Source organism: Ornithorhynchus anatinus, chromosome 17 (assembly GCF_004115215.2).
Source record: "Ornithorhynchus anatinus isolate Pmale09 chromosome 17, mOrnAna1.pri.v4, whole genome shotgun sequence".
Lineage (NCBI taxonomy): Eukaryota > Metazoa > Chordata > Mammalia > Monotremata > Ornithorhynchidae > Ornithorhynchus > Ornithorhynchus anatinus.
Window position 1 is genome coordinate 37353086 of NC_041744.1, and position 249871 is coordinate 37602956.

A 249871-nucleotide genomic window follows, 5' to 3' on the forward strand; every position below is an offset into this window, starting at 1 on the left:
CGACGGGGTCCGGTCCTGTCCGATGGGGTCCGGTGGGGTCCGGCGGGGTCCGGCGGCGTCCGATGGGGTCCGGCGGGGTCCGGTGGCGTCCGATGGGGTCCGGGAGGGCCCGGCGGCGTCCGGCCCCCGGCGGGGCGTGTCTGCGAGCGGCGGGGCGGTCCCCCGCGGCCGGCCCGGAAGAGGCGGCCTTGCTCCGTCCGTGTCCCCGTCCGTGGGTGTGCGGGGAGGCGGGCGGCCGGGGCCGGGACCGGCGGGGCCATGGCTTGGCGCTGGCTGCGGGGCGGGGGCCGGGGGTGGGGGGGCCGGGGGGGTCGGGGCCCGGGGTGGGGCGGGGGTCCGCGCCGCCAGATCGGGGGAGCCGGAGACTTCCTGCAGCGGAGCCCGGTGCCCACCCTGCACTACCAGCAGAGCCTGCCCCGGTGAGCCACCCCCACCTCCCCCCCGCGGGACCCTCCCCGCCACCGACAGACCCCGGACCCCCTGCGGGACGGCCCCCCGACCCCCAGCCTCGCTCCCCCACCGCATCGCCCGCCCCCAGACCGGGACCCCCTAAACACACACACACACGCCCGAGCCCACCGTCCCCCGGCCTGCCTCCCCCTTCCACCCGCATTCATTCATTCATCTCTTCACCCAGTCGTATTTATTGAGCGCTTACTATGTGCAGACCAGGACCCCCCTGAACACACCCACACAAGCCCAACCCCACCGCCCCCCGGCCTGCCTCCCCTTACCCCCCCAGGCCAGGACCCCTTAAATACACCCCCCCAAACACAATGACACACACACACACCCCGCCCCCCGGCCTGCCTCCCCTTCCGCCCGCAGACCAGGATCCTTTAAATTCCACACACACCCAGACCTCCCCACCGCCCCCCGGCCTGCCTCCCCCTGCCCCCCCAGACCAGGACCCCTTCCTCTTGCCCGCCTTCCTCGGCCCGGGACCCTTTTTTCTCCCCCCCCAGGCGGGACCCCCCCCCCCACCCTCACCCCTGCAAACGGCATGGCCCACTCCCGACTCCCCCGCCCCCCCCGGGACAGGACCCCCTCCGTCCCCCCCCCCGGCCCAGGCCCTCGCCCTCCCCTCCTCCACCCCCTTGGACCGCCCCCTGCCCTTCCCTCCCCTCCCCTTGGGCCTCCAACTAGGGGAGAGGTGAGGAGGCGGGCCTGGCCGCCCCGGTCCAGCCGCAGGGGTGACCCCTCCCCAGCCCGGCCTTCCACTTTGGAGGGTCCCTGGGCAGCCCCACCCCCGGCCTGGGCCGAGCAGGGGCCCCCCGGACACAGCATCACCCCCGGGGCGGGGCAGAACTCGGCCCCACCGTGGCGGGACCGATGCCCGAGCCCGGCCCTCGGGGTGACCCCCCCCCAGCTCCCGGGCCCGGTCACCGGTCCAGTCCCGTCCCATCTGCTGCTCCCTGCACGACGCCCGGGCTTGGCGTCCGGTATAAGAGCCGAACAAAGCCCCTCCTCGTCACTTGGACATTTTTCGTGACCCTGCGGCCGAGGGAGACCGTACCCTACAAAGCTTTTCCGCGGGCAGCGGAACCTTTTCTTTCCCAGATTAAGGACGTTCTTCAGGACTCCCGTCCTAGCAGTCAGGAAGGTCGTCGTGAGAGCGACGACCCCGACGACCTCCAGGATCCGCGGCGACGGTCCGGGATCGCCGAACCCCCCGGCCCGTTGGGGTTTATAAATAGTAGCGGCGACATTTATCGAGTGGCCGCCCGGGAAGCGCGGAGTAACAAAGTAACAACCGGTGCTAAAAATAAATCAGGCCCACCGTGGAGGCCCGGCGGGAGGATCCGAGAGGATCCCTTTACTTTTTGCTTTTTTAAATGGTATTTGTTAAACCCCTGGCACCGTGCTAAGCGCTGGGGTGGATGCCAGCTAATCAGGTTGGCCCCAGTCTCCTTCCCACGTGGGGCTCCTGCCCTAAAGTCAGAGGGAGGAGAATTTCGCTCCCATTTTGCAGGTCCGAGGTCACGCGGCAGACAGGTGGTGGAGCGGGGATCTGAACCCAGGGCTCCTGACTCCCAGGCCCGCCGCTCTTGCCGCTGGCTCGTCCCGCTCGAGGACTTAGATCGCCGTCCTCTTCGTTTCACACGTTTCCGCTTTCCCGGCGCTTAGTACGGTGCTCCGCACACGGGAAGCGCTCAATAAATGTGATCGGACGAATGAATTACAACATCCACTGGAAATAAGACTATTTACCCGTTTTTGAAGACGTGATGTAGTCGGCATTCAGGCTAATTTCTAACCTGGATTGCTGTAACGCGGTGGGTCGTGAATTGAGTCGTACATGCCGAGCGCTTAGCGCAGTGCCCTGCACAGAGTAAGCACTCGATCGATATGTTTGAATGAATGAATTCCTTCCATAAACACAATTTAGCACTTGGCGCTGCATCCCGCACTTTGGGTACTTGGTATTCACCCTCCCTCAGCCCCACGGCAGCGATGTACGTATCTGTAATTTATTTAACATCCGTCGCCCTCGCTACGCTCTAATCTCCTTGTGGCCAGGGAACCTGTCTACGAACTCTGTTCAGTTGTACTCTTCCAAGCGCTTAGTACAGGACTCTGCACATAGGTGCTCAGTAATGGTATATTCATTTATTAAAAACTATATCAGACAGCAGAAGGACCAGTCACCCACACGTGTCCGTCCCTAAAAACAAACATTCTGGTTGACAGACCACAGATAGTAAAGACAGGGAAGACCCAGTTTAGGGGGGGATGATTATGGTTTAAAGACAGGCTTCTGTTGAGGCCAGCTCTCATGTGGTTATGAATTTTAGTTTCCGAAGCAAAGTGGCCCATAATGAGCAATTTAAAAAAAAAATCACAAGCTTCTACTAGCACTGACACCAGTTAGGCGAGGTAAAATCCACCACACCCATTAGTTTTTGTGACTCAGAACTCACAGTGGAAAGAGCGTGGGCTTTGGAGTCAGAGGTCATGGGTTCGAGTCCCAGCTCTAGCCACTTGTCAGCTGCGTGACTGAGGGCAAGTCACTTGACTTCTCTGGGCCTCAGTTACCTCATCTATAAAATGGGGATTAACCGTGAGCCTCACACGGGACAACCTGATGACCCTGTATCTACCCCAGCGCTTAGAACAGTGCTCTGCACAGAGTATGCGCTTAACAAATACCAACATTATTATTATTAAATTAATCTTGTTTCAGGAGGATTTGGCACATAAACTCTCCTCTCTGTAAAACTGATTTTTGCCTTTTTTTTTTTCCAGCCTGCCTATTCCCAAGCTAGAAGACACCATGAGAAGATACCTGAATGCCCAAAAGCCTCTTTTAGATGACAGCCAATTCAGGTAGGGCTCAACAGCCCTTCGATAGCATCTTGAATTATGTTTTGGGTATATGAACTCTAAAAGTCTGGTGTCTCTGCCCATTTCAGGAACACAGAGCAACTTTGCAAACGTTTTGAAAACGGAATCGGGAAGGAATTACACGAACAGCTGGTTCTCCAAGATAAGCAGAACAAGCATACGAGTTATATTTCAGGTAGGCGGCTTGGGCTAAGTAAAGAGTGAAATAATAGAGGCTAGGGAATCATTCTTGTTCTGTACTGGAGGACTTGGGTACCTGTTCTCTTTCCATAAACGAATTTGGGGGTCCAGTTTCAAAGAGGAATGGCTCAGTAATGGAGTCGATGAGATTGAATATTTGATCCCCTGAGTGAGAGAATGCCAAATGAAGGAAGCTGACCAAGGAGCTCTGTTTACCTCAGGGGCTGTCAAGGGAAACCTAGCCACTTTGGCGGTTTGGCAGCGTGGACAAAGCCCGAAAATTCATCGCAAAAACATCCCTTTATTGGAGAGGGGAAGAACTGCAGACTCCATGTGTGTCGTATAAGGACTGATGAGGACAGTCTTTTTCCTCAGATGAGTGAAGGGAATTTTCTACTCTTACTTGAGCCACTAATCAGCTGGGGCTAAAGAGCCTCGGACTTGGAAGGTCATGGAAATAGGGATTAATTTGCTTGAGGCTGCATCCTTGGATATGAATTCTTCGCCGGGGTTGGGTTATTGGTGACGTGACTGGCTCTTTGGCCAAGAATTGGTCAGGATTTGCTCTTTGGATCACTTTCCCTCTTGTTTATTGCAGCGTGGACTCGTTTTGTTAAAGCAGTTAATGTGGAAACTCCGGTTGTCGGCCTCGGGGCAAAGGTTAAAACAAGTTTCGGTGCAGTTGCAAGCTCTGCCCGGTTTCCTCCATTAGCTGTCTTCCATCAATTAAGAACAGAGCTCACCCCCACCCCGCTTCCGGCCTCCCTGGACTCCAGGTTTCCGTGACCTCCTGGAGAAGGAGGGACGGGGTCAGGGAACAGGCTGCAGGAGGCAGCGATCCCTCGGTAGGCTTGGCCGGTCCCTGCCAGTGACCCGGGGCACCGGCAGTCAGACTTGACCACGGGCAGATTCAGATTAAAATCTGTGAGAAGCAGGGTGGCCCAATGAGTAGGGCACAGGCCCCCGAGTCGGAAGGACCTGGATTCTAATCCCAGCTCTGCCATTTGTCTGCTGGGTGACCTTGGGCAACTCACTTCACTTCTCTGAGCCTCAGTTACCTCATCTGTAAAACGGGGATTAAGACTGTGAGTCCAATCTGGGTCTGTGACCAACCTGATTAGCTTGAATAATAATAATAATAATTGGGGTATTTGTTAAGCTCTCACTGTGGGCTAGGACCCGTTCTAAGCACTGGGGTAGGAACAGGACACAGTCCATGTCCCACATAGGGCTCACAGCCTTACTCCCCATTTTACAGTTGAGGGAACTGAGGCACAGAGAAATTAAGCGATTTACCCACGGTCACACAGCCGACGGGCGGCATAGACGGGATTAGAACCCAGGTCCTTCTGGCTCCTAGGCCTGTGCTCTATCCAGTAGGCCGCACTGCTTCTCCATCTACCCCAGAGCTTAGTACAGTGCCTGGCACATAGTAAGCACTTAACAGATACCATAAAAAAAAATACTACCCAGAGAAGTGTATTCCACTGGAAAGAGCCCAGGCCTGGGAGGCAGAAGCCTGGGTTCTATTTCTGGCCCCGCCACTTGCTTACTGTGTGACCTCAGGCAAGTCCCTTAACTTCTCTGTGCCTCAGTTTCCTCATCTGTCAAATGGGGATTAAATATCTGCTTTCCCTCCCCCGTAGATCGGGAGCCCCATGGGGAACGGGGACCGTGTCCGATCTGCATGGGTTGTATCCACCCAGGGCTTAGCACAGTGACTGGAACACAGTAAGGACTTCACGGAATTCCATTATCATTAGTATCGTCATTATTAGCACCAGAAAATGTGTTTGGAAAAACCCACCTATGTTCTGCAGCATGGCTCAGTGGAAAGAGCACGGGCTTGGGAGTCAGAGGTCATGAGTTCGAATCCCAGCTCTGCCACTTTCCAGCCGTGTGACTGTGGGCAAGTCACTTCACTTCTCTGTGCCTCAGTTACCTCATCTGTAAAATGGGGATTAACTGTGAGCCTCACGTGGGACGACCCGATTACCCTGTATCTACCCCAGCGCTTAGTACAGTGCTCGGCACATAGTAAGCGCTTAACAAATACCAACATCATCATCATCATCATCATTCTGCAGGCTTTGCCCAGGGTTAGATTTAGTCAGTATCACGTTGGGCAAGATCACCATTTCCACCCCATCTCCTTCCCTGCCTTCAGTTCAGAGGCTTGTTTCTTCTTTTCCACTAAGGGAATATTCTTTTTTCCTCTCCTTAATGAGTATTTCTTTCGCTCCTCCGTCCAAGAGGTAAGTGCCTGGAAACTTGCCGGTCCGACTTCGAGATTTTCAACCAAATTCTCCAGAGGAGAGGAAGCAGCTGGAAAGGAGCGAGTTCTGGCAGCTGCTTAGTTCCACCGAGTAGCGTGGTTATTTCTTTTCCCTTTTTGTGTCTTTAAGAACAGGGAAAGGAGACAGAAAGAGGAAGAACAATAAATTTTCAAAAGGAGACAGAACAGAATAGACGAGACAAAGGAGGAAGAAAATGAGAACAGAGAGAGAGAAATGGAGAAAAGGAAAGGAAAAAAAGCGACACGTAGCTTTTAGGTTAGTGACTGGTCATTTGTCAATGCTACTTTAACCGAGACCACCTTGAGCCAGGCTGATGGCCCATCAATCGGTCCTATTTACTGAGTGCTAGCTGGGTGCAGAGCACTGTACCGAGCACTCGGGAGAGTACATGATAGAGCACGGGCCTGGGAGGACCTGGGTTCTACTACCGACTCTGCCACTTTCTGCTGTGTCCCCTCGGGTAAGTCGCTTCACTTCTCTGGGCCTCAGTTTCCTCATCTGAGACGCAGCGTGGCTCAGTGGAAAGAGCACGGGCTTGGGGGTCCGAGGTCATGAGTTCGAATCCCTGCCCCGCCCCTTGTCAGCTGTGTGACTGGGGGCGAGTCACTTCACTTCTCTGGGCCTCAGTTCCCTCATCTGTAAAATGGGGATGAAGACTGGGAGCCCCACGTGGGACCACCTGATGACCCTGTATCTACCCCAGCGCTTAGAACAGTGCTCTGCACATAGTAAGCGCTTAACAAATACCAACATTATTATCATCTGGGAAACGGGGATTAAGACTGAGAGCCCCACGTGGGACGGGGACTGTGTCCGACCCGATTAGCTTGCATCTACTCCAGCGCTTAGAACAGTGCCGGACACATAGTAAGCACTTAAATACCATCGTTATTGTTTATTGTTATTAATGAGCTTACGGTCTATCCCGGGATTCTGTCTCCAACGTTAACACCAACGCTGTGGGCCTGGGGGATTTGGCTAATGGTTGCCCTCCTACACATCTCTCCTCAGGGATAGGGATGGAGCAACATCTCACGCTTTGTGAAATGGTTTTCTCAGAGGTTCCCTGACGGTGAAGCTAGACCACGCAATGGGCTCTTCCTCACCCTCACTTCGAGAGAACGACTATAATCTGGGTTTTTTTGAAAGGGTGCAGAAAGTGGCTCTTGGATGTTAATAATGATAATAATTGGTAATAATTAGTGCCATTTGTTAAGAACTTAAATTGTGCCAGCCATTCTCTTAAGAGCTGAGGTGGATACAAGTAAATCGAGTTCGACACAGTCCCTGTCCCTCGCGGGGCTCACGGAGAAGCAACGTGGCCTAGTGGATAGAGCACGGGCCTGGGAGTCAGAAGGTTGTGGGTTCTAATCCCGGCCCCGCCACGTGTCTTCTGGGTGACCCTGGGCAAGTCACTTTACGTCTCTGTGCCTCAGTTACCTCATCTGTCAAATGGGGATTGAGACTGTGAGCCCCACGAGGGACAGGGACGGTGTCTGAGCCGATTTGCTTGCATCCACTCCGGCGCTTAGTACATTTCTTGGCACCCGGTAAGCACTTAAATGCCAGTTATTATTATTATCATTATGTATTTAATCCCCATTTTACAGATGAGGGAACTGAGGCCCCGAGAAGTAAAGTGACTTGCTCCAGGTCACACAGCAGACAAGTGGTGGAGCGGAGATTAGAACCCATGACCTACTGACTCCCAGGCCCGTGCTCTATCCACTAGGCCATGCTGCTTCTCTGTGAGGCCACGCTGCGGACGGCGGACGTCTGGCCGCAGGGCAAGGTGAGCCGGCGACGTCCCCTCCTCTACTAGAACCCGCCGGCGGGTCAGCTCTGATTTCTGAGATGTCTTTCGGCGAGAAAAATCAAGCCTGTGGCCAGTTCAGCCCCCGACCTTTGCTCATTCTACAGAGGGGAGGAGGGAATGGAATTCCAACTGCCTCAGGTGAAGCCTCTCTTGGAATAGCCCAGAACACAGCTGAAATTCCCGCTATTTCCCCGGCTCATGCCAAGCATTGGCCTTCCCTGCCTCTCTCCTTACAGAGAGGCTCTTCCGTTCTCCGCTCTTCCCTCCAAAGGAGTTTTTAGAGGCGCTTCTGGAAGAGCTGAGCTTTGGTGCTGAGCAGCGATCTGCCGGTTACTGTTCTTATAAATGAACTTTAAAAATTTCTCCCACTCCCTTCCGAATCACCCTGGTTTGCTCCCTTTATTCCCCACCCCGACTCAGCCCCATGGCACTCAGGTATATATTTGTAATCTATTTAATGTCCGTTCCCCCCCATAGAACGTAAGTTTGCAATGAGCACGTCCGATTGAAGTCCATCCCGAGATATTAGAATCAATGTCGTATTATATGAGTTATATTGTATTCTCCCAGGGTGCTCTGCACAGAGTGCTCAATAAATACGATTAATATATCGCAAAATAAACCTTTCCCCCTGATTTGATTCGTGCCCCGACTATGACCCGCAAGCCCCTTGACCTTCCTTCCCTTGCTATGTGGCTGGCTATTTTATTATTTGTTACCATGGCGGCGACGGGGGGCTGCAGTCTGGGTGGGTTCGCCTCCATCCCAGGAATTTAAGCCTCCGTCCCAGGAATCTATGCTCTCCACCACCTCTCCCCCTTCTCGGGAATTCCAACGAAAGGAATCAGAAGCAGCCCGCCTAGTGCATAGAGCACGGGCCTGGGAATCAGAAGGACCCGCGTTCCCCTCCCTGATCCTCCACTCGTCCGCCGGGCTACCTTGGACAAGTCATCTCACTCCTCCACGCCTCGGTTACCTCGGCTTTCGGCTGTCTCGTGTTTTTTCGGTTTGCGACTCTTGAGTTCGTGGGGTTCGGCCACCCCTGCTCTTGCAAGCGATTGTGAGGCGAACCCGGGGGCGAGGACCGGTGTGCCCGTGACGCGGGGCCCCTCCCCATCAGACCCAGCAGCACAGGCAGTGCAGCGCTTAGCGCGGGACCAGAGAATTTCCCTGCGGCTAAGGAGCACAGGCGGGCCAACTGGATATCGACGTTCCAACCGTCCTAAGGGCCAGCTGACACCTCGGAATCAGACGCTTAGATTTTTCTGGTTGGGCGCCTCTTCTAAAATCCGACCGCGGTGTAACCCGTTCCCACTCTTCGACGGCCGGGATCGGAGGCGGGGTGGAGTTGGGTGGGGAGAAATGCGGTCTCTGCCTTAGAGCTGGAAGCCTCTCCCTCCAGCCAGGTAGAGGCGGATGAGGGATGGCGTCGTCCTCTGGCTTTTATCAACTCCCGCCTGCCCCCTCCCCGGCTTCCCCCCATCTCCGCTGTTTCTCCTGGCTCCTCTGCAAGGATCTTGGCTTGTTTCCTATTTCCTCACAGCCCTCGAGTCTCACGCAGAGTCCTGAGCCGTGTGGAGGATTCGAAAGCCTGCCGCAGCCTCTGATAATAAGATGATGATGATAATGTCGGTATTTAAGCGCTTACTATGTGCAGAGCACCGTTCTAGGCGCCGGGGCAGATACAGGGTGATCAGGTCGTCCCACGTGAGGCTCACGGTTAATCCCCATTTTACAGATGAGGGAACTGAGGCCCAGAGAAGTGAAGTGACTTGCTTACGGTCACACAGCTGACAGGTGGCAGACCCGGAATTCGAACCCATGACCTCCGACTCCCAAGCCCAGGCTCTTTCCACTGATAGGGTACTTACTATGGACCAAGCACTGTTCTAAGCGCTGGTGTAGATACAAGCTAATCAGGTTGGATACAGCCTCTGTCCCACGTGGGCCTCACAGTCTTAATCCCCCTTTTACAGATGAGGTAACTGAGGCCCAGAGGAATTAAGTGACTTGCCTGAGGTCACACAGCAGACATTTGAAAGAGCCAGGGTTAGAACCCAGGTCTTTGAAGCAGCATGGCTCGGCGGAAAGAGCCTGGACTTCGGAGTCAGAGGTCACGGGTTCGACTCCCGGCTCTGCCACCTGTCAGCTGTGTGACTGGGGGCAGGTCGCTTCACTTCTCTGGGCCTCAGTTACCTCATCTGTAAAATGGGGATTAACCGTGAGCCTCACGTGGGACGACCTGGTTATCCCGTACCTACCCCGGCGCTTAGAACAGTGCTCTGCACATAGTAAGCGCTTAACAAATACCAACATTATTATTATTTCTAACTCCCATGCCCGGGTTGTATCACCTAGGGGTGGCCTGCTGGAGATAGTGGACCTAAGTCTCTTCCTTTCTGAGTGTCCTAAACTACAGTCCAGGTTCTGTCGTGAAGCAGCGTGGCTCAGTGGAGAGAGCCCGGGCTTGGGAGTCAGAGGGCGTGGGTTCTAATCCCGGTTCCGCCATTTGTCTGCTGTGTGACCTCGGGCAAGTCACTTAATTCTCTGTGCCTCAGTTACCTCCTCTGTAAAATGGGGAATGAGACTGTGAGCCCCACGTGGGACAGGCGCTGTCCAAGCCGATCTGCCTGTCTCCACCCCAGCGCTTAGAACAGTGCTTGGCACACAGTAAGCGCTTCACAAATGCCATAATTATCATTATTACCTGCTCTCTTCACCCACCATTCCCCAGCTCAAACTCTTTGCTCCTTCCAAGCTCACCTCGTTCACGACTCTCCTCTCTCCGACTCGTTGCTCACGCGCCTCCCCCTGCCTGGAACTTCCTTCGGATCTGCCAGGCCGCAGCTCTCCCTTTTTTTAATTTATTTGCTATTTCTTTAGCGTTTACTATGTTCCAGGCGCCGTACTAAGCGCCGGGGTAGATACGAGTCAATCGGGTTGGACACAGTCGCCGTCCCACACAGGGACGCTACGGGGTAGCGGCGGTCCAGGGAAGTGAAGTGACTTACCCAAGGTCACACAGCAGACAAATGGAGGAGCTGGGAGTAGAACCCAGGTCCCCTGACTCTCAGGCCCGTGCCGTATCCCCTGGGCCACGCTGCTTCTCTAAGCCGTTCCTCTTCGGTCGATCGTATTTATTGAGCGCTTACTGTGGGCAGAGGACGGTACTGAGCGCTTGGGAGAGTACAATATAACGATAAACAGACACATTCCCCGCCCACAGTGAGCTTTCAGTCTAGAATCTGGAGGCACTTCTTCGAGGCGTTCCCCAGTTCATCTCCTCGGCTCCTGGTCCTGTCACCCCAGCGAGGAGCACGGGGGGTGGGTACACGTGAGCGATCGGGAGAAATTTATATACACCCAGTTATTCTTATTAGTCGTAATAATAATGACGACGATAGCACTCGTTCAGTGCTTACTACGTGCCGAGAACTCTTCTAAACACTGGTTAATTAATCATATTGGACACAGTCCCCGCCCCGCGTGGGACTCAGAGTCTCAATCCCCACTTTTCAGATGAGATAACAGAGGCCCAGAGATGTTAAGTGACTTGGTCCAAGGTCCCACAGCAGATGTGCGGCAGAGCTGCGTTTCGAACCCGGGTTCTTCTGACTCCCGGGCCTAGGCTCTATCCACTAAGCCACGCTGCTTCACTCCGCTTCTTTTGGCTTTCTTCTTCCCGTATTCTCCCTCATGCCGACTGTAGCCACGCTTTTCCTTTCGACCTCATTTGATTTCTACCCGCCCGTCTTCCCCACTGGATTGTAAATTCCTTGAGGACGGGAACCTCGCCTCTTCAGTATTGTACCACCTCAGGCCCGGGTCAGGGTCTACCGTGCTGCTGTCGTCCGAGGGCTGCTTTACCGCTGGAAGGCAGGTGCACCGAACCGACGCTGTGCCGCGCGGCTTGACCCGTTCCATCGGAGAGGGCGACGTTCTCATCTTTCCGGAGAATGTGAGCGACTTGCCCAAGGTCCCGCAGTAGGTCGGGGCGGAGTTGGGAGGAGAACCCAGGTCTCCGGACCCCCCACGCTCCTCCCGCTCGGCCGAATCGCCGAAGGAGAGGACAGCAGGGTCGGTGGCGAGGAGAAGGATGGTGGCGTTGGCGGTGATGGCATCTCGGACTTCAATTTCGTCGATTCCGGGACAGGGAGCCGAGAGATCTGGGTTCCCCTTACCGGCTGGGCGACCTTGAGCAAGTCATTTCACCTCTCCTGTCCTCGGTTTTCCGCAACTGGAAAACGGAGATTCCCCACCCTGCAGCCGATCTGAATGTATCGTGTCGCTCGGCACGGTGCTTGGCACAGAGTAAGCACTGAACGGACACCAGGATAGTATTTCTGTTATCAGTAGAGAGGCTGGGACCTGGGCCCCTAGTTGCCTCGGGGAGAGGCAAGGGGGGATTTGTGGGCACCCGGCCCCAAGGAAGGGAGCGTAGGAACGATTTGAGAAAGGAATCCGCTGCACGCGCATTTCCGAACTCCGTAACGGTGGGACACATTTCCTCCCGGAATGGCTCTCCCGGATTATCTGTCTTTGCCTGTACAAATTTACTCTTCAAAGTTTTATCCAAGGTACAACAAGCCCCCCTTTCCTCATTCCCTTCTGCGTCACCCTGGCTTGCTCCCTCTATTCATCCCCCCGTCGCGGGCCCCCCGGCACTTACGTACATATCATTCCCCTGTATCTACCGCAGCCCTTAGGACAGTGCTGTGCACGTAGTAAACATTTAACAAATACCAACATCATTATTATCTCATTTATTTACCGATACTAATGTCTGTCTCCCCCTCTAGACTGTAAGCTCGTTGTGGGCAGCGAAGGCATCTGTTTCGCTCTCATTCACCCCACACATCCAATCCGTCACCAAAACCTGCCCATCTCACCTTGACAACCTCGCCGAGATCTGCCCTTTCCTCTCCATCTAAACCGCTATCACATTAGTACAGACACTCATCCTATCCTGATCGGACCGCCGCGTCGGCCTCCTTTCTACCTCCCAACCTCCTGTCTCTCCCCACTTCAATCTATACTTCACTCCGCTGCCCGGATTATCTTTCTATAGAAACGCTCCGGGCATGTCACCCCTCCCCTCCAAAATCTCCAGCGGTTGCCTCTCAACCTCCGCAAAACTCCTCACTGCTGGCTTCAAAGCTGACCGTCCCCTTGCCCCCTCCTACCTCACCTCCCTTCCCTCCTTCTCCGGCCCGGCCCGCACGCTCCGCTCCTCTGGGGCCGCTCACCTCCTCACCGTCCCCCGTTCTCGCCCGTCCCGCCGTCGACCCCCGGCCCACGTCCTACCACTGGCCTGGAACGCCCTCCCTCCTCAAATCCGCCAAACAATCACACTTCCCCGCTTCAAAGCCCTACTGAAGGCTCACCTCCTCCAGGAGGCCTTCCCAGACTAAGCCCCCCCCTTTCCCTCAACTCCCCCTCCCCATCGCCCCGACCCGCTCCCACAGCACTTGTGTATATAGGTACGTATCTGTAATTCTACTTATTGACATTAATGCCTGTGTACCTTTTTGGATGTGTATTCATCTATAATTCTATTTATAGTGATGCTATCGATGCCCGTTTGCTTTCGATGCGTGTCTCCCCCCTCCTAGACTGTGAGCCCGTTGCGGGCGGGGATCGTCTCTATCTCTGAATTGCACTTTCCAAGCGCTTAGTTCGGTGCCCTGCACGCGGTAAGCGCTCACCGAATACGCCCGAATGAACGAATGAATGTTTATCGCCATACGGCGCTCTCCCGAGCGGTCGGGACGGCGCGCGGCGCGCAGTCAGAGCTCGATAAATACGATCGGACGAATGAATGACTTCGCTCCCTTCCCAGGTCCCTGGTTCGATATGTACCTGGCAGCCCGCGACCCCGTCGTGCTGAATTTTAATCCGTTCATATCTTTCAACCCCGACCCGAAGCCCGAGTACAACGACCAGCTGGTCCGGGCGACGAACCTGACGGTGTCGGCCGTGCGCTTCCTGAAGACGCTGCGGGCGGGCCTCCTGGAGCCGGAGGTCTTCCACCTCGACCCGGCCAGGAGCGACACGGACGCCTTCAAGAGGATCATCCGGTGGGTGCCGCCCTCCCTCTCCTGGTACGGCGCCTACCTGCTCAACGCCTACCCGCTGGACATGTCGCAGTACTTCCGGCTCTTCAACTCGACCCGCGTCCCGAAGCCGGGGCGGGACGAGCTGTTCACCGACGAGACGGCCAGGCACCTCCTCGTGCTGAGGAGGGGGAACCTCTACGTCTTCGACGTCCTGGACCGGGACGGGAACGCGGTCCCGGCCGCCGAGGTCGGGGCCCGCCTGCGGTCCGTCCTGGCCGACGGCAGCCCCCGGCCCGAGTTCCCGCTGGCCTACCTGACCGGCGAAGACCGCGACGTCTGGGCGGGGCTGAGGCGGGAGCTGCTCAACAGCGGCAACGCGGAGGCCCTGCGGGCCGTGGACTCGGCCGTCTTCTGCCTGTGCCTGGACGACTCCCCCATCCGCGACCCGGTCCACCTGTCCCACAGCATGCTGCACGGGGACGGGACCAACCGCTGGTTCGACAAGTCCTTCAACCTCATCGTCGCCGCCGACGGGCAGGCGGCCGTCAACTTCGAACACGCCTGGGGCGACGGGGTGGCCGTGCTCAGGTTCTTCAACGAGGTGTTCGGGGACAGCACCCGGGCGCCCGCCGTCTCGCCCCACGAGCCCCTCCCCGCCCCGGCCGACGCGGCCGTGAGGAGGCTCGACTTCGTGCTCAACGACGCCCTGCGGGCCGGGATCGCCAAGGCCCGGGAGAGGTTCGACGCGGCCACGGGCTCCCTGACCGTGGACTTCGTCCAGTTCCACAAGGGGGGGAAGGGGTTTCTGAAGAAGCGCAAGGTGAGTCCGGACGCGGTGGCCCAGCTGGCCTTCCAGATGGCCTTCCTCCGCCAGTTCGGCCAGACGGTGGCCACTTACGAGTCCTGCAGCACGGCGGCCTTCAAGCACGGCCGCACGGAGACCGTGCGGCCCGCCTCCGTCCACACCAAGCGCTGCTCCGAGGCCTTCGTCGGAGCACCCGCCGGGCACGACGTGGCGGAGCTCCGGGCCCTGGTGGACCAGTGCTCCAAGTACCACACCCAGTTGACCAAGGAAGCGGCCATGGGTGAGTGGGGCGTGGGGCGGCCGGGGAATGTCTCTCTCCTGCCGTTACGTGTTGTCCTCTCCCGAGGGTTTAGTGCAGCGCTCTGCACGCGGTAAGTGCTCAGTAAATACGACCGACTGACTGAGGGAGTGCCCCCCCTCCCGCCCCTCCCCCAGCTGGGCGGTCTTTGCGAGCAGCCGATTAGCCCAGAAGCAGAGGGGCCCCCCTGGACGGGAGTCGCCGCTTGCCGGCCGCGTGACCTTGGGCGAGTCGTTTCCCCTCTCCGTTTCTCAGTTACCTCATCTGTACAGAAGGGATTTGATACCTGTTCCCCCTCCCTCTCCAGCTGGGAGACAGGGACTCCCACTGACCTGATTATCCTCTGTCTGCCCCAGTGCTCGGCCCTTAGCGAGTGCTTAACAAATGGCAGTTATCGTCGTCATTATCGTCATCATCATCATCAACAATTTATGCTCTAGCCCTAGGCCCAGCCCCTCGACAAATGGTAGTTCTCTATCCTGATGCATTAAACGAGGTTACTAAAAAACAGGCAAAGTTTGCAACCCTTTGGCCTGCGGAGGAGACCCGTGCCGGACCAGCTTCGGCGTGGTGGTTAACGAGGGCGCTCTCTGAGGGAGAATTCAGGTCTCTGAACTCATCTGAAACTTTGCCTATTTTTTAGAAGGCGAACAGGTATAGGATCCCTTTTTGCGAGGTAACTGAGGAGCAGGGGAAGAGAAATGACTTGCCCAGGGTCACACGCAGCCTGAGAACCCTGGTCTCCCGACTGTGGGCCCCGTCCTCGAGGACACGCTGCTTCTCTGCGCTACCCCAACTGTCGTCGAGTGAGTCTCTGGAGAAATTCATCCCGCGCTCAGGTCCTGCGCTGTGGCCCCAGCCTGGAGGCAGCTCAGGTCCAGCCGCAGCACCCCCCGCTACCTTCAAGCTTCTTCCCTGACACCTTCATAGCTTCCTCTCTCGCCGTCAGACTCGCTGCTTGGGAACGAATCTCCTCTCGGGGGGGAGTGAGAAAGGGGTCGGGGGAGGAAGAGACAAGCTAGTAGATGAGGTTGAGGGCAATAGAGATTGCAAACTGGGGAAGAGGGGGAGAAGAGCGTGCTGGAAAGTTAACGATCGGGGGTTTCCGCCCGACGTGCAGGGGGCCGTCCAGGCATCGGAGGGGCTTGAGGAGTGAGGGGGTGGGCGCAAAATGAGGTCTGGGAGACACGATCTGGCCAGGGGAGTGAAGCTTGGACCGGAGAAGGTCGAGGCTGGAGGCAGGGGAGGTCAGCGAGGAGGAAGCCGACGCCGACGTCAAGCCGGGGCGGGGCAAGTACCCGGCTCGATGCGGCGGCCATTTGGACGGAGAGGAAGGGGAGGGTTCTGGGACTGTTGCGGAGGAAGAACCGGCGGGATTCGGTGATGGGCCGAGGGCGCCGGTTTAAAGCGAGAGAGGAGTCAAGGGTGAGGCCGAGGTTCTGGGGTTTAGAGATGGGAAAGTGGGCGAGAGGGGAGAATTGGGGCCGGGGGAGACTAATCGAGCTTGACGTGCCGGGAGACTATCCCCATTTTACAGATGAGGTAACTGAGGCACAGAGAAGTGACTTGCCCACTGTTGGATCGGGCAGGAATTCACAGATTCCTACTTAATTTTACTTTTTTCTTTTAACGGCCTTTATTAAGTGCTTACCGTGTGCCAGGCACTGTAGTAAATTCTGGGGTAGATTCCTCTTGCTGTCAGCTCGCTGTGGGCAGGGAATGTGTCTATTATTGTGTTGTACTCGCCCCAGAGCTTACTGCAGTGCTGTGCACACAGTAAGTGCTCGATAAATACCATTGGATGATGAAGCTAATCAGGTTGGACACCGCCATGTTCCACATGGGGCTCACAGTCTTGATCCCCATTTTATGGATGAGGTAACTGAGGCCCAGAGAAGTGAAATGACTTGCCCAGGGTCACACAGCAAACAAGTGGCGGAGCCCGAGTTAAAACCCAGGTTCTAACTCCGACGCCGTTCCCTACCTACTAGGCCACGTTGCTTCTCTGCCGTACCCCGACTAGGGTCGACTGAGTCTGTAGAGAAATTCGCCCTGCGCTGACATCCTTGGCTCTTACTGTTATTATTAATAATAATGGTGTTTGTTAAGGGCTTACTACGTGCCAAGCACTGTTCTGAGCGCTGGGGTAGATACAGAGTAATCAAGTTGTCCCACGTGGGGCCTCACACTTTTAATCCCCATTTTACAGATGAGGTAACTGAGGCCCAGAGAAGTTAAGTGACTTGCCCAGATCACATAGGAGACAAGTGGCAGAGGCGGGTTTAGAATAAATGTTGGTATTTGTTAAGCGCTTACTATGTGCAGAGCACTGTTCTAAGCACTGGGGTAAATACAGGGTAATCAGGTTGCCCCATGTGAGACTCATGGTTAATCCCCATTTTACAGATGAGGTAACTGAGGCCCAGAGAAGTTAAGTGACTTGTCCACAGTCACACCGCTAAGTGGCGAAGGCGGAATTAGAACCCACGTCCTCTGACTCCCAAGCCCGGGCTCTCTCCGCTAAGCCACGCTGCTCTTCTGTTCCCTCAGGTCAAGGGTTTGACCGACACCTGTTCGCGCTGCGGTACTTGGCGGCGGCAAAAGGCGGCTCCTTGCCCGACTTCTACCGGGATCCGGCGTACGTTCAGATCAACCACAACATCCTGTCGACCAGCACGCTGACCAGCCCGGCCGTGAACCTCGGAGGGTTCGCGCCGGTGGTGCCGGACGGCTTCGGCATCGGCTACGGCGTGCACGACGACTGGATCGGCTGCAACGTCTCCTCTTACCCCGGCCGAGACGTCAAGGCTTTCCTTCAATGCGTGCACAAGTCCTTGGATGACATATTTAATGTCTTGGACGGGAAACCCATCCAAAATTAACCTTTTGGACACGCGCTGTCGGAACAGAACTTACCCCTAATCGCGCCCGATAGGCAAAAATCAGAGTTAACCGGGAGGCAGCCTTCTCTCGGGGATTTTGTGAAGTAACTCATCCCGGGGAGGTGACGGGGAACGGTCCGGTGACCTTGGACGTCTAATCCGTCAATCGTGCCGGTCTGGAGTAGGACCAGATCGTGTCTTAAAATAGCAGCCAAAGCTCGTTTCACCCGAGCGTTGGATTGGAAAACCGTAATTTATTGCCTCCGCAGAGATCGGGCACACTTTGCTACGCCTTGGGAACTACTACTGAAACTCCAGATTCTCTTCTCCACAGCGTTTAAAAAGAAAATGAAATGGAAGTACAGATGATTGGTCTTTATGTGCTCAGGCCAAGTCCAGAGGCGCCTTCCCTCCGTGAGAGTAGCCTCCCCACGGGTAGGGGAAGGTCGCTTCTGGCCCGGCTGGCTTGGACGACCTCTGGATTTGCTTTTTAATAATGGACGGTGTGATTGAGGTCCCAGTCGTCTGAAATGGACTGCCTTGATTTGATCAGATGTACAATAAATATTCTTTTAAGGAAATGTAAGATGATGACGCTCACGGGCAAAGAGAAACGTGCCGTTTTAATTTAAATATCCCCAAACCGGGAACTCGTCAACCCCCACCTCTTTCTCCTCCTGATTTCTCCTTCGGCGGGTTCATTCTGGTGGCAAAAGTAAGAGGGGGGGTCTGCTCACTGGTGCCACGTCTCCTCCCCGACCAAGAACTTCCAGCAGTTGCCCACCCACCTCCGCATCGAACGGAAACTCCTTACCGTCGGCTTTAAAGCGGTCGATCGCCTAGCCTCCTCCTTCCTCGCCCCTCTGCTCTCCTACCACAACCCAGCCCGCACCCTTCCACTCCCCTGATGCCGGTCTACTCCGTGTCCCTCTGTCTCATCTATCTCCCCACCGATCTGCCGCTGGCGTGAAACGCCCTCCCTCTTCATATCCGACGGCGGTTACTTTCCTCGCCTTCACGGCATTATTAATAACGTTGCTATTTCTTAAGTGCTTACTAGAGGCGCATGTTCAAGAGAGCCTTCCCTGACTAAGCCTCATTCCCTCTTCTCCCATTCCCTTCTGCGTCGCCCTGATTTACTTCCTTTAGTCCCCCCTCCCTCAGCACTCGTGTCCATATCTGTCATTTATTTTATTTGTATTCATGTCTGTCTCCCCCCCTAGACTGTAAGTTTGCTGTGGGCAGGGAAGGTGTCTGTTACATCGTTCTTTTGTACTCTTCCAAGCGCTGAGCACAGTCCTCTGTACGCACAGTGTGCTCGGTAAATAGGATTGATTGATTGATGCCATCTGGGCACGAGAGCCAGTTTAAGGCACAGCTCTGAAGCCGAGGGGCAGCAGGCGGGGGCCCTTTGGAGCCAGGAAAGTCCCAGGGGGCTCCCCCTTTCCCCCTGGCACGGGCCCCCACTCCCACTCCTGAGGACTATCTTGTGGAAAGCGCTGGCACCCTGCCCCGGGACAGCCAGCAGAGGAGGGGTGGACTCTGCGAGAAAAGCCGCCGATGGAGGCCGGCGGCTTCAAGCCCGCAGCCTTCCCGGCCGCTCGCCGTCGAGGCCGGGCCCGGCCCCGGGTCGGCGACGCTCCAGCCGGCTGCAGCGGCCGCTGGTTGGGGCGAGGGAATGACGGGGAGGCGGCGGGCGACGGACGGGGAGCGAGTGTGAGCGGATCGCTGTCGGGGTGCGTCCGCTTCTCCGACTTCCCTTTCGGCACCCCCGGTCCTCTGAGACGGAGAGACGGGAGAGATGGTAACCCTTCCTGCTTACCCCACGGGTGGCGGGCGACACATTGCGCTAAGCGGGGCAACGGGAGGCTTTTATTCGGGGGGCTGGGGAGGGCAGCCCCCTGCTGGGACGACCCGGGCCCCAGCTCATGTGGGTTGAGGAGAAAGGTCACGGGAAGCGAGGGGTCTGCGCTCACCCCCCTTCCGCCGGCTCCTCCGCTGCCCTCCCGGAGGGCGGCCGGGGGCGCGGGTGCTCAGCACTTGACAAACTGGTGGGTGACGTCGTAGATTCCCACCGACGCCTTCAGGGTTTCATCGTAGTCGTTCCAGTCCTGAAGGGAACGGACGAGCCGGGTCAGACCCCCGAGGCCGACGGGGAGGCCGGCGGGGGAGTTCGGGGAAGAGGCTCGGGTTCTCGGAGCTGGGGATCCAGCCAGTGCTCACCGGCTGCCCTGCCGTGTCCGTCGGCCGGTCTCAACGTGAAATAGCCCGGCCCGGCGGGAAGAACCCGGCCCTTGGGGTCAAGGGACGTGGGTTCTAATCCTCACTCCGCCCCTTGCCTGCTGTGTGACCGTGGATGAGTCACTTGGCTCCTCTGGGCCTCAGCTTCCTCACCTGTAAAATGGGGATCTAATACCTGTTCTCCCTCCACAGGCTGTGAGCCCAACCCGCTTATCTTGCCTCTACCCCAGTGCTTAGCACACAGAAAGCACTTATCAAATATTACAATTGCTTTGTGATGTAGGGCAGGTGAGCCAACCTCCACAGCTTCACTTCCGTTTGGGGGGTTATTTTTGATAGCATTCGTTAAACGCTTACTGTGCGTCAAACACTGTTCTGAGCTTTGGGGTCAAAACAAGCTAATTAGGTTGGACACGGTCCCTGTCCGGCATGGGGCTCACATTCTAAGGTGGAGGGAGAACAGGTGTTGAATTCTCATTTTATAACAAATGAGGAAACTGAGGGTCAGAGAAGTTAAGTGCCTTGCCCACGGTCACACAGCAGACAAGTGGTGGAGCGAAGATTAGAACCCAGGACCTCCGACTCCCTGGCCCGGACTCCTTCCGCTAAGCCGCGCCGCTTCGGCATCAAGGAGCCCCAGCGGCGGTCGGGGAATCCCTCTACGGAAGATGACGGGCTGAGCCTCCTCCTCCTCCCGCCCCCAACGCCGCGAAGGTTGGGATCCCCTCGCCAGTAGCGCCCCCAGGTCCTCGGCAGACCACTCGTTACACTGTCCTCTCCCAAGCCCTTAGCGCAGCGCTCTGCACAGAGTAAGCACTCAATAAATACGACTGAATGAACCGTTCAACACACGGGACTTCTCAGAGCGAAATCCGGGCCTGGCCGCCAAACGCCGCCCCCCGTGCCACGCACGGCCCGGCCCCGGAGAGGAAGGCATCTCCCCCGGCGGGTCCGGGCCGGGCACAGACCTACCTTTTCTTGCAAATTAATGTCGCTGAACGGCGTCCTGGACTCCGTCCCCTCGGCCGCGAACCCGGCCTGCGGGGCACAGAAAAACGACTTCTCAGTTCCCACAGGGAGGAAGACTGCCGGCAGCGGAGCGGACAGTCCGCGCTGCGGAAGCAGCGTGGTCTAGTGGAAAGAGCCGGGGCCTGGGAGTCAGAGGACCTGAGTTCCAATCCCGGCTGAGTTCCAACCTCCCTGCTGTGCAAATCTGGGCAAGTGACTGAACTTCTCTGGGCCCCGTTTCCCCATCTGTAAAATGAGGATTCCATCCCCGTCCTCCCTCCCACTCGAGACCGCGAGCCCCGTGTGGGTCGGGGACTGTGTCCAATCCGACTACCTCATATCTACCCCAGCGCTTAGAACAGTGCTTGGCACACAGTATGCGCCCCAGGGACCACCACTATTATTACTCTCAGGACAGCCTTCCTCCCACTCTTCCAAATCTCCGGATGGAAAGCGCATTTCACAAACTTCATCGGACCCCCACCTTCTCCGTTTAACGATCCCCTTCCAGTCAGACAGTGGCATAAACCGGAGCAGGTGTTGGATTATTTCCGGCATTCCTTCCTCCCTCCTTCCCTCCCGGAGACGCCTACGCTGATATTTCTTGCTTTCATCTCTACCATCCGTGCACGCGCAAAAACACACACCCAACCCTTCCCCTCCCTCACTGCAATCTTTTTATTTCTGTTGGCAAACCTCTGCTTCAGCCGAGGGGCGGTGAGGGCTGGGCGGTGGCCCAGACCCTCGGAATAAGGGACAGCAGCCGGGCAGACCTTCAGGAGCGTGCGGTCCGGTGCCCCGCCCAGAGTAAGTGCCCAATAAATACCACCGAGTGATTGATTCACTGACCGGGGCATGAAAAGAGGGGTAAGGGCATTCGTTCTGAGCCCTTCCGGCGTGCAGGGCACTATACTAAGCGCTCGGGAGAGTGCAATACAACAAAAGAGAAACATTCCCTGCTCACAGGGAGCTTACAGGCCCGAGAGCATCTCTTCGCTTCCCTTACACTTCACCCCAGGTGGGCAGCCCGCGGGGGTAACGGATCCCAGGTGCGGCACGGGAAGCCCCCTTGAGTCCCAAGTTCGGGTTCCTCTTTCGAAAATGGTTCCCTGAGATCCACAGCTCCAGTTCCCCCTTGGACCGAGGCCAGCCCGGGCTTCCACTGGGAAATGGGTTTTTAAAGTGTGCGCCGCTAATTACCGTGGCTGAGAAGGTTGACCTTTTGGCCGACTCCTTCCCTTAGACTGTCAGCTCGTTACAGCTGGCTAATTCTGTTGTACTGTACTCACCCAAGAGTTTATCACAGTGCTCTTTGCATAGTAAGCGCTCGATAAATGCCATCGATTGATCGACCGCTTACCAAGAGGGGTGCCTGCACTCGGCCGGAGTGCCAGCTCACCGATGCCGAGGAGGACCCCGCACTCGCTCCCGCGAACAAGCTGGGAGGCTGTGGGGGTTTTCCCCAGGGGGGCAGTTGGAGCCACAGCAGGGCAGAAGAGGCAAGCCCCCCAAACTTCCCCTTCCAACTCAGGGCAGTTCGGGGACGCAAATCCGTTGATTGACCGGGCCGGTGACCCTGACAACCTCTAGGCCCACCGCTTGTCTGCCGCGTGACCTCGGGCGAGTCGCTGCAGTGGGCTTCGGTTACCTCATCCGCGAGCCCCACGTGGGACAGGGACTGCGTCCAAGCCGATTAGCTTGTATCTGCCCCCAGCGCTTCCTACGCTGCCTGGCACCTAGTAGACGCTTAAAAAAAAAAAGAATCCCAGCAGCTGAAGCTATTAAGGAGCAGACCAGTCAGATGGGTCTCCTTGCCCCTGAGAGGCTTCTCCCCAGATTGACTGGGGAGACGGTAAGATTCATTCAATCGTATCTATCGGGCGCTTAATGTGCGCAGAGCACTGTTCTAAGCGCTTGGAAAGGACAATTCGGCAACAGATAGAGACGATCCCTACCCAGCAACGGACTCGCAGTCTAGAAGTGGGGAGACAGACGACAAAACAAGTAGACGGGCATCAATAGCATCAAAATAAATAAGTAGAATTATAGATGTATACGCATCATTACTAAAATACCACAAGTGCTGTGGGGCGGGGAGGAGGGTAGAGCAGAGGGAGGGAATGGGGGTGACGGGGAGGGGAGGAGGAGCAGAGGGAAAGGGGGGGCTCAGTCTGGGAAGGCCTCCTGAAGCAGGTGAGCTGTTAATACAATCACTCATCCCATCCCGACTGGATGACTGCATCAGCCTCCTTTCTGATGTCCCAACCTCCCGTCTCTCCCCGCTTCGGTCTATTCTTCATTCCGTTACCCGGATCATCTTCCCACAGAAACGGTCTGGGCATATCACCCCCATCCTCAAAAACCTCCAGTGGTTGCCTATCAACCATCGTATCAAGCAAAAACTCCTCACTCCCGGCTTCAAAGCTGTCCATCCCCTTGCCCCTTCCCACCTCACCTCCCTGCTCTCCTATATCCCGGCCCGCACACTCCGCTCCTCTGGGGCCGCTCACCTCCTCACCGGACCCCGTTCTCGCCCGTCCCGCCTTCGACCCCCGGCCCACGTCCCGCCAAACTACCTCATTTCCCCCCTCTGCCAACTCTACTGCATTGCACTCTCCCACGCATTTAGTAGAGTGCTCTGCACATAGTAAGCGCTCAAATCTCGTCGAATGAATACCTGCTTCCGGCTGCTGTCCAAGACAAACAGCCAAATCCTCTTTAACGTGTTAGCTTTCCCACAGGCTAAGTTCTTAAGAATCTGTTGTGCACCCTCCCTGGGTGCCCAGCACCGTACTCAAGAGTTCTGGGGAGGTCAACGGGGGAAGTAGGCACGAAATCCCGCCCTCAAGGACCTCAACAATCTTTTCGGTGAAAAGTGTTCTCTTCGGGTTTGGAAACTCAAGCGTCTCCTCGGCCTCTGCGGGAACCCAACGCAGTGCTCTGTTCAAGCTGGGTAAGCGATCGGCACATACGACCAAAGAGAACCTGCCAAGAGTTTGCCCTTTCTAATAATAATAATAGTATTTGTTAGGCACTTATTGCACCAGGCACTGATCATCGGGTCAGACAGAGTCCCTGTCCCACACAGAGCTCACGGTCTTTGTCCTCATTTGACAGATGAGGTAACTGAGGCCCAGAGAAGTGAAGTGATTTGTCCAAGGTCGCACAGCGGACGAGAGGTGGAGCCGGGATCAGAACCCAGGTCCTCCGGTTCCCAGCCCCGGAAGGCTTGCCGAACCGGTGAAGAAAAACAGGCAGCTCCAAGTCATGGCTCGGTCCCGCGACGGGATACCTACCTGGGGTTGAAAATCCACCGGCTCCAGCCCCCGACACTCAAACTCAACTATCGTCTTAAACGTCTCGCTGTCTTCCGCCTGGGTCGCGCACGTGAGAAAGAGAGTCAGCTTTCAGAGGGTTGCCCGCCTGGAATTTCAACTGGTCCGCATTCCGCCCCACCCCGGCGCATTCGACTCGGCGCATCCGGTAGCCGAATGCCCTGAGGTGAGGACGGCCTGCCTGCGTGCGCGTTATCTCGCTGCAGGTTGGGAGGGGACACAAGATGGCGACCCGCAGAGGTGCTGCTTGGTGCACAGTGTTGCCGCGGATGACCAGCGGAGGGGTGGCCTCGGGCAGTTCTGGGGCAAAGGATCGGGTGATCGTGGCAACTGCCAATCGTGGCTCACACACACTCTCTCATATTTCAGTGACGCGTCGGGGGCTGAAAAGGCCAACGTGGGACCCCGAGTCTCGACCACACTGGGCAAGCAAAAAGGCCACTCCTTGTCGGGCTGTGGCGTTTCACGTTCAAAGTACCATTTCCCCCCTTCGCCTCCTTGCCTCTCTTTCCCCGCACAGCTTTTTGCTCCCTTCCCGATGGCCGTGGGCCACGCAGGTGGGTCCCTGGCCCGGGGCTCCCGGCTGAGCTGCCCAATACAAACCCCGCTTCTCGGGAGCCTCTTCCCTCGTCCCGCCCACATTGGCCCTGGCCGGCCCCGCTGCCCAAACCACAGGGAACTGTGCCTGGCCGATCCAAAGGCTTCCCTGGACGTAGAAGTAGACGAGGTTCACAATCGGTGCCGACGCCAGCTTTCCCGGTGCACCGATTCCCAACTACAGTGTGTCTCCCCATCCGGGACGACACCCCGGCCCCTTTCCAAGTATTCCCAGGGCAGGCTGGATGGGCTTGCTTTCCAGACCTTACTAAATGCGGGAGAGGCTCGCGGGCTCGCTAGAGGCCGCCCCGTTTCTCGAACGGTGATTAGACGGCTTTAGCTCCCGGAAGCAGTAGCCGTGAGCATCACCCGGCTCGTCCTTGCTCTGCTCGCGCCCAGCGGGACCCCCCGCCCGGCTCTGGACCCCAGCTCTCGGGCCCTTCCTCAGCCAGGTTGAGGTCGGGCTTCCCGTCGAGAACTTCTGCTCAGAAGGAGGTCCTTTCTACACCGGGAAGGGGTTGGAACAGCGTTCCCTTTCTCGGGAAAACGCTCTTATCGGGGACGGCCATCCCGTTCCGTCAGATGGGACTTCTCCGAAATCGAGCTCCCGGCCCTCCCGCCCAACCTGCCTGCCTCCCTGAAGGTGATTCCGGGCAGAAGCCGGAAGGCGGGGCCCGGGGTAGGCTGGTTCCAAACTCTCCAGACTTACGTTGTAGGGCTTGATGGTGTTGCTCAAAATATCTGAAAGAAGCAGAAAAGAATGTCCAGTCTCCCAACTCCAGCTAAAAGCCCGCCCGTGATTCTCTGTATGTCCCGGAAAATCGAGCCCACAGAAAAATCCAGAAAAACTCAGTCTAGTCACGGCCTTTGGCCTCCTCTCCCCTCAAACTTTTTTTTTTTTTTTTTTTTTAACAGACTGCTAACGGTACAAGATGGATTGGCTTTCCCTATCCCTCCTCTGGACGACACTTCTCTTGCCGGGCCAACCGATAAGACGGAGCGCAGCCTGAGTGGAAAGAGCCCGGGCCTGGGAGTCACGGGACCTGGATTCTAAACCCGGCTTTACCACTTGCCTGCTGGGTCATCATGAGCATGATGCTTAACTTCTCTGTGCCTCAGTTTCCTCATCTGTAGAATGGAGAAACCTCGTGCTCAGATGTGAGCCCCGGGTGGGACGGGGTCTTTGTCCCACCTAACTGATCTGTATCTACCCCAGTGCTAGCAAGTGTGAGATTTGGCAGAGGGAATATCAGTGAAGCAGCCTGCTTCAGTCCTGGAATTTTTTTAATAGTATTTGCTAAGTGTTTACTATGTATGTGCCAGGCACCGTACTAAGCACTGGAGTAGATGCAAGGTAATCAGGTTGGACACAGTCCATGACCCACGGGGGGCTCAGAGTTCTGATCCTCATTTTACGGATGACATAACCGAGGTCAGACTTGCCCAAGGTCACGCGGCAGACAAGTGGTGGAGCCGGGATCAGAACCCAGGTCCTCTAACTCCCGGGCCCGGGCTCTTTCCGCTGGGCCAAGCTAGATCTCCCGCTTTGGAAGGGGGACTCTTCCCCAGGCTCCCTGTCCAAACAACCCACTCCGGTGGCGGGATTTCACGGAAGGAGGAGGCTTCTTTCCTCCGCCCCACATTAAAGCTGCCCGACCCCGGGCTGGGACTTGGGGAGGAAAGACTCTTTCCGGTTAAATAATCTCTGGGCCTCCTTTCACCTTTAATGAACTAATCTGCACGGCCGCATTACGTGAGAAAAATTTTCCAGAACCGTTCTGACTCTTCTGGCGGCTGCGTTCCTGCCGGGAAACGGTGGCCTCTACAAGCCTGGATAGAATAAAGGGGAAGCAGGGAACAGGGGAAGCAGCTTGGCTCAGTGGAAAGAGCCCGGGCTTGGGAGTCGGAGGTCATGGGTTCAAATCCCGGCTCAGCCACTTGTCAGCTGTGTGACTCTGGGCAAATCACTTCACTTCTCTGGGCCTCAGTTACCCCATCTGCCAAATGGGGATGAAGACTGTGAGCCCCACGTGGCACAACCCGATCACCTTGTATCTACCCCAGCGCTTAGAACCGTGCTTTGCACATAGGAAGAGCTTAACAAATGCCATCATTATTAAAGAGCTATGTGCCTTGAGGAACACCAAGACGACTTTAAGGCCTATTTCTCTCCGCTTGAATCCCACAGGAAAAGAAGGAACTTGGCTGTGTTTTCATTTATGAAAAGAAAAAACATTCAGGGCTTCTTCCCAAGGAGCCAGGTTGGCAAAGGGCAAGAGACTGGAAGGGCCAGCACTCCCCAGAAGGAGACATTCCGTTACCAGCCCGATTATCTTGTGTCTACCCTGGGGCTTAGTGCAGTGCCTAGCACCTCTGAGCATAAACGGATGTCATTATTGCTATTATTATATTATTATCCTTATTACCGCATCCTAGAAAACCACATCCTAGGTCCCTGATGACACTGAAGAGACGCCTAACCCACCTGTGGACTTCCCTGCCTCTACCTCCCCGTGGCGGAACTTTCACAGCAAGGCATTACGGGCTACGAGGTGGACAACGGGAGCCTCACTACTTGACCTATTCTAAAATCTCTCTTCTCCCTCCCCCTCAGAGATGGTGAGCCGCGTGTGGGCCAGAGACCGCGTCCAACCTGATTACCCTGTATGTACCCCGGCACGTGGTAAGCGCTTAACAAATACCCACATTATTATTATTAATATTATTAATAGGAATCTGGGTTCTAATTCCGGCTCTGCCGCTTGTCTGCTCTGCGACCTTGGGCAAGTCACTTAACGTCTCGGTGCCTCAGTTACCTCATCTGTAAAATGAGGATTAAGACTGTGAGCCTCTTGTGATTACCCTGTATCTACCCCAGCGCTCAGAACAGTGCTCGGCACATAGTAAGCGCTTTAAGAATACCAACGTTATAATTATTATTATTCTCTAGGCCTCAATTCTCTGGGACTCAGACCATGAGCCCCATGTGGAACACGGACCGTGCCCGGCCTGATTAGCTTCGATCTATCCCGGCTCTTAGAACACAGTAAGCGCTTAACAAATACCATAAAAAAAAAAAAAAAATGAAGGGGCAGGGATCTCACCCCCATTTTCCGGATGAAGAAATAATAATAATAATGTTGGTATCTGTTAAGCGCTTACTATGTGCAGAGCACTGTTCTAAGCGCTGGGGTAGACGCAGGGTCATCAGGTCGCCCCACGTGAGGCTCACAGTTAATCCCCATTTTACAGATGAGGTAACTGAGGCACAGAAAAGTTAAGTGACTTGCCCACAGTCACACAGCAGAGCCGGCATTCGAACCCATGACCTCTGACTCCCAAGCCTGGGCACTTTCCACTGAGCCACGCTGCTTCTCTGAAGCAGGAAACTGGGGCCCAGAGAGGCGAAGCAACCTGTCCAGAGCTACCCCGCAGGTGAACGACAGAGTCGGTCGGAGGAGGCGGGCCCGCCGGCGCCCTGCCCCTTCTCCCCGCCTCATCCCCGGGTGTCTCCAGCAGAGCCGGCGGAGCCCGGCGGGCCTGGGGGAGTCGGTCACCTACCGATGGAGTTCTCCCGGGAACACAGTCGGCACTTCTGCACCATCGAGGCTTTCCCGCGGCCCCCCTTCAGCGGGACGCTGTCCTAAAACGGGAACAGACGGACTTTCAGTCTCCCGCCCACTTGGCCACGTCACGGTTCAAAACGCCCAGTGGGAAAAGGCCCCAGTGGCCCCGCAGGACGACCCTGGTTCCCGCTGCTGGCTGGGGGGCCGCCTGGGAAAAAGAACCCGGGTTCGGGAGTCATAGGACCCGGGTTCTAATCCCAGCTCAGCCACTTGCTTGCTGTGTGACCTCGGACAAGTCTCTCGGTTTCTCTGGGCCGCAGTTTCCTCATCTCGTAAATGGGGATTCAATACCCCTTCTCCCTCCTACTCGATAATAATAATCATGGTATTTGTTAAACGCTTAAGATGGGCCAGACACTGTTCTGAGTGCTGGGGTTAGATAATTGGGTTGGAGACAGTCCCTGTCCCACATAAGGCTCACAGTCTTAATCCGCATTTTACAAACGAGGGAACTGAGGCACAGAGAAGTGAAGTGACTCGCCCGAGGTCACACGGAAGAGAATTGGCAGATCTGGGATTAGAACCCATGATCTTCTGACTCCCCGGCCCAGGCTCTTCCCACTAGGCCACACTGCTCCTATAGATTGTATAGACTGCATAGAGAGAAGCAGCATGGCTCGGTGGCAAGAACCCCAGCGTGGGAGTCAGAGGATGCGGGTTCTAATCCCGGCTCTGCCGCTCGTCGGCTCTGTGACCTTCGGGAAATCACTTAACCTCCCTGTGCCGGTTCTGTCATCTGTAAAATGGGAATTAAAAGTGTGAGCCCCACGTGGGACAATCTCATTACCTTGTATCTACCCCAGTGCTTAGAAAAGTGCTCGGCACCTAATGAGCGCTTAACAGATACAATTATTATTATTATTATTGTGAGCTCTGCATGGGACAGGGACTGTGCCTGGCCTGACTGACTGGAATCTACCCCAGTGCTTGACACACAGCGCTTAATGAATCCCATCATTTTTTTACAGTGTGCCGAGCACCGTCCTAAGCACCGGGGTAGATACAGAGTAAGCCGGTCAGACGCAGTCCATGCCCACCCGGGGCTCACAGTCTTAACCCCCATTTTCAGAGGGGGTCACTGAGGTACAGAGAAGTTAAACGACTTGCCCAGGGTCACCCGGCAGGCAAGCGGCAAGGGTCCCCTCTCTCACCGTACCCCAGCTCGCTCTTTGTGTTTCTTTCCCGCCAACCTACTCACTGCGCCTCATTCACGTCCCTCCCGCCTCTGACCTCCTGCACCCATCCTCCCCCCGCTATGGAACTCCCTCCCCATTCACCTTCCCCAGTCCACTGCTCGCCCCTTCCTCCTCCTCCAAGAATTCGTCCCCAATTTTCTCTTCACCGCCTACAGATCGGAGACAGTCCCTGCCCCACGTAAGGCTCACAGTCTTAATCCGCATTTTACAAATGAGGGAACTGAGGCACAGAGAAGTGAAGTGACCTGCCCGAGGTCACACAGAAGAGAATGGGCGGAGCCGGGATTAGAACCCGCCGCTTCCAAATACCCACTGGGTGCTTTTCCAGTGCCAACCACCCACCGACATTCTGTACATATCACCTTCCGATGGCGACTATTTAAGGCCAAACTCACACACACATCCACTTCTTCATCTCCCGTCTGCAAGCTATTTCCACATCCCTGGCTACCTATCGCACAGGAATTTGCGAGAAGCCGCTTGAGGTGGAAGGGGAGGCAGGACATGCCCCCAGAACCCACACTTTAGTACCATCGGCAACCGCCCAGGTCCTCGGAGGGCAGGAATAAGGCCATCTCCTCCCCCCCGGGTTCTTCCCCGGGAGAGAGGGGAGCAAGGTGGACCACGTTTTTCCGTCCCAGCCCTCGGGTTGCCCCCCGTCTCCCCCGCCGGACCGTTACCATCAGACGGATGTACTGCCATCTCTCCGAAATCTCCCCGCAGCTTCCGCACTTCATCTAGGAGAAGAGAAAAGCCGGGGTGAGGAGGTGACGCTCTCGCGAGCAGCTCTGATGCTCAGTGCTGAACCACAAGAGGCTACGTGGACTCTCCAAGCGCTTAGTACAGTGCTCTGCACGCAGTGAGCGCTCGAGAAATACGACCGAATGCTGACGATAATTAATAATAACTGTGGTATCTGTTGTTTAATTGCTGAGAGAAGCGGCGTGGCTTAGTGGAAGAGCCCGGGCTTGGGAGTCAGAGGTCGTGGGTTCTAATCCCGGCTCCGCCACTCATCAGCTATGTGACTTAGCGTCTCTGTGCCTCAGTGACCTCATCCGTAAAATGGGGATGAAGACCGTGAGCCCCACGTGGGACAACCTGATTACCTTGTATCTACCCCAGAGCTTGGAACAGTGCTTGGCACGTAGTAAGCGCTTAACAAATACCGTAATTATCATCATTACATCATGTCACTCTTCTCCGGGGTTGTACCTCGCTGTACCTCCATCTCAGGTAACTCGCCGCTGCCCTCTTGCCCCCTTCTCCCCGACCCACAACACATGTTTATATCCGCAATTTTATTTATACTGATGCCCGTTTAATAATGTTGGCATTGGTTAAGCGCTTACTATGCGTTCTAAGCACTGTTCTAAGCGCCAGAGTGGACACAGGGGAATCGGGTTGTCCCACGTGGGGCTCACAGTCTTAATCCCCATTTTACAGATGAGGTAACTGAGGCACCGAGAAGTGAAGTGACTTGCCCAAAGTCACACAGCTGACAAGTGGCAGATCCGGGGTTCGAACCCACGAACTCTGACTCCAAAGCCCGTGCCCTTTCCAGTGAGCCACGCTGTTTACTCGTATCGACGTCTGTCTCCCCCCTCTAGACCGTGAGCTCGTTGCGGGGCAGGGACGGTCTCTCTTTATCGCGCTTTCCCAAGCGCTCAGTACAGTGCAGAGCACCCAGTAAGCGCTCAGTAAAGACGACTGAACGAATGAATGAGCCCTTAGCAGACACCATAAGAGACAGAAGGCGGGTGAGAGGGGGTTGTGGTCGGAGTGTGGCTGAGGTTGGACATGATGAGACGGTGAGCTGGTTGCAGAAGCCGCGCGGCTCAGTGGCAAGAGCCCGGGCTTGGGAGTCAGAGGTCATGGGTTCGAATCCCGGCTCTGCCACTCGGCAGCTGGGTGACCGTGGGCAAGTCGCTTCACTTCTCTGGGCCTCAGTGACCTCCTCTGTCAAATGGGGATTAAGCCGGGAGCCTCACCTGGGACGACCTGACCACCCCGTATCTCCCCCGGCGCTTAGAACAGTGCTCGGCACACATTTTGGCTGAGGTTGGCCATGATGAGACGGTGAGCTGGTTGTAGAAGCAGCGTGGCTCAGTGGAAAGGGCACGGGCTTTGGAGTCAGAGGTCGTGGGTTCGAACCCCGGCTCGGCCACTTGTCAGCTGTGTGACCGTGGGCAAGTCACTTAACTTCTCGGTGCCTCAGTGACCTCATCTGTAAAACGGGGATTAAGACTGTGAGCCCCACGTGGGACAACCTGATTCCCCTCTGTCCACCCCAGCGCTTAGAACAGGGCTCGGCCCATAGTAAGCGCTTAACAGATACCAACATTATTATTATTATTAACAAATACCAACATTATTTTCGTGGGCAGGGACCGTCACTCTTTACTGTCGTATCGTGCTTTTCCCAAGCGCTTAGTGCAGGGCTCTGCACCCAGTTAAGCGCTCAATAGAGACGACTGAAAGCAGGCAGGCCTGGGATGGCACAAGTGTCCCAGAGGATGCCGGGAGGCGAGGTTGGAGAGCAAGGGGACCATCCCCTTGCTCCGCCCCAGGAGCCTTCGCCAGCAGCAGTGCTATTTATGGAGCGCCTCCCGTGCGGGCGGAGCGCCGTCCTGAGCCCCCGGGGCAGAGGACGGGGGAGCCCCACCTTGAGGTACCAGCGGAAGTCTTCGCCGACAGGCCGCAGGCCGGTGACGCCCTCCATGGTGGCCCGCAGCTGCAGTCCCACCTTCTGCCGGCGGGGGGAGACACAGAGCAAGAGGACGTCAGCCGCGCGCCTCGCGCGCCTCGCGCCCCTCCGCCCTCCCTCGCGCCCGGGCCGAGCACGAGCTCCAGCTCACTCACCCCCATGCTGCTCGGAGCGGCTTTCCGGCCGGACGTAAAAATCGGCCGGCCGGGGGGGAGGGGAGGGGAGGGGAGGGCGGGAGTCTCTGCGCACGCTCCGTAAGAGGCCGCTCAGGCAGCGCGCGCCCCACCCCACTGAGGGCCGGGATAAAGGCGAGTGCGCACGTGCAGAGGGGCGGGCGCTCAATCCCCGGCCCCGCCGCGATAAAGGCGCATGCGCAGAGCGGCAGGTGCTCAACCTCGACCCCGCCGCGACAAAGGCGAATGCGCATGCGCAGAAGGGCGGGCGCTTACCCCCCCGCGACAAAGGCGAATGCGCATGCGCAGAAGGGCGGGCGCTTACCCCCCCGCGACAAGGCGCACGCGCATGCGCAGGGGTGGGGGCGCTCAAATCCGCCCCCCAGGGGCCGGTCCTCGAGGAGGAGCGCCGTCAATCAATAGGGAGCACTTCCTATGTGCGGGGCACTGTACTAAACGCTTGGGAGGGTGCTATACAACAGGGTTTGCGGAAGCGTTCCCCGCTCACGAAGAGTTTACAGTTTACAGGAAACAGACATTAAAATAAATGGCTGACAGGGGCATAAATGCAGTGGGCCTGAGCGTGGGGAGGCGAGCAACTGCTTCAAGGGTTCAAGGACTCGGTTTGGGGGTTCCTACCTCTGGGCCTCAGTTTCCTCATCTGTGAAAGGGGAATTAATAATAATCTCTTATTTGATTATGTTGTCTTGTTTTGGTCCGTCTGTCTCCCCCGATTAGACTGCGAGCCCGTCATTGGGCAGGGATTGTCTCTGTTGCCCAAATTGAACATTCCAAGCGCTTAGTAGAGTGCTCTCCATATAGTAAGCGCTCAATAAATACTACTGAATGAATGAATTAAAATACCTGTTCTCCCTCCTACTTGGACTCTGACTCGCAGGCTCGTGCTCTATTCATTAGGCCACACTCTTTCTCCCCCAAGAGCTGTAACTAAACTAGTCTACCGATAAGAGACTACCGATCGTTTTTCATCGATGCTGTCCGATCCCCCGACGGCATTTATGAGCACTTACTGTGTGCAAGAGCACTGTACTAAGCGCTTGGGAGAGTACGATACTCTCCCACCGGAGTCGTGTTCGGAACTCTCGCTTTCCCAGTTCTTTTCTGTCGATTGATATTCGAAACGCAGAAATCCACATTTTTATTAAAGACAAGTACAGAGTGGTAAAAAAAAAATATAAATATAAAAGCCCCACGCACCCAGCTTCAAAGCCAACAACCTAAATTGGTTTAATCTTGAAGTGTAATCCGATTAGACTGAACACTAAACACTTCAGGTCCTGAACCAGGTAGTAGAAAACCCGTAAGCCTTCGGGATCCCTAGAGCAAGAGAGCACAATAATTCGTGTTTAGTTCCCGTAACAAAAAGTTAACCCAAACAATTCCGCGAGGAGAAGAAAAAACTGAAACAAGCTACCCTAAGCTTTCAAAGGGCAGATATAAAGGCTGAATTCTACAAGAACGAAAACACACAGACACTCACACCCCCGCCCCCCGACCTCCACCACTCCCCACGCCACCCCAACAAGAAAACTTTTCTTTTGCAGGAGCAAATGTCTAAAGATTCTTTTAAATCTGGATAAATCTTACCTCTAACTCACGTCACCTTAAAGTGTCCCAATTTTTCTCCATCAAAATTTCTGTATTTCGCCACGGTATGAATTACGCACAGCGTAACGGCTTACCTTTGAATTTTACTAAATTAACCTCAATTATTTCCCAGTGTGATTACGTGTTTAGAAGCAATAGTTTTTTAATCCCTACTTGATTTCTACGAGAAGGAGCTTCCAGAATAATCAAGACTATTCTCCAATTGGACCCTTCTTTTATATCTCGGGATTCAGAAACGTTCTAATCCTTCTACATCTCTGGCACCAAGAACAGGTCCTGGGGACGCCTCTATGAAACAAAGCCCAACAAAATGTCCTCTAGAAACGACAGGCCTCACAGGTAAAGCTGGCAGGTGAATACCTGTGCAAAAATGTGGATTTTTTAAGTTCCCCTCTAAGATTCCTGGCATGCATTTGCAGTTGGGCTATATTCCTTCCCCGAATGGTCCTGAAAGCCCGGGAAGGGAAACTTTCCCGGGGCTTGTTCCTGGCCTGGCACCCTGCCGGTTTGTCACTGTCACGGCCTCCTGACTTCTTTCCCAAAGCAACAGCAGGGTCCCCCTGAGGTAAGGGGATCAATCAGCCATATATGTCCCCGTATTTAAGCGTCTCCCTTGACCTCCCCTTTGTCCCACTAACCCCCTCCCCCTTATCCTCAGAATTGGCGGGGCTCAAGTCGATGTCACCCGGTGAGCCTGCCCCCTCATCTGGGGATCTATGGGGCCTGTCAGTGTCCCTCCCCTACGGTAGAGGACACGCCCTGTGGGCCCTGTGCACACTGTCCCCGAGCCTTCCTCTCCCCCGAACCCCCTCCGACAAACAATACCGATGCGAGCAAGGCTCACTATACTCACTTGGATTGATTCACATCAATAAGGGAGCCGATTTTGGACGTGGTGAAAGAAATGTGTTCATCGCCGATGACGATCTCCAGTTCCTAGAAATGTTTTTAAAAATGGTCGAGAGAAAGTCTGAATTAGTCTGACCGGTCAACTTGGTGACAACGGCCTCCCTGAGAGCATTGGAGCTACCTCAAACCACTGTCTTGGCCCCAGAGACTCTCTCTTGCTTCCTCCCTGTATTTTTTTTTCTTCCCAAGTGTGCCATTCATTCATTCATTCAATAGTATTTATTGAGCGCTTACTATGTGCAGAGCACTGTATTAAGCGCTTGGAATGGCCAAATGGGTAACAGATAGAGACAGTCCCTGCCCTTTGATGGGTTTACAGTCTAATCGGGGGGGGTTGCCATTCAACCCTCCCCCACCACTGGTGGCCTAAACGTGTAAATAGACCAAAAAGAAGAACTGAAACAAATACCTAATAGTCTACTCCAAACCGCTTTCAAAAATGCATTTTATCATTATGATGATCAGAAATAACCGGCTTACCTAATCAGCGTCTCGCCCAGAAGTGGGAACAGAAGCCTGAGATGCCAAGGAGCGGCTCACCCGTGTTCCCGGCAAGTTTTACAATTTCGGGAAAGTCCCTGGGTGTAGCTGGCATAAAATGAGCAACAGCATGGCCCCCTGGAAAAAGCATGGGCCTGGGAATCAGGGGATCTGGGTTCTAATCCCAGCTCTGCCAATCGCTTGCTGCATGACCTCTGTGCCTCAGTTCTCCTGTTCTCCCTCCTACTTAGACGGTGAGCCCCCTGTGGGACAGGGACTGTGTCCAACTTATTTAACTTCTGCCTACCCCAGCACTTAGCACAATGTTTGACACATAATAAGCACTAAATATCATTTTAAAAAAAGAGAAAAAAATGGAAATTCCAGGAAGCCCAGCAGGCAACAAGGCAACAGTTTGATAAGATTTTCACCTGCTAAGAACCCTTGGAGACCAGTACAGACATCCTGGGGAAGGGTGAGCTCACGCCTACCAACTTGGTTGCATTGTACTCTCCCAACCACTTGGCACAGTGCTCTGCACACAGTAAGATACTACTTAAGATACCAAGAACAATAAATACTGTTGATAGATTGGCTGGAAAGTCTGCAGGGACGGATTCTGTAGTTCTCTCCAGAGGCCCTGTTCCACTCTCAGGGTCTGAGGGGGAGGCTGGGGAGAAAAATCTAGGAAGAGGGAAGTGGGGTCCAAGACCTCCCTGCCCCCCTGACCATTCCTGGGAATCTGGGGGAGTCTGGCCCGAGCGTTACACAAGAGCTACTAACTCAATCACCCTGGCTCCACACATCCTGTCCCATAAAAACAAAACACGAGATCATCTCATCAACGTGTGTAAAAATGCCCATGTCAAGTTTATCACTGTATCTATAAATGCTGTACATCTGTAGGGGAACGAGGGCTCTTTATGTAACAGATGCCGGACACTTTTACTGGCAGGTATTGTGGCCACCAAATATTTTCCAGCCCTCTTCCTCAAACCTGTAAAAGCGACCCTGCGGTCTAAAGAATGGCCCGTCCCGGCCTCGGGTCAAATGCTGTGTGCCGGGCTCATTGCCGGAGTCCCAGTGGAGAAGGAAAAACAAGGAAGGGACAAGACTTTAGTTACTTCCATTTTAGATTAAAGCGAAGACACATTTCAGGGTCACCTGATTTTTAAGATTTCTCTGGCGTAGAAAAGTTACTCGATACGAACCTGCCGGCCGACTCTGTCCGGGGGAGGCCACAGAGCGTCGTCTTCCTTTGTGATTTCGCTATCGTCGATTATTCTCTTCAGTTCCTCCATCACGCTCTTGTGTACGTAGGCCTGCAAGCCAGTGAGAATACACATCTCGGGTAGACGTCTCGGACAAATACCGGGCAAATGCCCAACACAGATATCAGTCTGTCGATTTTCAGATTTCTCTGAAGAAACTAGCCGCGGGGGGGGGCGGGGGTGTCCTCGTTCCGAAGGAAAAGAGGGCTTGGAGAGGCGATGGGTTGTCAGATTAAATACAGCGTGAGGATTACGGACAAAAAAGGACGCTGGGCTCCCTTGACGGAGCCCACGTTCCACGGGGGTTATAATACCGGTTCTCTGTCAGCTGCCGGATGCATGTAGCCCGTTTCTTCTGTCACTCCACTGCGCTCTCTCCAGACCTGTGTCCCTTCTGCATTCCCCCCGCTGCCCGAGGCTCCGTTCCCTTGAAACACTCAATAGCTACCCCTCCCTTTATTCATTCATTCATTCAGTAGTATTTATTGAGCGCTATGTGCAGAGCACTGTACTAAACGCTTGGAATGAACAAGTCGGCAACAGACTCCCTCAGCCCCACAGCACTTGTGTCCCTACCCGTAATTTCTTTTCACGCCTGTCTCCCCTCCTATATTGGAAGTTCCTCGTGGACATCAGGAAAATGTAGTTTAAGATGGCGAGCCCCATGGGGGATCTGATTATCTTGTATCCTCGCCAGTGCTTGTACAATGCCTGGCACAGAGTAAGTGTTGAATGCCATTGAAAAAAAAATAAGCGCCTCAGTGACCTCGTCTATAAAATGGGGATTAAGACTGTGAGCCTCACGAGAGACTGCGTCCAACCCGATTTGCTTGTATCCGCCCCAGCGCTCAGTACGCTGCCTTGCATAGTAAGCGCTTAACAAATACCACAATTCTTCTTATGAGTCTACTCTTTGACCTTGTGTAAGTCGCTTCATTTCTCGGCGCCTCAGTTTCCGCAGCTGCACAATGGGGATTCAATACCTGTTTTGTTCTCTCTCCTACTGAGACTGTAAGCTCCTCGGGGGATAGGCGCTGTGAACTCAACTGCAAAGACTGAGAACACCCAAACCCAAGACCCCGCACTCTCCCCAGTTTACAGCCGCTAGCGACCACGCACTGAAAATGGGGAGGCTGACAGAGCCATCTGATACTGCCCCTCGGCAAGGAAAGCTCCGACACACTTATCGTCGCCCAAAATGAGCATCTGCTTTCTGAGAAACCATCCTCGTCCCGCCATCGACCATCACTTGTTTCTCTGAGTGACGCTAGCAACGGGAATCTGAGCACAATGGACTGATCCAGGAGGAGCACTGCGTTACAGCCTCACGTCCTCGTAAATAACTTCGACGGGTGACGATGCAGGACGGAAACGGGCTAAACAACAGAATGGGAAAAGCAGGATTCTCGAAAAGAGCATACCTCTTTCCTGATCATGACATCATTTTTGTAATTACTGTTGTTGGCGTATCTCAACTTCCCTGTTGGAAGGAAAAATAAAACATTTCACAATGGGTAAAATTATTATTCTGGTATTTTTCTCACAGCATATTATGTGCCGAGCTCAGTGCTGGGGGAGACAAAAGATCAATATAAAGCGCAAGCACTTAAATATCCGGCCCTCTCACATTTACATACATTTCCATCTGTAATTTATTTTCGGTTCAATCTTCCCCTCTAGGCTGTAGGCTCTTTGTGGGCAGAGGTTGTCTATTTACTCTTTTGTCTCGTACTCTCCCAAGAGTTGAGTTCAGTGCTCTGCATAGTAAGCGCTTAATAAATATCGTTGATTGAACGATCAGATGGACTTAGCCTAGGTGGAAGTCTGCAATCTCCAGAAGTCACCTAGCTAATCATATTTATTGTGCCTGGGAGGGTCCAAAAGAACCCCTAAAGGGGACGATATACCTTAGGCACCCGCAAAAAGAAACAATCCCAAATTGAGCTGCTCTGAGGTGGCCGAACAGAAAATGTTCGCGTTGCATCGGTGCTGACCGGCGATCGATGGATCGCTTGCTGACAATCAATCAGTGGTATTAATAGAATAATCATCCCTTCCGCGTCACCTCCGCACTCGGATCTGCGTTCTTCGGACTTCTGACATTCGCCCCATCCCCATTTTTAAAAACTACATATTATAAATTACTTCCTTATTCATATTCAGGTCCGTCTCCCCCTCTAGACTGTAAGTTCGTTATAGACAGGGAATGTGTCTGCTGAGTCTGTCGGACTGCCCTCTCCCAAGCGCTCAGTACAATACTCTGCCCACAGTAAGCACTCAATAAATACTTCCGATTGATAGCAGTACATACAGAGCACTGTATTAAGAGCCTGGGAGAATACAATACATCAGAGTTGGCAGACTCGATCCCTGCCCCCAATGAGCCGACGGGCTAGAGAGGGAGACAGACATTAATATCAATAACGTATTTACAGTGTACAATGTACAGCTACGTACTTAAGCGCTGTGGGGATGGGCAAGAGCCCCTACACTTGTTTGTTCGTTCACTCAATCGCATTTATTGAGTGTTTACTGGGTGCAGAGCTCTGTTGCCAAGACCCATTCAACAATAAACAGTGGTACTCCCCGCCCACGACGAGCTCACAGTCCAGAACGGGACGGGACGGACAAACATCAACCCACGAGAATAAAATTAGAGAGAGGTACATGAGTGCTTTGGGGCTTGGAAGGGGGGGAAGAGCAAAGGGATAAATAAAATGACAGATAGAGACATCAGTGCTGTGGGGCAGGGAGGGGGGAAGAGCAAAAGGAGCGAGTCAGGGAGACGGAGAAGGGAGTGGGAGATGAGGAAAAGGGGGGCTTAATCTGGGAAGGCCGCTTGGAGGAGATGGGCCCTCAATAAGGCACTCGGCCCGCGTCACGGTCACTCATTCAATCGCATTTATTGAGCGCTGACTGTGTGCGGAGCACCGAGCTAAACGCTCAGGAGTATGGCTTAACAATAAACAGACACATTCCAGCATGGCCTAGTGGCTACAGCCCAGGGCCTGGCAGTCTGCAGGACCCGGGTTCTAATCCCGACTCCGCCGCTCGTCTGCTGTGTGACGCGGGGCAAGTCACTTCACTTCTCTGGGCCTCAGTGACCTCGTCTGGGAAATGGGGATGAAGACTGTGAGCCCCATGTGGGACCACCTGATCACCTTGTAATAATAATAATCACAATGTTGGTATTTGTTAAGCGCTTACTATGTGCCAGGCACTGTTCTAAGCGCCGGGGTAGATAAAGGGTAATCACGTTGTCACTCGTGGGGCTCATAGTCTTCATCCCCATTTTCCAGATGAGGTCACTGAGGCCCAGAGAAGTGAAGTGACCTGCCCCAAGTCACACAGCTGACAGGTGGCAGAGCTGGGATCAGAACCCACGACCTCTGACTCTTAAGCCTGGGCTCTTGCCACCGAGCCACACTGCTTCTTTCATTCACTCATTCAATGGTATTTATTGAGCGCTTACTCTGTGCAGAGCACTGTACTAGGCGCTTGGAAAGTACAACTGGGCAACACAGCGAGACAATCCCTGCCCCACAACGGGCTCACGGTCTAGAATGATAATAATAATAATAATGTTATTTGCTAAGTGCTTATTATGTGCCGGGCACTGGGGTGGATAGAGGGGAATGAGGTGGTCCCATGTGGGGCTCACACTTGTAATCCCCATTTTACAGATGAGGTCACTGAGGCACCAAGAAGTGACCTGCCCCGAGTCACCTGGCTGACAGGTGGCGGAGCGGGGATTCGAACCCAGGACCTCTGACTCCTGAGCCCGGGCTCCTTCCCCTAGAAGGGGGAACTAGAAAGACAACAAAAGAAGGAGACATCGTGACAATAAATAGAATTATAGACTGACCCCTGCGTTAAGAAAACAAAGAGAACAAGAAGCCGGGGCCCTTGCGCGTGCGAGGCGAGCGGGGTGAACACTGCGCTGCGGGACCTGTCATTCAATAGTATTTACTGAGCGCTCACTATGTGCAGAGCACTGGACTGAGCGCTTGGAATGGACAAATCGGTAACATTCATTCATTCAATAGTACAAATCGGTAACATTCATTCATTCACTAGTATTTACTGAGCGGTTATTATGTGCAGAGCACTGTACTAAGCGTTTGGAATAGACAAATCGGTAACATTCATTCATCCATTAGTATTTATTGAGCGCTTACTATGTGCCGAGCACTGTACTGAGCGCTTGGAATGGACAAATCGGTAACATTCATTCATTCAACAGTATTTATTGCGCGCTTACTATGTGCCGAGAACTTTACTAAGCGCTTGGAATGGTCAAATCGGTAACATTCATTCATTCATTCATATTTATTGAGCGCTTATTATGTGCCGAGCACTGGACTGAGCGCTTGGAATGGACAAATCGGTAACATTCATTCAATAGTATTTATTGCGCGCTTCCTATGTGCCGAGCACTGGACTGAGCGCTTGGAATGGACAAATCGGTAACATTCATTCAATAGTATTTATTGCGCGCTTCCTATGTGCCGAGCACTGGACTGAGCGCTTGGAATGGACAAATCGGTAACATTCATTCATTCAACAGTATTTATTGCGCGCTTCCTATGTGCCGAGGCCTGGACCGAGCGCTTGGAATGGCCAAATGGGTAACAGACAGAGGCGGTCCCTGCCCTTTGCCAGCGCTTAGAGCAGGGCTTGGCGCACGAGGGGGCGCTTGGGGCCATCCCATCGTCACGACGAACGAGTGGGTGGTTCCCTCGTTCCCCCGGGGGGTCGGGAGTCACCGGGTGCTGCGCGCCGGGGCGGCCCCCGCTCACCGTCCGGCCGGAACTCGAACTCCAGGAACTCGTGGCCGAACTTGCCCTTGTGGCCCACGTAGTAGCGCAGATAGAAGTCGCTGGCCATGCCGGCCCCCGGGCGGCGCCTCGGCCCGATCGATCGATCGATCGACCGATCGACCGACCGATCGCTCGCTCGCTCGCTCCACCGGCTGACCGGACCGCCCGCCTCCGGCCCCTCCGCCGCGCGCTCCGGCACGTCACCGGCTCCGCGACGGCTCCGCCCCCCCCCCCGACGGCGCGCTCCGTGACGTCACCGGCCGCCGCCCTGCGCCTCTCCACGCGCCTGCGCCACGGCCGGCCGGGGCTCCTGGAGGGCGGGGGCGCGGGAGTGAGCCTGCGCCGGGCCGGGGCTCCTGGAGAGCGGGGGAGCGGGAGTGCGCCTGCGCCGGGCCGGGGCTTCTGCAAGGCGGGGGAGCGGGAGTGCGCCTGCGCCGGGGCTCCTGCTGGGCGGGGGGCGGTACTGCGCCTGCGTGGTGGTCTCGGCCTGCCTCCTCACGGCGAAGCAAGGCCCAAACCCACTTCATGGCCATGGGCTCCACCCCTTCGTCTCTAATTCTAGAAGCGGCGTGGGGCAGTGGCAAGAACCCGGGCTTGCGAGTCAGAGCTTTATGGGTGCGAATCCCACCCTGCCAGTTGGCAGCCGTTTGACTGTGGGCAAGGCACTTGACTTCTCTGAGCCTCACTTTTACCTCATCTGTAAAATGGGGGTGAAGACTGGGAGCCTCACGTGGGATGGCCTGATGACCCTGTATCTCCCCCAGCGTTTAGAACAGTGCTCTGCACAGAGTGAGCGCTTAATGCCAACATTATTATTATTTATCTATTTAGATGCTAGTGATGCCAGTCTACTTCTTTTGTTTTGTTGTTTGTCTCCCCCTTCTAGACGGTGAGCCCATTGTTGGGTAGGGATAATAATAATATTGGTATTTGTTAAGCGCTTATTAGACAATCAAAATATGGTTTAAAGTGATTATTGATGCTGCTGTTCTTATCGTGAAGGATTCTGTCAAGGACTATTTGACCTTATCTAGTGGTCATCCTTGACTTTGGGGACATTTTTGAGACCATTTACCTTCCCAATTTCAATACCAATTTGTGCCAGGTTAGAACAGAAAGCATATTATTCAGGGGAGGGAAAAGGGAAGAGGTCAAGATAGTGCAGTCATAATATATTTCTGAGGTTGATCCCCCTGCGGGCCTCATCGTTGGCCCGGCCCTGTCTTCCTTGTTGCTAGGGGGGCAGGCAGACCTGGAGGGGAAAAGTCTCGGGGGCAATCAGGTGGGCTTATTTTACGGTATTTATTACGTGCCGGGCACTGTACTAAACGTTGAGGGAGATACAGGTTAATGAGATTGGACACAGTACCTGTTCCACGTGAGGCTCAGAGTCTCCATGCCCATTTTACAGATGAGGTAACAGAAGTGCAGAGAAGTTAAGTGGCTCGCCCGAGCAGACAAGTGGCGGAGCCAGGATTAGAACCTTCTGCCTTCCATTGCCGGTGTTCTATCCACTGTCGATCAATCAGTGGTGTTTATTGAATGCTTCCTCCATACAGGGGGAACACATTCCAGGGAATTAGCAGGCACCTTCCCTGCCAGACTAGAGGACCAGGCCATGACTCGATGGCGGCCGAGTTCCCGGGTCAGATCGGACGGCCAGATTTGGGGCAAGTAAAACCAGAACATTCAACCTGCCTGGACCGGAGCAATCCCCGCCACAGTCCCTTCTCGGTGCCTCGTGCCAATTCGGTCTTTTGCAGATTTGAACCAAAAAATACGTTCTCCACATTTCCCAAGTGCTTAGTACAGTCCTCTGCATTCAGTAAGTGCTCAATAAATACTATGAATTTAAGACGAAAAATACATTTTCCACATTCCCACACTTCCCAAGCACTTAGGACACCAGTTGGACCCTGGGGGTTACCTTTGTAGTGGGTTATTAATAATAGAAAGAAGAATAATGGAATTTGTTAAGCGCTTACTATGTGCCAAGCACTGTTCTAAGCGCTAATGATGATGGTATTTGTTAAGCACTTACTATATGCCAGGTGCTGTATTAAGTGCTGGGGTGGATAGAAGAAATCAAGTTGGACACAGTCCCTGTCCCATGGGGGGCTCACGGTCTCAATCCCCATTTTACAGATGAGGGAACTCTGAGGCCCAGAGAAGTGAAGTGACTTGCCAAAGGTCACACAGCAGAAGAGGTTAACTGCATTGCTCGTCCTCGGTCCACCTGGGGCTGTAGGCCCAGCGGCATCTGTGATTCTCCGAAGAAGGTATCTAACCCCCCGGGGCTAGGAGGTCAAGTTTGAGGAGCCCAAGGAGAGTGGGAAAATGACACTGTTAAACTCTAAATCGAATGACTCTAGAACTGAATTCGCACCCGGACCTCAAAGCCGACTCAAATTGTGAACCCCTTGAAGGCCAGGGACTCTCCTCCCCTGCTCTCTCTCCTACTCTCCAGGCTCGTATCACCTCCTGCCTTCGGGACATCTCCACCCGGCTGTCCGCCCGCCACCTAAAGCGCAACCTGTCCAAGACGGAGCTCCTTATCTTCCCTCCCAAACCCTGTCCTCTCCCTGACTTCCCCGTCACTGTGGACGGCACGACCATCCTTCCCGTCTCACAGGCCCGCAACCTCGGTATCATCCTTGACTCCGTTCTCTCATTCACCCCACACATCCAGTCGGTCACCAAAACCTGCCGGTCTCACCTTTACAACATCGTCAACATCCGCCCTTTCCTCTCCATCCAAACCGCTATCTAAGTGGTACGATCTCTCGTAATATCCCAACTGGATTACTGCGTCAGCCTCCTTTCTGATCTCCCAACCTCCCGTCTCTCCCCGCTTCGGTCTATTCTTCATTCCGCTGCCCGGATCATCTTCCTACAGAAACGCTCCGGGCATGTCACTCCCCTCCTCAAAAACCTTCAGTGGTTGCCTATCAACCTTTGCACGAAACAAAAACTCACTCTTGGCTTCAAAGCTCTCCATCCCCTTGCCTCCTCCTACCTCACCTCCCTTGTCTCTTTCTACTGCCCACCCCGTACATTCCGCTCCTCTGCCGCTCACCTCCTCACGGTCCCTCATTCTCGTCTGTCCTGCTGTCGACCCTTTGGCCCACGTCCTACCACTGTCCTGGAACGCCCTCCCTCCTCACGTCCACCAAACTAGCACACGTCCCCCCTTCAAAGCCCTACTGAGAGCTCTCACCTCCTCCAGGAGGCCTTCCCAGACCGAGCCTCCCTTTCCCTCTGCTCCTCCTCCCCTCCCCATCGCCCCAATTCCCTCCCTCTGCCCTGCTCCCCTCCCCGCCCCACAGCACTTGTACATATTTATCATTCTATTTATTTTATTAATGGTGTGCATATATCTATAATTCTATTTATTTTGATGCTATTGATGCCCGTCTACTTCTTTTGTCTTGTTGTCTGTCTCCCCCCTTCTAGACTGTGAGCCCGTTGTCGGGTAGGGATCGTCTCTGTTGCCGAATTGTACTGTCCCAGTGCTTAGTACAGTGCTCTGTAAGTGCTCAGTAAATACGATCAGATGAATGACTGTCCGGTTTTCACCCGTGTACAGAGTAACTGCTTAGTAACTACCGTTACCTCTTCTCTGCTAATCGTATTTAATCGTATTTATTGAGCACTCACTGTGTGCAAAGCACTGTGGTAAGCATAGGTTGACTCTTCTCATGGTCCCGTTGCAACCGGAAATGCTCCGAGCGGGGCCCGTGTCCAGGGGCAAGTTCTCTACTGCGCCAAAACTGATGGAGTTTCATTTTCGGATCAAGATAAAAACACCCGTTCTCCTTCCCGTTTAGGTTGTTTTTACGGGAGCTCTTGGTGTTTAATAGAAACCGTTATTATTAGCATCACTAATAGTAATTAATAGGGCTTTTCCAAGAAGCATTTCTTAATGGTATTAATTAAGTGCTTATTATGTGCCAGGCAGCTAAAAGCTAATCATCCTGGACGTCGACAGTGTCCCACCTGAAGCTCAGAGTCTTAATCCCCATTTTACATGGGTGGAAACCGAGGCACAGAGAAGTTAAACGGTTTGCCCAAGGTCACCCAGCAGATAAGTGGCAGAGCCAGGATGAGCTCCCAGGTCCTTCTGATTCCACACTAATAATGTGGGTATTTGTTAAGCGCTTACTATGTGCAGAGCACTGTTCTAAGCGCTGGGTATATATAGGGTAGTCAGGTTGTCCCACGTGAGGCTCACCGTCTTCATCCCCATTTTACAGATGAGGTCACTGAGGCCCAGAGAAGTGAAGTGACTTGCCCACAGTCACACAGCCGACACGTGGCAGAGCCGGGATTCGAACCCATGACTTCTGACTCCCAAGCCCGGGCTCTTTCCGCCGAGCCGTACTGCTTCTCAGCGTGCACTAGGCCATGCTGTTGCTCATTACGGCTGCAGGAGATCGGGCCCTAGTTAGAAGGACGTTAGAAGCACAGTGCGGAAGCGTAAAGGTCCGGGCCCGGCATTTGCCCCCTTCTCTCCGAACCGTCTCAGCTGCAGCCCTGCCTCCGGTTTCCCAAGGCGATCCAGTTCACAACACCTCTTCACTCTGTTTTTTTAGGAGGAGCCGAAGACTGGATACGCGATTCTGCTTCCTACCAGATCCTTATTCTCCCTTTTATACCCTCCTGAAAGATAATGGGTATTTGTCTCTGCTCTCAAAGTGTAAACTCCTTGAGGCCAAGGATCACTTCTAACTAATTCTCTTGTCTTCCCCTAAGTGCTGGCCTACGTGGAGTCGAGGAGGACTTTAGACCGGCTCTCTCCTCTCATTTCTTCTTTCTCAGTCGATCGGTCTTCACCCCCCACTGACGAACATATCCGTTGATTATTTATATTAACGAGCGTCTCCCCCTCTAGACTGTAAGCTCCCCGCGGGTAGGGAACGCGTCTACCAACTTCACTGAAGCAGCAGCATGGCTCAGTGGAGAGGGCGCGGGCCTGGGAGTCAGAAGGGCCTGGGTTCTAATCCTGCCTCTGCCACTTGTCTGCTGGGTGACCTTGAGCAAGTCACTTCTCTGTGCCTTAGTTCCCTCTCCTGTAAAAGGGGGATTAAGACCGCGAGCCCTATGTGGGACAGGGACTGTGTCCAATCCGATTATCTTCTATCTACCCCAGCACTTAGAACAGTGCTTGATGCATAGAAAATACTTAAGAAATACCATCATTATTATGATTACTGTCGTGTTGCACTTTTCCAAGCTCTCAGTACGGTATTCCGCACACAGCAGACACTCAATAAACCATTGATTGACTGACGAAACACTTCTCTTTCTCTCCCTAAACTCTCAACTATTCTGACTGACTTGGTTAGAGTCCCATTTTAAATGGGTCCCCTGTTCCACCTGCTCTACACTATTTGAAAACGATTTTTGTCCGCACCCCCCGTTAGACTCCAAACTCCTCGAGGGCAGGGAACGTGTGTACTCCGCCAAGCACTCAGTACATCTTCTAGCACCCAGTAGGTGCTCAATAACCGCCACCGCCCGATCTGCTTAATGGCGATTGTATTTAACTTTGAAAATAGGTAATCTATGAGCCCAAAATGCCATTAGTAGGGGAAAGAAGACACTGGGAAAATTAAGGATTTATATGTGAACGCTTTAAAGAATTAAATTCAAAATACATTATTGCTATTTGATGACTCACTCTACTATGCACTGCTTTTTACAATATTCGCATCTTAGAAAAGCAGCGTAGCCTAGTGAATAGAGCAGGAGCCTGGGAGTCGGGAGGACCTGTGTTCTAGTCCCGGCTCCGCCCCTCGTCTGCTGTGGGACCTCGGGCGAGTCACCTCACTTCCCTGCGCCTCGGTTGCCTCGTCTGTAAAATGGGGGATTAAGACTGTGAAACCTACGTGGGACAGAGACAGTTTCCCACCCAATTTGCTCGTATCCACCCCGGCGCGTAGAACGGAGCCTGGCACATAGTGAACACGTCACGAATACCCTTATTATCTTGGCCCGTCTAGGAGATCCTAGAAATGCATTAATGCACATCTTATAATTTCCTATAGGGATGATCTAGACTCTTTTTAGGGGGCTCTTTGGCCAAACATTCCATCGTAACGGAACCTGTTAAGAGTAATCGCTGGAGCACGATTATATCGATTTCCATACTCTACGTATTTATTCATTCATGCATCTTCCCATACTCTTTGCTAATCCCAGTCCTATCTTTATTCTTCCTCCTGCTTCCCATGACATGTTAATCATTTATGCCAGTGTGTCATCATTAGCGTGTAAGCGTTTGATGTCAGGAACTGGGTGTTTTTCTTCTTCTATTGTACGCTCCCAAGCACTCAGCACGGTGCTCTGCACCCAGCTGGGGCACAGAAGTAGTGATTGATGATGATAATGATGATGCTTGAATCTATTAAGCGTTTAGTACGTGTCCAAGACTGTTCTAAGTGCTGGGCTAAGTTCATCAGGTGGGACAGAGTCCCTGACCCACGCTGAGCTCACAGTTTAATAATAATAAATAATAACGATGGTATTTCTTAAGCGTTTACTATGCGCCAAGAATTGTTCTAAGCGCCGGGGTAGGTACAAGGTAATCAGGTTGTCCCGTATGGGGCTCGCAGTCTTAATCCCTATTTTACAGATGAGGGAACTGAGGCCCAGAGAAGTAAAGCGACTTGCCCAAGGTCACACAGCAGACAAGTGGCGGAGTAGGCGAGAGAACGGGGATTGAATCCCCCTGACAGATGAGGAAAGAGAGGCACAGAGAAGTGAGGCGACTCACCCGAGATCACAGGTGGCCCAGTGGGCCATCACACGTTCATTAGGCAAGTGGCCTAGAGGGCAGAGCACGGGCCTGGGAATATCCCAAAGGATATCTGGGTTCTAATCCCAGTCCTGCCACCTACCTACTGTGTGACCTCGGACAAGTCACTTAACTTCTCCGGACGACAGAGGACCTGGGTTCTAATCCTGGCTCTGTCAATCGCTTGCTGTATGACCTCGAGCAAGTCTCTGTGCTTCAGTTCCCTCATCTGCAAAATGGGGATTCAATACCTGTTCTCCCTCCTACCGTGAACAGGGTTATGCCCACAGTAAATGCTCAATAATAATAATAATGTTGGTATTTGTTAAGCGCTTACTATGTGCACAGCACTGTTCTAAGCGCTGGGGTAGATACAGGGTAATCAGGTTGTCCCACTTGAGGCTCCCAGTCTTCATCCCCATTTTACAGGTGAATACTACGGATTGACTGATTGATCGTGGGTAGATAAAAGGTAATCAGGTCAGGCACTTTCCCTGTCCCCCAAGGGGCTCACAGTTCAAGTGGGAGGGAGAACCGGTATTTAATGCCCATTTTACAGATGAGGTAACTGAGGCTCAAAGACGTGACTCGCCCAAGTTGCCAGGGCTACGGGGGCGGGGTCATTAGTCACGCGTTTAGGGGGTGCGGGCTCAAAGGCATGGGTGACGCAGCTGTGGGATGGGGGAGAGATAGGCTGGGGAGATGAGACATTAGAGGGATAGTGTGAAGGTTTCCGAATTGAGAAATAGGGTGGCCCGGTGATCAGAGCACGGGCCTGGGAGTCAGGAGGACCTGGGTTCCAATCCTGGCCTCATCACTTATCTACTGTGTGACCTCGGGCAGGTCGCTGAACTTTTTATTTGGCATTTGTTAAGTGCTTAGTAGGTGGCAAACACTGTTCTAAGCACCGGGGTGGATACGAGTTAATTCGGTCGGAAACGGTCCCTAACCCACATGGAGGGCAGAGTCCAGGGAAGAGGTAGAACGGGAGAACCGAGGCACCGACAAGTGACGTGACTTGCTCAAGGTCACGTGGCAGGCAATTACCAGCGGTAGGATTAGAACCCAGGTCCTCTGACTCCAGGCCCATGTTCTTTCCACCAGCCCATGCTGCTGCTCCATACCTGTTTACCTCTTCTGAAAAATGGGGTTAAAGACTGTGAGCCCCATGCGGGACAGGGACTGTGTCCAGCTTGTATCTACCCCAGCGCTCAGTAAAGTGCCTGGCACATAATAAGCGCTTAACAAATACCATTAAAAAAAAAACCACCTGGCGTTTGAAAGCTTTTCAACCCCTTTGCATGCAACATATATGTACCTCTCTGGGCCTCAGTTACCTCATCTGTAAAAAGGAGAATAAGACCGCGAGCCCCATGTGGGATCGGGACTGTGTCCAACCTAACTTGCATCTACCCCCAGCAGCGCTTAGAATGGTGCTTGGCACATAGTAAGCGCTCAACGAGTACCGTGATTATCATTATTTTGTGCAGAGACGGTTCCCTTACGAAAGATCACAGTGACAGCCGGCTCCCAGCTTTAGAAAAATGACTTTAATCTCTCTGGTAACCTCCTTTGGTTTTCGGTTCCCACCCCAGTGACTGTACGGTCTAGCACAGAGTGAGCACTTTAACGAGCACCGCCTTCGGTTCTTCGGAAAGCCAACGCAGATGGCGCCGGGCCACGAAGATCACCAAACTCAGAGCGACGAGGGGAGGAGAGCGGCCACGATGGCGGCGGAAAACGAGGCCCTTGCGGGCAGAGGTGGGTCTCACAAAACCGAAAACACAAACACCCTTCTGGCTTACGCCCGCTGATGAGCTACAATGCGGACGAGGCCTTCGAATCAACCGTGCGCTTTAGATTCCCGTACAAAGGACTGAGTAAGACAATGCGAAGGTGTTTTTTTTTCTCTTTTTACAGGTTGTCCGAACAGGTTTCCGTTTTCCGTCGTTTGTGTATAAAAAGTATCAAAATCTTTGTGTCTCCAAATCTATTTACAGGCGGCGAGAGCACAAGGTGATCGCTACACCAACCGTTTTCTCCCCGTTCGCCGCCGTGCACACGGTGCACCGGCTGAACCCACGGAACGTCCCGACTCGACGGGGCCCGGGAAGGTGAAGCCGACGTTTCCGGCCCCGGACGGTCCCCCCCCCCCCCCGAGACCCCGACGTCTGAGATGGAACACCCTGCTTTCCTGCCCCGATAAGAATGGAAACACCCTGGCGACCCCGTACGCATGGAGGCTTTATCCTCTAAATATTATCGCGTCGACCGGCCGTCGAGGAGGACGAGAAGGGTCCGGGATTCTCCTGTTGTGACCCCTGCCCTCACGACCCTTTGCCCACATAGAGAATCTAGTCTCTAGACCGCATTCTTTCAGTCTTTCCCTCCCTCACTTGCCTCGCAGTTGGGGAAATCACTTCGAAGCCTGGACTAAAGCCCATGGAAAGTGTTAGAGATAAGCCCACTGCCCTGACTTGGCTCTCTCTCATTCGGGACACAGAGAGTTCGCGCCCAGGAGTGCGAGAACCATTCCTACACGGCCCCGGCTGCGCTTCCCGCCTCTCCTTCGGTGGCGACGTTTTCCGAAGGACGGCTCGGGCCGAGGAAGGAGAGGGAGGAATACAGAGGCGCGGAGGCGTCGCAGAGGACGGACCGGGCGTCGGAGTCGAAGAGCGTCTGCCGATGGAAGTTAGATGACCAGGTCAGGGTGCCACTGGGCACCTGACCCGACCCTGTTGGGCAGGATCAGTCCTCCGGGGACCGACCGAGAGGGAAAGGAAAAGTCTGGACAAGATGGGAGCATTGTTTGGGACAGGATGTTCCTGAGGAGCTTGTTGTTCCCGACTTGACTCTGTCAGGAGAAGGCCCAGCTGTAAAACGGCCGATCCTCTCTGCGGGCCCGCTCTGGAAAACTAGGTTCCCGCCGGGGAGGGGGTCAGCAGTTTTGGAGGGGCGCGGTGGAACCGGCGAGAGCAGGGTGTGAGGGAGCCATCTCGACCCCATTGCTCAGGACGGGGCTGATGTGGGACTACATCGAGCCCTTTTTTCACCAGACGGGCGCGTCGACTCGGCGCTGTTTAGAAATCGATGCGATCCCGGAACTATCTCTGGGATATCTGAAACTAGGACTGGGTTCGCCGGTCCAGACACGGCAGGAGGATCATCCCCAGTGACCCCTCCACCTCTCCCACCCACTCGGGTGTTGGGAGGGTGACTGAGGACAGAGATGGGTATACCGAGTCTCCCGGTGGGGGTGTCCCCGCCCCCGGCTTATCCGAACCCCTTCCTGCACAGGTGGAATAAACATTTTAGATCCACGCCCCGTTAGCTCTACGCCAGGGAGTGAGCGCAGGACAAAGAAGAGCCGTTTGCCCCTTAGACTGCTTCTCAGAGACGGTTCGGGAAACCAACCGGGGAATTCTCCGCCTGCTTCCGAGGCCCCCATCCTCAAACGGGACAACGAGCTGAGCGGGCTGTTGTGGGATGCGTTCCCCAGCATGGGATCATGTGAGTTTTGATTTCTAGAGTTCGTCCTAGTCCCGGGACATCCATCCACCAAACGATCCATCAGTCGTTCTGCCGCCTTTCCAGCCGGGGACTGGGTAAAGTTGAGTTTCGGGAAACGGACGCGGTATTCGCTTCCCCGACCTCCTTGCCGTCACTGGGAAAACTAGGCAGTTTTGGAAGCAGCTAACGGAGAAATCCAGTTGTTTGTACATAGCTATAAATTATATATTATAAATTATTGATTCATATTAATGGCCATCTCCCCGCCTAGACTGCGAGCTCGTTGTGGGTAGGGAACGTGTCTCCACAACTTCATCGTATGGAACTCTCCCAAGTGCTTAGTCCAGTGCTCTGCACACAGTAAGTGCTCAATAAATACCAGTGACTGATCCACTGATTGGTTTGGACGAGAACCGCTGTTTTTTCACCTTCTTATTTCCCTCCTCACCACTCCCACCCTCCTTTCTTTTTCCATCCTTGCACGCACAACTTAAATAAACACGCTCCATAGGAGACGGTGGAGATTCTGCTCCCTTAAATGCTCCCTCCCTTAATCCCTTATTTATTGCACCTCCTCTGCTGCTTGAACGGTCTAAACCGAAAGGTAGCCGTCGTGCTGGGGAGAAGGCCTAGAGACTGTAAAGCAAAGTGCCCGGGTGCTAAACTATTCTAGGTACGTGAAAAACCAAGAGACGGAGTAGATGGAGGAAACGTCTCACTCGAGCATGGATGACCCAGCGGCTGAGACGGTGGGCGTTCTAGGGCCCGACGGCTTCGGGGTGGGCGCGCATCTCGCTCTGAGACCCTCTTGGTCCGCCACGCCTGGGCTCCTTAAAGCAGGACGTCCTCGCTTTGCCGCTCAAATATCTGAGCACCTCCCCCTCCCCGAAATCCTCCGTGAACCGTTCGGTGAGGAGGAAACAGAAGACGAGTTAGAGAAAAGTTCACCCCCGCCCTCGGGGGGGGATGCAATCTGCGGGGACTTCATTCCTTGGGTCGGTGTCATTAAATTATCAATTAATAAAGACTCTCACAAAGAGAAAAGAAACCCCACGGCCTGCGGGCAGCACGGAGCGCTTCCGTGGAGAAATGTATCTTTACAAATATACAAATTCAGAGTCCCGTCGCTTATGTACAAAGCAGTAAACCCATCCCCACAGATATCCGTGTCAGGGTGCAAAATCCCGCTCCGCTCGGCTCTTTCCTTTCAAATAGGATACTGAGTTTGATCACTTTGCCTGGCTCGGGCCATACTGGGGTGAGAAAACCCATTCCTCTTAAATGGAATTGTTTCTTTCTCCAGTAGAGGACCAGGGCAAGTTAGAGACTCAGTGTCACCCCCTCCGGATACCATTTCCTGAGCTGGATTCTCCAAGACTCCTGCCATTCTCTGATGGGAATTCTGGGCCCTTGGAAAGCCCCGGTTAACTCTTTCCTGAAAGGCAGAGGAGCCTCCAAGGGCCCCAGTTTGCCAGGGGGGAGTCGAGCACCCGGGGTTTTCGCGGGCCGGGCCCGTGGGGGAGAAAGCTCAGAAAGCTATCGGGTCACTCGTACGAGGACAGGCGTCAGGCCGCTCGCGTGAAGGGTTCGCCGACCATCAGGAGGCCTGGAAGGAGTTAATGAGGAAAGGCCCCAGCGACCGGCCTCCGGTTTCCGAACCTGATTTCCACCAACTCCTCCGTAGGCTTAAAGTGCCTCTGCCCGGCCAACACGGCCGCATCGCCGAAAAGAATATTTACTGTTCTTGATCTCCGAAGGTGTCCTCCTCTCTGCTGTGCAGACCCAAAAGCCTAAGCCCGGAGAGTTCAACACACCTCAAAATAAATAATCTCACCTCCCTAATGTATTTACAAGCCATTTTGGTATCTGAAACATGTTAATAAATAGTTTAAAAGTGGGGAGGGAGGTATTAGAGGGGCCTGTCTCTCTTTTGTTTTAACTTAAGGGGTCGGCTAGTCACAAAGCCCCCCCGCCTTATTTACAAAAGCCTCAGACTGACTCTGAAGAGTTCCACGTGCCTTTCCCCCGGCCCAGGGCCCTCCTTCGAAGGCCGGTCCGGGCCTCGTCCGTTGTCCGTCGTGGCAGCCGGGTCAACCACGTATAAAATATTATATCTACAAAACTCTCCCATCCTTTGGGCGTCGGCGGTTCATCGCGACTCTGTGGTTACCTTTCCACGACATGAATGATTAAAAAAAAAAAAGGGTGTTCCCCCGCCAGAATAACCCTGAAAGGAAATCCTTGTGCCCGTCCAGCTGCTCGAAGTCCGTTCGACGCCAGCGATTGTCACACGGGTCTGGAGGTGGGGTCTGACCTCAGGGGAGCCCGTCATCTTCCAGGCTTAATGCCACCCGCTGGGGAGACAAACGAGATGGTCAGGGACCCGGAACGCCCCCCGATCTGGCAGCGTGGTCTAATGGATAGAGCCCGGGCCCGGGAATCAGAAGGACCTGGCTTCTAATCCCGGCTCCGCAACTTGTCTGCTGTGTGATCCTGGGCAAGTCACTTCACTTCACCGTGCCTCACTGATCTCATCTGTTAAATGGGAATTAAGTCCGTGAGCCCCACGTGGGGACGGAGACCGTGTCCAACCTGATTAGCTTGTATCTACCCCAGTGCCGAGAACAGTGGAAAATAGTAAGTGCTTAACAAATACCAGCAGCAGCAGCAGCAGCAGCCCATAACAAGCTTGCAGTCTAGAGGGGGAGGCAGACGTCAATCTAGATAAATAAGTAATGTGTAATATATATTTAAAGACGTGAACATAAATGCCGTGGGGCTGGGGATGTGGCAAATATCAAACGTCCACAGTGCTTGGCACACAGTAAGCACGTACCACAATTCTGATCATTAGAGAAGTTACAGGCCAGCCTCTCATCTCTCTCACATCTCTCGCGCCTCCAGGACGGGTCCACACGGAGGGCCTGCTGGCCTCCCAAACGCACCGTCAGAACTGCCTCAGTTCCCTCCTCTGTACGACGGGGATAGAGGACCGTGAGCCCCGCGTGGGAGGCCGACTACGTCCAACCTGATCAAGTCTGCAGCTACTCCAGCGTTTAGTACAGCGTCTGGCCCATAGTAAGCGCTCAACAGAAACTGAACAAAAAAATCCAAAACAAAACCAGAACTCTCCATCTTCCTTTCTGACCCTACTGCTCTCCACAACTTGCCCATCCCAGTTTGTGCCCTCACCACCTTCCCTGCTCCCAGACCTTGTAAGCTTGGTGTCTCAGTTCCATTAACTCGGCCATTTTCCCTCTCCAGTATTTCCCAGATCTCTCCTTCCTCTCCACCCTCACAACCGGGAACCTCGGTCTAAGTCCTCATCACCTCCTAGTTGGATCAATCCATTCGGCTCCTTACCGGTCTCTCTGCTTCCCGGCTACCGGTCACACAGCCACCTACATCATCGTCTCCTAATGCCGTTCGGAACTCATCACCCTCCTCTTCCCACCACATCCCCAACCTTTCTTCATCTTGGTCTGCGTCACACAAAAACTCCCAGCCTCAGTTCTAAAGTGTCCCCTTACCTGTCCGCTCTTTTCACCCGCTACTCTCCAGCTCACCCTCTCTGCTCTTCCCAAGCCAGCCTTTTCCTTTCGTTTCACTCTCCACTCTCCATCGCTCAGAGCCCTTCCCCCGCGTGGAACTCCCTCCCACTTCAAAACCGTCCAACTACATCCTTCAGCATCTTCAAACATCCTCGCGTCCAAAACGGGACTCCTTAATCTTCCCCTCCACAGCCCGTCCGCTCGTGACTCTCCCATCGCCGCAGACGGCACCACCAGCCTCCCCGTCTCGCAGGCATGTAACCTCGGTGATTTCCTTAACTCGTCTCTCATTCAACCCACATATTCAATCTGTCACTAAATCCTACCGGTCCAGCCTTCGTAACATCACTGAAATCCACCCTTTCCTCTCCATCCAAACTGCTACTGCATTAATGGAAGGACTTCTCCTCTCCCGCCCGGATTATCGTTATCACCTCCCCGTCTCCTGTCTTTCCCCATTCTAGTCCTCACTTCACCCCGCTGCCCAGATCATTCTCCTACAAAAACATTCAGTTCATGTTTCCCCACTCCTCAAGGACCTCCAGTCGTTGCCCATCCACCTCGGCATCAGACGGAAACTCCTTACCACTGGTTTGCCCCCTCCCACCTCAACTCGCTGCTCTCCTTCTACGGCCCAGCCCACACACCTCACTCCTCGATCTCCTCGATCTCGGCCCCGACCTCTCTCCCTCTCGCCTCTGGCCCGGAATGCCCTTCCATCCTGACCTTCAAAGCCTTACTGAAGGCAAGCCTCTTCCAAAGAAGCTTTCCCTGACTAAGTCCTCGTTTCCTCTTCTCCCACTCCCTTCTACGCCATCTTTGCTCCTGGATTTACCCCCTTTATTCACCCTTCGTCAGCCCCACCGCACTTACGTACATATCCATAGTTTATCTGTTCCCATTAATGTCTGTCTCTCCCTCTAGACTCTACCCTTGCTGTGGGCAGGGAACAAGTCTACCAACTCTGTCACACTGTACTCTCCCAAGAACTCATTCCAGTGCTCTGCGTAAAGTAAGCGCTCAATAAAATATGACCGATTGATGGACTGATAAAGTCCGGATAAAGTGCCGGGGCAGACGAAACTCAATCAGATTGGACACAGTCCCTGTCCCACCCTGGGACTCACAGTCTAAGTAGGAGGGAGTAGGACATAATCCCCATTTCACAGCTGAGGTAACGAAGACCCTGAGAAGTTAAGTGACTTGCCCGAGATCACACCTGCCCGGTGAGCGGCGAAGCCAAGATTAGAACCCAGGTCCTCTGACTCTCAGGCCTGCACTTTTCCGCTAGGCCACTTGCCTCCCCCGTGAGACCGTAAGTTCCTTGAGGGCAGGAACCTGGGCATTTACTTGTAAGTGCACATTTCCAAGTAAGAAGTAGACGCAGTAAGTGCTCAGGCCCCTGCTCTTGCCACTTGGCCCTGCCGCACCTCAGTTCCCAATTCCTTCTGGCTGGCGGCCCCCAGAAAGCCTCCCCCGGGGGTGGTATCCGGCGCCCCCCCGCCCCGGGGCAGTCTGGGGAGCCGGCCGAGGGCCACTCACTGCAGGATAGACGTGTCCAATCTGGGCAGCTCGCCCGATGTGGATCTCGTCCTCGTCCTCGTCCTCTGTGGTCTTCCTGTACACGGGGTTGTCGAAGTTCATGCTCTTGGTGTTCTTCCGCTTCCAGTTCCTCCAGATGAGGTATCCTCCTAGACACAGCAGGGCAATCCCCACTAGGGACAGGGACGGAGGGCAGACGCTTTAGAGGGACCTCCGGCTAATCCACCCCTGTTCCCCGGGGCCCCCTGCCCCTCCCGCCTTTCCCTCTAACAGAGCAACTCTTCCTGGGAGACTTCCCATTCCTCCCACTCCAGCCCTGTCCTTCTTCCTCTCCCATCCCACCCCGATTCCCTACTCATCCCGCCCGGGTTCCTCTCCCTCCCTGCTCATCCCCGTCCTCCCTAGCCCCCGTCCCATCCCGAGAGCGGGGGGCCACGGAAGCCCGACTCACCGACGGGGACCACCGCCCCAGTGACGGCGGCCGTGATGGCTGAGTCCAACTTGCCGGCTCCGTTCCCATCTGGAAAATAGTTTCGGGCCCGTGGCACCCACCACCCGGCATCTAACACGACCGACCCGCCAGCCCGGCCCTTCCACAGTCTGGGCGTCCGCTCCAAGGGTGCGTCTCCTCGTGTGACTTCGTCGCGACTCGCTTCTGGCTCCCTCTTGGGCTCCGTCTATCTCTCTCCCTCGGACTTGCTTCCCTCCCTGACTGTGCACGGCACTACGTTAAGCGCCTGGGAGAGTACAGTACTACAGAGGCGGCTGAAATGATTGCTGCCCACAAGGAGCTTACGGTCCACGGAAGTAGACGGACCTTGTGATCGATTACAGATGTGGGAAATGGCAACGCATAAGTGTCACGGGGAGTGAATATCAAAGTGCATAAAAGATACAGATCCAAGTGATTCAGAAGGGAGAGCAAGCAGGGGAAACGTCGGGGAAGGCCTCTTGGAGGAGACGTGATTTTAATGAGGCTTTCAGGTTGGGGGAGAGTGGCGGTCTGTCAGATACGGAAGGGGAGGAAGGTCCGGGCCAGAGGGTGGATGTGGGCAAGGGGTCGGCGTCGAGATGAGACTGAGGCACAGCGAGTAAGTTGGAGTTAGAGTGAAGCGTGCAGGCTGCGCTGTAGTAGGAAATCAGCATGAGGCAGGAGGGGGTGAGCTGACTGCGTGCCTCGAAGCCGACGGTAAGGAGTCTCTCTTTGCTGTGGAGGAGGAAGGGCAATAGTTGGAGGTTTGTGAGGGCGAGCCAACTGGTTTTTGTGAGGCTGGTGCGGCCTCTCTGCCCCAGTAGTCCAGGGCTTTAGCGAACGTGGCGGGAGGTTCGCTGCACCAGAGGATGCTGGGAGCGAAAAAGGGTCGATTCCCTAACCCCGCCGTAAGGCCGAGGTCAGCCCTCCGGCCAGGGGAGCCGATGAAATGGAAGAACGTTTCGTTTCTGGCTTCGGTTCCCAGCTGGCAGGTGGGTGTTGAAATCTTCGGAAATGCACATTTTGTTGAACGATCTGGAGTGATTAAACAAATCGCCCCCGGGATTCTGTTGCTTTTGGGAAGCGGCATGGCCACGTGAGAGGAGCGCAAGACCGGGAGGCGGGGGGCCTGGGTTCTAATCCCGGCTCTGCCACTTACCCACTGTGTGGTCTTGGGCAAGTCACTTCACTTTGCTGGGTATCCGTTTCCTCCTCTGTTAAATGGGGATTCGATACCTGAGCTGGCTGGGAGCCCCATGCGGGCTAGGGACTGTTTCTGATCTGTTTCTTGGCACGTGGTAAGTGCTTAACAAGTGTCATTACTATTGTTAGGAACGCCCTGTAGTTAGCAAATAACCGAAAGCATTTTACCCCTTTCTCCACCAACAAGAGACCACCTTTTTGGGTGCCCAGTGATGACTACGGGTCCCACGTCGGTCTTTTCAGCCACACACACACACTCAGAGGTGACGTCACCGTCGGCGGTGTCCTTTTCTAATCCAAAGGCCAACTACGCAGATCGTTTTCTACGGTTTCCTCCGCTGGGTCACGACGGACCGAGCCTTCCTCGGATAAGGGGGTGGCGCATTTCCAAATGGCGCCGAGCCCGGGACGTCACGGTTCCCGCCGAGGCCCGAGCGGACGCCGGAAATGGTGGGAGTGTCTACGGTCTGGGTTTTCCCAGGGGTGCGGCCGGTGCCCCTTGGCTGGAGTTCTAAACCCGCCCCCGAGCCCATTCCCTTCGGATGAGTGGGGGGGGTGCGTGTGTGCACACTGGCTCACGGGGCGAACTCTGGCCCCCGCGGTCGGAGACTTTTTGGGCTCTCGATCGGCTTCCCCGCTAGCCCGCTGCGTCCTTAGCTCTAGCCCAGCCACCAGGGGTCCATCCCGCAGGGAAGGGAACGCGAGCCAGAGTCCCGCGGTCTCCACGTGGCGACGTTTAAAATGGCGGAGGGGCCCGAGCCTGGCTGGGCTGGGACGGAGCGGCAGAGGGAATCGCCGAGGGACTCCACCTCTTTGGGGCACCAGATCTGGGGGAGGGGGACCGTGACGGGGAGCGGGGCGGGGAAGGGGAACCACAGTCGGGGTAACAACTGAACCTCTCCTGGCCCGGCCCAGGACGACTCTTTCTCCCCCCGGCTCCCTGCCCTCCGCACCCTGACGGCGGGCAGAGAGGAGAGAGCGCCCATGTCCTCACCGTGCCTGGAGACGCTGTAGTTTCCGGGAGTCGGGATGGCCGGGGCCGATGGGCTAGCCGGGGGGGGAGCCGGGCAGCCCCCCGGCCTCTTGTGGCGGACTCCGGGGCGTCGTGACGCCGGGCAGCAGGCTGGCACCGAGGGCGGGCGTGGCGGAGGAGGGGCCTCTCCCCGGAGTCGGGAGTGACGCCGGAGGCGAGGCAGCCGGGGCAGCTGGAGCCACTGGAAAGCACCACGCGGGGCCCGGCTCGCTCTGGCTTCCAGAAGGCCTCCCACCCCCAGGGACTGCCCCGCCGAGGAGGGGTCGGGGTCCAGGCTGGCACACGGGGCCGCGGAGCAGAGCCGTCCGTCACCTACCGGAGGCGGTGGCGGAGCACAGGCTGCGGGGCGGACGGAGCGAGGGACCCCGGGAGACGCGGCAGGCCGGGGGCGGGGGGTAAGGGAGAGAGGCTACTCCGAGGCCACTCTTACCTCTGTAGCACCTCTTCCTGTCCGGCCCCAGCCACAGGCCGTCGGGACACGCGCAGGTGTATTTTGGGGAGCCGCTGGAGACCTGGGGGGCCGGGAGACACAGGTACTCACAGCCCCCATTCGTCTGGGAGCTCAGATCGCAAGCATCTGGGGCTAGGAGGAAAAGAAAGCAGCTTAAGGAACCTACTGGGTGCCCCAGGGGCGGGGCACCCCCACCCTGGCAACCGGGAGAGGCCACCCCAAAACTCTACTCCCTCAGAATTTGGTCCTTTGCTTCCTAAATCGGGTCCCCGTTTCCAGGTGAGGAAGCACAGGCGCCCCCGCCTACTGGGGGCCACCGGGGCAGCAGATACCGGCTAGCGGCGGCCCCGGGTTCTGGGCCCAGTGGGCGGACCGGCTGAACGCACGGTCCGGGACCTCGCCCAACGGGGCGGAACCGGAAGCGCAATGGGATGCCGGTCCTGGCTCCGGGTGCCCCACCCGTGGACCTCCCTTTCCTCAGCTGGAAGAGGGGACAATTCATCGAACGTTCGCCCCGTCTCGCCTCCTAAAAGTGGCATGAAGGCTAATTTCATGGAAAACGAAAATTCTGACCCCAGAGACGGGTGCTACGTAAATTCAAGAATCATCCAAGCCAATTCCCAGGTCGGGAACGACGTCGAGAGGTCATCTGGTCCATCTCCCTGCCTCCGGGCAAGTGAACGGCCGGTGGAGGCCCGGGGAAGGAAGCCCCACCCCTTTCCTCAAGCCCCGCTCCGGGGTCAGGCTGTCCTCCCTTCGGTTTACGGCTGTGACGTTCTGAAAGGCCGCAGGTGGTGGGTTCTTGTGGGGGAGGGTCAGAGCGGTTAACGTCGTCTCTGCAACCCCAGCCAGCCCCAGGGATCCCACAGCGCCCCGCGGCCCCCGACCCCGGGCCGTGCCCTGAGCAAACCCAGCAGGGGTCAGATCACCCCATCCCTGACCGTTCTGGGGTTACCTGGGGCTTGGGATGCTGCACAGGTAGAACAGTAGGTGCCAGAGGACGGCGGGAGCCAGCCGTGGGGGTCGAGGTGAAGTGTGTGTGGGCGCCCCGGGTAGGAAGGCGCCCCCACTTACTAGGAAGGAGGGAGCGGGGGCCGGGGCCCGCAGGGCAAGGCCTCTGGGCCTTGAGGAGGCAGACCGGGGGTGGGGTGGGAGGTGACGAGGGAGAAAGCAGCGGAGCAGACACGGCCCGTAGGCCGTAATCCCTCTCCGGACTGAAAACTCGTCGCAGGGAATGTGTCTGCTATATTGTTCCACTGTACTCTCCCAAGTGCTTAGTACGGTGCTCTCCACACAGGAAGCGCTCAATAAATATGACTGACTGACATGGAGGGGGACAGGATGAGATTCTAGATCCGTCTATCCGTCCGCGTGTGTCTCTGACACCGGCAGCATCCCTGAGTCCCCGGCAATGACTCCGATCTCCGGCAGCGGCTCTTTTCCGGCCTCTTCTCTTCCTCATTTCTAACGCCACCCGCAGCCCCCGCTCAGAGGGCCGGCCGCACTACCTAACGCTCACCGGGACACGGAGCTGCCCACGGACACGGAGATCGCTCCCTGTCGAACGGCCTCAGCCGGCCCAGGACCTCGAAATATCGGAACCACTGCCTACTTTTTTTTTTACGGCATTTGCTAAGTGCCGACTATGGGCCAGGAGCCGTACTAAGCGCTGGGGTAGATAGATACAAGATGATCAGGTGACGTGGAAGGGCTTACGTGGCAGTGGAGGCCAGAATAGGTTGCGGAGATGAGAAATTAATCGGGGCAGCCCTCGCGGAGGAGCAGTGATGCCAGAATGGTTTCGAGGAGGAGGAGAGTAGCGGTTGCCGGATGCGAAGGGGGAGAGAGTTCCAGGCAGGAGGGAGAGTGCAAACAAGAGACTGGTGACGGGAGAGGGGAGAGCTGGGAAGCAGAGGGAAGTGAGGACCGGAGAGAAGGAAGACCGGAGGCAGGGAGGCCAGCGAGGAAGCTGAGACGGTAGTCAAACCGGGATCTGACAGGTGCTTGGACAACTGTGGGGGCCATTTGGATGGAGAGGAAGGGGAAGGTTGCGAAGGAAGAACCGGCGGGATTTGCTGATCGAATCTGCGGACCGAAAGAGCCGGAGGAAGCAGGGATAATGCCCGTGTGATCAGCTTGAGGGATGGAGAGGACGTTGGCAACAGTAATGGGAAAGTTAGGAAGATGAGAGGGTTTGGGAGGGAAGATGAGGAGTTCAGTTTTGGATAAGGGACACCACTGTTCCTCCTGAACCAGGGATGGGAAGGCGAAAGGCAAAAGTAGGAGGGAGCACAGGGAGTGTGGCTGCCAACTCTGTTATACTGTACCCTCCCAAGCTCTCAGTACAGTGCTGGGCATCCTGTAAGCGCTCACTGAATGCCACCGATGATCGGCACGGTCCATCGGGGTGAAGGGGGGAACGGCTGCTTTGGCTTGGAAATGGATCCCCTCCTTTCCCATCCTTTCTCATTTGTTCATTCATTCAATCCTATTTATCGAGCGCTTCCTGTGTGCAAAGCATTGTACTAAGTGCTTGGGAAACCACAATATAACAATAAATAGACACATTCCCTGCCCTCAGTGAGCTTAGAGTCTCTCGGGCCCCAGCTGACCATCCAGATTCCGGTCTCCCCGGGCTCCCCGGGAAGGGCCTCGCTGGACCCAAAGCCTGGCCATCCCTCGCAGCTCTGCCCCTCCCTGCACGAGCCTGCTCTGGCAAGGGGGCCTCCGCCTCCCGTGGCGGCCGGGGGATCAGCCAGCGGCCTGTGACCCTGCAGGTTCCTCTTCCTGTGGCTTTGGGACGCTGGGAGGGGGCCGCCGGAGGGCATGAGGAGCACTGTGTGGCTCCCCGGAGATTTTTGGGAGGGACAGGGCGAGCCCCCTCAGCTCCAGATTACCGACCCGCCCCTCCATGCGGTGGGAGCCGAGGGGGTGGGGAAAGACTCTGGGTGGGGGGTGGAGGGGCACCTAGGGGATCCATCCCGAGGCGGATGGCGGGGGGGGACTTACCTTTTGGCTGCTTCAGCTCATGGAAGATGACGATGTCGTGCGGGTTGTTGAGGTTTTCGGCCAGGATGGTGACGCCCAGCCCGTTGAGCCGGTTGGCGCTGAAGATGGCCTCGTTCTCCAGGTCCGTCCAGAACACCTTATCCTGGCAGGACAGACGGAGCCCCACGCGTCAGAGACCCCGAGCCCCGTCCCGTCCCCGACGAACCTCGGGGTCAAAGCGTTCCCGCGGGAGCCTGGGGGCAGCCTGCCATCAGGGAGCCGTGGGGAGCCGATGCAGGCATTGAAGAGCCCCGCCATCCGGGTCCCGGTACACGAAGCCGTTTTGCTCCGAAGGTCCTTCGTGACCGTGGCAGGCTAGACGTATTTGTTCGGGGACGGCTGGTGGTGCCCAGTGCCAGCTTAGAGTTAACGATTTCAGCGTGAAGGCGTTGGCGTTCCCCCGGCACCCTTCTCCGGAAGGCGGAATGTGGCGTCTGCTAGGCCCGGTAACGTCGTCTGGCCGCCCGGGGGGCTCGCACTAGTACTGTGCCACCCCTTGGGCTGGCGCTGGAGGTGCCATGAGGGTCTCCGCAGGCAACCTCTTGCTCTTTTCCTTGAAGGATGGTGACTGAGGCCCACAGGAAATACCCCCAGTGTTCTGGGGGCAGATGTCGGACCAGTATATCTTCTCGGTGTCCGTTAATCGTGGCAAGGATCGCCGGTCCCAGGAAGTCAGAAGAAGTTTGGCTTCAACTCCGGTTGTGACCTCCTCAAGAGTCGGGGGCGAGGAAGGCCGCCTCATCATCAGGAGAGATTCCTGACCTCCCTAAGCCCCTGAGCGTTCTGGGCCAGACTCCCGGCCCCTCTAACCCAAGATTCTGGCTCCACTAGTGACCCTAGGTCAGTTGAAGGAGTCCCGTGATGGCTGATGTCCTGGACGCCCCCCTCCTTCTGGCTAAGGATGGACCGTCTAACGTATCCGCCTCTGTCTTTCCAGAACAAGAAGAGCTCTAATCTTTTCGGCCCCTCCTGATATGGACGTTGCCCCAGCCCTCTGAACGTCCTCTGGACTTTAAGCTTGTTATGGGCAGGGAACGTGTCCGCTAATTCTGTTGTATTGTACCGTCCCGAGTGGTCGGTACAGTGCTCGGCACATAGTTAGCACTCGATAGATGCCACTGGTTGATTAACTGGGCCTAGCTGTCCTTCTCTATCTTGTCGCCAGCTCGATTATCCTTAATCGGGGCCCAAAACTCCACACAGAACTGGGTGTAACCGTGGTTTTTCCGTCGTGCCAGAAGCGGGCCTCTACTTTGGTTTTCCCTAACGTTCTCGGGATCGCCGTTCAACCGTCCGCCGTGTCAGGAATGTCTTCTCAAGATCTAACCAATTTAAAGCCATTTACTCCCACTTGGACCTCCGGGGAGATGGAGCGCTCTCCCCAGCCCTACCCCAGCTCCCCCATCTGCCACTCACCTCGAACACCGCTATCCCAAACGGGTGGCTCAGGTAGTCCACCGAGAAAATGAGGACTTTCCTGTTGCCCCCGTTGAAGTCGATGCTGGACAGCAGGTGCAGCTTGGAGTCCACCCAGTAGAGACGCTGGCTCAGCAGATCTGACCGGCGAAAGAAGCAGGTTAAGGGGGTCCCGCACAGATTGGCGGGGGGGGGTCCAACCCCTGGGGCCTCTAGGAGCCGCGCCCCAGCTAGAAACCGAGGAGGGGTCGGCCCTCCCTTTCCCTCTTCCATCCTGGATCATCAGGACGATCATCCCGCTGGTCACCCCCTATCCGGTTCTGGTTCCCGTTAACATGGACGCTCCGGGCCAGACGGCCAGAGCGCTCAGAGCCACGCTGAGAAGCGGACTGGGCCCTTAGGGAGCAGGACTGGCTAGCTGAACCTCTGACGCTTGTCTCTGGGGAGCCTTTGGCGGTGGGGAAGTTAAAAGTCCAAGAGGCCCAGAATGTTGGCAACAAGCTACTGGGACAATTTCAGAGAGCACAAGCGTAGAGACCAAGAAGGTCCAGGCTGGGACTGCAGTTTCCCAGATCCCACAGCAGCAGGATGAAGGGGACTGTTGGAGCTGGAAGTTGCCAGGTTCAAAACCAACAGAGGAAATTACTTCTTCCCTCCACAGTGGGAGAAGCCCTGGGAATCCACGCTCCCGGAACACCGCGGCTGGAAATCCTAACGGATACCAGAGGGTTTGGACGGAACCAGGGAGGAGCGGTCCACGTTGGGTCCCTGGAGGGCAAGTTGAGGATGACGAGGAGAGAGTTGGGGGTCTTGGCAGGTCCGTCCCTAACTGGAAAGATGGGTGCCCTGGAGGAGGACGACCATTCCAGGTTCTTCCAAGCGGCCAACAGAGAGAGAGTTCTGGGTCAGGTCTAGCTGTTCCGGAGTTGTATACGAAAGAGAGAACAGCGTGGCCTAGTAGAGAGGTCATGGGTTCTAATCCCTGCTGTGTGACCCCGGGCAAGTCACTTCACTTCTCTGTGCCACAGTTCCCTCATCCGTAAAAAGGGGATTAGGCAACTCCGTCCCAGCCAATTTGCTTGTATTCCCTCCGGAGCTTAGTAGAGTGCTTAACACATAGTAAGCACTTAGCAAACACCATCATCATCCAAGCACTTACCAAATACCACAAGTATTATTATCATTATTAATAAAGTTGGCCACGGCACTGCAGCGTTGTCGCTGTTCTCGTGCCGAACGGATTAGCCGCTCCCCCTCCCAACCAAAGGCCTAGCCTCCAAGCGAGGGACACGTAAGTGTCGGACAGGAAAGCCCAGAGGGGGACCCCTGAAGCCCCTTCCTCCCTTCCTCCGTCTGTCAGTCCGATCTCCAGGCTACGGCAGGGGTGGGGTTTGGTGCCCGGGGAATGTCGGAGGCCCAGGCCCAACGTGCGAGTTCTGCTGGCTGGCTGAGGGTGGGGGAACCCAGGCCCAGCCCCCCCAGCCCCCAGAAGACAGCGCTCGGCCCGAGTGGGGCCCGCTTACCCAGGGCGATGCCGTTGGGCCACGCGATGTTGTCCGACACCAGCACCTGCCGGTCCGCCCCGTTGAGCCCCGACTTTTCGATCTTGGCTTCGTCTCCCCAGTCGGACCAGTACATGTACCTGGAGGGTCACAGGGGAACAGGCAGACGTGAGGGTCCCCACCGGAGGTGGCGGGCCCAGAGGCGGGGGAATCCCGGGATTAGGGACCCGGTGAAGCTGGCTACCGGGGCCGTGCGCCTAGAAGCATCATGGCGTAGTGGATAGAGCACGGGCCTGGGAGTCAGAGGGTTATGGATTCTAATTCTGACTCCAACACTTGTCTGCTGTGTGGCCTTGGGCAACTCACTTCACTTCCCTGGACCTCAGGGACCTCATCTGCAAAGTGGGGATGGAGACCGTGAACCCCACGTGGGACGGGGACTGGGTCCAACCCGATTTGCTTGGATCCACCCCAGAGCTCAGTTCAGTGCTTGGCACACAGTAAGCACGTGGTGCAGCGGGAAGAGCCTGGGCTTTGGAGTCAGGGGTCATGGGTTCGACTCCCGGCTCCGCCACTTGTCGGCTGTGTGACTGTGGGCAAGTCACTTCACTTCTCTGTGCCTCAGTTACCTCCTCTGTAAAATGGGGATTGACTGTGAGCCTCACGTGGGACGACCTGATGACCGTGTATCTACCCCAGCGCTTAGAACAGTGCTCTGCACAGAGTAAGCGCTTAACAAATACCGACGTTATTATTATTATGATTATTATTATCAGAGGCAGGAGACCCGGGGACTAGAGGCCTGGCGGGGGTGAGTACTGGGGCCGTGGGCCAAGAGGTAACCTCGCCCACCCCTACCTCACCTCCCTTCTGTCCTAGAGCCCAGCCCGCACAGTCCGCTCCTCTGCCGCTCACCTCCTCACCGGGCCTCGTTCTCGTCTGTCCCGCCGTCGACCCCTGGCCCACATCCTACCTCTGGCCTGGAACGCCCTCCCTCCTCACATTCGCCAAACTAGCGCACGTTCCCCCCTTCAAAGCCCAACCGAAAGCTCACCTCCTTTCCCTCTGCTCCTCCTCCCCTCCCCGTCGCCCTGACTGCTCCCCATCTGCTCTGCCCCCCTCCTTGCCCCACAGCACTTGCATATATACGTACATATTTATCGTTCTATTTATTTTATTCACGATGTGTATATATCTGTAATCCTATTGACGCTATTGATGTCTGTCTACTTGTTTTGTCTTGTTGTCTGTCTCCCCCTTCTAGACCGTGAGCCCGTTGTTGAGTAGGGATTGTCTCTGTTGCTGAATTGTACTTTCCAAGCGCGTAGTACACGCTCTGCCCAACGGTAAGCGCTCAATGAATACAATTGAATGAATGAATGGGGACTACCGTCCCGGCGGGGCTGGCAACCGGGACCGAGGGCATTTTGGCTGGAGACCTGGGGAGAAGAGGCCCGAGGGGCTGGACTCCGGGGCTGAGGGCCGTCAGTGGAGGGGGACGGGGAGCTGCGAAGGAGGGTGAAAAGGAGAGCCGGCAGGAGCCGGTTTCCGGGTGATGGCGGAACTGGAGCCGGGTTCTGGCTGTCAACATCGGCCCCGCCCCAGGCCGATGTGGACCGGGAAGAGCCTCTCGGCGTCCAGTGCGCGAGAGACGCCGGAGAGGACGGTGCCCGAGCGGGGTGCGCACCTCCTCCCCTGGGAGCAGACGCAGTCTCACCGGGGACCCCCAGTGGGGTCTGACTCCTCCCTTTAGTCATCCCCCCTCCCAATCCCCCAGCGCTCATGTACATTGCTGTCATTTACTGATACTAATGTCTGCCTCCCCCTCTAGCCTGTGAGCTCGTCGTGGGAAGGGAATGTGCCTGTTTATTATTATACTGCATTCTCCCAAGCCCCTCTCAGGGTCACACCTGCAGAGTTTCCAGTACTCTACCAGTCACGACTAAAGGAGGGGGAGTCAGGCAGAGGCTTAACCGTTCCATTCCTAATTTGGCCCCTGGCTTGTGAGTGGATGGCGATCTGCTACAAGTCACGACTCACCTGTGCTGGGCAGCAGCGGCACGGGAGAGAGTCGAGGGCAGAGACCCGTTTACTGCGTGGAAGGAGGCGATGGAAAACCACTTCCATATTTTTGCCAAGAAAACTCTATGGATCGACTACCAGAACGATGGCAGAAGGAAGTGGGACACTCCGGGAGAGATGCGTCTATGGCGTCTCTATGGGTCGGACACAACCTGACAGGATGAGACAACAACTCTCCCAAGCACTTAGGACAGTTTTCTACACATGGTAAGTGCTCAGTAAACGCGAGGACTGACTGACCGACCGTGGTGGGTATCAGGAAACTGTCGTCGGACACCGAGTTGGGAGTTCAGTTCCTGCCACTCATGTAAGAGGCAGGAACCATTAGACCTGAAACTTCTCTAGGGTAGGGATCTCCCCCTCCTCCACCTTCAAATTATTATTAAGGTCACATCTCCTCCCAGAGGCCTAACCCCAGTTAAACCCTCTCTATCCCGACTTGCCTTCCCTTCTGCGTCGTCTACGCTCTTGGACGTTTGATATCTCTGCCCCACTCCCAACCCCACAGCGTTTACGTACATATCTTTAAATTATATATCATCAACTACTCATTTATCCTTATCAAACGAAAACTCCTCACCGTTGGCGTCAAAGCTCTTCACCATCTCTCCCCTTCTTACCTCCCCTCCCTTCTCTCCTTCTACACCCCAGCCCGCACACTCCGCTCCTCCGGTGCTAATCTCCTCATCGTGCCTCGTTCTCGCCCGTCCCGCCGTCGACCCCCGGCCCACGTCCTACCTCTGGCCTGGAACGCCCCCCCCCCCCCCAAATCCGCCAAGCAATCACTCTTCCCCCATTCAAAGCCCTACTGAAGGCTCACCTCCTCCAAGAGGCCTTCTCGGACTAAGCTCCCCTTTTCCTCAGCTCCCCCTCCCTTCTGCGTCACCTCGACTCGCTCCCTTTGCCCTTCCCCCCGCCCCGCAGCACTTATGTATATATGCATATATCTATAATTCTATCTATTTATATTGATGCCTGTTTACTTGTCTTTATAGGTATATATCTATAATTTATTTATATTGATGCCTGCTTATTTGTTTTGTCTTCCCCCTTCTAGACTGTAAACCCGGTGTGGTCAGGGATTGTATCTCTTTCTTGCTAAACTGTACTTTCCAATCACTTAGTACAGTGCTCCGCACACAGTAAGTGCTCCATGAATATGACTGAGTGAATCAATGAATGAATATTAATGTCTGTCCCCTTTAGACTGTGAGTTCGTTATGGGCGGGGAACGCGTCCTCTAATTCTGTCGTACCGTACTCTCCCAAGCGCTTAGTACAGGGCTCCGTACACAGTAAGCACTCAAGGAACACTGCTGCTCGACGTGACCGTTGGATACTCTCCCAGGGGCTTAGAACGGTGCTCTGCACAAAGTAAGCACTCAAAAGGTACGACCGATCGACTGATCGCTCTCACCCCCGGATCGGGTCCACGGCGATGGCCCTGGGCTCGCTCAGGCCGCTGCCGAAGAGGGTTTTCCTTCTGCTCCCGTCGGCCGTGGCCACGGAGATGGTTTTGTTGCCGGAGTCCGTCCAGTAGATGTTCTTGTGGATCCAGTCCACGGCCAGGCCCTCGGGGGAGTGCAGCTGGCTGTCGATCAAGACCACGTGCTCTGCAGGGTCACCGGCTTTATCGATGTAGGCGCTGCAGAGGCGACCAACAGGGCTTGGAGTCGGCGGCTCTCCTCGCACCTCCCCACCCCACCCTCAATTCAATTCCATCGTATTTGTTGCGCTCTTACTGTGTGCAAAGCACTGTACTAAGCGCTTAAACCTCCTTCCCTTCTGCCCTACCTAAGCATTCACTCCCTCTAAGTATTTTGTACAGCTGAGAAGCAGCACGGCCTGGGAATCAGGGGACTTGGCTTTTCATCTGTAAAATGGGGATTAAGACTGTGAGCCCCACGTGGGACAACCTGATTCCCCTGTGTCTACCCCAGCGCTTAGAACAGCGCTCTGCACATAGGAAGCGCTTAACAAATACCGACATTATTATGATGATGATGATGATAGTACTTGTTAAGCACTCGCTATATGCCAAGCACCGTTCTAAGCACTGGGGTAGATCCACGCTAATCAGGTTGGACACAGTCCCTGTCCCATATGGGGCTCATCTTCTTAATCCCCATTTCACGGATGAGGGAACTGAGGCCCCGAAAAGTGAAGCGACTTGCCCCAGATCACACAGTAGACATGTGGTGGAGCCAGAATTAGAACCCAGATCCTTCTGACTTCCAGGCCCATGTCCCGCCCACTGCTTCTCTACTCGCCTGGCCCTCTTGCCTGGGCCTCGGTTTTCTCACCTGTAAAATAGGCATTTGATTCCTGTTCTCCCTCCCTCTTAGACCGTAAGTCCCGCGAGGGACGAGGACCGTGTCAGGTCTGATTGTGCGACCTAGCCGGCACTGAGCACAGTGCTTGGCACCCGGTAGGCGCTTAACAAATCCCGGCATTATCATCTAGTAGCCCGAGAGGGGCCCGGATTATTCAGAGAAATGTCAATCATTCAATCGTATTTATTGAGCACTTACTGTGTGCAAAGCACTGTACTGAGCACTTGGGAGAGTACGGACACATTTCCTGCCCACGAGGAGTGTCGTCCCCTCATCCTCAGCACCGCTCTCTGGCCTCCCGGAGGAGTGGGGGAGACTTAATACAATAATATAACAATGAAGATAGTATTTGTCAAGTGCTTACTGTATGTCAAGGGCTGTTTTATATGATATTTGTTAGGTACTTACTATGTACCAGGCACTGTACTAAGCGCAGGGGTAGATACAAGCCCATCAGGTTAGACGCAGTCCTCGTCCCACACGGGGTCTACGGTCTCGATCCCCATTTTACAGATGAGGTCGCTGAGGCACAGCGAAGTGAAGTGACTTGCCCAAGGTCATACAGCCGACAAGCGGCGGAGGGAAAGTAGGGGGATGAGAGATTAGTCAGGGAAGGCCTCCTGGAGGAGATGGGGAGAGCGATGGCCGGGCAGACGCGAAAGGGGAGGGAGCTCCAGGCAGGAGCAAGGGCCCGAGCGAGGGGCCGGCGGCGAAATGGATGAGATGGAGGCGCAGCGAGTAGGATGGCTTTTGGAGCGCGAAGGGTGCGAGCTGGGGTGGAGTGGGAGAGGGGCGAGGTTCTCCTGGGCAACGCTGCAGGTACTTGAGGAGGGAGGAGATCAACATCAAATGTCACTGATGGTGATTAGCAGCCCCATACTCACGTCGCCTTTACCTTGCACCAGCTCAAGTCTTATTTATCTTGCCCCGGCTCCTTCCCCAATGCTAAGCAGAGCGCTCTGCACACAGCAGGTGCTCAATCCGTTCCCCTAGATCAATAAAGGAACGAATGAGTCCCACGGACGTGTGTTAGCCTAACCGGAAGCGGGGAGCGCCAGCGCGAGCCAGAGTGAACCGGGCCAGGCGGGCCGGGCTCAGCACCGACTGTCGACGTGAGGGCGACACAGTAAAGGTCCAGTCACGGGGCGCCGACAACTGAAGAGGCCCCGCAGAGTCTGGAGTCTAAGGGAAGCAGTGTGGCCTAGTGGAAAGAGCACAGGGCCAGGAGACTGGAGTGCTAACCCCGGCTCCACCACTTGCCCGCTGTGCGATTTTGGGCACTTCCTTGGGCCTCGTGCCATCTGTAAAATGGCGATTAAATGCCTATTCTCCCTCTACCTTGGACTACGAGCCTCATACGGGCCAAGGACTGTGAATGCTATCTATCCTAGAGCTCACCCGGTGCTTGGCCGATAATAACTGCTTAACTAAAACACACCACAACAGTTGTTCTTATTTTTTCTATCATCGAAGAGCTCTCGGTTGTCCTGGGGTCCTGCCTTTGGCTGTGGACTGCCTGATCTTCCCCTGCTGGGAGGAGTCCTATACCAACCGATTAACTGATCAATCAATCAACGGTATTTATTAAGCACCTACTGCGGACGGAGGACTGAACTAAGCGCTCAGGAGAGTACAGTACAATGGCATTGGTAGATACGATCCCTGCCCACAAGGAGTTATATACTACAGAGGGGTATAAATTCCGCATCCCCCATCTACTAACGCCGCTAGAGTGGACTCTCCCAAGCACCCGGCACAGAGCTCTGCACACAGTAGGTGCTCAATAAATGTGACTGATTGACGGGGAAACGGCAGAATATGAGGAAATGTAGCCGGACGCTTGAGGCGCTGGGGGAGAGGAGGGCAACCGAACGCTTCCGGGGCACAAAACCAAGCGCACGGATGGTGGGGAGAGTGGCGGCCTGTCGGATGTGAAGGGGGAGGGGGTTCCAGGACAGAGCGGGGATGGGGGCAGTGGGTCAGCGAGTAGGATGGTGAGAGAGGAGCGAAGCGTGCGGGCTGACTTGCAGTCGGGAGACGAGGGAGGTGAGGCGGGGGGACCACTGAGCACCTTAGAACCGATGGGGAGCCCAGCCCCGAGAAAGCCGCAAGGCCTAGAGGACAGAGCGCGGGCCTGAAGGACCTGCGTTCTAGTCCCGGCTGCTGGGTGACCTTGGGCAAGTCACTTCACTTCTCTGGGCCTCAGCTGCCTCATCTGGAAAAGGGGGATTAAGACTGTGAGCTCCACGTGGGACGTGGACCGTGTCCAACCTCATTAGCTCGTCTCTACCCTAGCGCTTGGAACAGTGCCCGGCACATAGTAAGCACTTAAATACCTTTTTTTTTAAAAAAAAAAAAAAAAGAGAGAAAGTCTCCCCGGGCGGGGCGGGCGGTCGGCAGCTCTGACCTGTACATCTTGCGGTAGAAGAGGTCACACCAGTAGATTCTGTTGGTGGCCACCTGAACGTCCAGGGCCACCACGTTCTTGAGCACGGGGATGAGGCGGGAGTGGTCCCGCTTCACCAGGTCGATCTTGCGGACCTCGTGGCGGTTGGTGAAGATCAGGGAGGGGCTCTTGCCTGCCGTGGGGAACAGAGAGAGTCGGGGAAGGATGCCCGCTCCCGCTACGCCACCCCGCTGAATTGGTTAGCCGATGATGGTACTCGTTCAGCGTTCTCCGTAGGCCGAGCTCTGCGCTAAGCGCTGGGGTAGATACAAGGTCATAGGTCGGGCGTGAGCCTGTCCCACACGGGGCTCACAGTCTAGGAGGGAGACCAGCTACCGAATCCCCATTTTACAGATGAGGAAAGAGCCCAGGCCTGGGAGTCAGAGGACCTGCCTTCTATTTCCCTCTCGGCCACCTGTCTGCCGTGTGACCCGGGGCAACTCACTTCACTTCTCTGTGCCTGTTACTTCGTCTGTAAAATGGGGATTGAGACCGTCTGGGAAAGGGACTGTAGCCAACCCTGTTATCTTGCATCTAGCCTAGTGCTTAGTACAGTGACTGGCGCATAGTAAGCTCTTAACAGATATCATTTCTTAAAAAAATGACTGGCCCAAGGTCACACAGCAGTCAAGTGGTGGTGCTGGGATTAGAACCCAGGCCCTCTGACTTCCGGGCAGGAGGATTTCGGCCGATCTTTCCATCCTCCTGGGCCCTAGGGACCCAGAGAGAGAGAAAAACCAGCCCAGCTCCTCGCCCTGTGGCTCTGAAGCAGTGTGATCTAGGGGAAAATGCACAGGACCTGGGAGTCAGGGGATCTGGGGTCTAACCCCAGCTCTGTCACTTCAATCAATCAATGATATTTATTGAGAACTTACTGTGTGCAGAGCACTGTACTAAGCACTTGGGAAAGTACAACAGAGTGGGGAGACACGATTCCTGCCCACTTTCGGTCTACAGGGAGAGACACACGTCAAAATAGATTAGGGATGGGGGGAATAGTGGAGTGGAGGAATATTTCCATAAGTGCTGGAGGGCCGGGGTGGGCATCAAGACCCTAAGGGGTGCAGAGTCAAGATCATAGTTGACACAGACGGGAGGCGGGATGGAGGAAATAAAAGGCTTAGTCTGGGAAGGCCTCTTGGAGGAGAGGTGATTTTAGAAGAGCTTCGAAGGCGAGGAGAGCAGTGGATTGTCGGATACGCCGATGCCTGAGGGAAAACGTGGGGAAAGGATTGATGGGGAGATAGATGAGACCGAAGTACAGCGAGTAGGTAACGTGTTAGAGTTTGTTGTGGATTGGGTTGTGATAGGAAATCAGTGAGCTAAGGTAGGAGGGAGAATCCCGATTGAGTGCCTTAAAGCCAACGGCAAGGAGTTTCCGTTCGATGCGGATGTAGACGGGCAGTCGTTGGAGGTTTTTGAGGAGTGGGGAAACACCGACTGAGCAGTTTTTCCGAAAAATGATCCGGGCAGCGGATGGAAGTATGGACTGGAGCGGGGAGAAACAAAAGGCAGGGAGGCCAGCAAGGAGACTGATGTAGCAGCCAGCGTGGGATAAGGTGAGTGCTCGGATCAGCCGAGTAGCAGTAGGGATGGAGATGAAAGGGTGAATTCCTGATATCTTGTGAAAGTAGAACAGGCAGAATAGATTGGGTTGAATGAGAGCGATGAGTCAAGGATAAGGCCAAGATTATAAGCCGGTGAGACAGGGAGGATGATGGTGACCTCTACAGTGATGGGAAAGTCAAGGGGAGGACAGGGTTTGGGTGGGAAGAAGAGGAGTTAGGTTTTGGACAGTCATTCATTCAATCGTATTTATTGAGCGCTTACTGTGGGCAGAGTACCGTACTAAGCGCTTGACATGCTGAAACTGAGCTGGACACGTTCAGTTTCAGGTGTCGGCGGGACATCCGGGGAGTGATGTCCTGGAAGGAGGAGGAAACGAGAGACTGCAGAGATCAGTCCTGGAGAGGTTGATTTGGGAATCATCTGTTTAGAGATGGCAGTTGAAGCCATGGGAGAGAACGAGTTCTCCGTGTAGATGGAGAGTAGAAGGGGACCCAGCGCTGAGCCTCGTACGGCTCCCATAGTTAGAGGATGGCAGGCAGAGGAAAAACTGAGAAGGAGCGGCCAGAGGACTACGAGAAGCAGCTTGGTCCAGTGGATAGAGCGCGGGCCTGAGACTCAGCGGGACCCGGGTTCTAAACCCGGATCCACGACTTGCCGGCCGTGTGAACTTGGGTGGGTCACTTCACTTTTCTGTTCCTCAGTTACCTCGTCTGTAAAATGGGGATTAAGACTGTGAGCCCCATAGCGGGTGGGGACTGAGTCCCACCCGATTAGCTTGGATCTACCCCAGTGCTTAGTGCGGCGCCTGGCACATAGTAAGCGCTTAATACGTGCCATAAAAAAAGAACCGTGGATCGATCCCCCCCTCCCCTTTCCACAGCGCTCGGGGAGGTGGAGGAGCCTCTCCGCCCCGGGAGCCCCCCCGGCTCCTCCGGTCCCCGCTCCGCTCTCCCCTCACCGACGGCTTTGCAGGTCTTGGTCAGGGTGTCCATCTCGTAGCCCTCGTGGCATTCGCACTTGTAGTCCCCCTTGTAGTTGATGCAGATCTGGCTGCAGGCGTCCGGGCTCTCACACTCGTCGATGTCTGTAAGGAGCCGTGGCCACCCGTCAGCGGCCTCAGGGGGCCGGAGGGGGCCGGGGCGGTGGCGCGCAGAGGCCGCGGGGGCTGGGCGCCTGCCCCGGGGTTACCTCCGCACGTCTTCTTGTCCAGCAGCTGGTAGCCGGGCGGGCATTCGCAGGTGTAGCCGATGCGCATGTCTTTGCAGATGTGGGAACAGCCTCCGTTGTTGAGGGAGCACTCGTTCAATCCTGAAGGAGGAATACAGGCTCGGGGGGTTGCCAGTGGGGCGGGTGGGGGGAGGAGGGGGTGGAATGAGGGCGTCCCTAGCGGGGAGGGCACTGCCCCTGCCCAAACTCCCCCAGGATGCTCCCAGGGGCAGGAGGAGGGCCGGCTGGAGGAGGAGGAGCTGCTTACGGTCTGCGGGAGACCTCGGGAGCCTCATCCCATTCGGTTGGGAACATCTCCCCATCTGTCCTCTGCATGGGACCCCCCTGACCCCAACTCTTCCCGGGCTCCTCTGATCTTCTCCCCACCGGAGGCAGAGGCCCCGGAAGAGGAAGCCCGACCCGGGAGGTTGAGAACTGAGGCAGACCAAGGGCCTTCCAGCCCAGAACTTTCCCCGCTTTCCAGCCGGAGGACGAGCCCTGCCCGAGACTCGGGCTGAGTGAGACGGGGGCTTGCCAACCATCCCCCCCGCTCTCCCTTGAGGGTAGCGGACGCTGATCCAGACCTGGCATGGTCCCAGAGGGAAGGACTGGAGAGGCAGCACATTTGCCCCGCCCGGCTGGGAGACTGACAGAGGGAGGGTGAGGGGCCTACCAGGTCACCTGTCCACCTCCCAGTCAATCAATCACATTTACTGAGTGCTTACTATGTGCAGAGCACTTTACTAAGCACTTGGGAGAGGACAGTACAGTAGAGTTGGTGGACACATTCCCTGCCCATAGTGAGCTTACAATCTAGAGGGAGCGACAGACATTGAGAGAGCCCCACCTCTGGACGGCGGAACTGGTCCTTCCGGGCAGCGCTGGGCCCTGGGGTAAGTGGGAAGGGTGATGGAAGCTCTGGATTGAAGCTCGTGCCCCCCACCCAGGGCGATTCGAAAAGTAGGGGACAGAAAGGGTCACTCCCAGACTCTCCGACCCCAACCGAGCCCCACCCTGGCAACCCTCCCCGGCAAGCGGGAACAGCTCCGAGGAGCCCGGGGTCAGGGTCAGTCGCACAAGCGACCTGGCGCGGTTCTGCTCCCCCGGCTGGGCCCCCAACCAGTCGGCCCCGCCCCCAGCCCCTTTAAACCTCAGTTCGGACCGTGCAGGAGACCAACTCCTCGTCACCTTTATCTCTAAGGTCCCAGGCCACGGAGACGCAGCAGGCCCATCTCATCCCTGCCAGCCAGAGACAGTGTGCCCACTCGGCTCCAGTCAGCCGAGACAGCGTGGCCACCTTGCCCCAGCCACCCAGAGACGGTGTACCCACCCTGTCCGAATCAGCCAGAGACAGTGTGTTCATCCCACCCCAGGAAACCAGAGACAGGGAATCCATCCCACCTCAGCCAGCCAGAGACACCATGTCCACCCCGGCCCAGAAAGCCAAAGACAGTGCGTCCACCCCGCCCCAGACAGAGAGAGGGTCCATCTCACCCCAGTCAGCCAGAGAAAGCATTTCTATCTGACCCCCGCCAGCCAGAAACAGCATGTCCATCCCACCCCGGCCAGTGAGAGACAGGGTGTCCATCCTGCCCCTCTTAGCTGGAGACGATCCGTCCACCCCACCCCAGACAGAGATAATACGCGTATCACACCCCTGCCGACCTGGCCCGGCATGTCCATCCCGCCCCAGCCAGCCACCTAGAGACAGTGCGTCCACCCTGATTGAGTCAGACAGAATTAAAGTAGAAATAAAACAAAACTTTTTATCTTCCCCAAACCCTGTCCTTCCGCTGACTTTTCCATCACTGTAGACGGCACCATCATCCTTTCTGTCTCATAAGCTCCGAACCTTGGTGTTCTCCTTGACTCCTCTCTCTCATTCAACCCCCATATTCAATCCATCCCTGCATTGTGTGGGTCCCAACTTCACAACATTGCTAAAATCCATCCTTTCCTCTCCATCCAAACGGTTACTACGTTAATACAATCACTCATCCTCTCCCGCCTTGATTACTGCATCGGCCTCCTCCTGACCTCCCAGCCTCCCCGCCTCTCCCCACTCCAGTCCATACTTCACTCCGCTGCCCGGATCATTTTTCTACGAAAATATTCAGGCCCCGCTCCTGAAGAAACTCCAGCGGTCGCCCATCCACCTCCCCATCAAACAAAAACTCCTCTCCATTGGCTTTAAAGCACTCGTTCACCTTGCCCCTTCATTATGGCTCAGTGGAAAGAGCACGGGCTTGGGAGTCAGCGGTCATGGGTTCACCACCTGGATGTCTGCCCGCCACCTAAAACTCAACACGAGCAAGACTGAGCTCCTCATCTTCCCTCCCGAGCCCAGTCCTCTCCCAGACTTCCCTATCACCGTGGATGGCGCGACCATCCTTCCCATCTCTCAGGCCCGCGATCTCGGTGTCATCCTTGACTCGTCTCTCTCGTTCACCCCACACATCCTATCCGTTACCGAGACCTGCCGGTTTCACCTCTACAATATCGCCAAGATCCGCCCTTTCCTCTCCACCCAAATGGCTACCCTACTGCTACGGGCTCTCGTTATATCCCGGCTAGACTACCGTGCCAGCCTTCTCTCTGATCTCCCTTCCTCCTCTCTCACCCCGCTCCGGTCTATTCTTCACTCCGCTGCCCGGCTCATCTTCCTGCAGAGACGATCTGGGCCTGTCACTCCCCTTCTTAAACACCTCCAGTGGTTGCCTATCAACCTCTGCTCCAAACAAAAACTCCTCACTCTAGGCTTCAAGGCTCTCCATCACCTTGCCCCTTCCTACCTCTCCTCCCTTCTCTCTTTCTACCGCCCACCCCGCACGCTCCGCTCCTCTGCCGCCCACCTCCTCACCGTCCCTCGGTCTCGCCTATCCCGCCGTCGACCCCTGGGCCGCGTCCTCCTGCAGTCTTGGAATGCCCTCCCTCCTCACCTCCATCAAACTAATTCTCTTCCCCTCTTCAAAACCCTACTTAAAACTCACCTCCTCCAAGAGGCCTTCCCAGACTGAGCTCCCCTTCTCCCTCTACTCCCTCTACCACCCCCCCTTCACCTCTCCACAGCTTAACCCTCTTTTCCCCCCATTTCCCTCTGCTCCTCCCCCTCTCCCTTCCCATCCCCTCAGCACTGTACTCATCCGCTCAACTGTATATATTTTCATTACCCCATTTATTTTGTTAATGAAATGTACATCACCTTGATTCTATTCAGTTGCCATTGTTTTTACGAGATGTTCTTCCCCTCGACTTTATTTATTGCCATTGTTCTCGTTTGTCCGTCTCCCCCGATTAGACCCTAAGCCCGTCAAACGGCAGGGACTGTCTCTATCTGTTGCCGACTTGTTCATCCCAAGCGCTTAGTACAGTGCTCTGCACATAGTAAGCGCTCAATAAATACTATTGAATGCCGACCTTCTCACTGTACCTCCACCTCGTCTAACTCGCCGCCACCCTCTCCCCATGTTCCCCATGTCCTGCCTCTGGCCTGGAATGTCCTCCCTCTTCAGTAGAGTGCTCTGCACATAGTAAGCACGCAACAAAGACGATTGACTCTGACGATTAATTTCCCCCATTTCAAAGCCTCGTTGAAGACACATCTCCTCCAAAAGCCTTCCAAGACTAAGCCCTCCTTTCCTCTTCTCCTACTCCCTTCTGCATCACCCTGACTTGCTCCCATTATTCATCCCCCCTCCCAGCCCCACTGCAATTATGTCCATACTTTCTTTCTACTAATTTCTTTCTGTAATTTATTATTTCTACTAATGTCTTTCCCTCTAGACTGTAAGCTCGTTATGGGCAGGGAATGTGTCCGTTACATTGTTATTTTGAAGTCTCCCAAGTGCTTAGTACGGTCCTCTGTACACAAGATTACTGTGTCAGCCTTCTCTCTGATCTCCCTTCCTCCTCTCTCTCCCCGCTCCAGTCTTTTCTTCACTCCACTGCCCGGCTCATCTTCCTGCAGAAACGCTCCGGGCATGTCACTCCCCGTCTTAAAAACCTCCAGTGGTTGCCTATCGACCTCCGCACGAAACAAAAACTCCTCGCTCTAGGCTTCAAGGCTCTCCATCACCTCGCCCCTTCCTACCTCTCCTCCCTTCTCTCTTTCCACCGCCCATCCCGCACGTTCCGCTCCTCTGCCGCCCACCTCCTCACCGGTCCCCGTTCTCGCCCGTCCCGCCGTCGACCCCCGGGCCGCGTCCTCCCGCGGTCCCGGAACGCCCTCCCTCCTCACCTCCGCCAAACTCATTCTCTTCCCCTCTTCAAAACCCTACTTAAAGCTCACCTCCTCCAAGAGGCCTTCCCAGACTGAGCTCCGCTTTTCCCTCTGCTCCCTCTATGCCCCCCTTCACCTCTCCGTAGCTAAACCCTCTTCTCCTCCCTTCCCTCTTCTCCCCCTCTCCCATCCCATCCCCTCAGCAATGTACTCGTCCGCTCGACTGTATATATCTTCATTACCCTATTTATTTTGTTAATGAGATTTACATCACCCTGATTCTATTTATTTGCTATTGTTTTAATGAGATGCTCTTCCCCTCGATTCTATTTATCGCCATTGTTCTCGTCTGTCCGTCTCTCCCGATTAGACTGTAAGCCCATCGAAGGGCAGGGACTGACTCTATCTGTTACCGATTTGTACAATCCAAGCGCTTAGTACACTGCTCTGCACATAGTAAGCGTTCAATAAATACTATTGAATGAATGAATGAATAAGCACTCAATAAATAATACTGACTGACTTACTGATAGTGTCCATCTCACCCGGTCAGACGGAGACAGTGTGACCATCCTACCCCAGCCAGAGGCAGCGTGTCCATCCTGCTCCAGCCAACCAGAGACGATGTGACCACCCTGCCCCAGCCAGATGGACATAGAGTGTCCATCCCAACCCAGCCAGCCAGAGACACTGTGTCCGCCCTGCTCCAGCCAGCCAGAGACAAGTGTGCCCCACTTGTCTCGGCCATACAGAAAGATAAGGCGCTTATCACTGAGAAGCGGCGTGGCTTAGAGGAAGGAACACGGGCTTGGGAGTCAGAGGTCATGGGTTCTAATCCCGGCTCCGCCACTCGTCAGCTGTGTGACTTTGGGCAAGTCACTTCACTTCTCCGTGCCTCAGCTGCCTCATCGGTAAAATGGGGATTAAGACTGGGAGCCCCACATACGATAACCTGCTGATCTTGTATCTACCCCAGTGCTCAGAACAGTGCTCGGCACAGAGTAAGTGCTTAACAAATACCTCCGTCATTATTATTATCATTATCATCCCAGTCAATCGAGGCAACTGCTCAGTCCGGCCCTACTTTCCAAGGGGCTAGTCTGGGTGTTGCTCCAACAGATGACAAGTGGGACAATCCTACTCCCCAATTGCAGGGGCTGTTCTGCCTCCTGCTAGGTGCCTTGGGAGGCCCCAAACCCCCCAGAAATCTGGAGTTGTCTCTCTGTGATGTGCACACATTCCAGCGATGGGGTTTGGAGGGACCCATAGGGTGGAAGACCCCAGCCATGTTGGCATGTAGGGGAAGGGGCTGAAATAATAATAATAATAATAATGATAATAATGGAATTTAAGTGCTTTCTATTCATTCGTTCATTCAATTGTTACTATGTGTCCAGCACTGTTCTCAGCACTGGGGCAGATATAAAGTAATCAGATTGGACACAGTCTCTGTCCGACAAGGGACTCACAGTCTTAATTACACAGCAGACAAGTGGTGGAACTAGGATTAGAACCCAGGTCCTTCCGACTCCCAGGCCCGTGCTCCTCTCTTCTCTTTGTCCCCGACTAAGCCCTCCTCTCCTCTTTTCCCACTCCCTCCTGTGTCGCCCTGACTTGTTCCCTTCATTCATCCTCCCTCCCATCCTCACAGCACATATGTATATATCTGTAATTTATTCATTTATTTATATTAATGTCTGTCTCCCCCTCTAGACTGTGAGCTTGTGGGCAGGGAACGTGACTGTTGTTATATAGCATTCCCCCAAGCACTTAGTACAGTGCTTTGCGCACAGTAAGCGCTCAGTCAATACGGTTGAATGAATCCTCTGGGCCATGCTGCTTCCCTCCCCTGAAAGACCCAGGGGAGGGTCTCCCTTCACATCCGGGGCCCTCAGCAAGGAGCCCAGAGCTTGTGTCAGGGCTGACCCGGTGGCCCCCGCAGAGACGCAGCCCGGACTGGTCGGCAGCTCGAACGGGCCTGGCGCTGTCACGGGTACAACCGGCGTGGGGAGAGTCGCCCCAGGGGCTGAGGCTCATCCTAGGACATAGCTCTGCGGGCGCGATCCGGGCAGGCGACCGGTGAGGGCCCTGCCCACTTCTCTCCTCTTACCACACCCAGGGAGAGCCGGCCCTTGGGCCCGGTCGCTCTGCAGACACGGAATCCCCGGGGGAGTGAAACGCCGCTCAGCAGAAGTGCCTTTCCCCTGCTCTACCACTCACCCGGCCCCTGCCACCCGCCTCCCACCCCCCGGCTCCTGGCAGCCAAGAACTCTACATCCAAACTGTTACTACTCCGATTCAAGTGCTTATTCTATTCTGCCTTGACAACCGTAACTGTCTCCCCGCTGACGGCCCAGCCTCCCGTCTCTCCCCGCTCCAGGCCATACTTTACTCTGCTGCACGGATCATTTTTCTAAAAAAATGTCAATACACATCTCGAGAACCCCCAGGGGCTGCCCATCCACTTCTGTTTCCAACAAAGACTCCTCACCATTGGCTTTAAGGCACTCGATGAGCTCCCCCCAGTCTGCCGTAGGCTGATTTCCTACTACAACCCAGTCTGCACACTCCACTCTACTGCCATCCTACTGACTGTTCTTCGATCCCGTCTATCTCACTGCCGACCCCTTACCCACGTCCTCCCACTGGCCTGGAACTCCCTCCCCCTTCATATCCGACAGACCACCGCTCTCCCCACCTTCAAAACCTTATTAAAGTCACATCTCCATCGAAGCCTTCTTTGCCTTACTCCTTCGCCCTTCTGCATCGCCTACGCATTTGGATCTGTACCCTTTTAGCGCTTGACATTCACCCACGCTCGGTCTCACAGCATTTACATAGATATTCATAATTTCTTTTACTGTCTGCCCACCCTGTAGACTGTAACCTCCTTTGGGCAGGGAATGTGCCTATCATTTCGATTGTACTGTACTCTCCCAAGCACTTGGCATAGTGCTCTGCACACGGTAAGAGCTCGAAAAATACCACCGAGTGATTCACCGAGTGACTGATTCGGGGAAGGGATCCCGAAGGGATCCTGTGGCAGAGTGAACCTTAGAGGCTGCTCTTTTGCAGTGGCCGGAAGAGGGGTCGCTCCAGAGTTTGCCCAGCTCCCTTCTTCTTCCCGCAGAGTCCACGGCAGTCCCGGCCCTGGTCCGGTCTTACTCTGTCTGGCCGAGAGCTACTTTCAGGGGGGACGAGGGGGCTCCCTCCTGGGTGGGCAGAAATTGCCTGGCAGGGGGCCGGAAGAACGACGGGCCGCATCCGATTTACTGCATTGCTCCGAGGGAGTGAGAGCGGGGAGGAGAACCCAGGTCCAGCATAAGCTCATCCGGAGGAGCTTCGGCTCTCTGCGCTGGGGGTGGTCTGGTCAGCCGGGCTTGCGCCTCCAAGCATGAGACAGAAACTACCGAGTTCGGGGTGTCCCACGCCCCAACCCCTGGCTCAGCAGGCTAGCTTGGACAGGGAGGCCCCGAAAGGAATAATGCACCTCCCACCCCGGGCTGGTGACAATCAGAGGGCAGCAGCTATTGGGGGAAGAGCCTATCTAAGCAGGTCCGGTTGGGATTGGGTCCAGCTCTGGGCCAAACCAGTCCCTGCCCTGAGCCCGTGGGCACGGAGGCTGCCCGGGCTGGGCAGAGCCGGAGCCCCCTTGAACGCCCGTTCACCACCACCAGACTCCCTGGGCATCGTCTCAGTCTTTCCAGGTGACAGCCCACCAAGGTCCCGCCTGCAAGCCTCTCTCACCCCCTCCCCACATCTGCCCCGAGGCGGGGGCGGTTCCATCTGCCCTGTGGCGGCCCTAGAAGGTGTGGGGAACTGTGGCTCAGAGCCCCAGGGGCCGACTGGACTTCTCCAACCCACCCAGTGAACCGTGGGGGCAGCTCCCTGACGTCCTCTGGACTGGGCTGCCGCGGGGCTCGGGTAGGTGCCAATTCCTGGTGGATTCCCTTTCTGTTCATTCGTGCGTTCGGATTTATTGAGCGCTTACTGTGTGCAGAGCACTGTACTAAGCGCTTGGCACTTCTGGAATCAGCGCGGTGCGGGCTGGAAGTCAGGCCCAGGACCTCCGCTGCGCCTCCCGGGGATTTCGTTTACCCGGCTGACACGGGGCAGCCGTTCGTGTCCAGGCACGGCAAGCAGACCCGCCCCCGAGAGCCCCAGACCATTCCCAACCAACGTCGCCACGGGGGCGGAGGGCTGGGGAGAGGGAGGTGGAGGGGACTGACCCCCCGATGAACCCAAGGAACCAGGCGGAGGGTGGAGAGGTGAGCACGGGCAGGGCAGGGCACCGTACCGCACTCTTTCATGGGCTCGTCGGACCAGTCTCGGCAGTCCCCGTGCGTGTCGCACACTCGGCCGCCGTCGATGCACTCGCCGCTCCTACACTGGAAGTCGGTGGGCCGGGCGCACACAGACTCTGTCGGGATGGATGAGGGAGAGAGAGAGAGAGAGAGAGAGAGAGCCCCATTAGCTCTCTTGCCCAGCACGGAGGAGAAGGACCAGCCAGCCAACCGGGTGGCCATGTGGAAACGGGACCAGGATGACCCGTGAGGTGAGGGTGGCTCCAGCAGAGTCAGAATAATAATGATGATGATGATGATATTTAAGTGCTTACTATGTATCAGGCCCTGTTCTAAGCGCTGGGGTAGATATAAGCTAATCAGGTTGGACACAGCCCCGTCCACCGGGGACTCATGATCTTAATCACCATTTTACAAGACGAAGGAACCGAGGTCCAGGGAAATGAAGTGATTTGCCCAAAATCACACAGCGGACAAGTGGCAGAGCCTGGATTCAAACTCAGGCCCTTCTGAGTCCCAGGCCCAAGCTCTATCCATTCGGCCACGCTGCGTCATGCAGCAGCAGGGCTGGGCAGTTAAAGACCCTGAAGCATCAGACAGTCCCGACCCCTGATTCCTGCCCCCGACCCCAAGGAAGGCAGTTAGCTCTGGGGCAGCCCGGTGGAGGATGTGTGGGCAGGCCGGGTAGGGTGGCGGAGCATCCCGGAGGGTTCCTCTCCATGCCCGGCGGAGGGCTGGAGAATGCGGAAATGGTCCCCGGATCTCATCCTGACCCGGCCCTCAGCCCAGCCCTGGGCCTTCATCCCAGCAGTTTCCTGAGGGGCTCGGGGACCCTAAGGAATAGAGGAGCTCTAGAGGCAGGAAAAGTGCCAGGATGGAGTAGGTGGGGAGCAATAGGAGGACCTGGGTTCTCATCCCAGCTTCGCCACTTGTTATCACCTTGGGCCAGTCACTTCACTTCTCTGGGCCACAGTGACCTCAGATCTGTAAAATGGGGATGCAGACCGTGAGCCCCACGTGGGCGTGGACTCTGTCCAACCTGACTGCCTCGTACCTACCCCGGTGCTTAGAACAGTGCCTGGCACATAGTAAGGGCTTAACAAACGCCGTTAAAAAAAAAACGGGCAGAGAAGGGCAGCACATGGGCAGCAGGCAGGGGACCAGCAGCTCCCAGCTGGCAGGCCCCGGGGCAGTTGTCCCCGCACTTACCCTTCAGGCAGGCGGCCTCGTCGCTGGCGTCGGGGCAGTCGCGCTCCTGATTGCAGCGTTTGGCCCTGGGCACGCAGCTCCCGTCCCCGCAGAGGAACTCATCCGGGCGGCAGGTCCGCAGCGCTGCGCGGGACAAGGAATTCATGGATTCAGCGGGGGTCGCGTTAAGCGCTTACCATATGCCGGGCACCGCGCTTAAGCGCTGGGGTGGTCGGAAGAGCTCATCGTGGGCCGGGAACTTATCTGTTATATTGCCGTGTTGGACTCTCGCAAGTGCTTAGAACGGCGCCCTGCACACGGTAAGCACTCAATAAATACGATTCTTTGATTGATCAGGTTGGGTACAGTCCCCGTCTATTGGGGCTCACAATCTACGTTGGAGGAAGTAGGATTTAATCCCCATTTTATAGATGAGGAAGCTGAGGCCCAGAGAAGTGACTTGCTCAAGGTCACGCAGCAGACAAGTGGCAGAATCAGGATTAGAACCCAGGTCCTCTCACTCCCAGGCCTGGAGTCTTTGCACTAGGCCAAGCTGTTCCTCTAAGAAGAGAAGCAGCCAGGGTACAGTCGGTCGACCAATCGTATTTACTGAGCGCTCACTGTGTGCACAGCATTCTACTAAGCAGATGGTGTGGTGGATAGAGCACGAGCCTGGGAGTCAGAAGGTCAAGGTTCTAATTCCCACCCCAACACCTGTCTGCTGTGTGACCTTGGGCAAGTCACTTCACCTCTCTGTGCCTCATCTGTAAAATGGGGATGGAGACTGTGAGCCCCATGTGGGACAGGGACTGTGACCAACCCAATCTACTTGTATCCACCCCAGCGCTTAGTACAGTGCCTGGCCCACAGCAGGCGCTTAACCAATACCATAATTATTATTCTCTTAATTCTTACCACCTGGGAGAGGACAGTAGAACAGTAGAACAGACACATTCCCTGCCCACAGTGAGGAAGAACCCGATTAGCTCCGCGGGGCGGGTGTCGGTCCCCCTCTGACCGAAAGAAGGGCCGGGCAGGTGCCAGGATGGCCGCAGGAGGAAACGGGTTGGACGCGGCTCCGGCCCGGTCCCGGCCTCTGTCTTCCCGGGCAGCTTCCCAGAGCGGCAGTCCCACAAGCCCCTGCACCCAAAGCCATCCCCTCCGTCCCTTCAGGACCCGGGACAAGCCCCAGTGCAGCTCGCGGGAGTCATGGGCGGGCCGGCCCTGGCTCTGCAGTGCCAGTTCCGGCTTCCCTTCACTCCCTTTCCCCTCGCCCTCCGTGTTCTGGAGTGGAGTGATGGGCGGAACTCGGCCCATCCCTCCCGAGGCCTGCCACCATCTCTGCTACCCGATGCTCACCCCCGTGCCGGGGTACCTGGCCTCCACCCCCACGCCCTGCGGGGGTCCGACCTTCGCGACTCCTCTCCACCCGACGCTCGAGCCCCACACCCGGCCATGTGGCGGCGGCCAACCAGAGATGGCGGATGAACCCAGTGGGCTTCACCAGGAGAATTGACACTGATGGAGGTGACCGCCGATGGGCCGCCCGGCAGTCGGTGAAGGCCAGCGTGATCTTCCGGAAGAGGGATGGGGAGCTGACCGTGACGGCCAGGGGAGGGAACACGTCGACGGGCAAAGCCCGGATCCACAGGCGACGTGTGCTCATCTCCCGGCCCCGCGGGCACGGGCTGGGGGCCTGAATCCCCAGCCGGCAGGAAGGGCCTTGGGCAGCCGCTTCACAGGAGGAGTTCTCGACGTGACTTTAGTGTGCTGCCCCCCGACTAGAGGGAAACCCAGGCCGTGACCCGAGCGGGGGCGGGCTGGTGGCCACGGAGATGGTCCTGGCACCAGCCTGTTTCCACCCGCTCCCATTCCGGTGCCTGCCCGGCTCCTCCGTCCAGGGCTGGGGCGGTGGTGGTCGTGGCGTCAGCGGGCGTCCTCCGAGGGTTACCACTATCCGTCCCCAGCGCTGCCCGAGTCCCTTCCCATCGCTCTCGATGCTCGCCCACAGACGCCAGCCTCTCCTGGAGACGGCTCCCCACCCCATCTCCCTGGGGTCAAAGGCTGTGCGCCAAAGGGCGGGGCTGAGCCGGGCGCCGGCAGGACCGCACTGCCCTCCGTGAACACCGGCTGAGGGAATGAGACCCCTGAGCCGAGGGGCCAGTCCGGCCCCATTCCCCCCAAGCCCTCCTGCCGTCCCCTCCTCCACTCGTGCGGCCCAGGTCAGACAACCACGCGTCCGCTGACAGACTTCCCCGGCCGAGCCCACTGCCCTCCCTCCCTCCTGCCCTTCCTTCTCTCTCCCCGACCCTCCCACCCTCCGTCTGACGTACTCCACACCCAAAAGGAAAAGAAACAAAATGCAAGGGCTGCCGTATAACTGTCCGGAGCTGCCCGATTTCTCTTAGGCCCCGGTGCAGAGGCCCATGCTCGTTTGGAAGCCGAGTGAGCTTCCAAAGCCCCGTGAGCCCGATTCTCATCTAAGACGATCGAAAGTTTCCAGAGAAGGCTTTAAGGAGACTTCCGTTTGGCCATCCCCTTCATCCGTCTGAACCTCAGAGGACGGGGGGTCAAGGGTACGGATCCATGTGCCAAAGCTGTAGGGGCCGATGGGTCCCCTAGATTAAAAACCTTCATTATCTCAAGCACGCTTTATGCCTGAGAGATGGGCGCTTTTTAGGAGTTGATCGGCCTCGATCCCTCTCATCTGAAATCAGGTCAGCCGAAGGGGAACACCGGAGGTCCATGGCTGTTAGAATTCCAGAAGCGTTCCCGTCGGGTTGGAACTTCTCGTCGGGACTCTGACTTCTGATGATTTTTTTAGATCGTGAGCCTCCCGAGGGACAGGGACCGTATTTAATTCCCACTGTTTCTTCTCTCCCGGCACTCGGTGCAGCGGTCTGCAGACGGTAAGCACTTGACCGATACCTTCGCCGCTATAATTCTCCCCCTGGCAGAGGGTCCAAGCTGGTGTCGGCCAGCTAGAGGTACCCGCAGGCTCTCCCAGCCCCCTGGGCAACCGCTGCCCACGGGCACGAGGCTCGTCATGGCCGGTGGGCATCGAAGGGGGTAGGCCTTGCTGGGGTTCTGCTGCCAGTTCATCTCCAGGTGCCCTTCCCGTGCAGGATCTGAGAGCTGTTACCAGACAGGGGGTGGGGGAACCAGGGAGCGAGCTGGAGATGGTGTCGGACGGATGCGTGGGGGTTTCAGAAAGGGAGTCGAGGCATGCTCCTCCACTCCCCCTCCTCCTCCTCTTCCTTCTTATCCTCCAGGGGCCACGGGAAGAATCCCCAGATGGGAGAATCCAACCCAACAGTACCCAGCACAATTCCCCCCTTCCCTCCCAGAAGCCCAGAGCGTCAGCCTCCGGAGACTCCGGAGGGAAGACGGTCAGGCCGCCCAGCTGCTCCCGGCAAGATGTCCCGGCCCACAGCCTCCGAGACGATTTGACTACGGTGGAGTTGGGGACTCAGAGATTCCCAGGTCATCCTCGCTCGACCAGCCGGCCTGCACCCCGTAGTTAATAACCCTACTGGTTGTGGTGTTTTTTAAGTGCTTACTAGGTTCCAGGTATTGTACTAAGCACTGAGGTAGATTCAAGGAAGCAGTGTGGGCCTAGTACGGGCCCGGGAGTTAGAAGGACCTGGGTTCTAATTCCGGCTCTGTCTCTTGTCTGCCGTGTGACCTTAAGAGAGTCACTTGACTTCTCCGGGCCTCAGTCAACTTATCTGTAGAATAGTAATTAAGACTATGCGTTCCATACGGTACCGGGACCGTGTCCTCCCCGATTCGATTGTATCTGCCACAGTGCTTAGTACAGTGCCTGGCACACAATATGCGCCTAACAGATACTCCTATTATTATTACTACTACAAGATAATCAGGTCAGGGGATCCCAGTCTGAGGGGGGAGAACGAGTACCGAAACCCCAATTTTAGTTATTTTTCAAGTGACTTCCCCACAGTCACACAGCAGGCAGGCAACCAAACCAGGATTAGAACCCAGGTCCTCTGATGCCCACGCCTGGGCCGTTCCCACTGGGCCTCTAGACCGTAAGCTCACTGTGGGCAGGGCAAGTGCCTGCCAATTCTGTGGTACTGGGCTCTCCCAAGCATTTAGTATGGTGGCTCTGCACATAGTAAGCGCTCAATAAATACAATCGATCGATCAATTGATAGGCCGCGCTGTTTCCGAGCCGGGGGCCAGGCTCTGCCCGCGGGTGGAGGGGGGAACCGGGTCACCTCCGTCCCCCATCCCTCCACCCCCCTCGCCCCCACCCCCGAGGGCAGGCACCACGGAGGCACTCACGGCAGTTGACTTCGTCGGACTTGTCCTTGCAGTCCTCGTCGCCGTCGCACTGCCAGCTGAGGAGGATGCACTGGCCGCTGGCGCAGGGGAACTCGTGGCTGGCGCAGGTGGCGGGGGCGAGGGTGCCCGCCGGGACCCCGCAGCGCTCGGCCGCCTCGTCCGAATGGTCCTCGCAGTCAAACTGGCGGTCGCAGAGCCAGTGCTCGGGGATGCAGGCGCTGTTGTTGCAACGGAACTCGCGGGGGCCGCAGGTGCGGCCCGGGCAGCTGCGCTCGTCGCTGCCGTCGCCGCAGTCGTCGTCCCCGTCGCACACGAACACGCTGGCGATGCAGCTGCGGTTGCTGCACTGGAACTGGCCGGGGCTGCAGGCTGCGGGGAGGGAGCGGGCGTCGGAGGGGTGGGGCTCCATCGCTCCGCGGGACCACCCGTCCGCCTCCCCCCACCCACCCGGGTCCCCGGCCCGGCCGAACCAAGCTAGGCTTCCTACAAGGGCATACGGGCACTGCCCTTCTTGCCCATTAGTAGCAGTAATTCGGTTTTGGTTAAGCGCGTACTCTGTGACAACTGTTGGGATAAATACAGTTCGAGCCGATCAGAAGCAGCGAGAGGCAGGGTGGCCTGGTGGAAAGAGCAAGGGCCTGGGACTCAGAAGGACCTGGGGTCTAAACCTGGCTACGCCACTTGTCTGCTTTGTGATCTTGGGCAAGTCACCCTAACCTCTCTGGACCTCACTTACCTCGTCTGTAAAATGGGGATGGAGACTGTGAGCCCCATGTGGGACAACCTAATGGGCTCGTATCTATCCCAGAGCTTAGTACAGTGCCTGGCACGGAGTAAACATTTAACAAATACAAAAAAAAAATAATAAGATCAGACACAGACCCACCTGGGGTTCACAGACCAAGTCACCCTGATTTATCCCCTTTATTCATCCCCCGTCCCAGCCCCACAGCATTTACGTACATGTACTCTCCCAAGCACTCAGTACAGTCTCTGCTACACAGTAAGCGCTCAATAAACACAACCAAGTAAAAGGGAGAAGGGGCATTTATCCTCATTTTACAGATAAGAAACCTGAGGTCCAGGGAAGCCAAGTGATTTGCCCAAGGTCACCCAGCAGACAAATGGCGTCGCGGGAACCTGAACCCAGCTCCTCCGAGTCCCGGCTCTGGGTTCTACCCGCTAGGCCATGCTGCTTTGATGGAGCTCATAGGAGGGTCCGTGAGGAGAGGGAGAGTCAAGAGTGAGAAGTTGACATCACAGCCTTGAGAATAATGACATATCCCGAAAAGGACCTCCCAGAGATAGCTAATAGGCACGCTGTCTTAATAATAGTGATTACAGTTTTGGTTAAGGGCTTACTTAATAATAACTGTGGCATTCCTTAAGTGCTTACTATGTGCCAGGCCCTGTACTAAGCACTGGGGTAGATTCAAGCAAATCGCAGTCCCTGTCCCGAAGGGGCTCATAGTCTCATTCCCCATTTTACAGACGAGGGAACCGAAGCACAGAGAAGTGAAGTGATGGGCCCGATGTCACACAGCAGACAGTGGCAGAGCCGGGATGGGTGGAAGATGATCCCAAATTGGACACCGCCTCTGCCCCACACGGAGGTCACAGGGAGCTTGACCCTCCGGGAAGCTTTCAGCTCAACAGATGGGGAAAGTCATCCCACGTCCTTTAGACCCTACGTCATCTCCACAGGTGACACAGGGCTCGGCGATGTTACAAAATGCTGTTGTGAAAGTAGCCCTGTGGCCCCCTTCTCCAGGGGCTAATATCTCGCCTACTTGGGCACTAAAGTCTTCAGGATTTGGGAAGCCTTGCTGTTACCGTTAAGGGCTTACTGTGCGCAGAGCACTGTACTAAACTCTCAGGAGAGTACCACACCGTCGGTAGATCCCCGCCCACAACGAGCTCACGGTCTACGGGGGGAGACAGATATTCATATATGGCATTACGGATGTGGACGTAAGCTGTGGGGCTGAGGGCGGGATGAACAGAGAGCAAATCCAAGTATTCTGAGTAGTGGGAAAGAGGACACAAGGGGGAATGAAGAGAGGGACCCCGTCGGTCCAGTGGAAAGAGCGTTACTCTGGGACCCAGGAGATCAGGGGTTCTAGCCCGGCTTCCGTCGGCTGGGGTTATGCCACTGAGGCGCAGGTTGGGTGCCCTGAGAGGGGTGAGGGGCTGGCAGGAATCCCCCCATTCATTCGTTCGGTTGTATTTACTGAGCGCTTATTGTGTGCAGAGCTTGGAAAGTACAATTTGGCAACAGATAGAGACAATCCCTACCCGACAACGGGCTCACAGTGCCCCCACGAGAACCGGCTGGCAAGGGTGAAAGAGCATAGGTGGCGGAGCGCAATTCCTTGGGAAGGTTCTCAATTCTGTGGCTCACTGGAAAGAGCACGGGCTTTGGAGTCAGAGGTCGTGGGTTCGAACCCCGGCTCTACCACTTGTCAGCTGTGTGACTTTGGGCAAGTCACTTAACTTCTCAGTGCCTCAGTTACCTCATCTGTAAAATGGGGATTAAGACTGTGAGCCCCACGTGGGACAACCTGATTCCCCTGTGTCTACCCCAGCGCTTAGAACAGTGCTCGGCACATAGTAAGCGCTTAACAAATACCAACATTATTATTATTATTATTCTGAGGTCTTCTCGAGGAACTCCTGGTGCCAAACCTGCAGGAGGCCCTAAATCACGAACCTGCACGCCGGTGGCACGAGACCGAGGGATGTTCGTAAACGACCGGAAGCGGTGGCCGCATCCCCAGTTTGGGGAAGAGGGAGAAGGACCTAGGTTCTAATCCCGGCACCGTCACTTGTCGGTTGTGTGACCTCGGACGAGTCGCTCGACTTCTCTGGGCCTCACTTCCCTCATCTGCAAAATGGGGATTGAGACGGTGAGCCCCGTGGGGGACATGGGCTGGGTCCAACCTGATGAGCTTCTACCTACCCCAGTGCTTACTACAGTGCCCGGCACAGAGTGAGCACGTAACAAACTGCAAAAAAAAAAAGTGATCATTAAAATCCCAACTCAGCCAGAAGCACTTATGTACAACCCACAGCACCCACATGTATTAGGTACATACCAGTAATTTATTTATTTATTCGTATCAAAGTCTGTCTCCCCCTCTAGACCGTAAGCTGTGTCCGTTTATTGTTCTATTGTACTCTCCCAAGCGCTTAGTACAGTGCGTTGCACACTGTAAGCGCTCAATAAATACGACTGAATGAACGAATGGGCAGCAGCCACAGCCTACTGGACTCCCATCGCGGCGGTGGGGAATGGCGGAACGAATCTGTGACTTCCTGGAATGCCCATCCACTGCGCGATGACAAACGGGTTCTGACCAACCACAGATCCTAAAATCCAGAGATACGGCACGCACGACTGCAGACGAAACCGAGGATCTGGATGCCCGACGTTACGACTAAGAGGTCCCTCTCCGTCCCGCCTTCCCCTCACCCGGCCTCCACCGCTTCCTAACCCCTGATTCGTATAGGTCGGATTCTCCGCTTGGGCAGGAGTTTGGGAAGGGGGTCAGGGCGGACAGGGTTGGAATGGAAGGAATCCTCCCCCTCCTTTTTCCTCCCCGTTTCTGTGCTGCTCTGGGGAGGGGCGAGAGAAGCCCAGCTGTCCAGCTGCAACTATGACGCGCTTTCTCTTCCGTCCCAATTTGGAGCTGCTGAGATCAAAGAGGAGAGAAGAGGAATCGCCATCTCTTGTCACAGGGTCCTTTCAGCTCTCTAAGCAGCCGGAAATGGCTCTGGGCTGAAGGGACACCTGGTCTCCATGGCAACAAAAGCTGACTGGCAGCCGAGTGTAGGGTCGAGGTGCGGCGAAAAGGAACTTGGAGCTGAACTGGCGGAGAGCGATAGGCGGGCACGTGGCCGGGTTAGCCGGCTCCCCGGAGCTCGGGGCAAGAATGTGAGGACAGGACTCTGATATTTCGTCACCGGGACCCCACGTGGCCTCCTCTTCTGCTGTAAAGAGCGACGGCGGCACATGGCTACGGCACACGGCACATACAGAAGTAGCGTGGCCGAGCGGGTAGACCCTGGGAGTCAGAAGAACCTGGGTTCTAATCCGGGCTTTGCCACAAATCTCCCTAACTTCTCCGGGCCTCGGTTACCTCACCTGTAAAATGGGGACTATGACTGTGAACCCCATGTGGGACAGGGCCTGTGTCCAACCTCATTAACTTGGATGTACCCCGGCGCTTAGTACAGTGCCCGACACATAGTAAGCACTTGACAAATGCCATTAATAATTAATAATGGTTTGAATGGGAACAGTGCAAATCCCTAGTTCAAAAATAAGAAATCTGGAAGAAGGGTAAAATGGGGGGGGGCTGGGAAGACAGGTGAAAAGAACCATGTCTGGGGTATCCGAGGATCAAGTAAGTTCCTAAGAATAGTGGAGGGTCGCAGGGAGTGACTTACAAGTGACCTAGAATGTAATTTTCAATTTCCCATAGGGCCCGGTTGGCATATCGTTCGTCCTGTCAGAGACAGGTCACCCGCAGCATTTAAATCCGAGGGCAAAACGTCTCTCTCAGTCGGATGATTCAGTTTGATTACCCCCAGATTTTCAGGGTGGTCCAGGGAAACATCAATAAAAGAATCGGTTGGGATTTTGAGCCCTGGCCCAGTCTGGGGCTGGTGCAGTACGTGGAATCCAAGGCAAATGGGGCTCTTCTACTTAATGTGCGTGCAAGTAATCATCTGATTAGCTCATCCCCTCTCCTCCGGCGCTGATTCTCTTACCAAGAAAGATCCTTGACAGCCGCAAAACGTGGGGGAAGTCAAACAAGAACGCTCCTCTAGTGCTAATCTTCTCAGTGTGCCTCCATCTCAGCTGTCTCGCCACCGACCCCTTGCCCGCGTCCTGCCTCTGGCCTGGAACGCCCTCCCTCCTCAGATCCGCCAGACTCTCCCCTCCTTCAAAGCCTTATTGAAGGCCCATCTCCTCCAAGAGGCCTTCCCAGATTAAGCCCCACTTTTCCTCATCTCCCACTCCCTTCTGAGTCGCCCTGACTTGCTCCCTTTGCTCTTCCCCTCTTCTAGCCCCACAGCACTTATGCACACATCTGTAATGTTATTTATTTGTATTGATGTCTGTCCCCCCACTCTAGAATGTAAGGTCGTTGTGGAGAGAACGTCACGGTTTATTATTGCATTGCACTTTCCCAAGCGCTTAGTACAGTTCTCTGCACACGGTAAGCGCTCAAGGAATACGACTGAATGAACGAATGAACGACAGCCTGTGTGGATTTAATCTGAAAGCTAGTTCTACCATTTTCTTCACTGAGAAAAGAGATATAAATCGAAGAAAATATTCAGAGGCCTGCAGAAAAAAGACCCTATAAAAGCAAAAGATTTGGTTTTTAGGAGAGGGAAAGCTGAAGACTGATGATTGTCTTCTTATAATTTAATAATTTTGGTATTTGTTAAGCACTTACTATGTGCCAACCACTGTTCTAAGCGCTGGGTAAATACAAGGTATTAGGCTGTCCCACATGGGGCTCACAGTCTTAATTCCCATTTTACAGATGAGGTAACTGAAGCACAGAGAAGTTAAGTGACTTGCCCAAAGTCACACAGCTGATGAGTGGCAGAGCCGGGATTAGAACCCACGGCCTCTGACTCCCAAGCCCGTGCTCTTTCCACTGAGCCACGCTGCTTTTCTAGACCGTAAGCACCCCGTGGGCAGGGACTGTGCCTACCAACTCAATTGCACCGTACTCTCCCAAGCTCTTAGTACAGTGCTCTGCACAGAGTAAGCGCTCAATAAATACCACTGATTGATACTCATTCCATAGCTGGCAGCCAAAAAAAAAGCCAGGTGGAGGCACCCACACTTCCAACACCCTTTTTAATGGTATTTGTTAACACTTACTATGTACCGGGCACTGTACTAAACACTGAGTACAAGCTAATCAGGTTGGACACAATCCATGTCCCACATGGGGCTCAGAGTCTTCATCCCCATTTTACAGATCAGGAAACTGAGACACAGAGAAGTGAAGCAACTTGGTCAAGATCACCCAGCAGACAAGTGGCGGAGCCGGGATTTGAACCCATGACCTTCTGACTCCCGGGCCCATGCTCTATCCACTACGCCACGCTGCTCTCCCATCATAAGCCTCCTACCAAGAAGCTTGACCGATGAGTGTGGCCTCTGGCTACCAAACAGTAGAAGTTAGCCAACAGTTGGGTCAGGCCCATGGCTCACTCTCATGTCCCACAGCGCGGTCTGAGACTGGACGCTCAGCGTTCAGCCCTGCCATATACAACGCATCTGCAGCTGCGCTGGACGTTGTTAGAGGAAAATGCCAAGACAAGGTCAATGAAAAGGTCAGTGAGGTCGAGAAGAGGCTGGAGACCGCGTGCATTCAACCTGGAGCAACAACGGGGACGCCCCACATACTAGCAATGGCACACGCCCGACTACGCCAGGTGTACAAATGGTGAGTGGTGAAGGAGGAGGATCGGCAGGTCGCAGTTGTCCGCGGAGAGCGTAAGGTTGTCAAAGCGCTCTGCCCAGACTAGTGACTCAGTCTAGTGACCCTCATCCCATCTGAAATGCCAGCGGCTCACAACTGCAATAGATCAGCCCGCAATCCCCAATATCATAATGACTTGCATAACTGTCCCGCTTATGGCATTGGTTGCATCAACTGGGGTGGGGATATGCAGGGGCCTTTCTAAGAATTCAGTTTAGCGATGAGAGGAGGAAAAAAGAAGGAAAGAGGAAGATGAAAGGAGGGGAGAAAGAAGTAGAAGCTAAGAGAACATTTGAGACTTCACTTTTACCTCTATTGTACTTTTCCTAAATGCCAAATAGCACACACACATTTCCCGAATTATTACCATAACCCCCTAACCCCTTCCCCCGATTCTCCTCTTCCTTTCCCAGAGTTCCCACATCTCAGTGAAGAAACATCGTTCCCTGCTCAAACCTTATTTGTAGGTTTAGCGTCTTCTGACCTTTGTCCCCTTCCAACCCTAGCAGGCTCGCACCACTTACAAAAACATTTTTTTAATGGTATTTGTTAAGCGCTTACTATGTGTCATGGTCATCATGTTCATCAATAGCATTTATTAAGGACTTACTAGGTGCCCAGCACTGTATTAAACACTTAGGAAAGTATGAGCACTGTCTTAAGCATGGGGATAGATGGAAATTTTACCATATTAGGCCCATTCTCTGTCCCACCTGGGGCTCACAGTCTAAGCTGTAGGGAGGAGTATTTAATCCCCATTTTACAGATGAGGTAACTAAGGCACAGAGACTTGCCCAAGGTCACACAAGCAGGCAACTGGCAGATCTGGGATCAGAGCCCAGTTCCTCTGACTCTCAGGCCCGTGCTCTTTCCACTAGGCCACCTCACTTCTCATTTCCTCCTCAAAAATTGAGGCAGGGGGAGGAGGGATGAGGTGGAGGAGGTAGTTATGTGCGCAAATTCGGCGGGTGGGCTGGATGCTCCAACCCAACTCTCAGTTGTCCATGAACAGCCTTGGGCACCGCTATAACCGATGATAATCTCTTTCCTACAGTTGACCATCTCACACCTCCACCAATCCCGGGAGAATTCCCTAAAGGCCCTCAAGCTTCCGATGGCAAAGCAAAAGGCTTTCCTCTGGAGCTCGCCCACCTGCCACACGCATTCTGCTGCAGGAGTGTAAAGAGGCACATATCGTCCCTCCGTAGAAGGGGGAGGGGAATTAAGCCGTCGTGGGCTCCTGGCCACCTCTAGGAAGGTTCTCTTGTGTTGCCTTACGCTGCTGAGCCATGTCCGACCCACAGCGACGCCACGGGCACGTCTCTCCCAGGACGCCCCACTTCCATCTTGCAATCGCTCCGGTAGCGGATCCGTAGCGTTTTCTTCTTAAAAATCCGGAAGCGGTTTACCGGTGCCCCCTTCCGCGCAGTAAACGAGTCTCCGCCCTCGACTCTCTCCCGTGCCGCGGCTGCCCAGCACGGGGAAGTTTTGACCCGTAGCAGATGGCCTTCCACTCGCTAGCCACTGCCCAAGCTGGGAATGGAATGGACAGGCCTCTGCTTGACTCTCCTTCCCGTAGTCGTGACTGGTAGAGTCCTGGAAACTCTCCAGTTGCCTCCCTGAGAGGGGAGGAAGGTTCCAGCCATGATAATATCGACCAGCCTAGCTGACCACCTGACGGGAAAAGAAACCCTTTCTGAAAGCCAAGGCGGCTCTGGATCCTGGCAGAATACTGTTGCCGTGACGTCTGCGTCCCAACGACTGCTGGAGAAACGCAGAGAGCAGCACTGGGCCTAAAGCTGCTCTCCACCGTGGGCACTTTGAGTTCCTTGGGGTCCCGGGTCATGTCTACTACCTGGTATTCTCCAAATGCTTAGTGCAGTGCTCTGCACAGAGAAAGCGCTCAATAAATACCACTGACTGATTGATTGCGTTCGTCCAAGACCGGGTTTTGACAGCTTGCCGTCCACCCGTGCTGTCCTTGGTGTGAGCACCGTCCGGCAGTGGGAGCCGAGTCACCCCAAACCCCGGGCATCTGAGCCGCTTCCAGAGCAGAGGAGACACGGGACCAGAAGAGCAGCTAATGCAGTCAGTGTTTCTTTCCTTTTTTTTTTCCAGGGTATTTGGTAAGCGCTTACTACGTGCCAGGCATTGTACTAAGCGCTGGGGTAGATCCAAGCTAATCGGGTTGGACGCAGTCCGTGTCCCACGCGGGGCTCACGGTCTTAATCCCCATTTTACATGCGAGGTAACCGAGGCTCAGAGAAGTGCTTTTCCCAAGGTCACACGGCAGAAAAGTGGGTTCCTGCTAACTCCCAGGCCCGTGCTTTATCCACTAGGCCACCCTGCTTCTCAGGCTCCAGTACGTCTGTTGATGAGCCCTTTACTCATCAACCTTCCCAGCTCCACAACACTTATGTACCTATCTGTAATTTATTTATTTATATTAACATCTGTCTCCCCCTCTAGACTGTAAGCTCATGGTGGGCAGGAAACGTGTCTGTTTATTGTTATATTGGACTCTCCCAAGCGCTTAGTGCTCTGAACAACGTAAGCGTTGAATAAATACAATTGAATGAATGGATGAATGTGTTTCTGGGGACTCGGCTCGCCCCTGGCAGAAGACTGCACCAGACGCCTCCAGCTCATTCATCCATTCATTCGATGGTATCTACTGAGCACTTACCGTGCGCAGAGCACTGTACTAAGCACCTGGGAAAGTACAGTACAGCAATAAAGAGAGACAATCCCTGCCCACAACGAGCTCACAGTCTAGAGGGACAGTCTAGAGCTCAACTCGGCCAAGCTGGGCTCTGAGTTGGTTTGGTGGAAGCTTTCTCCCTCCTGCCCCTCCTTGGAAAAGTCTGGGGCCACCCGGTCTCCCCGGCCCAGTACCTCCCCAGTGGCTTTCTCCGCACCCCATCTCTGCCACCTCTCCATCTGCGTCCACACTCCTTCCCTCTCCTCCCGCCCTTCCCTCTCATAGCCCCTAAGACATTATCTTTACGCTCAGTTCTTCCCCCCGACCTGTAACTGATTTTAGCATCTGTTTACACCACAGGACTGTAAGCTCCTCGAGGGTAGCGATGGGACGTGCGTATTCTACCGTACGCTCCCAAGGGCTGGGTTCAGTGCTCTGGACAGAGTCGGGGCTCTACCGGTGTCACCGATCGCTCGACGGAAGCCCAGACCCCAGGGGGTGAGAGCGGATGAGGGCCGGCGGTCCGCCCAACTCACCGGCCGAGCAGCCGGCCTCGTCCACCCCGTTCTCACAGTCCTTCTCGCCGTCGCACCGCCACGAGGCCGGGATGCACTTGTTGTGGCTTCCGCCGCAGCTCAGTTTCTCAGCTGGACACACTTGCTTGGCTGCAGACCCAGAAACAAACACAAGCGCAAACACGGGTCAAACACTGGGCATATTGGGCGAAACAGCCCCGGCCCTCCAGGACTCACATAATAGTAATAACTATGGTACTTATCAAGCGCTTACTATGTGCCAGACACCGTCCTAAGCGCTGGGGTAGAGACGAGTTAGTCACGTTTGACACGGTCCCTGTTCCACGTGGGGCTCACATTCTTTCGAGCATAGTGGCAAGATCACGGGCTTGGGAGTCAAAAGTCGTGGGTTCTAATCCCGGCTCTGCCACTTGTCAGCTGTGTGACCTTGGGCAAGTCACTTAACTTCTCTGGGCCTCGGTTACCTCATCTTTAAAATGAGGACAGCGACTGTGAGCACCACGTAGGACAACCTGCTTACCTTGTATCTATCCCGGTGCTTAGAACGGTGCATGGCACCCAGTAAGAGCTTAATAAATACCATTATTACAAGCAACTTGCTCAAGGCCCCAAAGCAGACAGGTGGAGGAGCCGGGAATCGAACCCAGGTCCTTCTGCTTCTCAGGTCCCGTGCTCTATCCACTAAGCCACACTGCTCCTCCATCTAGGCTGTGCTGCTGCATTTGCCCCTCACAGGGCCCGGCGTCGCTTGCAAGCTCGTAACTTGGTACCCGGCTCTTCCTGAAGTCTCTGCTCCCGGAGGGCAGCCCCTCTCCCAGTTGCTGCCCTCCAGGCGGGTCTATCTGCTGTGGTAGCCTCCCAGCCCTCGGCTTCTGGGTTCCGCTGCTGGAGACGAGGCACATCCACCCACCCACACCGCCCCCCGCATCCTTTTGGCACAAATAATACGCTACTGATGACTACAGCTTTATCATTTTATTATTATTATTATTATTATTACATTCCTTAAGGGCTTTATTATGTGTCAAGCACTGTTCTAAGCACTGGGTAGAGAGGAATTAATTAGACTGGACACAGTCCCATGAGGAGAATAGGTATTTTATCCCTATTTTCCAGGTGAGGAAACTGAGGCCCAGAGGAGTGAAGTGACTCGCCTGAGGTCACACGGCAGGCAGGCGGCAGAGCCGGAACTCTGACTCCCAGGCCTGGGCTCTTTCCACTAGGCCACGTTGCTTCCACAGACCTGTCTATTTTAGCTTTGTCTCTTTCCCTAGACTGTAAGCTCCTTGAGGGCAGAGGTCACACCTCCTACCTCTACTGTTCTCTCCCAAGTGCTCAGCACAGCGCTCGGCACGCAGTGATGACGACGATGATGGGGTCTCCCACAGAGCACGATGGGTTAGCCCTGCTTGGTGCTCAATAAATACTCCTGAAGACTGATGGGGTTAAATGGGGAAATCGTTTATGATGATATCGATAAGGTATTTATTAAGCACTTACTGTGGGGAGCTAAAAGCCGGAAGAGATGCAATCAGTAAATGGTATTTATTGAAGGCTCACTGCTGCAGGGCACTCTACTAAGCGGTGGGGAGAGTCGAGTCGGCAGTTGCGACCCCCACCCGCTATCAGCCATCAGGGTAGTGGTACGAGATAATCAGATTGGGCACAGTCCCTGTACAATATGGGGCTCACAATCGAAGAGGGCTCTCCCTCTTAATTCTATTAATATTCATAAATATCGATAGGATCTTTATGTATAACGACCGCCTGTCTCCCCACCTAGACTGCAAAGTTGTTGTGGGCAGGGAACGTGTGTCTCTACCTACTCTTCTTTACCCTACTCTCCCAAGCACTTATTACAGTGCTCTGCACATGGTAGGAGCTCAATAGATACGACTGATGATGATGATGATGATGATGAGCAAGTATTTTATCTCAGTTTGCAGATAAGGAAACTGAGAGCCAGAGCCAGAGATCTGTCCAAGATCACACAGCGGGCCAAAGGGGCAATCTTGGGTTGATCCCAGGTCTTCTGATTCCCAGTCCCACGTTTTTTTCCACTGACGAGCTGCCTAATTGCTTAATTGGAACTGTAGAACCGTAGAATTGGAAGACCTTGATTTGCATTCTGTTTAATGTGGTCTGAAGGAGGTATGATTTTAGAGTTTTGGGTTGAAGCTCCTTGGGGATGAACGCGTGCTCGCTGCAGAAACAGAATGCGGGAAAGAAGCCAAAGAGAGAAAACCGGGGTCTCAAGCTTGACAAATGGAAATGTCATTTACAGCCATGTAATGATCTGACGCACGGTGAACTGGATAAAGTCAGGCACAGCTCGCAGTAAACACAGAGTTTCTGCCAAGAGCGAGCTTCCGGCTCGTTGTTCTCATCCGTAAATATATCATCGCCTGGGTTCTCTATGGCGCATCCTATCTCCTGTCCGTCTAGCTGGCCGTGGAAGGACCGGCGTCGGCAAGACGACCACCCCCAAACCTTTCCCATCGCAATCCAGAGACCTGCCCTTCTCCCTGTGCCGAGAGCCTACCATCCCAGAGGATAGAGCAGGGGTCTGGGGATCGGAAGGTCAAGGCTTCTAATCCCGCCTTCGCCACTCGTCTGCTGAGTGACCTCGGGCGAGTCTCTTGACTTCTCTGTGCCTCAGTTACCTCATCTGCAAAACGGGGATTAAAACTGTGAGCCCCACGGGGGACAACTGATTACCTTGTAACTACCCCAGGGCTTAGAACAGTGCTCCGTACATAGTGAGTGCTTAAAAAATACCATAATTATTTGTATCATACTATTATTCTCTGTGCCTCAGTTACCTCATCTGTAAAATGGGGACTAAGACTGTGAGCCCCAGGTGGGACAGGCTCTGTGTCCAACCTGATTTGCTTGTATTCCCCCTCAGTGCTTAGTACAGTGCCTGGCATATAGTGAGTACTTAACAAATACCACGATTATTATTATTATCTCAGGGTCCACCTCTCGACCCCCGCGTTCAATCCATTTCCAAATCCGGTCTGCTTTTCCTGCATAACGTCTCCTTCATCTGACCTCTCCTCTCTACCCAAACTGCGGCCACCTGATCCGAGCTCCAGTTATATCGTGGCCAGTCAGTCGCGTCAGCCTCCTCTCTGGCCTCCCAGCCTCCGGCCTCTGCTCTCTCCACTCTCCACTCCACACGCTGCCCGGATGATCTTCCTAAAGTGTTGTTCGGCCCAAATCTCTCCTCTCCTCAAACTCTCCACTGGCTCCCCGTGCCTCTTTGCATCAAACTAAAATGTCTCCCGAATGAGGCCCTCCACCATCTGGCCCCTCCTGACCTGCTGGCTCTCTTCACACTCTCTCTCCCCCAGCTCACTGCCTTCATTCCTCCCACACCAAACTGCCAACTGTTCCTCGCCTCCGTCTCCTCACTCACGCTGTTCCCTCGGTTGGGAACTCCCTCCTTCCCACATCAGATAGACCCCAGATCTCCCTATATTCGAAGCTTTCCTAAAATACCCCTCCTCCAACAAGCCTTCCCTGATTAATCTCCCAGCACTCCAAGCTAAATCCCCGCCTCAGGTAACTCTTGGATTTGATAAACTTCTTTCTTCGGCCTCTGCGCTCTGGTATAATATTTGGGTCGCTTGACTTCCGGGCCCTTTTTTCTCTTTTAATGGTATTTGTTGAGCGCTTAATGTGTGCCAGGCGCCGTACTAAGTGCTGGGGTAGATACAAACTAATCAGTTTGGACCCGATCCATGTCCCCACATGGGACTTACAGTCTTAATCCCCAGATTAGGTACCTGAGGCCCAGATAAGTAAAGTGACTTCACCAAGGTCACCCAGCAGACACTCCAAGGGAGCTTTCTTTGAAACGGAGCAGGAAATTAAGCTTGGGAAAGAGGCAATGTGGCCAGAAAGTGTGTTTAACATTTCCCCATACTTCGCTGTGCCACCCGGAACATCATAGTGAAAAATCATTCAGTCCACGTTTCCTAACTCCTCAGAAACCACCAATGAATGCCCATCCACCCCGCATTAAACAGAAATTCCTTACCTCACTGACCTCCTACAACCACCCAGCCCACACACTTCACTCTTCTAACGTTAACCTTCTCTCTGAACCTCGATTTCATCTTCCCATCGCCGGCTCCCAGCCTACATCCTCCCTTGGGCCTGGACCTCCCTCCTTATTCACAGCGCACGGACCGTCTCTCTCCCCTCCTAAAATCCCATCTCTTCCCAGAGGCCATTCATTCATTCAGAAGTATTTATTGAGCGCTTAGTATGTGCTGAGCACTGTACTAGATGTACAATTCCAGACTAAGCCCTCATTTCTCCTACGCACTTCCTCCCTATTACACCTACGTACTTGGCTGTGCAGCCCTTAACCACTTCAGTACTCACCACAACCCCGTATCCGTAATTTATCTGAATGTCTGTCTCCCCCGGTAGACTGTAAGCTCCTTCTGGGCATGGATCGCATCTGCCGACTCTTAGTACAGTGCTCCGCACACAGTGAGTGTTCAATAAATACCACTGATTGATTCTCCCACACTGGGGTCCTTGAGGGGAGACGTCCCCAGCCTGGCAGGTAGGGGGTGGTCCTATTTGGGACAGGGTCTGTGTCCAACCTGATTATCTTCCATCTTCCCCAGCGCTTAGTACAGTGCCTGGCACAAAGTAAGTGCTTAACAAATATTATCATCATCATTATACTACAAAATGGGGATTCAATACTTGTTCTCCCTCCTCCTTAGACGGTGAGCTCCATGGGACACCTGATTATTGTGTATCTATACCAGCGCTTAGGATAGTGCTTGTTACACAGTAAGTGCTTAATAAACACTACAATAATTATGAGAAGCAGCATGGTGTAGGGGATAGAGCACGGGCCTGGAAGTCAGAAGGCTATAGGTTCTAATCCCGGCTTCATCACTTGTCTGTTATGTGACCTTGGGAAAGTCATTTCACTTCTCGGCACCTCGTTTACCTCATCTGTAAAATGGGGATTGAGACTGTGAGCCCTATGTGGGACAGGAACTGCATCCAACCCGATTATCTTGTGTCTACCCCAGGGCTTAGAACAGTGCCTGGCACACTGTAAGCGCTTAACAAATGCCAGAATTATTATCTGTGAAATGGGGATTAAGACAGCGAGCCCCTTGCGGGACAGAGATTGGATCCAACCTGATGGTCCTGCCTGGCTTAACAAGTATGATTCCAAAAAATCCCAAAAAACACAGGCCCGTTTAAGGCTAAGACAGCACCAGGCGGCTGAAGCCCGGGCAACACTGGCCATGCTGTCGGCCACCTCAGTGACCGACCTGCAGTGCCCGAGCCCAGAGGGAGGCTGAGGAGGCCGCTTAGCCCTTGGGGCCGGCCTAGCGGGAGGTTTTCTGGGACCGGCCGGAGGCAGTCAGCTGGTCGCTCCTGGGACGGACAGATCCGGATGCGGGACCGGCCAGCGGATCTCAGGCTTCGGGCCGATGGGCCGCGTCCCACCACCATCACCCCCGGCTCCGGAAGGGTTAACCCGGGCTGGGATGGCGGCAGCTGCCTCCCTACCCATCCCTCCCGACCTCCCCCGCGCCCCTCCCCACCCCGTCCCTGCTGAGCGTCGAGCCGGACTCCGGCCGCGGCGTTAAGGGACTCGGTTAAGATGTCAGACGCATCGGGCCGATCCATCACTGCCGCCCGTCGGCCGGCCCGGCCCACAATGCTTTATCGATGGGGAGAGAGGCGCAAAAGGACCCGGGGGGAGGACGAGGAGGAGGCGGAGGTCACGTCGTCTCCTTCCTCCCAGCAACGGCCCATTCTTCCCTTTCTCCCGGGACTCGGGCAGGCCTCCCCGGCCCCACAGCCGGGCTCTGGTGCTCCGCCGTCTGGCTTCCTCCCGCTCCCCGCTGGGGCTTTCCGGCTCCGCAAGGCGCGGACAATTGGACCATCCATCCAGCCATCCCGCTCGGCCCCAACGGGTGGCATGAAAGGCGCTCACAAGGGCCGGGAGGCAGTCTTGCCCACTGGGAAGGCCCCGGCCGACCGCGGCTGACCCCGGCAGATCCGTCCCGCCCTGCGGGGACTGCGGCCACGGCGGGGTCCCGGCCCCCCCACCCCAAGGGCCTCGCGCTCTCCGCCAGGGCACGGAAGGCCCTCGGCTCGCCCCGCAGCCGACGCCGACGGGGAGGGTGGCTCACGTCTCCGTTGCCAGGTAACCCTCCTGGGCGGCCGGCCTCGGAGGCATTGTCTCCCGCACCTTCCGGTGCGGATGCCACGGACGAGCGGGCCGGAGTCCTGGCGGCCGGGGCCGCAGGCCGGCTGCCTGCGCTACTCTTGATGAACAGTTAGGGAGCAGCCTGAATGGAGGCCGTGCCCCCTTATTGAAGGCACATCTCCTCCAAGAGGCTTTCCCTCACTAAGGCCTCCTTTCCTCTTCTCCCACTCCCTTCTGCGTCATCCTGACTCCCCCCAGTTCCCCCGCACCTATGTACATACCTGTCATTTATTTATTTCTATTAATGTCTGTCTCCACTTCTAGACTGTAAGTTCATTTGAACGTGTCTGTTATACTGTTATACTCTGCTCACTCAGGCACTTAGTATGATGCTCTGCAACCAGTAAGTGCTCAGGAAATACTACTGACTGACTGGTGGAAAGAGCACAGGATCGGGAAGATGCTCTGCAACCAGTAAGTGCTCAATAAATACTACTGACTGACTGGTGGAAAGAGCACAGGATCGGGAATCGGGAAACCTGCGTTCTGAGCCCCGCTCCACCTCTGGCCCGCTGCGGGCCTCAGTTACCTCATCTGTAAAATGGGGACTACGACTGTGAGCACCGTGTGAGACAAAGGCCGGGTCCAATCTGATTAGCTTCTATCTACCCCAGCGCTTAGTACAGTGCCTGGTACATAGTAAGCACTTAACAAATGCTTTAAAAAAAAGATTGTGAGCCCCATGTGGACAAGGATTGTGTCTAATCTCCTAACTTTTTAGCACAGAATTTTAGCACATAGCTTCCTACTGACTTTTTATTTTGTATACTACACATTTGTCCCTATCCCTTATTAATGGCATCGATAGTTTCCCTGGGACACTGCCCTCCGCTTGACTTTTTATCATATACTAGTCTTAGCAACCCCCTCCAGCATAGCACAGTGGAGATAGCACCGGACTGGAAGTCAGGAGACCTGGGTTCTAGTCTGAGCTCTGTGTTTAGCGAGCAGTACTAAGGGCTGAGAAAGAGAATACCGGTGGGAATTTGACGCGGTTCCTCTCCCTGGAGGGGCTCACAACCGAGGTGGGGGAGGGAAGAACTGGAGGCAGACACAATGGGAGCAATGAAACACTAGTACAATGAAACGGCATAAGGGACAGGGATAAATAGTCAACGCACAAAATAAAAACCAGACTCGGTAGGGAGCTGTGGATAGAGGAACAGAATATCCGCCGTAATGGCTTTGCCACTGGGCGACCTTGCCAAGCCGCTTAACCCCTCTCTATCCGCATCCAACCGTAAAATGGGGATTTAATACCTGGTCTCCCTCCACTTATCCAATCATTTATCCTACCTTGCCTTGATTAGTGAATCAGCCTTCTTGCTGACCTCCCTGCCTCCTGTCTCTCCCAACTCCAGTCCATACTTTAATTGCTGCCCGGATCATTATTCTATAAAAATGTTTGGGATGTGTTTCCCCCTTCGTCAAGAAACTCCAGTGGTCGCCCATCCGCCTCCACATCAAGCAAAAACTCCTCACCATTGACTTTAAAGCACTCAATCACCTTACCCCCTCCTACCTCACCTCACCTCACTGCTCTCCAGCCCGCACACTTCGCTCCTCTAATGCTAACTTTCTCACTGTGTCTCCATCGTGTATCTCGCTGCTGACCCCTCTCCCAGGATGGGCAGGGAACGTGTCTACCAACTCGGTTCTACTGTACTCTCCCAAGCTCTTAATCCAGTGCTCTGCACCCAGTATGTGCTCAGTTAATATGATCGATTGATTGACCTTCAGCTACACACATACACTCAGAGGAGAAAGTCAGCATCAGTGCTGTGTTCTTCAAATATCCATCAATCAACTGCATTTATTGAGCACTTACTATGTGCAGAGCACTCTACTAAATGCTCGGGAGAATACAATATAACAATATAACAGTTACACTTCTTGCCCAGGATAGAGGCGCAGTATGGCATGGTGGGTAGAATACAGGCCTTGGAGTCAGAAGGACCTGGGTTTTAAACCTGGCTCCACTACTGTCTGCGGTGTGAGCTTGGGCACTTCACTTCTCTGCGTCTCAGTTCCCTCATCTGGAAAATGGGGATTAAGACTGTGAGCCCCAGGTGGGGACATGGACCGTGTCCAACTAGATTAGCGTATATCTGCCCCGGTGCTTAGTACAGTGCCTGACACATAGAAAGCGCTTAAGAAATACCATAACAAAATGAAAGACGGCCATATACAAGCTGAAGGTCAATCAATCGATCATATTAACTGAGCACATACTGGGTGCAGAGCACAGGATTAAGATCTTGGGAGAGTACAATATAACCAAGTTGGTAGACACGTTCCATGCCCATAAAGAGCTCACAGTCTAGAAGGGGAGACGAATGTTAATAAAAATGAATGTTACAGACATGGACTTATGTGAGGGAGGGGTGAATAAAGGGCAGATTCGAATGCAAAGGTGACCTTAAGTAATAATAATAATGATGATAATGGTATTTTTTAAGGGCTTACTATGTGCCAAGCGCTGTTCTGAGCAGTGAGGTAGATACAAGGTAATCAGGTTGTGCCACGTGGGGCTCAGAGTCTTCATCCCCATTTTACAGATGAGGTAACTGAGGCACCGAGAAGCAAAGGAACCTTCTCAATGACTGGGAGACCTGGACTTACTACTGGAGACTCATCTGATTTCAGACATTTGGGGCTGGTGGGAAGAAGCACCCCACCCCAGTGCACATGGATTGGGACTTTATGTCGGGCCCACCACATAACCGAATGACATTCCTTGATTCAATAGTATTTATTGAGCATTTACTATGTGCAGAGCACTGTACTAAGTGCTTGGAATTGACAACTGGGCAACAGACAGAGACAATCCCTGCCCATTGAAACCATACACAGTCCCCGAACCTACAGTGCTTCTCCACGGGGACCCCTGGCTAACCCCAATCCCAGAGCCATTGAGCCCCTTGTTAGATAATAATAATAATAATGTTGGTATTTGTTAAGCGCTTACTATGTGCAGAGCACTGTTCGAAGCGCTGCGGGGGATACAGGGTCATCAGGTTGTCCCGCGTGAGGCTCACAATTGATTACCATTTTACAGATGAGTTGACTGAGGCACAGAGAAGTGAAGTCACTTGCCCACAGTCACACCGCTGACAAGTGGTAGAGCCGGGATTCGAACCCATGACCTCTGACTCCCAAGCCCGGGCTCTTTCCACTGAGCCACGCTGCTTCTAGTAGGCACCACTGCAGAACGGGAAGAAAGGTGGCTGGGAGTGTTAGCCATTTTCAACAGAGGCTGCCCGCCCCTAACGGTGCCCACGGGGTCTCTCTTGCTTACTGTCCGATAGCTTCCCCAGCAAAGTAATAATAACAGTTGGATTGACTCAGCACTTACTATTTGCCAAGCACTAGTACTAGGATAGATATGGGACAATCAAATCGAACACAGGCCCTGTTCCACTGGGGGCTCACAGTGTCAGCGGAAGAGGAACGGAATTCTAGCCCCCATTTGACAGAAGAGGACACTGAGGCTCAGAGAAGTAATGTGCCTTTTCCAAGGCTACACCGCAATCAAGAGGCGGAGCCGGGATTAGAACCCGGGACCTCTGATTCCCATGCCTCTGCTCTTTCCATTAGGCCAACCGCTTCTCTCAATAAATACCATTAATATAACCACTATTACTAAAATCACTGTTATTTATTACTTGTCTCATGCGGCCGAGTCATCGCCGACCCATAGCGACCCAATGGACTCATCTCTCCCAGATCACCTCACCCCCGTCTGCAGTCGTCCCGGTAGTGGATCCGTAGAGTTTCCTTGGTAAAAACATGAAAGTGGCCTCCTTCCGTGCAATAAACCTGAGTTTCCGCCCTCGACTCTCTTCCGTGCCGCTGTTGCCCAGCATAGGTGAGTTTTGACTTGTAGCAGATGGCCTTCCGCTCGCTAGCCACTGGCCAAGCTAGGAATGGGATGGGCAGGCCTCTGCTCGACTCTCCCTCCTGTAGCCGAGACTGGTAGAGGACTGGAAACTCTCCTGGTGTGATCCCGAGAGACGTTATTACTTCTACTAGTACAATCTTTTCAGTTACGCCCTCACCCACCGAGAGGCTCTCACTTTCCAGTATGGTCCCCTCAGAAAGCGAAGAACGGTTCTGGGGAGAAGCAGCGTGGCTCAGTGGAAAGAGCACGGGCTTTGGAGTCAGACGTCATGAGTTCGAATCCCAGCTCTGCCACTTGTCAGCTGTGTGACTGTGGGCAAGTCACTTCACTTCTATGTGCCTCAGTTACCTCATCTGTAAAATGGGGATTAAGACCGTGAGCCCCACGTGGGACAACCTGATTCCCCCGTGTCTACCCCAGCGCTTAGAACAGTGCTCGGTACATAGTAAGCACTTAACAAATACCAACATTATTATTATTATCGACCGCAAAGCAGCCAACGGGGAATACAAGGAACTTTACCTCAGGGAGCTTTTGGAAGAGATCTAAGATCTCTGCTTGACCAACCCGAGAAACGCACACTCGCTGCTACTGCAGAGAATCAGGTCCTACCGGTTGTGCCGTTTTACTTATTTTTTTATAAATAAACCCATCGCTACCAGAATCAGACCTATTTTCTTTCACAATTAGATTAGCCCACAAGAACATTATTAGCTTCCAAATTTCCTAATGAGTTTTTCAAAGTCATCATCTCCCTAATGCGCTGTGCCGTTTCACACTGCATAGTTCTAAAGCACGAACGCAGGACAGAAGATAGTCACTGAAGAGGCTTGCGTCTATACAGATGTGTTCTCTCCCTCTAGCCTGAAAACTCGCTGCGGGTAGATAACGTATCCTACCAACTCTGTTCTACTGTAATCTCCCAAACACTTAGAACAGTGCTCTGCACACAGAGAGAGCTCAACAAATATTACTGATGATGACGTACTTGTTTTGTTCAGTTTTGCTTTGCTGTCTGTCTCCCCCGTTTAGACTGTGAGCCCGTTATTGGGCAGGGATTGCCTCCAACTGTTGCCGAACTGTACATTCCAAGAGCTTAGTACAGTGCTCTGCATATAGTAAGCGCTCAATAAATGCTATTGAATGAATGGGTTCACTATTGGCTTCAAAGCTCTCCATCACCTTGGCCCCTCTTACTTCAACTCCCTTCTCTATATCCCATAGATATCCCTATCTATCTCTATATCCCTTCTCTATATCTCCTATATCCCAGCCCACACAGTCCGCTCCTCTGCCACTAACCACCTCACTGTGCCTCGTTCTCGCCTGTTCCGCCCTTGACTCCTGGCCCACGTCCTACCCCTGGCCTGGAATGCCCTCCCTCCTCACATCCGCCAAACTCCCTCTCTTCCCCTCTTCAAAGCCCTGCTGAGAGCTCACCTCCCCAGGAGGCCTTCCCAGACTGAGCCCTCCCTTTCCCTCTGCTCCTCCTCCCCTCCCCATAGCCCCCCACTCCCTCCGCCTGCTCTCCCCACTTCCCCTCCACACAGCACTTGTATATATTTGCACGTATTTACTGCTCTATTTATTTTATTAATTATGTGCATTTATCTATGGTTCTATTTTTCTATTTTGATGGTAGAGATGTCTACTTGTTTTGTTGTGTTGCCTGTCTCCCCCTTCTAGACTGTGACTGTTGGGTAGGGATTGTCTCTATCTGTTGCTGAATTGTATCTTCCAAGTGCTTAGTAAAGTGCTCTGCACACAGTAAGCACTCAATAAATACCACTGAATGAATGAATGAATGAATGAATGACCCCCCATTTTCCAGTTGAAGAAACTGAAGCATATAGAAGTGGAGTGACTTGCCCTAGGTCCTCCAGTAGGTATGTGGCTGACCAGGGATTAGAACCCAGGTCCTCTGACTCCCAAGCCCATGCTCTTTCCACTAGGTCTCGCTGCTTCTCGGGTTTGAAGGCAGAGGGGAAAGAGCTGTCGGAGAGTGAATGGTTGAAGATGGCGTCAATCGATCAGTCAACGTATCAGTCACCCAGCCAGCCACTCCTAGCCCATCAGTCAGCAGAGAGTCATCCAGAGAAGGAGCGTGGCTTAATGGATAGAGCACGGGCCTGAGACTTCCAGGTCCTGGATTCTAATCCTGGCTCCACCACTTGTCTCCTGGGTAAGTCGGGCAAGTCACTTCCCTTCTCTGTGTCTCAGTCACCTCATCTGTGAAATGGGGCATTAAATCTTCCGATTTAGATTGTGAGATTTATGGGATTAGATCATGGGAAAGGGATTGTGTCCAACCTGATTATCTTATATCTATCCCAGCGCTTACAACGGTGCTTGACATGTGGTGAGCGCTTAACGCATATCATTCAAAAAACAAACAAAAAAACCTGTCAATGAGCCAGTCAGAGAGTGAACCACAAGATTTTTTTGAACCACAACATACAGTGGACAATCCTCACTACTCATTGGCTGACGCTGGCTAAGCTCAGGACGTCGCGTTCGTTTAGCGCTTACTATGTCCCAAGTACTATGCTAAGCGCTGGGGTGGCCACAGTACAGCCAGATCAGACCCAGTCCCTGCCACAGAGCTTTAACAGGCTCTTTTAACTCCCGACACACCGTCTCACCCACCCGCTCCGGCAGTCACATATTCATTTATACCTTTCCCCGGTGCTGGTGTATATGTGTATTATCAACTATTGCCGTCAATCAATTAATATTATTAGTCTCTTCAGAAATACTTTTCTGTCTGTCTCCCCTATTAGAGTGCAAGCTCACTGTTGGGAGGGAGTGGGTCTCCTGCTTCGGTTGTTCTTTCCCAAGTGCTCGAGTACAGAGTACTGCATCCGATAGGTGCTCAATAATTAAATCCACCATTGCTATCAGTGTTATTATTATTTCAACTACTTCTGCTGCTGGTGCTGTTGCTTTCTTGCTAATGCCATTTAGCAGTTTCTAGGGAGCTCAGGGGGATTCGCTTTACTTCAGTTCCTGCCCCCACGAAGACCGGACTTGAATGCCTCTTCGAGGGCCAGCAGGCACAGACCTGGTCTGAGCACGTACCTCACCTCAAGCCCCTGCCCCCTGCCCTCCCTCCCTGGCTGGAGCTGGGACCACCGACGAGCTGTTCCGAGAAGAGGGGCGGGGGCCTTCTGAAACTAGACGAGGAGGCGGGCTGCGGCTTCAGAAGACAAGCTCGGGGACGTCCGACGTGGCCGCAAGCGGAGTCAAGTGGTAATCGGGATCTCCAAGTCCCAGGATTAATCATAATTAAGGGAAAGAAATTAGTTCTGTGGAGCATCTCTCTTCATTTCCCCCTGGGGAAAATGCTGTTACATAACGAGGCACGGGGACAGGGACGGGGAAGGGCAGGGAAAGTCACGGGACAGGGACAGGGAGGAGGACGAGGAAGCCCAGGCCACCTTCAGACTTTCTTCGGCCCGGCTTGGAATCAATCAATCAATCAATGGTATTTATTGAGTGCTTACTGTGTGCAAAGCACTGTACTCGGCACTTGGGGAGGGCACAACGTAACACAGTTGGCAGACACATTCCCCGTCCACGACGCGCTTCCGGTTTAGAGGAAGGGAAGAGTCGCTTTTCTGACTCGGTCACTGCGGCCTCTGAGGGAGCCAGGGTAATTGTTCCGTGGAAGCTCCACCCTGGCTTCTCCTCCTCCTCCCCATCGGGCTTCCCCTCATAATAATAATAATAATTACAATATTTGTCAAGTGTTTACTATGTTCCAGGCCACTGTTCTAAGCGCGGTGGTAGATACAAGATAATCAGGTTGGACACAGCCCCGTCCCACATAGGGCTCACAGTCGTAATCCCCATTGTAAAGATGAGGGAACTGAGGCACAGAGAAGTTAAGTGACTTCCCCAAGGTCACAGAGCAGACAAGTAATGGAGCCGGAATTAGAACCTATGACCCTCTGACTCCCAGGCCCGTGCTCTATCCACTAGGCCGTGCTGTACCACTGCTGAGCCAGCTCCCGTATTTACAGACAGATAAACATTTTTACGGCATACACAGCATGACCGTTCCTGGTACCTTTCCCCACTTGGCCCCTGAATTTATAGACATTTGGCAATGCTGTCATGGGGTGTGGAGTTCCAGGCCCTGAATCCTCCCTGTTCTGCTGCCCTGGCGCCTCCACCTCATCTATCTCGCCATCCACTCCTTGCCCCTATACCACCTTGGGCCTGGAACTTCTTCTCCCTTCACTTTTTCTTTTTAATGGGATTTATTAAGTGCTTACCATGTGCCAAGAACGAACGAAACACTGGGGAAGCTATGGGATAATCAGATTAGACACAGTTGCTGTCCCACCTAGGGCTCGGAGTTTTAACCCCCGTTTTACAGATGGGGGAACTGAGGCTCAGAGATGTGAATCGACTTGCCCGAGGTCACACAGCAGACAGGTGGACGAGCCAGGATTAGAAACCTGGTCCCTCCAAATCCCAGGACTATCCACTAGGCCACACTGCTCCTGTAACCTTATGACATAGTAGGGGTTCCTTGAAAAGGTGGCTGTATCACAGGGTACGTTTTTTCCCATGGATTTACAATTGATAAATTGGGACTCAAATCTTTGGGATCCAGTCCCAAATCTCTGGAAAAAATAGTGGGTTAGATGCTGTTACATCACTAAACTGCTTTGTTGAAGTAATAGAAAACGTAGCATGACAACATTAACTTACTGAGAGGTGAAGAACGCTTTGCAGAAAGCTGCAGAAATAGAAGTTTGTTTCACTTACTTGTTTTATTCACTCACTCCCTTGGAGAACTCAACTGTTCCATGCTTTCAATTACCAGCTCCATGTCAGTGACTCCCAAATCTACCTCTCCAGACCCAACCTCACTCCTTCTCTGAAATCTCACATCTCTGCCCGGTTCCAGGACATTTCTGCTTGGATGTCCTACATGTCCAGAACTGAACTTCTCATCTTCCCTTCTAAATCCTCTCCTCCACCTACACTTTCCCAATTCAGCAGACCCCAGCATCCGCCTTCCCGATTCTCAGGCTCACCACCTGGCCAATATCACCTCTCCTTCAACTGTCGTATTTCGTCTGTCACCGAACCTCGTTGGTTCTACCTTTATATCTCCAGAACCCACCCCCTCCTCTTCATTCAAATTGCTATTACACTTATCAATCAGCCAATCAATCAATCATTAGGATTTACTGAGCGCTTACTGTGGGCCAAGCACTGTACTAAGCACTGAGGGGGAGGGGAGGAGAATACAAGCAAGTTGGATTGGACACAGCCCCTGTTCCACCTTGGACTCACAGTTTTAATCCCCATTTTACAGGTGAGGTAACTGAGGCCGTGAAAAATGAAAAGACCTGCCCAAGGTCACACAGCAGACAGGTGGCGGAGCTGGGATTAGAAACCATGAGTACAATATAACAGAGTTGGTAGACATGTTCCCTCTCCACAAGGAGATTTCGGTGTAGTCGGGGAGATACGTATTAGAAAAAAATATGGCTCTGTACCTAAATGCTGTGCTGTGGGGCTGAGGATGGGGTCAATATCAAGTGTTTATGTGCTTTGTTTTACGTTTTTGTTTATGTTATGTTTTGTTGTGTTTTTGTTTTGTGTTTATGTGTTTAAGGTCACACATACACACCGAGTGCACAGGAGACATAGAAGGGAAATCCAGTAGGGGAAATGAGGGAAGGGCTCTTGGAGGAGATGTGGTTTTAATACGGCTTTGAAGGTGGGGAGAGCGGTGGTCTGTCGGATATGAAGGGGGAGGGAGTCCCAAGCCAGAGGCAGGACAAGGGCTAGTGGTCGACACCGAGATAGAAGAGATTAAGATGCACACATTGGTATTAGAGAAGCAAAGTGAGCGTGCTGGGTTGTAGTAGGAAATCAACAGAGTGAGGTAGGAAGGGGCAAGGTGACTGAGCGGTTAAAAGCCGCCGGTAAGGGCTTCCTGTTTGATGCGGAGGTGGAGGTTCTTGAGCAGTGGTGAGACAGGGCCTGAACTGTTTTTTTAGGAAAATGATCCAAGCAGCAGAGTGAAGTATGAATTGGAGTTGGGAGAGACAGGAGGCAGGGAGGTCAGCAAGGAGGCTGATGCAGTAGTCAAGGAGGAGCAGGATAGGTGCTTGAGTCAGAATACTGGCAATACTAGCAGTTTCGATAGAGAAGAAAGGCAGACTTTAGCAATATTGTGAAGGTCGAATCACTGGGTTCTGGTGACAGATTGAACATTAGGGTTGAATGAGAGAGATGAGAGAAGAGGGAACATTAGGGTTGAATGAGAGAGATGAGAGAAGAGGGCTCCTCTTCTGCTTTCCCACCTCGGACAGTGAGCATCCCTTAAGGTTCAGTTTTGGGTCCCCTTCCGTTCTCCATCGACGTCCACTCCCTTGGAGAACTCATTCGCTCCCAAAGAGCTTCAATTACCATCTCTACGCGGATGATTCCCAAATCTACATCTCCAGCTCTGATCTCTGTCCTTCTCTGCAGTCTCACATTTCTCCATCTCTAGCTGGATGTCCCACCGACACCTCAAACTAAACATGTCCGAAACAGGACTCCTTATCTTCCCACCCAAACCCTGCCTTCCCTATGTCTTTCCCATCACAGTAGACAATACCACTATCCTCCCTATCTCACAAACCTGTCACCTGGCTGGTGTTCTCGATTCAACTCTCTTATTCAACCTACATATTCAATCTGTCTCCAAATCCCGTTGGTTCTCCCTTCACAACATTGCTAAAACACGCCCTTTCCTCTCTATTGGACTGCTATATGCTGATCCAAGCACTTCTATCCTGCCCTGACTACTGCATCCGCCTCCTCATTGACCTCCCAGCCTCCTGTCTCTCCCCACTCCAATCCATACTTCACCGTGCTGCCCGGATCATTTTTCTAAAAATCCATTCAGTTCGCGTCTCCCCAGTCCTCCGGCATCTCTGGTGGTTGTCCATCCACCTCTTCATCAAACAGAACGCCTTACTATTGGCTTTAAAGCAATCAGCTCGCCCCTTCCTACCTCACCTCACTGATCTCCTACTACAGCCCAGCCCATACGCTTCACTCCTCTAGCCCTAGCTTAGTTACTCACTGTGCCTCGATCTCTTCTATTTTGCAGCCAACCCCTTTCCCTCATCCTCTCTCTAGCCTGGAATTCCCACCCTTTCCATATACGACTGATCACCACTCTCCCCATCTTCAAAGCCTTATTAAGGTCACATCTCCTCCAAGAGGCCTTCCCCGATTAACCGTTCTTTTCCCTAGCTCCTTCTCCCCTTTGTTTTTGCCTATGCATTTGGATCTGTGAAATGTGGGCGTTTGGCATTCACTCCACCTTCAGCCTCACAGAACTTATGTACATTTCTGTAAATTAGTTATTTATATTGTCCGTCTCCCCCTCTACACTATAAGCTCTATGTGGGCAGGAAATGTATCTACCAACTCGGTAGTACTATACTCTCTCAGGTGCTCGGCACAGTGTTCTGCGCACAGTAACTGCTCAACAAATACACTTATTGATTGATTGATTGACTGAGGGCTTCTAACAAGGGCTCGACCAAGCCCTTACCCTATCCTGACTCGTCTATTGCATCAATCTCCTCGCTGACCTCCCTGCCTCCAGCTTTCCCACTCTCCAGTCCACACTTCACTCCGTTTGTGTGCAAGGAACATGTCACCTCCTTAAAGTGCCTACTAAAGTACCCTGTCCCATGTGGGTGCTCAATAAATCATTCCATACACTTACCCCTGGAGATGCCATACTTTGAATTCAGTTTTAAGCTTAACTAAAGATCCTGTGACTCCAAGAATTTCCTGAAGTAGGCAGATTGGAAAAGGATTGAAGATTCCTTCCGAGGACTCTAATTTTGGCTGCCGGGATCCAGGTGAGATGGCTCACAAGTAGATGCTTGTCTGCTTAATCTGAGCCAAGGTGAGGCAGTCCTGTCCCTCAACCCCATGACCAGCCCCCAGCCCCACAACTGGAGATAGTTGGTCACGGGACTCCCGGGACCCCCACCCGGCCCAGCTGGCCCTCCGGCCCCCCGGACTCACCGCAGGCGGGGTCGGACTCATCAGAGCCATCGGGACACTCCTCCTCCCCATCGCACTTCCACCGGCTGGGGATGCAGTGGCCATTCCTGCAGACGAAGTCTGTCTCCGTGCAAATCTTCTTGGCTGTGGAGGGAGAGGGGGAGGGAGAGCAGCGCTGTGAGGATGGGCGGAGGGGAACCAGTCCCGCACCTCATCTGCGGCAGAGAGGAAGCCTGCCAGCGGTCCAGCCTGGAGAGGCCACGGGGGTGGAGGGGCAAGTGGTGCCGTCCACACTGCTGGACGTCGACTCCGCCTGATGCTGATCCTGGGATGGGGCCTGGCTGGCACTGGGCTGAGACAGAGACATATAGTGAGGGACAGAGAGGCAGAGGAAGAGAGAAAGAGAGAGAGAGTGTCCAACCTGATTAGCTTGTCTCTACCTCAATGCTTAGAACAATGTCTGGCACATAGTAAGCGCTAAACAGATACTGTAAGAAAAAAGATAGCTGGCATTTCTACAGCTGGGGTTCTGAGGGTTCCATTTGGGGCACGAAAGGGGGCTGAGGGTAGCAAGGGGTGAATGTCATCTACAGATTTGGGTCCTGGCAACCCTTGACTGTGGCCTTAGTTCAGTGCTTTGCACAAAGTAAGTGCTCGATAAATATGATTGAGTGAATGAGTGACATTTAGCTATCACACTGCATGCCTCAAATTAGACAGAGGGCGTCTGACTGGATAGAATAATAATATTACTGATTAAGTACTTCCAAAGTCCCAGCCCGGGGTAGATACAAGATACAAGATACACAAGATACACGGTCCTTGTCCCATGTGGGACTCACAGTCTAAGAGGGAGGGAGAACAGGTATTGTATCCCCGTTTCACAGATGAGGAAACTGAAAGAAGCCAAGTGACTTGTCCAAGGTCACACAGCAAGCAAATGCTGGGATCGGAACCCATGTCCCCTGACACCCAGTCCAGCGTTCCTCTTACCAGACCATGCCGCTCCTTTTCCTGAAGGCAAAGGCTCGGAGGAGGGTGGCCGAGAGGAGGATCAGAGGCCACAGACTCTCTCCCCCCAAGGCCACTCCTCATGGACCCCGGAGGCACCCCGACCCAGCTCCGTCACCCCACGACAACTGAGGCCCGTCCCCCCAGGAGTGCTAGGAAGGAAGACCTATGGCCTCGGACTCCAGACCTTTGGGCACAGGGGCCCAAGAAAGTGCTGTAGTAAGCACTGGGGTGGATAGGATTGGGCATAGTCCCTGTCCACATTGGGCTTCCAGTCTTAATACGCATTTTTAAAAATGAGGCCCAGATAGGTGAAGTGACTGGCCCAAGATCACCCAGCAGACAAGTGGCGGAGCCAGGATTAGAACCCAGGTCCTTCTGACTCCCAGGCCCTTGTTCTATCCACCGGGCCACGCTGCAGACCACACGGGCTCATCCATCACCCCTGACGGCCGGAGAAGGGTATCACGCGGGCGACATCTCCGGTCCTGCCCGCCTGCCCCTCCAGCCCTCCCGGAACCTGAATCAACGGAACATTCGGCCCGGGGTGAGGACACAGGCTGTCCGGAGAGCCAGGCCACAGGCACCGCCGACCTCGGAAGCAGACGGGCTTCAAACGGTCCGGCCCACGGCCTATTTCCTCACTTCCTCCGCTCACCTCTCCCAGCCAACCCCGTCCCTCTTCCCAGAGCAGACAACTCCAGACCCAGCAACCACCCAGGAATTTCACTCTGTCTCTGCCTGCCCTGCCTGCTCCTTGCCCTTCTTTGGCTTCCCTCCTTTCTCTAGTGCCTCTCTAATGGAATTAAGAGTCATCGTGGTGTTTGTTAAGCGACTTCTAAGTGCCAGGAGCTGAAGCGGACACAATACAAACAGATCAAACACTGACTAAGAGGAGGGAGAATAGGGATTTCAGCCTCATTTAACAGACGTGGAAATAGACTAAGGCCCAGAGAAGTGAAATGACTTGCCCGACGTCACTCAGCAGGCAAGTAGCAGAGGCAGGATTAGAACCCAGGTCCTATGACTCCCAGGAATACGTCCTTGCCACTGGGCTGCGGTAGCCTCTGCCAAGCTGCTGTCTTGCTCCCTCCCTGGTTCGATCGAGTCAGATATGACTGCCCAGGTGGTCTCCCCCAGCCGCACCGGTCCCACCGCCCCTGCTGGGAGCCGGCCTTCCCCCAAGCCTCCTTCAGGCCTCCAAGGAGGCCAGGCTGGCCCCAGCCATCAGGAGGAGGGGGGCAGGAATGCGAGGTCTTTGAGATCCGGGGCTCGGGGCTGCCCAGGCACTCGGCTGCCGGTCTGATGGTGGTCCCCGACGGGCGGTCCCTGGCCCCCATAGCCAGGCCACCTGCAGGCCGTTTGGCCTCGTGCCCCAGAACAGCGTGGCTTAGTGAATAGAGCACGGGCCCGGGAGGCAGAAAAACCTAGGTGCTAAACCCGGCTCCACCACTTGCCCGCTTCGTGATATTGGGCGAGTCGCTTTACTTGTCAGCGCCTCAATTGCCTCATCTGTAAAATGGGCATTAAGACTGTGAGCCCCATTTGGGACAGAGACTGTTTTCCAACCTGATTAACTTGCATCTCTCCCCGGCACTTAGAATAGTGTTTGGCACATAGTAAACTCCTAGCAAGTATCATTATCTCTTAGCAAATATCATTATTATTATTATTAAGTCATGGAGGTCCATTAGCAGGCTCCCCAGGTACCGGTCCCGGTTTCTGTTCCTCACTCACGATCAACTCTAAGCTCCTGGAGAGTAGAGGGGTCCGGGGAAGGGGTCTCAGAGCTGCGGGTTACCAGTCCCTCCTCCATCTCCTCCTTCTTCCCCACCTCCATCCCTGCTTCAATCTGCCAGCTTCCCCCGCCTGGTCCGCTCTGCCCTCACTGCCCCCCACCCTCCCTCCTCCTGCTCCAGCTGCAGGGCCTCTGGCACAGGATCCTCGTCCCCACTTCGGAATCCGGTCGCCCTCTCCTTGTTTCTTTGTATACGGTATTTGATAAGCACCTTATATACGGTATTTGATAAGCACTTACCACATGTCAAACACTGTTCTCCCTATACTCCCTCCTTATAAACTAGATTTGATCTTCTCCGACAGGTTTTCTCACCCGTAACAGCTTCCATTTATGCTAACCAAATATGTGAATGCAGGTGGAACTGTTAGGGCCCATTTCTTGGGGTGCGTTCTGTGATAAGTATGGAATTTATTAGGTGCTTATAATGTCCTAAATGCCGGGACAGATACCAGGGATATTAGGCCTTGGAGCTCACCGTCTGAGAGGGTGGGAGAGCAAGGATCTTCTTCCCATTTTGCACATAATAATAATAATAATAATGATGGTATTTGTTAAGCGCTTACTCTGTGCCGAGCACTGTTCTAAGCGCTGGGGTAGATTCAAGGTAATCAGGTTGTCCCACTTAGGGCTCACAGTCTTCATCCCCATTTTACAGATGAGGTAACTGAGGCACAGCGAAGTTAAGTGGCTCGCCCAAGGTCATTCAGCTGACAAGCGGCGGACGGTATTAGAACCCATGATCTCTGACTCCCAAGCCCATGCTCCTTCCACTAAGCCACGCTGCTTCTCAGTGAGGGAAAAGAAGTACACAGCAGTTAAGTGACTTATCCAAGGTCACATAGCAGGCCTGGGAGTCAGGAGATCTGGGTCTAATCCAGTCTCCACCATTTACCTCCTGGGTGACTTTGGGTAAGTCATTTAACTTCTCTGCCCCTCACTCTCCTCAGCTGCAAAATGGGGACTCAATCCCTGTCTCCCTCCTACTTGGACAGTAAGCCCCATGTGTGGCAGGGCCTGCGACGGATCTGCTTTATGTTGTGTCTATCCCAGCATTCAGCACAGTGTTCGGTTCAGTTATTTATTATGATTATTACTATAAGGCCCAGGCAGGGGTCTGGGAACCCCACAGATGTAGCACAGCGGAATACGAGCTAAGAGGGACTAGGTAGGAGAAGGAGCAAGAAGATGAGGAGAAAAGGAGGAGGAAGAAGGGAATAATAATAATAACTGTGGCTTTTGTTAAGCGCTTACTACGTGCCAGGTGCTGCAATAAGTCCCGGGATAGATACAAGATAATTGGGTCAGACGTAGTCTCTGTCTCACTAGGGCCGACAGCCTTCATCCCCGTTTTACAAGATGAGGTAACTCCCGAGCGTTCAGTTCGGTGGTCTGCACACACGAAAGGCTCCATATACCAAGGACTGATTAAGTGACTGCCCAAAAGCCACCGCCGGCCCCCGTGGCTCACACGATAGGTCCGCCTGCTCAGCTGGAGGCCCGGGCCGACTCCCACGGACAGGAAACGCGCTCCAGGGTGGCGCCCTGGGCACCCTGACCTGGGTGGGTAGGCACCCAATGTGTGCTGAGCGGCGGGGCTCTCTCCACATGAGGCAAGACGGTACCCGGCTTCCTCCTCACCGGGGGGCACTAGCCGGGACCCTACTCACCGGGGGCCACTAGCTGGGGCCCTGCTCACCAGGAGTCACTAGCTAGGGTCCTGCTCATCGGGGACCATTAGCCCGGGGCCTCCTCGCCAGGGCCCACTAGCCAGGAGCCTGCTTACCACGGACCGCTGGCCAGGGGCCTGCTCGCCAGGGGCCACTAGCCAGGGGCCTAATCGCCGGGGGCCCGCTCTCCAGGGGCCCAGGCAGAGAGGCTCAGCCAGGAGCGGGGACCAGGCAGTCTGGCTGTTCAGACATTACCCCAGCGGCGATTCGAGCTGTCGTCAAGGGCGTCCCCGGCCTCCGCCGAGAATGCCCCTTCCCCAGCCCCTCACTCGGCACAGCCCAGCACAGCCGGGATGGGGACAAAGATGAAGTCTCCTTGGTACACGGGACAAAAACCCTTTTGATCCCGGGGATTCGGGGGGCGTGTTCGGGAGCTGACGGGGCAGTAAATAGAGCAGCCGCCCCTGTGGCCTCCAGTCCCGGAGAAACCCGGCAGCTGGGGCCAGAGAGATGCGCGGTACCCTGCGCCACCCATGACCCGGTGGTCCGCCCACCCCCGTGGCAGAGGCCCGAGGCAGCACGTCGGGGCCCAGGCGGCCTCCAAACTCTGAGTCCCAACCTGAACCTCTGGACTGGAAGTTCGTTACGGGCAGGGAATGGGACTACTAACTCAGATGGAGTGTACTCGCCCAAGTGCTTAGTACAGCGCTCTGCACATAGGAAGGGCTCAGTGAATACCACGGATTGACTGGCCAGTCCCTATCCCGGAGCTGGGGTCCCAGCGTGACTGCTGCCGGCCCCGATGATCAGGAAAGCAGGACTGGGGCTCAGTCCCTGCAGTTGGCTTCCGGGAGCACAGGCAAGCGGAGAATTCCATCCAAATCCAGGAATGGCAGGGAAAAGGCTCCTTGCCTTGGCCTGGAGCTACAGGATTCACCTCTCCCAATGATGAGAGGGGTTCGCCCAATGATCGGCCCTGTCCCTCTGCCAGAGCGTCCTGCCTGACTCGGGCCCAGGAGGAGGGTGCCGGTTCCCTGGGCTTATGGCCCAGCAGGACAGACCCACCAACTGGGATAGAATACAGGTCTGGTAGTCAGATGGACCTGGCTTGTAATTCCGACTCCGCCGCTTGTCTGCTGTGTGACCCCCGGCTAGTCACTTCATTTGTCTGTGCCTCAGTTCCCTCATCTGTAAAATGGGGATTAAAACTGTGAGCCCCATGTTGGACAGCGACTGTGTCCAACTTCATTAGCTTGCATCCACCCAGCGCTTAGTACAGTGCCTGGCACATAGTAAGTATTACACAAATGCCATTAAAGACAAAAAAACTGGGCCTGCAGATTGCAGAATGACTCCTATATGTAATTTTTGTAGGACAAGGTTCTCCATCTAGTCAATGTCGTACTTCCTCTTGCCTCCAGGATACATCCACCGGAAGGCTTGTCAATACCTCAACCTTAACAGGTCCAAACCAGACCTTGTCTTCTTCCCTCCTAAACCCTAACTTCCTTCCTGTCCCAGAAGCAGTCCTTAGGGGTTACCTCAACTCTTCACTGTCTTTCAATGCTCCATTTTCAGTCAGCGGCTAAATCTTGCCGGTTCTCCCCTAAAAACACTCCCGATCCACCCCTTCCCCTCTACTCTAGTTCGAGCATTCATCATATTATGGTTAAATTACTGTAGCGGTCTACTCATTGGGTCTTCCTGCCTCCAGCCTCTCTTCCCTCCTTCAAACATGCCTGTGTCTCCCCTATCCTAAAAAAACCTCCTTTTACCCTACAGCTCCATCCAGTTATCGCCCCATCTCTCTTCTCTCCAAACTCCTTGAATGAGTTGTCTACAATCGCTATCTCCACTTCCACTCTCTTCGATCCCTGCCAATGTGTCTTGGAACCCCTCCACTCCAAGAAAACTGCCCTCTCGCAGGTCACCACTGATCTCCTCCTTGCCAAATCCAACGGCCTCTATTCCATCCTAATTCTCTTCGACCTCTCAGCTGCCTTTGCCACTGGGGATCACCCCCGCCTCCTCTAAACATTTTCCAACCTTTGCTTTACTGACACTGTCCTCTCCTGGTTCTCCTCCAATCTTTCCAGCCTATCTTTCTATCTCTCTTTTGGGAGTTCCTCCTCTGCCTCCCACCAGCAGGAGTCCCTCAAGGCTCAGTTCTGGGTCCCCATCTATTCTCTAGCTAATGTTGGAGAACTCATTCTCTCCCACGGCTTCAACTACCACCGGTACATGGATGATTCCCAAATCCACATCTTGAGCCCCGACCTCCTCATTCTCTGCAGTCTTGCATTTCCTCCTACCTTCAGGACATCTCTTCTTGGATGTCCCGCTAACACCCCAAATTTTACAGGTCTAAAACAGAACTCCTCATCTCCCCACCCAAACCCTGTCCTCTCATAATGGTAGACACCACCACCAACACCTTGTCTCACATGCTCGTAAGCTGAGTCTTATCCTAGACTCATCTCTCTCATTCAGTCTTCACGTTCAGTCTGTGACCACATCACGTCGGTTCAACTTTAACATCATTAGAATCCTCCCCTTCCGCTCCATCCGAACATCCATCTCACTGATCCAAGATCCTCATCGACTACTGCATCAGTCTCCTCACTGACCTCCCTGCCTTTTATCTCTCCCCACTCCAGTCCATACTTCACCCAATTGACCAGGTCATTTTTCTGAAAAAAGAGTCATCCAAATCTCCCCACTCCTCAAAACCCTCCGGTGGTTGCCTATCTATTTCCACGTCCAACAGAAATTCCTTACCGTCGGCTTTAAAACGTTCAATCAACTCTCCTCCTCCTATCCTGCCTCGCTGATCTACGACAACCCAACGCACACACTTCACTCTTCTCGCTCTTGCCTTTCTCACCATGGATCCCAAGACCAAAGCCTCCCCCTGGCCTGGAACTCCCTCCCCTTTATATCTGACTCTCTCCATCTTCAAAGCCCTATTAAAATCACATCTCCTCCATGAAGGCTTCCCTGACTAAACCCTCACCTCTCCTAGTCAGGCTCCCTTCTGTGTTGCCTCTGCACCTGGGTCTGTTACCCTTAACCCTTATGATATTCTCCAACCCTACTGCACATCATCCTGAACATATATACATTTCTTCCTGTAGCTTATTTTAATGTCTCTCTCCCCCTCTAGACTGAAAGCTCCTTGGAAAGTGGGATCATGTCTCCCTATTCCACTGTAAACACACAGTAGCGTGGCCTGCACACAGTAAGCTCTCGTTAAACACCACTGTTTGATCTCTTTCTCTGTACTGCTGCCCAGCTCATTCTCCTCTGGTGTCACTCAGTGGATGTCTCTCCGCTCCTTAAAATCCTCCACTGGTTGCCCATCGCCCTCTGCATCAAACCCAAACTCCTTGCCTTTGGCTTCAAAATTGTCCATCAGCTTTGCCCACATTGACACCTTTCATCCGCTCCTTCCCTGCTCATACTACTCTTTACTTCTCCCAAGCTCACCTTCTCACTGTGTCTCCTCTCCCTCACCCTTCAGATGAGCCAGACCTCAGCCCTCCCTGTCTACAAAGCCTTCCTAAAATCCCATCTCCTCCAGCAAGCCTTTCCTGCTTGACTCCTTCCTCAGTGTTTATGTCTATATGTACAGTCAACCATCCACGCAATGACTTCCCTTGATTTATTCTGATGTTTCCCTCTGGCTTATTTGTTCTGCCCCTTATCCTATGCTTGTTTCGCCTATCAACCCCACTTTCTGTGGAGATTTTGCATGTCTGTCTCCATCGTTGGACTGGGCTTTCCTTTTGGAGCATCTTTTTCCTGTTATACTTTCTCTTATACTCAGTAGAGTGTGTCATGCTCAGGAAGGGTTCAATATAGTTATATATACACATATATATATATATATATATATATTATAGTTACTTCTCCTCCTCCTCCTCCTCCCACCAGGACATGGGGGTCCCTGATCTGCCTGAGGGTGCCCAGTGAGTCAGCGTGAGGGATGGGAGCGGTGCCTAGGATACTGGCTCCCTGCCACCCCCTTGGCAGTGGTCCTGGGTAATCCCAGTTGTCCCCCTGCCAGTCGGTGATGGACCCTGGGGCAGGGCCCCTGGGTGGGTGGTATGGGGGAACTCCAGTGCTCTGACCTGGAGCTGCTGGTGCCACGGAGAACGGCAGCTGGGGGAACGGCTCTAAGGCTTGTAGACAGGAAATTCAGCGTATTTATTGAGCACTTAGTAGGTGCAGATCACTGTACTAAGCACTTTGGGAGACTACAATACAACAGAATTAGCAGATATATTCCCTGCCCACCATGATCTTACAGTCTTGAGGGGGAGACGGATATTAATATGAATAAGTCGGTCATTTATAAGGCTGACCGCACACCCAGCCACCCGCTGAGAGCAGGAAGGGCACCCAAATCCCAGTCCAGTGGTTCTGGTCTGAGTTTTCTGGGAGAGGGAGCTGGGTAATGTCCCCTAGTCATTACATTAATGTCCCCTCCCATCACAGAGGGAGGAGGAAGAGGAACGGCCTCCCCAGTTCTGCAAGATCTTACCAAGAAGAGAGGAGAACTTCTGTGTGAAAATAAACGTTTTTGCATTCTAATAGTTGTGGTATTTGTGAAGTGACTGCCATGTGTTAAGCAGTGTCCTAAGCTCAGGGAAGTTACATATAAGCTGATTGGACCCAATCACTCACCCACATGAGATTCGAACTAAGAACACGGGGCTCGCAATCTATAATCTCACTAAATCCTGTCAGTTCTACCTTCACCACATCACTAAAATTCGCCCCTTCCTCTCTATCTACCAGATTCATGCAAGCACTTATCCTAACCCACTTTGATTACTACATTGGCCTCCTTGCTGACCTCCCTGTCTCCTGTCTCTACCCGCTCCAGTCTATACTCTACTCTGCTGCCCAGATTATTTTCCTTCAAAAAGGTTCAGGCCATGTTTCCCCACTCCTCAAGAAACTCCAGTAATTGCACATTCACCTCTGCATCAAACACAACTCCTCATCATTGGCTTTAAAGCACTTAATCACTTTGCGCCCCCGACCTCACCTCGCTACTCTACCTCGACCCAGCCCGCACACTTTGTTCCTCTAATGCTAACCTTCTCGCTGTACCTCCATCTCGTCTGTCTCGCCGCCGACCTCTGGCCCACATCCTACGGCTGGCCTGCAAAGTTGTCCCTCTTCCTATCAGACAGTTAACTGCTCTCCCCTCACTTCAAATCCTTACTGAAAGCACATCTCCTCCAAGAAGCCTTTCCTGACTAAGCCCCCCTCTCCTCTTCTCCCACTCCCTTCTGCGCTGCCCTGATTTTCTCCCTTCTTCATCCTCCCTCCCATCCCCACAGCACATATCTATATATCTGTACATATCTGTCATTTACTGATTTATTTATTTATGTATCTATATTAATATCTGTCTCCCCTTGTAGACTGTGAGTTCGTTGTGGGTTGGTAAAGTGTCTGTTTGTTGTTATACTGTACTCTCCCAAGTGCTTTGCACACAGTAAGCGTTCAATAAATGCTACTGAATGAATGAATTTACTGAGAGCTTACTGGGTGCAGAGCATGTACTGAGCACTTAGGATACAATACTAAGCACTTGGAAGAAAACAATATTATAAAGACTAAATGGGGAGAGAGACATTAAAATAAATTACAGATGGATATGTAAGCGCTTGGGAAGTACGAAACAAGCAAGTAACATGTTCCCTGCCCTCCTGAGGTTTACGCTCTAACAGAAATCTCTTTTCTGCTGGGGGGAAGGAGAGGGTTAACGTTGAGATGTCCCTGACACGATCGTTTCTACGGTAACCGCCTCCCCACCCCTGGGATGGGATGGTACATAAAGACCAGAGGAGAGCTCAAGACAATACCTAAACAGAATTGCTGGCACCAACTGGAAATCGACTAGACGCCCCTCTGGGGACTTCGGTGGAGTTAACCACCCATTAGCTGACCTGTGGCCTCGCCATAGCAACCAGACATGTTTTACATAGCGAGAGATTCATCTGAATGGTCACATCAAGTGTATGCGACATGCCAGCTCATACTAAGCCTGTTAGGGCAGACCATGTGGGCAGAGAGGGAGGAGACCGACATCGCTCCAACAAACGGCGGGTGAGAAAATGTGAGCCAGACAGCAGGACAGGGTCTCTTGCCTGGGGGCTCTTATGCTCTCGTCTCTCTCCTCTTTCTCTCCCTGTTCTCCCCTTCCCCTCTTTCTCCCTCTACTCCTCCCTCCCTCTGTCCTCTCTCCCTCCTACTCCTCTTTCTGTCATCTTTCCTCTTCCCCCCTCCTCTCCTCTTTCCTTTCTCCTCTCTTTCTCTCTTACCTCTCTCCTTTCTCCTCTCTTTCTCTCTTACCTCTCTTCTTTCTCCTCTTTCCTCCCTCTCTTTTCTCCTCTCTCCTCTTCTCTCTCTCTCTCTCTCCCCCACCCCCCTCCTCTTCCCTCTCCTTCTCTCTCTAGTATGTTCTCTCTCGGGGTCTAGGCCCGGCGTCTCTTGGTCTTCGGGTCTTTTGGCAGAAAGATGCACTCTGCTCTGGGAAAGGCTGTCCACGTACCGGTGTATTACTTCTATCGGCATTTGCTTGCGGACAGAGAACGGTGGTCACGTGGGGTCCAGGCTCCAATCAATCAATCAATCAATCAATCAATCAATCAATCAGTGGTATTTGCTTAGTGTCTGCAGAACACTATACTGTTTGGGAACTTAGTACAATAGAGTTAGTGGACAAGATATCTCCCTCAAGGCGCTTGCAATTGAGCAGGGGAGGCAGATTCCAGAATCCATTACAGGTAGGGGAAGCATCAGCGAAAGAAAGAATCTTCAGAGAAGTCAGTGAAGGCCCAGGGTCAGAGACGCCCTCCGGAAGGGATTTCGGCCGGGAAAAGATCCACAGAGAAGCAGCGTGGCCTAAAGAATAGAGTGCAGGGTCGCGAGTCACGTCAACTGGGTTCTAATAATAATTATAATATCTGTTAAGCGCTTACTATGTGCCAGGCACTCTACTAAGCGCTGGGGTGGATACAAACGAATCATGTGAACACAGTCCCTGTCCCAACGTGGGGCTCACAGTCTCAATCCCCATTTTACAGATGAGATAACTGAGGCACAGAGAAGTGAAGTGACTTGCCCAAGGTCACACAGCAGACAAATTTTGGTGGAGCCAGGATTAGAACCCATGACCTTCTGACTCCCAGGCCCATGTTCTAGCCACTACACCATGCTGCTTCCTAATCCTAAGTGGCTCTGCCACTTGCCTGCTCTCTGACCTTAGGCAAGTCACTTTACTCCTCTGAGCCTCAGTTTCCTCTCTATGCAATGGAGATTAAATACCTGCTCACCCTCCCCCATAGATTGTGAGCGCCGTGAGGGACGGGGGCTGAGTCTGACCTAATAGTTTTATATTTATCCCAGCACGTCGTACAGTGCTTAGCACAGAGTAAGCATTTAACAAATACCACAGTTCTTATTACTGTTGTTATTATTACTATTAATAAATAGTGGTGTTCCTCCCAGGAGGGAAAAGCCAGCGTCCCGTGTTCCTCTGGTTCTGCCCCTGGCAGAAGCACGGTGCTACCTTCGAGCCAGGCCCCGAATCGAGCCACGACCACAGCCAGGCTCCCCAGGACCAGGTGGAGAAGAGCCTTGACGACTCCCAACCACTCTCCTCTTGAGAAATATACACAAACAAATCCCAGAATTTTCTGGGGCTCAGACCAAGACCCCGCCAGTGAGAGTGGTACCGGATTCGGGTTGCCATGGCAACGGCAGGGCAGTCAAACTCCCACGTGGGCAGACAGGCAAACGACCCCAAGTGTCGCGTCCAGAATCATTTCGTTGTCTGGGGATGGGGGCTCCTGACCGCCAGAGATATTCAGACAAGGCGAGGAGGAGCGAGGGTCCCGATCTCCCGGCTACACTCCCCCTTGAGACTCTGCCCCTCTCAGCTCCGGGACAGGAGCCGGAGAGCCGAGACAGCTGGAGCTTCCAAAGCCACAGATTTTCCCACCCCAGGGGACCGGAAAAGGTCAAACTGAGGGACCGGATTCCCGCCAGCCACACAAGAGGCTTCCCAGATACATCCTGGGAAGCAGCAGGGGTACGCAGTCGAGACTGGGGCAACCGAAAGACTCTCTGCCAGTAGAAAACAACACTGTCATCTCAACTCACTGGGCTGGACTGTCTCAACTCAGTTGAGACCATGTAGTTGAACCTTTCCTTTATTATGCTTAGATTGCTATTGGATCACGCCAAGCGCTAATTCTTTTATTTTGTGTTTTTATGACTTTAAAAAATAGGCGTATATTGTTTCACTCCATTTTTGGGGCCTTGAGAGCACATCAATGCACTTGACATAAGTTCCTTTGGAAACTTTGGGAGGCAGCGTGGCCTAGTGGAAACAGCCCGGCTCTGGTAGTCAGAAATCCTGGATTTTAATCCCCGCTCTGTCACTTGCCTGCCGGGTGACCCTGGGCAAGTCCCTCAACTTCTCTGTGCTTCAGTTTTATCAACCGCAAACCAGAGGTTAAGACTGTGAGCCCCATGTGGGACAGGGACTGCGTCCAATCTGATTAGCTTGTATCTCCCCCAGTGCTTAGAACGGTGCCTGGCACATAGTAAGCGTTTAACAGATACCATTAAAAAAATTGGATTCAGTGTATGTCCTCCCCTCTACTTTACTGTGAGTCCCACGTGGGTCATGTCCAAAATGGATTCCTCATCTTCCCACCCAAAATACTGCATCAACCTCTTTGCTGAACTCCCAGCCTCCTGCCTCTCTCCACTCCAGTCCATAATTTCACTCCGCTGCCCGGATCATCTTTCTACAGAAATGTTCAGGACACGTCCTCGAAAATCTCCAGTGGTTGCCTATTCACCGTCGTATCAGACCAAAACTGCTCACCATTGGCTTTAAAGCAGTCCATCACCTTGCCCCCTCCTACCTCACCTCGCTTCTCTCCTACAACCCAGCCCGAACACTCTGCTCCTCTGGTGCCAACCTTCTCCCTGTGCCTCCATCTCACCTGTCTCGCCCCCGACTGGGCCCACATCCTACCTCTGGCCTGGAACGCCCTCCCTCCTCAAATGAGCCAGACAATGACTCTCCCCCGCTTCAAAGCCTTATTGAAGGCCCATCTCCTCCAAGAGGCCTTCCCAGTCTAAGCCCCACTTTTCCTCATCTCCCATTCCCTTCGGCGTCACCCTGACTTGCTCCCTTTGCTCTTCCCCCCTCTTCCCACCTCACAGCACTTATGTATATATCTGTAATTCTATTTATTTATATTGATATCTGATTTGTTTTGATGTCTGTCTGTCCCCCGCTGGACTGTGAGCTCGTTGTGGGCAGGGATTGTCACTCTTCATTGCTGTATAGTACTTTCCCAAGTGCTTAGTACTCAGAAAGCACTCGATAAATACAATTGAATTAATGAATGAATGAACAGGGACTGTATCTGGCCCAATTAACTTATACCTACCTCAGTGCTTGACATAATAAGTGCTCAATAAATATCATAAAACAAAACACACACAAAAAAACCCTTGGCTTAACATATTTTCACAGAATCAATCAAGAGCACCAACCAGACTTTGTCAGTATTTACAAATAGTTGGAGAGGGGAGGACAGATATACTAGATAATAATAACTGTGATTTTTGTTAAGCACTCACTATACGCCATGCACCGTAAAAGGTACGATAAAATCGGAGCAGACCCAATCCCAGCCCAACAAGGGGTTCACTGTCTATCCCTATTTCACATATAAGAGCGCTGAGGCTCAGAGAGGTTAAATGACTTGCCCAAGGTCACCCAGAAAGCAAGTGGAAGAGCCAGGACTTTTTTTCATGGCATCTGTAAGTGTTTGCCATGTGACAGACACTGTACAAGGCACTGGGGTAGATATTAATAATTGGCATGGAGGGGGATGGAGAGGGATAGAAGCAGCACGGCATGGTGGATAGAGCACGGACGTGAGAGTCAGAAGGTCATGGATTCTAATCCCAGCTCCGTCCTTGTCTGCTGGTGACCTTGGGCAAGTCACTTCACTTCTCGCCGCCTCAATTACCTCATCCCTAAAATGGGGACTAAGACTGTGAGCCCCAGGTGGGACAGGGACTGCATTCAACCTGATTTGCTTGGACCCACCCCAGCACCTAGTACAGTGCCTGGCACATAGTAAGCGCTTAACAAACACTATGATTGTAATTATTAGGGATTCTGGAGGATGCTGGGGAATGGAGGGGGATAGAGAGGGGAAGAGGGGGTGAAAGGGGAATGGTGGGAGATGGCAGGGGATGGCAGGGGACAGATGGGGGGACGTTACCGACCCCCATTCCTGTGCCCTCGCCTAGCTGACTGATGGCTTTGGGCAGGGCATGGCTGCTGCTGTGGGGCTGAGCCTGGAACTGAGGGGGAGATGGCCGAGCTCTGTCTCCCTCACACCCAGGCCCCCGGTTGGCCGGCGAGAGGCCCAGGAGGCAGGGGGGCTTCGGAGCCCCCCTCTAATCCCCAGAGCCCAGGAACCCTGACCAGCTGGCCCAGATTTGACTTTGACACTGGTCCAATTGCTCAAAAAATAATCGGAGTGTTTTGGTAAGTGCCTACTATGTGCCAAGCACTGTTCTAAGTGCTGGGGTAGATACCAGGTAAAGAAGAAGAGCGGGCCTGGGAGTCAGAAGGACCTGGATTCTAAACCCGGCTGCCCCACTTGTCCGCTGTGTGACCCCGGGCACGTTGCTTCACTTCTCTGAGCCTCAGTTCCCTCATCTGTAAAATAGGGATGGAGACTGTGAGCCCTATATGGGACAGAGGCTGTGTCCAACCCAATTATATTATATAATAATAATAATGTTGGTATTTGTTAAGCGCTTACTATGTGCCGAGCACTGTTCTAAGCGCTGGGGTAGACATAGGGGAATCAGGTTGTCCCATGTGGGGCTCACAGTCTCAATCCCCATTTTACAGATGAGGGAACTGAGGCACAGAGAAGTTAAGTGACTTGCCCACAGTCACACAGCCGACAAATGGCAGAGCTGGGATTCGAACTCATGAGCCCTGACTCCAAAGCCCATGCTCTTTCCACTGAGCCACGCTGCTTCTCATATCTTATATCTTCTTATATCTACCCTATTGCTCAGAACAGTGCCTAGAACAACGTAGGCACTTAACAAATACCAAGTATTATTTTAGTGTTTGGCACATACTGTGCAATTAACAAAGACCACAATTATTATTATTTCTACTAGTTAATCAAGATGGCCACAGTCAATCAATCAATAATTGGTATTCATAATAATGATGGTATTTTTTAGCGCTTACTATGTGCCAAGCACTGTTCTAAGCGCTGGGGTAATTACAGGGTTATCGGGTTATCCCTCATGGGGCTCACAGTCTTAAGCCCCATTTTACAGATTAGGTAACTGAGGCACAGAGAAGTTCAGTGACTTGCCCAAAGCCACACAGCTGACAAGTGGTGGAGTAGGGATTTGAACCCACCACCTCTGACTCCCAAGCCTGTGCTCTTTCCGCTAAGCCACTGAGCGCCTAAGTGAGTGCTTGGGAGAGTACAATACAGCCTGTCCCAAACACTCACAGTGGGGAAGGCGGGAATAGTTTTCAATCCCCAGTTTACAGAGGAGGAAAGTGAGGCACAGAGAAGTGAAGTCACTTGTCCAAGGTCACCCAGCAGGCAGTCCCTGTTCCACCTGGTTTTCACAGTTTAAGGAAGCAGAAGAACAGGTATTAAATCCCCACTTTACAGCTGAGGCAACTGAGAACCAGAGAAATTTCATGACCTGTCCTAAGTCACGTAACTTTATTCATTCATTCAATAGTATTTATTGAGCGCTTACTATGTGCAGAGCACTGTACTAAGCGCCTGGAATGTACAAATCGGTAACAGATAGAGTCCCTGCCCTTTGACGGGCTTACAGTCTAAACGGGGGAGACAGACAGACAAGAACAATGACAATAAATAGAACCAAGGGGAAGAACATCTCATTAGAACAATAGCAAATAAATAGAATCAAGGTGATTCTATTAGAACCCAGGTCCTTAGAACTCAGGTCCTCTGCCTCCCAGGCCCGTGCCTTACTTCTGCGGTCAATCACCCCAGATGTTCCTCACCCTCGCCAGTCCCATGGCAAGGGCAGCGTTGGGGCACTATCCCGGGGCTCTGTCACCCGGTTCCTGTCACTCCACAAGGCGCTTTTCGCTTGCACTGTGACTGCCGACACCACCTGGGACTCGGACTCTGGCGCATCTGAGGAAGACCACTCGGAGCGAGATATGTGCCCTTCAATTCTGCATCTCCTCTCCCCTGTACGCGGGAGTCCTGACGGGACCATAAACTCGGCAGTCTGACTTACAGCGGCCTCTTCATCTCCCCTCCTTAAACCCACTCATCCTCCCAACTTTCCCCATCAGAGTCGAGAACCCCACTCTATTCCCCGTCCCAGAAGTTTGCAACCTCGGTGTTATTTCTGGCTCCGTACTGTCTTTCAACTTCCACGTTAAGGTTGCTGCTAAATCCTGCCAGTCTTTAGGCTACACGATTTCCCAGATCTAACCCTCTGCCCGGTTCAAGCTCTGACCAGCCTCTCTCGTCCGCGGCACAGATCGTCCGTCCACGCTGCCGAGCCCCGCGATGGCTACCCATTCCTCTCCACATTAAACCAAATCTCCAGAACCTAAGTCTCTCCCTCTACCTTAGCGTCTCTTTCTTTCCCAGCCCAAGAGTAAAACCCAAGGAAACCTAGGGAGGAAGCAAGTCCTAGTGGGAAGAGCACGAGCCTGGGAGTCAGAGGACCTGGGTTCTAAGTTACAGGACTTGGGCCAATCCTGAAACTCTGCTGGTTCTCAGTTTCCTCAACCGTAAAATGGGGATCTAATATCTGGTTTTCCTCCTCCTTAAACTCTGAGCCCCATGGGGCTGTGTCCAAGCTGATTATCTTCTATCTACCCCAGCTCTTAGTACAGTGCCTGACACAAAGTAAGTGCTTAATGAGCTTCATTATACAAAAAGTAGAAGATGCCCTTAAAGTCCCATCACCCCAAAAGTCCTTAGAACACCAACCAATCATTCTTAGCAGTTAGTTATCTAGACAGTAGACTGCACGTTCCCTGTTTGAGCACTTTGTGCTCAGAGCACTGTATTACACATTTGGGAACGTACAATACAACAGAGTTGGTAGACACGTCCCCTGCCCACAGTGAGCTTATGGTCTAGATGAAGTGCTTTAAAGGCTACATATTCCTTCACTCAATTGTATTTATTGAACGCTTTATTTGTTTCCTGCACAGATCGATGAACAAGGGTGACAGAGGGAGAGGGAGTAGGGGATATGTGGGCTCAAGGCCTCTTGGAGGAGATGTGATTTCAAAAAGGTTTTGAAGGTGAGGAGATTGGTGGTCTGTCAGATGCAAAAGCGGGAGGGAGTCCCAGGCCAGAGGGAGGATGTGGCCAAGGGAGCGGCAGCGAGATGACCACTGTTGGACTGGAAGTGATCCAAGCACTCGACTTATTCATCTTTCCCAAACCCGGGGCTCCCCTGCCATCTCTGCTTCTTCCCTCTGCTCCAACTCTGCATAGAATTTGGCATCTGTCCGTCTCCCCCGTGGGACTGGAAGCCCCTTGAGGACAGGAGATATGTCTCTCACTTCTCTTATACAGTCACTCAAAGGTTTAATGCAGGGCTTAGCACACGGACTTGATCAATATCACTGATGATGATGATGCTGAGGAGCAAAGGGGAAAGGGAGAAGGAAGTGGAAGAGGAGGATGAAGGAGGTGGGGGGAAGAGAGAGAAAAGGGGAAGAGCGGAGTGTCGTATTGTATTGTCCCAAGTGCTTAGTACAGAGCTGTGCACATAGTAAGTGCTCAGTAAATAGCACTGGTTGATCGATTGAGACGAAGATGCCGGAAACAGCGACAGCTCCAATACCCTCTGGGATCAATGTGCCAATCCATGATGGCCACTGAATTCTTGCCCCTGGACACAAGATGAGCCCGGGGGACTCGGGCAAGCCCACACTCCCCTCAGAGATCAGACCTGAGATTTCTGCCTTCTCTATAAGCCCGTGGAATGAAGAGCCCACGAGCTGCACAAACACAAACACCCACCAATAAACATGTAGTACCTAAGCCAACGCACATACACAGGCATGCACACATACACACACTCACTCAAGCCTACCCCGTCACATCCATCCATGTGTTGCTTTTCATCTCAGCAGCAAACACAAGAGTGCATCCAGATGGCAGACGCTTGCTGGAGGCCGGCATTTAACGCTCTAATTAATAAAAAAATGCCGGTTCCAAGCCCCTGGGATCTGGCACAGGGAAGCAGGGGGCAAGTCTGGGTCTCAGGCCCAAGAATGGTCTCGCTGAGTGAGGAAGGCTGTACATTTGGGTTGTGTGGTGGGGAACGGAGGAGGAGGAGGAGGAGGAAGAGGAGGGGGAAGAGAAGGAGGAGGAGAAGAGAAGAAGAGGGAGGGTGATGAAAAGGAGGAGGAGGAGAAAGATGAGGCGGAGGGGGGAGGAGACAGAGAAGAAGCTCTTCTTTCCTCTTCTCTCTCTCCCTTCTGGGTTGCCTTGATTTGCTCCCTTTATTCATTCCCCATCGCCCCCCAGCTCCACAGCATTTAGATACTTATCTGTAATTTTATTTATTTATACTAGTGTCTGTCTCCCCACCAGACTGTAAGCTCACTGTGGGCAGGGAATGTGTCTGTTATAGTGTGGTACTGTACTCTCCCAAGTGCTTAGTACAGTGGTCTGCACACAGTAAGCACTCGAGAAACACCACTGACTGACTGGCTGAAGATGGAGAAGAGGGAAGGAGAAGTAAGGAAGGAGAGAGAGAGCAACATTCCTAAAAAATGAGTGGATTCTCTTCAAACCCTGGTAGCTCTGGATTTCATTTTCAGTACCTAGAGGTTGAAATACTTGGGTGCATGGGCTGCCCGCTCCAAATTTCTCTTCCTCAGCCCCCTCTCCCCACAACACATCAGGCTGGCATTCCAGAAACTGTCTTTTTTTTAAAAAAAGGGTATTTTGTTAAGCGCTTACTATGTGCCGGGCACTGTACTAAGTACTGGGGTGGATTCAAGCAAATGGAGTTGGACAAAGGCCCTGTCCCATGTGGGGCTCACAGTCTTAATCCTCATTTTAAAGATGAAGTAACCGAAGCACAGAAAAGTGGAAGGCTTGACTACGGTCACACAACAGAAAAGCGGCAGAGCCGGGATAAGAGCCCAGGTCCTTCTGACTCCCAGGCCCGGGCTCTATCCGCTAGGTAATCCTGCTTCTCCTCCTGATCGAAAAGGTCACCAGAGCCAACTCGCCTCCACCCTCACCTTCCTGCTTGCCCCAAGGCCACACAACTCAGGGTGGTGCCCTGTCCCCACCTACCCCCAGCCCAGGCCCCTGCCCCTAATATACCCACCGCCCTTCACCACTACCCAGAAACTCCATCCTCTGCCGCTGGATCCAAACCAGGCGAGCAGCAAATGTCAAGGAGGAAAGAGGGTGACGAGTTGCAGGGCGGCTTGGTTTAGTGGACTGAGTGTCAGAAGACCTAGGTTCAAGCTGGGTGACTTTGAGCAAGCCACTTCACCTCTCTGGGCCTTGGTTTTCTCACCTGTAAAATGGGGACAATCATACTCAACCCAATCATCTGTAAAATGGGGTTTAAAGACCACGAGCCCCATAAGGGACAGGGACTGTGTCCAACTGACTGTCCTAGCCCAGCGTTTCATAAGCTGCCTGGCACAAAGTGAGCATTTAACAAATACCATTAAAAAAAAACATATTATTGAGCATTTACTGTGTGTGTGTAGAGCCTCTCTCTCCCTCACAAGGATGTAGCAGGAATAAAATGAAATCACGGCAGGTGGAAAAATAACATCAGTCTTCAGTCCTTCTGAAAATGTTGTAGCCAAGCTCAGGTGGGTCAGAGCGAGAGCACCAGGTGAGATCAATGGAGGTTTTCCAGACCATTCCTGGGAAGCTCCACTAATTAGGAATGGATCAGTGGGAAGCCTGCGGAATATCCCAGCTCTGGGGGTAACCCCTTGGTCCAGGGGCCTGCACATCATATGAAAACACAACAAATACTGGGCTTTGATAAGACTTCAGCTCTGGGAAATCCAGTGATGAGCCTGTTTAATCTGCCTCTCGCTCTGCCTCTCGGGAAACGACGCCCCGTCTGGAATCGTGATCCGAAAGGGTGTTTACTAAACAGGGGTGAGTGACCGAGAGAGACGAGAAAGACAGGGTGGCAGAGAGCAGCCGAACAAATGAGCAAGCGACAGGCTCCCACGTCCAAGAACGCTGTAAGCAAACTCGCCGTTTGCCGTTTAATAAAACGTGCAAAGTCTGGCCGGGCCCTCGGGGGATACACACGTCTGTCCTTCACACTCAGAGAGAGCGCCCCAGACAGTGAAGTCCGCCTGTGGGGATGGTTTATTGGAAAAGGCCAACGGGGGACCCACAGTCCGGAGCACAGTGAGCACACACACACCCAGACGGCCCTCTGTGGCGACGGCGGGTTGCGACCCCCGTTTCTGCTTTCACCTCTTTGTCTCCCTAGCCTTCCGAGGATTTGCTCAGAAAAGAGCCTCTTAATTGCAGGGCGCGGGGCTGGTCGGTCTGCAGAGACCGGCTCCCAGTGTCGAGCAGTCTAAGCAATGCCGCTTTTTCCGTAGCCTCAGAGCGTTTCTTGTGCGTGCCCTGCGTCCTCTTTCGCTAGTTCAACTGGGCGGGCGGCGGCTCTTTGGGCATCTCGCTGACGGCCGTTTCCTTCGCTTATCTCCCACGGAGCAGTCGTGGGGACGTGAGCCAAGCCTCAACCCCAGGGGACTGACTGAGTTGCTTGGGATTCCAAGTCCAGAATGCTGTCCTCTCCCAGGTGCTTAGTAGAGTGCCCTACACATGATAAGCGCTCTGTAAATACCACCGATTGACTGACTGATTGATCCAATCCTGCCATGTGATGCTGAGATGAGCTGGACGTTGTTTCTATATGGGGTCCAGGTCTGGAGAAGGTTGAACAACAAACACAAAGTGTCTCTTTGTTGTTCTACTTTCCCAAGCGCTTAGTACGGTGCTCTGCACACAGCAAGCACTCAAAAAATGCAACTGACTGGCTGACAACAGGTGAGAAGCAGCATGGCCCAGCGGACAGATTACTAGTCTGGGAATCAGAAGGACCTGGGTTCTAATCCGGGCTTTGGCACTCGTCTCCCATGTGACTTTGGGAAAGGCACTTCACTTCTCTGGGCCTCAGTTACCTCATCTGTAAAATGGGCATTATGGCTGTGAGCCCCATGTGGGACAGGGACCGCGTCCAATCTGATTAGAGAAGCAGTGTGGGCTAGTGGAAGAGGCATGGACCTGGAAGTTAGAGGACCTGGGTTTTAATCCCAGCTCTGCCACTTGTCTGGTGTGTGAACTTGGGCAAGTTCCCTTCTCTGGGCCTCAGTTACCTCATTGGGAATATGGGGAATGAGACTGTGAGCCCCATGTGGGACAGGGACTGTCCACCCCAGTGCTTAGTACAGTGCCTAGCACCAGAATCACTATTATTATTATTATTATTGTTGCAGCTTGGCCTAGTGGAAAGAGCCCGGGGCTAGGAGTCAGAGAACCTGGGTCCTAATTCCATATCTGTCACTCACCGGCTGAGTGACCTTGGGCAAGTCATTTAACCTCTTTGCACCTCAATTTCCTCATCTATAAAATGGGGACCTGTTCCCCCTCCCCCTTAGCCTAAGAGCCCCATGTGGGTCAGGGATGGTGTCTAACGTGATGATCTTGTAACCTACCCCACCATTTGGCACATAAATAGTAAGCGCTTAATGATAATAATAATAATGATGATTTTGGTATCTGTTAAGTGCTTACTACGTGCCAGGCACTGTACTAAGCTCTGGGTTGGATACGAGCCAATCGGGTTGGATACAGTCTTTGTCCTATGTGGGGCTCACAGTCTCAATCCCCATTTTCCAGATGAGGTAACTGAGGCCCAGAGAAGTGAAGTGACTTGCCCAAGGTCACAAAGCAGACAAGTGGGGAGCTGGGATTAGAACCCATAACCTTCTGACTCGCAGATCCGTGCTCGATCCACTACGCCATGCTGCTTCTCCCTGCAGGCTAACCCCAGCTTGGATATCAATCAGTGCTATTTATTGAGCACTTCCTATGTGCCGGGCACTATATTAAGCGCTTGGGAGAGCAAAAGCAACGGAATTCGCAGGCACGTTCCCTGCTCACAACGAGTTGACCGTCTAGAGGACATGGCCAATCACGTCACCATGAAGCAACCTCAGAATCTTCGGGCACTTTTCAGGGTGGACAAATTTACTAGGTAAATGTCCAGGGTCCAAATCTTGCTCGGTGTTTCCTGCGTGTGACACGCTGTACTGACTGACCACGTCTGCTGGGTCACTCTGTGATCTGTCTGAAGCCCGCTCCTGCTCAGGATCACTCACACCGTTTGTCGCCTGTCGATCAATCAATCGATCAAATTTATTGAGCACTTACTACGTGCAGAGCACTGCACTAAGCACCTGAGCGAGTACGATATTACAGAATTAGCTGACAAGTTGCCTGCCCGCAAGAAAAAGGAACCGTCTTTGCAGCGACGGAGATCTCAAATGTGGCATTCGGCGACTTTAGTTTTGTTCAGCGACGAGGGACCTCAAAGGTGAACAGACTTCAGGAGCCGTGCACGGACTGTCTTATAAACACCAAGCTCACACTGTCCACGGGGAAGCAGTGTGGCCTAGTGGATAGAGCGCAGGCCTGGGACCGCAGAACCCGGGTTTAAATCCCAGATCCCAGGTCTGCTGTGTGACTTTGGCCAAATCTCTAACTTCTCTTTGCCTCAGTTCCCTCTTTGTAAAACGGGGATAAATACACGTTCTTCCCATTTACTTTGTGAACCCTGTGTAGGATGGGGACTTTTGTCTGATCTGATAATCTTGTATCCACCACAGTGCTCACAATGAGCACATAACGAATACCACGGTTGTTATTATGCAACAATAGCAACTTTTTATGGTATTTGTTAAGCACTGTTCTAAAAGCTGGGGTAGATACAAGCTTATTAGTTCAGGCACCGACCCTGTCCCACATGGAGCTCGCAATCTAAGGAGGAGGGAGAACAGGTACAAAAACTCTTCCCACAAAACCGAAACCTGCGCCAACACCTTGGAGCAGCTGGCCAATCGGGTAAAAACCAGCCCGACAGAAACATGCAAAACACCACGCAGTCGAGGGAAGGCACATGTGGGCGAAAGACGGCCGGGGGCCACGGAGGAAGAAATCCCAGCCGGGGCGGATCGTCCGGCCAACCGAGACCCTCTGCCCATGGACGGGGCGGCCTGGGCTCCGCGCGTGCTCTCGTGGTCCCTCTCGAGAGGGAAGACGAGTCCGGCCTCCTCTCAGACGTCAAGGGATTCCAGGAGAGACGGCGACATCTCGGGGCCCTCCATGCATGCTCCACTCTTCTACCGCCTACCTCCGCATCAGAAACCAACTCCTCATCATCTTTAAAGCCCTCAATCACCTCGGTCCCTCCTATCTCACCTCACTACTCTCCTACCTCCACCCAGCCGGCACATTCTGCTCCTCCGATGTCAACCTTCTCGCTCTACCCCGATCTTGTTTTTCTCACCGCCGGCCTCTCGCCCATGTCCTGCTTCTTGCCTGGAACATCCTCCCTCCTCATATCCGACAGACAATCACTCTCCCCGTTCGAAAGCTTTACTGAAGACACATCTCCTCCAAAAGGCCTTCCCTGACTAAACCCTCCTTTCGTCTCCCATCCCTTCTGCATCGCCCTGAATTGCTCCTTTTATTCATCCCCGCTCCCAGCCCCACAACACTGATGTTCATATCTGTAATGTATTCACTTATATTACTGTCCGGCTTCCCCTCTAGGCTGTAAACTCACTGTGGGCAGGGCATGTGTCCGTTATATTGTTATACTATACTCTCCCAAGCGGTTAGTACAGCACTCTGCATACAGTAAGCACTCAATAAATAGGACTGACGGCCCGATTGACTGATGAGGTTGGGAAGAGCGGAAAGCCTTCCGGGCAGATGTGCGACGCGCTCCAGGGAATGAACTGGAGATGGCGGGCACGCTGCCCGGCTGAAACTGCAGATTGCGGACTCCAAGCCGCAAACCGCCCGGGGACTCGGCTTTTCTAGCCCCGGGGCTCTCCTGCTTCTTCATTTTCCGTATGTTGCCCTTGGGCTTTGCTATTTCGTCTTTCCCGATGTATCCGTCACCAGTCCTCTCTCAGTCCATCAGCCAATCAACCAATGGCATCTATAGAGCGCCTACTGTGTGCAGACCACCGGACTAGACAAGTGGGAGAGGACAAAACAAAGAAGCAGCGTGGCTCAGTGGAAAGAGCACGGGCTTTGGAGTCAGGGCTCATGAGTTCGAATCCCAGCTCGGCCATTTGTCGGCTGTGTGACTGTGGGCAAGTCACTTAACTTCTCTGTGCCTCAGTTCCCTCATCTGTAAAATGGGGATTAAGACTGTGAGCCCCACGTGGGACAACCTGATTCCTCTATGTCTACCCCAGCGCTTAGAACAGTGCTCGGCACATAGTAAGCGCTTAACAAATACCAACATTTATTTTTATTTATTTAATTAGCAGACACGTTCCCTGCCCTCGAAGAGCTTACGGTGTAAACCTCTGTAACCCTTGGCAAAAATTCAGCTATCACAGTTCAGTGCAAAGGAAAACAAACCTGCGTTATCCTTAGATTGGGAGCCCCTGGCGGGCGAGGGAGCGGGTCTAATTCTCACAGCGCTTAGTGAAGCGCTTTCCACACAATAGGCTTTTAATAAACACCATCACCACGACTACTAACATTACAGGCAAATCAGGACAGATTCCCATTAGCTCTGGCACCATTAACAACCCCCACGGTTTTTCAGCTGACTGTAAATACTTTTCGGGATCAGAAATGGTTTAGCTTGGCTTGCTCCCGAGGGCACGTGGACTGATTTACATCTGAATGGTGATCCTCGGAGGCGCACAACAATAACCCTACATACAGCAGGGAAAAAGATGTCTCACTTCCGCATCGATTGGAGCCTGAAATGAGGAAACCCTGAGCTGGTCACCCAGAGATGTCAGGATTCCTGTTTACCAAACCAAGTGAGACGGTTCGAAGAATCAAATTATACGCAAGGTATCAGGGAGAAGATGATCGAATCTCCTCTCCCTGTAGACTGGGGTGGATACAAGCAAATCGGTCGGACGCCGTCCGACACGGTGAAGCTGACGGGCCACAAGGGGAAGGGCAGTGGATTGTGAGTAGGGAGACCTCGAGCGACTACAGCTCGGCCACTGGACCACCGGGTGAAGTCGGGCAGGTCGCTTAACCTTTCTGAGCTGAGCCTCAGTGTCTCCTCTGTAAAATGGGAATTCAACACCAGCTCTCTCTCCTGGTTAGACTGTGAGGCCCATGTGGGTCAGGGACCGCGTCTGATCTGATTATCTTGTATCTACTCAAGCATATAACTGTTCTAAGTTCTGCTTGCACATATGGTTTAACCAATACCAAATTATGACTGCTGTTATTATTTTTAGGGGTTGCATGTGATCTGGCTCAGTGCTGACTCAAGGGCTCTGCACACAGTAAGCGCTCAATAAATACCATTGACCGACTGATCAGAATGTCAATTCCAAGTGCCTCTCCACCACAGATCCAACCATTTCGCATCAGTTTATTGGGCCGAAGAGAACTCAGGAAACCAAAAGAAGCAGTCTGGTCTCGTGGATAGAGCTCAGGCCTGGGTTCTAATCTTGTTCTGCCATTTGTCTGCTGCGTGACCTTGGACAAATCATTTCTCTGTGCCTCAGTTACCTCATCTGTAAAATGGAGATTAAGATTGTAAGCCCCGTTTGGGACATGGACTTGATTAACTTGTATCTAGACAGTGCCTGGCACATAGTATACACTTAACAAATACCAAAAGAAAAAAAAAAGCACGAACAAGAGTTTGAAAATGGCAGAAGCGGAGTTGAGCTATTTCCAGTGGCCAAGAGAAGCACAACTAAGGATGTATAAACTGAGCCACGATGATAAGAACAGTCCAGACTAGAGAATAAAGCTAATGGTCGTGGGACGGAAGGAGAGTTTTGACTAGGAGCCAGCACTCAGTGTTTCCAGTAAAAAGAGACTATGGCACTGCTCGGATCTCACACTGGAAATACTCTTCTGGCCCTGGGTGCGTGGATACCCAAGAAGGAAATTTACTGTTGTTAAGGGAAATAAAGAGGCATCCCAACACCACAGGCTCGAAGAATGCCTAGTTGACATCGTGGGGAAAGTTTAAATGAAAGCCCCCTGAAGGCTGGCTTGGAGGCCCCTTAAACACCTGCTGTGTTCATGTATTGGCAGTGTTCACCCCCAGCTCCAATCTCACTCCCCTCCTCCGCCCCCCACAGATCTTCTTACTGTGCTTCAGTCTCGTCTCTCTCGCCTCCGCTCACCGCTCACACCCTTCCCCCTGTTGGGAATTCCCTCCCTTCACCCCAAATCCGCTAAGACTCCGGCCTTTCCCTTCTTCAAAGCCCTCCTCCCAAATGTCTCCCCCTCCTCCAGGAAGCTTTCTCCGATTAATTCCCGAACAGCCCACATCTCATCATCTCAACAACCGCCCTTGGCCAGTGCGGCAGATGGGTATAAGTCATCGCTGAGGGAACGTACTGAGTGCGTACTACGTGCAGACCACCGTACTAAGAGCTTGGGAGGGTACAGTACAACAGAGTTGGCAGGCTCGTTTCTGCTCACAGTGAGCTTACAGTCTAGAGGGGGAGACAGACATCAATATAAATAAATAATGCATATCATGTAAATAATTGTATACGTACATATACACATATGTAAATATGTATAAATACACCTACTTTCAATTACAATTCGGCAACAGACAGAGACAATCCCTACCCCACAACGGGCTCGCAGTGTAGAAGGGGGGCACAGAGTTGGCATGCCTGTCTCCCCATCAGACGCTCCCTAGAAGCGCCTCGTGGGCAGGCCACAAGTGTTTTGCTTCTATTGCACTTGCCCCAATGCTCAGTTCAGTGCTTTGCACGCAGAGGGCTCTCGATAAATGCCACTGACTGATACAACTCAAGACTGGGATATGTTCGCTACGGGCTTACCACGAGCCAAGCAATCGACCAAACGAGGGCATTTATTTAGTAAGAACCTCGCGAGTGTGTCTGGGAAAGGAGAAGGCCGGGGCAGTGCTGGGAAATGCAGCGCAGGAGCCAGGCAGGCGCAGTGCTGAGGGGTCTTGCAGGGGCTTTGCAGGGGTAGAGTGGGGCCTGGCGCCCGGACTCTGATTCCCGGCCTCCTCCACGAGCGTGGATCACCTTGCTGGAAGGCGGTGCCAGCTTCCGATTCTAAGGGAATGGAACGGACTTGTGACTGGGGGCAAGCAGGCAGGGGACTACCACTGGCCTACTGGGAGGGGGCGGACCACAGGGTCAATCGGAGCGGCACAGGCAGCGCTGAGATAGACAACGGGAGAGGGCACAGGCAGGGCAGGGATAGGAAGCTCCCCGAGAGCAGGAAACGTGTCTCCCAACTCTGTCACACTGTCCTCTCCCGAGCATTTATCGGGAGTGCCCCGCACACAGAAAGCGTTCAGTAAATCCCACCGACGGATTGGTCAGGTGAGGGGCAGCTCAAGCCCCACCTGGGACCTGACTACCTCGCATCTACCCCAGCACTTAGAACAGTGCTTGGCACATCGTAAGCGCTCACCAAACTCCATTATCATTATTATTATTATTATTAGCTCAGGGGAGGAAGCTGGGGCAGGAGCAGAAACAACAGCGTGGGAGACAAAAAGAGAAAAGGAGACATCGCCCTCCAGTCCGCTGAGAGCCGAACCGTTGCCCCGGCGGCCGGCTCCCACCATCCCCAGAGGTTCGGGCCTTGGTCGCCGCCACGGTCCCCCCTCCCTCCCATCCCCTCCCTGTCCTATTTTCAAAGCACTGGGCTGGAAGCAGCCCACTGTGTGCTAATCACCAGTTCCCGCGCCTATTATTCTGGGATCTCCGCAGGGGCCGGTGCCCGCCCATCCCGGCACGGCTTACTGTTCGACGAGGCCTAGAGAACAGAGACGCCACGGGCAGCGTGCCAACCGGCCGCTGGGAATGACTCATCCTCTCTGCTCCCGGGCCCCCCTCCACCCCGCCAGCCGCAGCCCAGGGAGGGAGAACGCGTGAGCCGGAGACGACGGAGACGAGGAGCATCCGACAGTGGATGCTGACCCGGGGGTGCGGCTGACCAGCTGCCCCGTATACCTCGCTGAGGGCCGGAGCCGGGATCCCTCTGGTCGGCCGACCCTCACCGCCCTACAGTCTTGGTGCCCGGGCCCCCGTCTACCGCTCTTTCCCAGAAAGCGTTCGGGACGAACGGGGTCCACCAGTCCTCGGCTGCGAAGGTGGCCAACTGTGCCAGGGGGCGAGGACAGCCCCGCAACTCAGAGTGGTGCCCCCTGCCCCCTTCAGAGGCCGATGGGACTGCCGGGAAGCCCACTGTCCCCCGGGGTGCAGCAGAGGGGGACGGGCATAAGGGAGGTGCCGGGGGCACAGCAACTGGCTAGGATCCCCACAAGCCCCCAGTCGATCGACAGTGTTTCCCGAGTGCCGGCTGGGGGCAAAAAGAAAGAGAGGCAAAAGAGAAAACAACACCAGGCACCATGGCGGACAACAACCCAGCGAAGGACAATCTTTTGGTGGGCCCATCGAGGCCAGGACCGTGAGTCCCGCATCGGCCTTTTCAGCCACACCCACGCTCACAGGTGAACCTCACCGTCCGTGGCGTCTTCTTCAAATTCAAAGGACAGCATGGGAAGCAGAGTGGCCCAGTGGCTACAGCCTAGACCTGGGTCCTAATCCTGATCTGCCACTTGCCCGTTGTGTGACTTTGGGCAAGTTGTTTATCTTTTCTGTGCCTCAGTCGGAAAATTGAGGATTAAGGTTGGGAGCCCCAAGTGGAACATGGACTGTGCCAAACCTGGTTATCTTGTATCTAGCCCTGCGCTTAGTACAGTGCCTGGCTCACAGTACGTGCTTAACAAATACCATTTAAAAAAAATTAGGCAGCCCCACATACTGTGTGCAGAGCAATTTGCTCAAGGTCGAACAGCTGACCAGAGCCAGAATTAGAACGCAGGTCCTCTGACTCCAGGTCCATCCTCTTTCCACTACACCACACTGCTTCTCGCTTGGATTTGCACCCTTTATTCCCCCTATTCTCAGCCCCACAGCTGAGAATGTACATAACCGAAATTTATTTATATTAACGACTGTCTCCCGCTCTGGACTGTAAGCTCCTTGTGGGCAGGGAACGTGTCTACAGAGTGTTATACTGTACTCTCCCAAGCACTTGGTCCACAGTTCTGCACACAGTAAGCACACACTAAATAGGACTAAGACCCCTTTTCCTCTGCTCCCTCTCCCCTCCCCATCGCCCCGACTCACTTCCTTTGCTCTACCTCCCACCACAGCACTTGTGTCGATATGTACGTACTTATAATTCTACTTATTTACATTAATGATGTGTTTATATCTATAATTCTAACTATTTATATTGATGCCATCGATGCCTGTTTACCTGTTCTGATGCCTGTCTCCCCGTCTCCTAGACTCTGAGCCCACTGTGGGCAGGGACTGTCTCTATTTGTTGCTGAACTGTACTTTCCAAACGCTTAGTACAGTGCTCTGCACACAGTAAGCACTCAATAAATACGATTGAATGAATGAAAGGATCGATCTTTAGGAAAGAAGTTGAAAAAAGAACAGAGAGGATTTAGGCAAGAGGTGAATTTTAAAAATAAATAAAAAATGGTACTTAAGTACTCACTATGTGCCGGGCGCTGTTCTAAGCACTGGGGTAGATACAAGTTAATCAGGTTGGACAAAGTCCCTGTCCCACATGGGGCTCACACTCTTAATCCCCATTTCAGAAATGAGGTAACTGAGGCCAAGAGAAGTTAAATGGCTTGCCCAAGGTCACACAGCAGGCAACTGGTGGAGCCGGGATTAGAACCTAGGTCCTTCTGCCCCCCAGGCCCGGGCTCTATCCCCCTAAGCCACGCTGCTTCAGCAATAACGTGAGTGGCTTTTTCAGCTAAAATATCCCAGTTTCCAAATTATCATGGCAGCCCTGGATGGGGTTCAAAATATCTACAGAATCAAATTTCCTCTGGCAGGGCTTTCTACCTATGCTTGATGCCGTCAAGTTATAAATGGAAAACTCAACAGTTGATCGAAAACAGGAGGAAGAAAACAGAAAGATGTCAAATTCCACTTGCTTGCTAGACCTGGGTTTTAATCCCGGCTCCACAACGTGCCTCTGTGACCTTGGGCAAGTCATTTCACTTCTCTGTGTCTCATCTGTACCTCGTCTGTCAAAAGGGGATTCAATTCCTGTTCTCCCTCCTACTTAGACTGTGAGTCCCACATGGAACGTTTCCAACCCGATTATTTCGGATCCGGACGTCAGCTCGTTGTGGGCAGGGGAGGTGCCTGTTATTGTTATAGCGTACTCTCCCAAGCGCACAGGACACTGCTTTGCACACGGTAAATGCTCAGAAAATACGACTGAATGAATGAATGAATATCTCCCCCAGCGCTCTGAAGAGAGCTTAGCACATCCTTGACAAATGCCACAATTATTATTATTGTTATAATTATTATTACTATTGGGTAAGGCCTCCCTGGGGGATGGGTGCAGGGAACAGAGTTGGGACCCTGCCAGTCACCCAGCCTCTGCCCTTCTCAAGTCAGACCCCTCCAGGCAGCCTTCCCTGATTACTCTATTAGCCCTACGTCTCCTCCAGCACTTCAGCACGTCTGATTCCCTGAGGCACCACTGGGATATTCACCCCCAACCCACACCTTGGCACTTGGGCACCGATATTTAAACCCCGATGCTTCCCTCTGCCTAAAACATATCTTAGCCTCTGTCTCCCCGCTGGACTGTACGCTCCTACTGGGCAGGGATCGTGTCTGCCAGCTCTGTTGTCGGGTACTCTTCCAAACACTTAGAAAAATAATAATAATGTTGGCACTTAAGCGCTTACTATGTGCAAAGCACTGTTCTAAGTGCTGGGGAGATACAAGGTGATCAGATTGTCCCACACGGGGCTCACAGTCTTAATCCCCATTTTGCAAATGAGGTAACTGAGGCACAGAGAAGTTAAGTGACTTGCCCAAAGTCACACAGCTGACAAGCGGCGGAGCCGGGATTTGAACCCATGATCTCTGACTCCCCAGCCCGTGCTCTTTCCACTGAGCCACGCTGCTCCGCACTCGGTAACTTCTTAATAAATACCACCGATCGACTGATCTGTGGAGAAGCAGCGTAGTCTTACGGACAGAGCATGGGTCTGGGAGTCAGAAGGACCTGGGTTCTAATCCCGGCTCTGCCACTCTTCTGCTGTGTGATCCTGGGTAAGTCACTTTGCTTTTCTGGGCCTCCGTTACCTCATTTGTAAGACCGTGAGGCCCATGTGGGACTGGGACGGTGACCAATCTGATTAGCTTGGCTCTACCCCAGCCTTTAGAATAGCTACTGGCATGTAGTAAGCGCTTAACTTAGAGAAGCAGTGTGGCTCAGTGGAAAAAGCCTGGGCTTGGGAGTCAGAGGTCATGGGTTCAAATCCCAGCTCAGACGCTTGTCAGCTGACTGTGGGCAAGTCACTTCACTTCTCTATGCCTCAGTAACCTCATCTGTAAAATGGGGATTAAAAGTGTGAGCCCCACGTGGGACAACCTGATCACCTTGTATCCTCTCCAGCACTGTTTTAAGTAAGCGCTTAACAAATGCCATCATCATTAATTATTATTATTATTAATGAATACCACAAAAAAATACAGTGCTCTCCACAGAGTAGGCCCTCAAGAAATACTGTTGATTGACTGATTGATGGAAAGAGGAGTTTCCCCATCTAAACTGGGGAGTAGGACACAGCTTGAATAGGACCAGTGGAGTTGGGTCACCAGGCAGCCTCCTCAGGTATTTATTTATTTATAGTAATGTCTGTCTGTCTCCCCCTCTACATTGTAAGCTCGATGTGGGCACGGAATATGTCTGTTTATTGTTATATTGTACTCTCCCAAGTGCCTAGTACAGAGTTCTGCGCACAGTAAGCACACAACAAATATGAAGGAATGAAAGGTAGGTCAGGATTGAGGAGGTGACATTCCTGGCAGTGTCCTTCCTTCTCCCACCTGGCTCAGTCCCCCCGGTCCCGGGACCCAGCGGGTTTACCGTGGCCCGGGCTTGGTCGGGCCGGGGGGCCAGCACCCTCCTCCCGGTCATCCCGCTGGACCTTCCGGAGATCAAACGGACCACTCGGGAACCAGGCTGGCAGCCTCGTGTTTTCAAGGGGTCAGGCTGGAGGGAAGCCCTGTGTCGGGATGTGGCAGGCCAGAGGCGGGGACTCCTAGGGCTGCGGGGACACTGCCCCGCTTTGGAGCCTGCTGTGGGATCGGGCTCTGATCCATCAATGGCCACGGCTGAGGCCTGGAGGGCCCCCAGGACACTTCTCTTTTCTCTCCCCCTCTCTCTCTCTCTTTCTCTCAGGAGGTGAAGGCGGAGACGGGGATACTGGCTGCTCAGTCCCTCCGCTGAGCAAAAGTGGGCCATTTTCTTTTGTTTTCTGATGCCATGTGGTCCGGTGGCTTCTTTCCACGTTTTGGCATCATTCCCCCTGACTCGTGTGCTGAATCCCCAAGATGCTCGGCGTGCCAGATTTGGGTTTTAACCGCAATGTGTCCGTCTAGATCCTTAGGGGAGCCTTCCCTCTCTTTTTGTCAGAATTCTTCAAAGACTCAGCAGATGCACTCATGGTAAGTAACAAAGCAATTCTGTGGCAGAGGCTGGCTGGGGCGATAATAAGAATTAATAACGACCGCATTGGCTAAGCACTTACTCAGCACCCAACAACCCAACACAATCAGATCGGACACAGCCCCTTTCTCACAGTGGACTCTCGACCGTGAGCTCGTTGTAGGCAGGGAACGCGTCTGCTTGTTATACTGCGCTCTCCCAAACGCTTAGTACACACAGAAAGCGCTCAATAAATCTGATTGATTGTCTGACTGGTTCTCAGTCTAAGCGCAGGGAGACCAGGTATCTTACCCCCATTTTACAGATGAGGAAACGGAGACACAGAGAAACCAAGTGGCTTGTCCAAGGTCACGCAGCAGGCGAGTGGCAGAGCCGGGACTGGAACTCAGGTCTCCCGATTCCTGAGCCCGGATCTCCCCACTGAGCCACGCAGCTTCTCGTGATGAGAGCCACTGAATCTGCTAAACAGGCTAATTGACGATGCCTGCCATCTGACTGCCGGGATCCTTGTCGAGGAGGCGGTGTTCTAATAATAATAATAATTATGGTACTTGTTAAGTGCTTACCATTTGGCAGCTGTGTGACTATGGGCAAGTCACTTCACTGCTCTGGGCCTCAGTGACCTCATCTGTCAAATAGGAATTAAGACTGTGACCCTCACGTGGGACAACCTGATTACCCTGTATCTACCCCAGCGCTTAGAACAGTACTCTGCACATAGTAAGCGCTTATCAAATACCGACATTACTACCATGTGCCAAGCGCTGTTCTAAGCCCAGGGTTAGATACGTGTTAATCAGGTTGGACACAGTCCCTGGCCCTCTTGGGGCTCACACTAGACTGTAAGTCTGTTGTGGGCAGGGAATCTGACTGATTATTGTTGCATTGTACTCACCCAAGCGCTTAGTACAGTGCTCTGCACACCAGTAAGCACTCAGTAGATACGACAATGAATGAATCCCCATTTTACAGATAAGGTAACTGAGGCACAGAAAAGTGAAATGACTTGCCCAAGTCAGACAAGTGGTGGAGCCGGGATTAGAGCCCAGGTCCTTCTGACTTCCAGTCCCGTACCCTATCCGCTAATCCACGCTGCCTTTCTGGAAGAGAAGGTGTATCCGACACTTGCATCCGACAGCTGACCTTCACCAAGCAGGCTGGGGGTCAGTCCGTGGAGGGCCTCTCCATACGGCGTGATCGCCCTGCTCCGATGCCATGGTCATTTCTGTGGCCCGTAGTGCATTTTCTCTCCGGCCTGGCCCCCTCAGGGACAAAGCCCACCGGCGCCATCCGGAGTGGGATAGAGGGACTGAGGCGCCACCCTCCTCGGGGTGACGGTCGCCAGAGCCGGGAAGACGGCAACTCCTCACCGTCAGCTTCAAAAAGGCCCTCAACCAGCTCTCTCCCTCCTATTTCACCTCACTGACCTCCAACTACAGCCCAGCCCGCACGCTCTGCTCCTCTAACGCCAACCTACTCCCTGTATCCTGTCTTTCTCGCTGCTAACCCCTGAGTTGGGTCCTCTCTTTGGCTTGGAACTCCCTCCCCTTTCGTATCCCACTGCCCATCACTCTCCCCATCTTCAAAGTGCTCCTAAAATCATGGCCTCCAAAAGGCCTCCCCCAACTGAGCCTCCTTTTCTCCCTTCTGTGTCACTGATGTTCTTGGATCTGTACTCTTAAAGCCCTGGATATTCACCCCACCCTCAGCCCCACAACACCCATGTCCACAGTCATCGTTAATTTTAATGTCTCTCCGCACCTCTAGACTGTAAGCTTCTCGTGGGCAGGGAACGTGCCACGTTCTGTGACCTTCGTGCACTTGATATTTACCCCGCCCTCAACCCCACAGCCGTCGTGCACATATCATTGAATTCCATATCATAAATTATGTGTTCATATTTACATCTTTCTCCCCCTCTAGATTGGAAGCTTATTGTGGGCAGGGAATGTATCTGCCAACTCCGTTGCACTGCCCTCTCCCAAACACTCAGTACTGTGCTCAACCCGCAGTAAATGCTCAATAAATCAATTATCATTGATGATGATATTGATGAGGACGATGAAGATGAGGAGGAGGAGGAGGAGGTGATGATAATGAGGATGATGAAAGAATGCCACTGACGGATTGCCAGCCACGACTGCAGTCCCCACTTTCCCCATCTGGCCTCCCGCTGGTCTCCGGCTTTGAGTGACCCACGGCTCCACCTCCCCGGAGATTAGAGTAGGACTCGTCTTGGGTGAGCCAGTGGAGATCGGGGGGCACTGAGGGCCTCGGGGTTAGGGCTCAGCAACTAGACTCCACTTCACCTCACGCATCTGGCAAAATGGTGACTCAGCTCCCTAGGAGCATTATTATTATCGTTGGTATTTTGATTAATGATGGTCATAATAATATTGGTCAATGTGTCATGCCCTCTACTAAACACTGGGACAGATCTAGGATAATCAGGCCAGATACCGTCTCTGTCCCACATCGGGTTCACATTCTAAGTAGGAGGGAGGACAGATAGTGAATCTCCATTCTACAGACAAGGAGTCGAGGCCCAAAGAAGTGAAGTGACTTGTCCAAGGCCAAACTCTTCCATGCATTCATTCAATCGTATTTATTGAGTGCTTACTGTGTGCAGAGCACTGCACTAAGTGCTTGGGAGACTACACCATAATAGTAAGCAGACACACCCGGCTCGGAGGCCTGTGCTCTTCCTCCAGGCCACATGGGTTCTCCTCAGCCTCGCCTGGCATCGGCCTCCCCTGGCATCAGCCTCCCAGCCTGGGTGTGCCCCACCGGGCCAGACTCAGGATTTTCTTCACCTTCGGAAGTGAGAGCACTGACCCAGGGACGGGGAGATGCCAAGAGCGTCGCTCAAGTGACCCTGCGCCCCCGGGGCCCGTCTGGAGCACAGCTGGAGAGCATCGACAATGCCACTACCGGGTTGGACCGAGGGTCTGTGCCAGCCCAGGCCAGTCCCTCCCTTTCATTCATTCATTCATTCAATAGTATTTACTGAGCGCTTACTATGTGCAGAGCACTGTACTAAGCGCTTGGGATGAACAAGTTGGCTACAGATAGAGACAGTCCCTGCCGTTTGACGGGCTTACAGTCTAATCGGGGGAGACGGACAGACAAGAACAATGGCACTAAACAGCGTCAAGGGGAAGAACATCTCGTAAAAACCGATGGCAACTAAATAGAATCAAGGCGATGTACAATTCATTAACAAAATAAATAGGGTAACGAAAAATATATACAGTTGAGCGGACGAATACAGTGCTGTGGGGATGGGAAGGGAGAGGTGGAGGAGCAGAGGGAAAAGGGGAAAAAGAGGGTTAAGCTGCGGAGAGGTAAAGGGGGGATGGCAGAGGGAGTAGAGGGCGAAGAGGAGCTCAGTCTGGGAACGCCTCTTGGAGGAGGTGAGTTTTAAGTAGGGTTTTGAAGAGGGAAAGAGAATCAGTTTGGCGGAGGTGAGGAGGGAGGGCGTTCGAGGACCGCGGGAGGACATGACCCGGGGGTCGACGGCGGGATAGGCGAGACCGAGGGACGGTGAGGAGGTGGGCGGCGGAGGAGCGGAGCGTGCGGGGTGGGTGGTAGAAAGAGAGAAGGGAGGAGAGGTAGGAAGGGGCAAGGTGATGGAGAGCCTCGAAGCCTAGAGTGAGGAGTTTTTGTTTGGAGCGGAGGTCGATAGGCAACCACTGGAGTTGTTTAAGAAGGGGAGTGACACGCCCAGATCGTTTCTGCGGGAAGATGAGCCGGGCAGCGGAGTGAAGAATAGACTGGAGCGAGGCGAGAGAGGAGGAAGGGAGGTCAGAGAGAAGGCCAACACAGTAGTCTAGCCGGGATATAACAAGAGCCCGTAACAGTAAGGTAGCCATTTGGGTGGAGAGGAAAGGGCGGATCTTGGCAAAATCGTAGAGGTGAAACCGGCAGGTCTCGGTAACGGATAGGATGCGTGGGGTGAACGAGAGAGACGAGTCAAGGATGACACCGAGATTGCGGGCCCGAGAGACGGGAAGGACGGTCGTGCCATCCACGGTGATAGAGAAGTCTGGGAGAGGACCGGGTTTGGGAGGGAAGATGAGGAGGCTCAGTCTCGCTCGTGTTGAGTTTTAGGTGGTGGGCCGACATCCAGGTGGAGACGTCCCGGAGGCGGGAGGAGATGCGAGCCTGAAGGGAGGGGGAGAGGACAGGGGCGGAGATGTAGATCTGCGTAGAGATGGTAGTCAAAGCCGTGAGAGCGAATGAGTTCACCGAGGGAGTGAGTGTAAATGGAGAACAGAAGAGGGCCGAGAACTGACCCTTGAGGAACTCCAACAGTTAAAGGATGGGAGGGGGAGGAGGTGCCAGCGAAGGAAACCGAGAATGACCGGCCAGAGAGGTAAGAGGAGAACCGGGAGAGGACAGAGTCCGTGAAGCCAAGGTGAGATAAGGTATGGAGGAGGAGGGGATGGTCGACGGTGTCAAAGGCAGCAGAGAGGTCAAGGAGGATCAGAATGGAGTAGGAGCCATCGGATTTGGCAAGAAGGAGGTCACGGGTGACCTTAGAGAGAGCAGTCTCGGTAGAGTGGAGGGGACGGAAGCCAGATCAGAGGGGGTCTAGGAGAGAACGGGAGTTAAGGAATTCTAAGCATCGATTGTAGACGACTCGTTCTAGGAGTCTAGGAGTTCTAGGTCTCCCTGAGACTGGCCGCCTGGCCGTGCCTGCTGGCTGTTTTCTAGGTTTCCAGATTTCTGGTGGAAGCAGGGCAGCCTAGTGGAAAGAGCACAGGCCTGGGAGTCAGAGGTTCTGGGTTCTAATCTCATGACTTTTCTGCCTCAGTTCTCCCATCGGCAAAATGGGGATTCAATACCTGTTCTCCCTTCCACTTAGACTGTGAACCCCCTGTGGGAACTGATTATCTTGTACATCCTCATCTGTAAAATGAGAATTAAAGCCTACTCCCTCCTCCTTAGACTACAAGGTCCATACGGGACAGGGACTACGTTCAACCTGATTAGCTTGTACCTACCCCAGCACATAGTAAGCACTTAACAAGGACCATATTATTATTACTTATAATTCATTGCAAGGGGTTATTGCGGGCAGAACCGGCGCCTGGGGTTCAGGCGAGAGTGTGGATGACAGTGCAGTCCATCACCGCCCCCGGAGGGCGGTGGGACGGGGTGACAGCCCTAGTTCCCGGCCGGTGCCGGGACTGGTGCCGGCGCGGGTGTGGACTGACAACCCACAGCCTTGCAGAGATGTCGGCCCAGGAGAGAGCCCACCTCACCCTCACCGGGCTCTCTCTCCCACGGAGCCTTCTCTTTCTCCTCCTCCTCCTCCCCACCCTCCTCCTCACGGTCCCCTCCTCCTCCTCCCCACCTCTGCCTCCACTGTCCTCCCCTTCTCCTCCTGCACCCCCTTCTCCACCTTACCCCTCCACATCATCCCCTACTCCTCTTTTTTCCCCTCCTCCTCTTCCTCCCCTTCTTGAACTCCTCCTCATCATCCCTTCCTTCTCTTTCTTCCCCTTCTCTTCCATCATATATCCTCCTCCCCTTCTCCTTATCCTTCTCCTCATCTTCCTCCTCCCCTCCTCTTTCTTCCCCTTCTCCTCCTCTACCTCCTTCTTCTCCCCCACATCTTCCTACTCCTCTCTCCCTTCTCATCCTCCTCCCTTCTTCCCCTTCTCTGCCACCTCCTCCCCCTCTCCCCTCGGCCTCCCCCTTCTCCTCCCCCCGTCTCTACCACCTCCTTCTCTTCCTCTCTCTCCTTCCCCCTTCTCTTCCTCCTCCTCTTCCTCAGCCGCGGCCAGCCTGGGGGCTCCACCGGCTGCAGCGACAGCCTCTTGGCAGAGGTTTCCATTCATTCCATCTGTCAGGAATTGGGTCTGTGGGCTGTTTGAGCTCAAGTGGAGCCTTCCCTGCGCCCCTCCCTCCTCTGAAGACCCATCTCCTCTTTTCCCCCTCCTCCTCCCCTCTCACCTAGCCCCTCAGGGTCCTCCCTCCCCAGCTCTCCCCACCAAGGAGCCTGACCCCGACGCTGCTGGCCAGCCGGCCCCGGAGTCCCCTCCGGGGGTCCCGCTCTAGAGCTGTCTGGGGACCCCAGATCCTCAGCATGTGGCACAGACCCCTGGGAGCTTACAGGGGCCTGGGCTGGCTCGGGGGCATCAAAGAGGGTACGGAAAGCTGCCCAAACACAAGGCAAAACGTGGGCATCAGAAAGAGAAAAGGAGGCATCAGCATCTGGCCAATGACCCCCAGGAGGCCACCCAGGTGCACAAAGGTCAAGATGCTTGCCCTGAGCAGGAGGGGGGAAACTGGAAGATGCTGCAGAAGAATAACTGTGATACTCGGTAAGCGCTTACTATGTGCCAAAACACTGTACTCAACACTGGGGAAGACAGAAGATAGGTTGGACACAGGCCCTGCCCTGCTTGGGGTTCACAACCTCAGTAGGAGGAAGAACGGTAATTCCACCCTCATTTGACAGATGAGGAAAATGAGGCACCGAGAAGTGAAGTGACTTACCCAAGGTCACACAGCAGACAGATGGCAGAGCCAGGATTAGAACTCAGGTCCGACTCCCAGATCCAGGCTCTTTCCATTAGGCATTAGCTGCTTCTCCCCTGAAACCTGTTTGCCCAGGTGCCGGAACACCGAACTTCTGATGATAACAGCTCCAGATGAGGAGTTGGGAAACCTGGGTTCAAAACTCGATTCCACCCCGGCCTGTTGGGTGACCTGGGGGAAGCCATGAAATTTCTGTGCCTCAGTTTCCTCCTATGTCAAATGGGGATTCAGTACCTCTTCTCTCCCCTACTCAACCTGTGAACACTTAATAAATTCGATTGAATGAATGAATGAACGAACCCCACGTCGGACGGGGACTGTGTCAGACCTGATTGTCCCGTATCATCTATTTCGGCGCTTGGTACAGAATAAGCGCTTAACAAATACCATAATTACCATCACCATCGTCATCACCATCTTTGGTGTCTAGCCCTGCTAGCATCTGACATGCTTAAGCTTCTTTGCATATCCGTGAGAAGCAACATGGTGTAGTGGACAGAGCACGGGCCTGGGAGTCAGAAAGTCAAGGGTTCTAATCCCGGCTCCGCCACTTGTCTGCTGTGTGACCTTGGGTAAGTCGCTCCACTTCTCTTTGCCCCAGTTACCTATCTGTAAAATGGGGATTGAGACTGTGAGCCCCATGGGGGACAAGGACCGTGTACAACCTGATTTGCTTGTATCCACCCCAGTGCTTAGTTCACGGCCTGGCACATAGTAAGCGCTTTAACAAATACTATAATTATTTCCACCAGAGTTGGGGTTTTAGCACCACGATCTCCTCAGCGACTAGGAATATAAATACCTCTTACACACAGCTGTGCTCAAATACGGCCCCTCCCTCCCCTCCCCACACCCTCTCCCCCTCCACTCCCAATGAAGCCCTCTGCTGTGTCTAGCTGGAGAGCTGGCCCCGGCCTGCAAGGTTGGGGCTGGGGACGGGCTGGCGTGCGTGCGTGCGGGAGAAGTCTGGCGAGCGGAGGAGCCCCGGCCCCCTTCGATTCCACCCCCGGAGCTCGGAGATGCTGCCCTTTGCTGAGCTCTACGGGACCTGCCGCTGCTTGTTCAACTGCTCCCCGTCTTCCCAGAGCCTCAGTGCTCTGCACATAATAAGCGCTCGATAAATACGATTCGAATGAGTGAAGGAGGGCAGCCCCTCTCCAGACGCCAGGCTGCGGGGGTCTCCCCACAGAGTCCGGCTCCCAGTAGGGACCCCGACTCTCCCTCCAAACCCCTGCTCCCTTATATACCCCTTCCCCCCTACAGACCCCTGCTCTCCCTCCTGATTCCCATTCTTGCATTCCCTACTGAACCCTGCTCTCCCTAGACTCCTGTTCCCCCTACTGATCCCTGCTCTCCCTTCTAATCCCTGCTCTTCCTCCTGTTCTCTGCTCCACCTACTGACCCCTGCTCTCCCTAATGATTCCTGTAGCCCCCCACTGATCCCAGCTCTCTCTATGAGTCCTGCTCACCCTACTTATCCTTGCTTCCCTTACTGATCCCTGCTCCCCCTACTAATCCCTGCTTTCCCAACTGATCCCTGCTTTCCCTACAGACCCCTGCTCTCCTGCCACTGTTTCACTGTCCGTTGCCCCCACAATCATGGAAAGGCAGTGGAGGAATCAACTAACGAAACTGAGAAGGAACCATCGGAGAGGAAGAAGGAGAACCTTGTCGCTGTCCTATTAGTAAAACCGAGGCCGGAAAGGCTCTCAAGGAGGAAAGACAGGCTCACGGGGTCAGTGGCAGCTGAGGGGTCGGGGAGGGGACAAGGACGGGGTCGAGGGGTGGGAGTCGGCGAGGAGGAAGTCGTCGGCGATCTTCACCAAGGGCACTGACCGGCTCGAGGAGGGATGGAATGGCTGGTGGTAGTGAGTCTACACTGGTGGAGAGGAGGTGAAGCAGCCACAGGAGGCGGGGGAGGCGGGGAAGGCAGGGACGGTAGCGCCAGGAACTGAGGCACTCCAGCAGCTGCGGGAGGACTGGCCGGGGGGGAAGGGGACTGGGAGGGGTGGGGTGGGCCCCGGTGAGGCCAGTGGGTTCCAAAAGAGCTCTCTAGACATGTTGGAAGACGGAAGGCGGAAGGCAAGGAGACAGCAGGGAGTGTGGGGCTAAAGAGAGTCTCTTCTCATCCTTCATCTTCTAACAATTATCATATTTGTTAAAGCGCTTCCTATGTTCCACGCACTGTTTTAAGTGCTGGGGTAGATACAAAAAAATCAGGTTGACACAGTTCCTGTCCCAAGTTAGCAGTCTTAACCCCCATTTTACAGATGAGGGAACTGAGGCACAGAGAAGTGAAGTGACTTGTCCGAGGTCACAGAGCAGACAAGTGGCAAACACCTGCTACCTCTCTTCTTTCCTCCCTGTCGCTATCACTTCGCTCTCTGACGGCTAAGTCTCTTTGCCTTCAGACAGTCCGGGCCTACCATTTTCGTATTAAAACATTTAATATTAATATGTTAAATATTTGTTAACATACAGGGTACCTAAGTGCTTACTATGTGCCAGGCCCTCAACAGAGCTGTGGGGTAGACATGAGCTAATCAGGTTAGACACAGTCCCTGTCCCACATTGGGCTCAGTCTTCATCCCCATTTTACAGATGGGGGAACTGAGGCCCCAAGAAGTGAAGTGAATCGCTCGAGGTCACACGGCAGACAAGTGGCAGAGCCGGGATTGGAACCCAGGTCCTTCTGTCTCCCAGGCCCTTGTTCTATCCACTAGGCTATGATGCTTCTCCACTCCTCTCCTACAACAGCCCTCTCTCTGCCCCTCCTCAGCACCCTCCAGAGATCACCCCATCTCCCTCTTCTCCTTCCTGCCCCAATTCCCCAGACTCTGCAACCTCCACTTCCCCTCCTCCTCCTCACCTCGCTCCTTCCGCTCCTGCCTCTGAGGGTTCCCACGGGCAGTGGTCCCGCAGAGGTGTGGGCGGGGGGAGCCCGAGGCCGGCGGGGGAGAGGGGCCGGGGCCCGGCTGGCCCCCGCCGGCCGGAAAGACTCGGCCGGAGTCCGCGGGAGCCGCGGAAGTCGGTCCGTCCACCCATAAATCCAGACGCAAATAAATCCTGCCCTTCCGTTCCCTTTCATCTGCGGCCCGGCCGGGAGCTGGTCGCAGTCCCTCTGGCCCCGGCCCCGGGCCTGGAAGGTCTCCCGGGAGGTGTGTTTGTGTGGGGAGGCCGGCGGGGGTCCCGGAGGAATCTAGAGGAAGTGTGCGGGGGGAATGGAGAACTTGGTCGGCTCCAAGCGCCCCCGGTCGGAGGCCAGAGCGGGGGCCACACGCGGGATCTCACGGCCTGGAATGGGAGGGGGGTCTCTCCCTCCCAACACGCACCACCCCCACCCCCACACAGAAATCCATCTTTCCAAACCCAGTCTCGGCCAGCACGGTGGGCAGCGATGAACGCCCCAACTGTTCTCAGCCCCAGCGGGAAGGGCCCTGAGACAGGACGAACCTTCAGACCTGGCTGAGAGGCTCCTGGCTCTCTCCCGGTGGCTCTTAGGGAGGGGGGAGCCTCAGGACTCCAAACCCCTTCGCTCCGTATTTTTTTTTAATGGAACTTGTTAAGCACTGGGGGAGATACAAGCTAATCGGGTTGGACGCAGTCCCTGTCCCACATGAGGTTCACAGTATCCTCATTTTTACAGATGAGGCACAGGAAAGTACAAGGTCACACAGCAGAACCAAGATTAGAACCCAGGTTCTCTGACGCCCCGGCCCGTGCTCTTTCCACAAGGCCACCCTGCTTCTCATTTGTTTTGGTTTATGATATGTGTTGAGCATTTACTATGTAACAGGTGCTCTTCTAACTACCGGGGTAGATACAAGTTTATGAGGTTGGACACAGTCGCTGTCCCACGTGGGATCACAGTTTAAGTAGGAGGGAGTAGGACAATTCCCATTTTACAACTGGGGCAAGGGAGGCACAGAGAAGTTAAGTGACTTGCCCGAGGTCATAGAGCAAAAAATTGGCAGAGCTGGGATCAGAAGCCAGATCCTCCGATTCCCAACCCCATGCCCTTTCCACTAGGTCACGCTGTATTTCACCTGCTCCTCTCCTACGAGACCGATGTACGGAATGCAGTGCTTTGCAGACAGTAAGTGCTCAATTAATACTATCGATTGACTGAGGCACAGCTTGTGGTTCACTCTCCCGGGGCTCCTACACGGCTTCCCCATGTTCCTACCCACCACTTACAAAGCTTCCCCATGTTCCTATCCACCTCCTGCATGTCCTGCAGCCAACTCCTATCCTCCTCCCTTTCTACTACAAGGCCTCTCCATGTTAGAACAGCAGCCTGGCTTAGTGGCAAGAGCCCGGGCTTGGGAGTCCAGGTCGTGGGTTCTAATCCCCACTCCGCCACTCATCAGCTATGTGACTTTGGGCAAGTCATTTCACTTCTCTGTGCCGCAATTATCTCATCTGTAAAATGGGGAGGAAGACTATGAGCCCCAAGTGGGACAACCCAATTACCTTGTATCTACCCTAGCGCTTAGAACAGTGCTTGCACATAGTAAGCGCTCAAGAAATACCATCGTTATTATTATGATGTTCCCGATGCTCCTATCCACCTCCTACATAGCTTCCCCATGCTCCCACATGCCTCCTTCGTGGCCTCCCCATGCTCCCACATGACTTCGTCACGCTCCCTCGTGCCTCCTACGTGGCTTCCCCACACTCCCTCACGCTTCCTACACAGATTCCCCAGGCTCCCACCGGCCTCCCACACGGCTCGACCCAAAGGCTGGCTCCCAGCTGCCGCCCAGCTCCCGGGGCCGGGAATTTCAGCTCCGGTACTCGGGGCACAGAGAACGGAAGCCGCCGCCGCCGCCACTCCCGCGAGAGGTCTCTCCACGATCCTGCTGGACCCAGAGGTGCTTCCGCCCGGACGGAGCCACCCCTGACTAGGGCGCCGCCCCCATTGCCGAGTGCAGCCCGGCCTCCCAGTTGGGGCCACGATCTGCACGGGCCGAGGGTCCTCTGCTAATGGGGTGGGCCGCTGGCAGAGACACTGCTGGGGTGGGCATGAACAAAGCCAATGCCAGGGTGGGCCACGGGCAAAGCCAAGGCCGGGGTGGGCCACGGGCTAAAGCCCAGGGATTAGGTTCCTCCCCGCCCGTTAGTCCCGGCAGCCGGACGACGCCGTCGCTTCCCTCAGGACCCAGGGCCCGGGCCAGCGAGGGACAGGGAGGGGTGGAGCAGGCCGGGCTGGGCCGGACAGGGCCTGCCCCTCCAGCTACCGGGACCACGTTTGCCAAACCCAAGGAGCCAGAGCCCAGGCTGGGGAGAGACAGGGAGCGGTGGGGCGGACCGGGCCAGGCAGCGAGGGAGCCAGGCCCGCCCCTCCAGCTCCCGGAGCCGGGTCTCCCGGGTGGCTGAGGGCACCTCCGCCAGGCCCCAACCCCGGACACAAATTTGCCGGCCACCACCACCTTCCTTCCTACACCCTCGCCTGGTCCTGGCCGACAACGGGGAGGAGCAGAGGGGCCTCGTCCGGAGCCGGGGACAAACAGCCCTGCCCCCATCGTCCCCGCTCAACGGGGGGCCTGGGCTACCTGGGGGGCGACGGTCAGCTCCCCGGGCGAGCCGCGCCGCTGAGGGGAAGAGCCCGGACTGGAAGTCAGAGGACCTGGGTTCTCATCCCACCTCTGCCAAGGGTCTGTTGAGTGACCTCGGGCAAGTCACTTCATTCATTCACTCAGAGTACTTATTGAGTGCTTACTGTGTGCAGGGCACTGTACTAAGCGCTTGGGAGACTATAATATAATCATAAACTGACACATTCCCTGTCCCCAACGGACTTATAGTCTAGAGGCAGGGGAGACAGACCATTAATATAAATAAATGACAGATATGTAAATAAGTGCTGTGGGGCTAGGAAGGGGAAAGAACAAAGTCAGGGCGACACCCAGGCGACACTTCTCTGTGCCTCGGTTTCCTCATCCGAAAGATGGGGATGAAATATCTGTTCTGGACTTTGAGCTCCACGTGGGACAGGGATTGTGTCCGACTGGGTTATCGTGTATCTTTCCGGCACTTAGTGTAGACTCTCTAATTAATGTTGGTATTTGTTAAGCGCCTATTATGTGCCGAGCACTGTTCTAAGCGCTGGGGTAGTCACAGAGGAATCAGGTTGTCCCACGTGGGGCTCACAGTCTTCATCCCCATTTTACAGATGAGGTAACTGAGGCACCGAGAAGTGAAGTGACTTGCCCAAAGTCACACGGCTGACAAGTGGCCGAGGCGGGATTCGAACCCATGACCTCTGACTCCAAAGCCCGGGCTCTTTCCACTGAGCCACGCTGCGTCTCTCTAGACTGTGAGCTCATTGTGGGAGGGGAACATGCCTATCAACTCTACCCTCCCAAACACTCAGTACAACCACTGATTGATAATACAGTGCTGGGCACACAGTAAGTAATAATAATCTTAATAATAATTGTGGTGTTTGTTTGACGCTTACTAGGGGCCAGGCACGGTACTGAGCACTGAGTAGATACGAACAAATCGGGTTGGACACTGTCCCTCTCCCAAGAAGGGCTCACGGTCTCAATCCTCATTTTTCAGATGAGGTAACTGAGGTCCAGAGACGTCAAATGACTTGCCCAAGGTCACGCAGCAGAGAAATGACGAAACCGGGAACCCATTACCTTCTGATCCCCGGGCCCGTGCTCTATCCACTATACCATGCTGCTTAAGGAAGTGCTTAAGGAAGGCCAAAATCATTACATTCTTACTATTACAATTAGTATTAATAATTATCATTATTACTCTCAGTTCTGCCTGAGCTGTCACAGGTCCAGGGGACCAAACGTTCCATTTTCCTAATCATCCGGCAGCCCCGAGCGAGCCCAGAGCCGAGGTTTCGACGGGGTCCCTGCCCTCGAGGAGCCGACAACCTGCCGGGAGAGAAGAGATACGGCCGGGGAGAAAGCACGGCCGACGTAGCAGGTCGTTGCCGTGGGATGTGTGTGGGAGGAAGGTGGGTTGTGCTAATCAGGGAAGGCTTCCTGGAATAGGTGGACCGGGAGCTGGGTCCCAAGGCACCGGATGGTGGTGGGATGGCACAGGAAGGGGACAGATGGGCAGACTGGTCCAGCAGGAGTAGAGGATGAGCACAGGAAAGGACGGTTATGAGCACGGTCACCCAGGGCAACGGCAGATTTGGGCTGGGCTGGGCCGAGCCGGGCTTGCAACCATTCTTGGGGATGGATCGGTGATTCTACATTCAACCCCGCTAGCTTGGAAGCTCCTTGAGGGCGGGGACCGTGAATAATAATAACTACTGTGGTATTTGTTAGAGCTTACTATGTGCCAGGCACGGTACTAAGCACTGGGGCTTGTATCCACCCTCGTCCCACGTGGGGCTCACAGTCTCAATCCCCATTTAACAGATGACATAACTGAGGCCCAGCGAAGTGAAATGACTTGTCCAAGGTCACACAGCAAAGTGGCGGAGCCAGGATCAGAACCCATGACCTTCTGACTCCCAGGCCGGTGCTCTATCCACTCCACCATGCTGCTTCTCACAGGCCACGCTGCTACTGGACTCTCCTGAGAGCTCAGTACGCACCAAGCGCTCAAAAGCCCCCGCTGATGGATTGATCGATATGCGGCCGTGCTTTCCGAAGAGCTGAAAATGCCTGCCCGACCCTTTCTAGAGACGATGTAGGGCCTAACCCGCTCCTGTATTCTTAAATCGAATAAAAGAAGATGAACCTGGTGAGCGGGACTCCTTATTCACGTTTCACGGCTTCAGCACTGGAGGAGTGGAACGTGGGGGCAGAGAAGCGGGAGCGAGGCAGGGTCGGTGGGTCAAAATCGACCGGCGGGTGGGGGAGGCAAGAGAGAGACAGGGGAGAGAAAGACAAAGAGGCAGTCTCCCTCAACACACTTAATCTCAAACGCACACATTCACATTCTTTCAACCACACACACCCTGTACACATGAATACACACACACACACACTCCGATGATTTTCCCATCAACTCACACCTTTTCCCCCCTCTCAGGAAGAGTCTCCTTCATCAGCTTTGCCAAACCCTCCCTCTCTCCTCCTCCTTCCAAAGCCCTCCAGGAGACATTCCCGGATTAATCTCTCCCTTAATCCGTAACTGCTTCCCAAGCCTCCCCTCCTTCCCGATCCCGGCATCGCATCGTCATCTCGGCACCCGGAGATTTCTCCCTCTTTGTATTATTCATTCACCCATTTGAGTTCATCGGTCCGACTTCTTCCCTCCCGACTCCGGCTAGCCTCCTCCCTCTCCGCCTATTGTCTCGCGTCGATCGGCTGGAAAGTTCCTCGGAGACAGGAATCACGCCTCTCACATCTCCTGATCTGCCCCAAGCACAGACCACAGTGTTCCGCACACAGTGCACACCGAGTATGACGTTCTCAATGCACCAGTTGCCCGGCTCAGGACTTCACTCTGAATGGTGCTCTGCATCCATACAACACTTAGTAGAGTGCTCTATACTCACTAGGCAGCCAAAACAGTGCTCCAGACACGGAGGCACCCAGAAAAGCGCTCTAAACGCAGTAGGCATAATAATGTCGATATTTGTTAAGCGCTTACTATGGACGGAGCACTGTTCTAAGCGCTGGGGTAGAGACAGGGTGATCAGGTTGTCCCACGTGAGGCTCACAGTCTTCATCCCCATTTTACAGATGAGGTCACTGAGGCCCAGAGAAGTGAAGTGACTTGCCCACAGTCACACAGCTGACAAGTGCCAGAGCCGGAATTCAAACTCAAGACCTCCGACTCCCAAGCCCGTGCTCTTTCCACTGGGCCACGCTGCTTCTTTACTGCTTGTTTCCCCCACTAGACCGTAAGCTCCTTGAGGGCGGAGACGAGTCTACCAGCTCCATCGCATCATATTCGCTCAAGCGCTCAGTCCCGTGCTCTTCAAGGCGCAAGTACTTACTCAATTTTTTTGGTCGATTGACTTAAAGTCTGAGTCCAACTCCCGCCATTAGCTTGGGGGCCCAGTCTCCCGAGGTCACTCCGTGCTACAGATGAGGAACCGAGGCCTGGAGAAGTTAAATGCCTTTTTGTTTTAAATGTTAGGCTCCTACTGTGTGCCAGGCACTGGGGTTGCCTACAAGGTAATCAGGTTAGGCACGGTCCACGTCCCACATGGGGCTCCCAGACTTAATCCCCATTTTCCAGGTGAGGTCATCGAGCCCCAGAGAAGTTACGTGACGGGACTCGCCCCAGGTCACAGCAGCCCACGGTGGAGCCGCGTTGAGAATCACAGGCCCTCTGACTCCCAGGCCCAAGCCTCTCCCACTAAGCCACGCTGATTCATTGAGCGAACCCACCTGACCAGGCCGGCCCGAGTACCAATCAATCGATGGTATTCAATGAGTGCTTGAGCACTGTACTAAATGCTTGGGTGAGGTCAATAGAACGACAGACACATTCCCTGCCCACAATGAGCTTCCAGTCTAGAGGGGGAGAGGGACGTTAATACAAATAAATAAATTAGGGACAGGGACCTAAGTGCTGAGGCCAGCAGCTGCAGCGATGGGGCTGCAGGGTGGAAGTTCTGGACGAGGAAGACCAGCCCCAGGCACCGCTCCCACCTCTTCCCCTTCCTCGGCCTCGTCTCCGAGCCCTCTCTGTCCCCCACTTTATCGACAGAAGATGAGGCTACTACTATGGGCTGCGGATCCGGTCCATGGGAGCCCGGCCAGCTTGGGTCTCCGTCTCCAGCGGTCACCCTCGGGCATGGGCCCGCCCCCTCTTTAGCCCCACCCAGATCACTGAGCCACGAGGGCGGCCACCCAGCTCTGATCCTCCCGTTGTTCTGCTTCCTGGGGGAACGATTCCGGATCCCGGGATTTGCCCGCCTCCTCGGTGGACAAGGGTTTCCAACGGTCTCTTCTGAATCGGTCACCTCCACGGTTCGACGGGGGTCCTTCGTCTCGGTGGAGTGAGATTTGGGGAGTGATAATCTTGGGTCTGCCCAGCCCGGACTCCTCATCTCCTGCGGTACTTTACTGAGGGCCAGGTGGGAACGTGTCCGTTAACTGTTGTACTGGACTCTCCCAAGCACTCAGTACAGTACTCTGCACACACAGTAAGTGCTCAATAAATACGACTGATTGTACTGAGAGCCAACCTTTTGCAGAGCACTGTATTGGATGCCTACTGTGTTCAGAGCACCGACTGGGGACTCAGGAACATATAATAAGAGTACTCTACCCACAGCGGATGTCCAGAACCGTAAACCCATCTGCTATGGCCACAGCAAATCTCGAGGAATGTACAAAAATTGGCAGTTGACAATATTTTACGTTATTTATGCAACGCATCAAGTCAAATGACCCCAGAAAACAATATCTGTAAGTTGTCGATCGTACCTGTCAATCAACGGTATTTACCGAGCGCTTACTATGTACACTGTACTAAGCATCGGGGACAGAGAGCTGGCGGACACATTCTCTGCCCACAACGGGCTTACGGTCCAGAGATAAACTAGGGGATATTAGGACACTTCATTTATGTTCAGGAATGTTTTCCACACGGAAGAGATGAGAAACTTTTAGGGAATAAAAACGGAATTACGGCCGGCCTATCTTTGGAGTGGAATCCCACAACATCTACGGCAAGAGAGCGATTTCCACGGAGAGATTAGGGCCCCGGACTGCTTCGTCTGCACGGAGTCGTGCGGCTGCCCGGTCTTCCAGGGCCTTTCTATTGGGATGAGAATTTCAGGAACGAATCTGGGTGACCTACTTCTTTACTGCTGGATAGGACGTCAGTGACATCTTCTTTCATGACTGTCTTCAGAGCGCGTTGCTAGAGAATCATTTGCCCTGTGAGTGAAAGTTTCCTAAGCAGTCCTCCTGTGTGGTCCGAGAGAATCGCCACTGACATTTCGGGGAAGTGGAGAGGGCTGGGAAAGACCCTCGGCCTGGGAGTCAGTGGCCCTGGCTCTTTTCTTTTTTTGTGTGTTTTTTTCGCAAGGGGGTGGGGGTGGTTATGATATTTGTTAAGCACTTACTATGTGCCAAGCACCTTATTAAGCACCGTGGGAGATACGAGCTAACCTGGGTGGCAAGTTCCTATCCCACATGGGGCTCACAGCCTTAATCCCCATTTTCTGGGTGAGCCAGCTGAGGCCCAGAGAAGTGACGTGACTTGCCCGAGGTCACGCAGCAGACACGTGGCAGAGCCGGGATTAGAACCCAGCTCCTCCTGGCTCCTGAGCTCAGGCTCTAGCCACTAGGCCATGCTGCTTCTCCCTCCTCTCCCTGTCCCTCACAGCTCCCCGGGCCTCCCTGATAGTGCCAGGTAGGGGCAGACTCTCGGGGCGGCCTAGTGGATAGACCACAGAGCTGGGCGTCAGAAGGAACTGGGTTCTAATCCCAGCACCACCGCTTGTCCGCTGTGTGACCTTGGGCAAATCACTTCACTTCTCTGTACCTCGGTTCCCTCATATGTAAAATGGCGATTCAGACTGTGAGCCCCATGTGGGACATGGGCTGTGTCCAATCTGATCAGCTCGTATCCGCCCCAGTGCTTAGAACAGTGCCTGCCACATAATGAGGGATCAACAGATACCATTTAAAAAAAAAAGGACCCTGGCTTTTAGGCTCTAGGATCAAGGTCGACCTGCACCCTCAGTCCGACGTCGTTTCCCCCCCCTTCTCCGCTCTGACACGAACAAAGTAATCAGTGGTATTGACCGAGCACCTACCGTGTGCCAAGCACTGTACTGTACTTGAGAGAGTACAACAGAGTTAGTAGATAGGCTGAGCTTATATGTAGAGGGGGAGACAGACCCAAACACAAAACCCACAGCCACCAAATATGACTGCCGCCTCAGAGAGAGCTTGGGGAATTCACAGAGCAGAGGGCAGAGGAACTTCGAATCAACCAACCAGAGCACCACACAACTCAGGAAAAGGTTTTCCTCCCCGGGGAAAAATTAAGCTGTTGAAACTACTGAAAAAAAAGGCAGGGAATTGAGAAACAGGAGGGCTATGTAGACAGAACTCTTTCCCAGAAGAGGGGTGCAGATGACACGTCCAAAAAATAATAATAATAATGTTGGTATTTGTTAAGTGCTTACTGTGTGCAGAGCACTGTTCTAAGGACTGGGTAGATACAGGTCATCAGGTTGTCCCACGTGAGGCTCACAGTCTTAATCCCCATTTTACAAATGAACTGAGGCACAGAGAGGTTAAGTGACCTGCCCACAGTCACCCAGCTGACAAGTGGCAGAGCCGGGATTCGAACCCATGACCTCTGACTCTCTCCACTGAGCCACACTGCTTCAAAAAATGCTTCCTGTCCCCAGCTCGGTCACTGGTTGAGTCCCTCGCTACTCTCTTCTCTAGCTGGAAAGGACGGAGTCGGGGAAGGTTTCGTCGTACCTCGCCTGGTCCTGCTTCCTGAATTCTAGCCCCTCTGTTTCCGCCCCCAGCCCTGCCTTCCACCAGATGGAGATGGAAGAAGCCGGACATTTTTCCCTTCTTAAGAGCATTTAGAATTCAGGATTTAAAGTCCATTATTAATTCACTCCCAGGCCCAAGCGGAATAATCCTGTGCCTTTAACCTCCACTCGGAAGCTTGATTTCCCCTTATCCCGAGGGTGGGGGTGAGGTCCTCAGCTAAGCCTCTCTAAATTAAGTTACCTCATCTATAAAATGGGGGTGAAAATACTAAATTAATAGTATCAGAGCACGGGCAATGCCCACTAGGTTAGATCAGAACGGGTCTCCCACAGTGAAAGTGGCATGGCCTAGGGGATAGAGCAGAGGCCTGGGAGTCGGAGGACCTGGGTTCCAATCCTGACCGACACTTGTCTGCTGAGTGACCTCAGGCAAGTCACTTCACTTCTCCGTGCCTCGGTTATCTCATCTGTAAAATGGGGGTTAAGAGTGTGAGCCCTATGTGGGACAGTGATTGTGTATCTTGTATCTGCCCTCTAGCCCTCTAGACTGTACGCTCACTACGGGCAGGGAACAGGTCTGCTAATTCTGTTGTATAGAACGCTCCCAAGTGCTTAGATCAATGCCCTGCACAGAGTAAGGACTCAGTAAATACCACTGATTGATGGACTAATCTATCCCAGCACTAAATTCGTTGTGGGAAGGGAATGTGTCTGTTTATTGTTATACTGCGGTCTCCCAAGCGCTTAGTTCAGTGCTTGGCACACAGTAAGCACTCAATAAATGCAATCGAATGAATGTAGTATAGTGCCTGAAATAATAATAACAATAATTGTTGTATTTGTTACGCACTCACTATGTGACAGACATCATACTAAACGCTGGGTGGACACAAGCCAATTGGACCTTATCCCAGATGGGCCTCACAGTCTTAATCCGCATTTTACAGATGAGGTAAGTGAGGCACATGGAAATTAAGTGACTGGCTCGAAGTCAGACAGACGATAAGGTTAATCCGGGCATGGCTATGGATGGACCAGCCACCAGACCTACCCCTAACCCCTCTCCATCCCTAAGCTTCTCTCCCAGTATGAACTGCTGGGCAAGTCACTTCACTTCTCTGTGCCTCAGTTACCTCATCTGTAAAATGGGATTAAGACTGTGAGCCTCACGTGGGACAATATGATTACCCTGTATCCACCCCAGAGCTTAGGACAGTGCTCTGCACATAGTAAATGCTGAACAAATATCGACATTATTATTATTAACTGCTCAACCAAGAACTTTTCCGAACCCGCTGGGACCCGCTTGCATTTTCAGCTGCGCAGCTTCCTGGGGAAATGGAATCCCTGTCCTCGGCCCCTCACTGAGGAAACGCGCTTTGGTTTCAAACTTGACTTCCTCAACTTCAACAGCCCCACATCCTACCGAAACAAGCAAACGGGGCACAGGCCTCTCGCCTCCACACGCCAGCCACAACGAAGACCGCAAAGGAAGATCCGTTTGATTTCCAATCGTGAACGCCTGGTAATTAACCGACAGGCTGCTTGGCTCCGTGTAGATCCCAGTGTGAGAAAGATTAGAGAAGCAGCGTGGCCGAGCGGAAAGGCCGCGGGCCCGGGAGTCAGGAGACCCGGCCGTTGATCTCGGCTCCGCCACTTGCCTGCTAGGTGACCTTGGGCGCCGAGAGACCCAGAGAAGTCTGTGACTGGTAGGAAGCAGAGTAGGTCAGAATCCAGGCCTGAGAACTCCAGGGCGGGAGAAGGAGTGCGAGGTTGACGGGGAGTTATTTTAATTCACCGAGTGTCTCTTGGCATTAGGGAGAGTGAAAGTACGAGGTGCAGGCTCAAGTGCCCTGTTACCTTTCTCTTCCTTCTCCCCGACTTTCCTTTTCCTTTTTTTCCTCCGGCTCCCCTATTTGCAAGATTTGAAGTCCAGGATTAATTCACTCTCAGGCCCAAGCGGGATAATCCCATGCCTTTAACCTCCACTCGGAAGCTTGATTTTCCCCTGTCCCGGAGGGGACTCCGCTAAGCCTCTCTAAATTAAATTACCTTATCTGTAAAATGGAGGTGAAAATACTAAATTAAGAGTAAAATAGGGGTTGCAAAAATTTGGTCCTCGCGTGGGGCAATTATGCGAGTTCTCATCTGTGGCCAGCAGAGCCCCCAAGTAGGTGGGCAGACCCCCTCAGACCCAGGAAATAAGGGCCCCAAATGGATGGGCTCAGCCAGAGACTCTGAAACACCCACCGCTCTCTCTGAAACCTGTGCACGCACAATACTTCCCAAGGCTCTCTCCTCCTCTTCTCCCCTCCACTCCCAGTAACCCTAGGGACGGCCCCAAATTCCCCGGGCTCCCTGCGCCTCACTCTCCTCCCATCCACCTGGCCAGGAACGGCCTACGTGCTCCCATCTCCCAAGCCCCCCGTGACTATCCCTACACCACAGTGGACAACCATGCAGTCTGCATGCGTGGTGGGAAGGGGGAAGGCTTGTAGGAGGGATGGAGACTGGGAGGGGATGGGCTGCAGAGAGCTAGCAAGCCCGAGAGAGGACATTTGGGTCTGAAGGGAAATTCAGGCAACGTCAGAGTCCTGGGGTGAGGGAGAGTTGGGATGTGCCGCTCCGAAATATCCGGCGGAGGCCGTTGGCCCCATTAGTCCCATTGGCTCCTCCACCATCTCTCCCATCACCCCTTGTCCTCCATTGTCCCCCCCCGGGCCCATCTCCCCCATCACCCCATCTCCTCTATTGTCCAGGCTTCATCCATCTCCCCATCACCCTCATCTCCCCAGTAGCCCCATCTCCCCATCTTAAACACCCCTTCTCCTCCATCATCCCCAGCGCATCCATCTTCTCCATCGGCCCATCACCCCCACCTTCCCTGTCGGCCCCATCTCCCCCATCATCCCCATCGCATCCCTCTTCCCCTTTGGCCCCACGCGCAAGGGCCTGGAAGTCAGAAGGGCCTAGGTTCTAATCCCAGCTCTGCCACTTGTCCGCTATGTGCCCTTGAACAAGTCACTTCACTTCGCTTCAGTTACCTCATCTGTAAAAATGGGCATTAAGACTGTGAGTCTCACATGGGACGTGAACTGTGTCTAGCCTGATGAGCTTCTACACTGGGTATATAGTAAGTGCTTAACAAATACCATGAAAAAAACCTCCCCCTTCAGTTTCCTCTCTCCCATAAGCCCCATCTCCTCCATCGGCCCCATCGCCCCCATAAATCCCATCTTCCCCATCGCCCCCATTGCACTCCACCTCCAGCAATCGATCACATTTATTGAGCACTTACTGTGCGCAAAGCACTATATTAACCACTTGAGGAGTGCACGAGATAAGGGTTGGTAGTTGGTTCCCTGCCCACAACGAGCTAACGGTCTAAAGAGGGAGACGTAGGGACATATGTGCTACGGGGCTGAAGGAGGGGTGAATAAAGGGAGAAGTCAGGGCAATGCAGGGCAAATCTCTTTTTTAGGAGGGAGTGGGAGAAGAGGAAAGGAGGGCTTGGTCGGGGAAGGCCCCATGGAGGTCGGGGGGAGAGTGATGAAGAGGGAGGGCATTCCAGGTCAGAGGCAGGATGTGGGCGAGGAGTCAGTGGCGAGATAGACAAGAGGGAGTCTATCAAGCTCATCGCCTCCCTCATTTTCCCCACCTCCCTGCAGTCGACCCTCTGTCCGAAGCCCACCTCTAGGTCCCAACCCCTGACTCACTCCTTTCCGCACCCACTCTCCCCGCCACGACCCCACCAGAAAGTGTGGTACAAAGCAGAACTCTCTGAGGTGTTCCCAAGCACCTGTCTGGCTGGCTGTCTTGTCCGCTCGCCTGGCCCCAGAGAATCAGAGAGGAAGGCCAGGGCGCTCTCCCTGAAGCAGAAGCTGTGGAAGACCGGAGTACGAAGGGGCAAACCGGACACGGCAGCACTGCCCGGTGGCGGCGGAGGGGACGGGGGAAGGGGAAGGAAGAGAAGTGAGGAGGAAGAACTCCAACCCAGACGCCCCAAGGAAGTTGCCGCACGGCTCGTGGGGAGACGGCGGGGGAGAACCCCAAGGCTCCCACTGTTGGAAACCCCCTCATTATCTCGCTTCCAAAATTCTGCCCAAATGGGGAAGCCGCGAGCCGAGAAAGGCCAGGCCCACGAGCCTAGGCCCGCCGTCCGTCCAGATCCCAGGCCCTGGCCCACTGCCGTCGGGGCCGGCCCGCCCCCGCCGCCCCGCGGCGATCCGAAGACCCCTTCAAACAGGCTCCAAACCCTTCCGGTCCCTCGGTGACTCACTCTTCACTGAAATGCCCCAGCCGAGACGAGGTGCCTTTGTCCGCCAGGCAGGGGTTGGTTTTGGATGCTTGCCTTGGCTTTGAAATGACCCCCCTCCAAAACCCCCAGCCCTTTGATCCAGGGATCTGAGACCCCCCTCCAGGGCCCCGGCCTCCGGCCTCAAAGGGTCTCCTCCGGGCAACGGTGTTGTTTCACAATTTCCTGTCCCACTGGGGCAGTCTAGCCTCTGAGCAGTCGTGCTCTGCCGCTGATCTGTGTGTTCGTGACCCCAGAATCTGGGAACTGGGAGATCTAAACTAGGTTCCCAATCCGCCCGCAGACCCTGCTCAGTGCCCAAAAGCGGCCGGTTCGCCAGCGCCCAGGGTCCGACCCACAGCCCGGGGCCTGGCCCAGTGGGTAACGGGAGGCAGGGCATGAAAAGTTTCATCATTTTACGAAGATTAACCACCAGAAGACTTACTTCTAGCACTAAAAATAACAACAGTAATCGCTGGTATTTGTTAAGCACTTATAATATGTCCAGCACTGTTCTAAGCCTTGGAAGTTAATCAGGTTGGACACAGCCCCTGTCCCACGTGGGGCTCACAGTCTTCTTTACAGGTAACAGAGAAGTGAAGTAACTTGCCCCGGGTCACACGGCAGACAAGCGATGGAGCCGGGATTAGAATCCATGACCTCCTGACTCCCAGGCCCGCACTCTATCCACTAGGCCATGTTGCCTCCTGATGGACTGGTAATTACAGGTATGTATATAAGTGCCGTGGGGCTGGGAGAGGGGAAGAAGTGCAGTGCTCTGCACACAGTAAGTGCTCGATAGATACGAGTGAATGAATGAACGAAGGGAACGAGTCAGGGTGATGCCCAAGGGAGGGGGAGACGAAGAAAGGAAAGCTTGGTCAGGGAGGGCCTCTTGGAGGAGACGGGCCTTTAGTAAGGCTTTGAAGCGGGGGGGGGGGGGGAGTAAGGGTCTGCCAGATTTGAGGAGGGAGGGCGTTCCGGGCCGGAGGCGGGACGCGGGCGAGGGGTCGGCGGCGAGGCAGACAGGACGGAGGCACAGTGAGAAGGTTAGTACTAGAGGAGGGAAGCGTGCGGGCTGGGTTGTGGTAACAGAGTAGCGAGGTGAGGCGGGGGGGGGTGAGGTGATGGAGTACTTTTCAAGCCAACGGTGAGGAATTTCTGTTCGATGCAGAGGCGGCTGGGCAACCGCCGGAGTTTTGTGAGGAGTGGGAAAAGACGTCCCGTACGTTTCCGTGGGAAGACGATCCGGGCAGCGGAGTGGAGTGGAGTGCGGAGCGGAGTGGGGAGAGCCAGGAGGTCAGCACGGAGGCTGATGCAGTAATCCAGGCGGGACAGGATGAGTGATCGTACTGGCGCGGTGGCCGTCTGGTTGGAGAGGAGAGGGCGGATTTGCAGGGCGGGCGTGCAATAAATGCTACTGGTTAATGCATCTCAACAGGACATAGCCACAGGACCCAGCAAGGGCCTGGGACTCAGAGGATCTGGGTTCTAATCCCAGCTCTGTCACTTGTCTGCTGTGTGACCTAGGGCAAGTCACCTGATTTCTCCGTACCTCGGTTCCCTCCCCCGCAGAATGGGGATTCAATATCTGTTCTTCCTACTTAGACTTTTTGTTTTGCTGTCTCCCCCGTTTGGACCGTGAGCCCGTTACTGGGCAGGGATGATCTCTATCTGTTGCCCAATTGTACGTTCCAAGCGCTTAGTACAGCGCTCTGCATGTAGTAAGCGCTCAATAAATACAATCGAATGAATGAATCTTGGCCATACCGCAGCGCTTGGCACACAGCAAGCACTTAACGGATAGTATTATCATTACTATTAGTTATTACTATTATTTTGTGAGCGCATGCCATACCCTGAGCTTCTTCTGTAACAATCCAATTGTCAGGAGCACCACCTTCGAACCAGGAAATAACTGCCAATCAATCTATCGGTAGTATTTATTGAGCACTTACTCTATGCAGAGCACTGTACTAAGTGCCTGGGAGAGTACAATATAACAGAGTTGGCATGCAACAACCACTCAGAGAAGAACAGGTAAACAGGGAGTTGAAGAATGTCTGAAAAACGAGTCAGAAAAATGTGGTAACATACACCTCTACCCGATGCTTTCCAACTGCTCCGTCTCAGCGTGGCTCAGTGGAAAGAGTCCAGGCTTGGGAGCCGGAGGTCATGAGTTCTAATCCCGGCTCCGCCACGTGCCAGCTGTGTGACCCTGGGCAAGTCACTTCACTTCTCTGGGCCTCAGTTACCTCATCGGTGAAATGGGGATTAAGACTGTGAGCCCCACGTGGGACAACCTGATTACTTTGTATCTCCCCCAGTGCTTAGAACAGTGCTTGGCACATAGTAAGCGCTTAACAAATACCATTATTATTATTATTTTCATCAGACAGGACCTCCAGACTCACTCCTTATTTTCTAAAGGGACCCTCGGAAGAGGTCACCAGGTTACCTCAAGGGAGCGAGGCTTGGGAAGGAATCCCAAGGGGATGGAAACCAGCAGAAAGGAATGACTGAATTCCAACTGAATTCCCAGAATTTTTCCCTATCTTTATTAACAATAAAAATTATAATAGTAACTGTGGTATTTGTTAAGCACTTACAAGGCACTGTACTATGCCCTGGAGTTGGACCCAGTCCATGACCCACACGGAGCTCACAGTCGTAATCCCCACTTTACGGATGAGGGAACTGAGGCAGAGAGAGGTTAGGTGACTCGCTCAAGGTCACACAGCAGACAAGTAGCAGAACTGGGATTAGAACCCAGGTCCTCTCACTCCCAGGCCTGTGTTCTATCCACTAGGCCATGCTGCCTTGTACCAGAAGGCCCCTCCAGCATTCTCCCCTCTCTGTAAGGACCTGGAAAGTCATCCCGACCTCAGGGCACTTCCTCCGGGAGCCCCTTCCCGCTGGAAGATGCAACACTAGACTGCCCGACGGGTTATGAACTCAGGTGCCGGGATGGCCCCGGGACGCCGGTGAGACGCCCGCCTCAGAGAGGAGCTCAGAGAGGGCGGCGGCGGCCCGGGCAGTGGACTCCGGCACCAGTCGGGCATCAGAAGGTAAGGTCCGGGCGAATTGCCTGCCTCAGAGAGGAGGCCAGAGGGGGCTGAGGCCCAGTCGGGCTGAAACACGGCTCAAAGCGACAACGTGGCCTGCCCATATCAGAAGTGGCACCTGACAGAACAGGGGGCCGGGGAGGGATGTGCAGAGAACCGCCCCAGGGTCAGGCATCCACGACACGACATCATGGGGCAAGGGCATCTCTGGACACTTCGGGGAGGTCAAACAGCCAAAGCCTTGTCCCATCTCAACCAAACAGCGCAATTTTATCGGGCCTGGCCTCTCCTCTGCAGCTCCCTCATGCTTAATACAGTGCCCGGAGCTTAATACTGTGACCGGCACACAGTAAGCGCTTAACCGATACCCTCAGCAGCAGCAGCATAACGGCAGGATTGGCTGGGAAACGTTATTGGAGGATGTTGAGGGAACGAAGCAATAGGGGTAATACTCTAATCCTGGCTTCGCCGACAGTGTCCTCTCCGGGCTCTCCTCCTAGCCCTCTGGCCGCTCAACCCGTCTCTTTCACGGACTCTTCCTCTGCCTTCCCCCCAACTGTGGGAGGTTCTCAAGGTTCAGTTGTGGGTTTCCTATTCTCCACCTACATCCACTCTCTTGGAGGACTGATTCAGTCCCACGGCTTCAACTGCCATCTCGAAGGGGATGGTTCCCAAATCTCCATCTCCGGCCCCGATCTCTCTCCTTCTCTGCAGTCTCACATTTCCTCCGGCCTTCGGGACCGCTTGGCTGTCCCACCGACACCTCAAAACTTAACATGTCCAAAACAGAGCTCCTCATCTTCCCACCGAAACCTTGCGCTCCTCCATCTTTCCCATCACTGTAAACAGAACCACCATCCTCAATTTATCAATCATATTCATTGAGCACTTATTACGGGCACAGCACCGTACTAAGCGCTTAGGGGAGTATAACACAACAGAGTTGGTAGACGCAGTCCCTGCCCATAACGAACTCACGGTCCAGGTGGGGAGACCGACACTAATATAAATAAATTGTGGATACGTACAAAAATGCTGCGGAGTTGAGAGAGGGGTGAATAAAGGGAGCAAATCAGGGTGACGCAGAGGGAGTGAAAAAAGAGGAAATGGAGCTTAGTTATTAATATAAATAAATTATAGATATGTAGATAAATGCTGCAGAGTTGAGAGGGGGGTGAATAAAGGGAGCAAATCAGGGTGATGCGGAAGAGAGTGAAAAAAGAGGAAATGAGAGCTTAGTTAAGGAAGGTCTATTAGAGGAGATGTTCTCGATATGGGAATATGTCTGCTAATTCTCTTGTACTGTTCTCTCCCAAGCGCTTACTACAGTGCTCTGCAGATAGTGCACACTCAATAAATACCACTGATTGATTAATGATCCTATCCCACCTTGACTACTGCATCAGTCTCCTTACTGACCTGCCTGCCTCCCGTCTCTCCCCACTTCAGCCCATATTTCACTCTGCTGCCTGAATCACTCTTTTCTAAAAACCGTTCAGTCCACGTCTCCCCACTCAAGAACGCCCAGGGGTCGCCCATCCACCTCTGCACCAGACACAAACTCCTTAGCATCGGCTCTAAAGCGCTAGATCAATTTGCCCCCACCTAACTTGCCGCACTGATTTCCGTCTACGACCCGGCGCATTCATTTTGTTCCTTTAATGTCAATCTCAGCACTGACCCCTCATCCACATCCAGCCTGTAGCCTGGAACTCCCTCCCCTTCGTATCTAACAGACCACTACTCACCAACCTTATTAAAATCACACCTCCTCCAAGAGGCCTTCCCCAACTAAGCCCTCTCTCCCTTTTCCGTCACCCTGGCACTTGGATTTCTACCGTTTATTCAGCCCACCCTCTGTCCCACAGCACTTCGGAACACATCCATAATTTTAATGCTCGCCTCCCCCTCTAGACTATAAGTTCACGGTGGGCAGGGAACACATCTACCAACACTGTTATATCGTGCTTTCCTAAGCGCTTAGAACAGTGCTCTGCACACATTAAGCACTTAATAAATACCACTGACTGATAGTAATAGGAGTAGCCGGTGAAGCGTTTACCGGAGCGTCCGCTTGATGCGATGCACTGTACTAGGTGCTTGGGAAGTGCAGAAAAAAGTGACACATTCCCCGCCCACAAAGAGATGACACTCTACGGGGTAGACAAACAGAAAAATCTTTACCATTAGAGCGGTCAGAATCGACAACGGAGTACGCATACGCATGCGTGTCCGTGTGCCGAGTCAGCTATAAACAAGTGTGTAAGGACCGAGTCAGGCAACGGGATAATATGGCTCCCGGTGCTGGAGACCAATTGGACAGGGTGAGGTTTTAGGAGGATTTTAGAGTGAAACAAAGTTTTCGTGCTCCAAACCAGCACCAAGACCAGGGAGGAGACATCAGCTACCCTACCCCCTTGCCCATCCGGCCTCTCCACTCTGTGTAGATCTTGACCGAGCGGGGAAGCGCAGTTAATTTTCACCTTCCCCAAAGCTCCGGGGCCTTGGAGCAGCAGAGAAGCAGCAGAGAAGCAGCAGAGAAGCAGAGAAGCAGCGTGGCTCCGTGGAAAGAGCACGGGCTTCGGAGTCAGAGGTCATGAGTTCGAATCCCAGCTCTGCCACTTGTCAGCTGTGTGACTGTGGGCAAGTCACTTCACTTCTCTGGGCCTCAGTTACCTCATCTGTAAAATGGGGATTAAGACTGTGAGCCCCATGTGGGACAACCTGATTCCCCTATGTCTACCCCAGCGCTTAGAACAGTGCTCTGCACATAGTAAGCGCTTAACAAATACCAACATTATTATTATTGGTCCCTCTAGACTGTAAGATTGTCGTGGGCAGGGAATGTGTTTACCAATTCTGTTGTACTATATTCTCCCAAGCGCTTAGAACAGTGCTCTGCCACAGTCAGCGCTCAATAAACACCATTGACTGACCACTCGGCTACTTCACTGCCAGTAGCGTCTCGATCAGAAGATGGACAGAGAAACCAGTCTTCAATTTTGCTGCTCGCAAAGCACTCTACTAAGCATCTGGAAAAACACGGAGTCAGTGGACACAATTCCCGCCCTTCTGGAGCTTGCAATCCAGGGGGAGAGACAGATGGTGGAGAAGTTGAAACATGCTCAGAGGCCACTGTCCTCGATTCCCCTGAGAGTTGGCCCATTAATCTAGGGAAGAAAAAGTCCAAACACCGGAAGAATCTAATTCTCCATTCCACTGGTCCCCTAGTCCGTAAAAGAGTAGAATCAGCGGGACCTAGTAAAAAGATCACAGGGGTGGGAGTCGAAACCCGCGTTCTAATCCCAGTTTTGCCAAGCTGCCCGCCACTTCTCGGCTGTGTGGCCTGGAGCAGATCAATTAACCTCTCTCTGCCTCAGTTTTTCATCTGTAAAATGGAGATTAAACATCTGTTTTCCCTCCTTCTGTGACTGTGAGTCCCATTTGGGACGGGGATGTGATCTGTTTGAGAAACAGTGTGGCCTAGTGGAAAGAGCCTAGGGCAGGGAGTGAGAATAATAACAGTAATTAATAATAACAGTGGTATTCGTTAAGTGCTTACTATGTACCAGACGCTGTTCTAAGCACTGGGGTAGATACCCGGTAATTAGGTTGGACACGGTACTTGGGTTCCAATTCTGGCTCTGCCACTTGTCTGCTGTGTGACCTCGGGCAAGGCATTTAACTTTTCCGTGCTCCAGTCCTCACACTTGCAAAAATGGGGGTTCGATACCCGTGTCTCCTTTCTACTCAGACTGTGAGCCCCAAGGGGGACCCGATGATCTTGAATCCACCTCAGCGCTTAGTAGAGTGTTTGGTACCTAGTAAGTTCTTAACAAAACCACAATCATTATTACATTACACAGTAGGTGCCGGACCTTTTTGTTACGATCATTATTAGATACGATCCCCGCCCCGAAGGATGGTACAATCCAACGGGAGCGGCCAACGACGAAATACACTACAGCTAGGGAGACATATGTTTCCGCACTTCCAAGAAGCAGCACGGCCCAATGGATAGAGCCCGGGCCTGCGAGTCAGAAGGACCTGGGTTCTAACCCCGGCTCCGACACTTGTCTACCCCGTGACCCAGGGCAGGTCGCTCCACTTCTCTGCGCCTCCAGTCACGCCGTCGGTCAAATGGGGATTAACAGTTGGGAGCGCCACGTGGGACCGGGATCGGGTCCTGAGTCATCGGCTCGTATCCACCGCAGAGGTTAGAACGATGCAGAGTGGCTCAGTGGAAAGAGCCCGGGCTTGGGAGTCGGAGGTCATGAGTTCGAATCCCAGCTCTGCCACTTGCCAGCCGTGTGACCGTGGGCAAGTCGCCTCACTTCTCTGGGCCTCAGTGACCTCATCTGGAAAATGGGGATTGACTGGGAGCCTCACGTGGGACGACCTGATGACCCTGGATCTCCCCCAGCGCTTAGAACAGTGCTCTGCACATAGTAAGCGCTTAACAAATACCAACATTATTATTAAGAAATAGCATCATCATTCATCCATCCATCCATCATCCCTGCTCTGCCACTCGTCAGCTGCGTGACGGTGGGCAAGTCACAACTTCTCTGGGCCTCAGTGACCTCATCTGTCAAATGGGGATTAACTGGGAGCCTCACGGGGGACAACCCGATGACCCTGCATCTCCCCCAGCGCTTAGAACAGTGCTCTGCACACAGTAAGCGCTTAACAAATACCAACATCATTACTATTATATCCAGTCCATTACCCTCGCCTGAGCGGGGGTGGGGTGGAGGGATGCCCAGAGGGCAGTCCCTGGTCCCCCAAACCCACAGGGGGGTGGGGGGAGAAAGGTGGGGTCGGGAATGGGCGTGGTCTGGGTGGGGGCGTGTCCGAACGGTGGGCGTGGTCTAAAAGGGGCGTCTCCTCGGAAGGGGCGTGACCTAAGAAGGAGGCGAGGCACGTGAGGGGCGTGGGCTAGAAAGGAGGTGTGGCCTATGTGGGGTGCGGCCCGAGAGGGCGTGGCCTGCGTGGGGGGCGTGGCTTAAGGGGATGGTGCGTGCGATGGGCGTGGTCTAGAAAGGCCTAGGAGGGGCGTGGCCAGAGAGGTGCGGCGCCTAAGTAGGAGGCGTGGCCTAAGAAGGAGGCGAGGCAGGCGAGGGGCGTGGCCTCGGAAGGAGGTGTGGCCTAGAAGGGGTGTGACCCCCGAGAGGGCGTGGCCTAAGTAGGGGGGCGTGGCCAAAGAAGGCGGCGCGACACGAGAGGGGCGTGGTCGAGGAGGAGGCGTGGCCCGCGAAGGGGCGTGGCCCGTCTTGCCGGCTCCGGCGATAGGCCGCCGGGGCCACGTGCCCCATCTGCTGTTCCCCCGCCAGCCAATGAGCGGGCGGAGGGCGCCCATTCATCCCGCCGAGGAAGCGTGCGGCCCGCCCGGCCCCACCACCCCCCCCCCCCCGGCCGGCCTCCCGCTGTCTCTCCCTCCTTTCCTCCCTCCCGCCCGGGGCGGCACTCACGGCAGTCCTCCTCGTCGCTGTTGTCCAGGCAGTCGTCGTCCTCGTCGCACTTCCAGACGGCGGGGATGCAGCGCTCGTTCCGGCACTGGAACTGCCTGTCGTCGCACGGCTTGGCCCCTGGGGAGCCAGGGCCGGAGGGTCGGGCCGGGGCCGGGGCCGGGACCGGGGCCGGGCCATCCCTCCCCCGGCCCGCCACCCGCTCGGAGGCTCGGACACGGAGGCGCACCCGCACCCGCACCCACACCCCGGCGCGGAGACGGCCGCGGCCCACCGACAGGCGGCCACATGCACACGCGGCGGCGGACGCCCGGTCCCCGGGCACACACCCGCTCCCGGGGGCCCGGCCGGGGACGGCCCGAGCGCTGCACAAATACGCCCCGATGAAACGACCGGACGCAGCCCCCCGCTCACCCGCTCGGGCAGCGCCAGGCGGGCGGACCCGCCCGGGGCCCGGCGAGGGGAGGGCGGAGGGGGCCCCGCGGCGGCGGCGGCGGCGGGCCGGGGATGCGGGCTCCGCCGGGCACGCGGGCACGCGGGGGAGGCGCACGGGCGGGGAGGGGCGGGGCGGGGCGGGAGGCCGCACCTGGGCCGGCGCGGTGCATCCGGACGAGCAGGAGCAGCAGCAGCGGCAGGCGGAGGAGCGGCGGCAGCCCCATGGCGGGGGGCGCGGGGGGCGCGGGGGCCCCCGCAGGGCGGCGGGCGGCCGCCGGCCCGCAGCCCCTGGCGCTGGCCCGGCGGACGGTGCGGTGCGGGGCTGCGGGTGGCGGCCGCCGCTCCTCCTCGCTGCATTTCAAGCGGAGCCGGTGACGCGGGGGCGGGGGCGGGATCGCCGGGCCCGGGACCCGCCCCTCCGGCCCCGACGCGGGGACCCGCCCCCGCCCGCCCTCCGGCCACGCCCTTCGCAGCCATCCCTTCGATATTCGCTCCGTAGTATATTTATCGAGCGCTTACGAGGGGCAGAGCACCCGACTAAGCGCTGGGAACGCACCGATCGGAAACAGAGACAGTCCCTGCCCTCGGGCGGCCGCACAGTCTAAGCGGGGCCAGGCGGACCGACGAGAACAATGGCCATAGATACAATCGAGGGCAAGAACGTCTCGTTTAAGCAATAGCAGATAAATAGACTCAGGGAGATGTACAGCTCATGAAACAAAATTAATAGGGTGATGAAGGTATATCCGGTCGAGCGGACGAGTCGAGTGCTGAAGGGACGGCAAGGGAGAGGGGGAGGAGCAGAGGGAAAGGGGGGAGAAGACGGTTTAGCTGCGGGGAGGTGAAGGGGGGGTAAAGGGGAAGCTCAGGCTCAGTCGGGCCACGCCCTTCACAGTCCTTCCTTCCGTAGTATTTTTCAATAATGATGCTGGCGTCGGTTAAGCCCTTCCTGGGTGCCGAGCGCTGTTCTAAGCGCTGGGGGAGACACAGGGTCATCAGGTGGTCCCACGCGAGGCTCACGGCCTTCATCCCCCTCTGACAGAGGAGGTCGCTGAGGCCCAGAGAAGCGAAGTGACTGGCCCACGGTCACACGGCTGACATGGGCCAGAGCCGGGACTCGAACCCGTCCCCTCGGACTCCCAAGCCCGGGCTCTTGCCACTGAGCCACGCTGCAGAGCGCTGTACTAAGCGCTTGGAATGGACAAATCGGCAACAGTCTCAGGCCCCCGCCCCCAGGCCGGCAGACCCCGCCTCCCACCGCCGCGGGCCCCGCCCCCAGTGTCTCCGCGAGCGAGAAGCCGCGGGGCTCCGGAGAAAGAGCCCAGGCTTGGGAGTCCGAGGTCACGGGTTCGAATCCCGCCTCCGCCACCTGTCAGCTGTTTGACTGTGGGCCGGTCACTTCACTTCCCGGGGCCTCAGTGACCTCATCTGTAACACGGGGATGAAGACTGGGAGCCCCACGTGGGACAACCTGATGATCCTGTCTACCCCAGCGCTTAGAACGGTGCCCTGCACATAGTAAGCGCTTAACAAGCACCAACATTAGTAGTATTTTTATTCTCTGGGCCTCAGTGACCTCCTCTGTAAAATGGGGATGAAGACTGGGAGCTTGTTTTTACGAGATGTTCTTCCCCTCGACTCTATTTATCGCCACTGTTCTCGTCTGTCCGTCTCCCCCGATTAGACCGTAAGCCCGTCAAACGGCAGGGACTGTCACTATCTTGCCGAATTGTCCATTCCAAGCGCTTAGTACAGTGCTCTGCACATAGTAAGCGCTCAATAAATACTATTGAATGAATGAATGAATGACCCTGTATCTCCCCCAGCGCCTAGAACAGTGCTCTGCACATAGTGAGCGCTTAACAAATACCAACATTATTATTATTATTATTGTTAGGCCCCGCCCCCAGCCGCCGACCAGCCCCATTTTACAGATTCATTCCTTCATTCCTTCACTCCACCGGATTTACTGAGCCCCGACTGTGTGCAGAGCCCTGGACCGAGCGGTTGGAATGGACCATTGGGCCGCAGCCGGAGACCGTCCCCGCCCCACACACCGACTCACAAGCCTACAAGGGGGCAGCGTGGCTCCGTGGAAAAGCCCGGGTTTAGGAGTCAGAGGTCGTGGGTTCGAATCCCGGCTCCGCCACCTGTCAGCTGGGTGACTTTGGGCAAGTCACGTCGCCCCTCGACTCCCTCAGTTTGTAAAATGGGGATGGAGATCGTGAGCCTCACGCGGGACCACCGGATGACCCTGTGTCTACCCCAGCGCTTAGAACGGTGCTAGGCACCTCGTAAGCGCTTAACAAACACCAACATTATGATTCTTATTAAGGAAGAGAAAGCAGATCGGGTTGGACACGGTCCCTGTCCTACGTGGGGCTCTCAGTCTCGATTCCCATTTTCCAGATGAGGGAACTGAGGCACAGAGAAGTGAAGGGACTCGCCCAGGGTCACAGAGCAGACAAGTGGCGGAGCCGGGATCAGAACCCATGACCGTCTGATTCCCAGCCCATACTCACTGGGCCTCCAGCTCAACCACACTTCTCCCCCTTCAAAGCCCTACTGAAGGCTCGCCTCCTCCGGGATGCCTTCCCAGACTGAGGCCCCCTTTTCCTCCGCTCCCCCCATCACCCCTACTCTCTCCCTCTGCTCTCCCCTCTTCCCCGCCCCACAGCACTTGTGTATATACGTACATATATATTTTTCTATTCGTATTAATGATGTGTATCTATCTATAATTCTATTTCTTTATATTGATGCTATCGTTGCCTGTTTACTTGTTTTGCTGTCTGTCTCCCCCTTTCTTGACTGTGAGCCCATTGTGGGCAGGGACTGTCTCTCTTTGTGGCCCAACTGTACTTTCCGAGCACCTAGTACAGTGCCCTGCACACCGTAAGTGCTCGATGAATACAATTGAGTGAATAAATGAGTGAATAAATTGAATGAATAATTAAATCTCACCTGTCTGGCCGCTGACCCCCAGCTCACGTCCTGCCTCTGGCCTGCAACGCCCCTCCCTCCTCAGATCCCCCAGACAGTGACTCTCCCCCCAAAACCCTTCAAAGCCTTACTGAAAGCCCATCTCCTCCAAGAGGCCTTCCCAGACTAAACCCCACTTTTCCTCGTCTCCCACTGCCTTCTGCCTCACCCTGACTTGCTCCCTTTATTCATCCCCACTCTCCCAGTCCCACGACACTTATGTATCTGTCATTTTATTTATTTATATTGATATCTGTTTATTTATATTGATGTCTGCCTCCCTCCCCAAGACGGTGAGCTCGTTGTGGGCAAGTATTGTCGCTGTTTATTGTTGTATGGTATCTTTCCCAAGTGCTTAGTACAGGGCTCTGCACACAGTAAGCGCGTAATAAATTGGAATGAATGAATGAACCGCCGGCGGGAGTTGGGAAGGGCCAGAGCCCAGGTCCCCGACCTCCACAGCGACCTTCGATTCCGACTGCCGGGTGAGCCGGGGTCGAGGAGGGATAATAATAATAATAATTATGGTATTTGTTAAGCACTTACTATGTGCCAGGAAACCCAGAATCCCCGTGGAGGAAAAAAACCCGCCTCTTCCCCACCTTCCCCGCAACGGTAGCCAGGAGCAATTAAGAGCTGAAGTCCCATGCCGGTAATTACGCACTAGCTCGGTTTTCCTCCTCGGTTTCGTGACTGAAGACATGGCCATCTCTATCAGCTGTTGCAATAGAAACCCCCCAAGTCCCCCAAATCGCACAATCTGGAGAAAACGGAAGAAAATCGGAGAAGCAGCGTGGCTCAGTGGAAAGAGCATGGGCTTTGGAGTCAGGGATCATGAGTTCGAATCCCAGCTCTGCCACTTGTCGGCTGTGTGACTGTGGGCAAGTCACTTAACTTCTCTGCGCCTCAGTTCCCTCATCTGTAAAATGGGGATTAAGACTGTGAGCCCCACATGGGACAATCTGATTCCCCTATGTCTACCCCAGCGCTTAGAACAGTGCTCGGCACATAGTAAGCGCTTAACAAATACCAACATTATTATTATTATTAGACCCAGGGAAGGTCAGCCTCGTGGCCCATTCAGCTTAGGACTTGATCTCCCACCGGGAACACTCAGGTGCTAGCCCCTGGCTTACCTATCTACCTGCCTTACCTACCCATCCATCTATTTATGGATTGGAACAACCCTCCCCTTGGTCACAACACTCCTGGCTCTCCCATTTACTCCCTCAATTTTCCCTTCAGAGTCCCAATTTAGCTATCTTGCCAACCAAGGTTATCAAATTTAATCAAACCCCTCTGGGTCTGACCGATATCTCCAGCTCCCCAGCTCCCCAGCTCCCCAGGGGAAGGAATTCCTCATGCTTATCCCCCCCGCCGGAGAAGTGTCTCCTGCTATTCTTCACCCCACCTTCCAAGTTCCATGGATGGGAGACTGAGGAATTTGGAGGACAAATTTGCTTACCCTGCGGATCTCGACTCAACCCGGTTGAGCCTGGGTTTCTCCTGCCTGAAGACCAGAGCCTTTCTGGCTCGGAGCAGTGTTCGAAGGAGCTAAAAGGACCCGAAACTGGGGAGTCTGAGGGATAAAAGCAAATATTGTTGAACAGTTTTGGAACCAAATACTGAGCCTTGCGGGAGAAGATTGGATGGCTATTCATTTGCTGTGGGGGAGCTGAAAGGAGAGGCTTTTCTGGGAGAAAGCACAGGACTTGGGATCATGAAAAAACAAATGATATCTTGGAGGGAGGGAGGGAGGGAGGGAGAAAGGAGAGCATAGAACTGTAATTGTAAAACCTTTTAATAGGTAATTAATATTTAATTATGAGCTGTTTTTATACTATCCACTCTTGCTATCACTCAGCCATTCGTGTTTATTGAACGCTTACTTGTGTGCAGAGCTCTGTACTAAGCGCTCGGGAGAGTACAATATAACAATATAGAGTTGGTAGATATGTTCCATGCTCACAACAAGCTGACAGTCTAGGGGGAATATAAAATATAATATAAAGAAAAATATCCCCTGTTATAGGCCAGGAATAATAATGATGGCATTTGTTAAGCCCTTACTAGGTGCCAGGCACTGTATTAAGCACTGAGGTGGGTACAAGGAAATCAGTTTTGGACACAGTCCCTGTCCTACACGGGGCTCATAGTCTCAATCCCCATTTTACAGATGAGGTACCTGAGGCACAGAGAAGTGAAGTGACTTACCCAAGGTCATACAGCAGACAGGTGGGGGAGCTGGGATTCGAACCCATGACCTTCTGGCTCCCAAGCCCGTGCTCCATCCACTACACCACGCTGCTTCATCCGAATGGCTCCAGTCCCTTGATCGGCCCAAGCATTCAGTGCGGTGCTCTGCACACACTAAGCGCTCAATAAACACTATTGATGGATTGATCGATTGATCCTGGTTGTTCTTCTCTGTGTCTTCTCTAACTCTACCATGTTGTTCTGTGAGCCGACCCTCACGTGTCCCTCTCCAAACAAGCTTCATCTGCTCAGTCCTACCTCCATCCGACCCCCTTAACAGGAAGTTGCAAATCCCAGCAACATATCCACCCATTTATTTTTTATTAGGTTATTTGTTAAGCACTTACTACATGCTACGCACTGTACTAGAGAAGATATAAGTGGGAGTTTAGGGTATTTGTTTAGCACTTACTATGTGCCAGGCATCGTACTAAGCACTGGAGTAGATTCAAGCTAATCAGGTGTGACACAGTCCCTGCCCCACATAGGGCTCCCGGTCTCACTCCCCCTTTTACAGCTGAGGTCACTGAGGCCCAGAGAAGTTAAATGACTTGCCCAAGGTCACACAGCAGAAAAGTGGTGGAGCGGAGATGAGAACCCACATCCTTAGGTCTCCTAGGCCCACGCTCTCTCCACTAGGTCAAGCTGCTTCTCAACCTTATTCACAGTAGGCGGGTTGGTCGGCTGTGGGCCCGAGGCCTGAATCTGACCCGGTGTCATTTAATGAAAGGAGCCACATTTTCTCCCCGCTGCCTGCTGGGTTACCTTGAACAAGTCACTTAACTTTTCTGGGCTTCAGTTTCCTCATCTGTAAAATGAGGATTCCAAACCCCTTACCCTTCCTACTTAGATGGCGAGCCCCACTTGTGACAGGGATGGTGCCCTACCTGTTTACCTACCCCAGCACTTAGAACAGCTTGACGCGTAATAAGTGCTTAACAATTATTATTATTATTATTACACACCCATGTAGCTGGAATTATTATTCACGGATCATCCTGAAGCCAATTCAGTTCCAGAAATTTTCCATGGAGGTGGGAGGTCTTATGGGACTCTTTTTCCACGTCCACTTGGGCATAGTGTTTGTGCACATGTGTGTGCCGCCGGTGTATCTAAGTGCGGCTTTCCAGCGTGTGCTCGAGCCTGCACTTTCGCATACATGTGCTTCGGCCCATTCAGGAGTAAGTTGGCTTGCAACTGTGTTTGCTCGTGAGTGTGCACAACCATCAATCTCGAGCATTTACTGTGTGCAGAATGCCGCACTACACACAAGTACGATACAACAGAGTTGGGAGACACAGTCCCCACCCTCAACAAGCGCAAAGTCTACAAAAGGGAGAGAGACGTTAAAATGAATTACGATTACAGGAAAGAGCAGGGTATGAGGTACGTACGGAAGTGCCGTGGGGCTGGGGTTAGTGTCAAAGTAATTCAGGGGTACATGGCTAAGTGAAAGGGCGATGCACAGAGGAGGGCAAATCCATGAAAGAAAGCCTCTCTCTCCCTCTCTGCAGTCTCACATTTCCTCCTGCCTTCAGGATGTCTCTACATGGATGTCCCGTCGACACCCCAAATTTGCCACTTCCAAAAGAGGATTCCTTATCTTCCCACCTAAATCCTATCCTCTCCATGATTTTCCCGCCACCGTAGACAGCACCACCATCCTTCCACCCAGATATTCAATCTATCACTAAATCCTGTCAGTTCAACCTTCACAACATGGCTAGAAGCCTCCCTTTCCTTTCCATCCAAATCGCTACCACGTTAATCCAAGCACTTATCCTAGCTCACTGTGGGCAGGGAACGTGAGGGCTAACTCTGTTGTACTATACTCTTCCAGCACATAGTAAGCACTCAGTGAATACCACCGATTGATTGATCAAACCCACCTTGATTATTCTATCAGCCACCTTGATGACCTCCCTGCCTCCTGTCTCTCCCCACTCCAGGCCATACTTCATTCTGCTTCCTGGATCATTTTTCTACAAAAACGTTCAGCCCATATTTCCCCACTCCTGAAGAACCTCCAGTGCTTGCCCCTGCACCTCCACATCAAACAGAAACGCCTCACCACTGGCTTCAAAGCACTCAGTCCCCTTGCCCCCTCCTACCTCGCCTCACTGCTCTCCTATTTCAACCCAGCCCGCACACGTCACTGCTCTAATGCCAACTTACCCACTTTTATCTCACTGTCAACCTTTCATCCAAGTCCTGCCTCTGGCCTGGAACGCCCTCCCTTTTCATATCCGACAGACAGTCACTCTCCCCACCTTCAAGCCTTATTGAAGGCACATCTCCTCTTGAGGCCTTCCCCAACTAAGCCCTCATTCCCTCTTCTCCCATTCCCTTCTGCATCGCCCTTACATTTTGATCTGCTCCTTCCATTCACGCCTCCCTCGGCCCCACAACACTTATGTACGTATTTGTAATTTACTTGTTGATATTAATGTCTGTGTCCCGCTCTAACCTCTGAACTCATTGTATTGTACTCAGTTGTACTCTCCCAAGTGCTTAGGACGGTGCTCTGCACACAATAAGCACTCAATAAATACGATTTATTGATTGATTTTAGGTGAACTGTCAGATATGAAGGGGGAGGGAGTTCCTGGCCTGAAGGAGGACATAGGCAAAGGGCGTGAGGGGAGAGGGACAAGATGGAGAGGTACAGAGAGTAGGTTGGTCTTAGAGGAACAAAGTGTGTGGATTGAGTTGTATCAGGAGATTAGCCACATAAGGTAGGAGGCAGGACGCTGACTGTATGCCTGAAAGGAGCAGCGTGGCTTAATGGAAAGAGCATGGGCCTGTGAGTCAAAGGATTTGGGTTCTAATCCCGACTTCACCACTTGCCTCCCGTGTGACCTTGGGTAAGTCACTTAATCAATCAATCGATTGTATATATTAAGGCTTATTGTGTGCAGAGCACTGTACTAAGCACTTGGGAGAGTGCAGCATAACAATAGAACAGACACACTCCCTGCCCATGACAGGTTTACAGTCTAGAGAGGGAGACAGACATTAATATAAATAAATACATGGTGGATATGTACATAAGTGCTGAGGGGTTGGGGAGTTGAATAAAGGGAACAAGTTAGGGAGACACAGAAGGAAGTAGGAAAAAAGGAAATGAGCAATTAACTTCTCCATGTCTCAGTTTCCTCATCTGTAAAGTACCTCTTAGTACCTCTTAGTACCTCTTCTCCCAGGTGAGAGGCCTCCCAGTACAGGAGCCAGAGATGAGGTCTCCTCCACGGGGGATGTGTGCGGATTGTAGAGGTGGGGAGCGTATTTGGGAGAGGGAACCATACTGCTGTCAGATTACATCGTAGGACTGGCATATGTCAATTAGAGGGGACATGGCACCAGGTTGGGTTCCAGTTCAACCCCTTCTGCTAGAGATTGGTGGAAATGATAGGATGCCCTGACACATAGTAATCCAACCAAATGCCTCTTGCTCAGTCAGTCGGTCAACTGTATTTATTGAGCTCTTACTGTGTGCAGAGCACTGTGCTAAGAGCTAGGGAGAATACAATGCAAGAATAAACAGACACATTCCCTACCCACAATGAGCTTACAGTCTAGAGGGGAAGACAGGCATTAATATACAAATTCATTCACTCATTCATTCAATCATATTTGTTGAGCGTTTACTGTGTGCAGAGCACTGTACAACTCGGCAATAAAGAGAGATAATCCCTGCCAACAACTGGTTTATAGTCTAGAATGGGGAGACAGACATCGGAACAAGTAAATAAGCATCAGTAGCTTCAGTATAAATAAATAGAATTATAGACATATACACATCAAAACCAGTTAACAGGTATTAACATAAATAGATAAAATTATAGATATGTGCAGTGGGGTGGGGAGAGGAGGTAGAGCAAAGAGAGCGAAGTGGGGTGATGGGGAGGGGAGGGGGAGCTGAGGAAAAGGACACCTTAGTCTGGGAAGGTCTCTTGGAGGAGGTGAGCCTTTGGTAGGGCTTTAAAGGGGGAAAATATGATTGTTTGGAGGATTTGAGGAGGAAGGGCATTCCAAGCCAGAGGTAGGATGTGGGCCAGGGGTCAACAGCAGGACAGGCAAGAACAAGGCGCAGTGAGAAGGTTCTCACCAGAGAAGTGGAGTGTGCGGGCTAGGATGCAGAAGGAGAGAAGGGAAGGGAAGTAAGAGGGGGCAAGCTAATGGAGAGCTTTGAAGCCAATAGTGCGGAGTTTCTGCTAGATACGGAGGTTGATAGGTAGCCACTGGAGATTTTTGAGGAGGGGGTTGACATGCCTAGAACATTTCTGTAGAAAGATAATCCTGGGCAGCAGAATGAAGTATAGACTGAGGAGGGGGCAGACAGGAAGTAGGGAAGTCAGAAAGGATGCTGATGCAGTAATCCAGTCGGGATAGGATGAGTAGTTGTAATAATAATAATAATTACGGTATTTGTTAAGCGTTTACTATGTGCCAAGCACTGTACTAAGCGCTGGGGTAGATACAAGGTAATCAGGTTCTCCCACATGGGGCTCACAGTCTTAATCCCCATTTTTACAGAGGAGGTAACTGAGGCACAGAGTAGTTAAGTGGCTTGCCCAAGGTCACACAGCAGACAAGTGGTGGAGTTGGGATTAGAACTCTTGACCTCTGACTTCCAAGTCTGTGCTCTTGCCACTAGACAATGCTGCTTCTCTGTAGTAACGTGGTAGCGGTTTGAATGGAGAGGAGAGGGCAGATCTTGGCTATGTGAAGGTGAGACCAGCAGGTTTTGGTCACAGATGGGATGTGTGGGGTGAATGAGAGAGAGGAGTCAAGGATGACACCAAGGTTGCGGGCCTGTGAGACGGGAAGGATGGTCGTGCCGTCCACAGTGATGGGAAAGTCAGGGAGAGGACAGGGATTGGGAGGGAAGATAAGGAGCTCCGTCTTGGACATGTTCAGTTTTAGGTGGCGGGAGGACATCCAGGTGAAAATGTTCTGAGGGCAGGAGGAGGTGTGAGCCTGGAGGGAGGGAGACAGAAGAGGGGAGGAGATGGAGATTTGGGTGTCATCCACGTAGAGATGAGAGTTGAAGCCGTGGGAGAGAATGAGTTCACCAAGAGAGTGACCGTAGATGGAGAACAGAAGGGGACCGAGAACTGACCCTTGAGGAACTCCTACAGTTAGGGGATGGGAGGGGGAGGAGGAGCCCACCAAGGAGACTGAAAATGAACGGCCAGAGAGATAGGAGAAGCAGGAGAGGACAGAGTCACTGAAGCCAAGGTTGGATAATGCGTTGAGGAGAAGGGGATGCTCGACAGTGTCAAAGTCAGCTGAGAGGCCAAGGAGGATTAGGATGGAGTAGGAGCAGCTGGATTTGGCAAGAAGGAGGTCCTGGGTGACCTTTCAGAGAGCGTTTTCAGTGGAGTGGAGGGAATGGAAGCCAGAATAGGAAAGGGTCCAGGAGAGAGTTGGAGGAGAGGAATTTGAGGCAGGGAGTGTAGACCACTCGCTCCAGGAGTTTAGAAAGGAAGGATAGGAGGGAGATGGGGTGATAACTGGAGGGGGCTGTGAGGTCAAGGGAGGGTTTTTTTAGGATGGGGGAGATAAGGGCATGTTTGAAGGCAGAGGGGAAGAAGGCATTGGAGAATGAGCAATTGAAGATCTAAGTTAAGGAGGGGAGGAGGGAAGGCGTGAGAGTTTTTATAAGGTGGGAGGGGATGGGGTCTGATGCGCATGTGGAGGGGGTGACAATTGAGAGGAGGGAGGAGATCCCCTCAGAAGATACTGCTGGGAAGGAAGGGAAAGTAGAAGAGGGGGTCGAGAGGAAGGGGTTGGAGAAGAGGGAGGGGTGATTTTGGGGAGCTCAGTCCTGATGGTTTTAATTTTCCTAATGAAGTAGGTGGCCAGATCGTTGAGGGCGATGGGGACGGGGACGGGGACCTGAGGTTGGAGTTAAATGTCTGGAACAACTGAAGAGAGTGACGGGCATGGGTGTCTATAAGGGAAGAGAAATAGTTTTGCCGGGCGGAGGAGAGGGCAGAATTAAGGCAAGAAAGGTCAAACTTAAAGCGGACAAGCTCGGCCTGGTGTTTAGATTTCCTCCAGCAGCGTTCAGTGGCTCGAGCATAAGAGCGAAGGAGGCGGACAGTGGAGGTGATCCAGGGCTGTGGGGTGGAGGTGCGAGAGTGACTAAGGGTTAGGGGAGCGAGTGAGTTGAGTTGAGTAGAGAGGGTAGAGTTGAGAGCATCTATATGGTCAGCAAGAGTGAGTAGGATGGGTAGGGAGGCTAGGTGGGGTGTGAGGCGCTGAGAGAGATGGATGGGTTCGAGAGAGTGGAGATCTCTGTGGGGGAATAGTACAGATTTCTGGGGAGGAAGAGTGTGAGAGAGGAGGCAAGTGAGAAGGTTGTGGTCAGAAAGAGGGGTTTCAGAGTTGGTGAGGGTGGAGACTGTGCAGCGGTTAGAGAGGATCACATCCTGTTACGGCCTTGCACAGTGCATTACTCACAGTCTTGTCTTATGCCGCTGAGTCTTCTCTGACCCATAACGACGCCATGGACACAGCTCTCCCAGAACGCCCCACCTCCAACTGCAATCGATCTGGTAGTGGATCCAGAGAGTTTTCTTGGTAAAAATACGGAAGTGGTTTACCATTGCCTCCTTCTGTGCAGTCAACTTGAGTCTCCGCCCTCGACTCTCTCCCATGCCGCAATAAAACTCTTAATGATGGTGGTGAGGATATTTGTTCTCCTACTGGTTTTGCTTGGCTTTCATGTAGTGGATAGAACACGGGCCTGGGACGCAGAAGGTCATGGGTTCTAATTCGGGCTCTGCCACTTGTCTGCTGTGTGACCTTGGGCATCTCTGTGCCTCAGTTATCTCATCTGTAAAATGCGGATTGAGATTATGAGCCCCATGTGGAGCAAGGCACTGTGTCTAACCTGATTTGCTTGTATCCATCCTAGGGCTTAGTACAGTGCTTGGTACACAGTAAGAGATTAAAAAATATCATTATTATTATTATTGTTCTCTCCTAGTGTTTCTGTAGCTAGCTGCCCTCTCCCCATTTTAGACTGAGAGCCTCGTCAGGGCCCAGGACCATGTCTGAATGATCATCTTTATCACTTTCCCCAGTGCTTATTGCTAATGGGCTCTCTCCCATCAAAAATGGCAGAAGAGTCATTTCCAGTGTTTGGTGAGAGATTCTGAGATCCAAGGCCTGAGCGAATTTGGGCACAAATCCAGCTAAGCCCGTCAGGTTAAGACTGCCTGCTGAGCAGTTAAAACCACCCTTCACCTAGCACATTTCTCCTTTTCTGAGGCGCTGTGCTTCTCCTCGAAACACTGAATAGTCCAAAGGCAGATCTGACTCTAGGAGGAGCAGGTAGAGGCCCCGAGTCCCCCAACACAGGAGACGATGAAGCCCATTTTGAGGTTGACCTTCAGGACGACCTTGAACCTTGTCCTCTGGGGTGAGTTCAGTGCTGAGTTCTGTGTGAAAGATGGCCTTGACATCCTTTCATCATGCATCCAGGTGTCCGTGCCATCGTAGCCGAGGTCTGACGGTCACCGTCTCAGGGCCTGGGATCCCTCACTGGTGGACCTCGGGGTTTGGGACAAGCACACTGTATTAAGCACTTTGGAGAGAGAGTCCAATCCAATAGAATGAGCAGCCACGTTCCCTGCCCACCTTGCCATTTAATGACAGGCCTTCAGCTCAGACGACGCCGGGTGGTTTCACAGACTGCGGGAACATATCTGGGTTTTGCAGCCGTCTCGCAATGATGCGACCACAGCAGCACAGTAGCACAGTAGACTCCGACCTGTCTGAAGGCTGCCTCCTCTTTCCTGTCACAGGCAAAGCTCCAGCTTTCCAAATGCTTCTGCGCTGGCCACACCCACATGCCTTATCGTATCATATAGAATCGCATTTTGCAAGGACGTGTTGCCCAGGCGGCAGAATTTTTTGCCATCTTTAAGGTGCACGATGTCGATGGAAACCACCGAAGCAGGCGCTGTGCAGCTGGGCCTTGGTCGGTTCACAGCTTTGGTCTTTTCCACCCGGAGCGATTAGCGGCTTCTGCTAAGAAACATTGAGTGAGCAGTCTGTAGGTCATTCAGAGTGCTGCCCACCATTGTGGAATCATCTCTAAATAATAGCTCACGATTGAGAATCTTGGCCACCTTTGCCTCTGCACAAAGTCTCTGAAAATGCAAGAGTCCAAGACGTAGGTGATTATGCAGGTCGACCTCCTGCTCCAGGCCTCAGAATGCATGAGGGAGAGAGACCGTAACCTGAGAAATATCCATGTGAGCATATGGCCTGCTTACCGCCACTGTGACACCCCGGGGTGTGGAAAAGTAGCTCTGATCTAGAAGTCCGACTGTCATTCCAACCTAGAGATGGCGATGAGCTTTTCCGGACAGCCAAAGGTGTGAAGGACGACCCGCCGGCCAGCGCTATTTATTGAGTCAGAAGCCTTTGTGAACTTAAGGAAGACCGTAGTTGATCAATCAATCATATTGATTGAGCCCTGTGTGCAGAATAGTAGCAGTCAGATGCAGTCAATTTCCGATTGATAGCGACCCCATGGACACCCTCTCTCCAGGACGTCCTATCTTCCGAGTCGTTCTGGAGTGTATAGCCAGAGAGTTTTCTTGGAAAATATACAGAAATTGTTTAACACTGCCTTCTTCCGTGCAGTGAAAACTTAAGTCGCTGCTGTTTTCTTTGATCAACATTTGATCACTTGAGCTTATGACTCTTTTCCATGCCCCTCTTGCCTGCCATTGTTCTTTTATTGCCATTGTTCTTTTATTGCCACTGTTCTTGTCTATCCATCTCCCCCGATTAGACTGTAAGCCCGTCAAACGGCAGGGACTGTCTCTATCTGTTGCCGACTTGTTCATTCCAAGCGCTTAGTACAGTGCTCTGCACATAGTAAGCGCTCAATAAATACTATTGAATGAATGAATGAATGAATGAACACAGGCATCAACTTTCATTCATTCCTTCAATCGTATTTATTGGGCGCTTACTGCGTGCAAAGCACTGTACTAGGCACTTGGGAGAGTACAATATAACAACAAACCGACACATTCCTTCCCACAGAGAGCTCACAGTCTAGGGGGGAGACTGACATTAATGTAAATAGATAAATACATTATAGATAAATACAGGTATATACATTAGAGAAGCAGTGTGGCTTAGTGGAAAGAGCACAGGCTTGGGAGCCAGAGGACCTGGATTCTAATCCCAGTTCCTCCACTTGTCTGCTGTGTGACCTTGGGCAAATCGCCTCAGTTATCTCATCTGTAAAATGGGGATTAAAAGTATGAGCCCCACATGGGACAACCTGATTACCCTGTATCTCCCCCAGCGCTTAGAACAGTGCTTGGCACATAGTAAGAGCTTAACAAATACCATAATTGTTATTATTATTACATGTGCTGTTGGGGATGGGTGAAGGAAGGAGCAAGTAAAAGCGGCGCAGAAGAGAGTGGGAGAAGAGGAGAGGAGGGCTTAGGCAGGGAAGGCTTCTTGGGGGGAGATGGCCCTTCATCTCTGCCTGATGCTTCAGCTTAGATCTTTCCATTGTGGACAACCCTGGTGAAAAAGTATCTCTCAGTGGCACAGCTCTAAGTTTCACTGGCATTTGCAATCTCTTTTGCGACGGTAAGGTGTAGATTCAGAGGAGAGACTGTGCGCAAAGCGTTGTCCAAGTAGCTTGGGAAAGTACTCTATAACAGAGTTGGTGTTTGGGGCAGAGAACGTGTCTACCAACCCTGTTATAGCGTACTCTCCCGAGCGCCTAGCTCAGAGCTCTGCACACATTAAGCGCCCAATAAATACCATCAATCGATTAGGGACGTTCCCGAAGCTTACTGTCTAGAATCTTTCGGTCTAGTTCAACTCTTGATCTGCTCTCTGCATTTCTTCTGCAGTTGGCGGAGTGATTAATACTACTAATAATAATCGCCGTGGAATTGTTAAGCATTTACTATGTGTCAGGCACTGTAATTAGTGCTGGGAGTAGATTCAAGATCATCAGATCAGAAACAATCCCTGTTTCAGAGCGGGGTTCTCGGTCTAAACTGGGGGGAGAACAGTCCAAGTAGTAATCAATACATCTGTCAATGGTGTTTATTGGGGACTTACTGAGTGCAGAGCACTGATCTAAGCGCTTGGGAGAATACAATTCCAAAGAATTAGTAGACACGTTCTCCGCCCACAGTGAGCAGCAAGGCTCAGTGGATAGAGCACGGGCCTGTGAGCCAGAAGGACCTGGGTTCCAATCCCAGCTCCGCCACTTGTCTGCTGGGTGACCTTGGGCATGTCACTTCACTTCTCTGTGCCTCAGTTACTTCATCTGTAAAGTGTGGGTCATGGACTATGTTCAACTTGATTAGCTTGTATATTCCCCAGTACTTAATACAGTGCCTGGCACATAGTAAGTACTTAACAAATGCGATAAAAAAGGAGCTTACAGACTTGAGGGGAAGACAGATGTTAGAATATATTTTAATGTATATGTATATGTGGAACTAATACGTATATATGATATATTAGTTATAGTTGCATATATATATATAACATTTCACTCCCCCAGACTCACCGGTAAGGGAGGAGGCGTCGGCTTCCTCCTCTCGCCCCGATGCCGCTTCCGCACTATCCCTCCTCCCCCCTCCCTCTCCTTCCCCTCCTTCGAAGCCCATATCATTCGCCTCTACCACCCACTCCAGTTACTTGTCGCCGTCATCTACCGCCCTCCCGGTCCCACCTCCGACTTCTTCAACCACCTTGACCCCTTTCTCACCTTCCTTCTCTCCTTCTCTCTGCCCACTCTGATCCTTGGAGACTTCAACATCCATACGGATGTACCCGACGACTCCTCTGCCGCCCGCCTGCTATCCCTCCTCGACTCTGCCGACCTCCTCCTCCACCATACCGCGCCCACTCACCGACTCGGTCACACCCTCGATCTCGTCATCTCCTACTGCTGCACTATCTCCTCCCTCACCAACTCTGAAATCCCTCTCTCTGACCATAACCTTCTCACCTGCCTCATCTCTCACACTCCCTCCCCCTGCAAATCTTCGCTACTGCCCCACAGAGACCTCCGCTCTCTCGATCCCATCCGTCTTTCCAATAGCATCTCTCCTCACCTTGCCGCCCTGTCCTCTCTTCCCACTCTCAACAAGCGGGTCTCCGCTCTCAACTCCACCCTCTCTACTCATCTCGACTCTCTCGCCCCCCTTTCCCTCCGCCGCTCTCGCTCCACTAACCCACAGCCCTGGATCACCTCCTCCGTCCGCCTCCTACGCTCCTATGCTCGAGCTGCTGAGCGCTGCTGGCGAAAGTCCAAGCACCGAGCCGACCTCACACACTTCAAATTTATCCTTTCCTGCCTTAACTCTGCCCTCTCCTCCGCCAGGCAAAGCTTCTTCTCCTCCCTCATCGACACCCATGCCCGTCACCCCCGCCGATTGTTCCGGACCTTTAACTCTCTCCTTAGGCCCCCTGTTCCTCCCCCTCCCCCATCTCTCACCCCTAATGATCTGGCCACCTATTTCCTCACGAAAATCAACACGACCAGGTCTGAGCTCCCCAAAGTCACCCCTCCGCCTCTCCCCTCCCCCCTAACAACCCCCTCCCCTACTTTCCCATCCTTCCCTGCAGTATCCTCAGAGGAGATCTCCTCCCTCCTCACAAGTGCCACCCCCTCCACCTGCGCCTCGGACCCCATTCCCTCTCACTTTCTTAAAACCATCGCCCCTGCCCTCCTCCCTTCCTTAACTTCTATTTTTAACCACTCAATCTCCAAGGGCTCCTTCCCCTCTGCCTTCAAACATGCCCACGTCTCCCCCATCCTAAAAAAACCCGCTCTTGACCCCACTTCCCCCTCCAGTTATCGTCCTATCTCCCTACTACCCTTCCTTTCCAAAATCTTAGAACGAGTCGTCTACAATCGATGCCTAGAATTCCTTAACTCCCATTCTCTCCTAGACCCCCTCCGATCTGGCTTCCGTCCCCTCCACTCTACCGAGACTGCTCTCTCTAAGGTCACCCATGACCTCCTTCTTGCCAAATCCAATGGCTCCTACTCCATTCTGATCCTCCTTGACCTCTCTGCTGCCTTTGACACTGTCGACCATCCCCTCCTCCTCCATACCTTATCTCACCTTGGCTTCACGGACTCTGTCCTCTCCTGGTTCTCCTCTTACCTCTCTGGCCGATCATTCTCGGTCTCCTACGCTGGAGCCTCCTCCCCCTCCCATCCTTTAACTGTTGGAGTTCCTCAAGGGTCAGTTCTCGGCCCTCTTCTGTTCTCCATTTACACTCACTCCCTCGGTGAACTCATCCGCTCTCATGGCTTTGACTACCATCTCTATGCAGATGACACGCAGATCTACATCTCCGCCCCTGTCCTCTCCCCCTCCCTTCAGGCTCGCATCTCCTCCTGCCTCCGGGACGTCTCCACCTGGATGTCGGCCCGCCACCTAAAACTCAACATGAGCAAGACTGAGCTCCTCATCTTCCCTCCCAAGCCCGGTCCGCTCCCAGACTTCTCCATCACCGTGGATGGCATGACCATCCTTCCCGTCCCGCAGGCCCGCAATCTCGGTGTCATCCTTGACTCGTCCCTCTCGTTCACCCCACACATCCTATCCGTTACCAAGACCTGCCGGTTTCACCTCTACAATATCGCCAAGATCCGCCCTTTCCTCTCCACCCAGACGGCTACCTTACTATTACGGGCTCTCGTTATATCCCGGCTAGACTACTGTGTCAGCCTTCTCTCTGCCCTCCCTTCCTACTCTCTCGCCCCGCTCCGGTCTATTCTTCACTCCGCTGCCCGGCTCATCTTCCTGCAGAAACGATCTGGGCATGTCACTCCCCTTCTTAAACAACTCCAGTGGTTGCCTATCGACCTCCGCTCCAAACAAAAACTCCTCACTCTAGGCTTCAAGGCTCTCCATCACCTTGCCCCTTCCTACCTCTCCTCCCTTCTCTCTTTCTATCGCCCACCCCGCACGCTCCGCTCCTCTGCCGCCCACCTCCTCGCCGTCCCTCGGTCTCGCCTATCCCGCCGTCGACCCCTGGGTCACGTCCTCCCGCGGTCCTGGAACGCCCTCCCTCCTCACCTCCGCCAAACTGATTCTCTTTCCCTCTTCAAAACCTTACTTAAAAATCACCTCCTCCAAGAGGCCTTCCCAGACTGAGCTCCTCTTCCCCCTCTACTCCCTCTGCCATCCCCCCTTTACCTCTCCGCAGCTAAAGCCTCATTTTCCCCTTTTCCCTCTGCTCCTCCACCTCTCCCTTCCCATCCCCACAGCACTGTACTCGTCCGCTCAACTGTATATATTTTCGTTACCCTATTTATTTTGTTAATGAATTGTACATCGCCTTGATTCTATTTAGTTGCCATCGGTTTTTACGAGATGTTCTTCCCCTTGACGCTGTTTAGTGCCATTGTTCTTGTCTGTCCGTCTCCCCCGATTAGACTGTAAGCCCGTCAAACGGCAGGGACTGTCTCTATCTGTTGCCGACTTGTTCATCCCAAGCGCTTAGTACAGTGCTCTGCACATAGTAAGCGCTCAATAAATACTATTGAATGAATGAATGAATTTCACTTCTTATATTGCCGAGTTCCTGCTGAAAGTTTCCTGATTTTTTACCTTGATGTGGTTTTCATCCAGGGTCTTCTCTAGACTGTAAGCTCACTGTGGGCAGGGAATCTGTCTCTGTTTATTGTTTTATGGTACTCTCTCAAGGGCTTAGTGCAGTGCTCTGCACACAGTAAGTGCTGAATAAATACAATTGAATGAGTGAATTTCAGTGGCTGCTTCACAGAGTTGAAGTCAGGGAAACATAAGATCTGGAAATATGAGGCGTTTTGGATAGTAGACAACGGATTTTCCCTCATTTACAGTGGAAGAGAAGGAAGTAGAGGAGAGGGATTAGGAGAGGAAGGGAGGAGGAGGGAGGGGAGAAGAAAGGAGATTAGATTGCATAATAAATGCAGGATTTAGCTGCGTGCTTAAACCAGATCTTGCAATGGAATTAAGTTCTTGTCAAGACGTTGAATGTTGGATTCTTTTCTCCACGCTCTCTCCTTCATCATCAGCCTGATGAGCTCAGTTACACCTCTCGCCCACATCCTGCCTCTGGCCTGGAACGCCCTCCCTCCTCATATCCGACAAAGCCTGCTTCAAAGCCTTAATGAAGAAGGCACATCTCCTCTAAGAGGCCTTCCCTAAGGCCTCCTTCCCTTTTCTCCCACTCCCATCTCCATCGCCCTGACTTGCTCTCTTTATTCATCCCCCTCCCAGCCCCTCAGCCCTCATGTACCTATCTGTAATTTTATTTAGTTATATTAATGTCTGTTCTCCCTCAACCTCCCGAGACAGTAAGCTCGTCGTGGGCAGGGAATATGTCTGTTTATTGTTAAAATCTACTCTTCCAAACGCTTGGTAGAGTGCTCTGCTCTATAAATACGATTGACCGACCCTTGCTTGCCATAAATGCCCACTTCAAAGGGATGACTGTAATGGAATTTATCGAGCCCCTTCAGAGTGCAATGCAATATACTAAGGACTTGAGAAGTACACCAGAAAATACTTAGCTCCTTGAGGGCAGGGATCCTGAGAGATGAGCCAGGGAAGACTTCCTGGAGGAGATAGGATTGAATAGGGCTTTAAGATGGAAGCTCTTTGTGGGCAAGGTATGTGCCTACCAACTCTGTTGTATTGTACTCTCCCTAGTGCTTAGTACAGTGCTCTGCACAGAGTAAGTACGCAATAAATACGATGGATTCACTGATTTATTGATTGGGACATGGAAGGCTTGTAGGAGGAGGTGGGATTTAAGGAGAGCTCTAAAAGTGGGGAGGGTGAGATCAGGTGGATTTCAGCTAGAAAGGAGTTCTAGACCCTGGGGACAACATGAGGAAGGGGTGAAAGGAGGGCAAGATATGAGCAGGGAAGAGCCAGAGGCTGGACCTGAGAGGAGCAGAGAATGTGAGCAGGGTTAGAGGAGTGAGGAGAACTCAGTAGGTAAGGTAAGGAGGCTTTGCTTGATGCAGAGGGAGATGGGTATCCATTGGAAGGCTGTGAGAAGAGGGGAGACGTGGGCCCAGCAAGCGGGCCGCAAACATCGCCCCCTCCACTCTGTGGGCAGGGTCGGGAGCCAGAATTGGCCCCACGGAACGGGGAATAGGCCAGAGGTGGAGCCACTGAGGTGGAGATGGCAGTTGTACCTTGGAGCCACTGAGGTGGAGATGGCAGTTGTACCTCTTGCCGCCTCCAACCTCACTTGGGAACCAGTGGGGCGAGAGCAGTATCCGTCCTGCCTGGGCAGCCCAGTGAGGAGGATGGAGGACCCAGGAGCCCCAAGGCCGGGCCAGGACCGCAGAGAGGTTGTCGAAGCAGGCAACGGGCAGGCAGGCAGCTGGACAGCTAGGCCAGGGCAGGGGGCAGGAGTGACCTCTGCCCAATCCCTGCAGCCCCATGAGAATGATGGGATCTGGGCCTGGCAGGGGCAGAAATGGGGCGGGCAGCCTCCCTGTCAGGGATGGGAATGGCTTACCCCCATTAGTTGCAGGGATGGAGAGCCATATCCGGATCAGCCCAGAAGAGCCCCCCATGCTTGATAATAATTGTGGTGCTTATTTTAAGTGTTTACTATGTGCCAGGCACTGTACTAAGTGCTGGGGTGGATACGAGCAAAATGGATTGGACACAGTCCCTGTCCTGCATAGCATTTGCAGTCTTTATCCCCATTTTACAGATGAGGTAACTGAGGCACAGAGAAGTGAAGCGACCGTCCGAGGCCACGCAGCAGACAAGTGGCGGAGCTGGGATTAGAACCCATGACCTTCTGACTTCCAGGCCAGTGGTCTATCCACTACTCCACGCTGCTCTCCATGCTGACAGCAACAGTGAGCCGGAGGCCGGGAGCGTGCCGGGAAGGAAGAGGGTCACTGTGCCCCGGACAGCTCTCGCCTCCTTCAGCTCCAGAGCTGAAGTGACCAGGTGAGCAGCGGGCAGGGCACTTGATGAGGAGGAGGGTGAGATGGTGCTAATGCAGCAAGCAGAAGGGTTCCTATGTTGGGTGCCTACACCCAGTGGGAACTGAACACTGTGCTGAACCCTTAGGAGAGCGATGGTGATTGTGATGACGGAATTACTGAAGAGCCTTGGTCCCGCATATGACATCAGGCCCAAGAACCAGCCGGAAGGAAGTGATTCAGTAAAAGACAGTCTCAAGTGCCTCCTACCTTCCTCTCCCTTGGCCTCCCTCTTTTCCATTCTTTCTCTTATTTCTCCCTCCTTCTCTTCCTCCCCTTCTTTTCTCTTTCCATCTATTTCTTCCCTGGTCTCCTTCCTCCCCCTCCCCACCTCCTCAAAACCACACACCCTGTTCTCCCTCCTATTTAGGCCACGAACCCCAACACGAACCCTTTTCTCCCTCCTATTTACACTCATGAATCCCATCTGATTAGCTTCTATCTTGACACATAGTAAATGCCACAACTATTATTATATGTACGCTCCCACTTTACCCCCATGCTCAAAATAGAAAGTTGGCCTCCTCTTCCTCAAACCCAAAGTGGCACCCTCCCTCTTGCCCTCCTCAGCCTCCTCCCTACTACCCTTAAAAAAGGCTAGGAGAGATCTTCCCCTAGATTGTAAGTTCCTTGTGGGCAGGGATCATGCCTGCCAACTTTATTGTGCTGTGTTGTCCATTCCCAAGTGCTTAGCAGAGCACTGGACACCCAGTAACCACCGTTGATTGATTGACAGGGAAGAGGGTGAGGGCCCGAGCTACAGCTCAGTGCAAAGACATTGTGAGGGGCCAGGCCAGCCACGGCCGGAGGGCCACCAAGCCGTTGGGTAAGTGCTGTCTCTGCAGAGTCCTGACCCGGGGGGACCGGGGGAAAGGTTCTGCTCCTCGGACCCGACGACCCTTCACACCCAGGTCCGCTTCAGCAGGCTTTGCCGAAGAGAATTCCTGCTCTGGGAATTCCTGGGGCAGGCCTGTTCCTCTGCCTCGGTCAGAGGCTTGAGGAATCCGGGTCCCCGCTCTAGGCTGCAGAATCCTCTCCACATCTGGGAAGTCAGAAGAAAGGCTCAGGAAGTGAGGAGGACAACATTTTTCTAGGAAATCACAGAAGAGCGACCCGACCCTCTGCCCACACACAGGTGAGGATGGCTTCACTTCCCAAACCTGTGCTGTCAGCCAGTCAATCATACTTACTGAGCACTTACTGTGTGCAGAGCACTGTACTAAGCACTTGGGAGAGTACGATAAAACAATATGACACAATCCCTGCCCACAGTAAGCTTACAGATTACCTGCACCCTGGGCAATAACCTCTAGGGCCGAGCAGGGCTCCAGACTGTGGCACGCAATCATCCGCCATTTGTCTGCTATGTGATCTTGGGTAAGTCACTTAGCTTCTCTGTGCCTCAGTGGTGTCATCTGTACAATGGGGAATGAGCCTGTAAGCCCTGTGCGGAATAGGGGCTGTGTCCATCCTGATTTGCTTGTATCAGCCCTAGCGTTTAGTACAGTGTCTAGCGCACAGTAAGTGCTTAACAGATACCGAATGCCATTATAATAATGTTGGTATTTGTTAAGCGCTATGTGCAGAGCACTGTTCTAAGCGCTGGGGTAGATACAGGGTAGTCAGGTTGTCCCACGTGAGGCTCACAGTTAATCCCCATTTTACAGATGAGGTAACTGAGGCACAGAGAAGTGAAGTGACTTGCCCACAGTCACATAGCTGACAAGTGGCAGAGCCGGGAGTCGAACTCATGACCTCTGACTCTGAAGCCCAGGCTCTTGCCACTGAGCCACGCTGCTTCCCCTACCTACCAGTACCAAATACCATTTATAAATACAATGCCATTATCAAATAGAAATCCCATATTACCATTATTATTATCTGCATAGGCACCAGGTCCATGAGGGAGAGGGGAACCATCACCATCCCGGGGAAGTTGAGGCACCGAGGGGGTGAAGCTCAGGGGGCAAAGACATCATCGGTCCAGATTTGGGGGCAAAACCTTGGCTGCACTTTTGGTTTCTTTTTTTTAACGGTATTTTTTAGGGTATTTAATGTACCAGACACTTTACTAAGCACTGGGGTAGATACTAGCTATTCGTTAGACACCGTCCATGTCCTACGTGGGGCTCACAGTCTTAATCTCCATTTTACAAATGAGGTAAAGGAAGCCCCGAGAAGTGAAGTGACTCGTCCAAGGTCACACAGCAGACGGGGGCGGAGCCAGGATTAGAATCAAACAACGAACCAATCGATGGGATTCACTGAGAGCTTTCTACATACAGAGCGCCCTACCAATAAGTACAGAATTAGCCGACAGTTCCCTGCCCCTGACGACCTTAGAGTCTAGAGGACGCGGTTCCTTCAGTCACGCTCTATCCACTAGGCCTCACTCCTTCCTTCCAGCGGGCTGCAGCCACCTCACCTCATCGCTGCAGTGGTGAGGGGGGCTGCTGGTTCAGCTTCACGAGGCTCCGGCCGACCTGGAGCCCAGAGACAGAAGACTTTAGTTACGGCAGTGTCAGTGATGGGGAGGCGACTTTGGCCACGGCCGTCCGGTGAATATCTTGACTTACCTTTCCCCCTCCCTTCCTTCTTCAACTCCCTTTCCTCCTCTTTAAATCCCTTTTCCTTCTTTCCCCCTAATTTTTGTCCCTCTATCCATCCCCTCAAAGCGCCCCCCTCCCCGCCCCATTAGGCTTCCGCCAAACCCTCACCCCCTTGATGCTCCGCCCCTTCCCCCATCACCCCAAGTTCGTGAGAAGTTGGCTCCACTCCTTAGCGCTATTTAAACAACTTCAAGGTCAAACTCTGTGGTTGCAGGAAGTGATTACCGTTAAAGTAATCACTGTTAGGCCAGCATTCAAAAAACCTTCTAATCCCCTTCAATTGAGGGCATTTATTGAGCTCCTGGGAGAGTACGACAGAGGCTGGTTTTCCCACCATCACCGTTTGCCGACGTTCATCTGGGATCCTCCAGCATTTCTCCACATCCTTCAAGCCACACTTCCGTTCCCTGTGGGCAGGGATCGTCTCTATTACCGTATTGTACTTTCCAAGCACTTAGTACAGTGCTCTGCACAGAGTAAGTGCTCAGTAAATATGGCTGAGTGAATGAACGAACAGAGTTGGTAGGCAGAATCCGTGTTCACCTTCGTCTGAGCCGTAACAGTGGATAAAAAGGGGCAGGTGAGAGGCTTTCTGAAGTCACAATAACAGCCAGGCCACAACTGTCCCCTAGCGATGAACCGCTTGGGGTCATCGGGCCAAGGAGAAAATGTTAAAAATTCCTACAGAAATCACCCCTACCCCCTTTTTTTTCCCAATGGCCCGGTGATACACTAACCCCTTTTGTTTTCCTTCAGTATTTAAGTACTTACTGTACTAAGGGCTGGGTAGATACAAGGTAATCAGGTTGGACACAGTCCACGTCCCACATGGGGCTCACGGTTTTCATTCCCATTTTACAGATGAGGTAACTGAGGTAACTGAGGCACCAGTCATCAAAAGTGACTTGCCAACAGCAGACAAATGGAGGAGCTGGGATTAGAACCCAAGTCCTTCTGACTCTCAGGCCTCTGCTCTAATCACTGGGCCACGCTGCTCCATTTTTTCCAGGAAAACCAATCAAGGATATTCCAGCAGCGGTGGAGCAGCATGGCCTAGTGGAAAGAACACGAGCCTGGAAGTCAGAGGACCTGGGTTCTAATTCTGCCTCTGACTTCAGGCAAGTCTCTTCACTCCTCCGTGCCTCAGTTACTTTATCTGTAGAAGGGGGATTAAGACTGAGAGCCCCATGTGGGACAGGAACTGTGCCCTACTGTCAGGAGCAACGGTTTAATGTCAGCCGAGTACGGACTGCATTTTTCTTGCCCGTATAGTCAGTTCTGCTGAAACACAGGCATTCAACTCGGTGTTTTGGCTAGAACACTTTTACGGAACAGGGAATTTAGGGGATTTTATTCCAACACCCAGAGCCAGTTCGGGAACAGCACAGGGGTTTGGGAGAAACTCTGTGAATGAACGATGGTGTGGGGGCCCCACCGGACATGACCAAAACTATAGCAAGTTTTCCCAAAATCCGCGTTTTCCAAGTCTACCACCCCAACATGAGAGAATGGAGTGTGTCGCCACAGGGGAGGGTGAGCTGGCTAAGATTTAATGTGTCATTTATAAAACTGCATTGCGGTGAAATCTAATTCTTCTGGGTGCATATTTCTTGTAGCTGATATGAACACAATTACGGAAACAAATCATCTGACATAAATCAAGATGATCATAGGAACCAGGGCATTCCACGTTTGCATATTTTAACTTTTTGAAAAGACCGTGGAGCTGGGAGTTAGATCTGGGTTCCATTCCTACTTCTAACACCGGTTTGCCACGTGACAACCTCTCTGTGCCTGTTTCCTCTACTGTAAAATGGAGGTAAAATGCCTGCTCTCCCTTTCCTCTTAGACTGTGAGTCTCCTCGGGTTAGGAACAGTGCCCGATCTAATTATCTTGGCCCATAATAACAACTATAATTATTAATCATTGCATTAGAGCACCTTTGGCGTGCAGAACACTCTACTGAGAGCTTGGGGGAGTACAACAGGGCAGGAAGACACAATCCCTGCCTCTAGGGAGTTTATAAAACTTCTGCCATAATTGAACTCTCCATTTTTTTTCCCAAAAAATCAAATGAAAAGAGGCAGTTTGGCCTAGCAGCCCAAGGACGGGTCGGAAGTCAGAAGACTGGGTTGTAGTCTCAGCTCTATCACTAAACTATCACACCTTCCCAGTGCCCACTTCCACACCTGTTAAGAGAGATAAGGGAGCCCCTGTCCCTCCATTTTAGACTCTGAACCCTGTATGGCCAGGGCCTTGAATCTGAACTCATTATCTTTTAACTATCCCAGTACTTAAGCGCAAAAGCAATTAATCAAAGCCTTGATCTCTTCTTATCTCTAGTGACTCCTGGCTTCCCCCCTTTCTGAATTTCCTTTCTGAACTGGGCCAGTGGCAGATGGTTACCTTGAGAGTCAAGCAAGTTGCTTAGAGCTGAGTGTGCTTACGGTGGTCTGGGTGGTAGAAGAATTTTTAAGACACCGCATCACAAGATCCGGCCGAAGTGCGTGTTTTCACTATGTTTCGGAGAGAACACGATGGCAGACCTAGGGAGTGTTTTCCAAATGACTCATGCCTGCCCGGATCCAGTGAAACCCCGTGGTGTCAGCAAAAATGGTCAGGAATATGTGAAGAGAAGCAGCGTAGCCTAGTGGATAGAGCACGGGCCTTGGAGTCAGAAGGACCTGGGTTCTAGTCCCGGCGCTGCCAACTTATCTGCTGTGTGACCTTGAGCAAATCACTTCATTTCTCTGGTATCAGTTCCCTCATCTGTAAAATGGGGTTTAAGACTGTGAGCCCCATGTAGGACAGGGCCTGAGTCCAACCTGAATAGCTTGTATCTATCCCAGCGCTCAGCACAGTGCCTGGCACATAGTAACACCTAAGTACTATTAAAAAAAATACGTGCATAGTATTCAACAAGGGGTGACTGGAGTGTTTCTTCCACCGTGAGGTCCGGTAAGAATGCAATCCCAGTGTCATGGAAGAAGGCGGGGTACTGAGCGAAAATGAAAGCAAGCAAGCAGTGGTCCGAGTTTGTAGGAGTTCTCAGAGTGTCTTTGATAACCAGGGAGGAGGTAAGCAGAGGGAACATGCATCTGGGCCAGGAAAGGAGAGATAAAAGAAGTTTTATTGCCCTCACCGGCCCAGCCCCAGCCACCCTCAAACAGCTTTTGAGCAGCACCAACGGCATCAAGGATTGATTCTAGGTCCCCCGCTTCTCTCCCGTTTCGGTCAGGCTCGGACCCTGGATTCGACAGTCCAGCCCCACGGGGTGGTAAGAAGGCCGGTGAAAAAGTCATTCTGCCTCCAACGGGGCCCTGTGTCCCGCTGAGCCGGTTGGGTTCCATCGCTGGAAAGGGAAGCCTGTTGATCAAAGCCATCTCACTCCCCAAAAGTTAAAGACTGTACGCTCTTGTGCTGTTCCTGGTGCAGTTGCCGGGCCCGATTTTTGAGGGCCTCCGCCTTGGCGTCATCCTTCTCGATGCCGTCGCCCAGTTTGTACATTCGACTGGCATTGGCACAGGCCCAAACGTGGCCCAAGTCGCAGGCTCTGAGCGAGTACTTCAAAGCCATGTTCATGTCCTTGGGGACCCCCGGGGCCCCCTGGAGATAGAGAGTGCTAAGATTGAAGCAACTGGGGGCATAGCTGCCATCGCAGGCCTTCGTGTAGTAGTCCCTGGCCCGCGCGGGGTCCGGCCGGTCGTCGTTGACGTGTCCTTCGTGGATGAGGAGTCCGACGTTGTGGCAACCGTTGATCGATTTCTTGCCTGGTTTCTCACAGGCTTTCAGGAAGCAGTCGTAAGCGGTTTTCAAATTGGGGGTTAATCCACCTGGCGGAAAAATGACGGAGCACACAATGCCCTGGTTTTAGGTAACTGCTCACAAGGACCTGGAATCATTCCCCACCTTAATCATCAAAACAGGTGACACGTCAGAATGGGGAATGGAGAGGTGAGACCCATGAAATGAGGCAAGTCCATCCCCAAGGCCCCGTCTTTCCCTGCCCATCCTATCCCCTTCCAAATCTGTCCGTCCCCCCTCAATCGATGGCATTTCCTGAGCACCTGCATGCATTTGCTCTTGGGAGAGCACACTTAAATCAGTCAACGTGACTCTTGTCCTCAAGCAGCTCATAAACCAACAGGAAGACGGACACTAAATTACTGACAAGAGGAAGTAACAGAGTATACTCTGTACCCAAATGTTTGAGGAGGGTAGAAAGAGGGGTGAATACCCAAGTGGTAGGTGGCAGTAGATGGGAGGGAAGGTGCGGAGATGACCGCTTAATCGGGAAAGGCTTCCTGGAGGAGATGGAGCCTCAGAAGGGCCGGGAGGACGGAGGGAGCAGTGATCTGCAAGATAGGAAGGGTGAGGGAGTGCCAGGCGGGAGGATTCAGTGACAATGGGGGAGCTGAGAATGAGGTACAGTGCCCAGGTTCTCTTGAAAGGAAACCACCCTGCAATTGGTGGCAGCGAGTGGATAAGTAAGGAGAGGGACAGCTGATGGAGCACCTCAAAGCCAACCGTCTGGGGTTTCTGCTTGATGTGGCAGGAACGGGAAACCTCTGGAGGTTTTTGAGGAGTGGGAGACGTTACGCGGGCAGACCGTTCTGTCCGAGGGTCTCCCTGATCGACGGCCAGAGAGGCAGTGACCATCCACCTAAGTCAGTCATGTCTATTGAGGGCTTACCGTGTGCCGAGCACCGTACTAAGGACTTGGGAGAATACAATATAACAGAGGTAGTAGACAGGTTCTCTGCCCACAGTGAGGTTAGAGTCTAGAGGGGGAGACAGGCATTAATATAAACTGCAGCTAGGTACATAAGTACTGTGGGGCTAAGGGAGGGGTGAATAAAGGGAGCAAATCCAAGTCAAGGGAGGCCCAGAAGGGAGTGGGAGAAAAGAAAATGAGGGCACAGGCAGAGAAGGTTCCTTGGAGGAGATGTACCTTTGGAGGCGGGGAGGAGGCAGATACGAAGAGGGAGGGCATTCCAGGCCAGAGGCAGGACGTGGGCGAGAGGTCAGCGGCGAGATAGACGAGACCGAGGTAAAGCAAGTAAATTGGCATTACAGAAGCCAAGTGGGTGGGCCGGGTTGTGACAGGAGAGCAGCGAGGTAGGAGGGGGCAAAGTGATTGAGTGCTCCCTTCCACTTGATTGCTTGAAGCGAAGATGAGGAGTTGCTGTTTGACGCGGAGGTAGGTGGGGCAACCACCGGAGGTCCTTGAGGAGTGGGGAAACGTGGGCTGGACATTTTTGTAGAAAAATGATTCGGGCACGAGAGTGGAGTAGAGACTGGAGTGAGGAGAGGCGGGAGGCAGGGAGGTCGGCAAGGAGGCCGATAGAGTTATCGAGGCAAGATAAGAGCTCGGATTAACGTGATAGCAGTTCGGATGGAGAAGAAAATGGCCGATTTTAGCGATGCTGTGCAGGTTGAACCGACAGGATTTAGCGACAGATTGAATCTGTGGGTTAAATGAGAGAGACGAGTAGAGGATAATGCCAAGGGTATGGGCTTGTGAGACAGGAAGGATGATGGTGCTGTCTACAGTGGCAGGAATGTCGGGGGAGGGCACGGCCTGGGTGGGGAGGTTCGATTCAATTCAATCGTATTTATTGAGCGCTTACTGTGTGCACAGCACTGTATTAAGTGCTTGGAAAGTACAATTCGGCAACAGATAGAGACAATCCCTACCCATCACTGGGTTCACAGTCTAGAAGGGGGGAGACAGACAACAAAACAAGTAGACAGGCATCCATAGCATCAGAATAGACAGAAAGAATTATAGATATATACACAGTAAATATGTACAAATATAGACAAGTGCCGTGGGGAGGGGAAGGGGGAAGAGCAGAGGGAGTCGGGGCGAAGGGGAGGAGGAGCAGAGGAAAAGGGGGGCTCAGCCTGGGAAGGCCTCCTGGAGGAGGTGGGTTCTCAGTAGGGCTTTGAAGGGGGGAAGGGAGTGAGTTTGGCAGATGTGAGGAGGGAGGGCATTCCAGGCCAGAGGTAGGACGTGGGCAGGGGGTCGACGGCGGGACAGGCGAGAATGAGGCACAGTGAGGAGGCGAGCAGCTGAGGGGCGGAGTGTGCGAGCTGGGCTGTAGAAGGAGAGAAGGGAGGTGAGGTAGGAGGAGGCAAAGTGATGGAGAGCTCTGAAGCCAACAGTGAGGAGCTTTTGCTTCATGTGAAGCTTGATAAGCAACCACTGGATGTTTTTGAGGAGGGGGGGGTGCCATGCCCAGAGCGTTTCTGTAGAAAGATAATCCAGGCAGCAGAGTGAACTACAGACCGAAGTGGGGTGAGATAGGAGGCTGGGAGATCAGAAAGGAGGCTGTTACAGTAATCCAGTCGGGATAGGAGGATAGGATGAGAGACCGTACCAACAAGGTAGCGGTTTGAAGAGGAAAGGGCGGATCTTGGTGATGCTGTGAAGGTGGGACGGGAGGTAAGGAGCTCTGTTTTAGACTTGTTAAATTTGAAGTGATGGTGGAACACCCATGTCAAGGTGTCCTGAGGCAGAAGGAAATGTGAGACTGCAGGGAAGGAGAGAGGTCAGAGAGCTGAGTCTTTTCTCTGCTACATCCCTCTGAGGAACGGCAGCCAGAAGATGTGTAAAGAATGGCATTTTCGCAAAATGATCTGGGCAGCAGAGCGAAGCATGGACTGCGAGAGGGGGGAGCAGACTGGAGGCAGGGAAGTCGAAGAGGAGGCTGACGCAGTAGTTGAGGGACCCGTCCCCTTCCCAGGACAGGACGAGTGCCCGGGCCAGTGTGGCGGCCTTTGGGATGGAGCGGAAGGGGTGGATCCTGCAAACGTCGCGGAGGTAGAATCGAGATAATGTGGCCGCTGAAGGAACAACGGGGTTGAAAGAGGGAAGAGTGGGAGGATAATGCCACGCTTAAGGGCTTGGGAGACACGGGGAATGGTTGTCTTGCCGACTGGGATGGGAAAGTCGGTTGGAGAGGATTTGCAAGGGAAGATAAGGAGTTCAGTTTTGGATACGTGGAACCTGAGGTGCCGGCAGGACGACCCCGTAGAGATGTCCTGGAGACAGGAGGAAACGGGAGACTGCAGAGGGATCAGGATAAGAGATGGAGGTGACTTGGGCAGCCAAGGGAGTGAGTAGAGACTGAAAAGAGAAGGGGAGTCAGAACGGGGCCTTGAGGGTCAACCAGCAGAGGGGATGGGAGGCAGAGGGAGAGCAGGCAAGAGACTGAAAAGGAGCTGCCAAGGGAGAAGAAGAACCAGTGTGAACTGTGTCCATGAGATAAAGTTAGATAACATCTTTCCCTGACAATTTCCCTGTAGTGGAATGGGAGAAGTTGAGATCTTATTACAAGGGAATGGAAAGAGGCGGGAGGAAGTGCTGCTAAGCTGCTAAGTCGACTTTCCGTGTGAAACGAATGCCATCTCCCCCACCCCCACCAGTTTCTAGGGGCCAAAAGTGAGCTTTTCTAAGGAGCTGAAACTGTTTGTTGTTCTGGCCCAGCAGGTGCCTCAGCTTGAATGGCTCCTCACTCGCCCACCACCCAGACATTATTTTTAGGCACCACATCTACAGAGCGTCAGGTATTAATAACTCAGCCATAAGTATTAGCCGTGCATCCGTTTGCTTAACCGGAGGAAAGGAAAATGCTCAACAACGTCTAAAGTTCTCTTACCTGCCAAATGCTCTCGGTTGGGCTACGGCTCATTCTCACTTAATCTGAGCCCCCTCACTGTAAATATCTTTCTGTCGCTTAGGACAGACGCTCCTTGAGGGCAGGTAACGCGTCACTTTTTTATTCTGGGCTTCCGAGCGCCGGTTATGATATCCCACACCAAGCGACCCCTCGACGGATGTTACTTCCTTCCGGCCGAACAGGGCGGGCTAACCCAACCCCAGCTTACCTTTTCCTGTCACATAATACATTCCGAGTTTATAGCAGCTATCGGTATAATGGTTTTCTTCACAGTTGAACTTTAACACTTTGGCAGCTTCGTCGAAGTTCTTCTTGATGGCTTCCAAAAAATCCACCAGCCGATGACACCCTTCGGAGGAAGCAGGAAGTGGGTGGGAGAGAGAAATCAATTTCTAGGCCCCCTTGGGGTGAGCCCTCCGAGGGACAGGGTCTGCCTCTAATTCCCACCTCCGAACTCTTTCCTGGCGCTCAGTACAACGGTCTGCCCGCGGTAAGCGCTTAATTCATATAATTATTACTAGGGTGGGTTCCTGCTAGGATGTTGCTGTCTTGTGAATTTCTTCTAGGTGCTTTACTTCATTCTCGTTATATCCCGGCTAGACTACTGTGTCAGCCTTCTCTCTGACCTCCCTTCCTCCTCTCTCGCCCCGCTCCGGTCTATTCTTCACTCCGCTGCCCGGCTCATCTTCCTGCAGAAACGATCTGGGCATGTCACTCCCCTTCTTAAACAACTCCAGTGGTTGCCTATCGACCTCCGCTCCAAACAAAAACTCCTCACTCTAGGCTTCGAGGCTCTCCATCACCTTGCCCCTTCCTACCTCTCCTCCCTTCTCTCTTTCTACCGCCCACCCCGCACGCTCCGCTCCTCTGCCGCCCACCTCCTCGCCGTCCCTCGGTCTCACCTATCCCGCCGTCGACCCCCGGGTCACGTCCTCCCGCGGTCCTGGAACGCCCTCCCTCCTCACCTCCGCCAAACTGATTCTCTTTCCCTCTTCAAAACCTTACTTAAAAATCACCTCCTCCAAGAGGCCTTCCCAGACTGAGCTCCTCTTCCCCCTCTACTCCCTCTGCCATCCCCCCTTTACCTCTCCGCAGCTAAAGCCTCATTTTCCCCTTTTCCCTCTGCTCCTCCACCTCTCCCTTCCCATCCCCACAGCACTGTACCCGTCCGCTCAACTGTATATATTTTCGTTACCCTATTTATTTTGTTAATGAATTGTACATCGCCTCGATTCTATTTAGTTGCCATCGGTTTTTACGAGATGTTCTTCCCCTTGACGCTGTTTAGTGCCATTGTTCTTGTCTGTCCGTCTCCCCCGATTAGACTGTAAGCCCATCAAACGGCAGGGACTGTCTCTATCTGTTGCCGACTTGTTCATCCCAAGCGCTTAGTATAGTGCTCTGCACATAGTAAGCGCTCAATAAATACTATTGAATGAATTTCCTACCTCAGTGCTTTGAATAGTCTGCAAAATGAGTTTTCGGCAACTTGTAGAACACCTAATTGATTACTTTCCAGTTTAACAAAGTGATGTTGGTATCTAGAGACTCATAGGTGAAGAATAATAATAATGATGATGGTATTTGTTAAGCACTTACTAAATGCAGATACTACTAAGTGCTAGGGTAGATAAAAGCAAATCGGCAATGGACACAGTCCCTTCCCCACGTTGGGCTCACAGTCTCAATCCCCATTTCACAGATGAGGGAACTGAGGCCAAGAGAAGCAAAGTGAACTTACCCAAGGACACACAGCAGACAAGTGGTGGAGCTGGGATTAGAATTCATGACCTGCTGACTCCCAGACCCACTACACCATGCTGCTTTGCACAACAAGAGTAAAGAAACAGTATGAGTGTAGGAATTAACACGTGAAAGACAAGGCCCAGAAGAGAAGTTAATACGTCAAGAAGATGACCCGGCGGGGGTAGGGGAGAGAAGAAAAATGTAACTAGCCTTGGCCACACCTAAATCACTGGTACTTTCCCCAACGCTCACCTATTCCAAAATACCAACTGACCGCCAATCTTGGTTTCCTTTTGATCATTTTTGATTTTTAACTGCTTTTACAACACCGTGGGCAGGGACTGTCTCTATTTGTTGCTGAACTGTACTTCCAAAGCACAGTAAGCACTCAATAAATACGACTGAATGAATTGCATTCATCAATATATTAATCTGCAAACTTCTTATGGACAGGGAAAGGGGTCTGCCGACTCTGTTATAGTGTACGCTCCCAAGTATAAGTGTACAGCGTTCGGTGCGCAGTAAGCGCTTAATAAATATCACTGATTGCTCGTATTAAGAGCTTGGGAGAGTACAGTAAAATAGAGTGGGGAGACATGATCCCCACCCATACGGAGCTTACAGTCTAGATGGAGAGCCAGGAGTAGAAATACACGTAGGGGAACTGGTAGGGTCTCAGACCATGCTCGTAAGTGCCGTGGGGCTTTGAAAATCAAGGGCTTCAAGGGTTAGGATCCGAACGCAAAAGCAACGTAGACGGGAGGAGGAGGAGAAATGAGGAAAGTCCTTTTGGAAGAGGTATGATTTTAGGAGGGCTTTGAAAGTGGCTCTGACCCAAAGCTGACTTGAAGCATTCTAATTTCCAAGACCCAACTTTGTTGGATCAATGGCAAAAAATAATCTGCAGTTGACTCGGCACGGGAAGCAGGGTGGCACAATGTGGCAAGAGCACGGGCCCGGGAGTCGGAGGTCAGAGGTTCTAATCCTGGCTCCGCCACTAGTCGGCTGGGTGACTCTGGGCAAGTCGCTTCACTTCTCTGCCTCAATGACCTCATCTGTAAAATGGGGATTAAGACTGTGAGCTCCTACTGATTACCTACTATCTACCTCAGCGCTTAGAATAGTGCTTGGCACATAGTAAGCACTTAACAAATACCATTATTATTATATAGAACCCTAGAACCCTTCTCTCATGAAATCATGGAAGTAAATTTGTGGAATTTAAATTACACATCGTTCACGAGACTTGCTGAATCTCTCCAGACGTGATCCTGGAATCACTGTTTATCACCAAGAGCAGGACGGCCTAGTCCCAGACCCGCGCTCTGGGAGTCGGAGGACCTGGGTTCTAATCCAGACTCTATCACTTTTCTGCTGTGTGACTCTGGGTAAGTTACATCTCTGGGCCTCGGTTACCTCATCTGTAAAGTGGGGATTAAGACTGTCAGTCTCATTTGGGATAAGAGCGGTGTACAACCTGATTACCCTGCTTTTACCCTAGTGCTTAGCCCATAGTAAGTACTTAGCAAGTACCATAATTATTATCATTTAGAGAAGCAGCATAGTGCAGTGGATAGAGCATGGGCCTGGAATTCAGGTCATGGGTTCTAATACCGACTCCGCAACCTGTCCGCTGTGTGACCTTGGATAAGTCACCTCACTCCTCTGGGCCTCAATTCCCTCATCTGTAAAATAGGGATTTAGACATGAGCCCCATGTGGGACAGGGGCTGTGCCCAACCCTATCTGCTTGTATCCACTCCAGTGCTTAGTACAGGGCCTGGCACATAGTAATTCATTCACTCAATCGTATTTATTGAGCACTTACTGTGTGCACAGCACTGCGCTGAGCACTTGGAAAGTACAATTCGGCAACAGAGAGAGACCATCCCTGCCCGACACCGGGCTCACAGTCTAGATTGCTTAACAAATCATAATTATTAGTGACTGCTATGTGACTATGTATATATATATATATGTATATATAATGGTATTTATTAAGTGCTTACTATGTGCCAAGCACGGCACTAAGCGCTGGGGTGGATACAAGCAAATCCAGTCGGACACAGTCTCAATCCCCATTTTACAGCTGAGGGAACTGAGGCACAGAGAAGTGAAGTGATTTCCCCAAGGTCACACTGCAGGCATGTGGCGGGGCCGGGATTAGAACCCATGACCTCCTGACTCCCAGACTCGTGCTCTAACCACTAAACCACGCTGCTTCTCATATTTGTTCAGCGCTTACTATGTGCCCAGCACTGTTCTAAGCGCTGAGGGATATACAATAATAATAATGTTGGTATTTGTTAAGCGCTTACTATGTGCAGAGCACTGTTGTAAGCGCTGGAGGAGATACAAGGTAATCAGACGTGAGGCTCAGAGTCTTAATCCCCATTTTACAGTTGAGGTAACTGAGGCACAGAGAAGTTAAGTGACTTGTCCAAGGTCACCCAGCTGACAAGCGGCAGAGTCGGCAATTGAACCCATGACCTCTGACTCCCAAGCCCGGGCTCTTTCCACTGCGCCAGGCCGAGGTAATGAGGTGGTCCCACGTGGGGCTCACAGTCTTTAATCCCCATTTCACAGATGAGGCAACTGAGGCCCAGGGAAAGGAAGCGATCCAGCAGAGTGGCAGAGCCGGGATTAGAACCCATGACCTGGGACTCCCCAGCCCGCGCTCTTTCCACTGTTGCCCGCTGAGCTTGGGCAGTCAGTGCACTTCCGAGCCTCAGTTTCCTCTTCTGCAAAAGGGGGCCTGTTCTCCCTCTCCCCGGGCCCAGGCGCCCGCTGTCCCGGCAGTCCAGCTGCAGCAGCGCTCAGTCCCGGCGCCTCTCAACGTGCGGCCCAGCGGGCAGCCCCGGGTCCCGCGGGGGGCCGGGTCGGGCCGTCGCCTCACCCTCCGGGTCGTTCTCCTTGTAGCAGTGGTAGTGGCACTCGATCTCCATGTTCTCCAGGTAGGTTTTCACCTGCTCCTCGTCCTGGAAATCCACCAGGCCCGCCATGACGCCCGCCTCGGCCGCCAGGGGGCGGGCGCGCGCACGACGTCATGACGCAGCGTGGAGGGCGCGCGCGGGAGGCGGGAGGGCGCGCGCGGGGGGCGGCGCGCGGGAGCCCCGGCCCTCATGGGGCGGCCCCGGGGACCGGCCTCGCCCCGCCGTGGAGAAAGGAGGAACGAGGCTGAGCACAGGAAGCTGAGCTGAGGTGATAAAGCTGAGGAGACCGAGGACGGGAGCCTGAGCTGAGGCGATAAAGCTGAGGAGGCTGAGGACAGGGGGCTGAGCTGAGGAGGGCCAAGGACAGGAAGCTGAAGCGAGGAGCGCCAAGCTGAGGAGACGGAGGACAGGAGGCTGAGCTGAGGAGATAAAGTTGAGGAGGCTGAGGACAGGGGGCTGAACTGAGGAGGGCCAAGTGAGGAGACTGGGGACAGGAGGCTGAGCTGAGGAGGGCCAAGGACAGGAAGCTGAAGCCAGGAGGGCCAAGCTGAGGAGACTGGGGACAGGAGGCTGCGCTGAGGAGGGCCACGGACAGGAAGCTGAACTGAGGTGGGCCAAGCTGAGGAGGCTGAGGACAGGAGGCTGAGCTGAGGAGGCTGAGGACAGGAAGCTAAGCTGAGGAGGGCCAAGCTGAGGAGGCTGAGGACAGGAAGCTGAGCTGAGGAGACTGAGGACAGGGGGCTGAACTGAGGAGACTAAAGCTGAGGAGACTGACTGAGGACAGAAAGCTGAACTGAGGAGGGCCAAGGACAGGAGGCTGAACTGAGGAGGGCCAAGCTGAGCAGATAAAGCTGAGGAGACTGAGGACAGGAGGCTGAACTGAGGAGGGCCAAGCTAAGGAAGTTGAGGACAGGACACTGAGCTGAGGAGATAAAGCCAAGGAGACTGAGGACGGGGGGCTGAACTGAGGAGGGCCAAGGACAGGAAGCTGAACTGAGGAGGGCCAAGCTGAGGGAGCTGAGGTGATAAAGCTGAGGAGACTGAGGACAGGGGGCTGAGCTGAGGAGGCTGAGGACAGGAGGCTGAGCTGAGGAGGCTGAGGACAGGAGGCTGAGCTGAGGAGACTGAGGACAGGAAGCAGAGCTGAGGAGGGCCAAGCCAAGGAGACCGAGGACAGGAAGCAGAGCTGAGGAGGGCCAAGCCAAGGAGACCGAGGACAGGAAGCAGAGCTGAGGAGGGCCAAGCCAAGGAGACCGAGGACAGGAAGCAGAGCTGAGGAGGGCCAAGCCAAGGAGACCGAGGACAGGAAGCAGAGCTGAGGAGGGCCAAGCTGAGGAGATTGAGTGAGGAAGAAAGCTGAATTGAGGAGGGCCAAGGACAGGAGGCTGAACTGAGGAGGGCCGAGGAGAGGAGGGCTGAGGCAAGGAGTGACCCTCCTCTTCTTTAACTCTACTCCCTTCCTCTCCCTGTGTCTCTGACCTCACTGTCCAGTCTCTTAACTTCTCTTTGCCTCAGTTTCCTCATCTTTAAAGTGAGGATTGAGACTGTGAGCCCCTGTGGGCCAGGGACGGTGTCCAACCCCACTTGCTTATCTCCACCCCTTAATACAGTGCCCGGTATATAGTACACGCTTAATAAATGACACTATCATTATCTCATGAAAGCACTTGCTCCCACTGACCTCCCCTCCCTTACTGATAATTTCATCCTAGGACTGGTAGTGGCATTTATTCAGCACCCACAGCGTGTAATGCACTGTACTGTGTGTCTCATTCATTCAGTCAGTCATATTTATTGAGTGTTTACTGTGTGCAGAGCGCTGTTCTAAGCGCTTGGGAAGTACAGTTCGTTCACAGATAGAGAAAATCCCTACGCAACAGCGGGCTCACAGTCCAGAAGGGGGAGACGGACAACAAAACAAAACAAGTAGGCATCAGTAGCATCAAAATAGATAAATAGAATCAGATATAAATATGTACAAATATACATAAATGCTTGGGGGGAGACAGGGGTAGAGCAGAAAGGGAGTAGGGGTGATGGGGAGGGGAGGAGGAGCAGAGGAAAAGGGAGGGCTCAGTCTCCCCCACAAATAGACTGAAAGCCCATAGCGGGCAGGGATCGCCTCTCGTTATTGCCGCACTGTACATTCCAAATGCTTAGTGCAGTGCTTTGCAGACAGTATCTGCTCAATAAATACGATTGAATGAATGTCTGGAGTCCAACAAAGGTACTTTTTGTTGTATTTGTTAAGCACTTACCTATGCACTGTGCTATGTAATCAGACTGGACACAGATTCTGTCGCACATGAGGTGCTATTTGGGAGGGAAGGAGAAAAGGTATTTTATCCTTATTTTGCAGATTAGGAAATGGGCATAGAGAATTAAGTTGCCCAAGGTCAAAAGGCAGACAGTGACAGAGCTGGGATTAGCCCAAGTCTTCTGATGCCCACACTCTTCTGATGCCCACCCTTGGGCTCTTTCCACTTGTCAAAGCGACTCGATGGACGCGTCTTCTCCCAGAATTCCCCACCTCCACCTGCAGTCGTTCTGGTAGTGGATCCATAGAGTTTCCTTGGTAAAAATACAAAATTGGTTTGCCAATGTCTTCTCCCGCGGGGTAAAGTCGAGGCTCCGCCCTCCACTCTCTCCTGTGCGGCTGCTGCCCAGCACGGGTGAGTTTTGACTTGTAGCAGGTTCCCTTCCTCTCTCTAGCCACCGCCCAAACTAGGAATGGGATGGGTAGGCCTCTGCCTGGCTCTCCCTCCTGTAAATGAGACTGGTAGAGGACTGGAAACTCTCCAGGTGAGGTCCTGAGAGGGGAGCTCTTTCTACTAGATGACACTGTATGATTTAGTTCCTCCCCACAAGAAGGTTTCAATCTAATTCATTCATTCGATAGTATTTATTGAGCGCTTACTATGTGCAGAGCACTGTACTAAGCGCTTGGAATGTACAATTCAAATCTAATGAAGAAGGCAGGTGTAAAAATATGTAACACTTTAGTAGTACAAAGAAGCAACACAGGCTAGTGGGAGAAACCCAGGTCTAAGAGAGAATGTGTTCTAATTCTGGCCCTGTCGCTTGCCCGCTGCATGATCTTGGGCAAGTCAACTTCTCTGTGCCTCAAGTTCCCCATCTGTGAAATGGGGATTCAGTTCCTGTCCTCCCTCCCTCTTAGACTTGGAGCCCTTTGGGGGACAGGGACTGTGCCCAACTTGATAATCTTATCTTCCCCAGGGCTCAGTACACTGTTTGGCATATGCTTAACACATATCATGATTTTATTTTTATACGCACTTTTATTCTCTGTGCTGCCCCCAAAATGTAATTTATTTACTGTATTCCCTTCTAGATTCTGAGTTCCTTCAGACATGGTTGGTGTCTGCTTATGCTATTGTAATTTCCGAAGCAGTGGGTTGCACAGAGTAAAGTGCTCAATAAATACCCTCGGTTGAATTAGGATAGCCGTTCATCTGGTTTTTCAATAGACAGCTCGGTCTATAAGCCGGAATGGTATGGATTGGGTACCAGATGCTTTCGTGTCATCATTTTAGTTTACAGCTCCCAGCCTCCCTCCCTACCGGCTCCTGCAACCAGTCCCTTGGCTCGGATGTGGTGTCCAGGATCGCTTGAACCGACTAGGAGAACACGAGGGTCGTGGAGCAAGAAGGAGAGCCAGGAGATGCTCTAGGTTTGGGCTACTTCAGGCTGAATTGGGTGGGCAGACGCATAAAAATGGAAACCAGAAGACCTCAGCCAATCCTGCTGCATGCTGGCCTAGAGTGGGGCGTGGTTGTTTAGGGGCTTATTTTGTCGCTGTTATGATATTTGTTAAGCGCTTGCTATGTGGCCAGTACTGTTCTAAGCATTGGGATGGATACAAGGTAATCAGATCAGGTACAGTGCCGATCCCACATGGGGCTCCCACTCTAAGTAGGATGGAGAACAGACATTAAATCCCCATTTTGCAGTTGAGGAAACAGAGGCACAGAGAACTTAAGTGACTTGTGCAAGGTCACACAACAGGCAAGTGATAGACTGGGGATTAGAAGCCTTGGGTCTCAGGCTCTTTCCACTAGGCTACACTCCTTCCCATGCTGCATAGTGAGAGTCTCAAAGGTCCCGATTTTTGGAAGAATGTCAGTGCTGTCCCCTGCCCCCGCTCCACCACCACACTCATACGCAATTTACAAATAGTGGGAGCAGTAGGAAGAGCCAGGATCAGGTAGGGAGTAGGCAGAATATCCCAAATTAAAATGGAATAATCTATAATCAGTTTATAGTATTTATTGAGCTCTTGCTAGGGAGAGTACACCAGAAAACCTCATCCCTGCCCTCTAGGATCTTTAAATCTAGTAGGGGAGACAGGCATAAAAAAATCTGAGAAGCAGCATAACCTAATGGCAAGAGCATGGGCTGGAAGTCAGAAGGACTTCAGTTCTAATCCTGATTCCACCGCTTGTCTTCTGTGTGACCTTGGGCAAATCACTTCACATCTCTGGGCTTCAGTTATCTCATCTGTAAAATGGGTATTAAGACTGAGAGCCCCACGTGGGACTTGGACAATGCCCAACCTAACTGTCTTATATCTACCCCAGCACTTAGTAGAGTGCTTGGAACATAGTGAGCACTTAACAAATACCACTACAAGAAAAAAAAAAGCCGGGGGAAGAAGAGAAGGGAAAGATGGATGAGTAAGTGCTTAAATAATAGGGTCTATAAATGGATAGTCACAGAAGCACTGTGGGAGATGATGAATGTCAAGTGCAGAGATGGCACGGAAATACCGAGACAGTCACTGGGAGGGTATAATCGGGATGTAGTGATAACAGGCTGGGGCAGCGGGTCTAGAGAATAGTTGTTTTTTTTGTGGGGAAAGGGAAGATGAGGGCATGTTTGAAGGCAGAGGGAAAGGAGCCATCAGAAAATGAACAATTGATGATAATAATTGTGATGTTTGCTAAGCACTTACTATGTGCCAGGCACTGTATTAAGCACTGCGGTGGATACAGACAAATTGGGTTGGACACAGTCCCTGTCCCACACGGGACTCACAGGCCCCATTTTACAGATGAGGGAGCTGAGCCTAGAGAATAAATAAAAATAAATGGTGGCATTTGTTAAGCGCTTACTATGTGCAAAGCACTGTTCTAAGCGCTGGGGGATACAAGGTGATCGGGTCGTCCCACGTGGGGCTCATAGTTTTAATCCCCATTTTACAGATGGGGTAACTGAGGCACAGAGAAGTTAAGTGACTTGCCCAAAGTCCCACAGCTGGCAAACGGCAGAGCCGGGATTAGAACTCACGACCTCTTTAGACAAGTGAAGTGACTTGCCTAAAGTCACTCAGCAGCCAAGTAGCGGAGCTGGGATTAGAATCCATGATCTTCTGACTCCCAGGCCCGCGTTCTATCCACCGGGCCATGCCACTTTGGGACGGAACAAGAGTGGACATAAGGGTTTCTATCAGTTGAGCAGGGATGGGGTTGGGAAGCACAAGTGGAGGGGTAGATTTTGAGAGACAGCTAAAAAGGAAGAGAGCGTGGATGGGCGGGGAAGAGGGAGCTGGGGAGTGACAGAATTACCGGTGCTCATTTTTGTCAGGTTTGATTTTGTCAGCAACCAAGTTGGCACGGTCATCAAGGGTGAGGGCGGGGAGGTGGGAGCACGAAGGTTTCAGGAGGGAGTTAAAGATCCAGAATAATTGCCTTCTCTCCCACACACCTCCTCCCCATAAATCTTTACTTTTCCCCCATGGAAACCTCCGATCTCTTGACCCCATCCAATTTTCTCAACTCATCATGCCCCATTTAGCCTCCATCCCCAAACTACCTTCCCTTGATGACCACATTGACTCTTCAACATCACCTCATCTGCCGAACTCAACTCACTCGCCCTCCTATCCCTTCGTCACTCTGGTACCGCTAACCTGTAGCCCTGGGTCACCTCTTCAGCCTGCCTCCTTCGCTCCTGTGCATGAGTATGGCCGGTGGAAATCTAGATATCAGGCCGATTTCATCCACTTCAAGTTCATCCTCACATGCTTTAACTCTGCCTTCTCCACTACCCGGCAAAACTATTTTTTCCCCCTTATTGACCCTCGTGTCTATCACCCCCGCCAGTTGTTCCAGACATTTAACTCCCTCCTCAATGACCTGCCCGTTTACTTCATCAATAAAACTGATGTTATCAGATATGTTCTCCCGAAAATCTCCCCTGCCCCTCTCCAGCCCCTCCCCTCTCCTGCCCCTTCTTCAGCTCTCCCATCTTTCCCAGCACTATCTCCAGGGGAAATTTCCTGCCTTCTCTCAAAATCCACCCCCTCCACCTGTGCATCTGACCCCATTCTTTTGCACCTCATCAAAATGCTTGCCCCCTCCCTTCTTCCCTCCCTAACTGCCATCTTCACTCTCCAAAGTCTTCTTCCCCACTGCTTCTAAACATGCCCATATGTCCCCTATCCTAAAAAACTCCTCCCTTGACCCTATGACTCCCTCAATGATCTCTCCATCTCCCTCCTACCCTTCCTCTCCAAACTCCTTGAGCAAGCTGTCTATACCCACTGAATCAAGTTCCTCTCCTCCAATTCTCTCCTTGACCCCCTCCAATCTGGCTTCCGTCCTCTTCACGCCACAGAAACCACCCTCTCATCGCTCACCAATGATCTCCTCCTCTCCAAATCCAACGGCCTCTACTCCATCCTAATCCTCTCCATTTACACTCGCTCCCTTGGTGAACTCATTCGCTCTCACAGCTTTGACTACCATCTCTATGCAGATGACACACAGATTATATCTCTGCCCCTGTCCTCTCCCCCTCCCTTCAGGCCTGCATCTCCTCCTGCCTCCCGGACGTTTCAACCTGGATGTCTGCCCGCCACCTAAAACTCAACATGAACAAGACTGAGCTCCTCATCTTCCCTCCCAAGCCTGGTCCTCTCCCAGACTTCCCTATCACCGTGGATGGTACGACCCTCCCTCCCGTCTCTCAGGCCGGCAACCTCGGTGTCATCCTTGACTCGTCTCTCTCGTTCACCCCACACATCCGATCCGTTACCAAAACCTGCCGGTCTCATTTTTACAATATCGCCAAGATCCGCCCTTTCCTCTCCACCCAAACGGCTACCTTACTGCTACAGGCTCTCATTATATCCCACCTAGACTACTGTGTCAGCCTTCTCTCTGATCTCCCTTCCTCCTCTCTCGCCCCGCTGCAGTCTATTCTTCACTCCGCTGCCCGGCTCATCTTCCTGAAGAAATGATCTGGGCATGTCACTCCCCTCCTTAAACACCTCCAGTGGTTGCCTATTAACCTTGGCTCAAAACAAAAACTCCTCACTCTAGGCTTCAAGGCTCTCCATCACCTTGCCCCTTCCTACCTCTCCTCCCTTCTCTCTTTCTACTGCCCACCCCACATGCTCTGCTCCTCTGCCACCCACCTCCTCACCATCCCTCGGTCTCGCGTATACCGCTGTCGACCTGGGCCACGTCCTCCCACGGTCCTGGAATGCCCTCCCTCCTCACCTCCGTCAATCTAATTCTCTTCCCCTCTTCAAATCCCTACTTAAAGCTCACCTCCTCCAAGAGGCCTTCCCAGACTGAGCTCCCCCCCTTTTCCCTCTGCCCCCTCTACCCTCCCCCTTCACCTCTCCGCAGCTAAACCCTCTTCTACCCCCTTTCCCTCTCCTCCCCTCTCCCGTCCCACCCCCTCAGCACTGTACTCATCTGCTCAACTGTATATATCTTCATCACCCTATTTATTTTGTTTATTTTGTTTAATGAGATGTACATCACCCTGATTCTATTTATTTGCCATTGTTTTTATGAGAAATTCTTCCCCTTGACTCTATTTATTGCCACTGTTCTTGTCTGCCTGTCTCCCCCGATTAGACCGTAAGCCCGTCAAAGGGCAGGGACTGTCTCTATCTGTTGCCGATTTGTACATTCCAAGCGCTTATTACAGTGCTCTACACATAGTAAGCGCTCAATAAATACTATTGAATGAATGAATGAATGAATCCCCTTTGACCTCTCAACTGCTTTTGACACTGTCGACCACTCCTTCTCCTGGAAACATCCCAGAGAACCAACCTCGGCTTCACCGACAGGGTCCTCTCCTCCTATCTCTCTGGCTGCTCGTTCTTGGTCTTTTTTGCCGACTCCTCCTCTCTTGCCCATCCCCTAACTGTGGGGGTCCCTCGAGGTTCAGTTCTGAGTCCCCATCTTTTCTCCATCTACTCATTCATCCACATGGCTTCAACTATTACCTCTATGCCGACGACACCCAGATCTACATCTCCAGCCCTGATCTCTCTCCCTCTCTGCGATCTCACATTTCCTCCTGCCTTCAAGACATCGCTACTTGGATGTCCTCCTATTACCTCATACTTCATATGGCTAAAATTGAATTTCTTAGCTTCTCACTCAAACCCTGCCCTCCTACTCGCTTTCCCGTCACTGTTGATGGCACCACCATCCTTCCTGTCTCACAAGCCCGTAACCTTGGCGTTATCCATGACTCCTCTCTCTCATTCCACCCCCATATTCAAGTCATCATTAAATCCTGTCAATTCTACGGTTACAACATCATCAAAATCCACCCCATCCTCTCTGTCCAAACCGCTAACACATTAATGCAAGCACCGATCCTATCCCACCTTGATTCTTGTATCAACCTCCTTGCTGACCTCCTTGTCTCTCCCCACTCCAGCCCATACTCCAATCTGCTGCCAGAATCATTTTCTTTCAAAGACGTTCAGACCATGTTTCCCCACTCCTCGAGAAACTCCAGTGGTTGCTCATCCACCTCCACATCAAACAAAAACTCCTCGCCATTGGCTTTAAAGCCCTCCATCACCTTGCCCCTCCTACCTCACCACACTCCTCTCCTACTACCACCCAGCCCGCACGCTTCGTTCCTTCTCACTGTACCTCGATCTCATCTATCTTGCCCCCAACCTCTCACCCACATCTTACCTCTGGCCTGGAACACTGTCGTTCTTCATATCAGACGGATAATTGCTCTCCCCAACTTCAAAAGCTTATCGAAGGCACATCTCCTCCAAGAAGCCTTCCCTGACTAAGCCCTCCTCTCCTCTTCTATGTCACCCTGACTTGTTACTCCCTTCATTCATTCTCCCTCCCATCCCCACAGCACGTATGCCTAGATCTGTAATTTATTTATTTCTTTAATCCATGTATGTATATTAATGTGTGTCTCCCCCTCTAGACCGTCAGCTCATTGTGGAGGTGGGGGGGGACAGAGTCTGTCATTGTATTTTACTCTCCCAAGTGCTTAGAACAGTGCTTTGCACACAGTAAGCGCACAATAAATAAAATTGAATGAATGAATAAGAAGAAATGTGACCTAGATTACACTGTAGCATTACTTTATAGCCACAGCCAATTTTCTCTTGATCAAAGAGGTCATTTCTTGGCAGAGAATCCCCAGTTTTCTCTTCTTCTAATAGTGTAGTTCAATAAAAGTTTCGAAGGAGCCCAAGTTCAATAGTCCTTATATTTGAAATAATACCCAAGACATCCACCTAATGAAAATTGGAATCTCCCAAGGAGACTTAGTTCTACCGTCTGTGAAGCCCAGGGTTTTATGCAGGTAGTGTTATGGAGCCTCAGACCTGACCTAAACTCCAGGGGTCTGCTGTAAAAAACACTTTCTCACTTTAAAGGACCAAGGCACAGCTTTTGCTGATTGGAGCTTTATTTGATTGCCAGAATCAGTCTTCCAACTTGACTATGCAAATCCCACCTTCTTTCAGCGGGAGCACGATGACCTGCTGAAATAGCATACAACTGTTTTGTGGCAATAGATGCCTGGAAAATGAAAGCAAACCAACCATTGGGCAACCTTTCTACTTGTGTTGGACCCATCTTTCTTCATTTTGAGGACACCCGGGGAGAGCTAAGTTGGCTCCAGAAAACCTCTTCTTCCCAAATTCCGAAGAAACGAGGGACAACATTGTCTGGAGCTGGTTCTCAGTCACTCAGTGAGTGACCCAGGCTGGTGATTCGTGGCAGCCAACTGATGGCCCTGGGGTATTATTATTATGAAATTTGTTAAGCGCTTACTATGTGCCAGGCACTGAATTAAGCCCTGGGGTAGATACAAGCAAATCAGGTTGGACACAGTCTCTGTCCCAAATGGGGCTCACAGTCTCAATCCCCATTTTACAGATGAGATAACTGAGCCATAGAGAAGTAAAGTGATTTGCCCAAGGTCACAAAGCAGATAGGTGATGGAGCCAGGATTAGAACTCATGACCTTCTGACTCCCCAGGCCCGTGCTCTACCCACTACTCCATGCTGCTGACAAGGTTCTACTCCTCTCAACATATGAGTTGAAAAGAGTCTAAACCTGCCCCAAGGAATTTCTCCCAAAGTGCAATGTAGTCTGGCAGCTAATTCAGCATTATGACTAATGTGGGCAACTTTACACTAACTCAAGCAAAAACAGCACAAAAACCCTCAGATGTTTTCTGTGCCAGGATTGCAGATCCAGCCTAAAAACTAATGCCCAAAAGTGGTTGGGTTAATTTGAGTTATCTATCACAACACATCGAGGGTCACTGTGGAACCTGGGAAACAAAATGACTTAACTTATTAGTGGTAGATAGTGGATTTCTTCCATATTACGTTTTATTGAAACCATACCATTATCCACAAGGCCTCATCATTTATATCAAGCACTGCAAGTTATGGCCTGCCCCATAGAAGTACAATTTACTTCAGATTAAATGCATGTGTTAGCAAGATCAATTGGTTTCCAAGCATAGTCATTCATTCACTGATTCATTCAATCATATTTGCTGAGCCCTTACTGTGTGCAGAACTGTATACTAAGAGCTTGGGAGCGTACGATACAACAATCAATAGACACATTTCCTACCCACAACGAGTTTACAGTCTAGAGAGGGGGAGACAGACAATAATATAATTTAATAAATTACAGCTATGTACGTAAGTGCTGTGGGGGCAGGGAGGGGGAAAGAACAAAGGGAACAATCAGGGCGACCCAGAAAGGAGTGGGAAAAGGGATCTAAGTCAGGGAAAGGCCTCTTGGAGGAGATGTGCCCTCAAAAAGTCCTTGAAGGAGGGGAGACTAATGGTCGGATTTGAGGAGGGAGGGGGTTCCAGGCCAGGAGCGGGATGTGGGCGAGGGGTCGGCGGCAAGATAGATGAGCTCGAGGCACAGTAAGTAGAGAAAGTGTGCGTGGTGGGTTATAGTAGGACAGGAGTGAGGTAAGGTAGGAGGGGGCAAGATGATGGACTGCTTTAAAGCCCGTGGTGAGAAGTTTGTGTTTGATACAGAGGTGGATGACAACCGTTGGAGTTTTTTGAGGAGCGGGGAGACATGTTCTGAACCGTTTTGTGGAAAAATGATCCAGGCAACAAAGCAAAGTATAAACTGGCGTGGGGAAAGACGGGGGCAGGGAGGTCAATAAGGAGGCTGATGCAGTAGTCCAGGCGGGAAAGGATGAGTGACTGGTGTAACGTGGTAACGGTATGGATGGAGAAGAAAGCGTGGATTTTAGCGATGTAGTGAAGGTGGGACCGACAGGATTTAGAGATGTGAGTTGAATGAGAAAGAGGAGTCAAGGATAACGCCGAGGTTACGGTCTTGTGATACAGAAAGGATGGAGGTGCCGTCTACAGTGATGGGGAAATCAGAAGGGCGGGGTTTGGGTGGGAAGATGAGGAACTGTTTTGGACACGTTAAGCTTGAGGTGATGGGAGGACAACCAAGTAGAGATGTCTCAAAGGCAAGAGGAGATGTGAGCCTGGAGAGATGGAGAGAGATCGGGGCTGGAGATGTAGATTTGGGTATCATCCGCATAGATGAAGCCAAGGGAGCGAATGAGTTCTCCAAGGGAGTGGGTGTAGATGGAGAATAGAAGGGGATCCCGGAACTGAATTTTGAGGGGTGGAAGGGCGAGGAGGAGCCTGCAAAGGAGATTGAGAACAAGTGGCCGGAGAGATAAGAGGAGAACCAGGAGAGGACAGAGTCAGTGAAGCCAAAGTTGGATAATGTTTCCAGGAGAAGGGGCTGGACCAAAGTGTCGGAGGCAGCTGAGAGGTCGAGGAGGATTAGGATGGAGTAGATGTCATTGGATTTGGCAAGAAGGAGATCCTTAATGACCTATAAAGGGGTTCTGTGGAGCGAAGGAGACGGAAGCCAGATTGGAGGGGGTCAAGGAGACAATTGGAAGAGAGGAATTTGAGACAGCGGGTGGAGACAAGGAATTTGGAGAGGAAGGGTAGGAGGGAGCCGTGGGATCAAAGGAGGTTTTTTTCTTTAGGATAGGGCAGACATGGTTTATTTTGTTAATGAGATATACATCCCCTTGATTATATTTATTGCTATTGTTTATGTCTGTCTCCCCCGATTAGACTGTAAGCCCGTCAATGGGCAGGGATTGTCTCTATCTGTTGCCGAATTGTACATTCCAAGTGCTTAGTACAGTGCTCTGCACGTAGTAAGTGCTCAGTGAATACTATTGAATTGAATTGAATATTGCACCTCTGATGTGAAAGCATCCTTGGGTTGCTATTGCTCCTAATAATGATTATGTTACTTGTTAATAGCTTGTTATTTACCAAGCACTCAGTATATTAAGAACTGGGGAAAATACAAAATAACTCACTGGACACAGTCCCTTGTCCTGCATGTGGGTTTACAGTCTAAGTGGAAGAGAGTAGGATTTAAAAGCCATTTAATAGGTGAGGAAACTGAGGCCCAGAACTTAAGTGACTTTTCTGAGGTCTCGCAATAGACAAGCGGTGGAACAGGGATTAGAACCCCTGCTCTGTATCTTCCAGGTCCACGCTCTTTCCACTAAGGCATGTTGCTGAAACAACTTAAGGAACAACAAAATTTGAGACTCAATCCCATACAAAGGGGACTCAACCTATATGGTACCTATACAGAAGCAGCAAGGGTCATGGGTTCTAATTCCGGCTGTGTGACCTTGGGCAAGTCACTTCACTTCTCAGGGCCTCAGCTACCTTATCTGTAGAATGGGGATTGAGACTGTGAGCCCCACATGGGACAGGGACTATGTCCAACCCGATTTGCTTGTTATGTACCCCAACGTTTAGTACAGTCGTGCTATATACTAAGCACTTAAATACCTTAATTATTATTATTATTATTATGGAACAAGAGTGTCAGCTACTGCTCCAGCTCTATAGAGCATTTAGCTGGAGAATGAACTTCTTCAGTTACCTGCCACATTTTAACCATCTCCGGCAACCTCAAGGGAGGCTCCCTTCCCTCGGTTTGCTTAATTCTTTGTTCTCCAGGTTAACGAAGACAATCTTCTCCAGGATTGCTATTTATCTCCTTCCAGCTGCGGCTGCCTTTATATTCTTTTCATACTATTCCTCTACCCTTCCCTTTCAACTCACAACCTCATTACCTTGCCCCTAGAGACCCCCAAACACCCCACAGTCACCCCCGACACACTTTAGTGAGCACTTTCTTTGTGCAGAGCACTGTACCCAGTAGCTGGGACAGTGGAATAGAGTAAGGAGACACAATCCCTGCCCTCAAGACCGTTCAACAACTGCGTAGCTTCTGCAAACTCCTACAGAGAAACTTTTCATGTTTGCATAATGACAGGAACCTGGGTGTTGGATTTCTTTAATGGGATCAGGGGCTATTTTGGTGTCCAGAGTGAGGGAAGGAAAGGACTGTGGGGAAAGGGGAGATGGGGACATTAGGGAGAGGGGGAAGGGAGGGTTCTTGCATGGAAAGGACAACTTGTCTGGTTGTCCCCGCCTAAACCGGCCAGGACCGTTGATTTATGGAATGGGCTTTTCTTGGCTCTCCTTGGCAAGATATTTTTCTCTTCTGATTTAGCACCCTGTCTGACCTGGCAGTCTGCCACAAGCTGAAACTCCCCACCGTCGGCCCCAAGGCGCTCAATCTGCTCTCCCCCCGTCCGACCTGGCCTCGCTCCTCCTTCGCTGCAACCCAGCCGGCCCACTTAGCTCCTCTGCCACCATCCTACCCACGTGAGTTTCACTTAGACGACCCCGCCTGAAATTTATTTTAACGTCTATCTCTCCACTAGATTATAAAGTGCTTGAGGGCAGGGACTGTGTTTACTTGTTACTATTATTATTAATAATTATGGTATTTGTTAAGCCCCTCTTGGGATTTTACCTGGAGAGTTTCCAGTACTCTACCGGTCTTCAGCGACAGGAGGGAGCATCAAGCAGAGGCCCACCCATTCTGTTCCTAGCTTGGGCAGTGACTAGCGGGTGGAAGGCAATCTGCTACAAGTCAAAACTCACCCATGCTGGGCAGCCGCGGCACGGGAGGGAGTCGAGGGTGGAGAGTGGAGTTTGCCGCACGGAAAGTTAAACCACTTCCATATTGTTTTACCAAGAAAACTCTATGGATCCACTGCCGGAACGATCGCAGATGGAGGTGGGGCGTTCTGGAGGAGATGTGTCCGTGGCGTCGCTGTGGGTCGGACACGACTCGACAGCCTAAGACAACAAAACAGTGTGCCAGGCACTGTACTAAGCGCTGGGATAGATAGAAGCAAATTGGGTTGGACACAGTCCCTGTCCCACGTCTCAATCCCCACACAGTCTCAATCCCCATTTTACAGGGGAGGGAACTGAGGCTCAGAGAAGTGAACAGACTTGCCTAAGGTCACAAGTGGGGGAGTCAGGATTAGAACCCATGACCTTCTGACTCCCAGACGCATGCTCTCTCCACTAGGCCACGCTGTTTCTCTTTACTTATTCTACTGTCCTCTCCTGAGTGCTTAGTGCAGTAAGTGCTAATCAATATCATTGTTTGCTAATTAATACCCTCTAGATTGTAAATTGTTGTGGGCAGGGAATGTGTCTGTTATATTGTTGTATAGTACTCTCCCCAGCAGCGTGGCTCTGGGGCAAGGCCCTGGGCTTGGGAGTTGGAGGTCATGGGTTCTAATCCCGGCTCCGCTGCTTGTCAGCTGTGTGACCTGGGGCAAGTCACTTTACTTCTCTGTGTCTCAGTTGCCTCATCTGGAAAATGGGGATGAAGACCGTGAGCCCCACGTGGGACAACCTGATTACCTAGTATCTACCCCAGCGCTTAGAACAGTGCTTGGCACATAGTAAGCGCTTAACAAATACCAATATAATTATTATTACTGTTCCCTGCACACAGTAAGTGCTCAATAGATACTACTGATTGACTGATTGATTGATTGATTGATTGGCAGTCTATCTGGCACCCAGCCTGGCCCAGCAGGATGGATCCATTAAAGCACATAGATGGTAGGGGGAAGCTGGCACTGCCCAGGTTGGGTCTGGGGTCTGGAAGAGGGACTGGACCCATTCGATCTCAAGCTTCCAGAGTTGTCTGAGGGGACATGCCCTGCATCCTACTGAACTAGGACATGGAGATAGGGGGTCAATCAATCAATGATATTTATTCACTCCTCTCCCTGGGCCTCCATCTCGCCTGTCTCAATGCCGACCCCTCACCCACGTCCTGCCTCCGGCGTGGAATACCGTCCCTCCTCAAATCCACCAGACAATGACTCTCCAGCGTGGCTCAGTGGAAAGAGCATGGGCTTTGGAGTCAGGGCTCATGAGTTCGAATCCCAGCTCTGCCACTTGTCGGCTGTGTGACTGTGGGCAAGTCACTTAACTTCTCTGTGCCTCAGTTCCCTCATCTGTAAAATGGGGATTAAGACTGTGAGCCCCACGTGGGACAACCTGATTCCCCTGTGTCTACCCCAGCACTTAGAACAGTGCTCGGCACATAGTAAGCACTTAACAAATACCAACATTATTATTATTATTACTCTCCCCCGCTTCGAAGCCTTATTGAAGGCCCATCTCCTCCAAGAGGCCTTCCCTGACTAAACCCCGCTTTTCCTCACCTCCCACTCCCTTCTGCGTTGCCCTGACTTGCTCCCTTTGCTCTCCCCTCCTCCCAGCCCCACAGAGCTTATGTGCGTATCAGTAATTTTATATTTGTATCGATGTCTCACCTGCCTCTAGACTGTAAGCTTGTTGTGGTCAGGGAATGTCACCATTTATTGTCGTATTGAATTCTCCCAAGTGCTTAGAACAGTGGCCTGCACACAGTAAGCGCTCAATAAATACAATTGAATGAATGAATGAATATTGAGCGCTTCGTATATGCAGAGCACTGTACTGGGGCTTGGGAGGGTACAAGACAATAGAAGGGACAGACCTGTTCACCGCTCATAATATGTTTACAGTCCAGAAGGGGAGCTAGACATTAAGGTAAATAAATAACACATAATACATAATTTAAAGATAAGTGTTGTGGTGAATATCAAATGCCCAAAGGTCACAGATGCAAATGCAACGGATGCCTGGGAAGCAGCATTGTCTAGTGGATAGAGCACGGGCCTGCAAGGTAGAAAGACCTGGGTTCTAATCCCAGCTCTGCCACTTGTGTGCTTTGTGACTTTAAGGCAACTCATTTCACTTCTCTGTGACTCGGTTACCTCATCTGTAAAATGGGAATTAAGTCTGTGAGCCCCATGTGGGACAGGGATTGGGTCCAACCTTATTAGCGTGTATCTACCCTAGTGATTAATATAGTTTTTGACACTTAATAAGTGCTTAACAAATACCATTATTATTATTATTATTATTAATGAGTTCAGCTTTGTACCTTTAGAAACCTGCTGGACGGGAGCTCTGCCTGATAAAGACAATTTCCTGCCCAGTCTGGGCCAAGCCGCACGGCGTAGTGGAGAGTACATTTATTTATTTGTTTATATTAATGTCTGTCTCCCCCTCTAGACTGTGAACTCATTGTGGGCAGGAATGTGTCTGTTCAGAAATGTGTCAGTTGTTACTCTTTCAAGCACTTAGTTCAGTGCTTTGTCCACAGAAAGTGCTCAGTAAATACAATTGAATGGGCCTGGCGGTCAGAAAGACCTGGGTTCTAATCCCAGCTCTGCCACTTGTCTGCTGTGAGACCTCGGACCAGTCACTTCACTTTTCTGGGCCTCAGTTACCTCATCTGTAAAAGGGAATTAAGACTGTGAACCTCACGTGGGACAGGGACTATGTCCAACCTGATTAGCCCCTAACTACCCCAGCACTCAGGATAGCACTTTGACACGTTGTAAGCACTTAACAAATACCATTACTATTATTATTAGTATTGGGTTCAGTTGGGGACATTTAGAAACCCGCTGGGTCTGGGCCCAAGTCTCTGGCTGGACAAATTCTTCTGAGGGAAAGGTCCATCAGAAGGGAGGGTGGGCTGCGATACCGTGCAAAGGATTCCCTAACTTCTTAAGGAGCTGCCGGAGGGAGGTGGAGATCTAGTGTTAGATCAGGCAGTTCACCCTAGCGCTTAGCCCAGCATTGGGCACGTAGCAAGCACTTAACAAATACCGCATCACTGCCATTACCATTGTATTCCGCTGCTCCGTCCGTTACAGATACGGCTCAGGACGCTGGTGCCTAGTATTTTCATTTTTAAGAGCCACGTTCCCTGGGTCCAGCCGCCAAGTGCGCTGGTCAGAAACGGCGCCTGCGTTGACGGGAACCTGGCACGGGCTTTGGAGCAGGTTGGGCGGGGAGGACAGGAGGACCCCTGGAGAAGCCCTAAAACAAGCTCCTTGAGGACAGGGATCAGGTTGACTGACTTTATCACCCTCTCCCAAGCTCACAGCGCAGTTCTCTGCACAGAGTAATAATAATAATAATGGTATTTATTAAGTGCTTACTATGTGCCAAGCACTGTTCTAAGCACTGGGGTAGATACCAGGCAATCGGTTGTCCCACGTGGGGCTCACAGACTTAATCCCCATTTTACAGATGCGGTAACTGAGGCACAGAGAAGTGAAGTGGTTTGCCCGAGGTCACACAAGTCCCTCAAAGCCAGGCATTAGGTCAACTTACCCTATAGTCCTCTTCCGAGTGCTGAGCACAGTGCTCTGAGCACAGTAGATTACAAGCTCCTTGAGGGCAGGGATTCTGTCAATTTACTCTACTGTCATCTCCAAAGCACTTAGCTCAGTACCCTGCACACAGTCATAATAATAAACATGGAATTTTTTAAGCGCTTACTATGTGCCAGACACTGTACTAAGCTCTGAGGTGGATACAAGCAAATCGGGGTGGACGCAGTCCCTATCTCATGGGGAGTTCACAGTCTCAATCCCCATTTTATGGATGGGGTAACTGAGGCACAGAGAAGTGAAGTGACTTGCCCAAGCTCTCACAACGGACGAGTGGTGGAGCTGGTATTTGAACACATGACCTTCTGACCCCCAAGCCCATGCTCTATACACCACGCCACATTGCTTCCCAATCTTCCAGTAGATTGACAGCTCCTTGAGGGCAGGGATCATGTCAGCTTACTCATGTCCTTTCCCAAATGCTTAGCACAGTGCTCTGCACATGGTAGGCACTTGGAAAACACTATCGATTGATCGCTGCTCCTCCGTGGCACGTTTGGGGCTGGAGTCCACCCAAGGATCCACATCTTGGAAAAATGACTTCAGTGCCTGGAGGGGAATCAGCTTTTGTTTTTGTTTCTTATAGTGTTCAGATTTTTTTTTATAGTGTTCGGATGGCCACCTTTTACTAACCCCTCAGCCCTGGATCACCTCCTCTGTCCGCCTCCTATGCACCTATGCTCGAGCTGCTGAGCGCTGCTGGCGAAAGTCCAAGCACCAAGCCGACCTCACACACTTCGAATTTATCCTTTCCTGCTTTAACTCTGCCCTCTCCTCCGCCAGGCAAAACTTCTTCTCCTCCCTCATCGACACCCACGCCCGTCACCCCCGCCGATTGTTCCGGACCTTTAACTCTCTCCTTAGGCCCCCTGTTCCTCCCCCTCCCCCATCTCTCACCCCCAATGATCTGGCCACCTATTTCCTCATGAAAATCAACACGATCAGGTCTGAGTTCCCCAAAGTCACCCCTCCACCTCTCCCCTCCCCCCCACCAACCCTCTCCCCTACTTTCCCATCCTTCCCTGCAGTATCCTCAGAGGAGATCTCCTCCCTCCTCGCAAGTGCCACCCCCTCCACCTGCGCCTCGGACCCCATTCCCTCTCACCTTATTAAAACCATCGCCCCTGCCCTCCTCCCTTCCTTAACTTCTATTTTTAACCACTCAATCTCCAAGGGCTCCTTCCCCGCTGCCTTCAAACATGCCCACATCTCCCCCATCCTAAAAAAACCCGCTCTTGACCCCACTTCCCCCTCCAGTTATCGCCCTATCTCCCTACTACCCTTCCTTTCCAAAATCCTAGAACGAGTCGTCTACAATCGCTGCTTAGAATTCCTTAACTCCCATTCTCTCCTAGACCCCCTCCAATCTGGCTTCCGTCCCCTCCACTCTACCGAGACTGCTCTCTCTAAGGTCACCCGTGACCTCCTTCTTGCCAAATCCAATGGCTCCTACTCCATTCTGATCCTCCTTGACCTCTCTGCTGCCTGTGACACTGTCGACCATCCCCTCCTCCTCCATACCTTATCTCACCTTGGCTTCACGGACTCCGTCCTCTCCCGGTTCTCCTCTTACCTCTCTGGCCGGTCATTCTCGGTCTCCTTCGCTGGCGCCTCCTCCCCCTCCCATCCTTTAACTGTTGGAGTTCCTCAAGGGTCAGTTCTTGGCCCTCTTCTGTTCTCCATTTACACTCACTCCCTCGGTGAACTCATTCGCTCTCATGGCTCTGACTACCATCTCTACGCAGATGACACGCAGATCTACATCTCCGCCCCTGTCCTCTCCCCCTCCCTTCAGGCGCGCATCTCCTCCCGCCTCCGGGACGTCTCCACCTGGATGTCGGCCCGCCACCTAAAACTCAACATGAGCGAGACTGAGCTCCTCATCTTCCCTCCCAAACCCGGTCCTCTCCCAGACTTCTCTATCACCGTGGATGGCACGACCGTCCTTTCCGTCTCTCGGGCCCGCGATCTCGGTGTCATCCTTGACTCCTCTCTCTCGTTCACCCCACGCATCCTATCCGTTACTGAGACCTGCCAGTTTCAACTCTACAATATCGCCAAGATCCGCCCTTTCCTCTCCACCCAAATGGCTACCTTATTGCTACGGGCTCTCGTTATATCCCGGCTAGACTACTGTGTCAGCCTTCTCTCTGACCTCCCTTCCTCCTCTCTCGCCCCGCTCCGGTCTATTCTTCACTCCGCTGCCCGGCTCATCTTCCTGCAGAAACGATCTGGGCGTGTCACTCCCCTTCTTAAACAACTCCAGTGGTTGCCTATCGACCTCCGCTCCAAACAAAAACTCCTCACTCTAGGCTTCGAGGCTCTCCATCACCTCGCCCCTTCCTACCTCTCCTCCCTTCTCTCTTTCTACCACCCACCCCGCACGCTCCGCTCCTCCGCCGCCCACCTCCTCACCGTCCCTCGGTCTCGCCTATCCCGCCGTCGACTCCCGGGCCACGTCCTCCCGCGATCCTGGAACGCCCTCCCTCCTCACCTCCCCCAAACTGATTCTCTTCCCCTCTTCAAAACCCTACTTAAAACTCACCTCCTCCAAGAGGCCTTCCCAGACTGAGCTCCTCTTCTCCCTCTACTCCCTCTACCACCCCCCCTTCACCTCTCCGCAGCTAAACCCTCTTTCCCCCCTTTCCCTCTGCTCCTCCCCCTCTCCCTTCCCATCCCCTCAGCACTGTACTTGTCCGCTCAACTGTATATATTTCCATTACCCTATTTATTTTGTTAATGAATTGTACATTGCCTTGATTCTATTTAGTTGCCATTGTTTTTACGAGATGTTCTTCCCCTCGACTCTATTTATTGCCATTGTTCTTGTCTGTCCTTCTCCCCCGATTAGACTGTAAGCCCGTCAAATGGCAGGGACTGTATCTGTTGCCGACTTGCTCATTCCAAGCGCTTAGTACAGTGCTCTGCACATAGTAAGCGCTCAATAAATACTATTGAATGAATGAATGAATCTTTTCTTCAGGGCTGTATTCGAAAAGAATCGTTGACACCCTCGAGCGGACCTCGTCTCATTTTCTCTGCCGTTACAATAAGTAGCGTTCCACACAGTAAAATGAAAATTGGGAATTAAAAAGAATGCCCATTCCAAACCTATTCCTATTTTAGTTTTGGCTCCAAAATCTTTCCTAGCCCCAACCTACCTCCACTCTTCTTTATCTCATTTTTTCAGATTCTCCCATAATGGACTTCTTTCCCATCCTTCTGTCCGCTCTACTGATCTATTTTCAACTGAGCCTCGCACAATTTCTCTTTTTAACTACTACAGTTATAAATATTTTTATGTTCTTCTCCCCTGTTACAATGTAAGTTCCGTGTGAGCAGGGAAGGTGACATTTCAATATTCAGTCTGGCACCAGATCCTGTTGCTAAATTGCTAAAATCTTCTCTTGCTATTCCATCTATTGATTCTAGCACTTCTCTTTGATCGCTGCATCAGCCTCCTTGCCAACCTCCCTGCCCTCCATCTCTCCCCACTCTGGTCTGTACTTCACGCTGCTGCCCAGATCATTTTCCCAAATAAAATTCAGTCCATCTTTCCCCCCTCCTCAAGAACCTCCAGTGGTTGCTAACCCTCCTCCGCATCAAACTGAAACTGGTGGCTTTAGAGCCCTCGATCACCTTGCCCCCTCCTATCTTGCCTCACTGATTCCTACCCACTTTGGTCCTCTAATGCCAACATCGATCTCGTCGGAAGAATCCTCTCTAATTCCTTAACGTCGTTCTATCCAAAACGGGGAGTTTGGAAGAACACACGTTTTGGAAGGACTTAGTGTTTCGGTGGCTAGGAGTCATAATTAAAATAACCCTTCATCTTAACTCCTGGGCCTTTTGAGATGGAGGGGACATTTCTGCACCCAGGGAATGTGCCTGTTTATTGTTGTATCTTACTCTCTCAACAGCTTAGAACAGTGCTCTGCACGCAGAAAGCGCTCACTAAATACCACTGACTGACTGACTGCTTCAGTGCTTCTGGGGAAACTCTTCCAGCTCGACATTCTTTGAACATCATCCAAATCCTTAGAGAGAGTCATTCAGAAACTGCCATATGCAGACGACTCTGCCCCAAAGGCACACACCCAAGAAAACACGCAGGTGAGTGTTTATCACCTCGCTGCATCAGCGAGGCGATCCCAGAGATAAGTCCAAATGAAACTAGGGTGATGTTAGCAGCCCGGGAAGAGTTAAATGCTGTCCCAGAATCTGGGTACCTAATAGTGATAAATGTGGTATTTGTTAAGCACTTACTAGGAGCCAGGCACTGTACTAAGCACTGGAGTGGATACGAGCGAATCGGGTTGGCCACAGTCCTGGTCCCCCGTGAAGCTCACCGTTTCAATCCCCATTTTCCAGGTGAGGTAATGGAGGCCCAGAGAGGTGAAGTGAACCGCTCAGGGTCACGCAGTAGGCAAATGGCAGGGCTGGGATTGGAACCCATGACCTTCTGACATCCACGCACTACGCCACGCTGCTTCTCAATAGCATTTGGTCCAGCAATACGCCAAAAGGTGGGAGGCCAACCCATTTTGAGGGAGACTGTCCAACAGGGTGTGGAGGCGACCTCCAAAGCCAAACTAACAGTCTACAAGACCTGTTTTCTCCCTCCTCCTTAGACTGTGAGCCCCGTGTGGGACCTGATGATCCCACTTAGTAGAGGGCTTGGCACATAGTAAGTGCTTAACAAATGCCACAGCGACGATGATGACGGAGCTCCCTTTCCTATGGCTGGGAGACTCCGATGCCAGACGACCCCGTTCCATTTACTAAGCATTGGCAATAGCATCGTTTCTGGGTTAACGTACATTCGCAATAAGAGAAGATTTCAAAGAGACAATGACGTTCTAAAACATGCACCACACACTGATTCACCACACTCTGTGTATGACCAGAACTTTTTGAGGAGTGGGGAAACATGGACTGAACTTTTTTTGTACAAAAACGATCTGGGTAGCAGAGTGAAGTCTGGACTGGAGGCAGGAGAGACAGGAGGCAGGGAGGTCAGCAAGGAGGCTGACGCAGTAGTCAAGGTAGGATAGGATAAGTGCCGTTTAGTGGAGAGAGCATGGATCTGGGAGTCAGAGGACCTGGGTTCTAATCCCTGCTCTGCCAAATGCTCGCTTTGTAAACTTGGGCAAGTTGCTTAATTTCTCTGGGCTTCGGTTCTCTATAAGAATAATAATAGCGACGGTATTTGTTAAGCGCTTAATAGGTGCCAAGCACCGTTCTAAGCGTTGGGATAGATACAAGGTAATCAGGTTGTCTCATGTGGGGCTTGCAGTCTTAATCCCCATTTTACAGCTGAAGTAACTGAGTCACAAAGTCACTGACAAGTGGCGGGATAAGAACCCACGACTTTCATTCAATAGTATTTATTGAGTGCTTACTATGTGCAGAGCACTGTACTAAGCGCTTGGGATGAACTTCTGACTCCCAAGCCTGTGCTCTTTCCATTCAGCCACGCTCCTTCTATTCTCCCTCCTACGGAGCCCCATGAGGGACCGGGATGATGTCCAACCTAATTAACTTGACTCTACCCCAGCTCTTTGAACCGCGTTTGACACATAGTGAGCGCTTAACCTCTACCATAAAAAAAAAGGACAAAACACACCAAGAAACCAAAGTCGCCCAACTGGCACCGCAGGTCTGCTCACCTTAACCTCGCTGTGCTGGGAGAAACGCACAGAGATTGTGGACCATAACAGGAGACCCTGACAGCTACTGAATGGTGAGCGAAAATTGGAAAACGAAAGCAGGGAGACCAAAGGAACAGTTTTAAGGACCCGGCACGCCACAGCCAGACAGGATTTCATCCTAACTGAAACCCACCAAAACCGAGAAAGGAATTGTTCCCTTTAGGCGGGATTCCCCCAAGGATCTAGAGGTAAAGAGGCAAAAGGGAAGAGAAACAGCCTGGCCCAGGGGAAAGAGCAGGGGTCTGGGTGTTAGAGGTCATGAGTTCTAATCCCCATCCTGCCCATTGCTTGCTGTGTGTCCTTGGGCATGTCGCTTAACTTCCCTGTGCCTCGACTGTAAAATGGGGATTCAATACCTGTTTTTGACACGGGCTGTATCTGACCTGATTAAGTTGGAACTAGCCCGGGGCGTAGAATAATAATGTCGGTGTTTGTTAAGCACTTACTATGTGCAGAGCACTGTTCTAAGTGCTGGGGTAGATACAGGGTAATCGGGTTGTCCCACATGAGGCCCACAGTCTTCATCCCGATTTTACAGACGACGGAACTGAGGCACAGAGAAGCGAAGTGACCTGTCCACAGTCACACAGCTGACAAGCGGCGGAGCTGGGATTCAAACCTGTGACCTCTGACTCCCGAGCCCGGGCTCTTTCCACTGGGCCAAGCCACTTCTCATAGAATAGCGCTTGACATGTAGAGAAGCAGCATAACCTTGTGGAAAGACCCCGGTCCTGAGAGTCCTCCGGGTCTGGGTTCTAATTCTACTCCACCACCTGTCTGCGGTGTGACCCTGGGCAAGTCACTTCACTTCTCTGTGCCTCAGTTCCCTCGTCTGTAAAATGGGGATTGAGACTGTGAGCCCTATGTGGGACAGGGATTGTATCCAACCCAATTTGCGTGTATCCACCCCAGTGTTTAAGACAGTGCCTGGAACAATGTAAGTGCTTAACTTGAGAAGCAGCGTGGCTCAGTGGAAAGAGCACGGGCTTTGGAGTCAGGGCTCATGAGTTCGAATCCCAGCTCTGCCACTTGTTGGCTGTGTAACTGTGGGCAAGTCACTTCACTTCTCTGCGCCTCAGTTCCCTCATCTGTAAAATGGGGATTAAGACTGTGAGCCCCACGTGGGACAACCTGATTCCCCTATGTCTACCCCAGCGCTTAGAACAGTGCTCGGCACATAGTAAGCGCTTAACAAATACCAACATTATTAACAAATGCCATAGTTATTATTATTATTATTATTCTCTGTGCCTCGGTTACCTCATTTGTAAAAAAATGGGATTAAGACTATGAGCCCCATGTGGGACTTGAACTGTGTCTAACTTGATTAGCTTGCATCTACCCCAGGGTTTAAGTCAGTGCACCACACACAGTAAGCACTTAAGAAATATAATAATGATATTTTAAAAAAATGAGAGCAGCACTGGGTGCTGCAAACATCAAACATCATCATCAATGGTACTTATTGAGTGTTTACTATGTGCAGAGCACTGTATTAAGCACTTGGGAGACTACAACATTATAGAGTTGGAAGACGTGCTCCCTGCCCACAACGAACTTCCAGTCTAGAGGCGGAGACAGACATTAATATAAATTACTTATAATATATAATTTAAAGCTGTGCACATGAGAGCTGCGGGGCTGAGCGGGGGTGACTATCAAGTGCCCGGTGATCATGGATGGAAATTTGATAATGTAACAAGGGGCAGGCCAAGTGGGAGCTCAGCATGGCCGGGACTGTGGTATTTTTTGTCACGGTGGATGAATTTTATCTTTGGGAGCATCTTAAAGAACAACAGTCTACATATAGTCCCTGAGGTAGAACCCGATTCCTAGAGTTTTCCAACCCCTTCAATGAGGGTGATGTCTCTGAAAGCGACAGATGTAAAGATCGCACTGCATCGCTTCAATTCCCTTCCATATTTTCCAAACCTGAGCGCGTATTTGTTCATTCAGTCGCCTTTACTGAGCTCTTACTGTGTGCAGAGCACTGTACTAAGCGCTTGGAAAGTACAATTCGGCAACAAAGAGAGACGATCCCGGCCCGCAACGGGCTCACAGTCTAGAAGGGGGGGGGACAGACATCAAATCGAGCAAAGAGGCATCAATAGCATCAATATAAATAAATAGAATTATAGATATAGGCACATCAAACCAAGTAAACATTCATGAATATAAATGCATAGAAATATAGATATGTACATATTTACATAAGTGCTGTGGGGCGCTTAGCACAGTGTTCTGCCCACAGAAAGTGCTCAATATATATAATTGATTGATTGATAAGGATTCTGGGGGGAATGCTGGAGGCCACTAGCATAGCCTAGTGGATAGAACACGGGCCTGGGAGTCAGAAGGACCTGGATTCTAATCCCAGCTCCGCCACTTGTCTGTTGTGTGACCTTGGGCAAGTCACTTCACTTCTCAGGGGCCTCAGTTCCCTTATCTGTACAATGGAGATTCATCAATCAATCATATTTATTGGGTATCTACTGCTTGCAGAGCACTGTACTAAACAGTTGAGAGATTACAATATAACAGACACACTTCCCACCCACAACCAGTTTATGGGGGGACATGGACTGTGTCGAACCTGATTCGCTTGTATCTACCCCAGTGCTTAGAACAATGCCCGGCACATAGTAAGTGCTTAATAAATACCATAAAAAAAAAGACAGGTATCATCCGAGTTAATTAAGAGGTTGCTGGGTGGTTGGGAAGGGAGGAAAGGTGCGGGCTACAGTTGATGGGGAAGTGGCTTGAGGAGGAAAGGGGAGGACGCCTAGCTACAGATTTTAAAATTGTCATCCCTATGTCTCCCACCAGATCCCAAGGTCTATATCTGTAATCATCTATGTATTTATATTAATGTCTGTCTCTCCCATCTGTAAACTCACTGTGGGCAGGGAATGTGTCTGTTTATTGTTAGATTATACTCTCCCAGAACTTAGTATGGCGTTTTGCACACAGTAAGTGCTCAATAAATACGAATGAATGAATGAATAATGCAATTTACTCCCTGCCCCCACCAAAACCCGGCTATCCTGGGCTATTCACCATCATCCATGGTATTTATTGATCGCTTACTATATGCAGGGCACTGTTCTGAGTGTTTGGGAGAGTAGAATACAACAGAGATAGCAGAAGATGAACTAATGTGGGGCTAATGTGACTTCTTTTACTTCGGGAGCTAACTCTGCTACCAGCTAGCTCAGAGAATGGCTGGAGGCCAAATATTAGCAGGAGAAAAGTCCACAGTCAATCAATGATATTTATTAAGTGTTTACTGGGTGTGCAGCACTGTACTAACCGCTTCGATAAGGCTTTGAAGGGCTGGGAAAGTGATGGTCTGTCGGCTCTGAGGAGGGAGGGGGTTCCAGGCCAGAGGCAGGATGTGGGTGAAATAGGTGAGATCGAGGTTTAGCGAGAAGGTCAGCATTAGGGGAGCGAAGTGTGTGGGCCGGGTTGTAGCAGGACAGAAGCAGCGTTGGCTTAGTGGCAGGAGCTTAGGCTTGGGAGTCAGAGGTTGTGGGCTCTAATTCCGGCTCTGCCATTTATCAGCTCTGTGACTTTGGGCATCACTTAACTTCTCTGTGCCTCAGTTACCTCATCTGGAAAATGGGGATGAAGACTGTGAGCCCCAGGTGGGGCAACCTGATTACCTCGTATCTACCCCACTGCTTAGAACAGTGCTTGGCACATGGTGAGCTCTTAACTAATAACATTATTATTCATTATTCTTATTATTATTATTAGGAGAGTAGTGAGGCGAGGTAGGAGGGGCAAGGGGATTGAGTGCTTTGAAGTCTACCGACGCTGTCAGGTCTACCAAGTGGATATTGCAAGCTCGTGGTGGGCAGGGAGTGGGTCTGTTATTGTTGCATTGTACTCTTCCAAGGGATCAGTACACTGCTCAGCACACAGTGCGTGCTCGCTCAGTAAATAGCATTGAATGAACAGAGTTGGGAGTCACGATCCCGCCCTTGAGGAGCTGACAGACTCGTAGGGGAGAGAACCCACGGCCTTGAGAGGAGGTGGAAAGAAACATTAGTTAGGGAACGTGAGGCACGAGGAGGTCACTGGAACGAGGACTCTGAAAGAGCCAGATCCCAGGGAGGCTCCCAGAAGGCAGAAGGACGATCGGAAGCTGGAGCCTGAGCTTTCCCAAACCAGCCAGGAAGTTGAATAAAAGCCCGGCTCTTAAAGTTAAACTCGTCGCTACCTGATCATTAATAATCTTGACGTGTGTGTTTCACCTCGCCCGATCATTTCCTGTTCCCCATCCAACTCCCAGACTTCACGCTGACTTGGGAGGGGGGAATTGCAAGGCTTGAGGGCCTGGGGGAGTGATCCAGAAACCCTATGATGCCAGTGCTCTCTGCAAGCCGACAGAGAAAACAAGTGAGATGGATGCCGCTCCGTCTGCCGCCAATTGATCGGTCAGAGGCATTTACGGAGCGCCTACTGAGGGCGGAGCACTGTACTAAGCTCTTGGGAGAGGACGATAGCATTGGAGTAGACTTTAAAACCCTCAATCATCATGCTCCCTCGCCTCACCTCGCTATTCTACTACAACCCAGCCAGCACGCTTGGCTCCTCTAATGCCAACCTTCTCGCTATTCCTTGATCTCGTCTATCTGGCCGCCGACCTCTTGCCCACGTCCTGCCTCTGGCCCGGAACGCCCTCCCTCCTCATATCCAACATACAATTGCCCTACCCACCTTCAAAGCTTATTGAAGGCATAAGGCCTCCTTTCCTCTTCTCCCACTCCCTTCTGGCTCACTCTGACTTGCTCCCACAGCACTTGTGTATATATCTGTTATGTGTTTCTATTAATGTCTTTCTCCCCCTCTAGACCGTTAGCTCCGAGTGGGCAGGTAATGTGTCTATTTATTGTTAGATTGTACTTTCCCAAGTGCTTAGGACAGTGCTCTGCACCAAGTAAGCGTTGACTGACTGACTGAATCCCTACCCTTGAGGGATCTGACAGCCTGGTGAGCTGTCAGGCTCTGTCCTTGCCTCTCCCTCTGACTCTGCCAGGGCCTGCCCCGGCCCCCGGCCCTCGGGATGGACTGCCGAGCGGCTCAGGTTTCCACCTGAGCTTTCAGGTTTTGCCTCCTGGGCTCTTCTTTGGAACAAGTGACCTCTCCGTGGTTTGGACTGCCATTTTCCCGGTGCTTTTCCCATTTTCCCACTGCTGGAGAGGCAGTCCCAGAGCATCGCTAAACAGACCAAGGGATCCAGAAGGAGATGCTTAATTGTTCGGCAGGGATGTCTGAGGGGAAGGTGGGTCTACCCTCCTTGCCCCGCTGCCCAGTGTTCGGCAATGGCAGCGTAGGCTGTGTAGGCAGGTATTTTAAATGTCTGGGCATCCCGGAACTTTCACTCCGGGGGATAAAGGAGTTTTGTTTTGTTTGTTCGTTTTGATGACATTTGTTAAGTGCTTACTCTGGGTCAGTAAGCACCGGGGTGGGAACGAGCTAATCAGGTAGGGCACAGATCTGTCCCACCTGGGGCTCACAGCCTTAATCCCTATTTTCCAGATGAGGGAATTGAGGCACAGAGAAGTCAATCGATCTGGCGGGCAATTGTCTTTATTGAGCACTTGCCACGTGCAGGGCACTGTACTAATCGCTTGGGAGAGTACAAGAGAACACTATAACAGACCCATTCCCTACCCACAGTAAGCTTACAGTCTAGGGAGGGAGAAGTGAAACGACTCGCCCAAGGTCACGCAGCAGACAAGTGGCAGAACTGGAATTAGAACTCAGGTCTTTCTGACTCCCAAGCCCTTGCTCTATCCCCTAGGCCGCACTGCTTCCCAGGGTCGGACAGGATTTCAGTTCCTACCTTCCAAAAATGCTGTTACTTTTTGCATAAATTGCACTAACTCAACGTTCATGTCTGTTTCTGTTTCTTCCTCCTATCTGTAAGTCATCTTAGAATCTGTCTCCCCAGCTGGATTGTAAGCTATTTGAGGGCAAGGATATTGTCTACCAACTCTCTCATATCGTGCACTCTTAGGCATTTAGTACAGTGCTCTGCACACTCAGCAATTAGAACAGTGCTTGGCACTTAACAAATATTATCATCATTAGTAAGTGCTCAATAAACACCACGGGTTGATTGGTTGATTAGATTGTATTTCTCCTCGAGGGCAGGGTTGGTGTCCATGGGCCAGGAATGAAAGTAAAAACCAATTTGAACCAAACGGGGTCCAGGGTCCAGGCTGCAGGCGTTTCCGGTCAGACCGAGCGTTGTGTGGGCAGGGGGTGGTGTCGATCGATCAGTCAGCCAGTCAGTCGATCGTATTTACTGAGCGCTTACTGTGTGCAGAGCAGTGTACTGTGTCATTCTTGACTCTGCTCTTATTCACCTCGCACATCCAATCCGTCACTGAAACCTGCCGGTCCCACCTTCACGACATCACCAAGATACACACTTTCTCCTCCATCCAAACCACTATCTTGTTGGTACAATTCCTAATCCCATCCCAACGGGATGACTGCATCAGTCTCCTTTCTGACCTTT

General features: G+C 53.1%; 5 protein-coding genes across 9 annotated transcripts; 1 reads left to right on the forward strand and 4 right to left on the reverse strand.

The window, feature by feature from the left end:
- Positions 1 to 315: 315 nt before the first annotated feature.
- CPT2 (carnitine palmitoyltransferase 2) lies at positions 316 to 18287 on the forward strand (the record flags this gene model as incomplete). The annotated part of the gene is made up of 5 exons (XM_029082140.2): positions 316 to 419; positions 3247 to 3327; positions 3414 to 3520; positions 13478 to 14779; positions 17348 to 18287. Coding segments are annotated over 5 exons (1926 nt in total), but the record flags the coding sequence as incomplete, so codon positions are not given.
- Positions 18288 to 19529: 1242 nt separating this feature from the next.
- CZIB (CXXC motif containing zinc binding protein) lies at positions 19530 to 32701 on the reverse strand. 2 transcript variants are annotated; one of them, XM_007657276.4, is made up of 8 exons: positions 32542 to 32701; positions 32345 to 32428; positions 30363 to 30419; positions 28422 to 28503; positions 25570 to 25601; positions 24225 to 24302; positions 20893 to 20958; positions 19530 to 19790 (listed from the first exon to the last, which is right to left on the reverse strand). In XM_007657276.4, the coding sequence occupies exons 1-8, from the start codon at positions 32545 to 32547 to the stop codon at positions 19713 to 19715; spliced, it is 483 nt and encodes a 160-aa protein (XP_007655466.1). In that variant the 5' UTR covers positions 32548 to 32701; the 3' UTR covers positions 19530 to 19712. The 2 variants fall into 2 exon arrangements, with proteins under 2 accessions (XP_007655466.1, XP_028937458.1); XM_029081625.2 differs by lacking the exons at positions 32345 to 32428; positions 32542 to 32701 and adding an exon at positions 31671 to 31745.
- Positions 32702 to 33688: 987 nt separating this feature from the next.
- Positions 33689 to 41844, reverse strand: MAGOH (mago homolog, exon junction complex subunit). Its single transcript, XM_001508603.5, has 5 exons — positions 41648 to 41844; positions 38270 to 38328; positions 36789 to 36899; positions 35042 to 35124; positions 33689 to 33897 (listed from the first exon to the last, which is right to left on the reverse strand). Exons 1-5 carry the CDS (start codon positions 41733 to 41735, stop codon positions 33798 to 33800), a joined length of 441 nt encoding a protein of 146 aa, XP_001508653.1. The 5' UTR covers positions 41736 to 41844; the 3' UTR covers positions 33689 to 33797.
- Positions 41845 to 53009: 11165 nt separating this feature from the next.
- LRP8 (LDL receptor related protein 8) lies at positions 53010 to 183637 on the reverse strand. 4 transcript variants are annotated; one of them, XM_029082343.1, is made up of 18 exons: positions 183565 to 183637; positions 182982 to 183098; positions 117820 to 117942; positions 99596 to 99724; positions 89847 to 90215; positions 85560 to 85682; positions 84344 to 84466; positions 75810 to 75929; positions 75580 to 75705; positions 73014 to 73185; positions 69691 to 69918; positions 66214 to 66332; positions 64691 to 64830; positions 63236 to 63377; positions 60206 to 60358; positions 57519 to 57587; positions 57068 to 57240; positions 53010 to 54328 (listed from the first exon to the last, which is right to left on the reverse strand). In XM_029082343.1, the coding sequence occupies exons 1-18, from the start codon at positions 183635 to 183637 to the stop codon at positions 54290 to 54292; spliced, it is 2538 nt and encodes an 845-aa protein (XP_028938176.1). In that variant the 3' UTR covers positions 53010 to 54289. The 4 variants fall into 4 exon arrangements, 3 of the variants coding, with proteins under 3 accessions (XP_028938176.1, XP_028938175.1, XP_039770409.1); XM_029082342.2 differs by lacking the exon at positions 53010 to 54328 and adding an exon at positions 59737 to 59956 and having other exon boundaries at positions 57127 to 57240; positions 60206 to 60287; XR_003765720.1 differs by lacking the exons at positions 53010 to 54328; positions 57068 to 57240 and adding an exon at positions 59737 to 59956.
- Positions 183638 to 210400: 26763 nt separating this feature from the next.
- Positions 210401 to 219756, reverse strand: LOC100075034 (cytochrome c oxidase assembly factor 7). Its single transcript, XM_001506536.5, has 3 exons — positions 219618 to 219756; positions 215185 to 215325; positions 210401 to 211124 (listed from the first exon to the last, which is right to left on the reverse strand). Exons 1-3 carry the CDS (start codon positions 219721 to 219723, stop codon positions 210676 to 210678), a joined length of 696 nt encoding a protein of 231 aa, XP_001506586.1. The 5' UTR covers positions 219724 to 219756; the 3' UTR covers positions 210401 to 210675.
- Positions 219757 to 249871: the final 30115 nt, after the last annotated feature.

Coding starts and splice junctions, on each gene's coding strand:
- LOC100075034 (XM_001506536.5), bottom strand. CDS start 219,723: ATGGCGGGCCTGGTGGATTTCCAGGACGAGGAGCAGGTGAAAACCTAC. Junction 215,326..219,617: donor CAAGGAGAACGACCCGGAGG/GTGAGGCGACGG, acceptor CTTCCTCCGAAG/GGTGTCATCGGCTGGTGGAT. Junction 211,125..215,184: donor GTATTATGTGACAGGAAAAG/GTAAGCTGGGGT, acceptor TTTTTCCGCCAG/GTGGATTAACCCCCAATTTG.
- CZIB (XM_007657276.4), bottom strand. Junction 30,420..32,344: donor ACTTCCGCTGGTACCTCAAG/GTGGGGCTCCCC, acceptor CTCTTCTCCTAG/ATGAAGTGCGGAAGCTGCGG. Junction 20,959..24,224: donor CGGTGGATTTTCAACCCCAG/GTAGGTATCCCG, acceptor TGTGCCCCGCAG/GCCGGGTTCGCGGCCGAGGG.
- LRP8 (XM_029082343.1), bottom strand. CDS start 183,637: ATGGGGCTGCCGCCGCTCCTCCGCCTGCCGCTGCTGCTGCTCCTGCTC. Junction 99,725..117,819: donor TGAGTCCGACCCCGCCTGCG/GTGAGTCCGGGG, acceptor CTGGGTCTGCAG/CCAAGCAAGTGTGTCCAGCT. Junction 69,919..73,013: donor TTCTACCGCAAGATGTACAG/GTCAGAGCTGCC, acceptor TCGCCTCTGCAG/CGCCTACATCGATAAAGCCG.
- MAGOH (XM_001508603.5), bottom strand. CDS start 41,735: ATGGCCAGCGACTTCTATCTGCGCTACTACGTGGGCCACAAGGGCAAG. Junction 38,329..41,647: donor GTTCGAGTTCCGGCCGGACG/GTGAGCGGGGGC, acceptor TCCTTCCAACAG/GGAAGTTGAGATACGCCAAC. Junction 36,900..38,269: donor ATGTCATGATCAGGAAAGAG/GTATGCTCTTTT, acceptor ACTGGCTTGCAG/GCCTACGTACACAAGAGCGT.